At 39.1% G+C, this 288,358-nt stretch overlaps 1 protein-coding gene and 1 pseudogene across 3 annotated transcripts; one reads left to right on the plus strand and one right to left on the minus strand.

The window, feature by feature from the left end:
• Positions 1-2,826: 2,826 nt before the first annotated feature.
• On the plus strand, positions 2,827-166,104 carry STIM2 (stromal interaction molecule 2). 3 transcript variants are annotated; one of them, XM_054553805.2, is made up of 13 exons: positions 2,827-2,947; positions 63,467-63,597; positions 96,631-96,745; positions 133,729-133,840; positions 137,579-137,694; positions 140,572-140,749; positions 141,281-141,458; positions 145,869-146,036; positions 146,319-146,342; positions 146,764-146,864; positions 147,101-147,339; positions 159,600-159,873; positions 164,428-166,104. In XM_054553805.2, the coding sequence occupies exons 2-13, from the start codon at positions 63,475-63,477 to the stop codon at positions 164,903-164,905; spliced, it is 2,106 nt and encodes a 701-aa protein (XP_054409780.1). In that variant the 5' UTR covers positions 2,827-2,947; positions 63,467-63,474; the 3' UTR covers positions 164,906-166,104. The 3 variants fall into 3 exon arrangements, with proteins under 3 accessions (XP_054409780.1, XP_054409779.1, XP_024102113.2); XM_054553804.2 differs by lacking the exon at positions 2,827-2,947 and adding an exon at positions 5,385-5,962; XM_024246345.3 differs by lacking the exons at positions 2,827-2,947; positions 146,319-146,342 and adding an exon at positions 5,386-5,962.
• LOC100446189 (protein PIMREG-like) lies at positions 18,214-18,927 on the minus strand (annotated as a pseudogene).
• Positions 166,105-288,358: the final 122,254 nt, after the last annotated feature.

A 288,358-nucleotide genomic window follows, 5' to 3' on the forward strand; every position in this document is an offset into this window, starting at 1 on the left:
AAGGGTTTAAATAATAATAGCTAACTATGCACCAGGCACCTTTACAATCATTTTTACTTTACAACAACCCTCTATCTAGGTATTAGCATAAGGACCTGGTTTTACTGGAACAAAAATACAGGAGTTCCTCACCTTATGAAGGGTTTAGGTTTCAGATGGCTGTACTTATGGCCTTTTTTTTTTATACATTCAAACTTAAGGAGTTGAAATTTCTAGTCCCTGGATGGATTTTCCACAAAAGAAGAGGGAGGTGGGCAGCCCTTTGAAGCTTTTAAACAGGCCCACTTTTCTTCTCCTTGCTGATATATGTCGTGTGGCATCTTTTTCTAAAGTAGGTGTTTTGTATACTTTAAGACTGAAAGTAGGTAATTCCTTTTTAGATAATCTCTTCAAGTGCTGTAGGGAACCCCTTGGCAGCTTCCTGCCTCATAACTCACAGACATTATGAATGTTTTTAAAATTAATTTCTAATTGACAAATATTAATTGTATATATTTATGGGTACAATGTTTTGAGCTATATGTACATTGTAGAACAATTCAACTGAGCTAACATATCTATTATCTCACTGACTTAACCTTTTTTGTAGTGAGAATGTTAAAAATCTATCTTTTTAGCAATTTTGAAATAGACATTAACTGTGGTTATCGTGAAGTACAATAGATCACTCAAACATATTCCTTCAGTCTAACAGTAATCTTGTACCCTTTGGTCAGCAACTTCCCTTTCCCCATCCCTCCCCCCATTCCCACTTACCAGCCTCTGGTAATCACCTTTATACTCTGTTTCTATGAGATGAACTTTTTTTTAGATTCTACATATGTGGGATCATACAATATTTGTCGTTCTATGCCTGGCTTATTTCACTTAGCCTAATGTCCTCCAGTTCCATCCATGTTGCAGTGAATGAAGAATTTCCTTCTTTTTTAAGGCTCTATACTATTCCACTGTGTGTATATACCCGATTTTCCTTATCCATTCATCTGTTGATGGACATTTAGTTTGCTTCCATATCTTGGCTATTGTAAATAATGCTGAAATGAACACGGGAGTGCAGATATCTCATTGACATACTGATTTCCATTCCTTTGGATATATACTCAGAAGTGGGATTGCTGGATCATATGATAATCCTATTCCTAGTTTATTAGGAACCTCCATACTACTTTCCAAAATGGGTATATTAATTTACATTTCCACTAACAGTATACCAGGGTTTCCTTTTCTCCACATCCTCATCAACACGTATTCGTCTTTTTGATAATAGTCATCATTTTCTCATCATTTTCAATTATGATGATCTTTACTTTAGCTCCATCACAATTCTAGTCCTCTTTTTACGGAAAATGTCAACATTCCTACTGCTTCAGCACCTGTCAGTTATCATGTGATCAATAATATTCATGTAACACCTCAAATTAAGCAGTATAGAGCAAACATATCCTATTTAATAATATAAACGACTCACCCCCACGCCCTCTGTACTGGGCTTCAGCGGGCAAAGTTAACTTGCTTCTGTTGAGTGGCTTTTAAAAAACTATGTTAGTTAAATCTGGAGTTTTTAACTTCCTACCCTGGATGCAAGACACTTAAAAAGGCTTCCTTCCTCTGCTCCCAGAGAAAGCAGCAATAAATTTTCCACCTTCACTACACCACTTGAGGATTATTTCATACTTTATTGGGTTTAGGGACAAGGGTCTTGCTAATGAGTTACTTCCACGGTGTCACTTTTATTCCTAGTGCTTTATTAAACAATTTGAGGACCCCATTTTTATGCTAGGGCTTCATTGATCGAATGGAGCCATCACATTATCTATATCACTTTAGAGGTGTTTCCAAAGTTGTCAGCACCTCGAGTCCCTTGCTAGCGTTTGTAGAGTCAGCGGGAAAACTCGGTACCTAACAGGGTTTCCACCAAAGGCAGCTCTCCTAGGGGCTTCACCATCAAGAGCAAGCGAACCACGCTGGACCACCCTGCTGGGTCAGTCCCGACATTCCAGGGCCACGCGGGGAAGTCAAAGACGGGAAGCAGACGATCAGCGGGAGGGCGAGGCGCCGGAATTCCCCACTTCTATACCTCCACCCCTACTACCGCCCCACGCCCACCGCCCTCCTCACTGACAGCCCGCCGCGCCCGCCCACGCGGTGACGTCATCTCGCGGCGGCCGGGCGCCCCGCCCACAGAGTGGGAGCCGGAAGCCGGGCGGGCCGCGGCTCGCGGCGTCCCGGAACCCAGCAGCCTGAGAACTCGCGCACCTGGGGGAAGCCGGCAGGAGGCAGTGGGCATGCGCGGGGCTGCGGTGGCGCAGGCGCCCTGCCGCGCCCGCCGGTCGGGAACCGGTTCTCCGAGTCCGAGCTGGCGGCGCGCTGTGGGCTGTGCGGGAGCGAGGGGAGAAGAGGGAGATAGGGAGCCCGACTCTTGGGAAGGGCAGGCTTGTCTCTGGGATGGGGAGGAGCCGGTGCACGGATCCTGCTGTGCGTCTGTGCAGGGCGCGCCCAGTAGTTTGGGATTTGCAAGAAAATGCAATCAAACAACATGGGCAAAGTGCGATGCGTTTATCCTAAGGCAAGAACACGCTTAGAATGCACGCCCAGAGCCAGTTCTCCCCAAGGGATGGCAACGCATCTGTGTGCCGGGCTCCGCGCAAGGGCTTTCCCTGTTTATTCTCCCGCTGCCGCTAACAACCTTGTGGGGCGGGCATGGTTGGATCCCCAATTTAAAAGTGGGGAAACTGAGGACAGATTAACCTGTCTGCACGTAACACAGCTGAAAAGTGGTGGAACTGCTATTTCTTTCAGGTTTGCCTGATTCTAGAGCTCAATGCTGCCCATCAGGTGTTTGAAGTCATGATTTGGTGAAAATGGGACAGTGAAGACGTTCTGAAAAAAAAAAAGGCATATCATGAGGTTTGGACATTGAGAGGTATAGGCTGGCTGTAGGAGTCGGGTAAGTGCCAAGGCAAAGGGCCTCAGGGTAGATTTTGAATGGGATTTGGCGACAGGGAAGGAGAGAAAGCTTTGGGGTGGTGAGAACAAGGGAAAGGAAAGGGAAAACAAAAGCGTGGAGGTGGGAAAGGAAACCTGGGGAGAAAGGTAAGCGATTGCCTCATTTGGAGTCTTATGTTTGGCTTGCAAATAGAAGCATATATAATTCTAGAGTTGGGCTTTTCTTGCCAAGGAATGGATTTTCTCCTTCTGTTCTTAGGTTTATACTGTGATGCACAGTGACACGTACCTCTCTCTGTTCAGCAAGGTGCATTCCGGCTATTCATTTAACAGCTGGAAACTTCTATACCTGTGGCAAAGATGATCTGCGGTGGAGGGTTTATTCCTGGCCCCTGGCCTGCCTGGCCTTGGTCTTTTTAGTGCTTGCCGGATCCCTAGTTCCTTTCCGGTTCCAGTAGTGAGAGGAATAAACACTTATAACTCCAATCCAATACACTCTCAATGTCAACGCCCTCCCTATCTTTAAAAGAAGAAAAAAATTCTAAATCATCTTTGTTTAAAGACTCCTGGCCCCTGTGATTTGTTAATTTGTTCGTGGTTTTATACAGTTACTGCTGTAACAGTTTGCACTACACCATTTAGCAACTGATTACTACCTATTAGCCTCTAATTGTTTAATGGGTGTAAATTTTATCTCCTTAAAAAGATTGTAAGATGCCTTAGTCATGGGACTGTGCTGTTTATCTCATAGCCCTGACTGCTGACTTAATTGGCTTTTTCAAGTGTTTCTCTTGCCTAACCCTCACCACTCAGTACCCTGCCTGGCACTTACTAGGTACTCAGTAAACATTTAATAAATGAAATGCCTCCTGGAGAGCAGGAACAAGCTTGTTATTTATATTGTTCTGGTCCCCCAGCAGAATTATCTTCTCTGGTGGGCACTCAGCACTCTGGTGTGACTTCATCGCTGTGCCTTTCAGCAGGGGAAATATAATCTCCCGGTTGCCCTATAAGGAATTGCCACCTGAACACTATGCCCACAAGAAGTCTGCTGAGAAATAACTGTTGATAGATTGACTTAGCCTCAAAGACATCCTTGATTCTTTTCTAAAGTGTGCATCTGCCCTTCCACAATAAACGATATTTGTGGTTATCTTGGCCAGGCTACCTAAGAAATACTTTAGGAGAATGTAATTTGAGTATCTTCTTGGCTTGAGAAAGCAAGCAAACAAACCAATAAGCAGAATCAAACCAACAAAACCCAATGGCAAAAGGATCTTCGTGTTTAATAACCCTATCTGCAAATTTTAAACAATTTTGTGCCCCTGGGAGAAAGAATGCCTCTTTGCGTGTGAATTTCCAGGGCTTTTAATTTATAGTGACATTACATTCAACACTTCCTTTTAAATTTGAAGGGAGGTGGCCTTAAAAATATGCTGGCAACTAGTTTGGATGAGAAAGATTCCGGTTCTTTATTTATTCAAACCAATTAGACCAGGTCTGAACAGGATTTACAACACAGAGCAGATCTCGGGTGCACAAGAGCTTTGCTTCATTCCAGGTTGGCGAAAACAAGTCAAGTCTACATCATTATTCTGTCAGCCGGTTCAGGATACAGCACAGAGTCGATGGGATGGGATGGGGGTGGAAGGTGATGAGTTCAGGTAAATGTCTGTACCTAGGAGAGTCAGAGGCTAGAATAAATTTTCTTAAATAGGCCTTTTCAGTGGCTGCTAAATCTCGCTCATTTCCCATGAATTAGCTGTGGGATATTGGGGACAACTTCACATTTCTGGGCCTTCGTCTCCTCATTCGTAAAATGGGGATACGATAATCTTGGAGTTATAGCATGCAAATGTGTGAAACGGTTAGAGCAATGCCTGGTACACTCACACATAGCACGCGCTTTGTGAAATGTTTGGCAAGTAAATAAAACGCTAAGCTATGCTAACCGCGTCTAAACAGCCAGCCACTTGTAAGCCCCACCTATATTGAAATTACGGGGACGCTGCTGTTTTCTGATTGCAAGATTTTCCTGATCCATGCAATTACTTTCGCTGCCCTCCACGAGGCTGAAACTCGCCCTCAGGATGTGGGACCTCTGGATTCTTCTCTCCGCCCCCTTGTAGCCCCCCACTCCCCCTCGCGGTGGTATCGTGAATGAGGGAGGGGTACACGTCCCTCTTCTTCCCCGCCCCCTATCTTCCCGGCTCGCTAAAGCATTAGCAACCGCCCCGCGGTACTACCGTCCGTCCAGGAACGCCTCCGGGGCGGGGCTGGGATGCCGCGCACGCGCAATACAGCAGCGCCGCGCCTGCGCCGTGGAGGGCGTGAGGGAGGCGGGGGATTGGTATGCGAGCGAATGTGCGAGGGGAGGGAGGCGTCCCGGCGGAGCGTGGTACTACGAACAGCGCCGGCCGGAGGGGGCGGGGGGATGCGCCGCGGCGGCGGCGGCGGCGCGGGCGCTGGGGCTGGTGTTTGGCGGCGCCAGAGCAGCGGATCCCGGTCTCGCCGCAGCAGCAGCGCGGGTGTTGTGCACCGCCTGAAGACGCCGTACCTTTCTACCCCCCCACCTTTTTTTTTTTTTTTAAATAACCGGAACCAATGAACGCAGCCGGGATCAGAGCTCCGGAGGCCGCCGGTGCCGATGGGACCAGGCTGGCGCCCGGCGGGAGCCCGCGTCTGAGGCGGCGGGGGCGGCCGGAGGAGTCGCCGGCGGCGGTGGCGGCGCCTCGCGGAGCGGGCGAGCTGCAGGCGGCCGGGGCGCCGCTGCGCTTTCACCCGGCTCCTCCTCGGCGCCCTCATCCCGCCTCGACTCTTGGCCCAGCCTGGGGCTGGCTGCGGCGGCGGCGGCGCTGGGCTGCGTTGCTGGTGCTCGGGCTGTTGGTAGCCGGAGCGGCGGACGGATGCGAGCTGGTGCCCCGGCACCTCCGCGGGCGGCGGGCGACTGGCTCTGTCGCAACTGCCGCCTCCTCTCCCGCCGCGGCGGCCGGCGATAGCCCGGCGCTCATGACAGGTGAGGGGCCGGGGGGCGGCGGGCGGGGCTCGGCCGGCAGCGGTGGGACCCCCATCCCGTGCAGAGGCCAGCATCTCCGCCGGACGTCCGCTATTCCACGGCCCCGGCCAGAGCGCGATGCGGAGCCCTGGCTGCTGCTTCGTCGCGGTCCCCTGCACTCCGGACGTCTTCCCTTTTCACCCCGACACCCCGCCCTCGCCGAGCCTCTCGACGGCACTGATTCCCCTCCCTTCAGTCGGGCTCTCCGATCTTCCAAGCTAAGCAATGCGGTGGTTTCTCTTTCGTGTTGCAGAAGTGCCAGCAGGGTCTGCAGGGGACTGGGCTGATTTTTTTTTTTTTTTTTTTGAAGCTGCTAGAAAAAGTCAGCAGCGGCATTGCGGTATTGAGTCTATCTCTGGTGCTGCTTTTGCAAATGCAGCTGGCAGCGAGTCTCACCGGTTCAAAGCCCCGCTTGAGCACAACGTCCCAGGGGAGCCTGCTAATGGGGATTCTTTGAGAGCCATAATACCTAGTGATATTAGTGGTTCCGTGTTAGTATGCAGAAATGCCTAAGTTTACTGTGCATTTTTTGCGGGGTGGAAGGAGGCCGTTTTAAGTGATGGAAAGTGTTTTTGGTGATGGGAGCATCAGTGGGTGACAAAGCGTGCAGAAACCTCAGCAGGTAACCAGAAATTATACCTAAAATTTGCAAAGTGCAGCATACTTGGGGCTTGCAGCTAGCAGCACAGTTCTGATAGACTGCACCAGCACCTTTTTTTTTTTTTTATATAGAACGTTCTCGTAATTGAAAACTTGGAAACGTGTTTTGTAAGGTTAAGTGCAGAATTGTATCCTTTTTTAAAGCCTTCCGGTGTTATGTACAACTGATCAGTTGGGGTTTAAGTAAAAGTTATGATATAAGGACCCTGAAATGATTTCTTTGGGAAAAGTAATGGAGCTAAAATAATGATTTTTTTTTTTTTTTTTTTTAGTATTTCACTTATTTTTAAAGTAGAGCTGTAGATTTCCTACAATAATTGTAAGACTAAAAAGTTTAAAGTGGCAGAAGATGACCCGTGATTAATTTAACCAAAATGATAGTCCAGCGGGCGTCTGGAAGTTACTAACAGCTTCTCTGACAAGTGCTCAGAAACTGTATTCTTTAAAGCCAAGCAGTTTCTCTGGGTTCTATGATAGGATATTTACTATTCTAGAGAGAAGAAGGATGTTGGTAAACTTTAAAAGCTTTGGAGGATGTAGAGTATAGAACATAATGGTCAGCATGTTTAACTTACCCTGAAGCATATCAAGCCCTATTAAATGGAACTTGATACATCAAACCTACCAATTGGGTAACTGGGATAAAGTGATTATAGAATAATCAGTATTAGGAGCATAGTACAGTTTGAGTGAGAAGATAGGTCAGACAGCTTTATGCTTGAATAGTATTTATTCTCCAAATAAAAATGTGGCAAGTAACAGTATAGTGAAGAATAGTGATTATTAGGAAAGTTGATAGATAAGACTATAATTTGAAGATTTAATGCCTCATGCAGAAAGGGAAGGAGCAGAAATATTTAGGCTTCTAGAAGGTATAAGTGGTTCTAGGTTTCTCGAATAGAATGATTTGGTTAATACATAATTGGCTAATGCTCTGTCAAAAAGTAATTGGTAAAAAGGCAAGCAATTCAGAAAATTTAGTATTTACTGACTGCTAATAAGTATATTTTATACTGTGTAGATCACATCAAGAAAATTGCTCAGATGGAATTTTAATAAGCCATTTACAATCCTTTTTAAGACTTAAATTTCTCTATACTTGTTTAAGGCGTTGGGGGAAAAGGTGATTCTTACTGGAAAAAAATCCGATGATTGAATCCCACACAAAATGAGTTTGTGCCATAGGGCTTTAAAATAAGTTTGCTAGAAGAATACCCTGGAATTATTTCTAATGTTCTTTTACTTTCCTTTTGTCAGAATATTGATTTTTAACAAGTTAAACATTTCCACTTAAAGTTTAAATCATAAAACTACACAATATACAAATTAAATTGTTATTTTAATAAGTTTATGTAAATACAGTCAATAGCACCCATATCTTGGTAAAGGTAAATTGAAAATCTATGATGAAGTTAGAAAATATTGAAAATTTCTTTGAACTATATGACCTCTATAGGGCTCTTTCCCATTCTTAAGAGTGTATGAATAGTGCTTTCTTTTATGGTTCTATTTGTAAATGTTATGCAAAGCCTAGAACCTAATTTATTAGCATTAGTGTACACTTCAGGAAGTAAAACCGTAGACTGAGTTTACAAAATACTGTGGTGTGGTGTCATATTCTAGGCAGCGTTAATGGATAGAGATGGAGTAGAGCATCAGTAATAAGAGAACTAAACCTCACGTGAATTTTGAAAATTGAAAATTTTTGAAAGCATTCTGAGAGAAGAATTGGTCTCTTTGGCTCCTGATTAAAGTTGTGATTTAGCTGTGAGTATTCTTAATAGCTCTGCAAAATGACAGCCAAAATCACTTTTCTGTTTTCCTCTCGAGATTGGCATTTTTAATACTTACCTTTAGAAGCTCCGTAAGAGTTAGCCTTTGACTAATAAAATGTATAAAACATTCTTTTTCACTGCAGCTTGCCTCTCAAGTGTTTTACTTGAGGGATTTAGTGTACTTTAAGGGTAAATTGCCTTTAAATTATCCTGTGTTTATTTGCTCAAATAAACTGTTACTGCTCAAAACTATACAGATCATCCAAATAAACAGACCCATTGTCATAATGAATACAGGTTTATATTTTCTTTTCCTTTTAAATATTACCTTTTCAGAATTCAGTGTACAAATGTTTTTGATGAGACGGAACCAATATTCATAACATTATATAGTAAGGGTTTTAAATTACATATACAGCACTTATATATTTAGAGCACTTACTTTGAAAGTGATTGAAATTTAAAGCAAGTTAGGGATAGGTGACTGAGAGCTTGGTGATTGTATTCTAAAGCAGTGCTTTAATAACTCAAAACAATACTTTTTTTTTTTTCCTTCTTTGCCTAACAGATGAATTGATCCCGGTAGGGAGTGACCGATCTCATCCAGATAGGGTCCCTGAGAAATAGCTTATGAAAGGGAAACAAACAAAAAAATGCCGAGTAATTGAAACATTACATTATTTCTTATGGAATTAATTTTCAGAATTTTTAAAAACAAATTTTAACTGAAAATATTTGCCTCTATCCTTTTAAAGAATGAATTAAAGTAACATTCTTTAGTGCCTCTGTGAAAGTTTTATCTTAACTGTAATACCATTTCACTGATTTGGCATGTTATTAGAAATATACATATATAAAAACATGTCTCTTAGAAGTATTAAAATCTCAATTAAGATTTAATATATTCTTAGTTCAACATATGATACCACATATAATACCATTTAGAATGGCTACTTTACCCAGTACTGTTACACACATCGGTGTTGTGGGGCTTTCATTAATTTAGATGGAAATATCTCAAATTAGCATGATTGTCATTGGCAAAATGTGAAACTGAACTTTTAATGAGATCAGTTGTATTCCTTATTTATTTTTATTAGTAGTTGGTTTGCCTGTGGGATATATATGTTGCTTTCAGTAATATTTTACGAATAACTTACACATGTTAGTGTTTCCATTGTGACTGTAGACTCAAAGTGGATTCAGATAGCCTGAGAGACCTTTGTTCCTCTTGTGACGTTGCTCTTTCTGAACTTCCTAAAGCCATCATTTACTATATCCTCTTTCTCTTTCCCCTTTAGTATCATTACCAGTGCTTTTCTTCACCAGTCTTTGGTCATTGCTGTAGTTGTATTATTGTTGCTAACTACAAGATTAAAGAATCTCTTCATATCTGTTTGATCTAGTCGATTCTGAACATTTAAGAATTGGTAGTAATCTAATTGGTCTGGAAACATTGCATCCCTTGGTACTCTTAAGAATATCATGGCAGAACTGGCCTCTGTTGGGAATCTCATAGCACAGGAAGCATTCAGAGGGCCAGTTAGAAAAGTGGATCCAAGATTTAGCTTCCTTTTATGCAAAAGGAGGACACGGGATGATTTAGCTTGCCAAAGGCTTGCTTTGTGGCTGGATACATGCTAGTATTTTCAGATTAATTTAGGCCTTTTTGCGTAATGGTATCAAGGATTTTTGATAGTGGCCTAATCATTGATGATAATTGTGGTGTGAACACTTTCACAATGATTGTCGGACATCTGCATTTATGTAATATGATAGTTAATGTATATATTGGCGAAGCTAATACTAAAACTAACTGCTAATAATATGGATAATAAGCCATTTTTTGACATTTACTGGAGTTTGGACTTTACCTTGTTAAGATCTACCTAGGAATTTACTTCTGAATTGATCAGATTTTATTAACTAAATAATTATTAAGTACCAGCAGAATAACACAAAAGAGAAGTTGGAAAGAATTAAAGAATAAGATGTAGATCTGACCATTTTGTACTCAGACTAGGTAATAATAGGCACATTTATTAAACTATTCCTATGTGTTAGTATTGTGCTAAGTGCTTTTTATATTATACATCACTGTTTTTGATTCTGAGACTAATACTGTTAGATAGCTACTTTTTTTTTCCTTGTAACTTTTATTTTAGATTCATTTTAGATTCCAACTTTTATTTTAGATTCATGTGCAGGTTCATTGCCTGGGTTTGTTGCGTGATATTGAGATTTTAGTTACCAATGATCCCGTCACCCAGGTACTGAGAGCATAGTACTCAATAGTTTTTCAACCCTTACCCCTCCTCTTACCTCCCCCACAAGTAGTCCTCAGTTTCTATTGTTGCTGTCTTTATCTTCATATAGTAGATTAGGAAACATGCTAGATGATCTTAAGTAACTTGCCCAAGCTCACATCTAGTAGGTAGCAGAGTTAGAGATTGACCAGGGTTTCTCTGGTTCCAAAGCTTGGATTCTTAGCTGGTATGTTGTATGCATCCTTATACAAACAATATGTGATGGATTGTGATTAGCACCACAAGGGACTGCAAAGTGTAGGAGAAAGGAAGAGGTTGTTAGAGAGTATTACCTGGAGGAGGGCAGGATTTGAGCTGGACCTTGATGTATAGGTAGGACTTCTTGTGGAGATAAGTGAAAAGGCTTTCTGGGAGGAGGCATATGCAAGAATAGGGGGTAAATACTTTTCTTTAGAGTTAAGTATAAGGTATATATAGAGTAGTGGGGAATGCAAGAAGAAAGAAGGTTGGGGCCAAATTATCAAGAGCTTTACAATTCCCTAGTGTATTCAGTATGTATCAAAATGTCAGCACATTTAAAACTGGGGTACTCGGCTGTATACTGGGAAGAATGAGACATCCAGGACAAATATGATACCTTTTCTTGGCATATCCATTTTATTAGATTATTTGAGAGATATAAAACTATTTGAAGGTTTCTAAATATGCACGTTAGGGAAAATGTAAATATATTTTAATTTTTAAGGTAAAAGGCATTTTGAACTTTCAGAGTGTTTTGTTAATAAACTCTTGAAGTTGCAAATCTATATCCTGTCATTAGGAGGTGAGAGGCATTGTGGTTTTTGAAGATGGGGGTGACATGTCCTTTGTGTTTGAGAAAGCTAATTCTGGGTGGATGGCAATGAGGAGATAACAGAGATAAGGATGTCAGTTAGGAAACTATTTAGAAGGAGAGGTCTTGAGAATTCTAATTATGGAGTGGCTGTGAAAATGTTTAGATGAAATTTTATAAAATCGGCTTTATTCTTAGCTTAGAAAGGAATCTGGCTATTTATATGAAGTCTAAGAAATAAAAATTACCTTTAGCATTAAGCATACAGAATTTATAGAATGATTTAAATTAGTATAAGCCCTTGAAAAATCCAAGAAGAAACACACTATTTGTGATAGAGAATCTTCATTATTTCAAATGTGCCCATTTCTTAATATAAAGATTAGTTTTTTAAAAAATATAATTGGGCTTATGTGATGATTTACAAAGTTGTCGACAGAAAAACAGTTGCAAATGTATTTGCCAGTTGTTTGACAAATAAAACCAAAAAACTTTTGATATCCAAAGACAATATATTTGCTATAAAATGCTTATATAAAGCTTTTAGAATTCCATGTATAAAAAGGATAAGTGTTGCCAGATTAAACTAAAGTTATAAATCAAGAGTCAAAGTCTCCCCTGACCCCTTAGCTATGAATAACAATATTTCAGACTACTGGCATATTACTTGTTTCAATATTAACTTCTGAATTTCATTGTTGTGTGAATTTCAAGCTTAATCTATAGATGATGATTTCTAATGCCAAATCTAAAAGGTTTGTTCTGTTCTTTAGCTATCTAGATCTTTATATTAGTATACATTGGATAGTCAGTCTTTCTTGACACTGTCCAATTCTACCTTCTGTAACTTTTCCTTGACTAGTTTCATTGTTGCTGATTTTAAGGGTGGTTCCCTCTTAAGTCTCTGTTCTCAGCCTCCTGTTCCTCTAGTCTAGCTGAACATTTCCTCCTCGGAGAACTTCATTACTAGGAAAGTTCTAAATTGGGGATAGGGAACCCCAAGCCAATGACTGATTTGATTTTTGGCTTTATTTCCTTTGGCCCTTGGTGTGATATAGCACAAGCATCATGGCTGCTGTCCCGAGAGTAATTTCCTTTCTACTAGGCTTTGTCAGCCATATCCTTTAAAGTGAAACAATTTCAGGATTAAGGCTAGGAGCAGTTGCAGAATGTTTAATAATGTCTATTCAGTGCTTTCATAAGATAGTGGTAACTGCCCTCCAGTACACACAGGCTGATTGGAGCCACAGAGCCTGGCAAGCGCAGTTTACTTGGACCAACATTCATCTCAGAGCCCAAGTACCTGTATCTGTCCAAGTGTTTCTTTTTGCATATGGATTTGTTTTTATGTGTGTTTATGGATCCTGACCTCTGTGTAACTTTTTTTCTCTAGTCATTTTCATTTTCTCTTCCTCTTTTTGATCTTCCTAAACTTGACATTATATGGAACTGAAACACCTCAAAAACTATTTTATTGAATTAAGTGCTGGGATTTTAATTTAAAAAATGCTTGAAATGAATATCTCATTTATGTGATTACAGAATACTAAACAGCCTTATCATAAGCAGCCTCATCAAAACCCCCTAGGATAGTGAAAGTGATTTGTAGTTTCTTACAATATTCTCAATAAGTAAAAAGGCTTTTTAAACCCTTGTTTGAAGTTTTTGTCTCCTGCTCAGCACACTGCAAGTTGCACAGGCCCATGTTTTCTATTACTGTAATTTTTTTTCTTTTTTAAAAAATCTGATGTTGGATAACTAGATAATCCGCCTTCTTTATTCCTGTTTTCCAGCAATAAATCTCTAACCTTTTCGTTAACGACGTATATGTAATTTTTGCTCTGTTTCCCCGATGCCTTGAACCATTGTCATGTTTAGCTCTTATTTCTGCTTTGCCACACATATTCAGACTGTATTAATCCTCGGCGTTTCTTTCTTCTGGGTACCACATTAAGAAAGAAAAGCTAAAGTGCAATTGTAGGTACCCCTGGCTATTTTTGAATTTGCATTTGTAACTATACCCTCTGATGTTTATTCTGTGTTTGTTTGGGGTCATACGCTGTAGCTTATGCCTGTAATCCCAGCACTTTTCGAGGCCAAGATGGGCAGATCACTTGAGCCCAGGAGTTCGAGACCAGTCTGGGCAACACGGTGAAATCCCATCTTCTCAAAAAATACAAAAAAATTAGCTAGGCGTGGTGATGTGCACCTGTATTCCTGGCTACTCAGGAGGCTGAAATGGGAGAATCACCTGAGCCTGTGGGAAGTTAAGTCTGCAGCAAGCCCTGATCAGGCCACTGCACTCTGGCCTGGACGGCGGAGTGAGACCCTGTCTCCAAAAAAAAAAAAAGGAAGAAAAAAGTTTGTTTGGTTCTAGGTCTGTTACATATGGGTCCTAAAAAGAACTATAGAGGGTTAAAGTGAGAAAGCCAGTCGTTGGTGAATATGTCTGTGTGTGCATAGAGTTTTAAACATTATTTAGTGACTGTTTTGTGCCAGCTATGGTATGAGTAACTAGAAATATAAAGATGCTGAAATTGACTATTTAAAAACATTTATGTATTTATTTATTTTTAGAGATGTAGTCTCACTCTGTTGCCCAGGCTGGAGTGCAGTGGCATGATCATAGCTCACTGCAGCCTCAAACTCAATCAATCTTCCCGCCTCAGCCTCCCAGGCTGTGAGGCACCACAGATGGCTAATTAAAAAAAACTTTTTAAAATGTAAACCTGAAAATTGCCTGAGAGTGGATTGCATAATCTAAAAATATGAAAATATGTATAAATATTTTGTTTCTTAAAAGGCCACTACTGTGGTAGCTTATCTAGTATCCTTGCTACATTTACTGAAAATATCTGTTAGAGATATCTGCACTGCTATGTTCTTTTCAGCATTTTTCACAATAGCCAAGATATGGAAACAACCTAAACGTTCATCAATGAATGCATAAAGAAAATGTGATACATACGCACTTGCACCATGAAATATTATTCAGCATTAAAAAAGAAGAAAATCCTGCCATTTGTGGCAACATGGATGAACGTGGAGGACATTATGCTAAGTGAAATAATGCGGACATAGAGAGACAAATACTGCATGGAATCTGAAAATATCAAACTTACAGAGTAGAATGGTGGTTACCAGGGGCTAGGGAAAGGAGTAAATGGAGAGGTGTTGAAACTTCAAGAACAAAGATTCAGTTATGCAACATAAATAAGTTTGGAGATCTAATGTACAACAGTATGACTGTAGTTAATAGTATCACATACTGTACTTGAAATTTGTGAAGAGGGTAGACCTTAAGAGTTCTTAACATACCAAAAAAAAAAAAAAGGTAAGGATGTGATGTGATGGATTATGTGAATTAGCTTCATTGTGGTGAATATTTCATAATGTATGCATATATCAAATCAAATTGTATACCTTAAATATATCTACTTTTTGTCATTATGCCTTACTGAAGTTATAACAAAATATATATTAGAATATTTAATGGAAGTTTTTGTTATACATTTGCAGTATTAAAAAATAAGTCTCCCCCCTTCTTTGGAACAAAGTATAATTATAAATAACTATAGTTTAAAAAAATTTTAACTGATATAGGATAGATGTACATGTTTTCAGGTATCATTCCTTTTTCACTCTTTTGTATACTTTATTAAGAAACAAGCAAGCAAATGAAAAATTTCAGTGAGTCCTATGTGTCAGACACCAGTTGGGTGTTTGGAATTTCAAGATCAGTAAGATATTCACCCTACCTTGTAGTCTACTAGAAGGCATACCCACTTAAAGGGTGATGATACATTGTGATAAGGGTAAAAGGGCCTAAGGCTATGTGCTGTATTTTACTGAATTACAAAGATGGAGTTACTAATTTTGATGTGGAGATGCAGGTTATTAGTAGGTTATTAGTGAATCCTTTTTTGTTTTCTTTTTTTAAATATCCAGAGTAGAAGTATGTGCCGAGAATGTATGAGTTTGTCAGATAGAGAAAGGCATGGTGGAAAACCATAGGTGTGAAGTGAGGAAGCTGGGTGGGGAGTGAGATTATTATAGGCATTGACATTTGAGAATGCTAAATATGGTTGTGAATTACCAAATACCCAGGATGACAGAGTCAATGCTGGGCCTGTTCGCAGTGCAGCATCATCCATATTTGCATGTGGGATTTAAATTTTTGCCAGGCATTTTGTATGTTTCATCCAATTTAATCTTTAGAGAATCCCTGTGAGGTTATCTCCATGAGTTAGTACATATAACAGAAATTTAGGATTGCTCTCAAATAGTTTGTACTTTAAAAATCCCCCCGTGCCAAGGATCTTTATGTTAAAGCATAAGGTATATATGGAGTTGAATCAGGAAATGAGGCTGGAGAAGTACCAGATATAAACATTGTGATTAATGTTACATTCTAGATCTTTATTGTCCAGTGGCCTTATGAGTTTCTCCTTCATTTATTTTTGGTAAATAACAAAATTTTGCTATTAAATATTGTGAAATCTTGGAATATGACTCCTATAAAATATATCTGAGGCCCAGTAATTTGTCCTTTTTAAAATTAAACTTTGACTCGGTTTGTTCAGTTTGACTCGGGTTTTCGATAAGTGCGTAATTTCTGTTTGTGCTTTGTTTTCATAAATATAAGGATGACGGAATGTAATTTTTAAGAAGCATAGCATCTTATATCTTGAACTTTTATCTGGCCCATAAGTCTGTTTTCACCCTTTTTTTGTTTTGTTTTGTTTTGTTTTTTTTTTTTGGTAGAGACAGAGTCTGAGTATGTTGCCCAGGGCTGATCTCAAATTCCTGGGCTTAGGCAATCCTCCCACCTCGCCCCGCAAAGTGCTTAGATTATGAGTGTGAGCCACCATGCCTGGCCTGTTTCCACTTTTGTATAGTGTGATGAAGAGCATAGCCTCTAGACTAGGGCAGGATTTCCTGAGTTTGAATCCTAGTCTGACAGTGGTTTTGTAATTTTGGGTAGATGATTTAGTCTGTTAGTGCCTAAATTTCCTTATCTCTAAAATGGGATGCAAAGAATAAATGAATTACTCTGTGTGTGCTTAGAATAGAGCCTGGCAAGGGTAAGTATTCAGGTATTATTGACTTACCATTATTCTTTTTATCGTAGATACAGAGGTAGGATAGTTGTAGAAATATGCTTTGATTTATTGAGTGTTATTAAGATATTTTATGTTGCATTTAAAAAAGTATGAAGACATAGTTTGAGGTAGTTAGTTGATCTAAATAACCGGACCACGAGTGGTCCGAGATTAGTTAAAACTGTAAGTATGAAGCTAAGTATAGACAGTGACATTGAGAAGCAGCATGATATTAAAAAAAAAATTAGTTGTATCATAAGCCTGAGTCATTTTGTACCTTTATTATTTTATATGATTTAAAGATTTAAAGCATTTTGCAGTTGAAATGTTAGACTTTAAAATCTTTAATTTCTGAGTTTAAAGGTTTACTATAAAAAATTTAGAACATACTGAAAAGTAAATATAGAAAATACATCTACTTCAACAGCTAAAAATAACAAAGATAATATCAAAATTTTGTTTTTTATAATCTTTTATAGATATGTATGCATATTGATATATTTAATAATAGGCTCATAGAGTGATTTTTTAAAAATGTGAAATTAGTAAATATTTGAATGCCAAGTATATTACAAGCATATGATAAGTATTGGGGACACAAAGATGAATGAGATTGAGGTTTTTGTTCTATGAAGCTTGCATTTCAGTTGGGAAGATAGAAAATACAAATACTATTTTGAGTTGTGAGAAATGCTATTAAGGAACAAAAGACATAAAATAGAAAATAATGTGGGGCACTTTTTAATTTAGGTAGGCTAGTTAGAGAAGGTCTCATTTAAGGTGGCATCTTGAAGGACAATAAAGAGCCAAGTCTGAAGAATTGGGGAATAGCATTCCACATGGACAAAGACTGTGAGGCAAGAAAGAATTGGAATTATTTGAAGAAGTGAAAGAGTATCATTTTGACCCAGCATCTTGAGGGAGGGGGAATGTTGGATGAGATCTGGCTATGGAAAAGGGAAGGGCTGGATGGTACAGAGCCTCATAGACCTTGTTACCTTGTTACCTTGTTTGGGTTTAATTCGGAGGATAACAGGCCAGGTGTGGTGGCTCACACCTGTAATCCCAACACTTTGGGAGGCCGAGGCGGGTGGATCACCTGAGGTCAGGAGTTGAAGCCCAGCCTGGCCAACATGGCGAAACCCCATCTCTACAAAAATACAATGATTAGCCAGGCATGATGGTGGGTGCCTGTAATCCCAGCTACTCGGGAGGCTGAGGCAGGAAACTCGCTTGAACCCTGGAGGTGGAGGTTGCAGTGAGCTGAGATCGTGCCATTGCACTCCACTCCAGCCTGGGTGACAGAGTGAGACTCCGTCTTTAAAAAAAAAATAAATAAAAGTTCTTTCTGTTCTCATCGCTACTGTGTTAGTTCTGAACTAAATCATTTTGGCTAGATGTGGCCAGAGCAGGGGGGCTCTGGGTCCCTTGTTAGGTCCTTGTTAGCAGTGGCCCAGGGTTACTATGACTCCTTTGTCCAGGAAGCTCATGGGGAAGCACAGACATACTTGGGTGTGAAGTTTTGGTGATCAGACAGGGCTTGTTTCCTGCAGGGCGTTTCCTGCAGGGCACTTCCTCAGTCATGAATGAGAGAGACGCTCATGTCACCACTCTCTTCTGCCATAATGGCTTCGTCCAGCTCTTGGGACAGCTTCTGGAGATGCTGAATTTCTGCCTCCACAGGCTCTAGGTCGTTGTCAGACTCACTGGGAGAGCAGAGGGGCTCTGTCAAGGGGTAAGGGGCTCTAGAAGGCAGACTCCCGCCTCAACCGCCGTAGTGGGTGGGTACGTGAACCCATCCGGGCAGAGAGGCAGTGATGCTCCTTCTCCCAGGGGTCTGCGGCTGAGTGGACACGCGCGCCTCCAGAGAGCTGGGTGCTCTTCTGGCTCAGGCTGTGAGCCGGGGATCCACTGCTCTTCTGTTCACCTCTCTTCCTCCTCCTGGCCTTCACCTGAGTCTCCACCAGCCACTTGGTGTCAGGACTCCTGGATTCTCTGGGACTTGGCACCTGAGGTACTCTTAGCTGAGCGAGCTGCAGCCTGGAGGCTCTGCTGCCCTGGCTCAGGGGTTTCCAAGTGTTTGCTGGAGGGGTCTCCCCAGAGATTGAGGTTGACGGCTGTCAGGGGCAGCCTCCTTTGGAACTGTCTGCACAGGGAACCTAGGGCTGCGGCAGGGGTCTCCTGGATGGCTGGCCACAGGCTGCAGCTCCTTGTTGTCCTTGAGCTGTTCCTGGTACTGGAGAGTTCTCCAGCGCACAGAGGCCCCTACACCCTGCCACCGAGAAGCCATCTGCCTGCCCAAGAGTCTTGTCTGACCACTAGGCCCCAGCATCCCCAACGTCCGCCCGACGCCAAGTACTGTAAAGTACTTTTAGGAAGAACTGTGGCACATCTTTATTGGTGACTGGTAACTTCTAGTGGACAAATGTTATAGGATCAGCTTTCAGTTCTTCATTTACATAAACCGAGCAGTTATTGTTAATATATTACTCATTTTGCTTAAGTATGAGCTCTCCTCTTTTAATGGATAATTTCATATCTTTTCGAGTTTAGGGAAATAAAAGAATGGGATTATTTAAAAGTTTACAATTATATTTGATTTATAGTCTCACAGATTTTAAGAACATTAAAAAAGTACTGGTTAATATCAAATTGGAAGTAGTAAAATCAATAAGTATTAGGCATAGACTGTGAAGTTACATCGTGCCACTTAGTTGTGGAGGATATTTATTAAACAAATGTTTGAATGTCTGCTGCGTGCTAGACAGCAGACACTTTTTAGGTGCCAGAGAAGTAGGAGAAAACTAAACTAATGAAGTTGCTGCTGTCATAATTTTACTTTTAATGCTGTGGTTATTTGTTGGGCAAATGTAGTTTTGCTACATGCAGTATGTGATCTTAGAATAAAATTGGCAGCTTCTTCGTATTATGATTGCTACGCATTCCAGTACTCACTAGTTTGCAGATTCCTTTAATTGAAGCTGAATGGCATATTGGTTTTGTTTATTAATCTTTTGACTCATAGTATCAGTTATACAATTCACAATGATAAATCTCTTTCAGTTTTGTATATGGATATACAAAGCATATCCATATTCTTAACTTACTATCAAGTTTAACTTAGTGTAATAGACCTAAAATTAGAAATGAGATCTATTAACTCCTGGTTTTGTGTTATTTTTGCCATACGCTATGTAGTATTTTTTATGAGATCTGTTTAAAAATCTTATAGAAATATGCACATATGCTGGTCCTCTGAATGTAACCAAACTTATATATGAATAATCTATGATGAGTTGTTTAAACGTGTTTATAAAATTATCTGGTAACTTTTATAGTGTACTAAAAATTTAGTTTTACATTTTGAAGTCTTTAAGTTTGTTTTCAAGCAGGTGGCTGGTAGTCATGATAGATTCATCATAAGCCCTAAATATGTTAATAATTAGGATTATTTTTTCTTTATATTCTAGATTAGTAAAGGAGTAAGAAGCCTGTATGTGTCTCAGGCCTCTAATTTATAATGTAACAACGTGAGAACAGACTCTGTAGGAATGAAAAGATAATAAGTCTTTGTATTTTGTCAGTCTTCAAGATTTCTAGATAAATGGGAGCTGTTTTTAGTTAAATACAAATTCCCAAGCAAGACATGATATATTTATAGACAATTCCTTTCTAATTATTATGGGGATGTTCTTGAAAAATCTCATACTAGCAGAATTTCAAATTGAAAAACAGACCTTTGGGAAAAATAGGCTTCAGAGAATCTGTAGCCCCACAAAAGCCCTTATTAATATTTATATTTGCTAAAAGAAAGTACCATAGTAATCATTTGCGTGTTCTGAATTAGTAATTCAGAAAAGTTAGTTTCCATTTATCATCCTTTTATTATTAGGAAGAGTTCAGTATTTCCTTCTGTAGCTTATGAGATGTTTGAAAACCCATTTTCGCTTGTAGTATATAGTATGTACACAAAAGAGCATATTAGTGGCTCAGTATCCAGTCCATGGAAAAGCTAGATGTCTTGTTTTTGTTACTTGGAATTGTTGATTCACGCATCTTAGGGGTCCACACAGTCTCAGATATGTTGATTGATTTGGATGAATCAAATGGAAAAGGTTTGGGGTAAACTTATTTAAGAAGTCTTTAATTTCTCCACTACTATGGATGAAACCACTTCAGTAACAGGGTATTGGTAAAATTAGAATTCTTCCTGTAGAGCATTTATATTAAGACATGAGGATGTTAGACAGTCTCTCCTGGCTCTGTTCCCACCACTTAGGTAGGTCTTTGGATCATAGCACTTCCCACTTTTGAGTCACAGGAATACACTTTTAAAGCCAAGTGGACTTTACCTAGGTTTCCTTTAACTCAGGGTTGCATTTTAAAAGTCTTAAAACTCGCTCTGCCTTGCTTTACTCTTATCAATCTCTAGATCCCTTCTTTTTTCCAGTTACTCTAACATAAAAATTCTCACAATAGTGGAAATGAGAAACCATAAATAAATTTGTGGGTATTAGAATTTTCACAAAGTGGAATTATCATCTAGAGGATTTACTAAATTTATATATAATAGTTGTTTTTGTAACTCATAACCAAATGCCTTTATTTAATGTACTTGCTGAAAATTGACAGTTTTTTGGCCAAAGCAATATAGTCAGTGTCTTCATTGGTTTAGTGGCTTTTGGCAGAAAACTATAGTATGTGTTTAATTATTGGATTATACTTTACAGTTCAAGTTTTTTCTGTCTCTTATTGTCTTTTTTTTCTGTTTTAGACCATTTGAGTTTATTTTCATGTGGAGATGGTAAATAGAATGTCATCTTTTTATAGGTGATAGAAAATATTTTTACAATATCTGTTACATATGTACTTTCCAATAGTTATTTCAAGCTATATTTTTTTGTATTAACCTTTTGCTTTGACTTGCTTGATTTAAGGTAACTATAACTTAACCAATTTTAAGAGGGCTTTCTGACCTCTTTGGATCTTGGTTGTCTTTTGTTAATTTTGGAAAATCTTAGCTATTATCTTTTCAGATAATTATTTTTTCCTTTGCTTTCTCTATTCTCCCTTTGGGACACCAATTAAGTATATGTTAGACTGTTTGATAATGGTGTTCCCTTATGGTTTCTTTATTTTAAAAAACACCCCTCCCCTTTTTTTTCTGTTTCAGTTTGGATGACTTCTGTTGACCTAAGTTCATGAAGAATCCTGTCAAAGGGATTCACCATCTTTGATAAATTCTTATTTTTAATTTTAGCATTGCCATTTGACTCTCTTATAGTTTTCGTATCCCTGCTAAAATTTCCTATCTGTTCTTATGTTGTCCAGATCCTTTAACATATTAATCTTTTCCTTTGCCTCTTTTAACATATTTATGAATTATAGTTATTTTAGCATCTCTGATTAGTTCCAACATCTGGGTAATCTCTGTTTGATTCTGTTGTTTGCTTTATCTCTTGACGATGGGTTGTTTTTTTTTTTTCTTCTTGAAATGTGTCATACTTTTTGAATGATAGAAGAACCTGTGTCTAGAAATGAGTATACCTCCTCTGTCACACTTAGTATGGTAGGTTGAGTTAGTTTTGTCACTGCTTGGGCTGGGTATGGCTCTGGTGTACTGTCATCACCTTCAGTGCACCACAGACCTAAATTTCTCTGGCGGCGAGTTGCTGTTATTTTGTGCTTTGGATGGACTGAGTGGTGTTCCTGCTTGCTATGGTTTGAATATTTGTCCTCTCCAAAACTCCTGTGGAAATTTAATTGCCCTTGTAACAGTCCTGAGAAATGGGACCTTTAAGAGGTGCTTAGGCCATGAGGGCTCTGCCCTCATAGGTGGGATTAATGTTGTTATAAAATATAGGGCAAGCATGGCTCCCTTTTGTATCTTTCTCTTTGCCCATCTGCCATGTAGTGACACAGCAAGAAGGCTGTCACTAGATGCTGGTGTCTTCCTCTTGGACTTCCCACCCTCCAGAACAGTGAGGAAATATAAATGGATTGCTGTTCCTTATAAATTACACTGTCTCAGATATTCTGTTATGGCTGCACAAAGGGACTAAGACACTGCTCTGTTGGCATCTATCAGCAACATCCTGTTATATAGTGGATTCTTTTTTATATGTGCTAGGTTTGTGATGGGGGTGGAGAAGTTCTTGATTTTCCTGGTCTACCGACCTCAGTCTTAGGTAGGGCCCGTAAGCCTGAGTCTTGAGAGTAGAACCTTTTTGATCGTCCCTTCTCCCCCTATCTTTTCCCTCTCATGGCAGCCAAATTTTGCCTTGTGACTGAGGTAGTACTTGGGACAGAGAGTTTTCTGTCCTTCCCCTAGCAGTAGTATACTTCTGATTAGTTTTGGTATGGGATCATGGGTCAGGAGGGTCTCTGTGTCCTTGAAGCATAGTAGGCTTTTACTTCTATCTCTCCTGTAGGAGCAGTGGATCTTTGCCTGGGCCTTGCGGGTGGGAGAGGTAATTACCTGCTTCTCCTAGTCTGTAATTGTCTCTCAGACTCTGACTAATCCTGATTTTTGGCATATCTCTTTTTCCTTTCCTTCCAGGTTTTGTGTTCTGTTCTCTTATTTAGCCACTCACTTGTATTCCACATCTGTATTAGTTCATTTTCACACTGCTATGAAGATACTACCTGAGACTGGATAATTTATAAACAAAAGGGGTTTAATTGACTCACACTTCCACCTGGCTTGGGAGGTCTCAGGAAACTTACAATCATGGCAGAAGGCGAAAGGGAAGCAAGGCACATCTTACATGGTGGCAGGAGAGAGAGAGCAAGAGCAAGGAAGTGCCACGCTTAAAACTGTCGGCTCTCATGAGAACTCCCTCACTATCATGAGAACAGCATGGGGGAAACTACCCCTGTGGGCCAGTCACCTCCCATCAGGATCCTCCCTCCACACATGAGAATTACAATTGGAGGTCAGATTTGGGTGGGGACACAGAGCCAAACCTTATCACCATCTAACTTTTGACTTTATTTTAATATTTTCTTGCTGCTTTGTCTCCCCTGTTGTGTGCTCTTTTTGTATTGCATTCAGATTGACTCATCAGCCTGTAAGTAGGCCAGTAAACTTTTCAATTACTTTTGTGACTCAGAAACTTACCTATAATTCTAGTTAATCTACTTGACTATGTAGTTACTTAATTATGTAATCGACATGACAGCATAGATCTTTCATTTTTGTATAATTTGTACCAAAAATCTCTAATGAGGATTTCATGGTTTCACTTAGTTGATTTCACAATCTAACGGTTGTGAAACTGTTAATCTTTTTTTCACCTGCCTGCGGTGAAGAGTGCATAGTTTTGTAGAAGGATTATGGGATTGAGTCAGGTGACCTGGGATATTATACCATTTCTTTTATCTGCTTGTCTATTCAACTACAAAACATTTATTGAATACCTTTTTTATTCTGAGTGGTGAGATATTATTACTATGAATTCTGATAGCTTTACACAGTCATTGTGTTAAGTGTTTTTCATAGGTTCACATTTAGTTCTCCCAACAACTCTATGAGAGAAGTAGGTATTATTTGTAGTAATTATTTGAGGAAACCGAAGGACTGTATAAGTATCATGCCCATTATCTCATAGATAGTAAAGAGAAGCAAGCCTTCCACAAACATTAGTAATATTCCATCTCATGGATACTTCATAATATATGTAACTATTCCTTGTTATTAGAAACACACTTTAAGTTTTAGCTTTGTAAGTAATGATTCAGCCAGAGTCCTAAGAGGTATACTTGATTGTTCTGGGCCCTCATCGCCCACATTCTGACCTCCTGCCAGTAAATACTATAGGTTCTAGCCACCACGTGTCTTGAGTTTCTCTGCTTTTTTCTATTTTCATTGCCATCACTCTGGTCTAGGCTACCATTCCCTCTTACTGGGATTCCTGCAGTACCTTCCTAACTTCTTGTTATCATTCTTTGCCTTCTGCAGTCTAATCTCAGAAGTACACATAAGATAATTTTCTCCCCCCCCCCTTTAGAGGCTTATGTAATTATGATAGAATAGAAACGTTTTATGCTGGCCTGCAAATTGCTGCATGATCTGGCCCCTGTCAACCTGTGTAGCTTCATCTGTTTTTACCATTTCCATCTACCCAGCTTCCTTTCTGCTGCTGGAGTATGTGAAACTCTTTCTCTGTTTCTGGGCCCTGGCACTTGAGGTTTCCCACATCTTGATTGTTCCTTCTCATCTTTTTGCATGTCTGGATGCAGTATATTTTTGGTTTTATATTTTTCTCAGGACTTTTTTTGGTGACTTCCTATAGGAGCAGGCTCTGTCTTTGCTGTCCCTGATAAACATACACAGTATTTTGTTAATTTCCTTTATAATACTTATAACCAGAAATTACATTTTAATATGCTTATTAACTTGTTATCTATACTATCCACAGAAATATAAGCTGTAAAAGGATTGGGCCCTTGTACTCATGTAGTATCTAGATAGTACACAGTGTCTCATAGGTACTCCATAAAACTTTTTGGATGAATGCCTTGGTTCATACCTTTTGTGCATAAACCTTCATATATATATATATATATATATATATATAATTTTCTTTTTCCTAAGGATAGACAGCCAAATTAGAATTAAGCTAGGGGAAATATTTAATGCATTTTTAAACCAGATACGGTAACTTAAATGTTTTAGAAGTGATTTTTTTCAAAGATCTTAGAATTCTTAAAATCGGTACTTTGTTATTTTTATTTTATTCTTTTTTTATATACATAGGTTCTCTTATTTTGAACTTGGAAAATATATACAAGTGTAGACAAGAGAATAAAACTAATTTTACTCTTCAGAAAGAACCATTTTGGTATTGTTCTTTTTTATATGTATATGTAGTAGTAGTATTTTATGTAGTTGTGCTATGTTCTGAATGTGTGTGTCTCCTCAAAATTTATATGTTGAAACCTAACCCTCAAGGTGATGGTGGTACTAAGAGGTATAGCGTTTGGGAAGTGATTAGGTCATAAGGACAAAACCCTTATGAATGGGATTAGTGCCCTTATAAAAGAGGCCAGACAGGGCTGGGCGCGGTGGCTCATGCCGGTAATCCCAGTTCTTTGGGAGGCCGAGGCAGGCGGATCATCTGAGGTCAGGAGTTTGAGACCAGCCTGGCCAATATGGTGACACCCCGTCTTTACTAAAAATACAAAAATTAGCCCGGTGTGGTGGTGCATGTCTGTAGTCCCAGCTACTGAGGCTGAGGCAGAATAATGGCTTGAACTCTGGAGGCAGAGGTTGCGGTGAGCCAAGATTGCACCGCTGCACTCTAGCCTGGGCGACACAGTGAGACTTCATCTCAAAAAAAAAAAAAAAAAGCCACTTTTGCCCTTCCCTTCTGTCATGTAAGGATATAGCAACAAGGTGCCACCTGTAAAGCAAGACAGCCCTTACCAGACACTGAATCTGCTGGTGCCTTTATCTTGGACTTCCCACCCTTTAGAACTGTAAGCAAAAAAATTTCTGTTATTTCTAAATTACCCAGTATAAAGTATTTTGTTATGGCAGCCTGAGTGGACTAAGACAAGTTGCAATCCTTTTAGATGGAATTTTGCATCTTTTAAAAATCCAACGTATCCTGAGCTTTTTCTTAACTATTGAATGGAAGATATAAATTATTTCCTCATTGTTGGGTAGATTCTCATTGTTGGATAGTTTTCAGTTTTTCTTTAAAAAATATTGTTGTAGACATTTATTTGCCTAAATCTTTTCTCCACTTTGGATTTTAAGGGCAGCTTCCTAGAAGCATACTATTAAGTTAAAAGATATGAATATTTTAAGGTTTAAAAAATATCTGTTTGTATGTATTTACTGACAGATTGCTTTCTGGAAGGATTGTGTTTTTGAGTGCCCAATAGTGTTTTTATTGAAAAAGAATCTTTGGTATTTTCAGTGAAATGTCATGTTTTTATTTCTTTGATTATTTAGAGTATGATTGGTTTCCCTTTTCTGTGTTGTTAAATACACTGTCCCTTGTAATTGGGGGTTGAGATTGCTCTGGCAAAAGATGTATTAAACTAATGTGAAGATGAAGACTGATTCTTTTCTGACATTCTCTTATGGTGATTCTTGTAAAAATGTGATATCATGAAAAGGGTTGAGCTTTCTATTAATAATAAGTTAATTGTGGTTTCATTTTTTTCAGTTTTGTAAAGTTTCAGTTGTTGCTAATTTTTTTTTCCCCCAATTGTAATTCTACGCTTGATCTTAGCTAAAAGGCCAAGAAGTAATGCCCCCTTGTAATTCTGGTTTCATCTAGAAACCTAGTTTCTTAAATTTCTTTCTTTCTTTCTTTCTTTTTTTTTTTTTTTTCTTTGAGACAGGGTCTGGCTCTGTCACCCAGGCTGGAGTGCAGTGGTGCCATTGTAGCTCACTGCAACCTCCACCTCCCAGGCTCAAGTGATCCTCCTGCCTCAGTCTCTCTAGTAGCTGGGGGTGAATTCAGGCATGTGCCACCATACCCAGCTAATTTTTGTATTTTTTGTAGGGACAGGATCTCCCTATATTGCCCAGGTTGGTCTTGAACTCCCAGGCTCAAGCAGTCCTTCTGCCTTGACCTCCCAAAGTGCTGGTATTACATGAGCCACTGTACCTGGCCCATTAGTCTCTTTTTATGGCTTGAACTATTATATGTAAATCCAGGTGCTATCTGTATATCTTTTCTTTTTTTTTTTTTTTTTTTTTTTATTGAGATGGAGTCTTGCTCTGTCACCCAGGCTGGAGTGCGGTGGCGCGATCTCGGCTCACTGCAACCTCCGCTGCCTGGGTTCAAGTGATTCTCATGCCTCAGCCTCCTGAGTAGCTGGGACCGCAGGCATGCACCACCATACGTGGCTAATTTTTTTTTTTTTTTTTTTTTTGTATTTTTAGTAGAGCCGGGGTTTCACCATATTGGCCAGGCTGGTCTCGAACTCTTGACCTCTGGTGATCCGCCCACCTTGGCCTCCCAAACTGCTGGGATTACAGGCGTGAGCCACTGTACCCGGCCTTGTGTGTCTTTTCTACCATGGGGACTGATGATCAGAGAAGCCTGTCCTGAAGCATGAGAAAGAGGGGAGGGTTGGGAGGGAAACAGTATGTGAAATAAAGGAATAAACTAGGCTTTATAAATAAACTTGCATGTAAATGGTATATTATTTGCTAACTCAGGATCTTTTTGCCTCAATTTCTCCTTGGGTTAAAAATAAAGAGATAATCACTATCTTTCAAGGTCATGATAAGGATTAAATTGAAAACATATGTATGCACATATATACCTGTTTTATATTGTATATAATTTGGTGTTCAGTGAATTAGGTATTTTTTTCCTTGGAAAATAGAGGGATTGGCACAATGTCTTGGAATTACTGTATTATAGAAACACAGGAATGATGTATATTAGTATATGCTAGGAGATTGCCTGAGGTGCCGAAAGTGTATAATAAGTTACATTATGGTGGGCAAAGCAGTTTAACAGATCCATTCTTTGTAACACAGCTGCAGTAAAAATAGAATTGTATAATTAAAATAAGATATGAAAAGACTCTTTGAAGGTTAATTTAAAAATGAAAATTTACTGCTGTGTTTATCAATCTCTTTGAAGGAGACTTAATGCTGTATCAAATGTTCCTTTTGTAATTGACAGAAACAAAGCACCATGTACAGTGTTAGAGTGTGTAGCTGTGCTGAGTGAGCCATGTAAATCTGCAAGGTTATGTATTTTGGTATGATGGTGATAGCTTATTTTCATATTATATAGCCATGAAATTGATCCTCAGCATTTATCTTAGTCTTTGAAAAGTTACTGTGAACAGGAGTATTATCAGATTGTTACCTGATTAATAGTCACAAATGGATGAGCCTCTCAGCAAACCAAGGAAGTTATCTCAAATGGGACTGAAATAATGGGATTAGATACCTGAGTTCCTTATATTTCTCTGGAAAAGAAGGTGCTCACTCTAGAATTCACCCAAATGCAAGTTGGGCTTGAGAGTTACAGGCGATCATCTTTATAACGAACCAGTTCCTGCAAACAGCCCTGAGCCCCTTCGATGTGGGAGACTGTGTGCCTGGTTAGGAAGGTGAAAAAAATGAAATAAAATGTGTTCTCCAGTAAAAGAGACTTAGGCCATTTTAGTCAGGGTGAACAACATACCCACTTACTAGGGTTGTTGTGAGCAATAAAGATCAGTATAGGAAAATGTTTAGTACAGTGTTTGCCACATAATAACTCTTAGAAAACATCAGCTGTTACTGTATTTTAAAATCCTACAGTTTCCTTCTATGATGACGCTCTGCTCAAAATTGTTATTTAATTCTTAAACCTGTTTGTAATAAAGGTTTAGAAAAAAACCAGAATAGGGCTGGAGTGTGACTTATTGCTTCTGCTGCAACTACTTTAGGAAATTTAAATATAAAGAGAACTAACAGGAAATTGTCTCGTTGTATAGGCAGGGTAATGTACAAGCTCTTTTAAGAAGGGGCTCTTTGCATTTCAGTGTTCATCTGTCAGTTGGCTGCAGTAGAAACACCCTGTTTATTTAGCACCATTGGGGGATTAAGTATCCCACATGAGTGAACAGCCATTTATTGAGTACTTACATATATCAGGCAACTGTTCTGAATGCTTTAAATGAAATAACTCATTTAGTCCTCACAAGCTTATGGGGTAGATCCCTATCTTACAGGTGATGTAACAGAGACCCAGAGAGGTTAAACACGAGTTCACGGAACAGGCAAGTGGGTGAGACAGAATTCTCACAACAAGATTCACATCCTTAACCAGTACTCTTGCCTCTTGAGTAATTGAACCTTGACTCCTTTGAATTATAAAACTTGCTTTATTTCAAACATTTTGGAGGCAAATTATTTCTAAAACGTGTTACTTATTTCTCTACTTTCTTAATCAGAATGTAGTGGGTACAGTTAACGGGTACAATATTAGGGTTAGTACACATGCAAAAACACAGATATTCTTAAGGATTGTTGATTTGTGTTCCGCTGTTCATGTTCAACCTTATTTTTCATGGTTTTGAATTGCTGTAATACCTAGTTTTCCAAAAGCTTTTTACTTAAATACAGTATAACAGTAGAGAAAAGGGCTCAAATCATCAGTATACAGCTCATTTCAACCATTTTTAACAAAGTGAATACTCACATGTTATTAGCACCCAGATCAAGAAACATAATGTTGCCTTTACCCAGAAGTCCTTCATGTCCTCTTGAAATCTCTATGTGCCTTTGCCTAAGGTTAACCACTGTCCTTACTTTAATACCATAGATTTGCTTCCCTGTTTTTGAATGTGAATAAATGGAGTCATCAGCATATGATTATATCAGCTTATTTACTGGACAGCCATCATTTTATTTTTTGGTATCTGCTAAGACTGGAAAATAGGGGTATCAAGGCTTGAATTGTAAATCTTGATGGTATGAAGGATCCTCTTTTGAATAAAGCATGTAGGATTTTAATGTGTGATATTTGTGACATAGTTTTCATTTCTGAGTATTTTTTCAGGTTTATGTTTTGCCTGGGTGAATTCCGAATGTAACTTTCAGACATACAAATTGTTTACCTTGGTTACCAGGCTATGTAGTTTATAAGAGCAGTAAAACTGAAAATATAGCATTCAGTGCTAGTTGCGTTATGAGAATGAAGCCAAATTTAGCACCTCAGGTTTTATATATATATATATAGAGAGAGAGAGAGAGAGAGAGTATATGTATATGTCTGTTCATGTAAATATGCAATGTTGATTTATCCTAATTATTGAGACATTCCATTATGCCTTATTGAAAATTACATATAAACCTTATTTTAAATCTGATTTTTAGACACTTGATTTTTAAGAAGCTGATCACCATGGGCCAATTCCTCTTATTTGACAAACAAGGAAGTTGTGGCTATGTGAGCTCATAATTTGAGGTTCATTGGAACAGAGGAGAACTGTGATGGGCAGAACATTTACTTTCCTTTCATATTCTCTGTAAAACCAAATCAGTGAGAAGGATGCAAGGAGAACTAGGACAGTATATGAACTTTTTCCTTCTTAAAGCTTTTTCTGTTTAGGAGCATATTCGTATAACTGAGAAGATTGTTTGAAATTTTAGCTTAAGGCTAATATATTATTTCAATATATACTCATTGAACACTTGCAGATATTGTTATAGGTATTGAAGCAATGAAGAAAACAATGAGCTTAATTTCACTGAGGATAAGACAGTTAACAAGTAGACAAATATTTATCAGGAGATGATAAATGCAGTGAAGGAAAATAAAAATAGGTGAGAAGGTAGAGAATGTTAGGGAAAGTATATGTGTGTTTGCTATTATTTAAGGTGGTGAGGGAAATCTTCATAGTTGACATTTGAGAAGAGGGAAGGGAGGGACAGAGTGATGAGATACCCTTCAGGTGGAGAGAATGGCATGTGCATGGGCCCTGATGGATAGCATTGTTGGATTTTTGGAGAAACTTCCAGGAGACCACATGGCTGGTGTAGAGTAAGCAATGGAGAGAGTAATAGAATAGATCAGAGAGGTTGTCTAGGCTAGAATGTACAGAGTCTTGTAGACATCATCTACAAGATGTGAGGACATTGTCATTGTATGTCATTTACTCTGAGATGGGGAGCTACAGCAGGATTTTTGAGAAGAGGTGTGACATGATTTGATTTATGTTTGGAAATGATCACTTCAGCTTTTTCACTGAAATGACACTCTAGAAGGTCTAGTCTTAGAGCAGGGAGACCAATTAGTAGGCTTTTGTCCGGGGAGAGAAAGTGCTAGAGCTCCCTTGTTAGCTATGGAGGTGGTAATAGGTGGTATAGGTGGAGCTATATGTGGATAGTAAATACAGTGAAAGCCTTTCTGTTCTCTTGTCCTGAAAATCAAGTTCATTGTCATATGAACTTTACTGTGAAGTACAGACATAAAAGCTTATGCCTTTATAGGATATAATTTAAAGAGCTAGGAAATTGGAACAACCCGTAGTGTTCAAATGCTGAATGTTACAAGATACAATAAGTATCAAACCAAATAGTTTAACTTTTTTTTTTTTTTTTGCCTCTTGCCTTGTCCCTGATCCCTTTAAAACTTAGAATGTATTTGAGCTTTTTTTCTTTGCTGTTTTGGTTGATATTGCTTTCATTTTCTACTTGGGTTAAGATGTATCTTGCTAATAATCTAAGATCACACCTTACTGTTACAGAATTACAGACTTTGATTGAACTCAAAGAAGTGGACAAAGCCTAATGTTCAAACTGTCTGCTAATTACAGGAACTTCTCAGGTGTATCCCTTATAGATTGTCATTCATTAGCTCCTCAGGTACTTTGGGTGGTTGGGAACTTATTGCTCCTGAACAACTTTTCCATTAGTAGGCAGTTCTGGTTTGTGAGAAGTTCTTTGTTACATTAACTAAAATCTTTCAGTACTTTCTTTGGGTTCTAGATGTATCCTTTGAAGCAAAGAGTGGCTATTTTTTCTCTTAATGTTTTAAAAGACCCTGTATTAGGGTTCTATACAGAAATAGAACCAGAAGAATGAATGTATATGTTCATTATTAAAAATTAATAATAGAATTTATATAGTGCATATCTGTAATTATATTACCAATTATTTAGTTGCACTTAAAATACTCAAAGATGTAACTTAAAATAATTAATTGTTTTATACATGTATCTGCATATCTACATAGATAGAGATAGGTAAAACATAGAGATTTATTTCAAGGAATTGGCTGAGGTGATTGAAAAGATCCAAATCCAAATCCAAAATCCATAGGACAGGCTGGCAGATTGGAAACTCTTGGGCAGGCGATGATGCTGCAGTCGTGGGGCAGAATATTTCTTTCTCAGAAAAGGCTTTCCTGCTGATTGGATCAGGCCCACCCACATTTCCAAGAATAATTTCTTTTGCTTAAAGTCAACTGATTGTAGATGTTAACTGTGTTTACAAAATACCATCACCGTAGTACCCAGGTTAGTGTTTGATTGAATAACTGGATACTATAGTTTAGACAAATTGACACATAAAACTGTCATAGTCCATCCTTGTCAACTTGGCGCCCATACACATCTTCTTAAATGATACTTAATCTCCAAATGAACCCAATAACAAAGTCATACTTCTGCCTAACATAATATGAATATCCTTCAGACAACTGAAAACATGCCAACCCTTTCCCCAGAAGAGGATACGGAGTCCCTGGGTAATGTTTATTCTTCCTAATAAGCTATAACTTAAATATCATGATGTAAAGTTAGCTATTATTAATATATCTTATGTCAGATGATAAAGGGATTAAAGAGCAAGAAAACAAAGATATTTGCTAAATATTTGAATACATTCGTTACAAAATAAGGAAGACATAACAATTACAGTTTTCTGTGGCTGGTCACATGGTTGTAGCTGGTTTTTATTTATGATTACCTTCTTCCACTATCCATTCCATTTTTCCCTTTCCCTTAGCAAGCACCTTAGCTCTTTGTGGTTCTTTGCCTGTTGGGGTGATCCAAAACTTCATTCCTGAAGGGTCTGGGCATACCCAATTTAAGTAGTCCTTAAATTGGGTTATTGTAGTTTTCCATTTACTTTAATCACAGAGCATGGTAGTAATTACAAGATCTCTTGTATTCCGAACTTAGTCTTTTAATCACAGAGCATGGAAGTAATTACAAGATCTCTCGTATTCTGGACTTAGTCTTTCGTACCTTCATTGTATAGTAGCAGTTGAATTTCTTCTTAGTAACCAGTACAGTACAGTAACCCTGGGTCAGTACAGTAACCCTGGGTCTTTTTTGCCTGTTCATTCTGAGGCATGAGGATTTCAAAGTGGCCAGGTGGTAGTCTTAATGTCAGTTCAGTGGAATCATTCTGTCTCCCAGTGGAAACAGTCCTCTTTTTGGAAATAAGACCTCTAGACCAGCAGAGGATAAGGTTAAAGAATAGGCAACAAAAATTTTGCTAGTGAAACAATAGGGATAGTAGTGAGTGGCACCACACTTATTTCTCTCTCTTGATTCTGGGATCCATGAATCCTGGCCATGGGATAAATAGTACCATACATTGGATGCTGATTTAGAGCATACGTAGCCTCATGGAAAACATTGCACAAGTTTTTGTCATCTTGCTTGACAACATAACTGAGTCTTCAAAAATGCATTCCACCATTCTATTAAGCCAGCTGCTTCAGGATGGTGAGGAACATGGTAAGACCAGTGAATTTTATGAGTATGAGTCCATTGCTACACTTCATGTGCTGTAAAGTGTGTTCCTTGATCAGAAGCAGTGCTGTGTGAAACACCTAGATGGTGGATAAGGCATTCTGTGGGTTTGGCAGAATGCTTGCATGCAGGGAAGAGAAATCCATATCTAGAGTATCTGTTGTAATAAGAACAAAACAGTGCCCCATTCATGATGGCAGTGGTCCAATATAATCAGCCTTTCATGAGATAGTTGGCTGATCACTCTGGGGAATGGTGCCATATCAGGGACTCATTATTGGTTTCTGTAACTGGCAGATTGGGCCTCATTAGCACCTGTAGCCAGGTCTGCCTTGGTACATAGAAGTTCATGTTGCTGAGCCACCTTCCTCCTTCCTATGGCCTCTTTGTTCATGACAGAAGTGGCTAGGGAAAGAAGCTGGCTGGGATCTGCAGAATGAGTTATTCTATCTGCTTGGTTATTAAAATCCTGCTCTGCTGAGGTCACCTTTTGGTCAGCATTCACATGGGACACAGATTCCTTCACATTTTTTGCCCAAAGAGGTCTATCTACATTATTTCTCCAGATACTCTTGTTGCCATTTTCCCAATTATGTCCTTCCAGTTCTGTGACCATCTAGCTAAACAGTAGGCGACAGCCTATGAATTGGTGTACACGGTGGCACCTCTGGCCACTTCTTCTTCCAAGCAAAATGAGAGCCAAGTGTGCCGCCCAGAGTTGTGTCTGCAGGAGAGTTTTCCTTCATTACGATCCTTAAGGACTGTCCCAGAAAGGCAGTTAGTGCCACAGCCATCTGCTTTGTGATGGTTTGTGCATATTGTCCACAGTCATCTGTAAACTAGGCCCACTTTTTTTTCTTCGGTCAACTGATAGTAGGAAACTTCCCCTGAGGTCATAGGTGTGGGCTGGGAGAGAGAAGGGAATGTGGCAGGAATGGGGATTGTGGGCATTTGTACAACTTCTTCATATAACTTACTTGAACCTTCAGGGCCTGCTTGATCTTGATCTATCATATTCCATTTTCATTCAGTGATGGAGTACTGCCATGCATGCCCCACTTTATGAATTGTGGGGCCAGATAGCACCCAGTTCATAATGGGCAGCTCAGGTCTCATGGCAACTCCTTGGCACATTGTTCAGCATTTAGTCTCTAATAAGGCCCTGTAGCAAGCCAAAAATCTGTTTCTCAAAAGGAGAGTACTTTTCCAGAGAGGATGGCAGAGCTTTGCTCTAAGATCCTAAGGGTCTTCACTCTGATTAACCTATATGAGCCTGTCAGTAGAGGCTTCACACAGAAGCTCTATCTGCCTCTGAAACTTGAAGCACTATTGGATCTACTGGATCATATGTCCCAAGTGGCACAGCAGCTTACAATGGCAGCCTAGTCTGTTACAAAGCCTTTTCTTGTTCTGGGCCACATTCAGAACTAATAGCTTTATAGTTCAGTTTGTGTGATGGATAATTTTTTGTGTGTGTCAACTTGGCTGGTCTGTGGTGTCCAGTTGTTTGGTCAAACACTAGTCTAGATGTTGCATAAAAGTAATTTGTAGATATGATTAGTATCTGTAAGTAGTTGATGCTGAGAGATTGCCCTTGATGATATGAGTGGGCCTTATCCAATCAGTTGAAGGCCTTAAGAGCAGAAACTGAGGTTTCCTGAAAAAGAAGTATTTCTGCCTCAAGACTGTAACCTAGACATTTTGCCTGAGTTTCTAGCTTGCTAGCTTGCTGTTGTGACAGAATTTGGACTCAAGTAAAATATCAACTCTTGCCTGCACTACAGATTTCAGACTTGTCAGCCTGTATAATCTTGTGATCTAGTTCCTTAAAATAAATCTCTATATTTATACACATATATGTGTGTTTGTGCATGTATATATACATATAAAGATATGTGTATACATACACACACACACACACACACACACACCCTATTGGTTATTGGTTCTGTTTTTCTAGAAAATCCTGACTGATACACTCAGTAAATGGGCTAGAGTAGCACACCCAAACAAGGAATATGTTGCCTTCCAAATACAAAGAGGCCTACTAGACATTCTGTCTTTCTTGATATTAGGAGGGACTAGCTAAAACCACTTTTACTTCACATTAGAAGGGATATGTCAACATGTACCACATCACTAGACCCTTAGAAATTTCACCGAGGTGGAAGGCTCCTTGTCTGTTCAGGTGATATGGGTTGGCTCTGTGTCTCCACCCAAGTCTCATCTTGTGGCTCCCATAATTCCTATGTGTTGTGGGAGGGACCCAGTGGGAGATGATTGAATCTTGGGGGTGGGTCTTTCCTGTGCTGTTCTCATGGTAGTGAATGGGTCTTGTGAGATCTGATGGTTTTAAAATGGGAGTTTCTCTGCACAAGCTCGCTCTGTCTGCCGCTATCTGTGTAAGATGTGACTTGCTCCTCCTTACCTTCTGCCATAATTGTGAGGCCTCCCCAGCCATGCAGAACTGTAAGTCCAATAAACCTCTTTCTTTTGTAAATTGCCCAGTCTTGGGTATATCTTTATCAGCAGTGTGAAAATGAACTAATAAATCAGGCTTTAAGATATTACCAAAGACTGGGTGGCTTCAACCACAAACATTTATTTCTCACAGCTCTGGAGGCTGAGAAATCCAAGATCAAGGTGCTGGCAGATCCAGTGTCTGGTGAGGGCACTCTTCTGTTTTGCGGCCATCTTTTTGTATCTTCATGTGGTGGACAGCAGAGAGAGCGAGTGAGCTCCTGTTTCATAAGAGCACTAATCCTATTCAGGATGGCGCCACCCTCATGACTGACAGACCTCCCAAAGGTCTCACTTCTTATTATTACTTAGGGAGTTAGGATTTTAACATATGAATTTTTTTTTGTGGGGGGACGCATATATTCAGTCCATGACACCCCTGGATTTTTGTCTTACTAATTTCTTACCTTCTGACATGCAGATGTTTTACCAATAAGCTTAGAGTAATTGCAGTTTCTTGCTCACTAGGTCCAATTAGCATAAGGTCATGAATATAATGGGTTGTTGTGGTGTCTTGTGGAAGGGAAAGTTGATCAAGGTCTCTGGATTAAATTATGACGTAGGGCTGGAAAGTTGATATAACCCTGAGGTAAGACTGAAAGTGTATTGCCTTTCAATCTTGCTAGCTAAAAACAAACTACTTCTGGCAGTTTTTATTAACACACGTTGAGGAAAAAAAGCATTTTTCAGATCCGTATTTGCAAACCAGTTACCAGGGTATGTGTTAGTTTGCTCAAGCAGTGAAACCACATCTGGTACAGCAATTAGAATTGGAGTTACCTAGTTAAGTTTATAATAATGCACTGTCATTCTCCAAAATTCATCTGTTTTCTGCATGAGGTAAACAGGTAAGTTGAATGGGGATGTGTTAGAATCACTACCCCTGCATCCTTCAGGTCCTTGATAGTGGCACTAATGTATGCAGTTTTAGAGTGAAACATATTTGGAGTGACATATAAAATACACAGAAGAACATTAAATGTTTATGTAGTCTAATGAATAATAAAGGGAACCATTAAACCACCTTCAGGTCACGAAATAGAACTTCATCAACACCCCTAGAAGTTCCCCCTCCCCATAGTCCCTCTTCTTAATCACAACCTCTCCTACTGCCAGAGTTGTTATTATTTCTGTCGTGATACTTTCCTTTCTTTTTACTTTTTACAATTTGTGTATGTTTACCTAGATAATATTATTTAGTTTTGTCTTTTTTGAACTGTATATTAATAAAATCATTGTATGTGCTTTTTACCTGTCTTGCTTTTGCTCAAAAAAGTGTGAGATTTGTCCATTTTGTTCTGTGTAGCTGCGTTCATTCATTTTTATTGCTGTATTCCAATTTTGAATACACTGTAGTTTATCCACTTTTCTTATGAAGATTTTGTTTCAAGTTTTGACCTTTTATGAACAGTACTTCTGCGAATATTTCTTTATTGCACATTTTTTGAGTGAGTTTCTCAAGGGTGTGTAACCAAGGAGGTTGCTGGGTTAGGTGATATCAGCTTTACTTAGTAATGCCAAATTATTTGCCAAAGGGGATGTATCAGTTTACTTTCCCAGTGTCACGAACATTGGTATTAAACATTCATTTTTTTTTTGAAGTTGAGCATCATTTCATATTACTAGTTATCTAGATTTCCTCTTTTGGAGATTGTCTATTTAAGTCTTCTGTTCATTTTTTTATTGAGTTGGTGTGTTTTTTCTTACAGATAATTCTTTTTTGAGACAGAGTCTTGTTCTGTCGCCCAGGCTAGAGTGCAGTGGCGTGATCTCAGCTCACTGCAACCTCTGCCTCCCGGGTTCAAGCGATTCTCCTTCCTCAGCTTCCCGAGTAGCTGGGATTACAGGTGCCCACTACCGCGCCCAGCTAATTTTTATATTTTCAGTAGAAATGGGGTTTCACCGTCTTGGCCAGGCTGGGCTCGAACTCCTGACCTTGTGATCCACCCGCCTTGGCCTCCCAAAGTGCTGGGATTACAGGCTTGAGCCACTGCGCCTGGCCTAATTCTTTATATTTCTGTTATATTTGATCACAATTGCAATATCTCTTCCGAATTTTTGCCTTGTCTTTTTGTATACTTATGTGTGTGTGTATATATATATATATATATATATATAGTGTATTAATAAACAGAAGTTCTTAATGAGAGTACTGCCAAATTAACTTTATAGTTAAAGCTTTTTAGTTAAAGCTTTTTGTGTCTTACTGAAGTAATCCTTTTCTATTCTGTCTTTTATTGTCTTTAGTTTAACTTAGTTTGTATTTCAAATTCAGGTTTTTATTCACTGAGAATTGATTTTGTGTTTTTTGAGAATCAGGTCTGATTTCCATCTTTTTCCTTCCATGTGGATGTTCAGCCAATTCCAGCACCATTTTTTTTTTTTAACAAGTTTGAATTTTCCCCACCAATCTGTGGTGCTAGTTGTGTCGTATAGCAAGTGTCTGTATGTGTGTGAGTCTGTTCTGGGCTCTTTATTTTTTCACTGATCTATTTTTCTGTTGCTTTGACAATACTCACAGTGTTTTTAAGTCACTGTCATCTTATATGTCTTAATATTTGGTATAGCAAGTTTTATTTGTTCAAGACTGGGCTATTCTTTGCCCTTTGCATATTCATACAAACTTTGCAATTAGCTTGTGAAGCTGCATGGAAAAAAACCTATTGGAACTGCACTGGTTCTATTAAATTGGTTTGGAGGCAGTTGACATACTTATAACATTCAGTCGTCCAGTCTAAAAATTTGATAATTATTTCTGGCCAGATGCGGTGGCTTACACCTGTAATGCCAGCACTTTGGAAGGCCAAGGTGGGTGGATCACCTGAGGCCAGGAATTCGAGACTAGCCTGGCCAACATGGTGAAACTCTGTCTCTACTAAAAATACAAAAATTAGCTGGGCATGATGGTGCACGCCTGAAATCTCAGCTATCCAGGAGGCTGAGTTAGGAGAATTGCTTGAACCTGGGAGGCAGAGGGTGCAGTGAGCTGAGATTGCGCTACTGCACTCCAGCCTAGGCGACAGAGTGCTCTGTCTCCAAAATAAATTAATAAATACATAAATAAGTATTTGATAATTATTTCTATTTAAGTCTGTTTTAATGGCTCTCATAAAGTTTTATAGTTTTTCCCTAGAGGTCTTGCAGCTTGTTGTATTTATTCCTAGGTACTGTATTTATTCTTAGGTACGTTATCTTTTGATTCAAAACATAAATGTTTTTATTTTCAAAATGGTTTTGCCAGTTCCCAATGTTTACGATAACAAATACTATCATGGATCCATACGTTTTGAGTTTTTTTGCATGTTAGGAAACGTGAACTTGCAAATATTTTTCTCCTTTTCCTAACATTTTTTAGTATGGCTAGAGAAAGGCAAGATTTTGACCTTAAGTTGCGATGAGAAATGCAAAAAACTTTTTTTTATGTTGTTGAATTTGGCCATAACCCAGTTTCATCAGTTTTAAGTCTCCATCTTGCTCTGTCATTTATGGGAGCAAACTAGAGTTGCAGTCCCAAACCATGGAACTTCTTTGTGTAGTTTGTTCTCATGAAACATTCAGCCAGAACAGGAGGGCCTGAGTTTCAGACAAATTTTAAATTAGTTTGGAAAAGTAAGTGGATCTATTTTTGGCTTATCTACTACCTCAAAGTCATTCTCTTTGTAAGGGTGTTTGAAGAAGAGTAATAATCAAACTCATTGTGTTAGTTTTCTACTGCTGCATAATGAATTACCATACACTCAGCATCTCAAAACATCATATGCTTGTTATTTAAGAGTTTCTGTTGGTGGTAAGTCTGGGCATGGTTTACCTCGATTCTCAAGATTCTCACAAGGCTGAAATCGAGGTGTTGGTTGGGCCGTGTCCTCATCTGGAGCATGGAGTCCTCTTCCAGTCTCATTCAGATTGTTGAGATAATTCAGTTCCTTGTTGTAGTACTGAGGTCTTCAATTGCTTGATTTGACCACTTGTTGCTCCTAGGAATAGCCTGTTGTTGCCTGATACATGACTCTCTCCACAACATGGTAGTTTGCTCCTTCCAGGCCAGCAGGTGAATCTCTTTCACACTTTTCATCTCTTTGACTGCTTTTAAGAGCTCATTAGATAAGGTCATGCCCATCTGGGATAAATTTCCTTTTGAAGTGAAATCAATTGATTAGGGCTCTGAATTACATTTGTAAAATCCTTTCTGCCATGTAATGTAACATAATCACAGTAGTGATAATCCCATCATATTCACAAGTCCTAAATTATACAGGGTGTATCAACAGGGGACAGGAATCTTGGGAACAATTTAGAATTCTGTCTTCCACACTCTCATCCATACGTGAAAATTTTGTATCTTCATATGAGATGATGCCTTGACTCTTCTTGCCTGAATTGTTTTTTTAAAAAACGCTTTTATTTTGAACTAACTGTATTCTCACAAGCAGTTTTATGTATACATTGTAATATTGAATTTTCCAACTTTAAAATTGGAAGTTTTCCCCAGATGTGACATCTTACAGAAATATAGTGCATTATCAAAACCGGGGAAAACTGATAGTAGCATAATACAATTAAGTAAACTATAGACTTCAACTTCACCAGTTTTTGCATGCATTGGTATGTCTTTGTGTATAATTCTTTGTATAGATTCATATAACCATCACATTTCAAGACACAGGACTGCTCTGTCATCACAAAGGAATTCCCTCATGCTTCCCCTTTATAGTCAAACCCTATTCCTAAATCCTGTTTTCTACTTTTATACTTTTGCCATATCGAGAATGTTAATAGAATCCTAGATTATAAAATGTTCTGATGGTGGCCCTTTTCATTCAGCATAATACTCTTAAGATCCATTCAAATTGTTGAGAGTATCAATTGTTTGTTCCTTTTTATTGATGAGTAAATATTACATTGTATGGAGGTACCTCAGTTTGTTTAACCATTCACCCATGGAAGGCCATTTGAGTTTTCACTATGGGCCTATTTACAAATAAAATGCTTATAAACATTCATGTCCAGGAGTGATGTTTAACTTTTTAAGAAACTACCAGACTGATCTCCAGAGTGGCAGTACCATTTTACATTCCCAACAGCAAAGTATGAGAGAAAGAGTTTCTCTGCATCCTCACCAGCATTTGGTACTTTCTGTATGTTTTACTTTAGTTGTAATAGGCCTATGGTGCTATCTCATTGTGGTCATAATTTGAATTTCCCTAATGGCTAGCAGTGTTAAACATCTTTTCATATGTTTATCTGTCATCTCTGTATCCTCTTTTTCATGTCTTTTCGCTGCTTTTCTAATTGGAATTTGACTGGATTTTGCTATGGACATTTTCAGGTAAATACAAAAGTTGACACAGTATTATAATGAATTTCTATTATCAAGCTTCAAGAGTTATGACATTTTTGCTCTTTTGTTTCTTTTGAGTGTTTCAAAGCAAATCAGATATATAAATATCATGACATTTCACTTGTAAATACCTCACTATGTGTTGCTGTCTTTATTAGGACATTTGAAAACTAACCACCAGGATAGCATCATATTTAATTTAAAAATAATTCCTTAATATCATCTAATACTTAGTCCATATTTACATTTTCTCTCTCAAATATGTATTTTATTTATTTTTTGAGACAGGTTCTTGCTCTGTCACTTAGGCTGGAGTGCAGAGGTGTGAACATGGCTCACTGTAGCCTTGACCTTCTGGGGTCAAGCGATCTTTCTGCCTCAGCCTCCCAAATAGCTGGGACCACAGGTGCACCACCATGCCTGACTAATTTTTATAGAAATTTTTGTAGAGATGAGGTTTGCCTGTGTTGCCCAAGCTGGTCTTGAATTCTTGGGCTAAAGCTGTCTGCCCACCTTGGCTTCCCAAAGTGCTGGGATTATAGACATTAGTCACTGTGCTTGGTCCCAAACATGTATTTTAAAAAATGGTTGATGGAAATGAGAATTCACATAAGATTGATTGCATTTAGTTATGTTCACTTTTCAGACAGCACTTCTTTTTTCCTCAGGCAATTGATTTGTCTTCCGGACTAATTTGGATTTGGCTGATTCCTTCCTTATTGTGTCATTTAAGTTGTTCTATCTCATTTCCTCTAAACTGATAGTAAGATTTAGCAGCTTGGTTAGATTTGGTCTTCAGTTTTTAGACAAGAATACCTTGTAGAAGTACTGTGTACTTCCTGTTACATTACATCAGGAGTCACATCATGTTTGGTTTTCCCACTTTTTGAATTACTAAGTTTGATCAGTGAGTTCAGGTATTGTCAACTCCATTCTTCCATTTAAAAAATTTTCATTAATCCTTCATGTAGTGGCTGTGGTTTTCCATTAGTCTTTCATCTAATCATCACTATTGATGATTCTTGCCTAGATCCAATATATTGGTGTTGCAAAATAGTGATTTTCTGATTTCTTCTGCATTAGCTGGACTGTCAAGAACTTTGATCAGTATTTTGGTTTTCATGAAATACAGTTGATAAAAGGCAGGAGAAATGCTCATTTTTTTTCACCCTTATGTATCAATTTTTAGATTAATGAGTTGATATCCTAGCAATCTACAGAAGACACCAATGGGATATTTTTCCTTTCATTTCTTTTTGTATCATTTTGAATTTGTGAATTTTTAAAAAGGCATTTGATGCATTTTGATGACATTAAAAAATTCATTTTCTGTCTACAGGCATTTAGAAATACAGTTAATTTTTGCACATTTAAAAAAATGTAGCAACCTTTCTAAATTCTTGTTAATTTTATTTGTAGATTATTCCTCTGCAAATGACAGTTTTTTTTTTATCCCAAGTCTTTATACCTTGGATTTCTTTTTTTTCCTTACTGTAGTAGAATAGAACCTTAGTAAATGTTTGAATAGAAATGAAGATAATACAACCCTTCTCTTGTTCCTCACTAATGACTGTGGTTTGCTATAGATTATTTATCAAGATTAAGGTATTCCCTTATATTTCTATACATTTTATCAAACATTAATGTTTAATTTTATGGGCTACTGTTTTACGTCTATTCCCATGATTACATGAGTTTTCTACCTTTAACCTGTTAATGTGAATTATGTTAAATTATTTTCTAATGTTAAACCAATCTTCCGTCCCAGGAATGAGCTCAACTGTCATGATGTATTATTATCCTTTTTGTGGTTAAATTTAATTTACAAATATTTTTAGAGCTTTACATTTATGTTCATAAGTGAGGCTGGCTTTATAATTTTCGTGTCTAGTACTGTTCTGTTGGTTTTGGTATAAGTGTTTCACTACCTTTTTAAGTAACTTTCTTCTTTCTAATCTCTGGAAGAGTTTGTCTGAGAGTGGAATTCTTCTTTCCTTGATTTTTGCTAGAACTCCCTAATGAAACAATCAAGGTTTAGAAGTTTCTTTGTGGGAGAAATTCCTAGGTCGTTTAGTTTTTAGTTCTTTGAAGAATATAGGGCAAAAGCGTCTTTCTTTGATGACAGAGCTGATAATTATAAGTGAAAAATTCAGTCACTGATGAATACTTTTTCCTGAGTAGTTTGAATTGATTTGTTTTGTGTCTATTTTTTGAGGTACATGCTACATACATTTTGTCTGTAAACAACTATTTAGCATATTGAATAAAATTATGTTTTAAAAATAGACTTTGTACTATATATTACTGTAATACAATTGTTTAGATTTGTGTTTTAAGCTTTTCACACCTGTAAAATTTCTGAATAATGAATTTTTAAGGAATCTTTGAAGGGCTTTTGAGCTAGGTTCTACTTCTGGCTCTGCCAATTACTGTCTTAAGTATGTCTCTTATTTTCTGGGCCTCACATTTTGCATTTGTAAAACAAGTATCTATTTCATATAGTTTTCATGAGGATAAACTGAGAAGTCCTTTATTAACCATAAACGGAAAGTTTTGAAATTAGGGAATGTAGGCAAAATGTTAAAAGAGAGGGAGTAGAAGGAGCCTTTGAAATCTGTGTGAGTCCCTCCAGTTTATAGGAAATAGAAGCCACAGAAGCTAGAGAAACGCCCAAGGTTATCTCTAAGTAGCTAGTGTACAGAACTGACCTTGCAACCCAGTCTTCCTGCTTTCCAAAGCAGTGGGCTTTTTCAGTTTTGTCTTTCTTCAAATGAAATACTAGGTAATTGAGAGAAGCTTTGACTTTTCCAGGTACATAGTTGAGTGTATTATCCCCAAGAGTTAAGTAGAAAAGTATACATGACATTAGGGGGAAAGAGGAATTTTAAGACTTTAGTTTCTTAAGTTACTAATAATTAAAACTGCTGTCAAAGTAATTATTGAATTTTTTTCCCGCTCAGAATCTAGACAAAGAGAGCCTTGTTATACTTTTCAGGGATTAAAATTCATCTAATACAGTAAGAAGTAAAGTACTGTGTGGTTACTGCATGGCTTTGTACTAGAAATTCAGTTGAAATTTTACTTTATAAACTATTACTTCAGTATAATTTTAGTAAAATCTTAATTTATAATTGGCATGAAACTTTCAAGCTAATTGTTAGAGATAGTTTCTTGAAATCCAGTTTTTCTACTTAATTCCTTATTTTCTCCAGGTGTACTCTGGAAAATTAATATTTTCTTCAAATTCTTGAAGTCGATACTACAAATGGAAGGGTTTATCATTATCTCAGCATTGAAGGTTCAATATATTGCGCAGTGTTTGTAGTGTCTTATCCCCCGGAAGGGGACTTCATTCCTCTCTGTCACTGCTGTAGCTTACTGAAGCCAAGAGCAGAAAGGAAATCCCAGACTGCGGCCCCCTCTTCCCTCCAGCATTGTCTTTTCTCCCCACAGCCTTCAAAAGGCACAGCACGTATTTCAGTTGCTGATTCTTGTCCCCTGGTCTGTGTCTGATCTCATTTAAGAATTTCCTCTTTCCTTCCCTTCTTGCATTTCCTCTCCAGGATGTTTGCTGCCTGAGAGATGGGGAGACACTTAGGACACGCTACAAGGAGGGGCCAAGTTTGCAGAGGCAGTTTTAAAATCCCAAGCGTGCTTGTCCGTGTAGCTTTGTAGAAAATACGTTTTGCACATTTTCAGTAAGTTTTAAAAATTTTTACTTAGGTAATTTTCATCACACTTGTAGTTTTTTTTGGAGGTAACACCATCAAATGCTAAATTTGTGAATTGTTTTGAAAAAAAATTTCTAGGAACTGAGGCTATGTTCTTTCTGTTTAAATACTGATTTCTATGAGGATTCAATAAACATAGTAAATTCATTATACTTTTATTGACTTAAAGCTGAAGGGAAGATTTAATGCTGGTTTAGCAGTTTTATAGGCTTGTGACTTTTTTCCTTGGAAAATCAGAGCATTTTCTTTCAAAAACATTTATTACATATATCCTCATTGCAAAGGTATAACTTGTGTGTGCCACAGAGAAGAGTTTGTCCTTTAAATAAATTTTCCTTTTTGGGCCTTATAGATGTTATTAGTGATATTAAATCTATGGTTTTCTAGAACTATTTATTATTCTTTCTTTATTTTTAAAATTATTCACAGGAACCCATGAGGGTGAATATTTTATGCTAATTTTGCGGTGGAGGAAGCTAAGATCCAAAGATATTAAGAAGTTTGCCGAAGATTACATCTTTAGTAAATAGTGGAATTGGGATTTGAGCTTAGGTCTGACTCCAGACTTGATGTTCTTTGTGCAATTCTTCTTATCCCTTTGAGAGACTGATTATTTGGAGGAGGATATGGGTTGATAGGTAAACAGTTACTTGCAACTATAATAGTTATGCATAAAATGTTATTAAGAGTGCAGAGTAGGAAGCATCTAACTGTTAGGAAGGTCAGGATGGCTTTATAGAGTGAATCAATGGCGAAGTGGTTCTTCAGGGATCACAGTGTGCCTGTATTTCATGCTGTGGAGGTTGGTCTTTATTCTTTTTGGGGGAATGGGAGGCACTGAAGGGTTTCAACAGAAGTGGTGATGTGACCTGATTCATATTCTGAAGAGATATGGTAGCTGTAAAGGGGAATACATTGTAGCATGGTGGTGCTAGAGATAGGGAGACCATTATAGGAACACTTTGGGAGAAGGGATGAGGTTGTTTCTTAGGGAAGTGGTAGAGAGATGGAGAGGAGGGAACTGGCTTTGAACTTTTGATAATTAGACAATATGCAGATGTTGTTCTCACTTATTTTCTCATGCTGTCAGAAATAGTAAGAGCTAAATGTTTGTGTTTAGAAGATTGTCCTAGTCTTGTGATTACCTTCAAATTACTGATCTGCAAAGAACTTTAATCCTAAATGTTAAGAGTATAGCTACATTTAGGAGAGAAATCACGTGTTTCTTGACAAAGCCGTGTCTCTAGATGGAAGCTAAATTTATGCCTGGATTATGGTAATAATGGAATAAGACTTTTCAGTATAGGACCTACACAGTAACAGCAGTTCAGGTAGCAAAGCTAATATTACTTGAAAATGATCAGCACTGTTTTATGAATGGCTTCTTTTATTCTAGATCATTCAAAATCATTTCTTAGAAATTTCTGATTTGAGTTCTGCAGGCAGGAAGAATGCGGTAATTGTCGGTCTTTTGACAGTGTGTCCTCCAAGGCCCATTTCTATCCATTTGATGCCACATTGCATCTTGTCCTTTCCTCATGTCCTGAGCCGGAGGGGAACTATTTCAGAGTTCCAGTCTACTATGTGGTAGGTGGAGTTTTCTTGGATTGTCTATAAGAACACTCTTCCTGTTGTTTATGGGGCCAAAAATAAAAGTTTGTGATAGTATGTGTTTAGTTTTTAGTATCTAATCATTCAGAAATTTAGTTTAAATACGTAGATGTGTCTTTCTCTAATATTACAAAATACAAAGGGAAATGGTAGCTGTCTTTGTGCTTGATAATGAATAAGGTCTTTTCCTGCTTGGTGACATCTCTGTATTATGGAGGCTGCATACTGTAGTGGAACTAGTGAGAGTTCTATGAAATAGTAAAATGTACCTTGTAAAAAAATTGTTTTTTTGGCCTTACCTCATTAGCACAGCCTTAGTTTAGACTTTTATTGCTTGGGATAATAAAATAACTTGGCCCCCTACCTCTAGTCTGTTGTCATTAAATCCATACTCTGCAACTGTATGAATATTTGTTACAAAATACAAATCTGACTTTGTGCAACATATGTCTCCTTGTATCTCTTATTGCTGATGAGTTCTGTTAAATGCTTGGAGTTGTAAGTAACCAGAGAGGCTCCTTGGACATCTGATTTCCGTGAAGTCTCGCTAGCTCAATGGTTTTGTTTATACATACGTGCATAAATGTACTTGATTTTTGCAAAATATTTTAATGAACTAGTTATTTCTATGTGCTTCAAGTACTCTTTTACTGATTTACTTGTTTCTTAATGGGATTTATTGAAGTACCTGGTACTGGTAAATGTTAATTGAGACAAGAGCATAAAATTATAAAAAGATAGAAAAGAGGATATATAACTTATAATAAATAAGAAAATGGCACAAATCTCATGACAGCTGTCTTCGTAATACTAAAGGCTAGCTCAGCTGAGGCCTGCAAAGAATACTAAGAATAATAAAAGACGTTTTCAGATGTTAGGTTTAGAGAAAAAACAAGGCAGTAGGTTATTTCTGATCCTGTAATGATAATAGATGACAAAAAGAATGTCAAATTTGATACCACCCATCTGATTCTTTTTTTTGTTAGGAAAATAATTGTTTAATTGAAAATGGTAGAGCCAAGTTATTGAGAGATAATTGGATGAGAAAGGAGCTGTTTTCAGTGGCTAGGATTTTTTTTTTTTTTAAATCTTAGGGTCTAAAAACAATTTTAATAATTCTGTTTTCATGATCTCTGAGCAATCTTGGAGACTAGGAATGGCATGTACAGGCTGGCAGGTTTTTTGTTTGTTTCTTTGTTTTGTTTTTTAAACATTTTTTCAGGTATAATTGACATACAGTAAATGGTTCATACTTAAAGTGTACAATTTGCCAAGTGTTAATATATGTATATACTCATGAAGCCATCACCATAGTCAGTATAATGAACATAATTATCATTCCCAAAAGTTTTCTCATGTCCTTTGTTAGAGGTGACTGAGAAGGAGCAGTCAGGAGAACAAGGCTATTGTGCTCTCTTGGAAATAAAATGAGGAAGAAAATAATCAGCTGTGGCAAATGCCGACTTATAGGCACAATAACATGAGAGATGAGATTTTCCATCGGATTTAGTAATGTTGAGGTTATAGGTGATCTTGACCAGGCCAGTTTTGGTGGAGTGGTGAGAGCAGAGGCCTGACTGGAGTGGATTTTAAGAGAGAAAGGGAGGAGAAAAATTAGAGACAAGTCAGTGGGAATATTTTTTAAGATTTTCTGCAAAGGGAAGAAAGAAATGGAGAAGTAGTGAAGTGAGGTTGAGAGTGTTTTGTCTTTTTTTTTTTTTTTTTAAAGGATGGGAGCAAAAGCCCAGCATGTTTATATGCCAATGGCAACAATTCACTGTGAGAAAAATGTAAAGGATGAATTAATTCCTGGAGAGATACCCTTGAGGGGCTAAGAGACTTAGTTTACAAGTGTAGGGATTGGGATTATATAGAAACTTGGATAATTTATCTGTGTCAGTGGGCAGAGATACAGTTTGAACGTATAGACAATGGAAGGTGGTTGAGTGGGTTGTGGGAGTTGATGGAAGTTCTCTTCAAATAGCTTCATGAAAAATATTTTCTTTCAGTGAAGTATAGGAAGCAAAGTCTTCACTGTGAAAAAGGATAGGAAGGAGGCATTGGAGTTGAGGATCAAGAAGATATGAAATAGAATGGGAGAGTGAATAGACCAGAAAGTTATGGTATGTTTGGCTGGCAGCATTAAGGGTTCAGTTGCGGTCTGTGGTTATTAATTTAAAGCATCATGATTAGCCATATTGAGATACAGAGTAGTTGAAGAATTAGATTTAACCAGGTTATGGCTTTGCTAGCCAGGTATGATGAAATAAGAGAAGGGCAAGGAAGTCGAGGGTGTTTATAGGTGAGTGATTATCGGTGGCCATGGGTTAAGCTGTGAAAGAAAGCAAGAGAGGACGTCAAAGGGTGAGGGACAGTAATCTATGCAAGAGATGTTGGTGGCTTAGAAAAGGGCAGAGTCTGGTTAATATTTTGAAGATAGAGCCAGATTTCCTGAAGTTGGTTGGATGTGTGTGGGAAGAATAATCAAGAAAGAGTTTTTGACCTAAGCAATTTTAGGAATGGAGTTGCTGTCAACTGATGTGCTTAGTCCTTTCTTACAGTCTTGGTCGTGTTTTGTTGATCCTTATAAAAAAGAGAAAATTTTGTAGCATAATTAACATAGAAAAATATAAATCGGCTAAATCCATGGCCATGTATTAAATTTCTGTACTGATTTATTTATTCAGTAAATACTTACTGAGTGCTATGTGCCAAGTGGTGTTCTGGGTGGGAATATAGCACTGAACAAAACACATACATCAAGAACTTGCATTACTTTCAGTTTACACTGAGAAAATAGCATTTTGGAAAATGTATGAGTTAAAAGGGATTACTGTGTCTTAAATTATATTGTTCTTGTATTTAACTGTTAATGACTGGTTTAGTTGGCTGTTTGTGTGTGTATATATATATACACACACATATATGTACATACAATATATAGACATAAAAATACATATAAGGCCAATTTTATATCTTTAATCCAGAAATTTATGAAGTTATTTTTAGATCATTATTTTTTTTAAAATTAAGGTATTATAGAATACTGTGCAGCCATAAAAAGAACAAGATTATGTCATTTGCAGCAACATGGATAGAGCTGGAGGCTGTTACCCTAAGCGAACTAATACAGACACAGAAAACCAAATACTGTATGTTCTCACTTATAAGTGGGAGCTAAACATTGAGTACATGTGGACACAAAGAAAGGAACAACAGACACTGGTCAACTTGAGGGTGGAGGGTGGGAGGGAGGTGAAGATTGAAAAACCACCTACTGGGTGCTTTGCTTATTACCTGGGTATTATGCTAATCTGTACACGAAACCCCTGTGACACACAGTTTACCTGTGTAACAAACCTGCTGATGTATCCATGAACCAAAAATACAAGTGTTTTTTTTTTTTTTTTAAAGCTATTGCAGTGTTTCAGCAATAGGTGATATAATGATTGGACTAGTGTGATCATAATGAAGATGCCGTGTCATCTCAAAAAAATTTAAGATATTAGTAGTATATTCTAAAAATATAAAATGTTAGTAAATTTGAGGGCTAATGAATTGGAATTTATTTTACAGTTTGTGGACCACATGAGAATATCTTTCTTTCTTTCCTAGCATGTGATACCTCATTTGGACTGGAAATGATATTCTGTAGATTGATTGCTTGAGCAGTTTCCAAAGTTTAAAGGCACACTGAATGTAAGAAATTATGCTATTGTTAAGCATATGCAGTGAAACCCCGTCTCTACTAAAAATACAAAAAAATTAGGCATGGTGGTCGGCGCCTGTAGTCCCAGCTACTCGGGAGACTGAGGCAGGAGAATGGCGTGAATCTGGGAGGTGGAGCTTGCAGTGAGCCGAGATCGCGCCACTGCACTCCAGCCTGGGCGACAGAGTGAGACTCCGTCTCAAAAAAAAAAAAAAAAAAAGAATATGCAGAAAACATTGCATGTGCTTTGGTGTAATTGTTTTGGGTAATTAATGAGTGTCAGGCGTTTGGGATAGTGGCTGAGTTGTTGGAGTAAGTCTGGATATCTTCCTAAGGAGAAGTTTTTGAATAGGAAGGGCAATATTAACTTATATGCATATATTTTGATGTATTAATTAAATTATTTCATTATTTTTAGTGTTATTTTCAGTAAAACTTGGTGTTGAGAGAGAGAGTCCCTAAATCATTATCATGGAAGAGTTGAAGTAAACACTTAGAACTATATAGTTCTTAGAACATATAGTTAGAACTGTATGGTATGAAAACATTATGTGAAAAAGGATAGGTAGAAAGGACCATAGTGAAGAATGAAGTTAGTGATCTTAGAGTTAGCTGTCACTTCTCTCTTAAACTGTTAAACAGATGCTTTGCGTGATTCAGCTTTTGCGTGAAGGCTTTTTGCAGGCTGTTAACAAGTACTGAAGTCTCTGTTTTCTCTCTCTTGCTTTTGGAGGTCTTAAAGAGGCTATTAAAAAAAAACTTGGAAAATAGTTTCTTTAACATTGAGAGACACAATTACATTTTCTGCTTGATGTTTTAATTATCAATAAAGATTTCAGTACACTTTGCAACTGTGCATTACTTTAGAGCCCTGTGTGTTGGAAGCTAAATTATCGTACTTTAATATGGAAGGGTTTTGTAAGACTTCCCCCTCCCCAAACAAAACAAAACAAAAACAAAACAGAGGTTTTCTATTTTTGGAGGTTTATTCATGAGAAAAGGGATTGGTTGGCTGTTTCTTTCCATGTTGTATAAGCAGTTCCCAACTTAAAAATACTTAATTTACAAATATCATTGAACATCAAGTCCCTGGTCTGGCCTCATTTCCCGTGCTGTGCTGTTGGCACAGTGCACATATGTCTGATTCTCCCCTCTTCCCTTATGATTGTAGCATGGCTTTGTAAATCTGTTGGTTTGGAACAGTACACGGAGCGGGAATTACCCATTTTTTGTTGCTGAGACCAAATTGGTGGGACTCTGCTTCTCAGTTGGAAATGTTTTCACTTAGGAACATTAAGAACTTTCTAAAATAATTGTTCAAAAAAAAAATCCAGTAAACACATAGCAACACTTAACGTCTCAAATGAACATTTCCTTTTTGAAAGTAGTGCTTTGGAGGTTATGCTTCTAGGAAGTGATAGCTTTAATGAACCTGCTTTTAGAGTTCCTGTTTTGGAATTTACTTTCAGAATATTCTTTTTTGGGTATTTTTAAAACTAGAAAACTTTTTTCTTGACAGGTTGTGAGATATAGGGAAAGATAGAGTTCTTTGGATTTGGACAGACCTGGGCTGAATTTCAGCAAAACAGTTAACCAGGTGTTTAACCTTGGGCAAATTACTTTTCCTATGAGAATCTTGGTTTAGTCATCATGAGAAGTGGTAGTATGAGACTAACACAGCATTTGAATTAGATAATCAAGTAAAGCACCCAGTCATTTTGTTTGTTTGTTTGTTTTGAGACAGAGTCTTGCTGTCGCCCAGCCTGGAGTGCAATGGTGCAATCTCGGCTCACTGCAGCCTCCGCCTCTTGGGTTCAAGCGATTCTCCAGCCTCAGCCTCCCAAGAAGCTGGGATTACAGGCACAGGCTACCATGCCTGGCTCATTTTTGTATTTTTAGTAGAGGCAGAGTTTCACCATGTTGGCCAGGCTGGTCTTGAACTCCTGACCTCAAGTGATCCACCCGTCTCGGCCTCCCAGCATGTCATTGTTTTATATCAGTAAATGCTCTATTTCCACTTTTATCCTCTCTCTTTGTATTTTAGACTATATTTGGTTTTGGAATCAGTCAAAAGATTTAGAACAAAGTCTAATTTTCATTCTAAATGAAAGAATGATATTTTTGGGCCAGGCACGTTGGCTCATGCCTGTAATCCCAGCACTTTGGGAAATTGAGGCATGAGGATTGCTTGAGCCCAGGCATTTAAGGCTGCAGTGAGCTGTGATTGCGCACTGTGCTTTAGCCTTGGCAACAGAGTGAGACCTTGTCTCTTAGGAAAATAAAAGATATTTTTGATAACTGTTAAGATAACAGTAATGTAACAAAAAGCTAGACGTAGATTTCAGGAGACTTAGCATTGAATTCCGACTGTGTCGTTTATTAACTAATTACTGTAGGCACCTTACTCCTCTCTCTCCATGATAGTATTTAGTTATCTATTGAGTTACAAATATGTGCTATACTCTGTTAGGTGTTTTATACATTGATATATCATGTAATTCTAACAATAGCCTTGCAAGGGTGCTATTATTTCCATTCTACAGGTGAGGAAATTAAGGCAAAGTAGTTATAACTTTCCCGAAGTTATATAGTAAGTGGCAGGGTGAGAATGAATTGAAAGTTCTTTTTTTCTCTATGGAGTATTCAACCTTTCTCATCTGTAAAATTGTGATACTTACTTTGCATGATTGTTGTTAAAAGTCCTTGTACTGAGAGAGAAGTAAAACAACGTATTGCACTTGGATCAATGCCTGGAACTAACAACAATATTCTCTTTATTTCTCTAGTGTTGATATAGTTAAGATAGTATTAATCATCTTTGTTCACTGTAGCTTGTGTTTGGTTGTAGCTTTTATTGTGGTAAAATATATGTAACATGAAATTGATCATTTTAACCGTTTTTGAGCATACAATTCAGTAGCACTGTGTACATTCATAATGTTGTGGTTGTAGCTTGGAATTATCATATTCTGCCTTCCAAACAACACAAAATAAATAGAAATAAGCAAAGCTCTTCCACTACTCTGTGCTCATAACGTAGTTAATGAAAATGTTAGTAGCATGAGCTAGGGTCTGAAAAGGGCTAGTGCTGCTTGGAATCGTGGTTCTTAATTATTTTGGTCACTTTGGTTTCACTTGTATAAGTCAGTGAGATTTTTCTGATCTTTGGAGAGAAGTTGAGAACTGCTTCTGTGATTCTATATATGTGTGCACCCAAATCTTTTGCTTAAGACATTTTTCATTAAATTTTCAATAGCATCCCTGGAAACCAGGAGTCAAGAAATTTGCATGCACCTGTTTACTTTCTTTTTTTGCACCTAGTCAACTATTTTCTAAGATAATGACAGATGCTACAATGTTATATACAGAAACATCATTGTTTTCTGGGAATTTATAGTATAAAACAGTGGAGAAAATTAGAAAGCTGGCTGGGCGCGGTGGCTCACGCTTATAATTCCAGCGCTTTGGGAGGCCAAGGCAGGTGGATCACTTGTGGTCAGGAGTTCAAGACCAGCCTAGCCAAACATGGTGAAATCCCGTCTCTACTAAAAAAAATAAAAATTATCTGAGCGTGTTGGCGAGCGTCTGTAATTCCAGTTACTTGGGAGGCTGTGGCAGGAGAATTGCCTGAACTCCGGAGGCAGAGGTTGCAGTGAGCTGAGATCATGCCTCTGCACTCCAGCCTGGGTGATGGAGTGAGACTGTCTCAAAAAAACAAAAACAAAAAAAACAAACAAAAAGCTAAACTAAAGTAAAAAAATTAGATAGCTGTCAGTGAATATAGAGATAAATACAGCTGTATGAATACGCCTACTTGTTTATTTAGATACACTGAAGGAACATATTGGTTAACCATGAATATAAGTGTAGATACTTTTTGGATAGAGGAGTATGTTAGTAAATGAATTGCATATTAAAAAGACAGTTGTTGAGGTAGAGGCATTACCTTCTGGTTCCCACCTTTAGAGAGGCTCTGAGATCAGCAGGAATTTAAGTTGCTTGGTGGTGGTGTGGTGGGGTACAGATGGGGAAATATGTAGGAGTGAAATAATCAGAATATGATAACTTTTTAAATGTCTCTGGAAGGTGGGAAGGGACCTAAGGAATTGAGTTTGTATGATAGTCTATTTAAAACATTTGAGGTCCGGTGTAGTGGCTCACGCCTGTAATCCCAGCACTTTGAGAGGCTGAGGCGGGTGAATCACCTGAGGTCAGGAGTTTGAGACCAGCCTGGCCAACATGGTGAAACCCCATCTCTACTAAAAATACAAAAATGAGCCAGGCGTGGTGGTGGGCGCGCCTGTAGTCCCAGCTACTCAGGAGGCTGAGGCAGGAGAATCGCTTGAACCCAGGAGGTGGAGGTTGCAATGAGCTGGGATCATGCCACTGCACTCTAGCCTGGGCAACAGTGTGTCTCAATAAATAAATAAATAAATAAAATGAAATGAAATAAAATAAAAAAATGAAATAAAACATTTGAAAGGTATAGATGAAGTTAGCAATTATTTAGGGGAACTTTTAGCTAACAATCAGGGAAACTACTTTGTTTTTGCTAGGGTCCAGGTAAACTAGCAGGTACTTTTTATGCAAAGTGAGTGATTACAGAGATTCAGAGTTCTAAGAGGCAGTCATCAGTCAGAAGGAGTTTTCACCAAAGGTCCTGTATTTTCTGTTTAGAATAGTACTTAAGCCATAATTAGAGAACATCTGCAGTGGTTTCTCAGCCCTCTGTTGGTAAAGTCTGTCTCCTCTGATTGTTGAACTATTCAAAAGTCTGAATAGATAATCAGAGATTATCTAGAGTCTTCTGCCTGCATTTTTATAGCATTCCTGGTATAGAATTTGGTATACCTAGTCCAGTTACAACTTTCCCTTTCTCATTTGCTGTTCTAGCATGTAATATATGCTCTCGATAAATATTAGTATTTTTTGAATGCCTATCATCATGTAACAGGTAACATGTATAAAAGGCTGAAACTCATTTTTCTCTAAAAAATATGCAGCAGCTTTTATTATTTATGCATTACTGTTTTTGGAGAAATAGCCATTAATCCTGTTATGTGCTAGGTGTTTGTAGTATGCTAGATACTGGAAATATAAGGGAATACTAGGCATATGAAATAGACTTTGCCCTAGAGAGGGTATCAGAAGAGAAGGAAGACATTATTCACTTTCCTTTTGAGTTTGAATCAGGTCTTTGGTATATTGAAAAATGACACCTGAAAATTTTCTCGAGAATTTACTCTGAAAATACTCACATTGAATATTTGAAGTATTGAAGTATTTGATTCGGTAAATGCTTGAGCGATTAGTGGAAGTACTAAATACAAATAATACTTATTTAAAAAGTTCTCTCAGTGGTAGTAATTAAGAAAATCCTAATCATGAGATTCATTAAATAGTTGCCAGCGTGGTAAGCCAAGTTCTTGGCGGCATATGCTGTTAAACACTGTTAGTAGGCTGCAGTCCTTAGTTTGTGATTGAGTCACCTGGCTCCCCTTCTTAGTTCTTTTCTGCATGAAATTTGCTGACTTAAATAATATTATAGGAGGGAACCTAGCTCTAAAGACTTCACTTACTTTTTTCAGCTTCATTTCTTTCTTAAGCTCTTAATTTCATAAGTTTCTGAACTGTATTCCCCACATGTATCAATTGACTAGGATGACAAAGTATAGAATATGCCATATTTATTCCTCTAGTGAAGGCAAAGGGAATAGCATTTGATGCATTTTGTAATTCTGTGTTTGGTGTTGCTCAGCTAGATAGATGAAAATGTACCTTTGTTTTACCTAGGATGACTTTTAGGCCTGAAATGCCAGTCATATTTGTCTGTTTTCTCTTAATATATTTAGTTCTCACTTCAGTATGATCTTTTCTTTCTATCCCCACTATCATTTCTGTAGTTTATATTCTATTACTTCTTGCCTAGACTGTTGTGATAGGCATTCTTTGGTAGCAAACATATGCTGTAGATTAAAAATGAAACTGACACATTCACCTTTGATTGCTACTTCACCTGTCTTTTGCTGGTGTTTCTTCTTTCCATTGGGGAGTACTATTGGTATAGCAGAGGACAGTTCTTTGTTGTGTGGGACTTGTCAGGCTTGTGCATTGCAGTTAACTCAGTATTCTTGCCCTCCACAACACCCCCGCCATTGACCGCCAGTAAGTAGCAGCTGAGAGAGGGTGAGTGAGCAGGGAGGAGGCCTTACCACTCTCAGTTGAGAACTAGCCTGCTAGCCAGTCTGTGCTTATTGTGGGTTCCAGAGCTCATCTTATTTCCTGTTTGTGTTTATTCTTGTTTTCCCTTTTTCGACTCCCAATTACCAAAATCCAGTTTCACTTTCATAAGGTCACTGAAAATGCAATTGCTTACATGTAAAAGTCAGGCAAAGTATGTATTAGATTTGGTAACATACAATAATAATTTATATATAAGATGTATAACAGTAGTAATTATAGTAATATAGTATTATACTATGTATAGTAACTATACATAGTAATATTGTATAGTAATAAAACAGACTTTATTTTTGACTTCATGGAGTTTTCACCCTATTACAAGAGTATGAGAGCCTTAAGGACTGTCTTAAATATTTTAAAGTTCCCCTTGGTTATTTTTGTATGGTATGTTGCATATTTTGTTCAATAAGTATTTAAACAGTACTATATGACACTGAATAGAATTTATACTTTAGGCCTGGGGAATACTGAATAGTTTTAAGCAGAAGAGTAATGTTATTAGATTTCTACTAACTACTTAGGTTTAAATTCAGTGTTAAAAGGTGAGTTTTGTTAATTTCCCCATCCTGCTTTTCTAATCAGCCAAATTATTTCTTGAAAAGCTTTTTTCTTTCAAACATTTTGGAAATCCAATTAGGTAAGTAATTTAGTAAACAACTATATTTATATTGAAAGTCCAGTTAGATAAGTAATTTAGTAAACAAATATATTTTGAGCACTTACTGTGTGCCAGATACTGGTTTAGGCACTGGGCAAAGAGGAATGATCAAAACAAAGCCTGTGATCTCATGGTTGCATTATGGCAGGAGAGTTAGTAAGCAAATGAATCAACTCATATACTGCCCTGTGATAAAGCGCTATGAAGAAAAATTAAACAAGTAGAAAGAGTGAAGGAGAAGGCTATCTTACATAGGGAAATAAGACAGCCTCTGAGGAGGATCATTTAAGTTGGAATGAAAGGAGTTAACCAACCATGGATATATTTGGAAGAAAGAGCTTTGCCGATGGAGGAAACTGCAAGTTAGGGCTTTCAGTGAATAATTTATTAATTTTTTTTCTCCTTTATTGTCACTTTAGGATAATCTGTAGATCCCTCCATGATCTGGCCTTTGCTTATACTTTTTCTATTAATTATTTAATTAAATGGGAATAATGCCTACTTTGTGGGCAAAGTGAAATGTGTTAACACTTAATTTTTATATATTTTATGCAATATAAATACAAGGATGCTCCATATTGATAGTTATTATCACCCTTTTGTTATATAATAATCATTAGCTTATGTTCTTGCCTATACCTGTCTTCCTAGAGAAGACTTGCTCATCTTTCAAGAATCAGTGTAAATGTCACTTTCTCTTTGAAGCCTTTCTTGCTGTGCATGTAGACATGACTATTCCCTTAGTTTTGTCACCATTGTTTATTTGTATATCTGTCGTTGCATCTGCCATCTTTAACTTTATTTATTTGTTTTTACCTTTTGTGTACCCAGCTTCTAACCTAGACTCTGGCATTTAGATATTTGCTACATAAATGAATTGTATTTAGAAGCTAATTCATTTGGCTTCTAATATTTACATATACTTAAACCATTCAACAAATATGTCACTTACTGTGGTGGATACTGAGAATAAAAAATTAATACAATGCATGTTCTCAATCAAGTTTAGGGTAAAGTTACGATACAATATAATATACTTAATATAATGGTTTGTTCAAGGGGAGTGTGAATTAAAGTGGAGATAGATTATCTAAAGGAAAAGTAAGGCAGGAAGTATAGATATGTATTCTAGATTGTGAATATCATTCCTCAAGTGTCTGATGATCTCCTTCCACGGGGCACATTTATGCTTCTTGGTGCAGTCAGCTCCTCAGCCAGGTCCTGGCAATATCTGTGATAGCGGTACTTAATTCTCTGATGCTGGTGACATTGACCCATTTATGTTCATTATACTGACACTTGAGCATGGATTTGGAAGTTGTGAATACTTAGAATCCCAGTTGTCATTTCTAGGAGTGTGATCTTAAGCAAGTTACTCATGAGTCTTATTTCCTCATTTGGAAAATAGAGATATTTTCTGCCCCATACAGGGTTGCAGGGAATAAATTATGAAGATAAAATAGTATTGGTTTCTAGAATGTAGTGGATAATATTTCTTCCTTTTTAATTTTTTATTTATATATATTTTTTGAGACAGAGTCTCACTCTGTTACCCAGGGTGGAGTGCAGTGGCATGATCTTGACTGACTGCAACCTTCGCCTCCCAAGGTCAAGCGATTCTTCTGCCTCAGCCTCCCAAGTAGCTAGGACTACAGGAGCGTGCCACCATGCCCGGCTAATTTTTGTATTTTTCGTAGGGATAGGGTTTCACCATGTTGTCCAGGCTGGTCACGAACTCCTGACCTCAGGTGATCCGCCTGCCTCAGCTTCCCAAAGTGCTAGGATTACAGGCGTTGAGCCACTGTGCCCAGCCTGTAGTAGATATTTCTTAGTGGGTGAAATAATTTTAATTCATTTTACTTTATTTCTGTAGAACCATACTGAGCGTTTGGCTCTAATTACAGGAAAACAAGTTGGAATTTAATAATGGTGTTGATAGCTGACTTGGGTTAGGTCTCATTCTGTTGCAGCTGGTTCCTTGTCCCTCAGCGCAAAGTGCTGCTGTTAATCCAGAGAAAAGAATGCTTAGCATATAATACTCAAAAGCTGTATCACACTATGTTGCATTTAACACAAGGTGAGGGCACTGAGGGGAGGACATTTGTCTTAGTTGTTGCCTTGTGTGCCCAGCACCAAGCACAGAGCCTGACGTGTTATAGGCACTCCATATCATGTTTAAATTAGCGAGTGAATTCTGTTTAGATGAGGAAGATGTACTAATATGGAGTACCTGATGTCCACTGGGGCATTTTGGGTAGCTAAAGAAAGTGTCTATAAAATATAAGCAAAGGAGAACAATATTGGTAGCAGTTGCCTTTGAAACCATTATAATTATAGGCACAGACCTTTTTTTTAGCAGGTTGTACATTTTAAAATAAGTATAAGCCAGCTAATTTGAGTTAAAATGATCACATGTGCTGAATTAACCTAGAAGGTAAACAACTAAAAGTGAAAAGAGACATTACAACAGGTAATAGAGTTCAGAATTCACAGCTATTCTAAATTAGATTTGTAAAAGCCTTGAGTCTTACTTTAAAGGAAATACAATTTCACGTGAAGAAATGTATCACTGTTGCCATAACTTCAACTCCTGTCTTTCCTCCGCTGCTCAAACTTGGCAAAACACCAAACCTTAGAGCAGTCTCATCATCTACTGTTTCTGTTCCTTGGAGGCATGGTCTGTTGAGTGCTGCCAGGCTGACTGTCAGCTGTGTCTCTCAGTCTTGTCACCATCCTATTCCACTGTCACCAGAGGGATCTGGTGAATTGCCATCATCCCATTCCATTGTCACCAGAGTTATCAGATTTTAAATGAATCTGATTGTGTTATTCCCCTCCTTGAAATCCATTAATAGCTTCTCAGTGTTTTTAGGATAACAAACCAAATATCCTGGTATGAAAAACAGAGCTTTTAGAGATCTGGCCTTTTAGCAGTCTCTACCTGATCTTCTCTTTTCTGTATGTTGGTATCTTTGTACTACAGACATATGATACCACTTGCATTTTTCTGAATGTTTTATGTTTTTTTTTTTTATGTCACTGAACGTATGATGCTGCTTCTAGGCATGCTGTTCTCTCTTCTAAAGGTTATCAGCTACAGATGATTTAAAATTCTTCAAGTTTACCTCTAGAAAACTTTTACCTAACATGATACATTGTAGGAGTCTACATGTCTTCCTTCTCACAAAACTGTGAGCTTTTTTGAGTATGGATACTCTCTTATCTCTTTAATTCCTAATGCCTGTCACTGCCTTGCACAGGATAGAAGCCTAGAAGTTTGTAATTTAGTTAATATATGAAGTAACAGAATTTATCAGAGGCTTAAAATATGTTCAGCTAAAATGGGTATTATGTGAGAAGTGGAGAAACATGGTCCCTGCCCTGTTCATAATCTTAGTTGTATGGACAAAAATGACACATAAGGCAATTAAAGCCTAATCAAATACAGCATTAAGTGAGGACTTAGGTAGAATGATTAGAAAATGAAGATAAAATCGAAAATTTCAAATCCCTTGACATTTCCTATCTGCTTTTCACTTTCTCCTTAAATGTTTACCACTACTAACATGCCTATACCTTTTACTTATTTATCTTGTTAGGTTCATAGTCCCCAGTAAAATATAAGCTTTATGAGGATTTCTGTCTGTTTTGTTCACCATGGTATCTCTGGTGCCTGACATGTGGTGGATGCTCATTAGATAGTTGTTGAGTGGATTGAATGGAGTGCAGAGAAGGAAGTGATCACTAGGAAATAGTGTTTATGAAAGACTTCATGGAGAAGTATTAACATCTTGAAGTAGACTTGAGAGAGAGTATTTTATTAGATTAGCTAGTGTTTATGAAATATGCCTATTTAAGTAAATAATTACCAATTTTATTTTCCTATGACTTTTTCAAGTCATGTTGCTCCTAATTTCTCTTAAAGCTTCCTGTGGTTATATGGTCCTCACTGTTGACTCCTCTTAGATACTTTCACAACAAAGCCTATTTAACCAGAGTGAGAGATGCTGGCCCTTTCCTTATATACCAGTTGCAATGAACATCTTCACTTTGTTTTTTAGCAGATTAAACTATGTGTAAAAAATAGGTCTGCTGGAGGCAACTATGTATTATATACAGATCTTTATACTATATGTCGTTTTGGTACCTGAGCTCTTATCTTCTATTTTGCATCTTTTAAATAATTGCAAATAAATTCAAACTTACAGGCATATCAGGGTCTTTATTGTTCTGTGAATTAGGGATCATAATTGACCATTATGCCTCTAAGTTCTTGGATTTTAGCAAATCTTGACTGGCGTTTCAAATATTTGTATGTACACGTATTTATATATCACACAGAACTTATAATTGCATTTCCTACTTTTATAGTTTCCTTTCTTTTCTGTTTACTTCCCTTCTAAGACTAAAGAAATTAAAATTAGATTTTGAAGTAAAACTATTAAAAATGTTAAATCACCAAAATATTTTTTCAGCTGTAATTGGAACATGTTAGGTAATATCAGTTTGAATTTTTTTTTTTAGAAAATAAAATTATCTGTGGGCCTCAAATATTGGCTTCTCTTCTCCCAGCTTTTTTTCTCCTAAGCACAGAATTAGATATTCTTAGGCCCTTATAGCTGCAATAGATCTTAGTAAGTATCTACTTGCTTTATTTTAGTGATGAGGCAACTAAGACACAAGGACAAGTGATTTGTCCACAATTAACTAATGACAGCTAATTGATAGTAGGGCCAGATGATAGACTAACTATCGATGAGATAACTAAGCTGTGGCTAACCTCTGTCTTATGCTAACCACTTTCAACTTTAAGGCCATACTATTTCTGGAAATATATGTGGTTCTGATGGCATTTTAAAGAAATGTTATTGTAGTGACTTGGTAGAAGAGAAGTAAGTTCCTAGAATTTTGTCAGTCCACCAGTCAGCCAGACTGGGTGTAAGTGAAGCTGCGGCAGTACTTTCCCATTTTGGTATATAGGTTGTTAGCTAGTTATGTGCACAGGAAGTAATTTCCATCAGTCTGATTTTAAGCCACTGAAAAATGTTTCATACTTTGTAACTTAGTTTTTGACAACCTGAATGTGAGGATTCACATGTATTCCATAGGGAAAAGGTTGCCCAGTAAATGTATATTAAAGATAACATGAAGAACAAGATTTTTAAAAATCTGGTTAATCTTTTTCTTTTGTTTGTTGTTGTCGTAGTTGAACCTAAGAACTTAATGTATTTTGAAAAAAGCTATATGGGTAGACTCTTGGATTATCTTAAATAGAAAAATGGAAACAAAAGGGTCATGTGACTATTTTACATTTCCTTTCCCTTTTTTTTGGTGATATTTTCTAGGACTCATTTTGATTAAACTGGATTGTGCAAAAATAGCACTTTGTATTCTGTGATTTTTAGTGTTTTTTTTTTTTAATGGAAGGAGATCATCTGTTTTTTTGGTAGGGGGAATGATTAGTAAATCATGATTAGTAAATATTCAGGTTGGATAAGAAGAAATGGTTAAAGATGTAGATGTTTTAGATAACCTGAAGTTAGTATTGGCATAACTCCTGGTTGTAGTTGCCTGATGTTAATTAAATTGGATTATTTATTTTTAGTCAGTTGTGTTCATATATTATACTTTTGATGTGAAGAATATTCTGCTAGACGTTTTAAAGTCTCTTAGTTTAACTTAGTCTGAAGTTTAATTTTGTTGGTTTTCTTTTAAATTATACTCTCTAACTATAGCCTTTGTTTTGGTATGGCAAGTTAGTAATTGCCCTTTGTTCTCTTTCAGATCCCTGCATGTCACTGAGTCCACCATGCTTTACAGAAGAAGACAGATTTAGTCTGGAAGCTCTTCAGACAATACATAAACAAATGGATGATGACAAAGATGGTGGAATTGAAGTAGAGGAAAGTGATGAAGTAGGTGGAAAAATGTTTTCCTTGCTATTGTCTTAGAACAGAATGACTGCATTTGTGTTTCTGGTCTTCAATTTTCTCTTTCCTCATGTGGCTCATTGCCTTCATCTTCAACATCTTTAGTTTTTCTTTTTACACGTTAATTTTACCCTCTATAAACATTTACATGGTTTTTCTGTTTTTCCCCCCATTTGGGTGTAAGTCTTCCCAGTTTTATAAAAACTTTCCATCTCATGTTCTTGTATTTCTCAAACATGTATCCTATTCTGACTGTATTTTATCTATTGTTGCTTTACAAACCACTCCAAATGTAGTGGTTTAAAATGACAACAGTTTATTATTTCTCCTGATTCTGTGGAATCACTGGCCTCAGCTGGGCACTTTTTCTGTACCCTTAGATATGAGCTGAGGTCACTATGGAAGTTGCATTCTCTTGGGAGCTCTGTTGGGGCTGGAGTATCTAAGACAGCCTCTTATTCTGCATAATCTCTTTCTATGTTACCTCTCATGATTCAGGAGGCTAGCCCAAACTTTATTACAGCACGGCAGCTAGTGTTCCAAGAAGGCAAGTTCCCATGTGCAAGTGTTTATCATGCCTCTGCTTGCCAATGGTTGCTAATTTATTGGCCAAAACAAGTCATTTGGCTAAGCTCAGAATCTGTGTGGAAGAAGATTCTACAAAGATATAGATAACCAGGAAATGTGATTCATTGGAGACCACCAGCATGGTAATTTACTACTGTCTTTAGTTTTTAAGCATTTGCATTTACCCTACCGGTCTGGTTTCTGTCTTAGTTTCTCCCTAAAAATTGTCTTCTTTGAGTGTTGTCTCATTCTAACCAAATCCCCTGGTCATTTTTCAGGCCTCTTCAGTCCCTTTATTGGATTTGTCACTGTTGAATTGCTTCTCTTTCAGATTATATTATAGTAAATTACATTATTTTCTACATTATTATCTCATGTGATGTAACAGTGACAGTGTCTAGTAGCATTGTTATCTAACGGAGACATTCTCTGAAGATCAGTTCTTGGCTTGCTATACAAAACGTTTGTTTGAGAATGCCCATCTGTTTTCAGATTGCCCCGATTCCTCTATCTCTAGGCCAATCCAGATCCCTGACCTTTTGCTTTCTGCCTGATGTTTTTAGAGGGCTCTTACTGTTGCTTTAAACTTAGTATGTGTAAAACAAAATCCCAGTTTTGCTATTTTAAATCTCTTGTTGTTCATTTGCACCTCTGGACCTATTTCTCGATTCTTCTTCTTCTAAAGTAGATGTTGGCAGACTTTTTCTGCAAAGGGCCAGGATATGGGTTGGAATGTGTTCTCTAAAAACATGTTGAAGTCCTAAACCCCAGCACCTCAGAATGTGACCTTATTTAGAAATAGGGTCATTGCGGATGTAGTTAAGATAAAGTCATATTGGAGTTGGGTGGGCCTGTAATTCAGTATGGCTAGTGTTCTGCTAAGAGAGGAGAACACCACGTGGAGTCACAGAACAGGAGAGAAGATGACTCTGTGACAGTGGAGGCAGAGATTAGTTTTATATAACTGCAAATGAAGGAATGCTAAGGATTGCTGCTGACACCAGAAGCTAAGAGAAAGGCATGGAACAGATTCTCCCCTAGAGCCTTTGAGAGAGCATGATTCTGTGGACACATTGATTTTGAACTTCTTTCTAGCCTTCAGATCTGTAAGAGAATAAATTTCTATCATTGTAAGCCATCCAATTTATGGTACTTTATTATGGCAGTAGTATAATGAATGGAAATGAATACAGGCCAGGTGGCAAATTATTTAGCTTTAGTGGGCCATGTAGTTGCTGTTGTAACTATTCAACTCCGCCACTATAGTGCAAAGTGGCCATAGACAGTACAAGAACTAACGGGCATGGCTGTTTTCTAATAAAACTTTATTTGCAAAAACAAGCAGCCAGCCATATTTGGCCTGCATGCTGTAGTTTGCCAACCCCTGCTGTAAATTAAGCTCTTGTGTTCTTAAAATATGTTCCTTTTTCTTCCTTTCCCCACTACCTTTTATCCATTCTAGTTATTTGCTTGTTCTGTTCTAATCTAGGTATTTATTATCTTGTGTCTAGATTACTGTCTCTAAGTTTTTCCTTTCTAATCCATCATGATTATCACTTTGAGAGTGTGATAGCTAAGAGACTTAGTGATTTCTAATTGCTTATTAGGTCAGATAGTAAATCTTCAGTCTTACAGTGTCTCTGCATCAGTTGATTTCTGCTATTTATCGTGATTAAAATCATTCGATTAGAGCTCAGTCAGTACCAGTGATACCAAAATCATTACTTTCGGTTCAAATTAGATCAATTTATTTATTTCTAGAACCACTGACTATATGATAATTCTATCTTACATAGCTTCCAACTTAAAAAGTATTTGAACTGTATATTCTGTTGGTCATAAGGAACAGTGTGGTAAAATTGATGGATTATTAAGAGTTTTATTGTTATTGGAAAACAACGTAAACTTATTGTCATTTATTGTGGGCTGTTTTATTAAAATGAGTGGATAATTCATTCTCTCAACATCATTATCATTACTCCTTTTCTCTCTTTGTATTATATTTTTATAAAATAGAGGTAATTTATAGAGGTAATTCTCTAAGCCAAAGAGATTTTCTAAAATTATTATTGTACATTTTCTTAGTCATTTACAATACGATAGGATTAGCTTTGTCAAATTCCATGTCAACTCTGAGAGTATACAGTGTTAAGTAGATGAATCCTCTGTGCAGTTTTAGGTTTGTTTTTTTTTAAATTTTATTATTATTATACTTTAAGTTTTAGGGTACATGTGCACAATGTGCAGGTTAGTTACATATGTATACATGTGCCATGCTGGTGTGCTGCACCCATTAACTCGTCATTTAGCATTAGGTAGCTTCTGCAGTTTCAATGACTTGCTAAAATGGCTCACAGAACTCAGGAAAACACTTCACTGGTTTATTTTAAAGTATACAACTCAGGAACATCCAAATAGAAGAAATGCATAGGGCAAGGTATGGGGGCGGTGTGCTCAGAGCTTCCATGTCTTCTTCATTGCACCCTCCCAGCACCTTGATATGCCCACCAGCCTGGAAGCTCTTTGAATCATGAACCTTGTAACAGAGTTTTTGTAGAGCTCAATTTTCCTGGAGGTCAGTGGGTGGGACTTAAAGTTACAACCCTCTAATTACTTGGTCTTTCTAGTAACCAGCTTTATCCTGAAGCTATTTAGGGCCCTATCCTAAATCACTTTGTTAGCATAAACTCAGGTTGGTGGATGGGGGCAATAGTGAACAACAAAAGACTCACCTATCAGGAAATTTCCAGGGTTTTAGGATCTCTGTGCCTGGAACCTAGGACAAAGACCAAATATATTTCTCATTATATATAATATATTAACATATTATTAATATCATAAAATATACAAATATATATTATGTAATTATAAAATCTATTAAAATATATGATTATTATATAAATTATATATTAATATATATTAATATATTTCTTAGCCTGGTGCTGCTGTAGCAGGGTGCTATAGACTGGGTAATCTATAATGAACAGAAATTTATTGACTCATAGTTGTGGAAGTTGGAGTCCAACATCAAGGTGCTGGCAGGTTTGGTGATTCTGATTTCAAGATGGCTCCTTGAATGCTGCGTTGCCTGGAGGGAGGACTGTTTTCTCTTTATGGGGTGGAAGTAGAAGGCCCAAGAGGCAAAAGATGTGTAACTTGCCCTTTTATAAGGGCATTAATTCCTCTCCTGAGGGTTGAGCCCTTATGATCCTATTACCTCCCAGAACCTCCCTATTACCTCTTACTTCCTAACACTGCCACAATGGCAAATTTCAGTATGAGTTTTGGAGGGGACAAACATTCAACTCATAGCACACCACAATTACAAAAATATTTAAATATGAAAAGTAGCAGAAATCCACATTTCCTGAATCATTAAAAATACCTTCAAAGGAAAGAGCAGTTAAAATTGTGCATGATATATACACAGAGAAGATATCAAGGAGGCTTTTTCAGATATTTGACAGCCTATTTGTAATTGATTGCATTATAATTCTTAAAAGTACGAGTTATTTTAATCTTTTTTACCTCCTCAGGTATACTTTTTTAATTTTTAATTTTTTTTACTTTTATAGAGATGAGAGTCTTGCTGTGTGGCTCAGGCTGGTTTCAAAAGCCTGGTCTCAAGCAATATTCCTGCCTCGGCCTCCCAAAGTGCTTGGATTACAGGCATGCACCAGCCTTTATCAGATGTTAAATGCACATGTGCGAAGTGTTATTACCACTCTGCAAAACAAATTAAGCATACATGGCTGTGTAATTTATATTTCAGTAGAAATCTTATTGAGTCTTTTAAATTTCAGTGGAATTTTAGGCATGTTGTAATAGAAGTTAGAACTAAATAAAACTTAGGTTTAAAAAGTAGAGCTTAGAATTCTTTGATATGAGAGGTGAATTTTAATATTTAAAAACAGAAGATGATATCTTTCTGTATTTCTCTTACTATTTAAATGCAAACACAACATGCCTTTGTATTTTACTATTACCTAAAAGAATGTAGAAATCCATTGTCCAGTGTGGTAGCCACTAGCCATATTTGGCTATTCAGCATTCGAAGTTGAGGTGTGCTATAAAGTATAAAACACACTTGAAATTTTGAAGGCTTATATGAGAAGAATAATATTAAATATCTAATTTGAAAATATTGATTACCTGTTGGAGATATTTTAGACATATTGGGTTACATGAAATATAATATTAAAATTTACTTCCTTTGTTTTTACTCAGTGTAACTTCTAGAAAACAAAATTATGTATGTAGCTCACATTTTATTTCTATTAGACAGCACTGATCTAGACTCTATGTGTGATGTGTTTGTATGCTTTAAAGGATGAATTATTAATTCTGCAGTTCTTGTACTATAGTCCTTCAGTTCAATATAGGTGCATTTTGATTTGTATTTCTTGTTAAAGTGTCTTTTTGAAAGAAATAAACAATAATTCTTTTATGGACCTTTACTGGCCTTCACTAGGAAACTTTATACGTTTAATAGGAAACCTTAGCCGAAATTTTAAAGTACTTAATTTCTTGTGATTTTTGTTTTGTTTAGAAATGTTGCTTTTCTAAAAAAAATTCAGAAAAGTATTTAGCATTTGAAAATTCTGTTTAAAAACTTATTTTTTTTTTCTCTTTAGTATCCTCTGTTTTGTATTTGGTCATATGAAAAATTCTTTATTTATATAATTAATATTGAGCTAATATATCTGATGGCCTATTTTATACCAGATACTCAAATAGTTGCTTGGAATAGATTAGGAACAAGATAGACAAAATGTGTGCCTTTAAGTGAACATTCAGGTAGGGCTTGTGGGAAGGAGACTAAACAAAATAAATAAGCAGGGGCAGGGGGATCATCATCAGAGCTGATGGGGGCTGTAATGTTCTATAGGGTGGCAGGCAAAGTGAGGGTAACACGTAAAGCATATCATGTGTACAGTACTTGGACAAATAAGAGAGTAAATGTCTGATAACTTTCCAGGGCTATGTTAAAACTGAATTTGGAGTACTTGGGGTGCTTCAGATCAGGAATAGGATATAAAGCTTTTGCTGTCTAGGTCATCATCTTCTGGACCAACATAAAAAAGGTTCGATGTCAATGTGTGCAGAATCTGTGACCTGTTAAGATTGAATTGTTGATTGCATTCAAGGCTGCACGTTCTGTCAATTTTAGTGAAATTTTGGAAAGTGTAGGTATTTGGTCAACAAATAATTTAAATAAGAGAAATTAATGGTTTTGTTGCCCTGAGCACAGCAGTGGAGTTCACATTGTTGTTGCTCATTTTGTGACTGAAAAGTTTTATCATTCTTTTGTATATGAATTCCAGTGTATATGAATTTTGTTTTCTGTTCTTACCTTTCTCTCTTTTTCTTTGAATGAACATTTTTTTCATTCCTTTCCTTGTTGTAGTTTTTCTTTGTTTTTATTTACTCTTTTTCATTTTACCACCTGAAATAGGTAGTTTTAGAGGTTTTTTTTCTCATCAGTTTGTTTGATATACATATATAAAACAAAATCAACTTTAAGACCTACTTATCCGAAAAGTCCATTGTACCTAGTATTTCAGTATTCCTTATGTTGTGTATGCTGCCTTCACAATACATTGTTTGCCATAATTTTTATACCTCTTGGAAAGCTTAGTTAACAACACAGATGTGTCTGTGGAGAGTCACTTAAGAAAATAGGCAAAATTAGGATTAGACAAAACAGAAGGCAATGCATTTTAAAATTGAACAGTGTGTTTTGAATTATGTTGGGTATTGTGTCCAAAAGATTAAATACATCTATTTTTCGCTGAAGTTTTCTAAGGTTAACTTTTAACTTGTGTATTAGTTTATTGCTGTGTAACAAATGACCCCAAAACTTAGTGGCTTAAAGCAACACACATTTCTCATTTCATGGTTTCTGTGGGTCAGAAATCCTAGTGCAGCTTAGGTGGGTCTTCTGGCTCTGGGTCTTTCACAGGGCTGCAATTATAATATCAGCTGGGGTTGTGTCATCTCAAGGCCTGATTAAGGGAGGATCTACTTAAAAACCTACTCATATAGCTGTTAGTCTCACAGGTCCTCAATGGCTGTTGGAGATACCAGTTTTCTGCCATATAAGTCTCTCTGTAGGCAGTTTATAACATGACAATGGGGTTCCCTCAGCCCACTGTCTGTCACTCTCTCAGAGTGAGAGGGAGCTCTGAGAGAAAGAGAAGGGGCAGTAATGTGGACGTCATAATCTTTTTGTGACTAATGCTGGAAGTGACGTCCCATCACTTTTGCTGTATTCTACTCATGAGAAGTGAGTTACTAGGTCCAGCCAACTGTCACACGGAGACAAATACGAGGATGTGGGGATCATTGGGAGCCATTTCAGAGACTGCTTACCACAGTTTATTTTGATAATTTACTAACTAGAAATATTTGATGGGAGATTCTCAAGCCATAGAAATATAGAGTATAAAAGCAGTAAAGTTATAAAATTTCCTTTAAAAGGCTTTGTTTTAGAAATGTCCCACAATAAAACCCATTGTGTTCATCTTTGTAATAGGATATGTGTAGAATTTTAAAGCCTGATTAAAAGTTATCTGTTGAGTAGAGCTTTGCAGTGAATGGTGACTCTAATTACATGCACAAATGTACCAGTGTAATTTGTTTGACTGAAAGATTACTTGACATTCTTCTGAAAGAACAAGCAGCGCAAAGGGAAGGGAAGGGCCTAGGTGCTAGAGAAGTCTTGCTGTCTGTTAACTTACAATTACTGAGGTACTTTCCTGTATACTGAAATTTTCATAATTTCATGATTTATTTAGTTAATATAACTTGATACCATAAAAATAGAGACTTTAATTCTTTCTGGAAAATAATGGCAATCAGCACACAATTAAAGTAGCAGAGAATGTTAGTAAGTGTTTTATGGGAAAATGGATTACATGGTCAAAATTGGGAAATGTTGGATTAGTTTTGTAGGACTTCTTAAACTTAAATTTATAGATTTATATACTAAAATAACATTTATTGAGCATTTACTATTTGTTCCATAGTATAAGCACTTTTGTATGTACTATGGTATAGACTCCTTATAACAACCCTATTAGCTAAGAATCTACTCTTATCTTATATGCAGATGAGGAAACAGTTTGGTGGATTAGGCAATATGCCCATAGTTACAAGCTTGTAAATGATAGAGTTGGGGTTTTGAAGCCAGGCCAACTCCAGAGCCCATGTTCTTGATTTCTAGTGTTTCTTGTTTCTCTGTGTTAATGTAGATTATTAATCTTCAAAAGGATGGTAAATCTTACGTCTGTTTGACAAGGAACTTTTGTAATGCAAACTGTCTCTTAAGTTTGGCATAATGTAAGTGGTCAATCGGTTTTTGTTTAATTGAATTTTTTTTCCTGAAAATTGATAATTGCTACCAAAATAACACCACGCAGATTTTTCAGTGACTTTAACATAACTCGTTAGTACTGACACTAAACTTACTTTAGCATCTGATCAAAGATAAAGTCATTTTAGCAAATGATAAATTGGACATCGTTTGCTAAATTTGATGCTTTTGTTTTGCATTTATTAAATTTTTCATGGTAGTATATCTTGGCTATAAATGTCTAAATAGTACTTAATAAGCATCTAATAAATGTTTGTTTAACGAATGAATATTGGAAAATCAAACTTTTGGAATGGCCTGGGACTGTAAGTGACCATGGAGAGCCCATGGTGATCATGGGTTAGGAGCACTCTCTGGAGCTAAGCAGCAGCAGCAACTGCTTAGTACTTGTCAACAACAGAAAAATAATTAAAAGCTGAAGAAACAAACTTCAGTTCAGCAGTCTTTTATTGAGTACCTATCGTCTGCCAGACAGTGTGCTAGATGTTGGCTTTGCAAAGATAAACAAAGGCATCTGGTCATTTCATGGAAAAAACACATAACAACTTGTCCTGAAAGAACTGAGAAGTAATAAAGAATCAATGTGTACATAAGAGACTAGAAGTGAGAAAAGACATGAGAAAGCAGCAGATTAGTGCTGATATGATCTGTGGATATCAAGAAAGTAAGGCAACAGTGGAAAACATAAAAGAGCTTGTGGGAGAATGAATCTGAGGTAAGAGGTCTCTGTACCCCGGATATATTAGCGCTTAATGCAGAGGGCACACAGGTCATAGGCCAGCACTTCTAGTCTGCAGAACTGCTATTGAGAGCTCAAAAAAAAAAAAAAGTTAGTGTCTGGAATTCTTCACTTTTTCATATCTGTTCTTATGAAAACATTTTATCTTACTTAAAGGTAAATATTAAGGGGAAGTTGGAAAGTTAACAGAAAAGTTATTATATGTTGAAGAAAATTATGGATTTTTAGATATAGAAGTGAGTCTTCTGTTGAACAGATTTACAAGTTGAGGAAAAGGTGAAAGATACCTAGTAGATTTGATGCAAATGTGGAGAAACCTGTGGTTCAAATACAATCCTTCAAATGGCATTGTTGAATCAATTAGCATTTCTGATAGCAGCAAAAAAGAAAATGACTTTCTATAGGTCAAAAGTGGCTCTACTGTCATATTTTTCCAAACCGTTTTTATATTATCATCCTCATATTTTTCCAGACTGTTTTTATCATATGCTTTGGGTTTTGCAGAGGGTGGTAGCACACACTTGTAATCTTAGCCAACTCAGGAGGCTAAGGTGGGAAGATCACTTGAGCTAAGGAGTTTGAGACTAGCCTGGGCAGTATAACGAGACCTAATCTCAAAAGAAAAAAAAAAGAAAAAAAGGTTTTTGAGTATGTGCTTCCTGATATAATTTTAAAATAAATAGCTGTATATAAGTAATGTGTATAGATACATATATAACATATTATATATAAACACATTCAAACTGTTGTACTAATGTTACATGTTTTTAAAATACCCACAAAAATACGGCTGGGTGCATTGGCTCACACCTGTAATCCCAGCACTTTGGGAGGCTGAGGGGAGAGGATCACTTGAAGTCAGGCGTTTGAGACCACCCTGGCCAACTTGGTGAAACTTCATCTCTACTAAAAATACAAAAATTAGCCGGGCGTGGTGGCACGTGCCTGTAATCCCAGCTACTTGGGAGGCTGAGGCAGAAGAATCACTTGAACCCAGGAGGCGGAGTTTGCAGTGAGCTGAGATCGCGCCCCTGCCCTCCGGCCTGGGCAAAAGAGCGAGACTATCTCAAAAAAAGAAAAAAAATTACCCACAAAAATGTAAATTTAAAAAATGAGATAAAATTAAATGTACATGTAAATTCTAATATTTTCTCAAAATTTCAAGTGGATTAGATTATACATCCTTTTTGGGTGTCAGCAACCCAAAGTTGGAGACCACTGTGCTAATGAATTGTAAAGCAATGTCATGTTATTAAGTCACACAGATTTCATTCCATTTTCATGAGAACAGACAGTTGTGAGAATTTCTCAAGAAAGCAAGTTCTAGAGACACTTGCTAATGTTAATATTTATTCTTCTCTAATTTTCATGGTCACTGTTTGCAGGTTTCTTCATCATATAGCACATTAGTTGCTGACCTTTTAATGATGTCCACTGTGCATTTTATGACTAAAATTAGTTCTGATACTTGTGATACCTGTAAGAAGTGGTAATATAAGAATAGAACAAGGCCAGGCGCGGTGGCTCATGCCTGCAGTCCCAGCACTTTGGGAGGCCGAGGTGGGTGGATCTCCTGAGGTTGGGAGTTCGAGACCAACCTGACCAACATGGAGAAACCCCATCCCTACACAAAATACAAAATTAGATGGGCATATTGGCACATGCCTGCAATCCCAGCTACTCAGGAGGCTGAGGCAGGAGAATCACTTGAACCCGGGAGGTGGAGGTTGTAGTGAGCCGAGATTGCGCCATTGCACTACAGCCTGGGCAATAAGAGCGAAACTCCGTCTCAAAAAAAAAAAAAAAAAAAAAGAACAAAGTTCACTTATTTATACTAGTTTAGGGAAAAAAAAGCAGAGAATGAGTGAGGCAGAAAGTGTAGATATCATTTTGATAAGGGAAGACATGATTAAACTTTTTTTTAAAAATATCTTTTCCTATAAATTTGCCACTATGACTTTATATTTTAGCTGCAAATTCTATTTTAAAATTTAATTTATGTCTGGATTGTGGATGTCTGTTGATCTGAAGAGACCCAGGAAGTAATGATTTTGGATGCCATTAATTAGGAATCTGGAAGAAAGATTCTTATGTAGGTGGAAGTCATCTTATAGGGTATGTGTAAGGTATTTTGGTATTCAGCAACTCACCAAAGCATGCTGAGCATTACATACTTATTTGTCATTTTGGTTACCTCTTCTTTGTTTACGTATATGTAACTATAGTTTAAATTATTCAAAATGAGATAGGCACTCTATACATCTTTTAGAAGCAAATTATTAAATAGAAAAAGGTTAGGGCCACCCTAATACTTCTCATTTAGCTTACAGAATGAGAGAGGAGGGAAAGAAGTAGATGAAAATGGAGTTGGTATAGTTCCAAGAAATTGCTCTAAGGAGTAAATAAACTGATGCACCCTTGACAAGCAGTATTAACTTAACATGAAAACTTGTTAGAAATGCACGTTCTTGAGCCCCACCCCAACCCTACTGAATCAGCAGCTTGGGGATGGGACCTAGCAATCCGTTTTAACAAGTCCTCTGGGTGATTCTGATGAAGTTTGAGAACCACTAGACCTTCAGGACTCTGATAGTAGCCAGAAGTTCTTTATCTTGACCTTTTATGAGTACACAGTGTAGTTACAAATCTTACTTTTTTATGATTAGGTCTTTGAAAATATGATTCATGACTTACTCTTTGTACCTTGATAAATCTTATAGTTTTGCATTATATTTTTACAGTTTTTTTAATAGTCTCAGGCACAATATTTATAAATATAAATACTACTGTGATGCTCTTGCAAGATACCTTGTTTTCTGCTCCTGTATTTTGTGACTTTACTTTTGCCAAGTTCCACCTTAAAAATTTCTTTGTATGTTTTATAGGAAGTCATTGACATTCAGTTACTATAAAGCAGGGTTGTATTTGTCTTTTTTATGTGGGGGAGGATCTTTTGCTTTTTAAAGTAAGATGGTTCTGTAACCTAGATGGTTAAGAATCATTGTGCAAGTTATTGAGACAGGTCTTAAGAAAACGTCTCATGATTTTATATTATACTTAGAATATTTCTTACTTAAATTGTGAAACTTCTACCTGGTCCCAGCATTTATTTAGTTTAGTACTTATGGCCTTATGTCCTGACAATTATAGTAACCTATTTACTGGAGTTTCTTCTCTGTCTCTTGCTTTTCCAGTTCATTTACCAACTGCTGTTGAGTTATCTTTTTGTTTATGACATTTGATAAGAGCTGATTCTCCCAGAGCGTTTCTAGTCATGTATCTACTTGTCCCTCAAAGCAACCACAATAGAAAACAAACAATTTTCTCTTATTCTACTATTTCTTACCATCCAGACTATCTAATCTCTATGCTTGAGTTCTGATTTATTATAGGGGGTTCCCTCTTCTTGAGGCTGTCTTAGTCATAGGCCATTTGAGAAACACCATTGGTTGTATATAGTTCAGTTATATACAGATTAAATAGGATTTTGTGAACTAGGAAGTTAAACACCAGAACATAGTTTCTGTGGAAAGATATGCTTCACATAGTGGATACATATTCTTAAATGCAACCTACTTAAAAACTGAGAATAACTGACTGTAGTATGAGATCTGTGTATGAAGAGTCAAAAACTTCTGAAATCATTTCATAGTATGGAGCATTGAAACATTCAACCCAGTGCCTTTTGCCTTTTTTGTTTGAGACAGCATCTCGCTTTGTCACCCAGGCTGGAGTGCAGTGGCGTGAACATGACTCACCACAGCCTTGACCTCCTGGGCTCCAGGCATCCTCCCACCTCAGCCTTCCAAGTAGCTGGGATACAGTCATGAGCCACCATGCCTGGCTAATTTTTATTTTTTTTTTGTAGAGATGGGGCTCCAGCGTGTTGCCCAGGCTGGTCTGGAACTTCTGGGCTCAAGCGATCCACCTGCCTCAACCTCTCAAAGTGTTAGAATTACAGGCATGAGCCACTGTGCCTGGTGCCTTTTGCCTTTTTCTGGGAGTTGCCACAACCCTTGCTTCAACTAGTGACTCTTTTAGCCCCTTTCCCAAATTCTTTTTGCTTTCATTAGTCAGACCATATGGTAATTATGTATTTTTTATTAAAAATTATTTCTCATTTCTGTTTCATTAATTTTTAGTTTGCTGCAACAAGAATTTCCTATTAAACATTGTTACAGACCGGAAGGGGGCAGAGCAGTGGGAGTAGGATTGTGAGTTAGGATAGGACGGTGTGTCTGCACTTCCCTTTTTCAGTTCCAGCCTGACGGTACTGCCAGTCCTGCGGTCTCCCCACTCCTTCCCTCAGCCTTTTCAGCATCACAGCACGGCATTGCATTGATCTAATATATTTTTTTGCGAGTTTAGGACACTTCACATAGTATCTCACCTTAAAAGATGTTTTGATGAGTACAGAACTATTTATTCCCATTTCACAAATGAGTTAAATTGTGCCTTTACTGTAATATTAACATTATTGGCCTTGTATTATTGTTATTATAGTTAGGATGGCCATATAATTTATTATCCCAACTGGCATTTTTTTCTGAGTGAAAGAGAGTGTTATAAATAATTACATCCAGACAAAGGGTATAAATGAGGACTGTCCTAAGCAAATGGGCCATATAATCACCTTCGCCATATGGCTTATCAGCCCGCTTCAGTTGTACTTACCTTTATCTTTGTCTTCTCCCTCACTAAGTTGTTATTAAATTGATCTAAGTTTTGTGCCAAGATTTCTGCTACTGCTAAACCCTGGCTCTACCTCAGTTTGGTTTATCAGTCTGAGTCTTTTTGTATTGTATAGCTTGTTTTCTACTAACATGATGGAAACACTCAGCAACTTTCCATTCCTTTTTCTTTTTTGCAGGTAAGTGATTTTTTTGTCTTTTTATTCTCTAGAAATAAATTTAAACAGCTTAAACTTTTTCTTATATTAAAATAATGTTGACTCTTTCATTTACTTTTAGAATTTTTTTTTTAGTAGCACATTTCTTGGTTTTCCCAAATTTTCTTTCTTTTTTTTTTTTAAGACAAAAAAATGTCCCCAGCTTTATTGAGGTATATTTTACAAATAAAGATTGTATATATTTAAGGTATATGATGTGGTGATTTGATATCTTTATACATTGTGAAATGATTATTATCGCAGTCTTATCACCTCACATGTCAAAGGGTACAAACTTTCAGTTATAAGATGGAAAGCTGTGGGGATCTAATGTGTAGCTAGTTACTATAGTTAATAATACTGTGTCATATATTTGAACTTTGCTAGGAGAGTAGATCTTTTGTGTTTTTACCACAAAAACAAAGGTAACCAAGTTTTCATATCTGAAGAATTTTGTATAATAGTCTAAGTTTTCCTATGAACCTATCAAGCATTTAGCCTGTAGGAAGTTCTCCAAGGACTGACTGCTGCAGTCACTGATCACGTAGTCTCAGGAGAGAGTTCTGCTCTAGAAAGCTGTCTGGATTGTTGTAAGGTAAAGTGCTAAGCTATATCAGGGAGGTGTAACGTAAATAGTTCTTATCCTCAGATAACCTCACATTTAATGCTGTCTCACGTTATCTTCAGCAGTACTTTTTTCGAGATGGACAGAAGTGTTCTGTCTTATAGATAAGGAAACAGAGGCTTAAGAGAGATTAAGTTATTTAAGTTACATAGCGTATGTAAGGAGCACGAGGATTAGAGTCCAACTGTTCCAACTACTGTTCATTCTTCATAACATGTTTAGGCATAATTTCCAGTTTTTTTTTTTAATTTTTAAATTTTTAACTTGTATTCAGTTTTGAGCCGTGGAAGCTGAAAGAGGCTCTCTGCATACATTCTTGAACTGGGTTTCTGTTAATATTGGATGGTCTGTTAATGTTAATGTTGGAAACTTCTGGGTATTTAGTTCATTTACTAGGACCTCATACCCTGCTTGTTCCCTGTATTTTGGTTTGAATCTTACCATACTGAGTAAATTAGCACTCTAGGGGCTTGCTTTAGTACTTTTTCCCTGACCTGCCTCTACATCTTGGCATGTGCTTCCTATCATCTAAACTCGTGAAAACTATTCCTATTTGACATGGTCCATCTTAAGGACTCTGCCAAGAGTTATCTTGAGTCTTATCTTGAGCTTGGCTGGAGGATTCACCTTACCTCTTTCCCCTGCTTATTAAATCTGTATTAGACTTTCTATCTTGGCCTTTCTGGGTCTGGCCTGATATTGTTTGTTCTTGACTTAGCATTGGTACTACCAAATATTGATGACGTGCTTTGTACCACCCCACTGACCTTTTAATAATCTTACTGGATCTAAAGGGCTGAATCAGATAGAGATAACTTTTTAAAATTAAAGAATATTTTGCCTGGACCCTGAAAATGTTACAAACAATTGATAATGAATATTTAAGAGCCTTTTACTTTAATTGTCAGTCCTTGCTAACTGACCTTTATTATTTTTTAATATCATACAAGTACCTAAAATTTCTTTTATGTGTTAATTGGGGATGTTTGAAAATTTTTATATGTGGTTTTTGTTTTGTTCTCATTTTCCCTTTGTTTTCTTTGGCCTCCTGAAGGGCTTGGGAAACAGGTCTAAGGGCATTGTTGACCACTTGGTTAAAAACAAAACACATGTAAGATTTTGAAGTTCTCGTTTATATATTTAGCACTGTACTAATATGGGCAGATTGAAAAACTGAATATAGGCCCCATGAGTTTACTGTCTAGTAGGGCATATAATGTCATGTATGTATATACCACAAGGCATGTTACGGCAAATGATGTCCTAGTAATACACATGAATCGTGGCATGCTCTTGTGATGCACATCTGTTAGGGGAGCATCAAACAAAGCTCTGCGTAGAGTCGTTAAGACGGACCTTGTGAAATGGGAATAGTTTTCATGGGTTTAGATGATAGGAAGCACATGCCATAATGTAGGGGCAGGACAGGGAAGTACTAAAGCAAGCCCCTTGAGTGCTGGTTTACTCAGTAGCGAATCATGCGGTCTGACTGGAGTCTTAATGTTGTTGAGGATAGGATTGAAAAGAACCTGCTTGGTTTTCCTTCTTTCTGCTCGTCTACTTTTCTGATTTCTTAGTTGTTTTTACTTTTCCTCCACCCTAAGTGTATGTTTTCGGTAAGATTTTTATCTTTGGGACTCTTTCTTTCACTTCCTAGGACATTTTATTCAGGCCCATGGTTTTAATGATCACTTCTGCAAATATTCAGTTCTTTCTTCTGTCCACAATTTCATTTTCATGTTTGGCCTATGCAGATCTCCAACTCAGTGTCCTAAGTGCTAATGAAATACATTGCTTTCTGTTTGTGCTTTTCCTTTTAGAAAGTCTCATGCTGGACCAATCACTGCCTTCCTTAAAAACACTGATTCTTATTTCTCTTTAAATGTGGTGTTGTTTTTATTAGTGGTATCACTATTTTACCTACAACTGAGGCTCAGTGCTCCAGCCTTATCTTTGTTTGCTGCTTTGTCTGCCTCTCTGAGTTGAGTTTTATTATTATTATTTGATTTCTAACTGGTCTTGCCATTGCTTATCTTTTCCTTTTTGTAAATCCATTTTGACAATTATTACTTAGTTTAAACATTTTAGAACATAATATTTTGTTATTCTCTCCCCTATTCAAAAATTTATCTTAGAGCCCCATAGTCCAGTGGTCTCAAATTTTAGTATGCATTAAAATTGCCAGGAGGACTTGTTAAAACACAGATAGCTGGGCCCACCTTCAGAGTTTCTGATTCTGTAGGTCTGGGATGAGACCCAAGAATTTGCATTTCTAATAGATTCCCAGGCAATGTTGTTACTGCTGGTCCAGGGACCATGCTCTGAGAACTGCTGCGATAGTCTTCCAAATATGGTTTGGACTTCTTAGTTTGACATTCATGATCTTTTACAGTCTGGTCATATTCTGCCTTTGTAGCCATGATCATTTACTGTGAAGCTTCTTCGTGTGCTCTTTACTTTAGCCAAAGTGAACTACTGACAGACAGCTTTTTGTACACATCCTGTATTCTCATGAGTATACAGGCATTTCCCTTAGGATTTCACTCAGTCTCTTCTTGTTTCATCTTGCTTGTCAAACCATCTTTTAAGATTAGTTTAAAGATTTAGTTCAAGTGGAATCTTTTCTCTGTTTCTTGTTTTTTGTATTTTCTTCTATCATCCTTCTTCTAAGCCAAAGTAATCTCTTGCATTGCACTATTCCTTTATGGTATTTGTTGGTTTGTAGTTTAGCTTGACCCGTATTTCCATTTTCCATCCCTTATCCAGTTCACTCTTTGTGTTTTACGTGTCCCACATTAGTTACAGAGCATATGTGTGGTGATGGGGGAAATGAAATTCTTTCTGTAGATTATAAGCAGAAGGCCTAATAAGCCAGTATTCCCTGAATATTGATAGAGGATTTTCACGTTCAAAGAAATGGGTTATAGTTATTACCCTGAATCTCACTGATGGCAGTGAGATTTAAATTCTTACTTTCTCCGCTTAAAAAAGGACATTTAAAAATTATACTATGTAGCAAATTAATGGGATCTCCTAATTACTGGCTTTCTTAAAGATCCTAAGAGATGAGCAGTACCTTTTAAAGGTAAGTATCTTTTTAATCAATAAAGTTGTGCCTATATAACATAATGAATTCCTTCAAATTCTTAATGGCTTAAAGTTTGTTGAGTTGTATTTTATATACAATTCAATGTAAGATTTTAGGTGTATAGTTTGATGAATTTTGAAAACTACACACTCAATTGTATCAATTGAGATTTGATTCTCAAATTTTAAAACTTTCTTTTGTAGAAGACAATGAAGAGAAATCTTTGTATTACTATAAAACCTGTTGTGTATTGTTTGTTCACTAATTTAAAAATAAATTCCATAGCTAGTTTATTTCCCATACTTGGTGATATGTTTAAAATCTTATCCCAGCAATCTAACAGCTAACTGTAGATGTTATGATTGGGGTTGGGAAGTTTTTTCTCTCACTGTCTGTGTCAGATAACCACTGGGGGCTCACCATCTGCGTTTGTGTCCATAAGCTTTATCTTCTCTCCTACTACTGTGGATTCACTATCTGTGTTCTTGCAAAGTGAATTTCTTTACCTGTGTACTTGATCTCATCCCCTATCCCTACTCTAGGGCAGTCCTTTTGCAATTTTTCTCTCCTCAGCAACCATATTTTCCCTTTTCTACTGTAATTTGCTCATGTGTTCAAACCTGGCATTATTTTTCTTAACCTTTACACACAACAAAAGAACTTCTTGACTCTCCTTCTCCCTTTGGTTATTGCCTCATTCTTCCCTCCTTTGATAAGAAAACAAAACCTCTCAAAAGGACTTCTCTGCTGTTTCTCTCCTCTTGTTTTTTCTTGAGCTCACTTAGGCTTTTGACTTCATTACACCACCAAAATTATTCTTATTGTGCTTATTAGTGATGTCCATGTGGCTATGCAGTGGTCAGTTCTCAGTCTTCATATAACTCACTAGTGTCATGATATGGTTTAATATATTTTCCTTTTTAAAGCAATTTTTTAAAAAACTTGATCTTCGAGAAACCATGCCCTCCTTATTTTATTTCTACTATATTGGTTGCTGCTTTTCAGTTTCTTTGCTGGTTTCCCCTTTATCTCCTTGAACTACAAGTATTAGTCTGTACACTGCTTTGCTTATTTATACTCACCCTCTTGGTTATCTTACCTAATTTCAAGGTTTTTACATACCCTGTAACCGAGTCCTGAGCTCTGGCTTCATATATCCAACTGCATCAACATCTCTACTTAGATATCTGTTAGTCATCTTAAATTTAAGGTTTAAAATTGAGTCCTGATTTCTTGCTTGACTCAGATCTCTTCTGTCTTGTCTTTGTTTTTTTACAATGGAGTTGCTGTTTAAACAGCTGCATTATAACAATCTTTGAGTGGGCCCAAAAATTTGGCATCATCCTTGATGTTTTGTGATCTCATCTGCCATTGTTGATCGTTGCTGGGATTCATTAATTTATTAATGGTTGAAAAATGCCAGTATTTTAATTCTATCCTTTTTTTCATTAATTGGAATACTCTTTAAAGAAACATTTTAACACATCAATTATTTGGTTTCCTGTTTGTATAGGAAAGGCAAGAAAAATGATTGATTGATTCCCCTTATTTACACATATTCAAAATAATTAGGTAGTTTCCAAGGATCTTCTAAAGGCGATGAGAGGCATGCTTGTGTGTATGTTTAGTATCATGAACTCATGATTTTAAATGAGCTTCAGGCTATGTTATTATCTTTTTTGTTGTTGGTTAAATTGCCCCAGTTTTGGCCAGTGGAAACTTACTTAGGTTCGCACCTGGATCCTTTAGGCACAGCCTCGCCTTTGGTAGGTTTCTTGATTTCCACAGTGACAAAATGTTCCATGTCCAGCTTGTACATTTCTGGCCCCAGAGTTCTGCTTTCTTCAGCTGTTTCTTCAAGGAGCTTTAATTTTGTTTAGTCAGAAACAGTATCTGATAGACCCCAATCCAAGTGCTAGCAGCACTCTGTTAGTCATTGTTTCTATGTCTTCTCAGTGGATGGGACTAAGAAATATTTTGTTGTTACTTTCTTTTTTCAAAGACAATATACACTATGAATTCAGTCTGATATTTATGATTCAGATTTAGTACTACAGGGTTTTAATTTAACTGTATTGGTCTTACCCCTGTATTTTCCTGTAGTCACACTGAAAATTTTGATTCTTAACAATACTAGCATAACTAGTCAGGATAAGAATACTAACATTAAAACCAGTGGTGTAATTACCAAAAACAGTTTAATTATCTTGGAGTTCTTTTTTTTGTTTATAGGACATATCCCTCTAGGCAAATATGATTAAAATCAGTGAGGATAGTTCCTAACTGTATGGTTATACCACTATCGAGATAATGTGGTTAGGTTCAATTGTTTTATTTTACTTGTGATTTTTAAGGATTACCTTTTAAAATTAATTTATTGTTTTATACAAATATATACATGGTTCCACAGTCTAGTCTATGAAACAAAGTATATGCAAAAAGTATCACTTCTGTCTTTGTCTCATATACCGTATTTTCTCCATCCCTTTAAAGATAACCTTTTCCCCTCTTATTTTATGGTTTACTTGTTCTTTAATTTTTAAAATACAAGCAAAATACTGAAGTATTTTTATTCCCTATTTCCTTAGCAGATTAACCTTACTTGCTTTGAGTAACGATATGCTTTTGGTTTGAGTTGTTTTCTTAGTTTCTGGGTCTCACATGCTAGGAAGTATGGTCTCTGAGGGTAGGATTTTTGTTTCTTTTGTCTTGCTCTATTCCCACCATTATAGATACTCAGTAAATATTTTTGTGAATAATTGCATTGTGCATTCATGGTGTTTTATTCTCAATACAAATTAAAATTTGTTAAAATAGAAGCCATTACTAAATACTCCAATTAAGAGTGACAAGATACCAAGGAGCTCACACTAGTATTGTAAAAGTTTATTTTTTCTATTGTGTAATAATCTTTTCTAGTAACTTGTGAGAAGTTTCTGATACAAAGTTACAAAATGTTGTTTGTCAATTAACAATCAATGAGTATCTGTTTTTCTCATCAGTCACATGAATAGTATTTTCCCCAACACTATCTGTTAACTCTATGCATATGTATTCTTATGTACATGGATTTGTGAAGGTGGTTCAATAAAGATTTTAAAATCTAATAGTGCATGGTGAATGTTTAAATGAATAAAAGTATGTGTTGTGGGAATAGAGAGTATTTGGGAACTTTTTTGTTTGTAACTTTTAAGTTCAGGAGTACATGTGCAGGATGTGCAGATTTGTTACATGGTTAAATGTGTGTCACGGGGGTCTGTTGTACAGATTATTTCATCACCCAGGTATTAAGCCTAGTATCCACTAGTTACTTTTTCTGATCCTCTCCCTCTTTTTACCCCCCACCCTCTGAGAGTCTCCAGTGTGTGTTGTTCCCCTCCATGTGTCCATGTGTTCTCATCATTTAGCTCCCACTTGTAAGTGAGGACATGCAGTATTTGGTTTTCTGTTCCTGTGTTAGTTTGCTAAGGATAGTGGCCTCCAGTTTCATTTGTGTCCCTGCAAAAGACATGATGTTGTTCTTTTTATGGCTGTGTAGTATTCCATGGTGTAAATGTACCACATTTTCTTTATCCAGTCTATCATTGATGGGCGTTTAGGTTGATTCCATGTCTTTACTATTTTGAATTGTACTGCAGTGAGCATACATATGCATGTGTCTTTATAATGATAGATATGATTTATATTCCTTTGGGTATATACCCAGTAATGAGATTCACTAGTTTGAATGGTATTTCTGCCTCTAGGTCTTTGAGGAATGGCCACACTGTCTTCCACAATGGTTGAACTAATTTACACTCCCACCAACAGTGTTGTAAAAGTGTTCCTTTTTCTCTACAACCTCTCCAGCATCTGTTATTTTTTGACTTTTAATAATAGCCATTCTGACTGGTGTGCGATGGTATCTCATTGTGGTTTTGATTTGCATTTCTCTTATGATCAGTCATGTTGAGCTTTTTTCATACGCTTGTTGGCTGTATGTATGTCTTATTTTGAGAAGTGTCTGTTCATGTCCTTTGCCCACTTTTTAATGGGGTTGTTTTTGTAAATTTAAGTTGTATTTGGGAACTTTTCGTACTTTTCACTCAATGTTGCTGTGAACTTAACAAGCCTGTGAACCTAAAACTGCTCTAGAAAATAAAGTCTCAGAATCCATGGCATGTTTACAGCATTATGGTGATGTCAGTTAGATTTGTGCTATGTGTCTTATATGTAAAATTGTTGCATTTGTATATGATGGCATTAATGTTAGTTGGACATGCAAAAATCATTATTTTTCTTCTGTTAGTATTAAAGTGAAAAAAGTAAATGGAATATCCCAGAAACAGAACTGTGTATGTTTATGGTTAGGTTGAACCATAGGCAAATATTGATGTCCTACCTTGTTTCAGTTGTATAAAGATAGTGTTGCAGATTATTGGGAATATTAAAGTTCTTTCAATAAGTAATGCTTGAATAATGAGTTAAGATTTAGAGAATGAAACTCAATTCTGACCTTTCACCTTATTATCAAAAATAAACCAGATATATTAAAAAATTGATAAATGTGAAGCTATACCAAAATTAGAAGAAAATATAGGTGATTACTTAATAGAACTTATTGGAACCTCTGATAAGAACCTGTCAGTTCCCTTAATGTAGTTTGATCAAACCTGATTCTTTAAGATAAGTAATGGAGGAAGAATCTGATGAGAGGAACTGCTCAAGTCATAGCTTTGACTCTTACTTCCAGATATCTTTCTTCTCTGTGTGAGGCGCCTCACTATTTGCTGCTGTAGTCACCTGACTAGTGTGTGTGTGTGTGCGCGCGCGCGTGCGCATGCTCCTGTGTGCTTGCACTTCTGTGCACCGTTTTTTTTCTGACTTTCCGATGGCATATCCCTTTCCTTTTGCTTCCTACAAAGTTGAAACAAATTTTGAATGGCTTTATATCCCTTAATCTTTAGAAAAAGGATGCATAGACATAAAAATACGCAGTTGGATAATCTGGTTTATTACATCAGTTTACCAGTTTGGTTTTGTGGTTTCTTATAATTCTCGGTCTCTTGTGTTATTTCCCTGTGTCAAAAACCATCTTTGCTTACTACTGGTCATTGAATGATTCCAGACCCTGTATACTAGACCTAAGAGATGGGGACTAGCAAGCTAGAGTTTTATTTGACTGTATTTTAGGATGATTTTGGCTGCAAGTAATAGAATACCTGAATTCAAGTGGCTTGAACAATAGGAGTTTAATATTTGAAAACGCATTATCATAAGTCAGGGGCTAAATGGTTTTAAGGTTAGTACAGAGGCACAGTGATGTGTAGGTCTCTGTGTTAGCTTTTCTTTCATTGGCTTTCTACTCATGGTTGGACACGGCTGCAGTAGCTTCAACTGTTGTCTTCTCCCATGATAACATCAGAACTTAGGAGATTGGAGGGATGCTGTTCTTCTTTCATCTCTGTCTCTCTTTCTCTGTTTTATTAGAGAGGACACTGACAGATTCCCATATTAAAATAAGTACGGAATAAACATTTTACATATGAAATACAAATAGTTAATACAAGTTTGAGAATTTATAATCTTAAAATTATAATAAATTCATATTGAAACATTACATTTTATTTTTCAAATGGTACAAATATATATAAAAATGATAAAGCTTGTGAAAATGTCTTGATTTAGGTACTCACAATACTGGTGTGGGGAGTGGGGGGAAATTGGCCGGGCCAGGGCTCTCTTTGCTGATTATCTGCAGTCAGAAGTGTGGGACTTGGAGGAGGGGGCTGAGGCCACAGCCGCATCTTGATCAGGCTTTCTCCAGCCCTCCGTCAGCCTCACCAGATCTCCATTCTTTGCCATGAGGGCCAACACGTGAGACCCCATCTCCCTGCTTGCCAGCCCTAGACCTGTTGGAGCATAAAGCGCTTCCTCCCCAGGTCTGAGTGTGTGGGGCTCTGCTTTGGCACTGCCCCATGAAAGCCACAGCCTCTTCATTCTGTTTCTGTTGTTTTGTTTTTAACAACTGTACTTTGCACACATGAAAAAAATAAATAAATAAAAGTTGTTCCAGAAGGCAACTTGACTCTATGTATCAAAAGCCTTATAATCGTATGTCTATCTTTTTCTAAGAACCTATCCAAAGGAAATCATCAGAAGTTGGCAAAAATATATATACGGAGATCTTTCTTTATAATCAGGAAATTTTTTACATGCTGTAAACATTCCATAATAGGGATATTGCAGGTGAAAATTCCATTCTAATTTACAAAAGCAAAAAGGAAATGTATTGGGTCACATAGCTGAACAATCTAGAATTGTTCAGGTATGATTGGATTCTTGTGCTCGAACACCTGCCATCAAAACTCTGCCACTTTCTCTCAGCTTTGCTTTCTTTACTGGCCATATTATTCTCAGGCTCATTCTCCCTGTATATCTCTCAACAGCTCTAGGTCAAATCCTGCTAGTTTTCTGTGGCCACAGCAGAGAGAGCTTATTTTTTCCAGGTGTTCCAATGAAAGTGCTGAGTGGGATTCATATTGGTTCTAATAGTTCTGACATGGTCATATGCCCTATCTCCAGCCCCTCCCTGTGGAATAGGGATAGTCTTATTGGCTAGGCTTCCTCAATTCAAACATACATCTCCACAGAGGGGATGAACTGACAGACTGTGACATGATTGCAAAAAGAAGTAGTGTTCAAAATGATGGCCTTGTATTTGGTCAGGCACAGTGGCGTACACCTGAAATCCTAGTATTTCAGGAGGCTGAGATGGGAGGATTGCTTGAGCCCAGGAGTTCGAGACCAGGCAACATAGTGAGACGTTGTCTCTATAAAAAAAAATTTTTAACGCCTCCCCAAAACTTCATATGATAAGGCAGTTTATTTTAGAATGTTTTCCATTAAAATTGCTTAAAATTAGAATGTTTTGGTGCTAAAAGAGGCAGTCTTCAGTATTCTGGAAATGCCTTCATTTTCTGACATTGTGGGATAAATTACGTATTACTAATTCTTTAGTTTTTTTTTTTTTTAAAGGAAATTGTGATTAATATTGCAGTGAACATTAGTAGTCTTGGGATTATTGGGTAACAAAGGGCTAGTGACTTCTCAGAAACCAAGTCTTTGGTTGTTAGAAGATTCTTGTTAGCTTCCTTGAGAAGTAAAAATGAGGAGAACTACAGAATAATGAATATTAAGTGGTGATGATAGGTAAGGCACACCCTAGTGAATTGACGCAGTACATACAATGTATTCATTTTGTTTCTTTGTAGAATATTATTTTTTTTTCAATCTTAATCTTCCAATATCACTTTTTACGGACTTAGGATAGAATTGCTTTTCTTTTTGTTTGGATAGTCTCTTATTTTTCCTTATCCTATTACATAGTAAATCTTGACAAATTAATTTTGATACATTATATTTTGGGTTTTATTAATATTATCCATATTTATAGCCAGAGTTATTCTCTGAATGCTGAGTGCCACAAAGCTTTCTCATAATTATCAATGTCTGTGTTCATTCAAAATATTTCTAAAAATAGCAACTCCAGAATTTACTTTGGTATGATCTATCTTATGGTCTAAATTATTGACCTTTATTTTATCTCACGGTCCTGTATGTATTTTCACATAGTTAAGTAGTAAAATTCTTTTATCAGTGACTAGACGAACTATATATAACTCATCATTAAAATGATAAGTACTAATGTAAAGTTTCTTTTTCAATGAGAACTATGTGTGGTTTATTCTATTTATGTATAATGAAATAAAGGCCCTATAGTGGTTGTGAAATTGGTATCCAGCTTCTCTTTCCAAAGAAAGTGGTAATAACCTCTAATCAGTGTGCTTGAGGAAGAGTTCTGATACAGTTTTAGGTCTGCTTCCTGTGTCTCACTCTGAAGTGCCTCCGTCTTACTTCAGGGTCTTTATTGTTGAATTTGTGTATGTGTGTGTTAACTTAAGCAGGTGCTCACAGTTTAATGTGTAAATATTGTATTTCCTCCTTGGCTCCTCTTGTCTTCCTGATGGCCCCTCCCATCCCCCATTCATTATCAGTGTTACTGCTTGTGATTTTTCTCCTGTAACATTCTTTATGTTCATAAAATCAAGTGTAAATATATACATAAGTTTTTAAATTTTTGCTTTATAAAAATATTAATCAAATTGAATACTTAAGATATTTTAATGAAGAATATTTCTAAATTGTATTTTATAAATACAATATAGCTTTCTTTTAAGTGCTTATAGGTAGTCACTAAACAGTGAAAGTAAGTGTAACGCACGGTATTCTCAGTGATGGATACTAGAAATAATTACCTGGCCCTCCGTATAACACATAGTCTCATCTGCAATATATTTCCACTGTTAGTGCTCTACAACTTAATTAGAGCTCTAGTATCAAGAAGAACCAGTGACAGCTATTTCATGTTTTAAGCATTCAGACTAATTGTAGTCTTCATGTTTTTATGACACAAAACAGCTTTCAGTTGATTGTGTTGAAATTAAAAGCTTCTTCAATATATAATTTTTGCCTTATTGGTATTCTCTTATCTACAAAAACTGCATACCTATGGTACAATCTGCACACTCCTGTTATAGACAGAAATTTTGATTCTCTCTTAAACCATGAATTCAGATTGGAAGAAGCATTATGGCTTGAATGTGTTCCCCAAAATTTATGTGTTGGAAGCTTAATCCACAATGCAACAGTGTTGGGTGGTGGGGCCTCATGGGGGGTGCTTAGACTGTGAGGGGATTAGTGCCACAATAAAAAGGGCTTGTGGGAGTGGGTGCTCTCTCATGCCCTTTAGCCTTCTGCTATATTAGGATGTAGTAACAAGGCACTCACCAGATGATACTGGTGCCTTGATTTGGACTTCCCAGCCTCCAGAACTGTGAGAAAAATGAACTTACGTTCTTTATAAATAATCACCCAGTCTCAGTTATTCTGTTATAGCAGCACAAAATGGACTAAGACAAAGCTGTTCTTTTGATAGAATGCCTCCTCTGATGTTACCCTATGACTCTGGGAATACTTGTTCCAGTTCTGTGTTGTTCTTGGGAGTTATTAAGCAGTGCCTTGGTGGATCCAAGTAACATTAGGCTAGAAGTTAAGGGAGAATATGAAAATGTACATTAGAAGCTTTTATAGGTTTGTTGTTCTTTTTTTTCAAATGTATCAGATCAGCCATCATAGCTTCTAATCAGCATGAAAAAGATTCCAGAGTGATCAAACTCAACTGATGTAATTTTATTAAATATCAGATAGCTATATTGTAAGCTTTTCTTTTTTATTAAGGGTAAACGGATATACCTGCTTTTACATTTTGCCCTGATGGTGTCATAATTTGTCAAATGTTTCTTACTGGTGGGCAGTTTGGATGGTCATACAATTTTTATTCATAATATTGCAATGAAAACTCTTGAACTTTTTATGCAGTTATGTGAGCATTACTATAGAATAAATTCTGAAAAGTAGAAATTCTTGGTTAAAGGCAATGAGCATTTAACATTTTAATTGATACTGCTAGAATTTGCCCCCCACAAAGGTTACACTAGTTTGTACTCCTACAGATGTATGAATGTGCCATTTCCCACACAAAGTCCTGTCTTTTCAAATCAGGGAAACTGTCTGGCACTGTTGGGTTCCCTCTTCTTGCACCTTTTCCTAGAAATTCTCTCCAGGAACTCATTTGGGGCAGTCCTACGGCACAGTTGTTTGTTTCTGGTCTCTCAGGGATCACTGTTCTTTGTGTTCAGTGCCTTGTGTTCATGCCTTGTGTTCAGTGTCTTGAAAACTGTTATTTGTATATTGTGTCTGTTTTTTAGTTGTTTTTTGAGGGCCTGTGGGTATGGTAAATCCGGTCCCTGTAACCTCATCTTTGCTGGTAATGCAAATTCTGACTTACTAAATTTTAGCAAATAAAACACAGAAGGAGATTTTTTTCATTTGTTAAATCTGAAATGCTTACCTCTACTAAAAGTGAATATTAACATGAATATTAATGTTAATTCCAAATGGCTTGCTATATATATTTTTGATGTAATGGTGATTGGATATAATGTTAACTTATGTGATTGTGTGAGTATTGATCATGTCTAAGTAATGGATGGCATGAAACACTCAAGTGGGTATCTGGATATGCAGAGTTCTGGCATCAGAGGCCAAAGCCTAATGGTAGATTTTGGCTGGATCATGGTGGGAGGCGAAAGGACTTCTTACATGGCGGCAGCAAGAGAAAATGAGGAAGATTCAAAAGCAGAAACCCCTGATAAGACCAAGACCATCAGATCTTGTGAGACTTACTACCACGAGAACAGTATGGGGGAAACTGCCCCCATGATTCCAATTATCTCCCACCAGGTCCCTCCCACAACAGGTGGGAATTACGGGAGTACAATTCAAGATGAGATTTGGGTGGGGACACATCCAAACCATATCAGAGGATAAGATCAAGGTTATTAAAACAAGGAATGTCTTAGTAGTAACCTCTGTCTCTATACAAATTACGGTGTCTTGGGTTGTGAGTCTCAGTTAAGATTTGGTATTGCTGTTCTTTGTAGATTTAATTCTTAGATCAGTGATTATCAGCTGGTGTTTGTAGTACCTCACACTGTCTTCATTCGTGTCCAAGAAATCATACAGAATACGCAAATCAAGGTAAAAATTCAGCTCATTATTTTGAAAAAATAAATGATTTACAATAAAATTAAAATAGTTGACATTGAGTGTCGACTATGTACCAAGCACTTTTTTTTTTTGCACTTCATGTGAAATAAAGAACTTAATTCTCATAACCCTTTGAAAGTGACCATTTTGCAGGTGAGAAAACTGAAGCACAGAGAGTCAAGTAACTTACTACAGTCATAAAACAAGTAGGAGATTTGGGATATCTGTGTAGTCTAGACCAAGTCTGTGCTCTCAAACACTGTGCTATCTGCTTGATAGAACAGTTTTAAAATGAAGAGAGAAACATGGGCAGTTCATGCTTTATTAGCATGTTATCACACCTAAGAGTTTAGGAATCCATGCATTTATACAGAACATCCAGGTGAGCATGGTGGTGAAGAACTTAGACTTTAGAATTCTTTAAAACTTACTTCCGGAATTTGGTCTCCTTTTAAATCGCTATAAGAAATAGAATACATTGCTGACTCTCTCTTAGCCTTAGTTTTTTCATCTTTAGAAGTGGGAATAATAGTAGTACTTTTCTTGTGGATTTTTTTCCTCTGAGACATTATACTAAGCTATTTTAGTAGTATTTTCAAGACCTTGCAATTGTTTATGAAGAACCCATCTGTTTTACTGACTCACATATCAGACCTTGGACATTGTGTTGTTTTGATGACAGGTGTCGTTTGGGAAAGTCTCTGCTTACATTGTCAGTAAAGAAACTGGTTTTCCGCTCCATCCCTGTTATGTATTTTGTTTCAGGATATCTGAAATGGGTGTATTGGGAAACCTTACATAAATGTCTGATATTCCCCAAAACATGTATTAAACCTTCCAATATAATCAGAGTGATGCTCGTTTATTCATGTTTTAAACTTTGACAGTGATTCAACACCGACATATAAAAACCACTCAGAATATTTTGTCTAACACTTTTGCATACACTATGTATGCATTTTAATTTAATGTTTGTAACCTTATGTAGTAGACAATTTTATTTTCCTCATTCTACAGAGGAGAAAAATGGGGCTAATGAGCAGTTAAATGCTTGCAAATGTCTTATAGTAAGTAGCGGAGTTAGGTTTTGAGTATATGTCAGACTCGAGTCTGCATGCCTAACTATGATGATAAATCACCTCTCCTGAGTATTGAGGTCTTAAAATTATGTATTTAAAAGTAGAAGGGGAGACAGACTTATGGAAATCAGGCTAAAAATTGTGCAAAACAGGCCTCCCAAGGAACTAAAAGTAAAAAGTCACCAAGAATGGAGGCTGTTCTTGGTGCTGTGTCTTTCCCTGTGGTCACCTCTGTTGTCTTTCATTATTTTCTCTTTCTGCGTATTTATTGGCTTCCTCTGTTTGCCTTACCACCTAGACCGTCTCGACTACTCATAAAATGGTACATTCAACATCAGTGTGTTTATCACCCTAAAAGTCCAGAGCCATGGCCAAGTGGTCCAGTTTTTCATGATCTCAGTTATAATTTCCTGTGAGAAGAATCCTGCCATCCTGGCACAGACTCAGGGTTGTTCTCCTCTAGGTGAGGTGTCTGTCAATCCTTTGATCAGATAGCTGTGGTTGTGGATGATAGATTGAGAGGGGGTGACTAGACACACACAGGGATCTACACTAATGTTGGTGAGTATTTATTTGTCTGGGAGAAGGGTATGGCCTGAATACAGCCCCAGAATATGTCTATAATAACATATATCAGATTTTATTAAAGTGGTGTCATAAAAATAACAGCACAAATACAACATTTAAGTTACAGGTATGAGAAACTGAAATCAGTTTATTATAAAACTAACTTTCCCAAACTGGATATGTAAAGCATTAACTTTCAGTGGTACTGGAAGAGTTTATTTAAAAGAATTGTCTGAGTGAATCTTTTAAAAAGAATATTCAGTAGTCATTTATTTGCTGAGCACTCCCTTATGTACCTTGTCAATTTAGGATTCCCTGTAGTAGGTTTGCATATAATTGGGTGTATTTACCAGGGAATTCTACATTATTTGCCATACATTATTTGAAGACTCACTTCGTTGAATTTCAGATCCTATTTTCAGATTTCTCAATTCATGAATTCCAAATAAGAAGTATTTGTCTTTTGACAAATGAATACAAAGAAGAAGTATTTGTCTTTTGTGTATGCATTTTCAGTTATTGGTGACTGTTTTAAAATTTCTCTAGTTACCCTACTTCATTGCGAAAATGAGGAGGGGTTTCTAATAAAGCTTTTGAAAAGTCTGAACAGTCAGAATTATATGCTTTTTTCTTTAGGATACTGGGAAAAGGTTCCATAGAACCTGATGATTTTTAGTGTGTTTGGTTCATTTAAACATTTTCCAAACAAAAATATTTCTAATTATACTGGTTTCTAGTCACATTCTGTGATCAGCATGTTGAAGATCTGTAAGATACAGAATATAATTTTATTTCATGTGGTTTGTTACGAGTTATTGTGATATCCTGGAGTCATACTTCTGTTTTAAAACAGAAATATTTTTAGATGGTAATTCCAGGGAAAATACAACTCATTGTATTTATTCAATTTTCACCCACCTTTCTTAGGAATAGATAGTTCTTTTATACCAAATGAGCTATAGGTATCTTCAAAAGCTTTAAAAAATTAAAAAAATCTTTTATTTTGTTAAGTATGTTTGACATATATCCATAAGCTCATTCTGGCTTTTCTAAAATAGTTAAGTGGCTAGAATACCACATCTAGTCATGTGGAAATTTGCTTATTTTCTGAAATATATTGATCCTGAAATCACAGAACTGCACGTTTAGATTGTTTGTGTTCATGTAATAAAGATAATTTTTTAGGACATTGTCTTTAATATATATTACATAAATGAAACAGTTGCCATTTGTTCCAACTGATTGGACTATTTCCAAGACAAATTTCCTCCCCGCTGTGTCCATCATTATGATTTTCAGTCTAGAATTTCTTTCCAGCTCTTGGACCTTTTCCAAGATGGAGACAATTTCTGAGCATCTCTTTGGTAGTCTCTACTGGATTTTGAAGGTGTCAGTCAAGAAGAGTTGGATGACAGGAGGACTTGGAGCATTCAGGCAGGCCCCCTTAAATATAACTTAAGGCAGCATTTAGTAAAAAGGAATAAGGCACTATTTAGAGCAGACAACAGATTACATAGATTTTTTTAGTTTAGTACTTTTCAAACTTTTGATGACGAAGGACCAGATTTTTAATTTCCAGTATATATGTACAGGGTGGACAAGGTGAACATATTTATCATATGCTTGGCCCAGATGCTGTGGAAGTGTTTTCTAATTGCCATAATGCTGACACTACTCTGCTGAATGACCACATGTTCAACAGTGTTGTTGATCCTAGAGCATTGTTTCTTTATTTTGCTCCCAAGGTTGTTGAGCCTCAGAAAAGTTAAATGATTTGCTCAATATTATACAGTTGTTAAAATTTTCTTTTTTAGTTTCAGTAGAGAGCAACTCTACTCAGGCAGAATTTGGTGTTTTGTCTGAAGGTGATGTTCATTGCCAGTGTAAAAGTCAGAAAAATATGCCTCTGGCATTTGTAGCTGTAGGGGAATTTTCAGTTTCTGCATTGTGGACTTCTGAAATCTTTTACGTGATCTATAGTTTTGGAACAATAGAAAAAAAAGATACCACATAAAATAACGAAACAAGAAAAATAAAAAATATTGAGGTAGAAAAAGCATAAACAATTTAAAAACTATTAGTTTCACATAATTAGAGTAATGGGTACATATATGAGGAAAGTATCAATAGATAAGGCCTAAAAGATTCTCAGAGATAAGATTAATAAGTGGTATTAAGCCATAAAATGGAGTTTGCTTTTTATTGTTAGACAATGGGAAACGGTTTAAAAAGTAATATAGAACAGGTTAGTTTTTAGCAAAAATAATTTTAATGCCTTTTTTTTTTTTTTTTTAAGAGACAGATTCTTGCCTTGTTGCCCAGGTTGGAGTGCAGTGGTGCAATCACAGCTCACTGCAGCCTCAAACTCCTGTGCTCAAGCAATTCTCCTGCCTCAGCCTATCTCTCTATATATTTTAAAGTAAGATTAATAGAAGGTATACTTCAGTTTTGTAAAGTATACTTTAGCTCTAAACACCATAATCAAATCTTTGAATTAAAAGTAGTAGCTTAAAAAAGGCAGAAGAACATAGAAATATGATGCAGTAATTGAGAAGATTATTATTTATTATGTTTTGAAACATCTCTGTCACCAAGTATTTGGTAAAAATGAATGCAGTGATGTTGAGGCAGTATATTATGCTGTTGAATATAACCAAATGGCTTGTGTTGGAATTTCAGCTCTGATATTCATTATTTTTTCAACCTTGGGCAAATTACTTAGCCTCTTTGGGCCTTGGTTTCTCATCTATTGAATGAAGATAAATAATACTTTCCTTATAGGACTGTTGTAAATGACTTTCTCTGTATGGACAGATATACAGTGGTCCCTTGGTGTCTGTGGGGGATTAGTTTCAGGACTCCCTCTTCCCCGCGGATACCAAAATTCATGGATACTCAAATCCCTTATATAAAAATGATACAGCATTTGGGTATAACCTAGACATCCTCCCATATACTTTAAATTGTCTCTAGATTACTTATAGTACTTAATACAGTGTAAATGCTATGTAAATAGTTGTTGTATTATATTGTTTAGGGAATAATGATTTTTAAAACTCTGTACATGTTCAGTACAGACACAGCCATCCATTTTCCTCCAAATATTCTCAGTCCCACGAATACTGAACCCACAGATAAGGCGGGGGTGACTGTATACACCTATTTGTTATATAACTTAGAATAATACCTGGTAAATAATAAACATTGAATAAGCACTTCTTCTGCTGTTGCTGGTGGTGGTGGCGTTATGATTAGTAGCAGAAGACATTTCATTAAATACATTTTACAAACATGTAAGAGTAATGTGACTACAATACCAAAAATTTACCAGTTACTGTTTGAAAATACTTACCCACTGGATATCAGATTTTATCTTTTTCTCCAGTTATCAAGACTAACGTAATGAATTTATATTTAACTTAGTGTTTTCTTTTCTATAGTTCATCAGAGAAGATATGAAATATAAAGATGCTACTAATAAACACAGCCATCTGCACAGAGAAGATAAACATATAACGATTGAGGATTTATGGAAACGATGGAAAACATCAGAAGGTAAGACTGCCTTCGTGATCTGGCTCCCTCCTCTTCTGCACATCTAGCCTGCTTAGTTGTTCTTAACTCATAGTATGCTTTTACCAAAAAAATCAAAATAACATTTCTGTGAGGATATTTATATTTTAGTAAATAATTTTCCCTTCTTGTTTTTGAAAGATGATTTTTATCTTTCTGAGAGTCATTAAGCATCAGGCTGTTCTCATATAATTATAGTAGAATAAATAAGATAATGCATGTCTGAGAGCCTAAAGTTGTAAAGCATTATTTCAGCTATTACATGACATTATTATAAAAGGTTTAGCAAATAAACATATGGAAACACAAAGTTTTCCTTTTAGTTGTGGAGAATAGTTCCTAATGTTTTTAGGAGTCTATTACTGTTAAGGTTTTTCTTAAGTAAATCCTTTATGATGTCTTGTAATAGTTGTATGATAAAATTGGTATTTTGTTCCCTTTTCTGCTGTTAAGTTCTCAAGCTGTATTATGGACAGTAATTGTTTAGTACAGGAAAAGTCTGTGATCTAAAAATCTCAACTTGGTTCCTAATACTAGGAAGTTACTAAAATTAAAAAAATTTTACAAGCCCACTAAACTTACATTTTGTTTTCAGTAACTCAACTAAAATTCCTTCTTTCTAATGCTTCTGTTCTTTCATGAAAGTCAGCAATTATATTGTAAGCGTATATTTTTCTCTGAAAAATTAAATGAAATTAAAGGGACAGATTACCAATTAAGAGTGTAAAGAAATAATAAAGTTTACTTGAGTCATTATGATAACATTTAGAAGCGGGAAAATAAAGAAAACTGTCCCACCAATGCTCAGTATTTTTCTCAGTGTAGAAGATGGTAGATAGCTTGCTTCCATGTGTTTCTGCTGAAATACACTTGGGTTGGGGGAAGAAAGAAGAAAACAATTATGGGGGAAGAAAGAAGAAAACAATTATGGACTTAAAAGAAAAATATATAGACTTTAAAAAAACCTCTCCATTTCTTTTCCCTACACCATTTTAAAATAACATGAGCTTGGATAGGAATAGAAATAAACAAATATCAGTTTCATGAGGAAAAGTGAAAATGGTGGGGAACTCAGCAACAAACTTACTTTATTGACACGATATAGCTCAGCAATCCATAGATACTTATAAGGGAGGTGGAGATCCATTACAAGGTCTATTGCTATTAGTATTTTTTAAGGATTAAAATATGTAATACATTGATTGGAACCCACTTGACTATGTTTGAATGAAGAAAAAAATATTTGACCACTTAGGTCTTGTACTACCTTTGTTCAGCCACCATCATCTCTTGCCTGGATAATTGTGACAGCCTAATTCATCTCCCTGTGTTTGTGCTCTGCTGTAGTCTCTTCTTCACCTAGCAGAGTACTCTAAAATGTAAATTAGATCTGCTCATTACTCTGTAGCGGCTCAGAGTAATAGTCCAAATCTTTACAAAGACCCGTAAGCCTCTATGTGTTCTGCCTTCTATTTCCACCTCTCTCTCATCTCTTATCTCTTCTATTCCATGCATCTCTCCTGCTCACTGTGCTCCATTCATTCTGGACCTGTGGCTATTCCACAAATGCAGGAATGCGCACGTCCTCATGGCTAACTCCATTACCTCCTTTGTTAAAGTCTTTATCAATCAATGGCTGTGGTCTCAGTGAAACCACTCTGGCCACCCCGTTTAACATTGCTATCCTCCCCTTTTACTCATCTTTTTTTTTTTTCTGGTGCTCTTGATCTTTCTTACTCAGCTTCACACTTTCCTTTTCCCCATCATATATCACCTTCTAAGATACTATATAATTGACTTATTATATATATCTCCCTTTGCCTCACCTCCGAGAATGTAAGTGTTATAGAGCAGGGGAACGTTGTATGTTTTGTTTATTAATGTATCCTAAATAAAGAGGACTCTATTCTTAAACTCCTTTTTGTTTTCCCACCCTAGTGACTTTGATGAGATCTTTTGTGATCTATGAGAATGTTTGTTTACTTGATTTTTTTTTTTTAAGCTAAGGCCTTTTCAAGTTGAATGACCTCTTAAACCTCTTTTTCCCTAGGCTTTCACCTTAATCTGAGATCTAACCATTATGATAATGAGGGATTTCCCCAGTTCAAACAGTTGGCCTAAGTTATCTCCTCTCTGCTTCCTTTTCTCTAAGCCCCAGTTGGCTATATAACCTTACAGAGCCTGGCAGAAGTAGTCTCAGGATTCCTAGTAATGCAGCTGTATGGGATGAAAGAGAGAGGAGTCAAGTGGTAATAAACTTGCACTAGAAGCTTTATAATGACCTAATTGATTTTTCTCAACCCATGTCAGACTCTGTTTATTAAAGGGGTCATGTAAGGGTGGGGTATTATTGCCAGAGCACTGGTTTTTAAAACATTCAGGCTCCAGGAGGAGTCCCAGAGACGGGGCATGTTGAGTGTGTCGGGTTCTGCTTTTATCTGTTATATTTTGTTTCTGTTGAAAATTTCTCTGGAGAAACGAAAAGTAGTTCTGAAAAAGTTTGAAAACTGCTGAAGTAGAGATTAGAATGTACCCCTAACAATAACATGTAATTCAAGATTGTTTACTTGAATATATACAAAAATGTGTGTGTGTGTGTATATGTGTATTTATACACAAAGTGTGTAGGTTTGTGTGTGTGTGTATATATATATAAAAAACACGCACTCACTCACATACATATACATGCAAATATATACATTCATTCTTTGCTCATCATTGTTGTGTCTTCCATGCCTAGCACAGTGCATTCACTTTGTATTCAGTAGTGAATATTCACTTTGATACTCAGTAAATAATTGTTGAGTGAATGAAAGTGTAATGCCTGATGAGTATTGGATGCTTAGTAATTTAGTTGGTCAAATGTTTTGAGTACAGGCATTTCCGTTATTAGACATTATGTGCATTTCTTAAAAACTTACGTTTTTTAAAATTGTGAACTTAAAAATGACAGTTTATGGGAAAAATGGGACTGAAGGAGATTACTCAAAACCTATACAACTTACTAGCCATGGTATTAACAGTATTAATAAAAATACTAGTACAGGCCAGGCACAGTGGCTCATGCCTGTAATCCCAGCACTTTGGGAGGCCGAGGCAAGCACACCACCTAAGGTCAGGAGTTCAAGACCAGCCTGGCCAACATGGCAAAACCCTGTCTCTACTAAAAATACAAAAATTAACCAGGCTTGGTGGCGCACTCCTGTCATCCAGCTATTAGGGAGGCTTAGGCAGCAGAATCACTTGAACCTGGGAGTGCGCTACTGCACTCCGTCTCAAAAAAAAACAAAATACTTGTGCCGCTAAAAAGAATTTCAAATTCCTAATCAATACATACTATATAGTAGATATAGGAATTTACATTAAAAAACAATGAAGATAACTTTATAGAAGGATGGATGGGGGGTTCTAGTAGAATTGAGGTTGCTAAAAAATGAAGACAAGGGCAAAGTGCATGAAAATGAGAACCGAGCAACAAGCATTTCCAAGACAGAGGCTCTGCCCAAATTTAGCAAAGATGAAGAAGGAGGGTAAGTGGAAGCTCCTGTTTGTAGCTTGCTGTATTGGCAGTTAGTGTACCTTGCATCCATTTGATATTACTTGGCGATGTGAAATGATACCATGTTTGGAAAAGTCACATATGAAATGATGTGACTTTTGCATTGACGTGACCCCTAATTACTAGTGGCACATAAAGTAATTCATGTTACAACAGCACATGCAGCAAAATAGACTGTATCTATTAGGTGCTAAACAAGCATTGCATTGGATCCTGGGGATTAATGATGAGTTAAACATGGATCTGGGATATACAGAGCAAATTGCTGAGTAGGAAAGACAAAGAAAACAAGTAAATTACACTATAAGGTGATAAGTACAATAATAGAAGTAAGTTTAGGGTATGGAGGTAGCTCACTGGAGGGAGTGATTAGCTCACTATTATACACAGAAGGTGGTGTTTGGGTTGACCCAGGAGTTCTAGAAGGAGACAAGAAGTAGAACATAAATAGTATCTCCCCCATGTCATCTTTTTTTTTCTTGAAATAGACAAGGTTTTGCTCTGTCACCCAGGCCGGAGTGCAGTGGTGTGATCATACCTCACTGCAGCCTCAAATTCCTGGGCTCAAGTGAGCCACTGGAGTAGTTGAGACTATGGGCGTACACTGCCACAACTGGCTTATTTTTTATTTTTTGTTGGGACGGGATCTTACTGTGTTGCCCAGTCTTGTCTCCAGCTCCTGGCCTCAAGCAGTCCTCCTGTCTTGGCTTCCTAAAGCACTAGGATTACAGGTGGGAGTCACCACACCCAGCCTCCTTCTTTAGTTACCTGAAAATTTGCTAGAAGTGAAAGTGGAGGTGGCATGCTATAGAAAGTATGTAGGCTTTCAAACTATACAGCTTTAAATTCTGGCTCTTCTATTTATGAACAGTGAGGCATTGGACAGATTTTGAAAATTCACTTATAAAATGTAATTCTTGTGTGACATAAATCAGTAATGTAGTAAAAGTACCTGACATAATTTATGGCAACACCTGTTAGGCACTTAGTAAAGGTTGATTCTCTCATTCAGTAATAATGCGAAATAAACTAAAAAGTTCAGCCATATTCAAAGTTTTATACTGTTTTTGACTTAGTCTCACAATATTTATTGATAAAATGAACAGACTAAGCTATATATGTACCATCATTGTGTGCAAACTCTGGACAGTGAAATGTACCCAAGATCTTTCTGGAATTTTGTCAACTGCGGAAAAGTAAAATTGTTTTATGCAGAAGTTGATCCTGACCTCAAATAGAATTTCAGCAGTGACTTTAATGCAGTGTGTGTGTGTGTGTGTGTGTGTGTGTGTGTGTGTCTGTGTGTAGAGAGAATGCTTGGTCAAGTTGCACATGGCAGCTGTCTAATGCAAATGAAAGCCATTTAAAAACTAGTGTTACATTTCAGATAGATTTTGATAAACTGGATACGTTGTGAGAATTACTGAATGTATTTAAATAGTAGCCAGATACCTAATGCAGGAAAATGTAGATAGAAAATTATTGGTTATATACAAGATTTAGAGACTATAGTAGATAAAAAACTGATTAAGTAAGACACTGTTTTTAAAATGAAAACTCACTGGGTTAGTTATAACATGTGACAACCATGAGGTAATCTTTCCATCCTGTTCAGCACAAGTCTTAACCTACCTAAGGTCACTGTTTAATTTTGGGCTTTACAAATTGAATAGACATTTGGAAATTTAGGATAATGTTTATTTATTTAAGGATTAAAAATTTAAAGCAACTGAAATAGTCTGAGAGAAGAAAGATACAGGCACTTAATAATGGTTATTTTCAAGTGTACCTAAAGGCTAGCCAGAGACTAAATGACCAAGAGTATTTTCTTTTTGTTTAGGACAGCAAAAATATAAATATTTTATAAAAGGAAATATAAAGAAAAAAAATTTCTGACCATTGATATAAAATTCCTAAAAGTAAGGGAAGTTATAAATATTTTAAAAATATATAGAACCTTTATATCCATAAGATTTTTCTTGGGGGTATGAAAGTATAAAGGGATTTTTAAATGTTGATAAAATCCACCAGCTCTTTAAAGTTTATGATGTTGGTTGCAGTGAGACTAGAATAAAAAAACTGTAAATAGAAAAGTGTGTATTGTTTAGCATTATCAGAAGAGGAACTTAAAACGTAAGCCTTGCAGATAATAAGGTAGTGTTATCTTTGTGGCATCCATCAACAAAATATTTATTTGTATATTTACAATATACATCACACTCATTAGTAGAAAATAAGGAAGTATGAGAGACGACCTTTCTCCTCCAGGAGCTTAACAATGTTTTGCATGTATGCAGATGAAATGTTAAATAGCAACTCAAGAAGGTTTGATTAAATACTATATAAATGACACGATTGTAGGAATCTAAGAGAATCGACAGATTTATTACAGGGAAGGCTTCATTAGGGAGATGGCTCTTCAACAAGACTTTGAAAGATAAAATTTTCATAGAAATAAGAGAGGGATATACAAGTTAGCACATTAAAATGAGTCCAGCTGTAAATGCTAAATCCTTCAAATAAGCATAATTTACACAAGAGATAATACATTTTTAGTGTATGTGAGATAATAATAAACACTTTTAAAATTTTGTCTTTTGCTCTTACCATGTAGTGCGTAACCATCTCGTGTCTTAGTTCTGTCATCTGTTAAATGGGAGTAAAAGTTGTCTACCACATAGTAAGTGATGAACAGATATCTATTACTACTGTTTTTGGAAGGTAAATCTGACCATGGCACATTTATGGGATATTGCAAACTCATATTGCTGGAAGAGGCAGCTGAGTTGGAGAATACTGGGAGATTGGGTCAGAGAAGGAGGCCAGACTGTAGTGAGTCTCTGTGTAAATCTGATGAGCAGCTCCAAGAGTGGCAAGTATGATTCCACTCATATCCCAGTGCTTACCAATCCATAGTGATTCGCTGGAGCACTGTATTAAGGAAGCTTGGTCTGTATCTGTCTTGATAGCAAAAAAGGATATTATTTTAGCAATTATCTATTAGCAATATTTACTGTGTGGGAGGTGATAGTGTATTTTAGCATTTTATCATCATTGCACTAAATATTAAGAGCTACTATAGCTTCTTGCTTTAGAAGGCCTGGTAATGAAGAAGAGTTATAAAAAGACAAATTCACTATTGGCAGGAACATTAGCATTGAGTTGAATATAATGTGGCTTTGAGTGGGAAGAATGAAACATGAATTCTGAGCAGTGTTTTAAAGGAAGATTTGGGTTAATTTTTCCCCTGTGTTTAGAATGAATTCCAGTTTTTTTCTCCCTGTGATTTTTGGATCCACTGGGCTTGGAGGGGGGGTTTATTTAACTGATTCATACAGGAAAAATTTTCTAGTAAATGCTTATTATGAGAAAGCCCTTGTCCTAGGTACAAAAGATACACAGATGAAGAATGTGTTCTCTGTCCTCCACCCGTCTACAGTGTGTTGGAGAAAGATCTTTTAACAAGTAATTAAGGGATGTGCGGTGATCTGTAACTGAGATTATGTAGAAGGCACTGTGGGATAATAAAAGGAAAAGCATGTCCATCCACCTACAGAAGTTAAGTGAAGCCAGATGAGCTGCATTAAGGAACATTTACTTTTCATCTCTTGTCACTCCTTCAGTGAGAGACACTGTGCTAGATTAATAGCTAGGAGGATATTTGTACTTAATGTAACGCATTGAAAAAACACAAGGCTGTTAATATGCTACAAATACCTGTGCTATTTTAGTAAATCAGGTTTTAACACTTTTCCACTTTCCTACAGTGCTTTTAGCTTTAGGAGAAGCTCTTGTTATAGCCACAGTGGAGGGGTTGAGTTTTCATTGTTCACAGAAAGCACCTTATGCAAGGGAAGGTCCATTCTTGAGGTAGAGTGTAGTTTCAGAGTAACAGATGTCATCATTTCTACCACTAACAAAAGGTCTTTAATAGTCCAAGTTTCTTCTGTGAAGAGAATAGGTGACACCAGTATGTTACTCATTCACTCTGTCAACCAACATTTAAGGGAGTTTAACATGGGTTTGCTAGAAAAATAGTGTCTTTCTTGATTAATTTACAAATTTGGCAAACATTGTTTTGTATTAATCATTAGTTATAATTGATTTTTGTACTTCATACAGAGTTTGCCCCCTTTTCCCTTTATTATCAAATAACTTTCTTTTATAAAATTATCCAAATGAGTTCAGAGCACTCACAGTAAGTTGCTGATTGGTCTTAATCATGATCTTATGTTAGCATTTTAGTGTCTCTATTCCCTTCACTTCAAATCTACCCATCAGGGCTGTTTTGGTTTTATTAATTTTCTTCTTTTTCTCTTTCTCTTTCTGTTTTATTATTCTCAGTTCTTCCTCTTTCACTTAAGTACACTTTCATTTTAGAGATTTTGGAACATTGCATATGCTGATTTGCTGGGATTAATTCTGTCTTTTTAGTTTGTGGAAGATACTTTGAGACAATCCTGCCTTCTTTACGTAGATTGTTCTTGGTTTTATTCTGAAATAGAGACCCCCTCTCAGAAGAAGATGCAGAGACCAACTGCCTATTACGTCTCCCTGTCCTGTAGAAAACTTGACAATTCTATTCTGTAGGAACACGTGAAATAAGTGTTTTGAGCCTCGTTTTGTCTCACATAACAAGTTTTCCAGCATATAATTCAACATATGAAGCTTTTCTAATGATTTAAGGAGGTACTATTCTAAGATTGGTTGTGAGTTTGCCTTATTATGGTTTTCTATACACCTGAATTATTCTACATTTCTCCTCTGCTATGTTCACAGACTCAAGGGATACCTCAAGGTTGGAGTACAGTAACAGAACCTTCTGCAGAAGGTAAAAATGAGGGCTGTCCACTTTTCACTGTGACGGACTATCTAGAAAACAGTAGCCTTTTTTGGACATCATATTGTCCTTTCTACCCTTTTCCTAGTAGTTGGAAATCAGTTGCATATGAATGTGTGTTACATTTTCCTTTATCCATCTTTGTTTTGGGAAAGAGGTGGGAAGGAGGGACTCAGGAAATAGTTTTAGATTTTGAAATGTGTGTTATTGCAGGAGAGTCACTATATTATATTCTACTTTATATAGAACAAATATTTTATTTGCTGCTTTTGAATAAAGGACTTGTTTGTTGAGAATGACATTGTCTTCAAAGATGGTCAGTTAATTTTTGTTTCTTTCTCAGACAAGTCTTATGCTTACTTAAGTCTTTTCCCCCCATTTAACTGAATGTTACTTAGCATTTTAGTAGTGACTGTAATAGAAATAATGTAAATTACAAATATTAATACAGTGAAAACTAAAACTTTCCGAGGTATTAGCCAGCCTTTTGAATTTGAATATGACCTTTGCTCTTTCTAAAAATTCTAAACATTTCTATGATTCTGATATGTATATTTATGTATATATTACATATATAAATGTATAGCTCAGAGGAAATGAATGATAAAAAATAGAATAAATCACTTAGCATGTTTTTATATCTTATAATTAAAAACCATTTCACTCTCTGGATGGTTACTCTGCATAGAATAGAACAAATAAAGCTTATATCTTTCTATCTTTCTCATCTCGTCTGGTTTTATATTTTAAAGATAAGAACCTCTTCAATAAAAGGTCCTCAGTAAGCATTCTTCTAACCCTTGGATAATCTTCTGTTTTTCCCTCTCTTTGCATCAACATTAATTCTTTCAGGATGTTGAAAATAATAGACCATTTAGATAGTTTTGATTTCAGTGTTTTAATCAGATAATTACTTAATAGTTTGAAATTAAGAATCTAGATCAGTTTGACAAAATGAAACAGAATGGCAGTTTTCATAGAGGGAAATTTATCGTTTTTATTTCCAGCAACTTTTCTTACCAAGTAATCAGCTAAAAAAAATGCAAAACAGGTGTTTATCACTAGGAGATTATAGTTGCATAAGGGCAATGTTCTAAAAGCAAACAAAGAGATTTGTGATTCACTCACGTAAAGGTATAATAATTCAAGTCATATAAATTGAGAGTTCACTAAAAGAAGGAAAGGGAGAGAGTAGCCTTGGGGAAGACTGGCATTAAGGCAAAGACAAAGAATTGATTAATGAAATCAGTAATGGCCATCAGAAACATGGAGGGAGAATCAGGAAGGCACAGTGTCATCAGCATCTAGAAAGGGGAGTGTTTTCAGGAAGGGATAGACGGTAATATAGTAGGGTGCATAGACTTGGCATATTGCAAAGTGTCTGCCAAGAGTCCTCCCGAATAATTTTTCATTTAGGTCTCAGTAATAAGAATGGATGTACTGCTGAGCAGACATTTTGTGTTTATATTGTGAATCCTGTGACTGATTTTGCTTCCTTCTTTGTCTGCCTTTTGTAACTGTTATTAAGGATCTCATATATTTTGTAAGTGCCTTTACCTCAGCTTCATTTTATCTTCCTGGTCCAGTGACATCTTTCATCTTTTATTCTCTTTGCATTGTATGCATCTTCGTAAGTGATTTCTTTTCTCCCCTTTCCTCCTCCCCCTCCCCTCTCCTCCAACAGTGGGGGTTAGAGAGAGGAAAGATGAAAAGTGGCTAGTAGCTTGACACAGAGAAATATGATATATGTGAAAAAACCCATTAGATTTGGCAAGAATGAAATCATTATTAACAGGCAGGAAGATCAGTAGTTTGAGACTAGCCTGGCCGACAAAGTGAGACCCCATCTCAGCAAAAAATAAAAAAAATTAGCCAGGCTTGGTAGTATGCACCTGTGGTCCCTGCTACACAGGAGGCTGAGGCAGGAGGATCGCGTGTACTCAGGAGGTCAAGGCTGCAGTGAGCCATGTTTGTGCCACTGCACTACAGCCTGGATGACAGACTGAGACCCTGTATCAAAAAAAAATCATTAACCTTCAGGAAATTTAAATATTGGTATGGGGAATGGAGTGACACACATGCACACTCACACACACACTCAAATCTTGAGCAAGATTTAAGTGGAAGCAACCCAAGTGTCCATTGACGAATGAATGGATAAGCAAAATGTGGAATATGCATACAATGGAATAGTAAGAAAATTCTGACATATGCACAACATGGATAAACCTTGAGAACATTATGCTAAGTGAAAAAAGCCAGTCATGTAAAAAATATTGCGAGATTCCACTTCCGTGAGGTACTTAGAGTAGTCAGAATCATAGAGACAGAAAGTAGAATGTTGGTTGCTAGGGTCTGTGGGGAGGAGAGAACAGGGAGTTGTTGAATGGATACAGAATTTCAGTTTTGTGTAATAAGATGAAAAGAGTTCTGGAGATGGATTGTGATGATGGTTGCACAACAGTATGAATATACTTCATACCACTGAATTGTATACTTAAAATTGGTTAGGATGGTAAATTTTATGTTATGGATATTTCACCACAATGAAAGGATTTAAGAGAATGAGTATGTACAAAGTAGAAACAGTGGGTGACCCCCTATTTAAGGAATAGGCAAGAAAATGGAGGGAAATGTAATGGTAGTTTTAAATGGGTAGTCTGATCAAATAGAAGGTTTTCTTAAGAACTGGTAGATCTGGGCTGCTTAAAAGACAAAAGGGAAGCACTGGACTGATATTTTTAAAGTTGAACGTTAAAAAATAATTCAGCAATTACTTTTTGAACACCTACTATGTGTTAGCGGTAGTCTTATTATATATTTTGTTTTATGTCAGCCTTATTACATATTTTGTTTCATGTCAGCTTTCTTTTTCTTCATGGATAATTGTGTCAGTTTATGGATTGAAAAGATTTTGTTAGGCTAATAAGAAAATAATGTAAGCTCAGACAGGCAAGAAACTTGTTGACAGAATAATTCTCCATTGCTGGATGGCAGTGACTCACAGGCATATCACTAACAATTTTTAAATCCTTCTTAGAATTCATTTTCTGTGATGAATTTGAGTGACAATCCTTGTTGAACAATGTCTTGAGCTTTGTGGAAGGGGATGGAGGCGGGATGGGGAAAGTGGCAATGGAGGGGCAAGTAATTAGAGAAGGGAGGCCCAAGAGATTCCTTAACTTTTAAATTGGCTTATGCATTTGTTTAGTTTCTGACTTATATATTGTAAGCATATAGAATTCTAACATCATTATTTTCCCTGTTTTGACCAGTACCAAATATTTTGTGGGAGACTTTTAATGATAGTGCTACAGCTCTACTGCAATGAATAATAATAGGTTTCTGTGTGCTAGCTGCATTCCCACTGATCCAGAGCCTGTGACCTTAGCAAAGGTAAGCATATCCCAGATTGCAGTGTGAGATAGTTGAAGATTGATCTGCTTTGGTAGTTGTCTAAATTTCTCTCATCTGTTTTTAATGAGCATGCTCAACTGCATGAATCTGTTGATGACCTTAGACTGCATTATCTTTTAGATGTGTAAATTGGAAGCTTTTGAATGAGGGAAGGTGAAGTTTTAAGTTAGTGAATATATGCTTTAGGACTGTGTCTGGATTCTTTGAGTGGTTTTCAAGAATGCCCAAAAGAGTAATCACTCTAGATTCTAATGAAACTGCAGTATATTAAGTATGGGAGGCTGAATTTATGACAAAACTGAACGCTTAATAAATTCCTCTGCATAACTGATTGTTCAACACGCTTTGTTGAGTAGCTTGAAATTACAGTATAGTGTATCTTCTCTTTTATTACAGTTTCATTTTAAAATTTGAGCAGTTTGTCTAAGTCTTTTTTAAGTATATAAGTAATCTTTTTATTTAAAATAAATTATATTTTCCAAAATAAAAATAATGAGAAGACTAACATTGTCTTCCATTTTTGCAAACCTCTTCAATGTCTGACTTATTGGAGGGTAGTTAGATTCTCATAGCTGCATCTGTATCCAATCTGTTTTAGGATATTGTTTTGGTTTTAGTATATATATGTATTTTTTTTTATCATACTTTAAGTTCTAGGGTACACGTGCACAACGTGCAGGTTTGATACCTAGGTATAAGTGTGCCATGTTGGTTTGCTGCACCCATTAACTTATTTACATTAGGTATTTCTCCTAATGCTATCCCTCCCCCAGCCCCCTACCCCCTGACAGGCCGCTGTGTGTGATGTTCCCTGCCCTGTGTCCAAGTGATCTCATTGTTCAGTTCCCACCTATGAGTGAGAACATGCGGTGTTTGGTTTTCTGTCCTTGTGTTAGTGTACTGAGAATGATGGTTTCCAGCTGCATCCATGTCCCTGCAAAGGACATGAACTCATCCTTTTTTATGGCTGCATAGTATTCCATGGTGTATATGTGCCACATTTTCTTAATCCAGTCTATCACTGATGGACATTTGGGTTGGTTCCAAGTCTTTGCTATTGTGAATAGCGCCGCAATAAACACGTGTGCATGTGTCTTTATAGTAGCATGATTTATAATCCTTTGGGTGTATACCCAGTAATGGGATGGCTGGGTCAAATGGTAATTCTAGTTCTAGATCCTTGAGGAATCGCCACACTGTCTTCCACAATGGTTGAACTAATTTACACTCCCACCAACAGTGTAAAAGCGTTCCTATTTCTCCACATCCTCTCCAGCATCTGTTGTTTCCTGACTTTTTAATGATTGCCATTCTAATTGGCGTGAGATGGTATCTCATTGTGGTTTTGATTTGCATTTTTCTGATGACCAGTGATGATGAGCATTTTTTCATGTGTCTGTTGGCTGCATAGATATCTTCTTTTGAGAAGTGTCTATTCATATCCTTTGCCCACTTTTTGGTGGGGTTGTTTGCTTTTTTCTTGTAAATTTGTTTGAGTTCTTTGTAGATTCTGGATATTAGCCTTTTGTCACATGGCTAGATTGCAAAAATTTTCTCTCATTTTGTGGGTTACCTTTTCACTGTGATGGTAGTTTCTGTTGCCGTGCAGAAGCTCTTTAGTTTAATGAGATCCCATTTGTCAATTTTGGCTTTTGTTGCCATTGCTTTTGGTGTTTTGGTCATGAAGTCCTTGCCCATGCCTATATCCTGAATGGTATTGCCTAGGTTTTCTTCTAGGGTTTTTATGGTTTTAGGTCTAACATTTAATTCTTTAATCCATCTTGAATTAATTTTTGTATAAGGTGTAAGGAAGGGATCCAGTTTCAGCTTTCTACATATGGCCAGCCAGTTTTCCCAGCACCATTTATTAAATAGGGAATCCTTTCTCCATTTCTTGTTTTTGTCAGGTTTGTCAAAGATCAGATGGTTGTAGATGTGTGGTGTTATTTCTGAGGCCTCTGTTCTGTTCCATTGGTCTATATTACCTGCTTTGGTACCAGTACCCTGCTCTTTTGGCTACTGTAGCCTTGTAGTATAGTTTGAAGTCAGGTAGCGTGATGCCTCCAGCTTTGTTCTTTTGGCTTTGGATTGTCTTGGCAATGTGGGCTCTTTTTTGGTTCCATATGAACAGTAGTTCTTTCCAATTCTGTGAAGAAAGTCATTGGTAGCTTGATGGGGATAGCATTGAATCCATAAATTACCTTGGGCAGTATGGCCATTTTCATGATATTAATTCTTCTTATCCATGAGCATGGAATATTCTTCCATTTGTTTGTGTCCTCTTTTATTTCCTTGAGCAGTGATTTGTAGTTCTCCTTGAAGAGGTCCTTCACATCCCTTGTAAGTTGGATTCCTAGGTATTTTATTCTCTTTGAAGCAGTTGTGAATGGGAGTTCACTCATGATTTGGCTCTCTGTTTGTCTGTTATTGGTGTATAAGAATGCTTGTGATTTTTGCACATTGATTTTGTATCCTGACACTTTACTGAAGTTGCTTATCAGCATAAGGAGATTTGGGGCTGAGATGATGGGATTTTCTAAATATACAATCATGTCATCTACAAACAGGGACAATTTGACTTCCTCCTTTCCTAATTGAATACCCTTTCTTTCTTTCTCTTGCCTGATTACCCTGGCCAGAACTCCCAACACTATGTTGAATAGGAGTGGTGAGAGAGGGCATCCCCGTCTTGTGCTAGTTTTCAAAGGGAATAATTCCAGTTTTTGCCCCTTCAGTATGATATTGGCTGTGGGTTTGTCATAAATAGCTCTTATTATTTTGAGATACGTTCCATTAATACCTAGTTTGTTGAGAGTTTTTAGCACGAAGGGCTGTTGACGTTTTTGAAGGCCTTTTCTTCATCTATTGAGATAATCATGTCGTTTTTGTCTTTGGTTCTGTTTATATGCTGGATTACGTTTATTGATTTGCATATGTTGAACCAGCCTTACATCCGAGGGATGAAGCCAACTTGATTATGGTGGATAAGCTTTTTGATGTGCTGCTGGATTCTGTTTGCCAGTATTTTATTGAGGATTTTTGCATCAATGTTGATGAGGGATATTGGTCTAAAATTCTCTTTTTTTTGTTGTGTCTCTGCCAGGCTTTGGTATCAGGTTGATGCTGGCCTCATAAAATGAGTTAGGGAGGATTCCCTTTTCCTATTGATTGGAATAGTTTCAGAAGGAATGGTACCAGCTCCTCTTTGTACCTCTGGTAGAATTCGGCTGTGAATCCCTCTGGTCCTGGTCCTGGACTTCTTTTGGTTGGTAGGCTATTACTTATTGCCTCAATTTCAGAGCCTGTTATTGTTCCATTCAGAGATTCAACTTCTTCCTGGTTTAGTCTTGGGAGGGTGTATGTGTCTGGGAATTTATCCATTTCTTCTAGATTTTCTAGTTTATTTGCGTAGAGGTGTTTATAGTATTCTCTGATGGTAGTTTGTATTTCTGTGGGATCGGTGGTGATATCCCTTTATCATTTTTCATTGTGTCTATTTGATTCTTCTCTCTTTTCTTCTTTATTAATCTTGCTAGAGGCCTATCAATTTTATTGATCTTTTCAAAAAACCCGCTCCTGGATTCATTGATTTTTTGAAGGGTTTTTTGTGTCTGTCTCTTTCAGTTCTGCTCTGATCTTAGTTATTTCTTGCCTTCTGCTAGCTTTTGAATGTGTTTGCTCTTGCTTCTCTAGTTCTTTTAATTGTGATGTTAGGGTGTCGATTTTAGATCTTTCCTGCTTTCTCTTGTGGGCATTTAGTGCTATAAATTTCCTTCTACACACTACTTTAAATGTGTCCCAGACATCCTAGTATGTTGTATCTTTGTTCTCATTGGTTTCAAAGAACATCTTTATTTCTGCCTGCATTTCGTTATTTACCCAGTAGTCATTCAGGAGCAAGTTGTTCAGTTTCCATGTAGTTGTGCGGTTTTGAGTGAATTTCTTAATCCTGAGTTCTAATTTGATCGCACTGTGGTCTGAGAGACAGTTTATTGTGATTTCTGTTCTTTAGATTTGCTGAGGAGTGCTTTACTTCCAATTATGTGGTCAATTTTAGAATAAGTGCAGTGTGGTGCTGAGAAGAATTTATGTTCTGTTGATTAGGGGTGGAGAGTTCTGTAGATGTCTATTAGGTCCACTTGGTGCAGAGCTGAGTTCAAGTCCTGGGTATCCTTGTTAACCTTCTGTCTTGTTGATCTGTCTGATATTGACAGCGGGGTGTTAAAGTCTCCCCTTATTATTGTGTGGGAGTCTAAGTCTCTTTGTAGCTCTCTAAGGACTTGCTTTATGAATCTGGGTGCTCCTGTATTGGGTGCATGTATATTTAGGATAGTTAGCACTTCTTGTTGAATTGATCCCTTTACCATTATGTAACAGCCTTGTTTCTTTTGATTTTTCTTGGTTTAAACTCTGTTTTATCAGAAACTAGGATTGCAACCCCTGCTTTTTTTTGCTTTCCATTTGCTTGGTGGATCTTCCTCCATCCCTTTATTTTGAGCCTATGTGAGTCTTTGCACGTGATGTGGGTCTCCTGAATACAGCACACTGATGGGTCTTGACTCTTTATCCAATTTGCCAGTCTGTGTCTTTTAATTAGGGCATTTAGTCCTTTTATATTTAAGGTTAATATTGTTATGTGTGATTTGATCTTTTCATTATGATGTTTGCTGGTTATTTTGTGCTTTAATTAATGCAGTTTCTTCCTAGCCTTGATGGTCTTTACCATTTGGCATGATTTTGCAGTGGCTGGTACCGGTTTTTTCTTTCCATGTTTAGTGCTTCCTTCAGGAGCTCTTGTAAGGCAGGCCTGGTGGTGACAGAATCTCTCAGCATTTGCTTGTCTGTAAAGGATTTTATTTCTCCTTCAGTTATGAAGCTTAGTTTGGCTGGATATGAAATTCTGGGTTCAAAGTTCTTTTCTTTAAGAATGTTGAATATTGACCTCCACTCTGTTGTGGCTTGTAGGGTTTCTGCCAAGAGATTCGCTGTTAGTCTGATGGGCTTCCCTTTGTGGGTAACCCGACCTTTCTCTCTGGCTGCCTTAACATTTTTTTCATTTCAACCTTGGTGAATCTGACAGTTATGTGCCTTGGGGTTGCTCTTCTCGAGGAGTATCTTTGTGGTGCTGTGATCCTTTGGAGGAGTAGGGGCGCTCTGGTTTTTAGAATTTTCAGCTTTTCTGCTCTGGTTTCTCCCCATCTTTGTGGTTTTATCTACTTTTGGTCTTTGATGTTGGTGACCTACAGATGGGGTTTTGGTGTAGATAACCTTTTTGTTGATGTTGATGCTATTCCTTTCCGTTTGTTAGTTTTCCTTCTAACAGTCAGGTGCCGGTCTGTTGGAGTTTCCTGGAGTTCCATTCCAGACCCTGTTTGCCTGGGTATCACCAGCGGAGGCTGCAGAACAGCAAATACTGCAGAACAGCAAATATTGCCTCTGGAAGCTTCATCCCACAGGAGCAGCCGCCTATATGAGGTGTCTATTGGCCCCTACTGGGTGATGTCTCCCAGTTAGGCTACACAGGGTTCAGGGACCCACTTGAGGAGGCAGTCTGTCCATTCTCAGAGCTCAAATGCTATGCTGGGAGAACCACTGCTCTCTGCAGAGCTGTCAGACAGGGACATTTAAGTCTGCAGAAGTTGTCTGCTGCCTTTTGTTCAGCTATGCCCTGCCCACAGAGGTGGAGTCTACAGGCAGTAGGCCTTGTTGAGCTGTGGTGGCTCCGCCCAGTTCCAGCTGCCAGGCTGCTTTGTTTACCTATTCAAGCCTCAGCAATGGCAGACACCCCTCCCCAAGCCAGGCTGCCACCTTGCAGTTCGATCTCAGACTGCTGTGCTAGCAGTGAGCAAGGCTTCGTGGGTGTGGGACCGCTGAACCAGGCACAGGAGAGAATCTCCTTGTCTGCTGGTTGCTAAGACCTTGGGGAAAGCGCAGTATTTGGGCAGGAGTGTTCCAATTTTCCAGGTAGTCTGGCACAGCTTCCCTTGGCTAGGAAAGGGAAATCCCCTGACCCCTTGCACTTCTCAGGTGATGCGATGCCCTGCCCTGCTTCAGCTCGCCCTCCATTGGCTGCACGCGTTGTCCAACCAGTCCCAAAGAGATGAACCAGGTACCTATTGGAAATGCAGAAATCATCTGTCTTCTGCATTTATCACGCTGGGAGCTGCGGACTGGAGCTGTTCCTATTCGGCCATCTTGGGAGTCTTTTTTTTTTCTTTTTAGTGGCAAGAGATGGAGACTCAAATTACCTCAAGTAATGAGAAGTTCATTGTAAAGATGCTTGATCACCAATGATTTGATTGATTGCAAGTTGCAAAAGTCAGACTCACCTGCTTTCTTTATTTACATATAATCAAAAATTTATGCTGTAATCCCAGCAGTTTGAGAGGTCTAGGCAGGTGGATCACTTGAGGTCAGGAGTTTGAGACCAGCCTGGCCAACATGATGAAACCCTGTCCTACTAAAAATACAAAAATTAGCTGGGTGTGGTGCACACCTGTAATTCCAGCTACTCGAGAGGCTGAGGCACGAGGATTATTTCAACCTGGGATGCATAGGTTGCAGTGAGCCGAGATCATAACACTGCACTCCAGCCTGGGTGACAGAGTGAGACTCTGTCTCAAAAAACAAAAAAAAATATTTTTCCTGTGAGACAAGACAGACATTATTCTAGGCTTTGGGGATAGAGCATTGAACAAAATAGATATTCTTCCCTGACGGAGTTAACGCTCTTTTAGAGAGACAGTGAGCAAGTTTGCATGTATGTGTGTGTGTAGCTACATATACGCTCACACAACTGCTGGTACAGGTTATTTATGTGAAAAAATAAAGCAGGGTAACAGTATAGTTAGTGAGCAGATGGAACAAGGGCTACTATAGATAATGTGGTCAAGGAAGAAGTCCCCCAAGAAGAGGTTTTTGGTTATAGATCTGAGTGGCGCTAGAGGGTGAGCCAGGGGACAATCTGGGTGAAGTATATTCCAGGTTTAGGGACCAGCCAGGCCAAGGCTTACAGCTGGCACAACCTTAAAGTGTTTAGGAAACTGTTGGAAGGCTCATGTAGCTAGAAAGTAGTAAGGAATGGGGAGAGTGGTGGGAGACAAATTGATCAAGGAGACAGACAGGGACAGATCTCATAGGACCTGGTAGGGCCAATAAGGAATTTGAGATTTATTATATGGATAATGTAAGTATATTGCAAGTATAACTCCATTTAGGAGTTTTGAGCAAAGTAGTGATGTGATTTATCTTTCAAAATGATTATTGTAATTACTGTGTGAATATTAGACTCTTGAGGGGAAGGGGTCAGGAGTAGAAGTAGAAGACCTGTTGAGGCTTCGTGTGAACTGGTGAGAGGTGATGGTAATCTGGTGAGAAGGAAATGGCTGGAAAGTCTGATTTCATGATATATTTTGAAGAAATAGCTGGCAGGATTTGCTGTGGAATTGAATTCAGGATACTAGTTGGGGACAGGGACAGGAATAAAAGTTCATTCCTAGGTTTTATGTGGCATTGAAATTTCTTGGGAATAGGAGTAATTAGGAAAAAACCCAGAAATCTGAACAGTCTCAGGGGGGAGGTTGTTAATAATGGGGGAAAACATTGAAAAATACTGGTTGAGATCATGATGCAAAGAGTGAAGGACTGAGTGCTGTGAGGTCAAGAAGTAGAGGAGGACCCTGGAGAGAAGGCTGGGAAGAAATGGCCGGTGAGATAGGAGGAGAGCCAGGAGAATGTGGGGACCTAGATGCTTAGTGAAGAAAGCATTTTAAGAAAAAGCAGTGTCACATGTTCAGAAATCTGAATAAGATGACAACACAGACTTGACAATTGGATTGGCAAAGTCGAAGTTAAGGTTATTGATCTTAACAGAGACAGATTCACTGTAGGGGTAGAAGTAAAAGTCTAATTGGAATGGATTAAACAGGAAGTAAAAACAATAAATATTGTTGACTTTAAAAAGGAAGAGTCAAGAAATGGGACTCTGATACATGAAGGGAGATAATGTGAATAATTTTTTTAAAATGAGATTTTTATCATATATACATATACACACATATATACATATATATTTAAATCATATATATTTAAATCATAAAAATATATATATATGGAATGACCCAGTTAAGAAATAATTGATACAGGAGAAGATCAAACTATCTTAATTTAAAAACTATCCCTGTTTAATAGGAGAGTGCTGGTGTGTAGTCAGGGGCTTAATCCACCCTGGCCCAGGTCCTGTCTTTCTCTGTTTCTTTCTGGATTTTGGTGTTATTTTCTCCTCTTGTGTTTCCTAGAGGCTAGTTCTGTGGCTGGTGGCAGTTGCAGGCTTATGTTTTCCTAGGATCATGGCCATAGAGAACTAGGAGTCTTCCCTGCCTGTTCTAGTTAGAGAAATGCCAGAAAGTAACTGGCTTAGGTCTTGTGGCCAAATCTAGATCTGTTGCTGTGACCTCCAGAATGGGGTCCTGTGATTACTTCTTTCCCCATCTGCCTACCCCAGGTGATTTGGAGTTTTGTCTCCGAAGAAGGAAGAGAGAGAAGGAGTAACCTAGCAGCCAGCCAGCCATTACAGATTAATGACCAAGAATCACTAGACTTTGAGAAGAGCAGGTAGAAGAAAACTTTGAAAGGAGCAGGGTTGAGTGGGTGGTGTCTGGCAGCATGGGTCATGTGATGTAAAATATAGCTACTCTTTCAGAACATCTCTAAGTTCCTGAAACTTGCAGTTCAAAACTTTTGGACCATAAATGGATTTTCTCAAAGGCCTTTTTTGGTCCCACTCTGAATTTTACGGTAATTGAGTGTATCACTTCCTAAATAGAGACATTTTATTAAATCCCATTTTGGTATTTTAATGAAATGAGCTAATATAACTCTCACCACTGGAAACTTTCAAAATCTTCCTGGCTATTACACGTTTTTACTACTGCCTGGTACTCTTTACTTTGAAACCCTAGGTAAGTTTACCTAGACTCTTCAAACATGTCTGTATTGTTAAAGATGAGACATAGGTATTTTTAAAAGCATCATTGGAGGAGGAGAAAAGTGAATTTGAGGCAGCAAAAAGTAGGCGCTGTCTGTGCTGAGTTAGTTTGGAAACCTTGAGAAAGAGATGCTTTCTGAATACTGGTAAATTTGAGGAGTAGATGATTCTTCATGACCTAACCACTCTCAAAAGAGAAATAGTATTTGTCACACTTCAGTAATATCTAAGAATACCAACTACTGTTATACTTTATAATGAAGCTTAAGAATGTGGAAGGTTTTTGCAGTGCCATGTCTTCATACTGTACTAGAGCTCTTGTCTTTTGGGTTACTGGTGAATTTTTGCCAAATGAGGCCTTCTCAAGAGGAAAAGGAACAACTATAAAATTTAGAGAGTATATTTAAGTGAGAATATTTAAATATACTAATTTAAAGCAAATATAATTAAAACATATAAAGGCATCCAGATAATTATCTAGGAGGGCATGCCTTTATGGAATTACAAAGAGTTTTATTAAATTTTAAGTAGTTATTGGTAAAAATTTGCTGTTATCAAATATAGGAAAAGCAGTACTTTTATATGACTTCACCTGCTGTAAGAAATGGTGGTTTTATGGTTTATTGTGCTGTCTTCATTTTCTATATTTGTTAATGAAGATTTGGTAGTATGTTTTTGAAAATTCGTTTGATGTTATTATGAACATTTTCTATTTTTCTTTTTTATTTTATTTTTATAGAGATGGGGGTCTCACTGTGTTGACTAGACTGGTCTGGAACTTCTGGCCTCAAGCGATCCTCCCATCTTGGCCTCCCAAAGTACCAGGATTACAGGCGTGAGCCACTGGGCCCAGCCCCACTTTTCTTTAAATTAATAGAATGCAAGGATCATAATTATCTAAAATGGCAAATGGGTTCAGTATTTAGTGTAGACTAAAGGCATGTATAAATTACAAATAGGTCTTATATTTGTCTTATAGAATATAAGAATTTGCTTATTTTGAAAGTAAATTGTTTAGGCAGGGTTTAGAGATCATTTATAGTTTGTCAACACTTCCGTTAAAACAAATAATCATTACTTCCTAGATAATAAAGATTTTGATTGCTTATCACATCAAATATAAGAAAGGGCAATTAATAATTTAAAAAGGACTCTGAATTTAATTATTTGTTAATAACTTGTTGGTTTGTCTCCAACACTGTTAGACCAGAGTAAGTAGAATACTTTCTTCCTTATTGGCATAGCTGGGAGCCTGGAAAAAAAAAAAAGGAAAAAGTTAAAACCAGATCGTGCCTCTGGATCTGGGAAATCAATCAGTTGCCAGAGAACAAAGAATTACCAAGGAATATAAATGGGAATTATTCAGTAGGCAATTAGAAAAAGAAAAATAATCTGAAATAGGTTGAGGGAAGATTATTGTAAATTCTAGCCCATAAAAGTTGAGAAATGGAAAAGTTTAAGTGTTTTAGTAATTTAAACTAAGGTAATCACTGTGTTTCTAAAAAGACTACTAAAATTTCAGATTATTTCCAAATGCAAACAGAGTCAAGAAAGGAATCAGTTTTCCTTTAAAGGCTAGTTTTCGAAAGGTATCATAAGTATTTTTATAGTGCTTTATTAATTTTTTGCTAGATAAACATCTTAAATCCATATTAGAAGCTTTTTCAATATTGTGGGTTGACGAGATTACATATTAGAAGCTTTACTTCTAATATTGTGGATAAGGAGCCCTTCCTTACTTTCTGGCACGAAAAGATGTTTGAACTAAATGAGTATCCAGCAACAAGTAAAGTTAGGGATTCTGAGGCTTCTTAAATACGAATACCTACAGAAACCCCAAAGTACAGCTATTCTTTCCCAGATAGACAAAATCCAAAAGTGAGTTAAGAACACAGAGCTTGACTGCCTGTATTCAAGTCTCTACATAACACTTACTAGATTTGTGACATCGGACAGGACAAACAACTTGATCTCTCTGTCCCTAACTTTCCCTATTTGTGAAATCTCACTAATAAGTACCCATCCCCCACCTTAGAGGGTTGTGCTGAGGATTAAATGAGTCAACAAGTATATAGAGTTTAGAACAGTATTTGATAGCTAATAAAGCCTAATGTTTGCTGTTATTAATATTGTTAAAAGGCTACCATACTTTCTTGGAGAAAATCACAAGCTACAAAGTAATGGAGAAGCTCGCAATTAGTAGAATTCTCTACCTGCATAATTGAAGAAGAACCAAAAGATTTCTTTTTTAAATTTTAATTTCTTAATTGAAAGTGATTTCAAATTTAGAGAAAAGTTGCAGGACCAGAGCAAATAACTCCCATATACACTGTGTCTAGATACCCTCCCCTCCCCTTCCAGTGCCACCATTTGCCCTAATAATGGCCTTTTATAGCCAAAGGATGCAGGGTGATGCATTGTACCCGGTTGTCCTATCTCTCTAGTCGTCTTCAGTGTGGAAAAATTCCATAATACTGCCTGGACTTTTACAACGTTGGCCAGTAATCTTCAAAAACATCACTTTTGTAGTAAATAACTAAATTAGGATTTGTTTGATATTTTTACATTGTTAGATCCAGGTTATGCATTTTGGGCTGGAGTATCACAGGAGTGATTCTTTTTATTATATCATTTTGGGTGGCACTTGGTATCATTTGCCTTATTACCAATGGTGTTATCTTTGTCATTTGATGAATATAGTGTCTGCTGTGTTTCCATAACTATAAAGGTATTTCCCCCACACCGAACAAATGTGTAATTAATACTTTTTTTTTTTTTTTTGGTGGAGAGATACTTGAAGACTATTTAAAATCACATTCCTCATTTCACTTTTTAGTTCTAGCATCTATAAATGTTTTTTGCCTGACTTAATTATTGCTCACATGGTTGCTAAATGGTAACTTTTTGAATTCCATCATTCCTTCTACTTATTAGTTGGCGTTCTACTATAAGGAAGAGATTTAAACAGAGTGTATATCAACATCTTGTCCGTGAAGATGCTGGGAGATAACAAAGACATATTTTGAAACTAGGAATTGGAGAAAGACTGATTCTCAAAAACTTATGAATGCTTTGAAGATTGATCTTCTGCATTTATTCACTTATATCCTATTTTATTCAGTCAGTTTTGAGTTTGTTACTATTATGATTTTGATGCTCAAATTGTCCCAAATTTAGTTAATGGGAGGCCTTTCTAACTGGCTTCTATATCTTTTTATGTCCTTTCTAACTGGCTTCTATATTCTTTAAAATATCCTTTTCTAACTGGCTTCTATATCCTTCTGTATCCTTTTTTAAGGATTAAGGATATTCTTTATTCTTTTATATATCCTTCTATATCCATCATTTTTTGAGCTTTTCCCTACTTATTGGCACAAAAAGGTATCCAGGCTCATTGTGTTATTTCTTAACCTCAATCCTGGAAACAGCCATTTCTCCAAGGAACCCTGGTTATTTTTAGCTGAATTGCTATTTAGAAACCAAGATTTGAGCACTAGGTATGTTCATTGCTACTGAGATATTGTTGTTCCCAGACCTCAGTGGACAGAGTTAAGAAACATGCACGCACCTTATATTTCTTTTTTTTTATACTGAAAATCATGAATTCACACTGATACCTGATAAACTCCAATTTCAGTCCCACACTTTGGGTTAATTCTAGCTTAACTCCTTTTTCTATTTGTACTTCCCTTCACTGACAGTGAAAACTTGGCTCTGTTATCTTACTATGTTTACTTAGTTGCTCAGTCCCTCTGTACGTAGCCAGGGTCCTGACCTCACGGGCTGCTACCTCTTTCAGGGGCCTGCCTTATGTGGGCCTCGGCCTTCACAAGGCTGCCACCCTGTTGTCCGCATTATAGAGATACTAGCTACTGTTAACCTGTCTCATCCCCATGTGGGACCAGATTACTTCTGGGCAATTGAAAGACACTGAAATGAATTTGAAAATTGAAAAAAAACTTGGGAGAAAAATTGGAATGAACACTATCCAGTAGCTTGGTGTAAATGAATCAATCTTTGTGAGTTTATTTTGATTACTGAAGCACATTATTCACATTTTGCCTTTCTCATGATTCTCTGGCTGTTGACAAAGGTCCCCTATGAATGGGGAGGCTATTTAGAAATTTAATCCTTTAACCATTGTGTCAGTACTACAATTAAACTTTTCCTAAAAGTTATTTTCGCCACTAATAATATTAGTTAAACCACTGCTATGTATACCAGCTGAAGCCCAAGTTGGAAAATGTTATATACCAGGTAAATGTAGCTTAATAATATTTGTGAATTATTAGATTTTTAAATGCTAAATGCACTAGGAAAAATCATATGTAATTGAAGATCAAGCAAATTTCTGAGTACAGTTGCCTTGAAAATATTTCTACCATTGGAATTGGCTAATTTTTCTATTATTGAAGAAACCAAGGTTTACAAGTTTTGAATGTATTGTGTCTTCTTACCTGGAAGTTGTTTGGCATCTAGCAGTGAAATCTCAATTTTTAGCTGGCCTTCGATATAATAAAGAAGGTATTTATTAACTAGGCTTTTGTATTCATTTTTTGTTTAACTCCCTCTAAAAGTTAACACATTTATTACATCATGCTTTCTGGTAGTCTTGGTAATAATTCCTTGACTCTGATGTTTTATTTATTTAATCCAGTGCCCAAAGTAATTACTGTGCAGTCAGTAAATATTTGCTGGATGAAGGAATTCCAAGTTGCCTACAGAAAATCCTTTGAAGAAACTTTCAAATTCTAAGAGAAAAAAGTGTTAATAGCAGAAAATTAAAGCAAACAGTTGTAAAGCTATAATTGAAAAGCTATAATTGAAATGTTTCTTTATTGTTATACTTTGGAAAATAGCACCCTCTTCATTTTGTGAAGCTTAGTCACACTTTTGGAAGTTTGTTGTTTTATCTAGAAATGATTCTAAAAAGAATCAATGAAAGTGACATTTTCCTTGGCAGTCTTGGATAACAGAATCATTTTGTCATCCATTCACTCGTCCAATAAGTACTAATTGAGTTCCAACTATGTACCTGCCATTCCATGTTTGTTAAGTGCCTGCTATATTTTTGGTGTTGTATAACATGTTGGGAATATAGAACGAATAAGAAACACTGTCTGCAGAACAGCCATATGATTTTGAGACCCACTATGTCTCCAATTTTTTTATTTTTTTGGAGATGGAGTCTCACTCACTCTGTTGCCCAGGCTGGAGTGCAGTAGTGCGATCTCGGCTCACTGCAACCTTTGCGTCCCAGGCTCAAATGATTCTCCTGCTTCAGCCTGGTGAGTAGCTGGGATTACAGGTGCGTGCCACCACACCTGGCTAATTTTGTTTTGTATTTTTAGTAGAGATGGGGTTTCGCCATGTTGGCCAGGCTGGTCTCCAACTCCTGGCCTCAGGTGATCTGCCTGCCTCTGGCTCCCAAAGTGCTGGGATTACAGGCGTGAGCCACTTGCACCCAGCCTTCAATTTCTAATTTTAAGATATATCTTTGTTATTTCTCACCATCTTCATTGAACTAGGTATTGATATTACACTTAGTTTCATTGATAATAAGATTGGAGTTTCTAATAGGAAAGGTAACAAAGCCTTCCCTCAGTGTCCCCTGTACCACTGTTGGGAACAAAGCACCTTAGTAATTTTTAAGTTCTGAATGTTCAAACATTTGCCAGCATTTACCTAGTGTCTCTAAAAATTACATGTCATTCTTGCATAATTAAAGAAAAGGAGCTCATGAGCAAAAGTGTATATTTCTCTTTGGTACAATTACTAATATCTGAACTCAAGTTCAGGGTGTGGCTTTAGGTATCCAAATATAGCATATTGCAGGAATTTACTCCATGTTACAAAGACATGCCCTGCTGACCACTGTGCAAATGAGGAGCTCACATTCTGGCACTGTTCTAAACATAAGCCTGTCTTGACTGTGCTGAGCAGCTGAGCATCTAAAGTCTCGTTCAGAAGTGACCCCAGGAAGTCTATAAAATCAGCTGAGTTAGGATGAAATGTGAAAGGCCTGAAACTTATTCAACTTTTAGATTTGAAATGTTATTATTTTCTTTCTTTTATATTAGTTTAAAAATTCTTATTTTTAAATCCCTGCAATATTGAACCTTAGGTTAATTCAGTTTTCCTGTGATAAATTATGTGTATCAGTGTAAAGAGAAACTGAGATTTTTGTAAGTTGTTACACTCAATTGAAATTGGATTTAAAAGTAGTCAATACTGGTGTACACCTGTGTTGTTTCAGAATATGGTATTTTATATAAACGTTCCAATAACACAAATATTTTTCAAACTGCTAATAAGTTTTTAGCTTCTATCAACATTTCATATAGCCAACTTTAAATATAGTTACTTTTATTAATAATGTTTAGTCTTTCTTCTTCCTGACCCCCTTGCCAAACCTTTGGGTAGATATAAAGATGTTTTCATGCTTTAAGAGAAGGCAGTATATGTTTGTAACACATACTGTTTGTAGCAGTCTGTACTGTTTTTAACTCTACTCTCCTGTCTCAGGATATCAGAAGTTGATTTCCCTAAAATACATTAATTTTCCCAAAGAAACTTTTATGCCAGTTGCTTTTCTTTAATTAAAAAAATTCTTAACAAGCCAGTTGCTTTCTTAACATTAAGAATGACGTTACGAATGTTTTTAAAATCATAAATTTAGGACATAGCAGTTTTTAAAAAGTAGTATGAAAGCTATTAAAAAATGAAAAGCAGAATACATGTAATGTGTATGTTTGTTATATCCAAGGTCTGCCACAGCTGATGGTGAATTTGGCTGTATCTTGAGGTTTGAGGTTTCCTCAGAACGCAGGAGATGGTTAAGAGTTGGCCTTTGAACTCAGTGGGCGTAGTTCTAAATCCTGTTTCCACTACTTACTTGTGTGTGAATTTGAGCAAGTGGCTTAAACTCTGAGCTTCAGCTTCCTACTCTATAAACCAAGGATTATAATATTACATCTGATATCTACTTCATAGGGTTTTTGAGTTTTATGAGATGATTCATGTAAAGCATGTAGCACAGTTTCTGGAAATTGCCAACTGCTCACAAAATGTTTGGTACTACTGTTATTAACATGTCTCTACATACACAAAAATGCTTTATTATTAGAAGTTAGGTTTTCCCCCACAGTATTTAGGTGATTTCACAGATCATCTTTAAAGATATTTTGGATAGTATATACTTATATTAAATATGACAAATGAAAATTTATATGGTAGTACTTCACTAGGCTGTTTTGTATTTTTAGGCTTGTAACTTAATATAGGCATATGGCTAAGTGCTTTGGGTGCGTTGGTTTTGTAAGATTGCCTTTTACAGATGAAAGGAACAAGTAAATACATATATTTTAATCTTTTAAAGTTTATCTTTTATACTGATTTGTTTATATCAGGTTTGCTTAAAGCAAGGCGCACAAATTCTCTTCTGATACCACTGTCAACCACACAATTTTAAATTGCTACCTCCACTATGTTATAAGCCTCTTTGGTTCTGTTCTGGAGCCAAGGATTCACCAGTGCTGCTTTCAAGTGAGATTTCAGGCAGACAGTATTATTTATCTTTCACACAATTATGGGATAGCAAATTGATAATTAAAAACAAAACAAAACAGGTTCTTTTATTTAAGGAAGACTAAAAGTCAGTTATACATTCAGCTAATACTTAAATGGCAACTTGATGTGTTTTCTACAGTCCTTGTCTTAGAGCAGCTTGCAATATAGCAGGAACATAAGATGTAAGCAAACAGTTACAAAGTAAGGCAGCCCATATGATGTGCCATTTGGTAGAAATAGTTAAGCAGTATAGAAATTCATGGGAGGAAGAGATTGCTTTCAGCTAGAGTATTTCATTCACTTAAACCTAGTTGTACAACTGGGATGTACCTATGCATGACTCATGTCTTTTTTGGAAGGCTGCTTCAGCCAGTTGCTTTTCTTCTCTATTGGTGGCTATTTTCACCCCTTACAATCTCTTCATCCTCCCTGTGATTAGGACCCCACTGCTGTCAAAAAGCTTTCTGCTCTTAGGCACGGTTTTCATCCCTTTTTAAGTGCTGATCCAAAATAGTGACATGGTGGTGGGACCGAAAGTAGCAAGTAGATGAGGAGAAGAAAGGGAAACTGTTTGGGTGCAGAATCAGGAACCTCCTTCTCTGTTGTAGAAATTGCCCTTTTGATAGCAGCATGGGTGAGGAGTAATGAAAAGGAGAACCCTCTGTTCCTGTGAAAATCCACAAATGTATAGTCCTGCTCTTCCCCATATTCTACCTCCCCATACTCTCTCATCTCCTGGAATTTCGGTTCCATACACCATCCTGTCCCCACTCTCCCTTCCCGCACCATCGCCTTTGTTCCAGAGCCGTGCTGTAGTTCTGAATCTCCTGGCTGTTTAAATCTTGCCTTTCGAGCTGTTAGAGCCCCTCTTCCAAGTTGTAGGAATCACCTCCATGATGAAGAACTGACATAGCTCCATTGAGCTTTTCTGTTACTCCCTCCAGGCCTTTAGTAGGCCCCAATGTATACTTGATGTCTCTAGGAGAATCCTGAGTCCATTAATGTAATTGCCTGTGGCAGATTGCTCATATATGATGTTTAACTTTGGCATTACTGTTAGTACTATATGTCTGAAAGGTTTGTTTCTATGAGAAAATTTGTTTCAAGTTTTAAACAGTGAGCTGTTCTAAATCAGCCATCTATATTAGTAGTGGACTTACAGTCAGAAGGTTAGAGTTCAATTCTAGCTCTCTCAGTTATTCTGTGTGACCATGTGTGTGATCACTTGGCCTCTCTTGGCCTAGGTTGTTTGTATAGAATGTAGAGATAATAGATATCTTTCAAAGATAGTTGTTGGGGGTTAAATGAGAATGTATGTAAAAATGTATAGTAAAATATAAAGCCCCATAGTCCCAAAGGAATGTGGCAGTTTTTTGTGTGTTAATCATGACTGTGTTAGGTAAAATAACAAGTTCCTGCCCTCTCAGAACTCATCATCCAGAGTATAAGGTGAACATGGACAATTACATTATGGTATATGATAAATCCTATGGCAGATATAAGTATAGGTGACCAAGGAGCACAAAGAAGAGCAGCTCTAATCTGGAAATGAGTGGATAGAGAAAACTTGATGAAGGAGGAAGTTTCTTATCTGAGTCTTAAAGAAGAGCGAGCCTGGCAAAGAAGGAAGAAAGGAAAAACATTCCACATTGAAGGAGAGGCAGTGGGGCCTGGGGGAACATTGTACAGAAAGCTGCAAGTATAGCTGCAAGTATGACTAGACCATAAACTATCTGTGGTACCTAATCTGATTATTAGGTCCACTTAGCTTATTTTGAAGAGGCGGTGTTCCTGCACAATGTTTAACAACTCTAGAAACAGGTTTGGTCTGAAACTTGGTTTGACCATTTACGAATCTTTTATACCTAATTAAGAACCTTGCCTCCATACACTTTTAGATTCAATATGATGATAAAAGTATCTACTTAAAAGGCTTACTACAATGATCATTTGAAATAATGTTTGCAAATCTCCTGGTATTTAATGAACACTTAATAAATGTTAGCAGTTTTCATGGCTATCCTGAAAGTTCTTAGGGCCATTCTTTCCCTCTCAGTATTCTGTAATCTACTGTTCTAGGCTAACACTTTAGCAATGTTTTATTAATAAATACCAACTCTTGTTTATTATAATAGAATCATAGAAAGAGTTTAAATGAAATTTTTCTTAGGAGTGGGGGACGGAGTCTCACTCTGTCTCCCAGGCTGGGGTACAGTAGCGTAGTCTTGGCTCACTGCAGCCTCTGTCTCCTGGGTTCAAGAGATTCTCCTGCCTCAGCCTCCGGAATAGCTGGGATTACAGGCATGTACCACCATGCCTGGCTAATTTTTGTATTTATAGTAGAGACAGGGTTTTGCCATGTTGGCCAGGCTGATCTCTAACTCTTGGCCTCAGGTGATCCACCCACTATCGTCTCCCAAAGTGCTAGGATTATAGACATGAGCCACCACACACAGCCCAGTTTAAATGAATTTTAAAGGTGGTCTAGATCAATTTTATTATCTTGCATGTTAAGATGCAAGGACTGTTCAACACACAAATCAATAAATGTGCTACCTCACATCAATAGAATCAAGGTCAAAAACCATATGATCTTTTCAATAGATGCTAAAAAGCATTTAATAAATTCAGCATCCCTTCATGATAAAAACCTTCAACAAATTGGGTATATAAGGAGCATACCTCAACACAATAAAGGCCATATATGACAAGCCCAAAAGCTGTGTGTTTTGTGCCGAATGGGGAGAAATTGAAAGCCTTTCCACTAAGATCTGAAACAAGACAAGGATGCCCACTTTCACCACTTTTATTCAGCGTAATACAAGAAATACTAGCCAGAATAATTAAGCAAAAGAAATAAATAAAAGGCATTCAAATTGAAAGGGAAGAAGTCAAATTATCCTTGGTTGAAGAGGACATGATCTTATATTTAGAAAAACCTTGACTTCACCAGAAAACTCTTAGAACTGATAAATGAATTTAGTAAAGTTACAGGATACAAAATCAACCTACAAAAGTCAGTAGCATCTCTATATATTAGCAGAGATCACTCTGAAAAAGAAATCAAGAAAGCAATCTTCTTTACAATAGGTACCAAAAAATATACCTAGAAACGAATTTAACCAAGGAAGTGAAAAATCTCTTCAAAGAAAATTATAAAACACTGATTAAAGAAATTGAAGAGGATTCACAAAAAGGAAAGATATGCTTATGGATTGGAAGAATTCATCTTGTTAAAATTTCGTTACTACCTAAAGTGATCTACAGATTTAATACAATCCCTATCAAAATACCAATTATATCCTTCACAGAAATAGAAAAAAAAATCCTAAAATTTGTATGGAACCACAAAAGACCATGAATATCTATAGCAATCTTGAGCAAAAAGAACACAGCTGGAGGCATCACACTACCTGAATTCAAATAATATTACAAAGCTATAATAACCAAAACATCATGGTACTGGCATAAAAACAGACACATGTACCAATGAAACAGAATAGAGAACCCAGAAATAAATCCATACACTTTCAACCAACTCATTTTCAACAAAAGCACCCAAAATGTGCATTGGGGAAAGAATGGTCTCTTTAATAAATGGTGCTAGGAAAACTGGATATCTCTATGCAGAAGAATGAATCTAGATATCTACCATATGCAAAAATCAACTCAAAATTGATTAAAGACTTAAATGTAAGATCTGAAACTATTAGAAAACATTGAGGAAAGGCTTCAGGACATTAGTCTGGACAAGAAGCTTTTTGGGTTAAGACCTCAAAATACAAATGGGATTGTATCAAGCTAAAAAGCTTCTGCATGGCAAAGGAAACAATGAACAAAGTGAAGAGACAACCTATGGGATGGGAGAAAATTTGCAAACTATCCTTCTGACAAAGAGATTAATAACCAGAATATATAAGGAACTCAAACAGCTCAATAGCAGAAAAACAAATAATCTGAGTAAAAAATGGGCAAAAGACCTGAGTAGGCGTAAAGACAAACCAATGGCCCACAGGTATACGAAAAGATGTTCATTCAGCATCACTAATCATCAGGGAAATGCAAATCCAAACTACAATGAGATATCATCACAGCCCAGTTTGAATGGCTGTTATCAAAAAGACAAAAAATTACAAATGCTGTCGAAGATGTGGAGAAAGGGGAACTCATATACTATTTGTGGGAATGTAAAGTAGTACAGTTATTAAGGAAAACAGTATGGAGGTTTCTCAAAAAAACTAAAAATAGAGCTAGCATATGATTCAGCAGTTTCACTGCTGAATATATGTCTAAAAGAAAGGAAATCATTGTTCCAAATGATACCTGCACTCTGATGTTTACTGCAGCACTATTCACAGTAGGCAAGATGTGGAATCAACCTAAGTGTCCATCATCAGGTGGATGGATAAAGAAAATGTGGTATGTATACACAATGGAATATTATTCAGCCATAAAAAAGAATAAAATCTCGTTATTTACAGCAAAATGGAACTGAAGATCATTATGTTAAGCAAAATAAACGAGGCACAGAAGACAAATATCACATGTTCTTACTCAGATGTAGGAGCTAAAAAAGTGGATTTTATGGAAGTAGAGAGTAGAATGGTGGTTACCAGAGGCTGGGAAGCGAAGAGGGGAATGAAGAGAAGTTAGTTAATGGGTACAAAAATGCAGTTAGGTAGAAGGAATGAGTTCTAGTATTTGATACTAAAGTAGGGAAATTAAAGTTAACAGTAATTTATTGTGTATTTCCAAATAGCTGGAAGATAATTATAATGGTTCCAACATGGAGAAAAGATAAATGTTTGAGGTGATGGATATCTCAGTTATCCTGATTTGATCATCACACATTGTATACGTGTATCAAAATACCATATGTACTCCCAAAATATGTATAACATCAATTTAAAAAAAAAGAATCTGAGCTGTAGTTAAATAATGTGGCTATGATATTATCCTGAATCAGTGGCACAGCTGGGAGTAAAATCAGGTCTGTTTCCATTCCAGAGTTCTTTTCATTAGTCTTAGAATAAATTGCCAAAAATCGCTTTGAGACACTGACCTGTAGCACTGGCCTCAATTTCAAGCAGAAACAATATAAGTTAACATTTTAGAAGCTGGCATTTCTGTAGCTCTGCAGATTGGGAAAGATACCTTTAAAAGGAATGGTGTATCTCTCTCTGCTTGCCCTCTGATGGAAGTGCTGTTTAGCAACAGCATGTATAAAAGACCAGTGAGAGGCAGGTAATAAGGAACCAGATAATTCTTAAATGAGTAATTCTTTTACCATCAAGAATTTCTTATGTAACGAAAAATCACTTGTACCCCAAAAGCTATTGAAATTTAGAAAATGTTAAAAAAGAATTTCTTATACATACAAATCCCTGTTTCTGTTTGTCTCACCATTAAAATGTAAAATTAGATTTTCATAAGACTTGTTAATTAAACATGTTCTACTTCATTCAACAGCATCCAACAAATAATTTGTTGAGTGCCTTTATACCAAATGCTAGGGTTAGAGTGATGAGCAGAAGACTTATACTTACTGAAATAAACAGTTGTTGAAGTAATAATCATACAAATAAGTAGTTATAGTTATTTAAATGCTGTGCATAAAAGCTACTAAGGGATTAATAATCAGGGGCCGGGTGTGGTGGCTCATACCTGTAATCTCAGCACTTTGAGAGGCCGAGGAGTTCAAGAGATCAGCCTATGCAACATAACAAGACCCTACCTCTACAAAAAAAGGAAAAAAAAAGGTTATATAGTAATGTTCAGAAAGGTTCACTTGAAGAATTAAAGTTTTAGCTGAGATGAAGGTTTAATGAAACAAAAAGGTGGAGGGATAGCAGAAAGGAGCTTATACTCAGCAAACAGCACGTACAGAGGCCCTGAAGAAGGACATAGTATGATCTGTCCTAAGAAATGAAAGACAATTAGAGTATTTGGAACAGAGAAAGCTAAAAAAAAAAATGCAAGTCCTGGTCATGAGAAGAGAAGTGAAGGTGTTTACTGAGTATCACCAAGGAAACCACAGCAAAAGGAGAAGTGAATCTCCCCCTAGAATAAACAGTTCTGTTAGAATATTGTTTTAAAGATTCGTTGTCAAGACCACTGCAATTTTCAATTTGCTAAGTAGAGTATTACTAAGGCTTGGGCAGTTTTAATATGTTCTTTTTCATTTGATTTTTCTTCCTTTCTATACTGACTTATTGGAAATTGTGGGATGACTTTGATGTGCTGAAGTGTTTAGATCAGGAATTTTCACTGTTGAACAGTCATAGAAAGAGAGAATCTTACCTTGTTTTCTTGGCTGGGGATTTTGTGTGGGTGTGTGAGGTGCAGCTGCACCATGAGTTTTTTGGCAGTCAGGACAGGGCAATTCTCAATGCAGTTCATCTTGAATAGGAAGAAACTTAAGAGTAAAAAGTCTACTTTGAATGCACTAAATTCAGTGGAAAACACCGAGGGCCTGAACCTTCGGCTGACATCCTGTTACTTGGTTAAATGGATACAGCAGCCTCAGGCCCATGTCCAGGTTTTATGGTAGGAACACATGAAGGGGAGAACAGTCAAGGTTTTGTTTCAGTATAAAACTATCAGTTACCACATCTAGTTTTAAATGTTTTTGGTTTTTGTTTGTGGTTTATTTAAGCTTTTTCGCTAAAGAACACTTAATTAAAAAGGCAGATTCATGGAAACCTAGCTTTGCTTGCAAGTTTGAATTCACATTTTTATGTAGCTTATCAGAAAGATTTTTTCAGATTTATTTATATACAGATGGATTCCCAGATCTGCTTTTATTGCTCACGTTTTCTTCACTCTCCCTTGATCTCTTCTGTAGTCTATAAGCATAAACCCTCAAATGAAATGCAGACAGTATAGAACTATTCATTTTTAAGCACACTTACATCCTTGCCTTTGCATAAACTCATCATTACTCTTCATAAGCAGAAACGTCTGAACTGCGTCCAGTGCTTAACTGCTTGTTTATATCTTTACTGTTATTTAGTATTACTACTTTCAGAGTAGTATAAAGTTTTGTTCTGTGGACAGTTTGCCTGAGTTCAAATCCAGTCCTGCTGCTTACTTTGTTGGTTCCATTAGCTTTTTAGTTTTTAACTTCCAAAATAAAGATAATTATGTTAGAACCTCGTAAGTTTTTTTTAAGACTTAAGAAAATGCATACAAAGGACTTAATTTAAAATAAATATCCAGGAGAAGAGATGCTAGTTATTTTATTCTTGATTTAGGCCCAGTCTTCTACAATCTATTAATAGCTGTCTTTTCTGGTTGATGTCATTTAGTCTAAAGATCATCTGTATGTTGATGACTTCCTACCAATACCTCTGTTCCTAACCTACTTTTTCCTAAGCTCCAGACTTGCGGATCTGACTGCTACTCTATTATCTACACTTAAATGTCAAATGCATACTTCAGACATAACGTGTCTTAAAACAACTTTTGATCTCTGTCACTGGCCCCTGCTCATTTCCCCAATCTTTTCCTCCCCATTCTTTTCTATCTCAGTTAATGGTAGCACCCTCTGTACTTTTGGCTTTTGTTTAGCTACTAGCCCCTGTCCATTTCATCAGCACATCTTAATAGCATTATCCCCAGAATATATCCTGAATCTGACTCCTTGTTGTCATCTTATCTACTACTATCATAGTCTAAGACGATAACCCTTTCCTGTCTAGGCAGTTATGTAAGGAATGGTCTTCTTATTTCTCCGTATTTCACGATAAGACTGGACCATTTTTAGTCTTATCGTGAACAATCTATTCTCCACATTGAAGAACAATATTCTAAAAAAAGATTATTCCCCTTCTTTTTATGGAAATTAGAAAACTATCCAGAGTTCTTGAAAGCCTTTCAAGACCTAGCTCCTCTCTGACTTTCTGCCAGTCTCTCAAACACTGCTAGTTCATTCCATCTGAAGGCTTTTTTTTGCTAGCCTTTTCTCTCTTTGGGATATTTTTTACCCATATCTTCACAATGTGGCTCCTTGCAGTTTTTAGGTCTCAGATGTCAGCTCCTTAGAGAGGCTTACCCTGACATCTTTCCTGCTTTTCTTAAGTTAATCACTATCTGAAATTTCCCTTCCTCTTCTTCCTTCTTTCATAAAGTGCCCCTCCCCAAACCCAAAGGAATTTAAGTTCCATACAAGGACTTTATCAGTTTTATTCACTGCCATATGCCCAGTGCTTAGAATGAAATCTGGTATTCAGAATGTTTTCGGTATTACAGTACTATATGGGTGGATGGCTAGATGAAAGAATGAACAAGTATGTATCTGGTAATTTTTCTACAAGCAGAAAAATAATAGATTATTTCATTCTTACAAACTTTGTATAGGTGTTTATTTTAGAATTAATCATGCTAATCTTTGTCCTAATTGCTTTTACTATCACCTCTGTTTTTGATTGTAAGGCTTTCTTCTTCTCATAGAGTGCTAGATACAGTTTTAGTACTTAATGTTGATTAAATTGAAAATGCAATCTAACATCTTTATATATTCTCTGAAATTATAGAATATGTATTTCTTAAAGCAGGTGTGTTTAAAATGCGCATTCCCATTTTATCTCCTGCAGTTCATAATTGGACCCTTGAAGACACTCTTCAGTGGTTGATAGAGTTTGTTGAACTACCCCAATATGAGAAGAATTTTAGAGACAACAATGTCAAAGGAACGACACTTCCCAGGTGAGTCTTTGTTATGCAAATGTATTTTCCACTCAGGGAGAATTATATGCTAGATGTCATTTTCCCATACTGAATCTACAAGTTACTTCCGTGGCTGAGGGCACAAAGGAAATATAAATATATCCATTCTTTAATCTTTCTAAATTATGCATTTTCAAGTTTTAATCAATTTTTCTTGTCTAAATAATCAGGCTCTTGGAAAAATTATTTCCAAGGAACATGATTTTGAGTTTCAGAAGATGGGTCAACTATATCATTTGTAAATAACATCAAGGGTCAACTTTTGACCAATCTAAGAAAAACTTTTTTATTTGATACTGATTCATTTTTATGAACACATCTACTTGAATAGATTAATGTGCATCTCTTTCTTGTGACATTTTAAATGACAATAACCATCGAATTATGGTGTCTATACGTTATACCTGAATTTTAAAAATGAAATTAATAAAAAATAGCAGCCATTTTAAAATGTATGCTACATAGAAGTACTTTATATTATTTCTTTTAACCCTCATGATTAAAATGAGGTATATATTGTCCTTCCCATTTTACAGGTTGAAAAAACCAAGTCAGAGACAAGTTAAACATTTCGCCCAAGGCAGCATTTAAACCCAGATAGATTTGATAGCAAAGTCCAGGTTGCCAATTTATCCCTTAGATGTCTGACTCCAGTTGTTTTCTAAATTTTATTTTCTAAATTATATCTAAATTGTATCATTTGCAAATACCAAATGATATAATTTAGAAATTTTAATTTCTAATTAATTTAATTAACTTAGTAATCTTGAAAGATTTAAATGTCAAAATTTGCAATGATTCTACCAGAATTTTTTACCCTTACAAGATTGCTTCTTAAGTTTTATTTTTCCCTGGGTGATTTCCTACATCCAAAAAGACTCTAATCAGTTATTACAATCTAATCATATGTAATGAAATATATACATTGTGTCCCTAATCAACTTCCTTATATGCCCTATTTAGATAAGTATCCTTTGTTGCTTTGAGGTTTGTATTTTGGATCAAGTTGAAAGTTTTCAAATCTCTCTTAAATGTATTCTGAACATCAACATTAGTATTTCTGATTTTATTATACACATGACTAGAATGATGAAATTATAGGGATAAGAGTCAATTTGATAAGTACTTACTGAATATCTTTTATGTTCATGGTACAATTAGATGCTCGAAAGAAGACAAAAATCAAATAAAATATAGTTATTTTAATTAAAACAAGTTCTTAAAACAGAGTGGAACATTAAAATGAGATTAGAATTTATTTATTTATATATGTTGCCCTGGGTATGAGGAACAATAGGAATTTTCTTGTTGCCTTTTGAGAAACTTCTTTATATAACAACAACATGAAATAAAATAGGCTAATCTGTGTTTTGACAGAGTGTTATAGCTACTCATTTCCTTTGGTTAAGTAAAGATGATCAGAGATGCTTCCAATTCTGGTAAAATTGTGACATCACACACTTGTCAAGATCAACTCCTTAAATAGTGAACATGTTACTATAGAAAAACATTGTAAGTTCAGTTTTCAGGTCAGCCCATTGGAACCTTTTTTAGTGGAGGAGAAAGGAGAACAGTAAACTCTTCCTTAAGCCCCTGTTATGTAGTAATGGAAATTAGACGAGTCAACTTAAAGGGGCAATATCAATTAATTTCAATTATTATGTAAGTTCCAGAGCTCTTTGTATGGTATCTGTAGACATAAGAACTAGTTACAAGAATGTATAAGAAAATGTATTACATATTCTATAGATAGTTGGCCTACAACAGTCCATTATGATGTTTCTTTTCTGTGACATTAAAACCCTTTACATCTGCTAAAGGTAGCCAAAACTATGTTTTGTGTTGGCTGTAGTGGTTATCTTAAATCTTTCATTGTGTTTTCTGTACTCTGTAATTCTTACTACCAAACATGATAACCAAGGCTGTCTTCACCTGACATATACCACCTCATTTCTTTTCAGGCCTGTGTGGCCTTCCCTGACACCCTCACCCACTCAGGTGGAATCATTTTTACCTCTGGACTCATATTGAATCTCGCATAAAATTTTATTATGTATTTTCTTTTTTACTACATCTCGTTGTCTTTCTTAGTCTATTGATAGTTTGCTATTAATTCATGCATCCATCCATCCATACATTCATTCAGCTATTATACAAACATTTATCAAGCTTCTACTTTTGGCAAGTACTACATTAGGCTTTGGGGATACAGAGATAAGACATAGTCTTTCTCTTCATGCAGTTTGATTAGTGTCATGTTAAAGGTGTAAGGGAAGCATTATACGAAAGTACCTGTGGAGAAGATAAAGGAAGGCATTTTAGAGAGGGAATGTTAGAGTTCTTTGCTCTTTAAGGTTTTATAGAAGCCTCATAGGAGTTCCTGTAATTTCTCCATACTTAGAGAGTACTGATATCTTTCTATACAAAATGTAGTGTTTCAAAGTAGTCTTTGGAATCGTACATATTTGGGTTTGAATCCTTGCCTTACCTATTACTAATTATGTAACCTTAGGCAAGTTACTCAACCTCTCACAAGTATCTTCACCTATAAAATGGAAATACTATTATAAGGTTTTCTTGAGTATTAAGCCATTGATACAGGACCCAGCATATATTATATGCCTGTATTTATTGTCATTGTTATTATTATTAGACTTTGTGTAATAAAATCTTTACTAGCATCATACTTGGTTGTTAAGAAATCTTAGTTGAATACTGGGCTGCTTGTATTTACAGTCCATAATAAAGTGATTTTATTTCCTTATTTTACCTGTGCCTCCTACATGCTTTCTTCATAGCTAATAAAATGATTTAGTACTTCTTATTATATAAATTCCTCTACCTACCTACCTCAATCCATGAAGGCTTTTTATTTCCCGCTTGTGACTTCAATGTACTTTGTTCAATTTTTAAACAGTTAAACATTAGAATGTTAAAGGTATAGATTTTTTGATACTTTTAAAGAAAATCAATATGATCTAAATTGAAAACTAAATTGTTTTTTAAAGTCTGCTGTAGATGTTAAGTTACTTCTGGTTTTATTATCCTTTGTGAAAGGATAATAAATGACAGAAGCAATTAATGATTATAAAATATTTTCAACTTTAGGCTGGGCGCAGTGGCTCATGCCTGTAATCTCAGCACTTTGGGAGGCCGAGGCGGGCGGATCACGAGGTCAGGAGATCGAGACCATCCTGGCCAACATGGTGAAACCCCATCTCTACTAAAAATACAAAAAATTACCCAGGCATGGTGGCACACGCCTGTAGTCCCAGCTACTTGGGAGGCTGAGGCAGGAGAATTGCTTGAACCCGGGAGATGGAGGTTGCAGAGAGCCGAGATCGAACCACTGCACTTCAGCCTGGGTGTTGGAATGAGACTTTGTCTCAAAAAAAAAAAAAATAAATAAATTTTTTTTTCAGCTTTATAAATTTCTAAATCATAGTAAGTCATAACAAAAGGTAACCTTAGAAAACACGAACTTTTTCAGTGTAGCTACCAAATTATTAACATACAGGAGTCTTTCTACAGCTAAGTTTGTACTGAAGAGGTTTTTGAAACATGTAACAAATTATTAAATCACACATGGATGAGCTCCAACAGTGATCATCAATAATATGTAAAGTATTAAATGTGTTGCTCAAATATTTAAATTTGTATACTAGAAATATTTTCATTTAATATATATATATGTGTGTGTGTTTTTCAAATAAACAGGATAGCAGTGCACGAACCTTCATTTATGATCTCCCAGTTGAAAATCAGTGACCGGAGTCACAGACAAAAACTTCAGCTCAAGGCATTGGATGTGGTTTTGTTTGGACCTCTAACACGTTAGTATTCTCTCTCACTCAGAGGATGATGTAAAAGAATATCCTGATCATCTCTGTGTTATTTGAGGAAAGAGAAAAATAAGATAGTAGGCCTCTAAGAAGAATCATCTATTACCTGTGAAAGAAGTGTAATACTATCTTGAAAGATTTATAAGATAGGATTTTCTGTCACTGAAACATGAGTGTGAAATTTTCAAAGCTGGTTACTAATGTAAGAAGTTATATAAAAAAACTATATTTAGCTGTTAATTTAGAATTTTTAGATTTAAAACTTTGGATCTTTGGAGGAGTTTTAATGTTGATGTTACTATAATTGGATATTCACTGAGGAATCTCTTAAAAAATAATACAGTCTAACCATCTTGATGGCATGAAGCAATAGAGCCTAACAGTTTTCACTAAACACCAAGAAAATGGTTTTTTAGGTATAGATGGAAAGCAAAGACTCACTTGAAGCTTTATAAATTAACAAACTCTACTGGCAGGAGCAAGAGGTAGAAAATGTTATTTGATTGTTTTGAAGAGAAACATTTGAGAAAGTGTTATGCAATATCTGTAAAGAAAATAAACCTTGTATTTATTTACTTTGACAGGAATATTTTTTCTGTCAAAAGAAGAGAAGTTTAATATGTTTGTTTTATTTAATTTCGAATTTTTCAGAAAGCTTTGGGAGAAAGTGTTTGAAAAGTACACCTTTTAAAGGAATTATGTTTTTTTTTTTTAGTCAAAAAAGAATAACAAAATTAATACAAGAAAAATGGCTTCCACAAGTTATAAAGTAGGAAACTGATGTTTATTCTCCCTGAATTCTTGGAGTTAGGAGATTTTCAGGTTTCTATGATACCATCTTGGGAATGGCCCTTCTGAAAAAGGGTAACTAGAATTGGTTGAATAGATTTCATGACTTTACTGGTGGTTCTTTTTTGGCTTGGGCTAAAAGAGCAGCTGGTGAAACAGCTGGAACTCCCCATATGAGAGTTGGTGGAAATGCACTGTTGGTGGAAATTACAAACCCTAGGAAATAGAACACTACTGAAATGCCGAGCGTTCCATAGAGATGATGCCCTTTCCAACCTTTTCCTTGTCCTCACTTCCAGACCGAATCCATTGGGGGATTGTCTTCTGTGGGATTCTGTCCAATTTTTCTCATGTGAGTGGTTGGTAAAAATAGGAATTAAAGTATAGAATTTGTTTCTATTTACAACTTGATCAGGAATACTCATATTTTATTAATCTTGGAACTAACCCCTTTCTAAGCCCCCAAAATTATATTACCAAGTCATTTGAAAAGAAATCAAACTAGTCTCAAAAAAGATTGTAAACAAATATTTAAATAAACCAATTAAAAAGTTAATGATTTTAAATATGTTTGTCTTAGAATGGTTGAGTGAATGTGCCCCATAGTCAGAACACTTATGTTAGATTTATTTTAAAAACCAGCATTGTCAAATGAACAGAGATACATTTTAAAGGAGTTTTTTTTTTTTTAATCTTTTCCAGTCTGTAGTGCTTATTATTGAGTGTAGGACCTTATTTATCTATTTATTGTTATTTATGGTCAGAGAATAGGGCTCACAGTTGAAGGAGAACCTGAATTGAACATCTCAGTGTGAGGCAGAAATAAAAAATGCTTTTGAGATTGTAGCTTTCAGCAGTACATTTCTTCCACTACAGGTGGAAGGGTGAGGGTGTATACTCTGGCAATATGGAGAACTGAGAGTCTCTGACATAAAGCATGCTACTTATCACACTACACAAACATAGCCAAACCCCAGACTTGTCAGCCTAGGAACTTCTGTAGAACTCTTTTATGTCACCAAACTTCAAAATATGTTTCTGCTGGAGGCCTGGGCATTTAGGCAGTTTTTCACTGTGAGCTGTATCTCTTTGGAGCATTAAAATAATATATTAGCTATCATTGTGTCTCTGTTCCAGAGAGCCCCGTGAAAATTAGTGTGTACTGACTGGGCTAAATCAGGAAATCTGAATAGTGATTTCTGTGTTTTGTATCACTGAAGGCAGTAGGCCCTGGCTCCTCACTCTTTGTTTTAGACATAAGGCTGGGGGTTAACATCATGCCAGTAACCCACATATCTCTGGCATATAGACACCTAAAATTGAATAATTGTTATTACTATTTAACCCAGGCTTTATCAGCCTTAGCACTAGTCACTCTTTGGGCTGGATAGTTCCTGGTTAAGTCTTTGTTATCAGCAGAGGGGACACAGGGAGGAGGTTGTCTTGCGCACTGTAGGGTGTTCAGCAATACTTCTGGCGTCTGCCCACTAGGTGCCAGTGACCATTCCCCCAAGTTGAGACAACCCAAAATTGTCAAATGTCTGCTAGGGGTGGGTGAGGAATTATCACCAGCCTTGAGAACCACTGATTAATCTAACCTAATTAGTTATATAGCTGCCTCCTTGGGGAAAATACATTTTGGTGAGTGATCAGGTTTGTAAGTGTGACAAAAATGTGACAGCTGCCTAGCTTGACTGAAGGAAGTGAGTTGGGATGATGGTGGTGATACTTTTGATGACTCCCTTCACCCCACAGAGGGCCATTCTGGCAGCATATGATTGGAGGTGCTGTTGCTTTTTCAAGGGTCCCCATGACTTTGACCACTCCTTCTCCCACCAGCAGGGTCATGGTATGTCTATATGGGCTTACCTCTGCCCTTCTATAAGTCTAGTATATCAAAGAGTTACAAGAAGCACAGTCATTATTTGAAGAAAGAATTTTAAAAGGCTAGAGCTTGTGCATGGGAAAGAGATCTCCAATTTTTGGTTTTGTTTTAGATACTACTTAAAAAGTGTCTTTTTGTATTGAGGTCCTGTCATACTCAAAGATTAATTTAATCATCTGTAATTCTCTTAATAGGCCCACCTCATAACTGGATGAAAGATTTTATCCTCACAGTTTCTATAGTAATTGGTGTTGGAGGGTGCTGGTTTGCTTATACGCAGAATAAGACATCAAAAGAACATGTTGCAAAAATGATGAAAGATTTAGAGAGCTTACAAACTGCAGAGCAAAGTCTAATGGACTTACAAGAGAGGTAAGTTCAGAAAAATCGTAACTCATTTATGTAGGCAAATACAATTTGTAAAAAAAGTAATATGGTCATGTGCTTAAACACTTACATTTAGGTTATTATACACATGGAATATATGCATATTTGATTTCACATTTTTAGAAAAGTATACTTTTATAATTACAGATTTATTATAAATGTGTATACTTGAGAATAAATGAGTAGAAGAACAGTGGAGGTAAGTCAAATGTAGTGGAATTAGATGTGTAGTTAAATTTTATTTTTAACTTGATTTAAATAATTGGGAATTTTTGAAAAGCTTTTTGCGGAAGAGTATTTCCCTGCTTTCCCTGTCATTTGAGCCCAGGATAACCAAAATAGTTGTATAGTAAGTTGCCTGATATTTTTATTAACCAAACTTAAGGCTAATGAAAAATGCTATGATTTCTGATTGAAATATGTATTTAATTGCTTGACACAGTATTCATTATTTTGTAAAAAAAATAAAACTTTGGAAATTTTTGTGAGGAATTTTTATTTTTATTGTTCTATAAGGCTTGAAAAGGCACAGGAAGAAAACAGAAATGTTGCTGTAGAAAAGCAAAATTTAGAGCGCAAAATGATGGATGAAATCAATTATGCAAAGGAGGAGGCTTGTCGGCTGAGAGAGCTAAGGGAGGGAGCTGAATGTGAATTGAGTAGACGTCAGTATGCAGAACAGGAATTGGAACAGGTATTTACATTAAAAAAAAATCACTTGTAAAGATGTTAACATTGCCACTCTGAGGAGCCAGGTCCTGTTTTTCTTCAGTTTCCTACATTTAGTTCTATTGTATACCGTTTCTCAGTTGATAAAAGAATCATTTGTTTATGTTGTTAGCATTGATCAAAGTTCATATAGCAAAATAACACAGTAGTAACTGAAAGATAGTTACCATCATGTTCACTCATTCATGAAATCTTACCTTGCCATCTTCACTGTCTTGAGTAAATTTAAGGTGTTTGTTTAACATCTGTAATATGTTTAAGTTTCTGACTATAATGTAGTAAGATAAAGTATATCTAATTTTGAACTTCTCTGCAAAGGTAAAGGATCTCTATTAAACATCCATTTGAATCCTGTTAAATAGTTTTAGAACATAATCTGCTAAAAGTTCTGAAGCTCCTTTCCAATACCTGCTTCTCCTGTTCAGTTACTTAAGATAGAATATAGGCATTTAGGCATTGCACAGAGTCCTTTGGAGAAGATGAGGTGCTGGCAGAATTTAATTATAGACAGATGCATTAGTTTCCTGTTCCTGCTGTAAAAAGAAAAAAAAAGCCACAAACTTAGTGGTTTAAATAAACAGAAATTTATCATCGTAAAGTTCTGAAGGTCAGAGTGAGTTGAGGCGAGCCTGCAGGACTGTATTCCCTCTGCAAGCTGTAGGGGAGGACGTGTTTCCTTGCCTCCTCCACTGGTAAAGGCCACCCACGTTTCTCAGCTCATGGCGCCTTCGTCTGTCTTCAAAGCGCGTCATTCCAGCCTCTACTTCTGTGGTCTCATCTCCTCCTTCTGACTTTGATGCTTTCTTTACTGATAATAAAACTGAAGAACAAAATGAGGATTATAAAACTTGCTCAAAATTAGAGATGACTCAGTTATAAAGCAGGGGCAAGAACTTAGGTGTTCTGCCTCCACTTCGTTTTATGCGCTGTTGCTGCCTTCTTAATAGAGTGCTAAATAAGAAATGCAAATTAAGTGATGAATGACGTAAGGTCAACTCATGAGAATACATTACTGTTTCCTTCAAGATTGTCATTTTATGAGAATATGTCTGAGTGAATGCAGCCATCTTTTTTATAACTGTTAACCACTCCTTCTCTCACACCCCCAGATGTCTGTTTTTTGGAGCTCTTCCCTCTAAGGACTCTTAGATGTATTTTACAGTCATGCCCCATTCAACTAACAAACCATGTCAGCACAGAATGTAGCAAAGAATCAGGGAGTTGACAAAAAAGGCCTAGTCGAAGTCATACGGTATCCGAGAAGTGGGTACTATGCCCTTTGCACTCCTGTAAGAACTCCCTGCCTTTTTCCACCAAGACGTCCAACTCTCGGTTTGTTCTGGTATATTTCTGTCTTTCTAAACTTTGTACATAAAAAACAGCGAATCAGAAAACAGAAGTTTGGAATTCTTCTACAGAGATATAAACTGATGGTAGTACTTCACAGGTGACTGCCTCACAGTGAGGGAGAAGAGACAATATAAAAAAAGGGCCCAAGAATTATGGACATTCTAACTTGAAGCTTTGGGAGAGACCATGCACACCTCAGTAGACCCCGAAGTTACCAAAATATGATGTATTGGTATTATTGGTATGAATAATCTCATTAGATCCTGGGTCGATAAGAGGTGGTTTAAAGGAAGGAAATTGGTATTTTAAAAAGAACACTGTCTGGCATGATTATATTAATAAGAAACACAATTTTCTGAGGGCTTACTGTGTGCCAGAAGTGTATGCTACACACATTGCCAGTGGTTTGCTCATAAATTTTAATTCTCACGACACATAGGTATTATCTTCATTTACAAATGAGCTGTGTAGAGAGGCTAGATAACTTACTTGCCTTGGGTTACACAGCTATTAACTGGTAAAGGCAAGATTTTGCGTGTCATATTCCAAAGTCTGTGTCTTCTTATACTGCTATTAAAAGCTTTGCTTGTAGAAATAAGTTTAACTGAGAAATGATGTATAATATGGCATAACCCACAATTCCACGTAGTTCAAGGAATTACTGTATTTTGTCTGGAGAATAATCAACATAAATTTAGAAGTCAGGAAAATCTAGTATGTTTTTTATATAGTGTTATTTTTCCTAGAACAGAAACTTTGGGTGACTAATAGTACTGCTTTATGTTCTGTGTGATTTAAGTAGTTTTCACAAATTAGTTTCTTAGAAAAAGTCTCAGGAAACCTTTAATTAGGGCAAGCGATAATACCCCTATTATACGTGAGACAATAAGCCTTAGGAACTTACTGAAGGTTACAGAGATGATAAATAATACAGTTGGGTCTAGAAACCAAGTTTTCAGATGTTTAGGCTGTTTTTGTGACAGCATGTTTTTACTTACTGTTGTTTTATTCCTAAGATACAAAAATAATGTAAATAATTATTACATTTTAAACATTTATTGTTTGCAAAAGCTGTTTATTACTCAATTGTTTCTGTGTTCATTCCCCTATAAACAACAATGTGATTTAAACTAAGGGTTGGGATTTAGATCAAATGAAACATTTATGAGTAATAGCAGAGAAAACAGTTAAATAGTTGCCACTATTGGAAGGTCAGACTTTCCACAAGTTTGAGTCATTATTTGGCAATCAATCTAAACATTGTTCAGCTTCAATTTATGCTAAAAATATATAAGTAGTTTTTATGTTAAATGTGTTTCATTTGAGTTCTTTAGGGGAAATACATTTATGGAAATATTAAGAAAAATCTATGATTAAAGAGAGTAACTTGAATGAATTTTGTTGAGATTCTCTGTATAATTCCTTGGAAGTGAAAATTGTATAGAAATTTTAGCTTTAAAATCTTCTGAGAGGAAGGGCTTGTGGACTTATATTTTGTGGTGTTATGCAGGTCTGCATGAACCCGAGCTTAAATTTTATCTCCCTGAGAGATTAGCAGAGACGCCACACAGCTTACCCAACTGACTTATTAAACACAGTATTGTCGCAAGCCATTGCAGTTAGTTATGTAGGCAGATGTTGCTCGGGATTTGTTTGCAGTGAGTTAGTGCTCTTGCCCTTACTTTAATGTGTCTTTTTGAACTGTCACTTAGTGTTGCATTGTGAATTTTGTTTTTAATTTTGGAATCTTAAAATATGTTTTTCTACGCAATTCTTTGTTTTCACACTAACTGACAGCTGTTCTATTTCTTTATCAGAAGTTTGTGTATAGTACTCTTGTTGGTTTATTCTGGCACACTATAAAGTTTATTCAAATAAGTTGGGTTTGTTCAGATCAAACATTCCTTTGCTCTTCAGTGTCCTTAGTTAGCTTTGGGGAAAATTAATCTGCGGGGTGGTGCTCGACACGCAGGATGCTCCGTAGTCGCTCGTAGCTTTGCCTCAAGGTCTTGAGCGTGAGTGTGCACAGTTTCATAATTACATCCTGTATCTTTATGTATCTTTAGTTTGAAAGCTCTTGCTAGTTTTTAAGTAAATCATTCCAAGAATGAATTATCTATTCCTTTTGTGTCTTTCCTTGGTGAGGCTTTCCTTATGATACTTTTTCTTAGCACTTATCAGCTAACCACCAAGCATTTTTGTTTTTTCTCTGCTTATTGTCTGGCTCCATTAAAGGGCAGGTGGAAGAAATACTATGACATCATTATACTGAAGACTATGCATAGTTTCTCATGAGAAAAATCGAGTAGACTCTCACTCAGAATCTGTTTTCTCAAATCTGTACATGCTCTGCAGATGTTCACTTAGCTACTTTCTGGTGTATTCAAAGCAGTGAATTATGTAGCAGAAGTGGTAAAACAGACAATAATAGGCAGATATACTTGGAAACAGTAAGAAATAACTGGCCATAAAGAGGATGTCATGAAAAACTACAGAAAAATACAGTTTTTAAAAAGTGAGTATATAGTGAAGGAGCTACAGTAGGCTCTTCGGGAAACATTAGGAGGAGGAGTAGAACGTGTATCCATCCGATTCTGGACACTTCTTTATATAATACTTCATAAATACACATTATGGGAAAAATGTGATCAGTTTTAATTTGTATATACCCTTGATTTTTTTTCCCTTTCAGTGAGTCTGGTTTTCATAACATACAAAACTAAATATTGCAACTTAAGATGTAAATAAGCCCTCTCTACCCTCCTTCACAACTTTGCTTAGTGGATTTAAGATGCACTTGAAGCTCAGCTTTAATTTTTTTTTTTTTTTGAGATGGAGTCTCGCTCTGTTGTCAGCCTTAATTTTAATGCTAGAAATCTATTGTATTTAGACTTTGCAGTTTAAAACGATGTTTACAAAGAGCATAATTAAAATAGTTTTTTTTTTTAGTTTGGGTTCAAAAAAATATTTTAATCCTTCCTTCCTCCCTCTCTCCTTTCTTGCCTCCTTCCTTTCCTTCTTCTAGGTTCGCATGGCTCTGAAAAAGGCTGAAAAAGAATTTGAACTGAGAAGCAGTTGGTCTGTTCCAGATGCACTTCAGAAATGGCTTCAGTTAACACATGAAGTAGAAGTGCAGTACTACAATATTAAAAGACAAAACGCTGAAATGCAGCTAGCTGTTGCTAAAGATGAGGTACTCTCTTGTATTTCAAAATTTACTAAATTCGTTTCTTAGGCTGCATTCTTAGAGGGATTACTCAACTGGGATACACAGATCTGAATAAAAGTTTTATTATTACAGATTCTTTTTTCAAACTGGAACTTATTGTATAAATAGACTCTAGTAATCATAAGCTTTAAATTAAAATTACTGCATTTAGAGAAGTGTATACTTTTCAAAGTGACCTTAGTGATTTAAACATTATTCTTTTTTATCATTATCATAAAAGTTTTATACAGAGCTTTTTTCCTCTAGGTTGCTGCTTCATATCTGATTCAGGTTAGTAGTTACTGGAAATTAATTTTGACACTTAAATTGTGTGGAATGAGAATAAGTCTTAATCTGAATTCTAGCAAAAAAATTTAAAAGCTTAGTTCACTCACTAGCACCATTGTAGTATGATATAATTAATGTTTTTCTGTTACTTTTAGTACAAGATTCGGGTCTTCCTGAACCATAGAAATAAGAGAAAAATTCTCCAGAATAAAGTTTTGAATTACATCAATTGGCTTAGGAAAGCATGTTTTCTCCCTCGTCTGTTTTCTTTTTTGGAATGCAGGGATATCTTGGCTAGTAATTCTCTACTGGTTTTATGATTGCTAATATATTCAAAACCAAAATAAACTTTATTATGTTATATATACAAAAATGTCTGTATTTTTTTCAAACCTAGCCTTATTTAGTCCTTTTCGGTTTCTAGGCAGAAAAAATTAAAAAGAAGAGAAGCACAGTCTTTGGGACTCTGCACGTTGCACACAGCTCCTCCCTAGATGAAGTAGACCACAAAATTCTGGAAGCAAAGTAAGAATGTTGTTTTCACTTTTATTTGCTTTATTGTTTATTGTGTTAAAATGAGTAATTTGTAAACAATTTATATTTATCATTTATATAATCACATAATTTACATTAGTTTTAAGAGTGGGTTATTTCTTCTTGAAATTAATTAATTGCCATGGTCTGTTCATGTATTGCCTTTTTTCAGTGCCATATTAAAGACCTTTTGATGCAGTAAGTAATTTCTTTATTGGCTTTTCCAGGAAAGCTCTCTCTGAGTTGACAACTTGTTTACGAGAACGACTTTTTCGCTGGCAACAAATTGAGAAGATCTGTGGCTTTCAGATAGCCCATAACTCAGGACTCCCCAGCCTGACCTCTTCCCTTTATTCTGATCACAGCTGGGTGGTGATGCCCAGAGTCTCCATTCCACCCTATCCAATTGCTGGAGGAGTTGATGACTTAGATGAGGACACACCCCCAATAGTGTCACAATTTCCCGGTAAGTGGCAAGTTCACCAAAAAGTGTTGGTACAGGTTTTAAAGTAATTTTCTCCCATGTCCTTTTAGGAATCATGTACTTCAAAATCTATGAGAAAAAATTTGGTTTATCCTTCATTTTCTCTTTCTTTTTGTTAGTAATTTAAATATTTACTATTTGAGAATACCATATGAAATGCATATATCTATACTTTGTGTATATTTATATTATATATTTATACACACACTTTAAAGGAATCTGAATGCTTTATAAATTTGATTATTAAATGTTTATTTGAGCAACTGTTATATATAACATTATATTGTTGAATATAAGACTTTTTTAAAAACATTACTTGTAATTAAATTGAAATGAGGAATCACATAAAAACATAATTGACAGTAAAGATAGCACACTATAAATGCCAAATCAGTGTGGGAACGAAGTGTTGAGCTTTCAGGGAAAATATCCTTTCAAATGGCCGCTTAATGTATAGTAGAAATAAAAATTAGGGGAAGATCTTGGAAACAGGGATTTGAATCCTAGCTCTACCACTAACTCACTCCAGGTATGTACTTGTATTATTTTGCTGGTTTTACTTCTCTGGTTTGACAGCAGACAGTTAATGCAAGGAGAGTGAGGCAGCACTCAACTCTTAAAGGAGTCAGGAAGAGTGGACAGATTGTAAATACAGCAAAGCTAGAAGTGTATGACTGCATTCATTTCACTTGCTCCACACTGCAAGGTCGTGATGGTTGCAAAGTTATGTCTAGATCTGGGCCAGCTCTGCAGTTAGAATATTGTCAGTTTATATTTATTTGAATTATATGCCCTTAAGCTTGCCAAATGCAACACTGATTCATAAGTACATGCTTTTGTTTGAAAACTATAGCTTTTAAAAGTTGAATTTCCTCCTTAAAATCCATGTTTAATATCTGAATTGTGCATGAAAGTGCGTTATCTAGATTAACTAGTTTTCTTCTTTGCTTTTTAAAAAACACTTTTTGGGTTGGGGGCGGAGGTATTGGGTATCCATATGTCCGTTAAAAGGAAACAGTTGTACTAAATGTGAATAATTATTCTAATTTTAAGTGATTGTGGAATACAGGCAAATTTAAACTTTTAAATCAGAAAAAAGTACAAGAGTTGATTTTAAATTTAATGTTTTAGAAATGTTGTGATCAGGCCAGGCACAGTGGCCTGTAATCCCAGCACTTTGGGAGTCTGAGGCGGGCAGATCACTAGGTCAGGAGTTCAAGACCAGCCTGGCCAACATGATGAAATCCTGTCTCTACTAAAAATACAAAAATTAGCTGGGCGTGGTGGCGTGGGCCTGTAATCTCAGCTACTCGGCAGGCTGAGGCAGGAGAAACGCTTGAACCCTGGAGGCAGAGGCTGCAGTGAGCCGAGATTGTGCCACTGCACTCCAGCCTGGGCGACAGAGCAAGACTCAGTCTCAAAAAAGAAAAAAAAGAAAGAAATGCTGTGATCAAATTTATTATCTCTAAAAAATAACTCATGCCAGAGATTACAATTTGAGAGCTCTGCCTCCACCCAGTGGCACCACAGAGGTACTCCACTCTGCTTAGTTACAAAAGCCTAATTTCTGGACCTGATAAATGGGAAACTCTCAACAATGGAAGTCTAGGGAAGGACGAAGGCTCTTCATTTCTATACCCTCCTGAGCAGTTAAAAAATTTTTTTTTACCATGGATATGTGTAAATTTTACAAGTTTGAAATAATGACAAGGAAACATGCCTGTAGTATGTTAAGAACAAAGTAAAAGGTTGTTAACGATATACACAGAATAATATTGTCTATATTTAATTATATGGAAAGAAAAAACACAGAAAATATCAATGGTTAGCTCTGTGTAGATAGGGGAATGGGTGATTGTTGTTTTCCTATTACTTTTTAAAATGTCTTTTCCTATTACTTCTTAAATATCTGCTAAATGATTTCCTTGGTGAGAATGTGATAACAATTTATTTAAACTTTCTTATAAAGCTGTCCACACACACTTAAAGTGACTGAAAATAATATGCCCACCTACCAAAAAGATAAACAGATTTTAACTTTTTCTTTATCTTTTTCTCTGAAATAAACTATTACAAATACACTTAAACCACATTGTCTCCCCTTCCCCACTGTTTTAAAGTTGTGACTTATGCTAAAGCCTGTTGTACTTTTATTACATACATATATATCCATGACATTATATACAATTGTTGAGTGTTTAGAAATGTATATAAATGTTATCAAACTAGGTGATATTTTACAACTCTTTTTGCTCAAAAGTTATGTTTCAAAATTTTTTCATGTTTATGTAGAGGTAAATTAAAGTCACTGCTTAATGAGTTAACCATAACTTATATGTTTATTTATTGTATTTAAAAATCCATAGTTTATCCGTTTTTCTACTTTCTACTTTCTTGGCCCTTAAAAACAATGTGCAACAAGCATCTTTACCTGTATTTCCTTGTGCATAACTTTAAGAGTTTCTCTGTGTGGACACCTAGAAATGGACTGCTGGGTCATTGGGAAGGCATCTTTTACTAGTCATTGTCAAGTTGCTCTCAAAATAGTTTGCATACCCACTGTTTTATAAGAGTGCCTGTGTGCCTGTGTGCCTGTATCCTCATCAGTACTTGGGATAATCCGATTTACTTGTTTTGCAACTCGAATGGGTATGAAATGATACCTCACAATTATGAAAATTTTTATTTCCTTGATGACTGTTGAGGTTGAGTACCATTTCCTTTATTGGCATTTGTTGTTCAGATTTCTTCCTGAGTTGCTTGTTCTTGCTGTGGAATCCCTGCAAGATTCCATACTGATGTGGAAGTGTTCTTTCTATTTTCTGGTTATTTGAGGGTTGCAAATATCTTCTAGACTTTAGCCTTTTTAATGGCAAATTGTGAATCTGATTTGTGTTTTTTATGTCTTTTTCAGAAGATGATAGGTTGTTGTTTGCTCTCCTTAGAGTTTTTAAGTTTTTCTTTAATCCATTAGTCCTTTAATCCACCTAGAAGTTATTTTTGTTCATAGTGTGAAGTTGGAATCTAAATATATCTCTTGATATATGGGTAAACAGTTGTCTCAGCTTCATTCCTGTTCTGTCCTTGCTGACTTATAATACCACTTCTCTCCATACATACATAAGTGCTCCCAGCTCTCCCATTTTGTTTCACTGGCCCTGTTCCGCTTTAGTTTCTTGAGTTTTGTAAAGAGTTTTGATATTTGATAAGACCAAGTCTTCCTTTATTGTTCAAATTCAGAATTTCTACCCTTAACTAATCTTCTGAATTTTAAGATCAGCTTATGAAATTCCATGAAAGATTCCATTGGGTTTAAAAAAATTTTTTTTGAATTTGTGAATTTATTTGTGGAGAATTATTAATAAATTCCATTTATTGAGATATTTTATATCTTTAAATAAAATTGACAATTTATTTTCTCTGTGCAGGTCTTGCTTTTTTTTTTAAAAAAAGATTAATTTCTAGGTACCTTAATAAATCTTTGGTAGTTATATATGTTACCTTTCTTATAAAACTGTATTTCAGATTGCTTGTTGCTGATGAGGAAATGCCGTTGGATTTGGTGTGCTGAATACAGAATACCAAATACAGAAACATATATTTAAGTATTTTATGGTAGTCTTGGATTTTTCATGTTAATACTAGTAGATTTTTTCCTCTTTATTGCCCAAGCTAAGACCTCCAGTAAAATATTGAATGACAGTGGTGACTGCAGGCAATAGGGATTGCCATTTCTGACTTTAAAGAGAATGCTGTCAGAATTTCACCAGGAAGTATTTTTTTTTTTAATGTTTTTGGTAGATTACTTTTAAGTTAAGGAAAGTCATTTCTATTTCTGTCTTGCTAAGAATGGTTTTTTTTTGTTAATCAGTGGATATTAAATTTTACCAAATTATTTTTCTGCGTAACTTGAGGTGATCATTCGTTTTTTATTCTGCTGAATTTTAATCTGTTTAAATAAATCCTTTAAATGTCAGTGAAACTATATTTGTCACAATGTACAATTTTTAGAATGAGTTGGGTTTGGTTTGTTATTTAGGATTTTTGCATCTTTAATCACACATTGGATTAGCCAGTAATTTTTCTTCCTGACACTGTCTTGGATTTTGGTATCAAGATTATATTAACATCATAAAATAAATCAAAGAGTAGTCCCCCTCTGCCCATATATGTGGTTTTGCTTTTCATGGTTTCTAGTTACCTGTGGTCAACTGTGGTCTGAAAATAATGAGGAGAGTACAATAAGATATTTTGAGGTGGGGGTGGGGGGAAACCACATTTACGTAACTTTTATTACAGTATATTATTATAATTGTACTTTTTTGTTATCTGTTATTGTTAATCTCTTGCTGTGCTTAATTTATAAATTAAACTTTATTATAGGTATGTATGCATAGGAAAAACAGTGTGTGTATAGAATTTGGGACTATCCATGGTTTCAGGCATCCACTGGGGTCTTAAAATGTATCTGCCGAGGATAAGGGGGAATACTATACTCCTTATTCTTTCATTCCATTCTTTTCTACTTTTAGAGAGGCAGCAACATAAAGTAGGGTTAAGATGTGGAATTCTGGAACAAGACTGCTTGGGTTTGATTCTTTGCTTCACCTTGTAGTAATTCTATTACCTTTTACTTAGGGCACTGAGTGGGAGGCACTCTCCTGAGTTTCAGCTTCCTTTTCTGTAAAATGTAGCCTACCTTGTGGAGATATGTCAAAATTTAAATTAAGTAATACCTGTAAAACACTTGGAACCAGCCCCTGGGCTACAATAATCACCCATTAAATGGTATGATTTTTATTCTGTACCTTGAAATAGTCTAAGGTATGGATTATTTGTTCTTTGAGGATTTTAAATACATTGCCTATGAATTGACCTTGATGTATATATGTTTTGGCAAGCAACAGATTTTTAAACTATAGTATTAATTTAATTTCTTTAATGATTAAAAGTGTAGATTTGTGAAGTTACATGTTTCTAGAATATTGTGTTTTATCTGAGTTTTAAAATTTATTGGCTTTAAGTTGTTTATACCATTTTATATGATTTAAAAAACCTCAGTTACATCTTTAAATTTTTTTGTTCCTAATAATTACTTATCTATATCTTGTCTCCTTTATCAGGCTGACAGTTTGTCTATTTTATTTCACTCTTGTCGAAAGCCTGTTTGTTTTGTTAATAGTGTCTGTTTATTTCTGCTCTTTTATTTCCTTTCTTGGAGTTTACTTTTTTACTTATTGTTTTAATATTTATACACCTCCCACATGAATTTTGAGTCTTTGTTTTCTCTCATATTATTTTAAGGCTATGAATTTTCTCTCTAAGAACCACCTTAGCCACCTCCACAAGTTTTGATATATTAATTTGATTATGATCATCAAATATTAAAGATTTTTAATTACTAATATGTCACTTCCTTGAAATATGAATTATCCAGAAGCATATGTTTTAATTTCCAAATATATGTATGTTTTGTTTTTTTGTTGTCTGTTGGTTTTTAAAAACATCTTTGCCTATTGATTTCTACTTGTGCGTGATTAGAGAATAGGTCAATATGACTTTTTTTGTATTTCCTGATACTTGCCTTGTGACTTAGTATTTATTGGTCATATATTTTAATGGTTCTGTCTATATCTGGAAATTACATTTTCTTAATTGTTAGTTACAGGGTACTATACAGTCTGTTAAATCAGGTGTTACGATAAAATCTTTATACTTATACATTTTTGTCTGTTCTATCAGTTGCAGAGAGATGTTTGTTAAAATCTCCCATGGTGGTCAGTTTCTCCTTACAATTCTGCCCGTTTCTGTTTTATATAGTTTGTACTAAGTTATTTGGTGAATACAAGTTCAGGTATAATACCTTCTTTACAGATTAACTGTTCCTTTTATATTTATGTGGACACTGCTTTATGGCTAATACTTTTTGCCTTTAAGTTTATACTACCTGATATTGAAATACCTATAATAGCTTTCTTTTGATTAATATTTGCCTAGTGTATCTTTTTCACTTTCTTCTAATTTTTTCCATTATTAGACACTAGATATAGCTCTATAAGAAAATAGCAGTAACTGGTTTTATTTTGTATCCTATTTGAGAATATGTTTCTGGCTAAGTAAAATTTAATCCAAATATATTTACTCTCCTTGCTGATCTGTTTGAATTTATCTCTGGAATCTTGTTTTGTGGTTTCTGTTTTTCACACCTTTTATCTTCTCTCATTCTCTTGAACAATTCAGGATCTTCAGAGGCTTTAATTTTAGCCACTGCTCTCCCATCTTAAATTATGTGTTAACGTTGTCTGGTATTTTGTTTTGTTTCAAATGTCTCTCAAAACAGTCACTGTTTTTGTTGTTTCTTTCAGTCATAATTTAGATATACTTATGTGTTTATTTCTCTGTTTGTCATTGCATTTTGCTTGTTATTCATTTCTTTCTTTTCTTTCTTAAAAATATGTTCTTCAGTAAAAGCTACTTCAGTGAGCAACCGGGAATGATAAATTCTCTTAGTCTTTGTCTGAAAATATCTTTATTTTCAGTCTCACTTGAGAGTAATAATGTAACTGGATATAAAATTCCAGATTAACAATTAGTTTTCAAAAATTATTTCTCCGTTATTTTGAGGTTGTCATTGTTGCTGTTGAGAAGTTTATAGTCAGTCAACTTCGTTCGGGTTCTTTTTAGATAAGCTGCCATTTCTCTGCTTGAAAAATGTTCTCATTGTCTTTGTTGTCATGTGGTTTCCCTATAATATGATTGGGTGTGGATTTAAACAGTTTTTTTTTTTTTTTTTTGCTAATATTTGGTGTGTTTCTTGAATCTGAAGGATGTGTCTTTTATCAGTTCTGAAAAAAAAAACACTAGCCATTATCTCTTTGAATATTATTTTTTCTTCATGCCTTCTGGAATATTAGTTATGTAGAAATATTAGTACTAGTATTAGTTTATTAGTTGTATATTGCATCTTGTCTTCCACATTTGTTAACCTTTCTTTTTATAGTCTTTTTATCTATCTATGCTGCATTTAGAGACATTTCCTCAGATCTGCCTTCTAGCTTACTAATTATTTCTTCAGTTCTAGTTTTAACTCATCCTTTGAATTTTTAACTTTAATCTAATTACTGTTTTTCATTTCTATTAGTTCTCTTTGATTCTTCATCAAATCTATATTTTAATGCTTTCTTTTCTCATATTTTCAATTTATTGTTAAATAGTTTCATGATGTAAAAAAATCCCTATTTTTTAGTTTTCATTTGATAATCCTGTTATTTGATATTCTTGGTCAATTGTTATAGCAGTTTCTTGTGTTTGCATAGCGGATTGCTTTCTCTCTCCTGTTTTATAATGTTTTACTTAGCTATTGTTAAGGAGATTGGCATTATTCCACCCTGGAAAATACTGTGTGAGTGGTAAAGTGCCCCTCAAAATGCCTTTCTTTGCTTCTGGCAGTAGTTTGAAGGATATCACCAAGTTGGGACCAGTTTTTTATGTTAACTCTTTGGAATACAGTTTCCTAGACCCTCTGGTAGTATGAACTTGCGCTCCAATCTAATATGAGATGTAGGCTCAGGGTATTGAGTTTTTCACAGAAGCCCTTTAAAATGCCTATATTTAGAGATCTTGAAATAAAAGAAATTTGCTTGCTCATTGGTTAGGATTTTACCCTTTCGCTGAGGAATGTAGCCCTTCTAGGTCCAGGCTTTTATCCAGAGCACTGACTCATTATTCCAATACCTAACGTGGGCCCAAAGCCTAATCTTATGTCCCCAAATTAAACCCCAAACCCGTAGATTACTGAGACTGATATCCTCCCATAACAGTTGCATGTCACTCGCAGGCCCATTCGCATTTACTTTTAGTCTTTGTTTTGGCCTCTGAGAGTTTTCTGTTCTCCTTACAAACTCAGCTATGTGTTTAAAACAATTGTTGTATTTTATCCATTATATCAGAATGTTTGAGGGTATTTAAACTGTGTTGTTGGGAGTTGGGAGATAGTTGTCAGGTTACCTTTGACTGCCATGTTGTTAGAACCAGAAGTATATACATTACTTATTTTTGGTTCTTGTTAGGAGGGGAATCCCTTATTGAAAACAAAATTTTATCCTCTTCAACATAAGAAACATCGAAAATATAGTTTAGAAATATAAGGTCATATTAAACTGCTCTGCTTCTATAGGTAATTATCAATATTAGAATGAAAAGTTATCCCAGAAATAGATTCCTATACAGAGACCTTTAATGTGTCATTTACCTGCTGTGATAAATCACAGACGTGAATGAATGTTTATCTTCATTAGGAATGATTAATGGCCTGGAAGTATTATAAGACATTCATATTTGCATTATGTAAAAGATAACTTGTTAAAAGCCAAAGTGCACTGCTTTTTAATCTTCCATAAATTTTGTGATGTTGCAAATGTTTTCAGCCCTATATAGACTTCTTCAAGCAACAAGGAGGAAGGACAACCCTCAACTCTAAGTGTACATAACTCTAACGGACAGATTTTTTAAGGCAAAAGAGATGGTAATATACTTAAGAAGATATTTTTGGAAAAGATTGCCAAGTTGTAAACAACTTACAGATGTGACAAATTTACTGATTCTTATCTTTATTATATTCTTTATTGCATTACTTAGAATTTTTCTTACATAAACTATTTCCTTCTTAAAAATTCTTATGCAATATTTTTTTTTGATCTTTGTGGATAGTATTCATTTTTCCAGGCAGTGAATCCTGATTCCTCTCAGACGATTCCTCTCCCACCATACTTAAGTCATGACTGAATCTTGCTGGTTTTACTGTATATTCCAAGTAATGGGTGATTGCTCAGATGACTGCAGTATATGCCGAGAATTGTAGAATTTCATTATCTATGTGACATTGGACACTTTTTTTTTTTAGTATTTACAAGACATATTTTCTTTTTTGGCAAAGTGAAAACATCAGACTAAAGATTTACAGGAGCCCTATAGTTCTCTAATCTATGAATCCTTATAAATGAGAGAAAATTCTGTTTGCCAGCTAAATTACAAATAACTTCCATATTATATTTATTTGTGTTTGGAAAAAGCCTTTTGAATTATGCTTTATTTTACTTTTAATTTTACTTTATTTTTCTTTGTTTCAATTCATCATGTTATTTCATTGGCTATTTCTGTTTTTGTATCATTCATTGATTTACTGAGCAGATACTTATTGAGCATCTACTTTTTACTCAGTGCTATGATAGATTGGTGTTGTGATGCAAAGTTGAACATGATACATAGTGATTGTTTTTTTTTTTTTTGAGACGGAGTCTTGCTCTGTTGCCCAGGCTGGAGTGCAGTGGCGCGATCTCAGCTCTGTGCAAGCTCTGCCTCCCGGGTTCACGCCATTCTCCTGCCTCAGCCTCCCGAGTAGCTGGGACTACAGGCGCCCACCACTGCGCCCGGCTAATTTTTTGTATTTTTAGTAGAGACAGGGTTTCACCGTGTTAGCCAAGATGGTCTCGATCTCCTGACCTCGTGATCTGCCCGCCTCGGCCTCCCAAAGTGCTGGGATTACAGGCGTGAGCCACTGTGCCCGGCCCATAGTGATTGTTTTTATGGAACTTAGAGTCTAGTGGAGCAGTGCATTGAGATAAATTATGCGATAGGGAAATATACTATGGTATTGCTGAGTGGACACAAGGGAAAACACTGACCTCAAACTTGGAGGGATTGGGAACCTTCCTGGAGGAAATGCCACTTAAGCAAAGACCTGAAATTGGAGGTCAAGGGAGAGTTGGAGAAAGGAGGCGTGGAGATGAGAGAGAATGTGATACTTCTGAGGAGCTGAGAAAGATACACTGCTCCTAATATTCCTGTAACAGAACAGAGGGACACTAGCTTCAAAACAGAGGCTGGGTAAGGAGGGCAGTCTGATCCCTGGTAAGGGGTTTCACTTTAAGAGTTTTAAGCAATACACCTTCATTTTCCTCTCCCGTTTTAGAGTGAACTTGCAGGTGCAGTTTGGCGAATAAATTGGAGGGGGGATATCAGGATTTTATAATACAGTACGGGTGCAATAGTCCAATATAATCCATCAGCAGTGAGGGTGTAGGAGAGCAGACAGATTTGAAAGAGATTACAGAGGTAGAAACCCTGTGGTTAACTAGATGTGGATTATGGTGTAGGAAGAAGAGTCAAGAATATCTGTGTTTACAATTCTGATGACTGGGCAGGTGGTGATGATATTTACTGAGCTAAGGAACACAGGAGGAGGAGCGAGTTTGGGAAGGAAAATGTTGAATTCAGTTTGGGCACATGTGGCACATTCATGTGTCCATTGGGCAGTTGGATATAAGGGTTCAGGAGAAAGATTAAACCTGGAACTATAGATTTGGGCTTCTGTAGACTATAAATGATCATTGAAGTCGTGAGAGTAGATGAACTTGCTCAGGAAGGTTAAGTGGAACAAGAACAGAACGAGGCTTAGAACAGAACTTTGAAGAAGACCCTCAGTCAAGGGATGGGTAAAAGAGGAGATGAGAATATGCTCAGAGAAGACAAGCAAAGGACGCAGTAATAATCACTGTTAGATGCTGGTCAGATGTCAAGGAAGGATTGAAGTACTGATTGAATTTAGCAACCGTGAGGTAGATCCTGATCTGGTTGAGAATAGTTTCAGTGAAATTGTGAATATGTAAGTAAGCACTGTACAGTTTCTTTGGTGAATGAGTGAAGATGAAGTAGTAGAGACAGTAACATAGACAATTCTTCATAAACAGGAACAGAGATATGTTAGCTGAAAATCGGTCTGGGGTAGAGAGGTTTTTTGTTGCTGTTATTGTCATTTGCTCATTCTTTACATTTGTCTTTTCAGAATTTGCTTTTAAATGCTATGGGAAGGGGAAAGGCAGACAATGACAATTAAGGCAAGAGAAGGAATAATCAGTAGAGTAAGGTCCTTGAGCTCGGGTTGACAGTAGGATAGATAAGTGGAAGGAACACAGCGTATGAACTGGAAAGGTGGACCATGGTCAGAATCTAAATGTCTAATGTCTTAATTTATTTTTTCATTTTTATTGTTTGGTAGAGACAGGATCTCGCTATGTTGCCCGAGCTGGTTTCTAACTCCTGGCTTCAAGTGATTCTCCCTGCTTGGCCTTCCCAAGTGTTGGGATTACAAGTGTGAACCACCAGCCTGACTTATATTCAAAGATAGAACAGTTCTGAATGATGGTGGGATAAGGCATGAGAGTGTGTGGTGGACTAGAAGTGAAGGTCAGGGGAGAAGAGATGAAAACCTTGATTGGTCAAGGTGTTGGCTAGGTCTTACAAGTGAAGTTTCCCACGCTGATGATGGGTTGTAAGGACCAGTAAAAGAGAGAATGTCCAGGAAGTGACTAGTGAAGTGGAGGTGGAAGATTCAGTCATGTCCCTTAATAGTGTTTGCTTCAGCAGGAATGCATTTGTATAAAAGGATGTAGAAGTAAGGGTGTGCAGACAGTACTGGGGAATGAAGCCACCCACCTTTTGTTCTGATGCTATAGCATCTGAACCATGCAGGAGTGAACAGCTTCAGCTTGAGAAGGTTGTTATTAGGTGAGTTATGTTAGTTCAGTTAAGAGTAAGAAATGGAATGCCCATTTAGTGAGGACATTGAAGATGTAGGGGTTTGTTTACCCACCTGCATGAGTCTCGACTGAGACTGGTAGCAGAAACAGTTGGATCTAAGACTTCTGTTTAGTTCCACAGTAGTGGGTGTTCAAGAAACAAGTTTTGCTCTGAACTCTGCGTAACCAGCTGTAAGACTGTGCATACAGTAGTTAAGTGATTTCCTTGATTTAAAACTGATTGAGTTCAAAGAACTTGTGATATTTCAAGAGATATCCATTGCAGCCTACTTTATTCTGTTGTCCTGTCTTTATGTTAACAGTCATAAAAAATTTGTGATACAATACAGGTTTTTAAATTTAAAGATTTGTTGTCTTAGGTAAATTTTTGAGCCTTTTTGGTTAGTACATTTAGATTTTCTGTTAAAGCCTCATGTTTATGTTCACTTCTGTTTGTTTTTTAAACCTGTTATTTTTTTTGTTTCTATTTCTTAACTTTCCTAGTGTAGGTAGTAGAGAATGGTAATAACTGTGCAGTAACTTCAATAAAGAGAGATGAAACAGTGATATATTAGTGACATCAGTTCTCTTGTGTATATGTATTTGTGGTGACTGTAAAGGGAACCCTGGACTTCATGAGCATATTTCTTTCTTGGTGTTTTTCAGGGACCATGGCTAAACCTCCTGGATCATTAGCCAGAAGCAGCAGCCTGTGCCGTTCGCGCCGCAGCATTGTGCCGTCCTCGCCTCAGCCTCAGCGAGCTCAGCTTGCTCCACACGCCCCCCACCCGTCACACCCTCGGCACCCTCACCACCCCCAGCACACACCACACTCCTTGCCTTCCCCTGATCCAGATATCCTCTCAGTGTCAAGTTGCCCTGCGCTTTATCGAAATGAAGAGGAGGAAGAGGCCATTTACTTCTCTGCTGAAAAGCAATGGTATTGGCAGTGAATAATCTACAGGGCATGTTGGGGCTGGGTTGGGGGTAAGGTGTGAGGAGGGGGCAGGAGGAGTGATGCATGTTTCCATTTTCTGTTGCTACATATCAAGGTACCACAGACTTTGCAGCCTCAGACATCAGCCATTTTTTAGCTCTTAGTTCTGTACATCAGAATTCCAAGACTGGTGTGACTGGGGTTTTTGCTCAGGGCCTTACAAGGCTAAAATCATGGCGTTGGCCAGGCTGCATTCTCATCTGGAGCTTGCAGTTCTCAAAGTTCACGTGGTTGTGGCGAACTTCATTTCCTGTGGCTCCAGGACGGAGGTCCCTGTGTCTGTGCTTTCTGTCAGCTGCATGGCGGCTGCTCTCAGTTCCTGGAGGCTGTCCACTGTTCCTTGCCACAGGATCTCCATCTTCAAAGCCAGCAATAGAGGATTTCTCTGCTTTAGATTCCTCCTTTGCTTTGAGTCTCCAACTTCCGTCTCTCTGATCTCTAGACTAAAATTTAAAAGGCTCCCCTGGATAATAATCTCTCTATATTAAGATCAACTAGTTTGGGGCCTTAATTTTATCTTCATAATCCCTTTACAGCAGCATCTATTTTTATGTTTGATTGGAAAACCGGAAGAAGGTGTGTGTACACCAGGGGCTGGGAATTTGGGAGCCATCTTAGAATTCTGCCTACCACAGACATGTAGGTAGATATTTTGAGATGTAACTGCTTAGAGGTCACTGGACACAGTTGACTCAGATCTCAGAGCATAAACTTGTCATGAACAATTTTATATGTAAAATAGAAAAGCATGAGCTTGAATGTACTTGAACACAAATATCAGATATGACTGACTTAAAAATATTTGTTGTCACTTAATGATTTATTCTGTTATGTGCTGGTACTTGCTAACACATAAGCAGTATCATATGCCAAAGGTTTAAGAAAATGTCAGGAACTTAGAAAAGTAAATCAGTAACTTAACAAAATGGGCGTAGCAGCAGTGTATTTCAGTCCAACTTAATGACATCAGTGCTCCATGAAACTCTTAATTTGAGGAGCTCTGTTCTTAAACCACATTCCTCTTTAAAAGCAGTATGGTATTGAGTGTTAGTTTCAGGTATTGCCACTGAGTAGCTATGTGTCCCCAAAGGCTTTACCCTCTTCTATGAGAAGCAAAAGGGAGTGGTCCACACTCTTTATCATGTGACTCTTTAGGTGACATTATCATCGATAATCATTTTTCGCTCATAATTATCTAGTAGTAAAAGAAAACTTTATGATTTGCAAGTGATCACTGCAGCATATTCCTAAGGAGATAATGCAGGTTTTATATCTTCATTGCAGTTGGAGAATCTGATGTGACTTTGCTTGGTGAACACTTCATGACTAGCTTTTTGTCTGTCTTTGCAGTATGATCATAGTCACCAGCAAGATGACTTTACTGATAGAACTGGCCTTGTGTGGTTTCTGGAAATCAGAAGGAAAACTGGAGAGCTGCACTCTCTAATAAAACTTTCTGCATTGATGGAACGTTCAGTTCTTATTTCAATAGCAATGCCAAAATTTCCTAGCTAGCTCTCATAAATAAGAGAATAATTTGAATTTGGAAAACTTTTATTCCTCTTCATTTTCAGTCTCTCCTCTATTGAACCACCAGAATCCTTGCAAAACAATAATTTTGAATATTTACTGATTTTTTTTTTTTGTGAGACAGAGTCTCGCTCTGTTGGAATATTTACTGATTTTTTAATGTTCTGTGCCTTATGGACATATATGCTCATTTAAACCTCATTTTGAGTTTTCTTATACAAGTGTGAATTCAGCTCCATGTCACTCTGGGGAAAAAAAGAAATAGAAAAAAATAGCATAAGTGGTACACATAGTTAAGTTCAACATTCCAAAGAATATGTACTTTGCAAGAAAATAAAATTTGAAGTTGTAGTATATCTTATTATCCAAGTCAGATTAGTTATGCAGAAGAAGCAACACTTTGGATTATTGTCATTACGGAATTCAAATGTTAGAACTAGAAGGTAACATTAGTGATTAATCAAATTTTCTTACTTTAACAGATAGGAAAATTGAGACCTCAAGAGATTAAGTGATTTGCTGAGGCTTTTACAACTGATTAATGGTAGGACCATCTTAGGAACCCAAGTCTCCTGACTTAAATCGGTATTCTTTTCACACATTGTTTAGAGTTTAGGGGCTAGTTTTTAAAATATTTTTAGCCTAGCTTAGAATTTCACACACAACACAGCCAAGCCACATAGCAGAAGAGAAAATAAATTCATAAAATTATAACTAAATCAACTTCTGACTCTGGAAGCTAAACAGCTTCAGGGAACAGTGATATATTCTGTTCAATTAATAGACAGCCATTCCAAAAAAAGGCTTTGCAGAAATGCCTCTACCAATGTTTGATTTCCGAGTCTGATCATTTCCTCATATCTGAACTGCTTCTTGCTTTCTGTTAGCACTACCCATTATTGAATTATAAAAGCATTTGAGAATTATGCAGCACACGTAGGTGTATTATATGAAACCATTAGTTAGGTCTTTCTATAGGGGATTTTGTACCTTTTGAGAGCTTGTAGTGTAGTAAAGGCAACCTTCATAGACATATGTGAGTAAAGTACATAGAAATGACTAAATTCAGCAATCTTAATATGTATCTAAAATGTAGTATTAACATAGAATATTCATCAAAAGTAACTGCCAGACTTCCAGTAAATGTGTACATCAGTAACATGAAAATGATAGTAATTATAGGCCATCTAAGGTAAGAGATCATTTAGTTTATTCATTTTGTAAATACGAATTTAGTCTTTGCTATGAGAGATGCATTTGCCAATAACATGAGCTGCCAAGACAAGTGAGACAAGGACCTGGCCTAGTTCCAGCTGCTGGGTTATAATCATATGTGCTCTTGCCTTTCTGTTCTGCCTTCAGCTCTGTTCCCTTCTCACACTGTATTTCTTTTGCCACTTTACCTTGACTCTCCCTTTCATTTCTCAATCATTTCCTTTCATGGAGTGAACAGTATTCAGCTTGGGCTCGGTGCGTGCAAAAGTGAATGAGACTAAGTAGTAAAGCTCTCAAAAAAAAAAAAGTGAGTAAGATGTGATCCTTGTTCTTTAATATCTCGCTCTGTTCATTCATTCATTCACCCACCCTTCCATTCATTCATCCAACACATTTTTATGAAGTACCTACCATAAGCTTGCCACTCTTCTAGTGCAGAGAAGACAGAAGTTAATAAGGCTCCTTGTCGTTATTTATTTCTTTTTTTCTGGGATTGTGCCTATAAACAAGTTAATATAAAATATCATTTTAGGTTTTGGTAAGTTTTGGGGTTGCAAACAAAGACAGGTAAAAGGAAAGAGAATGCTGTTTCAGATAAGGTGGTTAGGGGAGGCAGCAGTAATCTGCGTACCCTGGAGAAGTAAGCCACGTGGAGATGGAGAGTAGATAACACCAAGCAGAGGGAACAGCAAGTGCAGGGCCCTGAGGGGTCTTGAGGTTGGCATGTTACAGGAACACAAGGGAGTGTGCAGTTGGAGACAGCCAGGGACCACATGTACACAGCCTGGTACGCTTTGACAAGGACTTTGGATCTTACTCTGAGTATGAGAGAAAGCACTGGGAAGTTTCGAATAAGTGAATGATATGTTTTGCTTGAGTTTTTAAAAATCACTTTAATGGCTGTGTAGAGAAGTAACTGGGAGGGAAGAATGAGAATGAAAGCAGGGAGACCAATTAGGAAGCCGTTGCAATCATTTAGGTGAGTTCCTGGCTGTTGCAGAGGAAGGATGGGAGCAGGGGACATAATAAGGAATGGTGGATTTGAGAGAGATTTGAAGGAATGGGTGATGGCATTTACTGTTTGTTGGTTGTGGGATTACAAAATTTATTTTTCCACTGTGGAGAAAAGGAGGAAAACATTCAAAAGTAAGAATGCTGTGAGAATTTACTGAATGTCTGTTTTTTTAAAAAATAGCATCATATGTTTGCCCCTCCCCTCCACTGCCGTACTCTGATGTGCCTCGATTCCCTGCTTTTAAATTTGGTAGAACTTATATTTTAGTGTAATTCCTTTCATGTATATTTCTCCCTTCCTAACAAAGCTATAGTTCATCAAGTTAACGACAAAGGGAGAGGCAGTGACTAAAATTCATCTTTTAAAATAGCGTTAACTCTGATTTAGAAAGAAAAATAGTATTGAAACAAAACATAAAAGTAGCTAAGATGATAGCTGAATCACCCGCAAAATTTACCATTTTAATTTATTTGACAAAAAGGAGGTGTAACTTACATTGTCTGTAGTTTGTAAGATTTCATTATTATGGTTTATGTTAAAAATCCAGCATTGAGTTTTGAGAAGTCATATTATTTAAAGAAGTAATGTTCTAATTTTGCTGAAATGTATATAGAATCGTATCATTTGCCTCTTTTAAATTTCAAAAAGCAATGAAAGTTGTTTTAGTTAGAATATCTGCTAGTACTCTTAAGAACATACTGATTTAAAATTTGTACCTTTGTTTGTGTTTCATTCAGGGAAGTGCCAGACACAGCTTCAGAATGTGATTCCTTAAATTCTTCCATTGGAAGGAAACAGTCTCCTCCTTTAAGCCTCGAGATATACCAAACATTATCTCCGAGAAAGATATCAAGAGATGAGGTGTCCCTAGAGGATTCCTCCCGAGGGGATTCGCCTGTAACTGTGGATGTGTCTTGGGGTTCTCCCGACTGTGTAGGTCTGACAGAAACTAAGAGTATGATCTTCAGTCCTGCAAGCAAAGTGTACAATGGCATTTTGGAGAAATCCTGTAGCATGAACCAGCTTTCCAGTGGCATCCCGGTGCCTAAACCTCGCCACACATCATGTTCCTCAGCTGGCAATGACAGTAAACCAGTTCAGGAAGCCCCAGGTGTTGCCAGAATAAGCAGCATCCCACATGACCTTTGTCATAATGGAGAGAAAAGCAAAAAGCCATCAAAAATCAAAAGCCTTTTTAAGAAGAAATCTAAGTGAACTGGCTGACTTGATGGAATCCTGTTCAAGTGGCATCTGTAAACTATTATCCCCCACCCTCCACTCCCCTCCTTTTTTTTGGTTTGTTTTAATTTTAGGAATGTAACTCCATTGGGGCTTTCCAGGCCGGATGCCATAGTGGAACATCCAGAAGGGCAGCTGTCTACTGTCTGCTTATTTAAGTGACTATATATAATCAATTCATCAAGCCAGTTATTACTGAAAAATCATTGAAATGAGACAGTTTACAGTCATTTCTGCCTATTTATTTCTGCTTTGTTCTTAGTGATGTATATGCAACATTTTGTTGAAAGCCACTGTGGACTTACAAGCTTTAATGGACTCGTAAGCCAGCATGGGCTTGCAAAAATTTCTTGTTTACCAGAGCATCTTCTTATCTTTCCACAGAGCTATTTACATCCTGGACTAAATAACTTAAAAGAAGTAAAACTAATTGCACTACTGTTTTCCAGACTGGAAAAAAAAAAATCTCTGCAAGTGAAACTATAGAGTTTATAAAATGACTATGGATAGGGGACTGTTTTCACTTTTAGATCAAAATGGGTTTTTAAGTAGAACCTAGGGTTTCTAATTGACTTGATTTCTGGAAATGAAAACCCACGCTTTTATTATGGGAAGCTTCTTTAACTGCATTTACTATTGTGAAGTTTCAAGTCCCGCTGTAAAGATCATGTTGTTTTGTTTTCCCCAGGGCTTTCACTGTGATTTACTGCATTGCAGGCTGTATGATAAAATATACATAATTTAAAGAGAGAAGGCTCTTGATTCCTTATGCAAGTGGAAGAGTTGAAACTTGATTGAAGGACTTACAACATTCACAACCTTAAGCTGAGGTGGGGGGATATGGGGATTCAGGCAATTGTTTACACACTTTGAATAACTGCAAAGGATTTATGGTTTGTGAAAAATGTGTACTGTGGAAAAGATAATAAATTGGAGACATTATTGTGTGGGATTGTGCTGATTTTTGTTGATAACACTCCACAAAAAACACTATGTTTTCTGGAGAGCTGTGTAAGCTGTCTTGTTGCTTAGTTGCAATATAAGAAATAGTGATGTTTTGGATGTAAGTTGTCAACAAATTTCTATTTTATATTGTTTGTCATATTTTTATGTAGTTTGAAATGTATAAATGTTCTAATATCAAGATTAACAAATATAAATTTATGGTGCATTTAGATTGTGTTGTATTAATTTATAAAGTATGGTGTTCATTAAATTGGTGGGTTGTATAAGGGTAGCTTTTATTGTTAAAAAAATAGTAGAGAGTTAAGTTCCATATAGCAACAAAGTATGTTAACATGTAGGGAGTTTCTGCTTATACCACTTTAAAAATATGCAATCATAAATGATTTGGTTACTGCAATGCAGATGGATGTTTGGATGAACAACTGATACATTTTAGTTAGAATGCTTTTTCAGCATTATGGCTAAAATATATGTCTAACCCAGTGCTATTTAGGTGAAAATGCTAATTGATAAACCAGAAGTTTCTTTTGAGATTTGCTTTAAAGAAATGCTTTAGTAAGAATATGAACAATTTCCTGATGTCTCCTATAAATTGTGATTGTTTATTCTGTTACTATTGTTAAAAACTTGAATGGTATTTATATTGGCTGATATTTATATACTTAATAGATTGAGTTCTGTAAGGGCAAAAACGGATTGAAATGAACATAGTGTTTTGCACTAATGATAAGGTAAGATAACCTGAGAAGTAGGGTTGAGGAACACAGGGTTGAAAGCTGTTGAAGAGGGGAAGAGTTGTGCATAAAGAACTGAAAAGGGTTCTGGAGTGTTCATTCAGAGTGAAGGGAAAACCTTATCCTTCTTTTTCTTATAACCAGACAGGAGGAGTTCTTCCCTTTGAAAATTGCAAAAGGAATGAGAACTTTGCAGTTTGATGAATAGAGAAGGGAAAAGTTGCCGGAGGAGCACGGAGTGAAGATGGGAGGAGCTGTTAGCAAGGCCCACTGCTGCTCTTGGGTTCGAAGGGAGCTCTGGAGCAGGACCAGCTGGGGGCCGGCACTGCTGCTTAGAGTGGAGGAGGCTGGCCAAAGGGACTGTGGGCTGTTTTCAGTCAGGGAGCGTGTGCATTGTTTGTGCTCAATTTCAGACACTCATTTATAAACAAATTCAACCAAGGGATATTTACTGCTTTATGTTGCTTATGATAATTATTTTGCATTAATACAGTATACACATTTGTAAATTCAACAGGAAATTATTGAGTTTTGGAAAGCTACAGTAATTTCTGTATTACATTATTTATATGTGAAAAGTTGGACATTTCTATAAGTTTTTAAAATTATCCATTTGTTACTTTAACATTTTAAAATTATGGTGTTTTCCTGATTTTAAAAGCAATATTTTCCTTACAGTAAGAAAAAAAAAATCGATGGTAGAAAAGTATAAAGCAGAAAACAGCAAGCAGGTCAAAGACTACTATCCAAAATAATCACTTTTAATATTTTAGTATGCTTTCTGCTAGATCTTTTTCTACATATTGATGTATATTTTACATAATTGAAATCATACCATATATTCAATTTTATATCATGCTTTTTCACTTAATATAAGCATTATCCCAACATCATTAAAAAACTCATGAGCAACATTTTAATGACTGTATAATAATATGCTATTGTATAGATTTACCATAATCTTTTGAAGTATTCTGTCATTAAACATTTGGCTGTTTCTAAATTTCTGATATGTGGAGTAAGAGCATTTCACATTTATTGAGCACTCTATATGCCAGGCACTGTTCTACACTCTTAATTTATATTGTCATTTAATCTTTACACCAACTCTGTCAGGTAGGTACTTTTATTATTATTACCATTTTACTGATGAAACTAAGCCCAAAAAGTCAACTTGCTGATGGTTATATAGCTAGTTAGTGATAGAGCCATGTTCTTCATTTCTAAGTCATACTGCATAAAGTCTAATCAACACTTTGGTTTCCTACGGCATATAGTTTTAGAAGTTTACAGAAAAATATAAGAATTTTTAGTTTACATTTTAATATATATGTACCTGTGTATGTATGTATACACACATGTCGTCTCACATGCCTTGGACATAACTTTGTAAGGTTTCTTATTCATATAACCATGTTGATAACCACCCTCCATTCAGTGTTTGAATGTGTATTAGTGCCCTTTGACTTCACACTACGTTTTCCGAATTACCATTTGGTTAAAACTTTGTTAATTTGATAGGTAAATAATGTCTAATAAGGTTGGAAGGTTTTTTTCGTGTTCTCTTAGCCTTGTGTATTTTTTATTTTAGTGAATTGTTTGTTTTTGTGCCCATTAAGTTCTTGGGGTCCTACTGTTTTTCTAAATCTTTGGCACAGTTAGCTAGTCTTTGAAATATAGCTATTCTTGTATTCTTCATTTACTAACCAATCAATGATTTCAAAAAATGATACATGTATTTTTCATAGTGATTTTAAAAGTAAATGAAAGAAAACCTAGATTTAAGTTTTAGTCTTATTGATCTCCTGATTTGGGGTCTTGAATGGGAGAGTTTCACCTTGTTTCTATGGTCAAGGTGGATTTTCCCCAAAAAATTACAGGCAAGAGACAATATAGGATCTGCTTAACTCATTCAACAAATGTTTAATAGCCTACCACATACCAAGCACCACGATAAACTCTGAAGGTATAACGACTAAGGTGACAGGTGCCTTCTTTAAAGGAACTTGGTATCTAATAGAGGAGACAGATCAGTCAAAAGTCCTTGTAATGAGTGGAGTGATAGAAATGAAAAGTGAATATTGGGGAGGTGGGGCCCAGTGGGGAGAGGGATTGTATAGTTCAAAAGTATTTATTAAATCAAGGATAATGTAATGGTGCTATTTTGTTGAGGACATGGAGAGATTGGCTGTGACAAAAACGGATAGGACCAAGGGCAAGTTAGTTTTAGGGTTTCTACTCACTAGTGGCCTGGTTCTGGCAAATGAGCTTACAGTTACTGAGCTCCAGGGAAACACCTGCTGCTAGCTGTGGGGGTGCTTATTTTGGAGCAAAGTGTTTGCCAGAAACACCGCATTGAACAATCTCACGTAAGCCTGGATAGTACGGATTAAAGACAGTTCATCCCCTCTCAAACAGTGTCTTTGTTGAAAGACACTATCCTTCAGATTTGTCAGGGTAGCCCTGATGCTATCTTCAATCAGCTGATGTCAAGTGAGCTTCCGGCCAAATTTCAGGATTTGACCTCAGTCCCGTGATTGGGCTTTTCTCAGTATCTACAAAGTCTCTGAAGTGGCTCTCAAAGGGTCCTCTCTAGGGCAGTGTTCCATATAGGCCCAGATAGGAGATCATGGAGAAGCCTCAGTCCATATCTTGATTTCCTGTTAGTGTGATGGGATTGAGAGAAACGCCTCACAGTCTTTCATGAGTTGCAGCATTTTGATGGCCAGAGTCTCCAGCATTGAGGCGATACAATTTTTACTAGATATGTTGAAGTATCTTCATTAACCTCCAAAAGTGAGGGAGAGCAGCCAGCTGAAGGGAAGGAGGGCAATTCACCTTCTCCTGGTGAGAGCTGCTCTGCCCCAGGAAGTCACAGTGGCTCAGCCATTCTCAGTCACCAGACCTTGAAGCAATAGCCAAGCATCCGCTTCCCACATGGTGCTGTTTTGCCCTGCCAGGTTCTAGTTCCCTATAAAAGTAGAACTCTAAGAAATCTTATGTGGGTCAAAATAGTTCATCTCTTGCTTCAGATTTACTGTTTGATATGGGTTTTATTGCTAGCAGCCATCCAGTGTTGCAATTCTCATTCTTAAAAACATCCTCTGTGTACTCCTTAAGCACCACCTCTTTAATGGAGGCATCTTAGCTGTAAAATATCTACATTGGCTAATTTTTCCATGTGTGAAAACATCAACTGCTGAAATGTTTCTACAGACCTCTGGCTTCTTAGGGTGTGGTGGCATCAGATTTTAGGGAAATTTAAGGTCACCAGCTCTAAGGTACTGGAAAACGTTTCCAGAATAAGAGATGTGGCTTTGTTGCTTGATTGTTCTCCACAAAAAAAGCTTTCTGTTATTTAAGACATGTATCTGTAGCAAAAAGTACAATGACAAGAAATTAAAAGGGGTGTTGGGTGTGTGGGGTGTAAAACGGAGCCTGGGTGCAACAGTGAACTGCTCTACTAGAGGTTGCCTTTGACTTAAAGGTAAGAAAATGAACCTGTAAATAGGCCTGGGCATGAGACCTTGGGAAGGAGAGAGGAGGGGAAGGGTGCATTTGTTGTCAACTCACCAAATCTTGTCCATTTCGTTCCCCGAATATCTCAGTGAATGCCCCACTTCTCTATCTACTGCCCTGGGGCTTTCCTTCTCCATTTCTCATATTATTCACTTCAAAAAGCAAACTGAACCCAGCCTCACCACCCGCTTCATCCTTTCATTGGTGAGCTCTCTAAGTTGCACAGTGGATTTTCTCTGAATACAATTTTTCTATGCCTTTTGTTGCCTGTGGGATAAAATATAAACTTAACCAAGACTAGCAAAGGCCCTTGATGTTCTGTACCCTGCTTACTCCTCTGGCCTCGTGGCTTTTGTGGACATAACCTAATCAGTCACACAGAACTTCATGCAATTTCTGAAGTAAGGCAAGCTGCTGCTTTTGCCTGGAACGTCCCTTTCCATCTTAGGCAACTAACGCTAAACCTTTAACTCCGATATCTCTAGGAAGCCTTCCATACATGCCCCCAACCTGGGTGAGATACCACTTCTGTGATGTGCAGAATTTTTCTCCCCCCCCCCCTTTTTTTTTCTTTTGAGATAGGGTCTTACTGTTGCCTAGGCTGGAGTGCAATGGTGCAATCATGACACACTGCCGCCTCAACTTCCCCGGGTGCTCAGGAGATCCTCACACCTCAGTCTCTGAGTAGCTGGGACTTCAGGTGTGCGCCATCACACCAGGCTTTTATTATTATTATTATTATTTTTTTTTTTTGAGACAGATTCTCTGTCCTCCAAGCTGGAGTGCAGTGGCGCGATGGCTCACTGCAACCTCCGCCTCCAAGGCTCAAGCGATTCTCGTGCCTTAGCCTCCCAAGTAGCTGGGACGACAGGCTCGCACCACCATGCCCAGCTATTTTTATTTTTTTTGTATTTTAGTAGAGACGGGGTTTCACCCTGTTGCCCAAGGTGGTCTCGAACTCCTGAACTCAGGTGATCTGCCCACCTCGGCCTCCCAAAGTGTCGGGATTACAGGCGTGAGCCACGTGCCCAGCCCCCTGGCTTCTTTTGTATTTCTTTTTTGTAGAGATGTTTCTCCATGCTGTCCAGGCTAGTCTTGAACTGCTGTGCTGAAGCCATTAAATGTGCGGAATTTTCTGTATTTATTGCGGCACTTGACACATCATATTGCAATGACCTGTTTGCTTGTTTGCCCAACAGACTGAATTACATAAGAGCAGAGACTTTGCTTTGTGTAGCTTCGAACTCCCAAGAACTGGCACTTTAGGCACTGAATACATTGCATGCCTGATGAGTGAATAAATGAACAACAGACACTATTGCTGCCTTCCACCTCCAGGTTGGTAAAGGCCATTGCAAATGGAATGACCAGAAAACAGTTCAAGAGTATTACCCAATACAAGTGAGTGTTATTTTCATTTGTATATGCTCATTTTCATTGTCTTACAGGATTCCAAGAAAAGAGGAGATCAAAGTGGCATAAAGTGACTAGTATGTCCAGTATGTTTTCTTGGAGAAACAGATTTTTAGAGCTGAACACTGAAGGATGAGTAATATCTGAATAGACTCAATAGGAGGAACACATTCTTTCCTTTCAGGTTTTTGCTTAGTAAAGTGATTTAGCCTATCCACTTTTGGTCTCTACCACCTCTCCTGCGCTCAGCATTTAATGGCTATGCTACATAACTGATAATTAATGTGATTTCTTATATTATTCAGTCTTATTTCAATAATTATATAGTGAGAATACAATGTGCTGTGTGCAGGGCAAACAATACAAGAAGCACAGCCCTTTCCTACTTTATTGAACAAATCCACAAGTAATTAAATTACCATGCTTATTAGTGCTATGAAAAAAGGGTTCACAGGGCTGTGAGACTACTTAAAGAAGGCCTAACTTAACTTGAAGGCAGGAACGGGCTTTGCTGAAGAAGTGGCGTTTTTGCTAAAGAGAGAAGAGTGGAAAGCACAACTTTGACCTCAGGGTTTTTGACAGGATCGCATTCAGCTGCAAGTCACAGAAAACTAAGCAGACTTACCCATCCTGAATTGCCTGATGGCCCAAGGTAACTGCTGACATCACATTCACATGGCAGGAAGAAGAAAGGCAAAGGCAGAATGGTGTGTGTCAGTGATGCTACTCCCTTGTAAAGAGCTTTTTGTGAAGCCTCACCCGACAACCTCACTTTTCAGCCTGTTGGCCAGAACTGAGATGCCATGTAGTCATCGTCAGCTACAGAAGCTGATAAATATAGCAGGTTAGCACTGATTCATTGATTGACTGATTGTATGCTTCTGCCCTCAAACACAATTGGGGTTCTACTGATAAGAAAGAAGGAGGGAGTGGATTTTGAGTAGAGTTAGAAATGTATGCCACAGGCACAAGCCAAGTTCTCTTGTTTAGCTTTACCTGGGAACTCTGCTCTTCAGGACAAGTGTGTGTGCATGTACATGTATGCACGTGCGTGTGCATGTGTGTGAATGCAGGGGTGTCAATGGACACTTGCTTGACCTTGAGATAAATTTTAAAATATTTGCGTTTCTATCATGGGCCAGAAATCTTTCTAGATGCCAGGAGTATAGCAGTAAACAAAACAGACAAAAAGCCGTGCACCCTTGGGGCTTACATGCTAGTGGTGCAGACAGTAATCAAATAAAGTATGCAATACGTTAGACGAAGGTAAAGGGAGTGCCCAAGTAGTGATGGTGGAGATAGTGCGTCTCAGTTTTAACTTGGGTGGTCAGAGAAGACCTGTGTTAAGTAGATGGTGGCATCTGAGTAATGAGATGAAGGAGGTGAGCGACAGTCATGGAAATAGCTAGAAAAGAACATCCCAGGCAGAGATGGAACAGTCAGGAACAACAGGTACAAAGGCTTTGGGTTTCCTTTGTATTCTTGGTGTATGTTTGTTTAATGGGTTCTCAATTTTTAAAAACATTATTTCTTCCTGTGGACACGGGTACAGTTTTACTACGTGTAGAAGGGCACCTCTGTAGTGGTACCTAGGGCTTTCCTCCCCCTTTGGAAAAAACAAAGTGCCTGAATGCTCATCTTGTTAAATCGTTAAGTGCCTTTTCCCACTTCTCTCCCTCTCCTGAATCCTGTTTCCTTATTTTTGGGGGATTATGTGCTGTAGTAATTACGAAAATAGACTTTGGAGTCTGATAGTTCTGAGCATGAGACCCCTGGCGTTTCTTACCTATAACATGGGACAAATAACTTACCTCTCAGAGCCTGTTTTCTCATGGATGAAGTAGGGATGCTAATAATGCTGCTTCACTATTGCTGTGGGTATTACATGAGATGATGCCTGAGAAAGGCTTACCACAGTGCTAGGTCCCTCTCAAGTGGGTCCTTTGCAAGTAAGTCGACTGAACCCTTCTCCCCCTCCCTGTGATCTTCAGCCCTGCGTCACATAGAGTGTCTTGGAGGTAGGTCAAATGCTGACTCTATGAAAAAAGCAACTCTTAACTCCTTACCAGTGTGTGAGAGCTCCATGTCACACTGATATTATTCAGTGAAGTCCCAGCCTGTCCCGGCATCCCATCCCAAAGCCTTTTCAGAGGTTGAGATAAGACCTTTGCATTACTTGAGTGACAGACACCAATGATGCTCACATGAAAATCTTGTCATCTTCTGGAACTGTCTACCTGTGGACTCATTATACCCAACCTCTTCCTGTGCCTTTTTGGCCAAAACTGCCTACTCTTCCAGGGGGCCAGCTCCTTTGCTTCCACTTCTCCTTTTCAGCTTTGTCATGGATCCTAATCTTTTTTTTTTTTTTTTTGAGACCGAGTCTCGCTCTGTCGCCCCTGCTGGAGTGCAGTGGCCAGATCTCGGCTCACTGCAAGCTCCGCCTCCCAGGTTCATGCCATTCTCCTGCCTCAGCCTCCCAAGAGGCTGGGACTACAGGCGCCTGCCACCACGCCCAGCTAATTTTTTGTAATTTTTAGTAGAGACGGGGTTTCACCATGTTAGCCAGAATGGTCTCGATCTCCTGACCTCATGATCCTCCTCGTCATTACCGGCATGAGCCACTGTGCCCGGTCTCATGGATCCTACTCTCGATATCACCCATGTTTTCTGTGTCCATTTGCCATATACTGCCTTTCCTTCCTATGTTGGCCTACCTCAATCCCACAGCACATCACTGCAATCATCCGAACTTTTCCTGCACATCCCTGATTTCCCGCCACAGATGAGTACAGCCAACTCCCTTTTTACCTCCTACTCCCCGGTTGTTCCAATAAGATCCCTTTCCTGTTTCCATCAGTGAATATTCAAATACATATGATCTCTTCACATCATCTGCTGCACCACCCAATCCTGACTCTCAGTAAGACTGCTCATTTGGTATGAACGTCTTCAAATTCTTGCCCTTAACTTACAAAATTGTGTGTGTGTGTGTGTGTGTGTGTGTGTATACACACATGCAGCCAGCCTTTCCTCCTTTCTTCACTATCAGTGGAAGAGTTATTTTTGTAACCAAGAGTCATCTAGACATTTGTGTTTTGAATTTTTTGCCCTCCTGTTCTTTCTGGGATTTGACTCATTAATTGTCTCATCTTTACTGTTTCTCTAACATCTCTCTTTCCATGGCTTTTTTTCATATTATGAAATAAGCTCAAATCTTTATCTTAAAAGAAAAAAATTCTTAACTCTCTTGCTTTCATATCTTATCCAAGCATCTAGGAAGATAGCCAATGATTATATATCTAAGTTTTTTTTTTTTTTAAGGGAAGTGATGTCAAAGAATCATTAAACTCATTAATGAAAGGGCCAGCAGCATGGTAAAGCTGAATTAAAGAAAATGTAAAGGACTGGGCATATAAAGTCATTGGAATAAGATATTTTAATTACATACAAAATAAACCATAACCTTATAATATTTTCGTTTGCATCTCTCCAGGGATGAGTTTCATTTTCCTTCTTATTGAACAAGAATAACTTATATTTCTATCAGCTTTCTACAATTAATATCCACCCTTACAAAGTTGAAAAATATCCTAAATAGTAAATAGCAAGTCAAGTAAAGGCATACACTCCTAGAGAATCAGAACTCCGGGCAGGCCTGCTATGCAATGTTCAACACAGCACTAAAAGGACATGTAAAAATCTCTTTTGCTTAATTCCAGGTTTTGGACACTGTTTCTTTTTTTAGGAAAATAAAAAGTTTATTTAATCTAGGTAAAAGATAGCTATGGAGCTACTCAGTAAAATGTTTGAATGTGTGCCAATGTGGACAGGAGAAAGGTGAGTTGCTGCCACTGCTGCTGATTTTGCACGTCAGTTTCCAGGAAGATCTTAGAAGAAACTACAGGTAACTCTAGGTCAGAGACCACTAAATGGAAATTCTTCCAAAAGATGAAAAGATGACATGAGGTAAGGGAGAAGGATGACCTCATAAGCTTCTTTCCAGTTCAAAATTCTCTGAGACGAAGCAACTTGCAAGTTTTTTTATGACTGAAATGTAGAGTTGAGGAGCCACTCCATGAATCCTAGCAGCCGGCCAAAGTCCACTGCTCAGTAAAGGAAATCTGAATTCAGACCAACACAGCCACTTAGAGAAAACCATTTCCCCACCTGACATCCATCTCTGTCCATACTCCAAATTTGGAGGGGGCAGGTGTTAGGCTTCTATGTCAATTTCTTTTTAAAATATATTTTTTATTTCAGTGGGTTTTGGGGGAACAGGTGGTGTTTGGTTACATGGATAAGTTCTTTAGTGGTGATTTCAGAAATTTTGGTGCACCCACTCCCCGAACAGTGTACGCTGTATCCAATTTGCAGTCTTTTATCCTTCTCCACCGCCACACTTCCCCCTGAGTCCCCGTAGTCCATTAACTCATTCTTGTGCCTTTGCATCCTCATAGCTTAGCTCCTACTTAAAAGTGAGAACATGGGCTGTTTGGTTTTCCATTCCTAATTACTTCACTTAGAATAATGGTCTCCAACTCCATCTAGGTTGCTGCAAATGCTATTGTTTTGTTCCTTTTTATGGCTGGTATATATTCCATGGTATATATATACCACATTTTTCTTTATTCACTCATTGTGAGCTGGTTCCATATTTTTGCAGTTGTGAATTGTGCTGCTATAAACGTGTGTGCATGTGTCTTTTTCATATAATGACTTCTTTTCCTCTAGGTAGACACCCAGTAGTGGGATTGCTGGATCAAATGGTAGATCTACTTTTAGTTCTTTAAGGAATCTCCACACTGTTTTCCATAATGGTTGTACTAGTTTACATTCCCACCAGCAGTGTAAAAGTGTTCCCTTTTGACCATATCCATGCCAACATATATTATTTTCTGGTTTTTTAATCATGGCCATTCTTGCATCAGTAAGGCGGTATCACATTGTGGTTTTGATTTGCATTTCCCTGATCAGTAGTGATGTCAAGCATTTTTTATGTTTGTTGGCCATTTGTATATCTCCTTTTGAGAATTGTCTATTCATGTCCTTAGCCCACTTTTTGATGGGATTATTTGTTTTTTTTTTGGAGACTTGCTTGAGTTCCTTGTAGATTCTGGATATTAGTCCTTTGTCGGATGGACAATTTGCGAAGATTTCCTCCCACTCTGTGGGTTGCCTGTTAACTCTGCTGATTATTTCTTTTGCTGTGCAGAAGCTTTTTAGTTTAATTAAGTACCATCTATTTATCTTTGTTTATGTTGCATTTGCCTTTGGGTTTTTGATCATGAAGTATTTGCCTAAGCTGATATCTAGAGGATTTTTCTGTTATCTTCTAGACTATTTTTGGTTTCAGGTCTTAGATTTGAGTCTTTGATCCATCTTGAGTTGATTCTTGTATAAAGTGAGAAATGAGGATCCAGTTTCATTCTTGTAGATGTGGCTTGCCAATTATCCCAGAACCATTTGTTGAATAGGTTGTCTTTTCCCTATTTTATGTTTTTGTTTGCTTTTTGAAGATCAGTTGGCTATAAGTATTTGGCTTTATTTCTGGGTTCTCTATTCTGTTCCATTGGTTTATGTGCCTATTATTATTATTTCTAAATTTTTATTTATTTATTTATTTATTTATTTTTGAGACAGAGTCTCACTCTGTTGCCCAGGTTGGAGGGCAGTGGTGCCATCTCAGCTCAGTGCAAACTCTGTCTCCCAGATTCAAGAGAGTCTCATGCCTCAGCCTCCTGAGTAGCTGGGAATGCAGGTGTGCACCACCACGCCAGGCTATTTTTTGTATTTTTAGTAGAGATGGGGTTTCAACATGTTGGCCAGGCTAGTGTTGAACTCGCACCCTCAGGTGATCCTCCCTCCTCGGCTTCCCAAAGTGCTGGGATTACAGGAGTGAGCCGCTGTACTCAGCCATATGTGCCTATTTTTATACCAGTACCATGCTGTTTTGGTGACTATTGCCTTATAGTATAGTTTGAAGTTGGGTAATGTGATGCCTCCAGCTTTGTTCTTTTTGCTTAGTCTTGCTTTGGCTATGTGGCCTCATTTTTAGTTCCATATGTATTTTAGGGTTGTTTTTTCTAGTTCTGTGAAGAATGATGATGGTATTTTGATGGGAACTGTGCTGAATTTGTAGATTGCTTTTGGCAGTATGGTCATTTTCACAATATTGATTCTACCCATCCATGAGTATGGGGTGTGTTTCCATTTGTTTGTATCATCTATGATTTCTTTCAACAGTGTTTTGTAGTTTTCCTTGTAGAGGTCTTTCACCTCCTTGGTTAGGTATATTCTTAAGTATTTTATTTTATTTTGCAGCCATTGTAAAAGGAATTGATTTCTTGATTTGATTCTCAGCTTGGTTGCTGTTGGTGTATAGCAGTGCTACTGATTTGTGTACCTTGATTTTGTATCCTGAAACTTTGCTGAATTCATTTATCAGTTCTAGAAGCTTTTTGGATGTGTGTTTGGGGTTTTCTAGGTATATGATCATATCATTGGCAAACAGCGAGAGTTTGACTTCCTCTTTACCTATTTGTATGCCCTTTATTTCTTTCTCTTGTCTGATTGCTCCGGCTAGGACTTCCAGAGCTATGTTGAATAGAAGTGGTGAAAGTGGTCATCCTTGTCCTGTTCCAGTTCTCCAGGGGATTACTTTCAACTTTTCCCCGTTCAGTATAATGTTGGCTGTGGGTTTGTCATAGATAGCTTTTATTACCTTAAGGTTTGTCCTTTCTATGTTGATTTTGTTGAAGGTTTTAATCATAAAGTGATGCTAGATTTTGTCAAATGCTTTTTTCTGTGTCTATTGAGATGATCATGTGATTTTTGTTTTTGATTCTGTTTATGTGGGGTATCACATTTATTGACTTGCATATGTTAAAACATCCCTGCATTCTTGGTATGAAACCCACTTGATCATGGTGGATTATCTTTTTAATATGCTGTTGGACTCAGTTAGCTAGTATTTTGTTGAGGACTTGTGCATCTATGTTCATCTGAGATATTGGTATGTAGTTTTCTCTTTTTTGTTATGTCCTTTCCTGATGTTGGTATTAGTGTGATACTGGCTTCATAGAATGATTTAGGGATGATTCCTCTTTCTCTATATTTTGGAATAGTTTCAGTGGAATTAGTACCAGTTCTTCCTTGAATGTCTGATAGAATTCAGCTGTGAATCCATCTGGTCCTGGACTATGTTTTGTTGGCAATTTTTTATTACCATTTCAATCTCACTGCTTGTTATTGATCTGTTCAGGGTTTCTATTTCTTCCTGATTTAATCTAGGAGGGTGGTATATTTCCAGGAATTTATCCATCTTCTCTAGGTTTTCTAGTTTGTGCTTGTGAAGGTATTCATAGCAGCCTTGAATGATCTTTTGTATTTCTGTGGTATCAATTGTAATATCTCCCATTTCATTTCTAAATGAGCTTATTTGGATCTTGTGTCTTCTTTTCTTGGTTAATCTCACTAATGGTCTATCAATTTTATTTATCTTTTCAAATAACCAGCTTTTTATTTCATTTATCTTTTGTATTTTTTTGTTTCAATTTCATTCACTTCTGCTCTGATGTTGGCTATTTCTATTTTTCTGCTGGGTTTAGGTTTGGTTTGTTCTTGTTTCTCTAGTTCCTTGAGATGTGACCTTAGATTGTCTGTTTGCGCTCTTTCAGACTTTGTGATATAGGCATTTAATGCTATGAACTTTCCTCTTAGCCCGGCTTTTGCTGTATCTCAGAGGTTATGATGGATTGTGTCACTATTATTCAGTTCAAGGAGTTTTTTAAATTTCCTTTTTGATTTCAAGATCATTGACCCAATGACCATTGAGGAGCAGATTATTTAATTTCCATATATTTGCATGGTTTTGAGGGTTCCTTTTAGAGTTGATTTTCAATTTTATTCTACTGTGGTCTGATAGAATACTTGATATAATTTTGATTTTCTTAAATTTGTTGAGACTTGTTTTGTGGCCTATCATATGGTCTGTCTTGGAGACCATATGCTGATGTTCTATGTGCTGATGAATAGAATGTATATTCTGCAGTTGTTGGGTGGAATGTTCTGTAAAAATCTCTTAAGTCCATTTGTGGCTGGGTATAGTTTAAGTCCATTGTTTCTTTGTTGACTTTCTGTCTTGTTGACCTGCCTAGTGCTGTCAGTGGAGTATTGAAGTTCCCCACTATTATTGTGTGGCAATCTATCTCATTTCTTAGGTCTAGTAGTAAATGTTTTATAAATCTGGGAGCTCCAATATTAGGTGCATATATATTTAGGATTGCGATCTTTGCCTGTTGGACTAGTCCTTTTATCGTTATATAATGACCCTCTTTGAGTTTTTTTAGCTGTTGTTGCTTTAAAGTCTTTTTGTCTGTTATGAGAATAGCTACTCTTGCTTGCTTTTGGTGTCCATTTGCATGGAATATCTTTTTCCACCTTTACCCTTAAGTTTATATTTACCTTAAGTTTATGTGAGTCCTTGTGTGTTAGGTGAGTTTCTGAAAGACAGCAGATACTTGTGAATTTCTGTGAATTCTTATCCATTCTGCCATTCTACATCAGTATTGAGATGTGAGGTGCTATTCTGTTCATATTACTAGTTGTTGCCCAAATACCTTGTTTTTTTTTTTTCTATTGGGTTATTGTTTTATAGGCCCTGTGGGATTTATGCCTTATGGAGGTTCTATTTTGGTATATTTTGAGACTTTGTTTCAAGACTTAGAGCTCCTTTTAGCAGTTCTTGTAGTGCTAGCTTGGTAGTGGTGAATTCTCTCAGCACTTGTTTGTCTGAAAAAAGACTTTATCTTTCCCTTATTTATGAAACTTAGTTTCACTGGATACAAGATGATTCGGTGATAATGGTTTTCTTTAAGGATGCTAAAGATAGGACCCTACTCCCTCCTAGCTTGTAGGGTTTCTGCTGAGAAATCTGCCGTTAATCTGATAATCCTTTATAGATTATCTGATGCTTTTGCCTCACAGCTCTTAAAATTCTTTCCTTTGTCTTGACTTTAGATAATCTGATGACTATATGTCTAGGTGATGATCTTTTTGCAATGAATTACCCAGAGGTTCTTTGAACTTATTCTATTTGGATGTCTAGCCCTCTAGTAAGGCCAGGGAAGTTTTCCTCAACCATTCCCTCAAATACGTTTTCTAGACTTTTAGATTTTTCTTCTTTGTCAGGAACACCAATTCTTCTTAGATTTGGTTATTTAACATAATCCCAAACTTCTTGGAGGCTTTGTTCATTTCTTTTCATTCTTTTCTCTTTGTCTTTGTCAGATTGGTTAATTTGAAAGATTTGTCTTGAGCTCTGAAGTTCTTTCTTCTACTTGTTCAATTCTATTGTTGAAACTTTGCAGTGTATTTTGCATTTCTCTAAGTGTTTCTTTATTTCCAGAAATTGTGATTGTTTTCTATTGGTGCTATTTATTTCTCTGGAGATTTTTCTGGTCCATATTCTGTATTATTTAAAAAAATTATTTAAATTGGTTTTCACCTTTCTCTGATTCCTCTTTGAATAGCTTAATAATCGAACTTAGGAATTCTTTTTCTTGCAACTCAGAGATTTCTTGATTTGGATCCATTGCTCGTGAGCTAGTCTGATCTTTTAGGGGTGTTAAAAACCTTTCTTCATCATATTACCAGATTTGTTTTTCTGCTTCCTTCTTATTTGGGTAGACTATGTCAGAGGAAAGATCTGGTGTTCAAGGGCTGTTGTTCAGATTTTTTTGTCCCATTGGGTGGTCCCTTGATGTGGCCCTCTCCCCCTTCCATTAGGGCTGGGACTTCCTGAGAACCAGACGACAGTGATTGTTATTGCTTTTCTGGGTCTACTACACAGCAGAGCTATAGGGCTCTGGGCTGGTACTGGACAGTGTCTGTAAAGAGTTCTGTAATGTGATTTGTCTTTAGGTTTTTCAGCTGTGGATATTAGCATCTGCTCTGGTGGAGGTAGCAGGGGAGTGAAGTTGACTCTGTGAGGGTCCTTGGTTGTAGTTTTGTTTCGTGCACTGGTTTTCTCAAATGCTGGCTGTGGTAGCATTTGGTTGGCCTCTAGCCAGGAGGTTTTGCTTTCTTTTTTCTTTGAGATGGAGTCTCGCTCTGCCGCTGAGGCTAGAGTGCAGTGGCACGATCTCAGCTCACTGCAAGCTCTGCCTCCTGGGTTCGCGCCATTCTTCTGCCTCAGCCTCCCAAGTAGCTGGGACTACAGGCGCCCGCCACCACGCCCAGCTAATTTTTTGTTGTTTTAGTAGAGACGGGGTTTCACCATGTTAGCCAAGATGGTCTCGATCTCCTGCGCCAGCCTCAGCCTCCCAAGGTGCGGGAATTACAGGTGTGAGCCACGGCACCCGGCCAGGTTTTGCTTTCAAGAGAGCATCAGCTGATTCAAGCTTGCCCTAAGGTCACCCGGATAAGTATTCGGGTTTCTCAGGTAATGGGCAGGGTCACAGAAATCACAAAAGATTATGTCTTTTGTCTTCAGCTACCACAGCAGGTAGAGAAAAATCATCAAGTGGGGGCAGGGATAAGCGTGCCTGAGCTTCAGCTTTTCTTGGGTGGGGCTTGCTGTGGCCACTATGGGGAATCGCGGAATGGTTCTCAGGCCAAGGGAATTATATTCTCAGGAGGATTATGGCTGCCTTTGCTGTGTCATACAGGTCGCCAGGGAAGTGGGGGAGAGCCAGCAGTGATAGGCCTCACCCAGTTCCCACACAGCTAGCAAGGCTAGTCTCACTCTTGCCACCAGCACCAAATTTGTATCCAGGCAGCAGCCGAGCAGGGCTGAGATCTTGCCCCAGCCTACAAGCCTCGCCACTGAGAATGCAGGCAGGGCTTTCAGGCCCCACCCTTCCCCACTTGTTTCTAGGCTCATATCTGTACTTCCTGTTTGCTGCCCTGGAAGGTGCTGCCCAGGAAGGTTCATGCTCATGAAATTATTACAAAATTCATCTGGAAGTTTCCTTCCGCCTATGGCCCTTCCTCAGTTCTACTGGCAGCCCTCCCCAAGGATCCCTGTGAGACAAAGTCAGAAATGGCTTCCCTGGGGACTGGGAGTGCCCACAGGGCTCTTCTCACTGCTTCTTCTACCTTTATATTTCACTGGGCTCTGTAAGTTTATTTCAGCTCTAGGTAAGGTTAAATCCTTCTCTGGTGATCTGGATTTTCAGGTCCTCTAGTGAGGATGTGTGTTTGGAGGCAGCCTTCCCCTTCTCACACTTTGGGCACTCACAGTTTTACGGCTATCTTAGGGAGCTTGCAGCAGCAAGCTGCTTCCTTCAAAGGGTCTGTGAATTATTTTGGTTTTCCTGGTACGTTCCTGCAGTAGTTCTTGGAGTAAAAGTTCACAATGTGAGTCTCCACACAGTGTTCCATCTGTCCAAGTGGGGGCCGATAGTCCTGCCTCCTAGCTGCCGTTTTTCTTCTTTCTTGGACACTTTTTCTAACAGCCATCCTCTGTGATCATAAATAATCCCTGAATATTATTCTTGATCTCAAAAGCTGTTGTTATTTTATTTTGTCCTGTTAATTAACAATGCAGCAAGAAGTGTTAATTAGTATATGTAAATTTCCTTGAAGTATGGTCAGCAAATCCAGTGCCATATAGTGTTAAGCAACTAATAAGGCCAAAAAATTAACTTCTGTCATAAGAACTAACAGGGAATCTAGTGCTGTGTTTTCAACAGGCTATATTATTCCAGAGAACTTTGTATCACTCATTTGTGCTCATGTCCTGAAGCTAGGAAACCAACCCCAAGAAATTAATTTCTACCGGTATTGCTTGGAGTACCTGTAAATGTTGATGAATTTATTTTCTTGACCTCTTCCTCCTCCCACTTCCAATCTGCTAAGGTACTTAGTCTGCTAGGAAGTCATTCTCTCCTCTAACTAAATATCCAGAACTCCAAAAGCCTTAGAATAGACCAATCTCCTGGGAGGGCTTTGTGAGCCTTGGTTCCACACATGAAACACAGCTCCTGTTATCAGTGGGGACTTGCCATACCTGCTTAAATAAGATTTATTCTAATATAACACTTTAAGGCTTTGGTTATACAATTGATTTTTTTTTCCTAACTTTATCTTGATTAACGACAACAACAACAAGAGCTTCTTATTGGCTCCTTGCAAAAACTACCCTGCTCTTAAAGGAAAAGAAACTTAAAACTATTTGTCCCTGAATTTTGAGGTGTCAGTGAGAATAAAATACTATTTTAATAATATTTCACTTTAGCATGCGAAAGCATAGTCTAAAACAGGGATCAGCAAACTTTTATTATAAAGGGCCAGATAATAAATGTTCTCAGTTTTTTTTTTTTTTTTTTTTTTTTTTTGAGACAGAGTCTTGCTCTGTCGCCAGGCTGGAGTGCAGTGGTGCAATCTTGGCTCACTGCAACCTCCACCTCCTGGGTTCAAGCGATTCTTCTGCCTCAGCCTCCTGAGTAGCTGGGACTACTGACATGTGCCACCACAATGTTTTCAGTTTTGCAGGCCATGAGTGTCTGATGTAAGATTTATGCTCAAATCCACCATTGTAATGTGAAAGCAGCCATAGACAGTATGTAAAAAGGGGGCATATCTAGATTTTGCCTGTCATGGGCTGCATTTGACCTGTAGTGAGCTGGATTTAGCCCATGGACCATAGTTCAATGACCCTTAGTTTAAAGGCTAGGGATAGGTCAAGAAGAAAGAAAAAGGGCTTCACTGTATGCCTATAATAAAATAGAATATTAAAAATAATGTTAATACACAATAAGTAAATTAAAAATAAACAACCACAATTATATTCATTTTATCAGTTCATTCAGTCTCATGTAATTATTACTTGCACTGGCTCTAGCAACTACATTCTGCTTTTACAAAGTTGCTGCTTCTGTACTAAAACAGAGCCCTAAAAATCCTGACTCCCTTGCTACAATCTGTAGTTGTTTAAGTGGTATCTGCTTGGAAGTCTGTACTCATTTAAGTAATGAGTCTATTAACTTAAAGTATTGATGGGTAAAAGTACCTCGTCCTTTTCATTGAGGTTCTGAGGATGTCTGTCTGTTCAAAGACTACTTTTTAGCCTGTAGCTTGTAGCAGAACCTTCAGGGAAGTATGAGAGAAAAGCCAGAAGTTGATGACAGGGCTCAATGGTGGTGGGACTCTTTTTTTATTACAGTAATTGATCATACTGGAATGGAAGAGAGCAAAATCATTTACAAAGATGCAATGAATAACCATTTTATAAGATTTGAATCACTGTGTCCCCTGAGGGTAAGGACATATTACAGACAGTGAGGACACTGACAACTCTTTGGGACATTCCTAAAATGTAAAATCTCAGAGAAAAAAATTAAGCCAGAGAAGGCTTAGCTCTCTTCCACTGGACAACTCTCCCCATTTAGCTCTCAGGTAGCTCTCATCTTTGTGTTTACCCTGATCCAGTCCTTAACCCTTTTCTCTTATCAACTGTGTGTTTTCCCTGTAAAGTTTTACCCCTTGATGTAATATCAAGTGTCCTGTACTAACAATTTGTATTTTTATACATCCTACCCATTCCTTATAATCTGCCCCCTATACAGCTCCACTCGTAGGTTTCAGAGTCACCAAAACACAACCTGTTCAAAGCATAACATATAGGGACTTCCATTTCTGGCTCTGATAAGAGTGACTGATCTGCCACAAGCAAATATAAAACAGGTCAATAAATATGAGGAAGTTAGTTTCACACACTGAAAAATGAGTAATGCGGGACCATATTCCTTGAGAGAAGAGAAACACAACAAGTGAACCAGACAGTCACTGCAGCTTTCTGTCTGGTGCATTTTATGGACTTCAGTGCAGGTAAGGAGGATATGGGTTTCTTATGGGTCCTTCACTCAGGGCTAGGTGGCAGATACACCGAGTGAGCCTTCATGAGGCTTAGCAGAGAGTGGCTTTTGATTGGCTAGGGGTTGTATGATACTGTAAGACACTGAAGTTTTGGACAAACCAGGTGGAATGTTTTCAATGAATGCTTCAAACCTCATAAAGGCCGCATGCTAGGAGTAGGATCATGTTCTAGGGCAGAGGTCAGAAAACTGTGGCCAAATCTGGCTTATGGGCTTGATTTGTGCACCCTACAATCCAAGAATAATTCTGCATTTTAGAAGCAGCAGCATCAGGAGAAGTTGAAGGAAGAGGAGGAGAGGGGAAAGGAGAGGAAGAAGGAAAATGAGACAGAGACCATATTTGACTCACAAAGGCCAAAATATTTACTACCTGGTCCTATGCAGACAATATTTGCCAACTCCTGCAATAATGTCCTGGACTAGGAATAAATGTAAAACACAACCACCCTAAAAAAGGAATAAAACCAAGTCAGAGTAGGGGAACTTGGAACCAACTGACTGCTTTGCAGAACAAAACTAACATTCTTTAAAGAAGACAACATAATCCAGATTATTCATAATGTATCACACATAATGCCCAGCATACAACAAAAAATTTCTAGACATATAAGAAGTTAGAATTATGTTACTGATGATCAAGGAAACAAAACCCAGTTAATGGGAATAGAGTTTTATATGACTCAGATGTTGTAAAGACTAAAATTTTAAGATTGCCATTACAAGTATGTTCAGAGGTAAAAAGGAAAAAATGGCCTCAATAAGTGAACAGGTGGAAAACCTCAAATGGAAAACCTCAATAGAGCAATGAGCATTATACAAAGAAACAAATGAAAATTCTATAACCGAAAGGTATGCTGTTAGAAATGAAGACTTTACTGGATGGGTTTGACAGCAGATTGGAGACTTCACAAGAAAAGGTACAGTGAACTTGAAGAGAAATCAGTAAAAATTATTCCATCTGAAGAAGAAAGAGAAAAAAGGGGAAAGATGAAAACAATGAACAGAGACTTAGTGATCATGTGAGATTATTAAGTTGTCTAAGATCCACATAATTGGGATTCAAGAAAGGGAGAAGGGAGGGAATGGGCAGAAAAAATATTTGAGAAAATAATACCTGAAAATTCCCAAAATTGGGTAGTAAAAAATTAATATTCATCCAAGATGCTCAGTAAATCCCAAACAAGATAAGTACAAAGAGAACTCCACTTAGAAAATCTTAAAAGAAGCCAAAGAAAAAAAGACCCAACACAGGAGAACAAAGATGCATATGACAAATGCCTTCTACTGGGAAGCAGTGAGGGCCAGAAGACGTATAAGAACTTCTTAAACTCATTGAAAGAAGGAAAACCGTCAGCAAAGACAGGTGTTTTCATGCTAACTTTATCCAGCATGAATATCCTTCAAAAATTAGAATAAAATAGATTTTCAGATCCATTTTAAAAAAGCTGAAAAGATATGTTGCCAGCAGATCTACACTATGAGAAATGCTAACGGAAGTTCTTTAGCCTTCAAATAAATTACATTAGATGAAAACTCAGACCTACAGAAAATAAAGCAAAGACCAGAAATTTTAAATACATGGATAAATATAAAAAATACTGTCTGTTTTGTTCTCAATTTTTTTTTCTTTATCTTTTTAAAAATTAAGATCAATTGGAAGATGAAAAGATATTTTATCCAGGGTCTTGTTATGTTGGCCAGGCTGGTCTTGAACTCCTGGCCTCAAGCGATCCTCCTGCCTTGGCCTCCCAAAGTGCTGGGATTAAAGGAGTGAGCCACCGTGCCCAACCTTACTTCTCAAGTTCTTTAACAAACATATAACACTTTGAAGCAAAGGTAATATTGCATTTCGAAATTTACAATATATATTGAATAAAATATGACAATAATAGCTCAGGGGACAAAAATGAAACTATACTCTTGAAAGCACCTTGCACTTCACATGAAGTGGAATATTACTCTGTAGTGTGTGATAAGGTAAGGGTGAATGTTATACTCACTAGAGCAGCTGCTATAAAAAATGAGACATAGCTAAAACCTCAGTGGAAGACACAGAATATTAAAAATCTGGTTAATTCAAAAGAAAACAAGAAAGGAGAGATGGGGGAACAAGAACAAACAAAAAAGAATGGAAAGGCCGCGCGCGGTGGCTCATGTCTGTAATCCCAGCACTTTGGGAGGCTGAGTTGGGTGGATCACGAGGTTAGGAGTTCGAGACCAGCCTGGCCAACATGGTGAAACTCCGCCTCTACTAAAAATACAAAAACTAGCCAGGTGTGGTAGCACGTGCCTGTAATCCCAGCTACTTCGGAAGCTAAGGCAGGAGAATTGCTTAAACCTGGGGGGCGGAGATTGCAGTGAGCTGAGATTGCGCCACTGCACTCCAGCCTGGGTGACAGAACAAGACTCCGTCTCAGAAAAAGAAAAAAAAAAAAAAACTGGAAAAACACAAAACAAATAGCAAGATAATACAATTAAACCCAGTCATATTAATAATTACTTAAAGTGAACTGCCTAAACTCTTTATTCAAGAGGCAGAGAACTTCTGACTGAATAAAAACATAAGACCCACAGTGTGTTGCCCATAAATGATGAAATTTAAGTATAAATACACATGTCAAAAAGGAGGGGGAAATTATGTATCACAAAATAGTAGGCATAAGAAAGCTGGTACGCTTATATCAATTTCACACAAAGTAGCTTTCAAGACAGAGATTATTACTACTTATAAAGAGGGACATTTCATAATGAGGAAAGGGTTAATTTACCAACAAAGCACACACATCCTAAATATGTGTGTTTATATAAGAAGTACATGATAACAGAGCTTCAAAATGCATGAAACAAAAACTCATGGAATTAAGGCAAGAACCAGACAAATCCACAATTACAAGAGTACATTTGACACTCCTTTTTCATACATTGAAACAATGGAACAAGGAAGAGAAGGGCGAGTTGGGAAGCTGCACCTCCCTCACCTCTCTGACAGCTCATGCCCGTTAACCTTTCCCTCCCGATTTCTCCCATACACATATTTGAAATGTCCTTCCTTAACCTGTTTATCAGAAGTATGTGGAATCAGATACAAAAGTTGTGATACACATGTCATGGTTTTCTTTGTTCTGTGACAGTTATAACCCCTCAATTATTTAACCAAGAGGGAAAACGAGCTGGAGCACCTCAGTGTGAATTAGCTGAGAGTGCAAATCAATGGCAACCTCTCAACTTGCTTGGCACTGGGTTCCCTACCTGCAAAAATTTATTTACTCAATAGAGGCACATACAGAGCCTGGCATCACTTTGTACACATTTTTTTCTCTCAGTCTCTTTTGGTTATTTGACATTGTGGCCACTGTTAGTTATGATTTTTTTCCTTGTTCAATGATGTGATAATTTGAAAACATCAGAACAACAGCCCCTGTCTTTGACGCAATTTCTCTCTTTGACTTTATTTTAGTGCGTTCTTCTCCTTTCTTTCTCTCCCATTGTGTCTTCCATCACCTGGTGATGAACTCTTGGGGGAGATTTCTCAGGTGTAACCAGGGTTAGAGAAAGGACTGGCCTAACCTACTGATGAATCAGCCTGTGAATGGGGAAACCGCTTACTGCATTTGCAGATAGACGGTGCACAGGCCGGGCATGGTGGCTCACGCCTGTAATCCCAGCACTTTGGGAGGCTGAGGCGGGCGGATCACCTGAGGTCAGGAGTTCGAGACCAGCCTGCCCAATGTGATGAAACCCCGTCTCTACTAAAAATACAAAAATTAGCCAGGCGTGCTCGCATGCGCCTGTAATCCCAGCTACTCGGGAGGCTGAGGCAGGAGAATCACTTGAACCTGGAAGGCAGAGGTTGCAGTGAGCCAAGATCTCACCCTTGCACTCCAGCCTAGGTGACAAGAGCGAAACTCCTTCTCAAAATAAATAAATAAATAAATAATAATAATAAATAAAAAAAAAGACGGTGCACGGTTTCATTAAACCTTACACTGCACAGGTGTATACATTACAGAGGGCAGGACAGCTAAATCCAATGCTGTGTTCGAATCTTGTCTTCTCACTTGACTAGACTGGCATTTCAGTGTAGCACATAAGCACTTGACACATTTCTAAGCTGGTAACAGCCCCCTGGGTTCTCTCTTCCTTTCTCATTTGGTCAGTATTTACTGGCAATATTTTTTCTTCTAATCCAAGGATCACAAACTGGCTGTCACAAACTGGCTGTCTTTGAGCCAAAGCTGGTCCTCAGACATGTTTTATTCAGACCGTGCAAGCTAAATTTTTTAGAAGTTGCCAAATTAAAATATCTGGAGATTTCACACACATGCACACATTTTCAGCTTTCCTTAAACAAACAACCAACCAAAAACACGCAAAAAAAGGAGGGCAATACTAAGACTGGGCTGCACATGCATTCAAGCTCTTGGCGTGCCTCGTGGAGGTCTGAGTTTGCCCCTCTTTTTCTGGTTAACATGCCCCTCCTCAACGTCTCCGACGCCTCAGAGTTCAGGGATGTGAAGAAAAATTTTGAGATCTCTCATCTAAAGATTGCATTATTTGGAACTGTGAGTCTCCCTTCCCCATCGTTATCACATATACCAACCCGCAAACCCTTTTATTACGCTGCTGATTTTACAACTGGAAGATGGCAATCAGAAAAATAAAAAAAGGGCTGTGGTTTCTCCCAGTTTCCTCTAGATGGCAGTATTGTATTGGTATTATTTCCAATACTCCCGATTCCAGCTGCTTTCAAAATGTTAATTATATAATTTTTCAGTGGGAATAATCTTTGTTTCTAAATTTATTACAGTATTTTTTCAATAATGTCAAATTTATCAGTAAGCAGGTAGAGTCCACAAAGCTGCAGTTTTAAGAGAACAGAACGACCGATTTTTACCCCTCCTTGGAACTTCCCGAGTTAATGAATAGAAACAGAACATATTGCAACGTATAATTGTCACGATTATGCGGGCTGTTCATTTAGCGTTTTCGTGTGCACATGCATTCAGCTGCCACATCTGCAGTGCACGTTGGAAAAATAGCCCCTTCTCTGTGCAGTTGGAAACATCGACTGTTTCTCATTTGGAGCAATTTCTTTATTTTGTTTTGTGGATAATGAATGTTACCCACAAATATGCGAAGCAAGGAAGCAGAAACACAGTTTGTATTACGAGGAGGCTCTTAGAGATATCCACATACACAAGTAGACAAATGTGAGCTGCGTGTCGGCCTCATACAAAAACAAAGCAGGTACTGTGAAAGGGAAGTTGTGTGTGTTAATGAGATTAATGGTTTCAGAAGAAATCCGTTTCAGAGCAGCTAATTAAATATTTCGTTTTGAGTTATTTGGTGTAATTTGCTTTGGTATTCGACAAATACTAAGTATTTAATTTTATCTTCCAGCACAACCCATTAATATTTCACTGGTTGAATTCTTTGATGTGGTGCTTTGGGTTTTGAAACACCTTTTGAGTACTGGTTAATCCACTTGACAGCCGAAGGTGAACAGGGACTCTGCGGCTCTCTGTTATAAAAGCCTGGTCAATTTCATCTTGGCCCTATCTAAGTAGGAGTTAAGCTGTTGTGTTTTTATCACCTTGGTTCCATCCTAAAATGTTAGAGTTGGAAAAACTCCACAAGGACCTCTCCCAGCCAGGGTTCAAGTGTTACAGTTGCTGCATAAACTTGCTCAGGGATGGGAATATTGTTGTTGGCACTGTGTCAACGTAAAGATGGCCCCACTGAGGGGTAGGGCTAACCGTTGGGCAATTTTTCCCCATGGTGAGCACAGCTGAGCGCAGCGGTGGAAAACGCAGTCAGGCAGGGGAACAGGGCTATTCACGCAGAGGTCTGTGGGAAATTCTGAGGAGCTGATGTCCTTCTCAGCACAGCCCTAAATGCAGGGGCTATGATTTCCTCAGAAATGGCACGTGAGAGGAAACCTCTCTGCCTTCTTGGGTTCATCCAAACGACTTAACCCAGGTTCAAAGTCTGCCATGACCTGGCGCTTCTATTATGAGAAAGACATCCTTACTTCTACTGAGCCCTGACTCCTTGTAGGTAAGTGCACATGCTAGCAATAATTTAAGTGTACCCTGAGAAGGACTCTGTATGGCAGATGCACCTGAATGTGTGTTCTGAGCTGGGGAATCCAGGAGTGGCGAACTCGGAGATTTGTTCCATGTCTATCAGGAACATCTGAGCCCCTGGCCCACGCCATGGAACACGGGGATTCAGGCCCTGAGTTTCGGGTTGAGTGAGGATTGCCAGGTGGAGGTTGTTAGGGAGAAGGTGTTAAGTGAAAATGCTATATAAACTGCGTGCTTTTTGCAAGGAGCTGTGGTTTATCCTGCCCAGATGCCACCACTTTACTGTAGGGAAGGCCGATATCTTGCCCAGCCCACAGCCACTGGACCCTCTCCCCTGTATGTAAGCCTCCAATAAAATCTCATGGGCCGGGTGCGGTGGCTCACGCATGTAATCCCACCACTTTGGGAGGCAGAGGCAGGCAGATCACTTGAGGTCAGGAGTTTGAGACCAGTCTGGCTAACAAGGTAAAACCCCATCTCTCCAAAAATACAAAAATTAGCCAGGCATGGTGGTGAACGCTTGTAATCCCAGCTACTCAGGAGGCTGTGGCAGGAGAATTGCTTGAACCCAGGAGGTGGAGGCTGCAGTGAGCCGAGAGGGCACCACTTGCTCCAGCCTGGGCAACAGAGGGAGACTCTGTCTCAAAAAATCCCCCAAAAATCTCATGTTTCGTTTGCTGGTGCTGGGTCTCCTCTCCAGCCTCTTGAACCTGGTACCTTCCCCACTGGAGTCAGTAGGGGTTCAGCGCGACACTCCTCTCTACCCCTAAGTTAAATGCCCGGAATCTTAGATGGTTTTCCCATTGTTCCACCGTGGCCATGCCCCTCTTCCCACACCCTACTTGGACTCTGGCCTGTGGTTCCAGCTGGGCGACACTCATATTAAATGTCTAGAAAAATGTCATAAGTAACCTTTGCTCTCGGTCATCTGCCCTGTTAGCAAGAGCAGCGGCCCACTCTGCCAACATGGAGAAGCAGCCCAATCTTGTCACAGAGGCTCCTCCCTCACCCCTGACCAGGGATCATGCCGACCCATCCACACTGTTCCTGGCCCTTCCAGACACCCTTCTCACCTCCTCTCCACCACCCTCCCGCTTCTGCGTCCTTCAGGACCCATACCAAATCTGTGTGTCTCTCACCAAGCCTACCTGGACACACCTGTCTCCATGACAGAATTTCTCCTCCCGCTCAGTGCCTCCAGCGCCCAGCTCCACCCCATTAGCAATCATTCCAAAGATTCCCCCGATAGGCATGGGGCCTGGTGATCTTTTTGTCCAGGTTTTCATAGGTCTCAACTCCAGGTAAATGGATTCTGAATTCAAGCAAATAAATATCCACATTTTTCTTTTCTTTTTTTTTTTTTTGAGACACAGTCTCACTTGGTTGTTGCCCAGGCTGGTGTGCAGTGGCGGGATCTTGGCTCAGTGCAACCTCCACCTCTTGGGTTCAGGTGATTCTTATGCCTCAGCCTCCCAAGTAGCTGGGACTATAGGCACGCACCACCACACCTGGCTAATTTTTGTATTTTTAGTAGAGATGGGGTTTCACCATATTGGCTAGGGTGGTGGAGCATTTAAAATTCTGACAACCTTCTAGTTACAAGCAAAATTTGAAGACAAGTCACCTTTTATACATAGCATGTATTTTCAACACTATAGCCTTTGGCTAATGAGAACTTGTTATGGGAAGCACCAGATCTTTATTTCCACCTGGGGACAATCTCCTCTCACCTCAGGTCTGGAGGCCCCATGTGAAATCAAGCTCTCTTGTCAAAATGCTCGCTGTGTAATCGGCAGAATTTGCAAAAGTTGAATGGCTGGAGGGAGCAGGAAGGGAAGAACCAGGCTGAGAGGTAGGTCAGTGGAGAGATGTCCTGTGTTTAGACTTACATAGGTGTTTTCTGAGAAGATAAAAGAGGCCGTTCGGTAGAGGGAATAGTATATGTAAGACGTGGAATTTGAAACAGCTGTCTTGGTACACCCTTTGCTTCTAGGCTCAGTTACATTCCTGCCTTTTTCAGAAAGCTTTCCCGGATCATCTCAGGCCACAGTGACTTTCACTGTTGTTAACTGTCTTGTTCTTTTATTTTGAGACAGCGTCGCTGTGGCACCCAGGCTGGAGTGCAGTGGCATGATCTCGGCTCACTGCAACCTCTGCCTCCCAGGTTCACATGATTCTCCTGTCTTAGCCTCCCAAGTAGCTGGGATTACAAATGTGCACCACCATGGCCAGCTACTTTTTGTGTTTTTAGTAGAGATGAGGTTTCACCATTTGGCCAGGCTGGTCTGGAACTCCTGACCTCAAGTGGTCCTCCCGCCTTGCCTCTCAAAGTGCTGGGATTACAGGCTGAGCCACCGCGCCCAGCCTACTTGTCTCATTCTTCAGGATAGGAGACAGGAGGGCCGTGGAGACTGGTTGCCTCTTCCATATCTGGCCCAGGCCCTGGGATTGAGCTCAAGCACTGCTCAGAGCCTGAGATCCTGAGGTCCTGTGGGGGGAATCCAGGATGAGTGCAATAAGCATTTCCAGGTTGCCAGCTTCTTATAGATTCTGCAGCAAAGAAAAGATGTTTCTTCTGAAAATGTAAAAGGTGAAAAAAAGTGCTCAAGTTTCTCTTGGTGGAAACAAAGGGGAGTTTGCTTAAATATTATTTTGCCTTTTCGGCATGTAAAGTGTCATTGTTCTGCAGAATGGGGTTTTTAATATTTGATAAGATGTTGAGAACACCGCATGGCATCAACTCTGAATTGTTGGGCTCGGTTCAAAGGCTTGTATAAATATTTCTAAAGGAGAGCCATATTAAAGAGTCTGGTTTCCCTGTTTTGTGCTTTAACTTTATTTACACATAAATCTCGAGAAGAACTCTTCTTTTCAACTTCACATTCCTCCCGACTCTAATGCCGGCTTTTTTTATGAACGAGAAATCTGGCCGATTTGTATTCCTCCAGTATCTACAACAATAAAACCACTCTTGTTACTGAATAAAATTTAAAAACCATCTCCCAATTGTGCAGTTGGGTTGGATGAAATCTGTTATGTTTGCCCTACTACACTGTGATAAGTGACAGCAAGGGGGGGGGTTTGGGGTCCCAGGGGATTTTGACACCCCGAATGCTAAGTAGAGCTGCAACGATGTAAGGATCTCTTATTATTATGGAAAATGTGGAGGTCGCCGAACTGAGGCTGGCACACACCCTTAACGTGACCAGGCTTGCGTTAGCTCAGATTAGTCATACCATGCTTTCAATGCAGAAGGTCAAAGAGGTCCAAATTTGCAGAGAAAAAGCGTATTTCTTCATTTATGAATCTCTTTAAAGAAAATGTTTCTGATCTGTGCACATGTGCGTGTATTAGAAAGCATGCATTCTGTGTGTGTGTGTGTGTGTGTGAAGCCCACTCATCTTACCAATAGGGATATCTTTATTGTGGTTCACACTGCTGAGCATGTGTATTGCACGTGTGAGTATATCTGTAATTTGTGTGTCTGTGTCTCCCTGGTCATATATAAGTACAGCTCTGCGGATGAACAGCCGCTGATTCTTGCTTTTTCTGCTGCTCTCTTTAGAACTGGAAGGTGGTTACCTCCCTACCCCACCACTGGAAGGTGGTCACCTCTCTCTTACCACTGAAATGTGGTCACCTTCCCCCAACTGGAAGGTCGCCTTCTGGTGACCTTGTGGCTTATCTTGCTATCTCACCGCTTTTCCTGATTCCTGCTTGGTGAGGGACGTGTTAAGCTAGGGCTGACTTAGAGTTGGAACATGTTTTCTTTCCCCAGAGCCATTACTGTTCTGAATTAAGCCCCAAGACGTTGCCAGGGTGGGGGCAATTAATAATCATCTCTTTTTGATTGCCCAAAATGTATTTGATTCAAAATAAAATGCAGGTGAAGGTACATTTCTTCCCCTAAGAGCATGGAATTATAGCAATACTGCTGTGCTGAGCAGGGCTCAGAGTGGGAAGATATTTGAAGATTTGCTTCTGGTTTTTCTCCAGCCAGTTATAGGGAAGGGCTGGTGGATAATTTAGGTGCTGGCTAGTCCTTCTCTGGTACTTTTGTGGCTTAGGCACCTGGTTGGTGACTTAGACCAGGAACCCCCCTGCTGAAGATGCAAAAACATTCTTCATGGTGTAAGAGGTGGAGTCGAAAAAGATGTTAAATTTTTTACTCTCTTATTGTTTTCCCCAGATAGTCTTATTTGCTCATAAGGGAAAGATATTTTTCAACTTGGTTCACGAAATGGGTGGTCTTTGAAAAATCAGACTCAGTAGATAACTGACGTCTTATATTGGGTCACTTGATTTTTAACAAGTCATTAACACACTAAATTTGGGAAGAATTCTTGAAAGAGAACATTGGTAGAGAGCTGGCATTTCTGTTTGCTTCTTACAGGATCTCCTTTTTAATGCTTCATTTCCAAATGGGTCAGAAAAAAATGGAGTTGTCTCCAAACGGTGTATGTGTTAATTCATTATCCACTAGTTGCTGTTTCTCAGGTGTCTGCCAAACTTTGCACTCTATGTGGTACATATTTTAGAAACTTACATATACACTGACGTTGACAGTCACCCGGGGATCCAGCCAAAGCCAGCAAATCCTTCAGCAGTGTCACATGTTCATCCTCTCCTGGGTTCTTTGGTTCCACATTTATGTCCCCTTTTGGTAGCAATTTGTTTTATCATCATCCATCAATTATTTTTGTTCCTTGGAACATAGAGTAAGTTTCTTATGTGGCCAATGTCTGGAAGATTTTCTTCTAAAATAGGGTTGTGTATGATTTGATGAATACTTTGTAAATATTCGAAATTATAGGATTGGGTTATAAACAAATGACTGTTCCAACTCCCTGGTGAATGTGCATATGCAAATCAGCTATGATTCCCGCCTCACCCCTACTCCAAGGCTGTGCTTTTATTTCTATCTCTGTTACCTTATAGTCAGTATAGATTCTTCTTCCCTTTAAATTATTCATCATCAATGTAAAGGACCAGTTGTCACTAACTTTTATACAAAGCCGCCTCTAACCTTAGTCAAATATAGCTGGATGAGCGACCCGCGGTGGGAACACAGAGGAAGAAGTTAGAAGGAGGATAAAAAAGAATTAACATTTACTGGCTACCAACTCTGTGCCAAGTGCTTTATGTAGGTTATTTCATTTCTTGTTCACAATGTTATCAGATGCAAGCGGTGAAACTCAGAAGTTAAGTCTTTTACCCAGGGCCATGTGGTGGCAGAGACGAGATTCAAACCAGTAAAATATAGCTTTGGAATATGATCAAGAGGATTTAGCAGGTGAAGGCAGATGGGAGGGACAAGGATGGGCTGAAGATGATAAATTTCAGCCAGTAATGAGCCATTAGTTAAAATACGTGTAAGGACATACTTCCACCTGTCACACACAGACATGCAAGATTAATCTCAGGACCCAGGAACAAAAAAAGCAGTGTTGTGGCTCACAGTGAGAGAAAGTATGAAAAGATGCTGGTGTAGTCCCGTGGGACTCTCACCATGTGAGCCAACAGCTGCCAGTTGCAGGCCAGTCCTCAGGCACAATGATACACTTGTCCCCTGGTCCTCTAGTGCCCCTCTGCCTGAGATCCCCTTTTACAACATGCCATGATCTGGACGCATGGTGGACTCTGCTCTTCTAACTCCTGTCCACCATCATTGTCTTCTTCCTTTGAGACCTGGGGCATTTGGGTCTACCAGGAAGCCTTACTTAGATTGCTTCCTAGACAGTTCTGATTTACACCCTAAGCTTCTGGGAGTGGGACTCAAAACGTACCCAGGCAGAGCCTGGCACTGGGCGTGGCACACAGACCTGAAGAGAGAGAGAAAAGGAATTCATTGAATGTTTCATTCCAGGCCGCAGGCTTTGGATCCATCCTCCAAGAGCCCCAGAACCAGGCCTTCAGCAAAGTATGTGCTCAATAAACATTTGATGAAAGAGGGAATGAATGAAGGACAGATGAAGTTCCGTCAGTCTGCACAACCCGAACCGCATCGAATCAAAAGAGTGTTTCTCCAAGTTCTAAACATTGCAGAATTTTCTTCCCTCGAGTTGACCCTGAAAGTGACCATGTGCAAGAAGAGCTCCTTACCAGCTCCTAGATTTTTGTGTCCTCTGAAGTGCCTATTCTCATTCACCAGGGGTAGCTGCAGCTGGTTTTGTGCAGCTCAGAAGGCTGGCCCTGGCTCTCGTTACCTGGCCATGGGGCTATTAGTGAAAACACGTGTTTTAACTAGACCTCACAGTGTCTAAGTTTTCGATGGGCTTTGTAGCTATTTCGATGTGACAGGTTCTCCCTTCCCTTTACAAAAATAAACCCACTAAGGTTGGTTTGGTTTGTATGTGTGGAAAGACACATATTTAGGGAAAAACTTTCGGAAACAGATTGCAAACAGTGACTGAAAGTGATCACGCAGGCTCCTCCGCGGTCAGGGGCTTTCCCTGAGAATTTGTTCAGCTGCTAAGGGAAGTGGACCCCGGGAGAGCTGCGTGCTGGGGTAAGTGCATTCTGTTCAGAAAAGCCAGTCTGCATGTATCTCCTAACTGGATTTTGCTGTGAAAATACACGGCCCTGGTGGGGACAACGCATGCTTCCCTTCTCCTTTCTGAGTCCTGCTTTCACACGCGGTGGGCAGTGGCACCCTGTTTCAGCTTGGTGAGTACATATTCTCCCTGAGTAAGTGACGTCTCTGTGAACAAAATGCAAGATAAGTGCAATTAGAACCAGCTCTTCTTGGACACCCGGACACTAAATTTTCAAATCAACACTAAACCCAAAAGCGGAATAGTAATAATAAAAAGAAAAAAAATTAAAAAAAATAAAATTAAATAAAATTAAAAAAAAAAAAAGCGGAATAGTAAAAATAAGCCCCCACCCCACCCTCTGCCCCCCCATGAAATGAAACAGTAAAATCCTCATGGCTGATTCAGTAAACACAGACTTTGCTGAAATGGCCGGAAACCAGCTCCGAGGAATTCCGCTGCCACTGTGAGAGAGGCACCCAAAATGACGAGTGAGGTCTACGGAGCTGGGAGGGTGTCCAGTGAGTTTGACAACACAGTGACCTTGGGCAGACGCTTAATGTCATTTTGTTTCCCTTTACCCACTTCACACATCTGTTAAAGATGCATAATAACCCATCCTCATCTCATGTGGGGGCTGAGGATTAATTAATAAGTGATTCTAAATTACTTGGCACTCCTCAGAGGAAACGCATTCCATAAGTGCAAAGAATTGTTATTATCGAGCAATTCAGCTGTCTCGGAAGCAATAATGACTTCAGGGAGGCTGTTGAACACACGCTGTGGTCTTTCCAGGCTGGAAACCAAAGGTTAAGGTGCTATAGGGCACTTTATTTCCCCACTCTGCCCCGCTATAAAACAAGGCATTCTCCCCCACACAACGTCTACCCCATTGATGACATTCCATCCCCTCAGGGATGAAAATAGATCTCTTCCTTGATTCAGACTGGAAATTCACAATGGGGCTGAGTGGTATTTCACAGAGATGATTCCCAAAGCAACTGGCCCACAAGATGCCCCAAACCAAAAGGGCTTTGTGGTTACCTAAGTTTGTGGGCACCTTACACATTACGCCTTCTTCTTGGAGACTGATCATCTACTTCCTTGTATTAAAGTCCTGCAAGGGGCTTGAAAAACATGTTGAACTTTATTTGCCTTACTCTTTCCCAAAATATTTGCGAAAGTCGCCATGATTCCACTCTGTGAATGCTGCCCCATTGGAATGTGGGTTTGTGGCTTCTCTCTTCAGGGAGCAGAGTCTGTTTCTCTGTCCTCTGACGTGGAGTGGGCCCTGTGACTCACTTTGTGCAGTAGAATATGGCAAAAATGACATGATAGCAATTCTGAGCCTGGCCCTCAAAAGATTTGGCAGCTTCTGTTCACACCCTTGGAACTCTGCCAGCTTCTATGGGAACAAGCCTGGGTAATCTTCTGGAAGATGAGAGAAATGTGGCCCAGTATCCCCACTGTCCCGGCCAACAGACATGCACCCTGAGAAATGGAGCCACCTGACTTATTGGAAGCCGACCACAGACACACAAGAAGGACCAGCTGAGCACAGCCCAAATTGCTGACCTTGAGAACTGTGAGCCAAGTAAACAGTTGTTGCTTTAGGCACTAATTTTTGAGTGGTTTCTTATGCAGCCATAGATTAATGATACAACGGTGGCAGCCATTTTAAAAATTCCCTTTAATAGTCACAGATCTGTACATTGGGATAATAAATTGATGATGCATATACTATTTATTAATACCATCGGCTGTGGTCAGCTCAGTACCATTACTGTGTCTTTGTCCACTCTCTTCTGCATTGCAAGGAAGAATCAGGGACTACTTACATGCCCCCCAATTCTTTTTTTATTATACTTTAAGTTTTAGGGTACATGTGCACAACGTGCAGGTTTGTTACATATGTATACTTGTGCCATGTTGGTGTGCTGCACCCATTAACTCATCATTTAACGCTATCCCTCCCCCCCGCCACCCCACAACAGGCCCCGGTGTGTGATGTTCCCCTTCCTGTGTCCATGTGTTCTCATTGTTCAATTCCCACCTATGAGTGAGAACGTGTGGTGTTTGTTTTTTTGTCCTTGCAATAGTTTGCTGAGAATGATGGTTTCCAGCTTGGTTTTGGGTTATATTCAGCCAATCAGAGGCATTGGAATGAGGTCTGGAAAGTGGAAGAACAGGTGAAGCTATCATCCTTCAGATTTACTGTCAGCAGAAGTGTGGGATCATCATGGGGTTTCCAGCAGTGTCTGGGTGAGCCTCCAGGAATCACTCACCAAACAATACCTGAAAGTGATTGCAAAGGCTCCTCTGTAGCCAGTAGCTTTCCCTGAGAATTTGTTCAGCTGCTAAGGGAAGGAGAGCTGAGTGTTGGTGTAAGTGCATTCTGTTTAGAAAAGCAAATCTGCATTTATCTTCTAATTGGATGATGCTGTGAAAATACACCACCCTGGTGGTGACAACACCAGGGACTGCCTGCTGCTTCTCCACGGCTCTGGCACTTCATGGGTTCAGGAACTCAAGCAGTTGCTTAGCTGGCCTCTGCTTCCCCCAGGCCTTCCAAAGGGTGTGAAAGCCTCTGGTAGGAAAGACTTCCAATTACATCAGAAATTAGAATGCCATGACTATTATAATACAGGACCTTCTGGGGTCTAGCGGGCCTCTGTGATTGATGGCCCTGCAGAACTATTTGGGGGCTCAGCCTTGCTACTTTTTAGCTCAGTGACCTATGGAAATTCCCAGATCTCTTGCATCATTTTTACATATGATTTTCCTCACGTGCGAAATGGTGATGGCAATTCTTTCCCCACAGTGGTTGTCATGAGGAATAGATGAGGTCCACGTCTGCAGCGTTTGTAACACACCTTCACTCTCTAAATGGCAGGCAGTTGTCTATTAGCTCTGGCACGTCTGAATTTTCAGTGAATGGGGTCTAAGTGATTGAGTTGTGCTCTTTCAGGTGGCCCCACTTTGCGCTCTTCACTTTCCTGTCAAATATGACACATTAGCACATCTCAGGAAATATTAGTAACCTTCTGAAGGACTCTCATTTCTGATCTCTGCATCTCATGTATGGCTTGCTCCTGTTGCAAAGATTGTTTTCTAATAAGCAAAAAGATTTTACTCAGGTGGATTTGAACACAATCGCTGTGGTATTTCCCAGGGAGCTGTCTTTGAAATCAACAAGCAAATCAGAATGTTTCATTCCCCTGCAAAGATCCCAATAGGATTGCATGAGAACTCAAAGGCAAGGAGGGCAGGGTGGGACAGGAACAAGCAAAATAATCATCTGTTTTCCCTTGTACAGTAGTCGCTGTTTCTGCGTTGGGAAAGTCCCATGAGAAATCAAGAGAGTAGTATTTAAAATGAAAAATCAAAAAACTTTATGTAGTGTCTTGATATTCTTCTCAGTTTGCTATTTACTTACTTGGGAGAGGTGTGGGGTGCTGGGCTTCTTGAACTTTCTTTTCTGGCAGGAAACCTCGACTGCAACCCAAAGAAACCAATCTTTTCAGAGATGTTGATGTGTGGTCCAAATCCACAGGCTGAAAGCATGACATTGATTTGATCTTAATGCATATTAATTTTTCCTATACATAATATAGTCATATTTATTTTAATATGGAAACAGTATTTCTGCCTTCATCTTCATACATTACTGATGTTCCAGGAAGATGTGTGTATCAGGTTTATTCCTTGTGTGGTAATACTGTAAAGAGAATAGACTCAGGACTCAGATAGACATGGGTGAGAAATCTGGCTTCATTATTTTATAGCATGTGACCTGGGGAAAATAAATTAATTTATCTGAGCCTGTTTTCTCATCTGAAAAAAAAAAACCCAACAAGATAGCAATATTTCTCTGGCACCAGTGTTGTGAGGATGAGAATTACTTGAGATAATGTATGTAAAGTGCCTAACAAAGTAACTGGTAACATGCACATAAGAATTAGCAGCTATTACTTTTATGCTTACTTATTCTTAGAAGGAGGAAAGTGAAGAAATATTTTTAATCTTCTTGATTACTCTAGTCTTAATCATGGCTGAGATCTTAAAATTGGACATTATGAAACTTTTACAATTCCAGGGTCGTTGTTGTGGGGTTGAGCAAGGACCCTGGAAGAGAGAAGAAAATATATATATTTGTAAAGAATGGACTCTATTTGAGCAGTGGCTTTGATTTTCTTCAGTTAATTCTTTCCAGTGATCTGATTCTGAAAGACTGGCTTGCTAATATTTTTATGTGGATCTAAATTTTTACTCAAATAGTCATGTGCTTAGAACTGCAGAGGATTTATTGTGCATTGCTATGGCTACCTGTATTCATTTATTTCATCTTATCAGCTTGATTTCTTTGTCTGAGCAGATAGATTTTAGATATCCAAAATGCTTTTTCAAGTAAATACCATAGGATAAAATTAGAAGATAATAACCAAGGTTTTTCTTGCTGGCTTTTTTTTTTTTTTGCCCCCAAACTATTCATTGTTTCTATGAGAAGAGTGAGATGAAGGGAGCATTAAGATGTCACCAAATGGGCTATGCGCAGTGGTTCATGCCTGTAATCTCAACATTTTGGGAGGCTGAGGCTGGCCGATTGCTTGAGCTCATGATTTTGAGACCAACCTGGGCAACATGGTGAAGCCCCGTCTCTCTAAAAAAAAAAAAAAAAAAAAAAAAAAAATTAGCCAGCATGGTAGTGCTCGCCTGTAGTCCCAGCTACTTGGGAGGCTGAGGTGAGAGGATGGTTTGAGCCTGGGAGGTAGAGGCTGCAGCGATCTGACAGCATGCCACAGGACTCCAGCCAGGGTGATAGAGACAGACTTTGACTCAAAAAAAAAAAGAAAAAAGAAAAAAAAAAGATGCTCCCAGATGGTTTTCAAACAGGTTTCTGAATGGAGTTTTAGAGATCGTGGTAGACACAATTGTCTTGATAGCCCAGGGTTTTTTGGAAAAGGTGTTTTGAGGCCAGAGTTTGTCATGAGCCTAAGAGTGCTGGGATGTGGTGGTTTTAAGACCATGTCCACACATTCTTTGGTGCTCCTCCCTTTTAGAAGTGGAGCTCGATTCCCCTTCCTTTGAGTGTGGACTGGACTTCCGACTTTCTTGTAACAAATAGAACATGGCAGCAGTGACAGGACGTCACATCAAGAGTAGAGTATTAAAAGACTGTGGCTTTCATCTTGGGAGCTGTCTCTCTCTCTGGGGGAAGCCAGCTGCTGTGTCGCGAGGCAGCCCTGTGGAGAGAAGATGTGAGTGAGTTTGGAAGCAGACATTTTGAGACTTGCTGGTAGTCCTGAAAGCAGATGCTCACCCAATGGAGCCTTGAGATGATGGTGGCAGAGTCAAAAACAGATTGACACACTCTCATGAGAGACAATGAGCCCCAGAGGCCTCCAGCAAAGTCGTGCAAAATTCCTCACCCAGAGAAACCATGAGATCATAAGTGTTTGTTTTTCTGAGCTGCTATATTTTGGGGTAAATGTATTATATGCCGATAGATAACTAGTACAAGTACCCAATGCACAATGATGTAAAGCCAGTTTTCTTGTCCAAAGTGGTGAGAAAGACCTGATGACTTGTTGGTGATAGACGACAAGCAGAGAGAATGTCACTCGGGTTAAGGCAATGATGGTTCTTCATCTTGGGACATAGGCAAATGTCCCTGGAGTTGATGGAAAATCCTGGCAAGTCTGTAGGATTCTGCAAAGTAAAAAAGACTTAAGTCTTGCTTCTCAAGGAAGCAGAAAGCTTCCTAAAGAAAATAGTAGCTACTTCATTGAAATGACAGTAGGTAAGATAACAGCCAGTGTGTCTAAGTCACAGGCTGGCAAACTTCTTCTATAAAGAGCCAGATGATATGTATTTTAGGCTGTGGGCCATATAGTCTCAGTTGCAAATCTAGTTGTAGAGTGCGGGCAGCCATGGACAAAATGTAAATGAATGGGCGTGACTGTGTTCTAGTAAAACTTTATTTATAAACACAGGGAGTGGGCCAGATTTGGCTCCTGGGCAACAGTTTGCCAACCCCTGGTCCAGGATAGGAAGACTTAAGTCAAACCCCTGAATCTCTAACAGACCCAAGAGAAGCGAGAAGAAGCTGAGACAAACTGCTGGACCTGGCCTCTCGGTGAGTGAGAAAAGGATGCAGAGGACCTGGGTGGACTGGAGCGCAGACGAGGATGTGAGCATTTCGTCACATCTGCAGTGGCAGGAGGACTGATGACCAAAGGCTAACTGGAATTGTAGATCTCAACATAAATCAGCATGGATAAATGTGGGAGGTCAAGGATTTCATCTTAGATTTTAATCTCTCCCTTGGAAACAATTTATATAACTTTGGTAATTCTGCATCCAAGTTAAATGCTCTTATATTTGTATTTAAAAGTGGCATTTTACAATACAAAGACGAACAGTGAAATTCATGCAAATAGCGAAAGAGAGAGTATCCTGAATTGACCGAACTCAAACCTCCACATCACTGAGTTTCTCTGAGTTTTCAAAATTTTTTTCCTCTACCATTAAATGGTAAATGGAGTCTCAAGGACTAAATATCAGTCATGGAGAAATAAAAAATGTGAATTTTTGCATACCTGAGCATCGTGATTATATAACATTTGTTTTCTATATGAATGTAAAGTTATTAAGAGGTAAAAATCAGAAAGATCCAGACTTAGGAGGTGGAGAAGAGCAAGGTTTAGAGCACCTGAGTAGAAACAGCAATTCCTAGAGTTGTGTGTGTTTTTTTTTTGAGATGGAGTCTCACTCTGTTGCCCATGCTGGAGTGCAGTGGTGTGATCTTGGCTCACTGCAACCTCTGCTTCCCAGGTTTAAGCGATTCTCCTGCCTCAGCCTCCTGAGTAGCTGGGATTACAGATGCCTGCCAGTATGCCTGGCTAACTTTTGTATTTTTAGTAGTAGAGATGGGGTTTTGCCATGTTGGCCAGGCTGGTCTTGAACTCCTGACCTCAGGTGATCTGCCTACCTCGGCCTCCCAAAGTGCTGGGATTACAGACATGAGCCACTGCACCCGGCCCTCCTATAGCTCTTGACTACATAATTTGAAGGGCCCAGTGCAAATGGAATGCAGGTCCCCCTTCTCAAAAGCAGGGGCAAACGTGCTGTTAAAAGCAGTGAAATAGAAAAAGCTTTTTCCTGTGGTCCCTGGTCTCTTTTTGAACTTGTCACGATGTTTCATATTTGCTCTTTAATGTTGTTCTAAGGAAAGAAAAATTAAAATTTGCATTATTCACATGAATTTCACTGTTCATCTTTATATTGTACAATGCCACTTTTAAATGCAAACATAATAGCATTTAACTTGAATGTAGAATCATTGAAATTATATAACTCGTTCATAGCTTGTAAATGCATATATATTTTGTTCTCAACAGTACAGTAGAAATGCTGCACAAAACTAACTCAATTGTTTTTATTTCACTTTTTTTATTGTTTTACTTTTTTTTGAGATAGGGTCTCACTTGGTTGCCCAGGCTGGAGAGCAGCAGTGGGATCATGGCTCACTGCAGCCTTGACCCACTGGGCTCAAGTGATCCTCCTGCCTCAGCCTCCTGAATAGCTGTGACCACAGGCACATGCCACCATGCCCGCCTAGTTTTTTGATTTTTTGTAGAGGCGGGGTCTCGCTGTGTTGCCCAGGTTGGTCTTGAAATCCTGGGCTCAAGTGATCTACCCACCTCGGCCTCCCATAGTACTGGGATTGCAGGTGTGAGCCACCGCGCCTGGCTATTTCACTGTTTGATGTGCACACATTCTACCGACACTCTCCACCTTTTGCTTACTGATGCGTAAGGAAGGACAGAAAGGAAAAGGATTTATGGGTCGCATGTCTTTCCCTTTCCTTCTGTGTCATCATTTTCTGCATTAGTGGTTGACTAACAGGGAGGTAATGTGAGGAAGAAAAAATAGTGTGTTCTGCATCTGTTTGCTGGGGCTGTCATAACAAAGTATCAACTGTGTGGCTTATACAACTGAAATTTACTGTCTAACAATTCCGGAAGCTGGAAATCAGAGATCAAGGTGTTTGCAAGATTTTGCTCCCTCTGAAGGGGATAGGGAAGGATCTTCCAGGTCTCTCTCCTAGCTCCTGGCAGTTGGTTGGTTTGTGGCAGCATAACTCTAATCTTCACATAGCATTCTCCCCGTCTGTGTGCTGTGCCCACACTGCCCCTTTTCCTAAGGCCATCAGCCATATTGCAGTAGGGCCTCCTATCCCGGTATGACCTCATCCTGATTTAATTGATCCTAATTACCATCTGCAAAAACCCTATTTCCAAATACGGTTTCATTGAGAGGTGCTCAAGGTTAGGGCTTTAACATATGAATTTTGGGGGAGCAAGGGACACAATTGAACCCATGGCAAGCTCCTTGGTTGTTTGGATGCCATAAAACACTATTGCTTTCCTTCTGCTCTTGAAGCAAGTTATGGTTTGAACAGAAAGCATGACTTCTCAGGGCTGTCAGTGTCTCCCGTATTCAGTCATAGACCTGAATTTTGCTGAAGTCCCACATACCTTGGATGCACTGGAATTCTGTGCTCACAGGGAACCATTAACGTTGTATGCAAATGTACTATCAAGGAACAGAGGCAGATATGCATATTTCATGTGTTTCCTGGACTCTTGTGCGTGCTCTACTGTCTCTTCGGACTTCACTTATAAAACCCAAGTTCAGGCCAGGTGCAGTGGCTCACGTCTGTAATCCCAGCACTTTGGGAGGCCGAGGCGGGTGGATCTCCTGAGGTCAGGAGTTCGAGACCAGCCTGGCCAACATGGTGAAACCCTGTCTTAACTAAAAACACAAAAATTAGCCAGGTGTGGTGGCAGGTGCCTGTGGCAGGAGAATAGCTTGAACCCGGGAGGTGGAAGTTGCAGTGAGCCAAGACTGTGCCATTGCACTCCAGCCTGGGCAACAAGAGTGAAATTCTGTCTCAAAACAAAAAACAAAAAACAAACAAAACCCCAAAAACCAAAACCAAACCAAACAAAAAAAACACCAAGTTCAAAGATAAAATTACGAAGATTATAAGATAGCAACAATTGAGTATTAAACCAAGTATGGGGATCTTCCGAGCCTGGAGCCCTGTGCAACTTGCCTGGGTGGCTGTATGGCAGATCTACCTGATAGCAGTAACTCAAGCATACCCTGAGAATGACCCTATGGTCTCGGAAGAATGTGTATTCAGAGCTCTCAGCTAAGGAATCCAGGAGTGGCCAACCCAGAAACTCACTCCTTATTTATAAGGCCATCTGAACCCCTAGGGCCCATCCCTTGGAACACATGCTGGACAGAGGATTGAGGCCCTTTGTTCTGGGTTAAATAGAAGTTGCCAGGTGGAGGTTTGTAAGTGAAAATGCCATATAACTTTTATGCTTTTTACAAACAAGAGCATTTTTCCTGTCCAGCTCGCTGGTCCTGGACTGCACTATTTATACCCTATGTCTCGTTTGCCAGCTCCAGGTCTCTTCCTTGGCCTCTTGGACATGGTGCCATCCCTGCTGGAATCAACAGGGGTCTGGCATGACAGTTGCACATACACAAAGCCAGCTCTGTCAAGAACTGGGGCTCAGATCTCTTACCTGAGCTTCATGTCTTGTTCTATGGTACCCTAGAAATGTGTTGGTGATCAAATCCAACCATTGAAGACCTGGAATTCAGGGAGGGTAAGTGCCCATCCAGAGAGCCCAAGATGACAGGCAGGACTGGAACCCAGGTTTCCAGATCCCTGGCCTACTGCTTACTGTACCATATCACTTTGCCACCTGCTTAGGCAGCAACCCCATTTGCTAAGAATTAGCTCAGCATGAATGCCCCACTGCATGGAGAATCTTTGAGGGTTCAGTTATACACTAGATGCTGTAGGACACTCAGATGTGTGTATACTGGGGACAGACCTGCTCTGTTTTCTTATATGGAAATTGAAGGAAGTGATGTAATGGCTGCTGTTTCCTTTCTCTCATGAATCTTATGGCTGGGTTTAGGGCAATGGGGCAATGAGCAAAGCTAGGTTATTAGAAGGATGAGTTTTCCAGTTTACTACTCAGAGAAAAGCTTTGAACTTTTGGGGAAGCAAGGTGTGGGGGACCCAGAGGGTGGCTTTATCACATAGCAGGGGCACAATGCTTAGATATGGCCCAAGGCAAATGGTCCAGTGATGGAACTGGTTTTTAGGATTGCCCTGACATTCCCTGGCCTCCTTCCCGTATCAGTCAACTTATGCTGTGTAACAACCACCCCAGAACTTGGTGGCTTAAAACAAGGGCCATCCACTTAGCTCCTGACTCTGCAGGTAATTTGGACTGGGCTCCAGCATGTCTGGTCCATCTTGTTCAAGCATTTGTGGCTGGAGGCTGGGGCTTGCTGGCTTAGGAAGGATCAGGGTGGTTTTTGACTGGAGTTTCCCCATGAGGTCTTACTCATCTTCCAGCGGCTAGCCTGGCCTTGTTCACAGGGTGATAGCAGGGTTTCAAGTTCTGCAAAAAGGGAAGCTGTCAGACCTGTTGGGACCTAGGATTGGAACTTGTCCAGTGTCCCTTCTGTCATATTCAATTGCTCAAAGCAGGTCACAAGGACATCTCAGATTCAAGGGGTGGGTAGACTTCACTTCTTTTTGGGAGGGGCTCTGAAGCATTGTGGCCATCTGCAATCTACCACGTGACCTATGGACCCTACTCTCAGTGCCTTCTACCCAGGCCTACTAAGAGTACCTGTCCTTGGTCTCACCCATTTTTTTTTGTCTTCTCCCTGTTATTCCAGGGTTCTTTATTCAGGATTTTTTTATGGGAGGAATCCAGCTTATTTTAGAAATAATTTGTGCCAGGTAATAGATAATAGAAGTGAGAGTACTAAAGGGTTACTTTAAGACATTTCTGGTAGTAGAAGTTCTGAGCTTTTAAAAACACTGTGACTTAATTCAAGTCTGTCTTTTTTTTTTTTTTTTTTGAGACTGGGTCTTGATCTGTCACCCAGGCTGGAGTACAATGGCACCATCTTGGCTCACCGCAACCTCTGCTTCCCAGGCTCAAGCGATTCTCCTGCCTCAGCCTCCCAAGTAGCTGGGACAACAGGCTTGGGCCACTGTGCCCGGCTAATTTTCTTTTGTAGAGATGGGGTTTTGCCATATTGCCCAGGCTGGTCTTGAACTCCTGAACTCAAATCAATCCGCCCACCTCGGCTTCCCAAAGTGCTGGGATTACCACACCCAGTCATCAAGTCTGTCTTTAATTCTCACTATCATGAAAATTATCTGGGGAGCTTGTTGAAAATATGGATTCCCAGATTCCATCACAGATGTACTAATTCTGTATTTTCTGGAAGAAGCCTGGGCTTCTGTGTATTTTCAAGCTTCCTGGCCATCAGGCAATCAGCTTCCTGTGTTAGTTTGTAAGGATGATGCCTATCCTCATTCAGAACCCTTGAAACTTTACAGGTGCAGTCACCCTTATAATTGCTCATGGACTTACTTCCTGGATGGATGGCTGTTTTGATTAGCTGGGATTTGGAAACACAGGCTTATCTCAAAAGCATAAGAAGCAATCCCAGAAGCAGACAGGGGAGGTGTTTGACTCTTGAGGCTCCTGGAGGAACGGACTGTGTCCTACTTATTTCTCTGTTCCCACAGAGCCGGAGAGCTATCATCAGCTTTGAGGTGCTTACCATGTTTAATTGAATTAATTGGAGCTGTGATCCTCACAGGGTGGCTCATGTTCCAGTAGCATCTGCTTTCCTGGGAACAAGCTAGAAATGCAAATTATTGGACCTCACCCCAAGCCCTTTGGATTAGACATGAGATGCACATGGGAGAGGGAACTCAGGGCTGGGAAACCTGATAACCATTTGCACACACACAAACGCGAAGGGACCACCCCACCCTTGCTGGAATGAACATGTTCCAACCAGCTTGACCTGCTTGCCCTTTGGGAGAGTCTACCTGTGGCCGCTGAGCTCTTTGAGCAAGCCTGCCCTGTGACCCTTGTCACCTGTGCTAACACACTCCACAATTCTTGCTTCTGAACTCTGGACAGGGCAGCTGGCCCTGCTTATCAGTCAAGGTCTCCGCGCCAATAGCAAAATGATGGTTCCTGCTGGGTGAATAGAGCTTTTAAGTTGGTGTCAAGATTTTTCCTCCTTGCGTGAAAAGCTTAAAAAACTCCTTGCCTTAGGTGGAGTGCTAAGGGCATAGGAATTGAAAGGGAATTGGTGTGAGGGGTCACCATTGCTGCAGAGTTTCAGGCACACACTTAATTATTAAAGTGCATACACACGACACGCACATACACACCCCACACAGCTGGGGCAACAAGTTCCTTGTTCTTTGAAGCCAAGTTCCACTTCACTGTGGTTTCCTGGAAATCTTTTAGCAAAGAAGGGCATGGCAGGTCCTTGTCAGCCAAACTGGGCACAGGAGTTTTTGTTCCCTGGGCCAGAAGGCCAATGAGAGAGGAGGGATGTGTAAGAAGAGAAAAGAGCTTGTCCTTGACATTCCAGCCCTGGATATGTCACAAATCTTGGAACGAGTTGCTTCATGTCCCTGATGCTCAGCTCCTTGTCTGTGAAATGGAACATATATCTAGATTATACCTTCCCCTAAAACATTTTGTAAGATGCTTATAATTTGAATACTTGTCAAGTAGAAGTTAGAAATACATAAACAGAAATGAAGAGTTTCTTAGGAGAATTGAACAGCGATTAACGGCAGGGAACTGGATTAGAAAATCTGTACATTAAATTAGATCCTGAGACCTTGGACATCCTGGGGAGGCCTGGAAGAGGTAGACCTGAAAGTTCTTTCTTGCCCAATCAGGTTAAAGAAAAAATGGGAAGAGAGTGAATTGAGGGTGCCAGTAGGGCTTGGTAGCCCACTGATGACAGAGGAGAAACATGGAGTCACAATAAAACTCCTCCACTCCGATCCCCATTCTTTCCTGCTATTCATCTGACTCTGAGATTTCCTGAAGTCCGCCTACATGGTGGCTTTGCTTGGCTTTTGTTGGGGGATGCTGCAGTTAAGCATGAGAGAATTCAGACTCCCCTCCTGAATTCTCACTAGTGAGCTCAGGGCATGTTTCACTGCTACGCTGGCGTTGTACTGGTGAATGCAATTCTGCTTATTTATGGGGTAGGTTTTCAGATGGGGCTTCAAATGGGAAACAAATCTTTCAACTTGAAGAAGTACAAAATGACCTACTCTTTGCTTAATGTGCAAATGAGAAGGTGAGGGATGCTCTTAATGGGTTAAAAGGTAAAGAAGCCAGAGTGGTGGACCCTTGCTGGAAGAGGCGGAATGGGAACAGGGGTGCCTCCACATTCTAGTTTGTGCTAAAGGCCATGTCTGGACAAGACAACTGCGAAGGGGAAGAACAAGGCGTGGGGAGTTTTCCTACCAGATAGCAAGACCGAGGTGAAGCTGGAGTACAGATGAAGGGTGTTGGCACAGGCAACTAGGTCACTGGCACAGGAGGGAGAGGCCAGGCACAATTCCATGCATGCGTGGTGAGCATTACAGAGTGGTGGGAAACTGGGCATTTATCAATAATATGTTTTTATTTCTTGGCAATTGGTTATTAATATGGAGAATAATCAAATGAGATTCCTAACATCATGTGGCTTAAAGACCTAATTACGGAAAGACTTAAATATGAAACTTTAAATACAGTCATAAGAAATAGAACATCTTTGTAAACGTAACGTTGAAAAGAATTTCATAGTATTCCAAACTCTCAAGCCACAGCGAAAATGGAAAAATTTGATTTGCATTAAAACAAAACGTGTTTGCCAAAAGTTACCTTTAAGAAAGTAAAAAGATAACTCACAGGAAGAAATAAAGAATTAATATCTAGAATACATAAATAACTTACTAAATTCAAAAAGCAAAAGACAAACAGGTTAGTTAAAATGGGCAAAATGTTTAAGAGATAATTTACTGAAGTGGAAACATCAATTGCTAATAAACACATGTAAAGATGGCTAACCTTACAAGTAATAAGGAAAATGCAAATTAAAGTTAAAATGAAGCCGGGCACCGTGGCTCTCGCCTGTAATCCCAGCACTTTGGGAGGCCAAGGTGGGTGGATTATCTGAAGTCAGGAGTTTGAGACCGGGTTTCATGGTGAAACCCATTCTCTACTAAAAACACAAAAAATTTAGCCTAGCGTGGTGACGTGCACCTGTAATCCCAGCTACTCAGGAGGCTGGGGCAGGAGAATCACTTGAACCCAGGAGGTGGAGTTTGTGCTGAGCCAAGATTGCAACACCGCACTCCAGCCTGGGCGACAGAGCGAGACTCCGTCTCAAAAAATAAATAAATAAATAAATAAAATAAAAAAATAAATAAATAAAGTAAGCAAGCTAAAATTAGGCATTATTTCACACCATCAGGTTGACAAAAACTCAAACTAAAAAGTATGACGGTACCAAGTTTTGGTTAGGTTGTGGTGTAATGGGACCTCTTATCCATTGCTGTTGGAAATGAAAATTGTTACAGCCACTTTGGAGAAAAATTTGGCAACATCCACTAAAGTTGAAGATATTCATACACAATTACTAAGAATTACACTTCTAGATACATACCTAATATGAATTCATATATATAATATGCATGCATACATATATACACATTCATATAGATATATGTGCATATCCATACATATATCTATATATAGACATATATATATACACACACACATATATGTCAGGAAACATTAAAAATAATAATCTTAAAAGTATGATTTACAATAGTAAAATATTGGAAACTTCCTAGTGTCCATTCGGGGAGAAACAAATTAAGCTCTATGATGGAATTTCAAATCGCAGTAAAAGGGAATGAACTAGAGCTTACACGAATCAATATGGACTAACTCCACAGACATAATGTTGATTAAAGAAAGCAATTTGCAAATAAATATTTGTAGTATAATATCTACATGAAAGTTCAATGTATTCAAAAATTCTGTAAGTTGAGTAGAGATCTTTCTTTCTCTCCCTCAATAGGTAGATAGATGGAAAGAGAGAGAGAGAGAGCTATCGAATGAGAGAGAAAGAAGAAAAAAATGCAAATAAATGATAAATCTCTAAAATCAGTATGGGGTTCTTCCTAGGAGGAAAGAAACAGGGGAGGAATCTAGAAGGGTCCTATATGGGGGATTTAACTATGTTGGCAATGAATTAGTTTTGAAGTTGGATGATGAATGCTGGGTTATTTATTATGTTATCCTTTAAGCTGTTTTGTATGTCTTAGATATTCCATAATAAATTCAATAGCACTGTTGTTTATCAACCCAAACATGTATCCTTCCTCAGCGACAAATCAGGATTGATTCAATCCAGTCACGGTATTTCATCTCCCTTTGTCACATACTCATTTATCCCTTCTCCCTTTATATATAAGGAGTGGACAATTATCTATTTTTAGACCTAAGAAGAAGTCAGTTGGAGGAGGAGGGCATGGTTCTGGAAAGCTTTTACTTTCTGATTTAAAAAAATCCTATTGGCTCCATCTCTTCCTTCCTTCTTGGGACACTAGCATGAGGATGTGATGTCTGCAGCTGTGGCAGCCATCTTGCAATCATGAGGTGACAAGCAAGGCAAATGCAAATTAAAAGCAAGAGGGCAGAGAGCCAACACGCTGAGGATGGTAGAAGAAAAGAATAGTCAGAGCCTGGGTATCTGATGACAGCTGAGGCACAGAATGGACCCTGGAACCAGGTAGAAACCACAGACTCCTAGATTGTTTCTTAAAGAAACAATAATTGTCTTAATGATTCAGGCAACTTACTGGTGGTATTGCTTTCTGTTACTTGTGGTCAATAATTTACCTGATACATAATGTGAATCGCTTTCCTTTTAGACTTTTTGTTGGGATTGCCATCTATGAAAACATTAAGCCCTTTCTGTCCTTCAAATCTCTACTATTTCCTCCACATACAAGGTCTCTTCTCTCCCTGGTGAACTCCTCACCCCTGAAAGCTCTTCTGAAATGTGTTCTCGGTGATGTCTTCTTAGGGTTCTGAAATGACTAACACTCTTCCTTGTGTGCAACCACAAACATTTTCCCCATGTCTGCATTCTAGCCCTTAGCATGCACAGCTGCACACTCCACCACTGTTCCAGTGAGGCAGGGCCCGTGATGTTTTCATTTCTGGGTCTCAATGTTGGCACAGTTCAGGGCACATCACAGGGGCCTAATGGAAGCTAGTTAGAATGAATGATGCTTGTCTTGTATCAACATCTTAGAGGGAAAACAAATCAAACACTGAAGTGGGTGGTGAGAAGGAAATGTGTGGGGAAAGAGACCAAAGGCCTTCCCATAAATAAACACTGCAAAATGAACCCTTTTTAAAGCAGCTCTTAATGCAATATTATCAATCACATTCACATTTGCTAATGATTTTGTGTGTTCGATAAAATCTCATTTAAGCTCACTAGCCTGTTTAAATCCTGGCTTCCTTTTATTTCCTCATCCTAATCAGATTTAAGTGACAATTGCAAAGGACCTATTTTGTAAGGAGATAAATGAATGCATAGGTGATCCTGGACGCTTACAAAGTGGTCGCTGTCCCCAGGGTTGAACTACAGAAGTGTGGGCAACCTTTATTATTGGACAGAGACCCTTGTGTGCTAGGTAATAGAGACACAGCAAATGCACGATTTAATTCAAATGGACTTAAACATGGGCTCTAGTACAGTCCTCTGCGTCAGTGCATCATGAGACTAGAACAGGGATTATATGAGACAATTTTTCTGTCTATTGAAAGCCTTTTATTTATTTTCTTTTTTAAGTAGCTGCTGTGCTTGTGAGTGTGGAAGAGAGTCAGAGATGAATGAATGGCGAAGTGCATAGATATGCAGAATAACCTCCAGTCAGCAATCTAGTGAAAAGTCTGCATTAACTCTTGATGTAGCCAGGGTGATGGGGCCATTAATTGGCACATGTGTTGAAGAGGACAGGCATTAGCTAAGAGAAGATTCCAATTGCAAAAGGAATAGGCTGAGGCATAAAGCCAGTTTGAAGCAGTTCTTCATTCCCAGAGGGTCTTTTGAAAATCCTTATTTACGCAACTGTAGGTGAATGATAATGATATAGCATTTTATTTTATTCTATTTTCAAGGCTGAGTCTCACTCTGTCACCCAGGCTGGAGTGCAGTGGTGTGATCTCAGCTCACTGCAACCTCTGCCTCCCGGGTTCACTTGATCCTCCCACCACAGTCTCCCGAGTAGCTGGGATTACAGGAGTGCACCACCACGTCTGGCTAATTTTTTTGTATTTTTAGTAGAGACGGGGTTTTGCCATGTTGGCCAGGCTGGTCTCGAACTCCTGATCTCAAGTGATCTACCCTCCTCAGCCTCCCTGAGTGCTGGGATTATAGGCATGAGCCACTGTGCTTGGCCTGATGCAGCATTTTATATAATACCTAGCATTCACTGAGCATATGTATGCTCAGTGCATTACATGGATTATCTCATCTAAATTTACAAAATAACTGTCTATTGTTATTTTCATTTGGCAAAAAAGAAAACAGGCTCAGTAGGTTGTTTTCTTTGATAGATCCAGGGATCACAGAACCAGTAATGGGAAGGCACTCCCATTTTCCTGAGAATTGGTTATAACTATTGCTTTGTGCTTTTGACAAATATTGCCTCCCCCTTCAGAGTTCTAGGAGGGAAGGTGCCTGCACAGACAAGGAGTCCAGCTGCCTTCTGGGCATTAAAGCACCCATACCTCAACCTCTGCTGCCCAAAAGTTGACATTAGGGGAGGGTGATTCCAACCAAGGCCCAGGGACAGTGAAGGGCAACAGAATCCTTGAAAAATTTTACTGTCAGGCTGGAGAGCTGGGATCAGTGGGCCGGCCAAGACCAGGAAGGAAGAATCAGGCATGGTCGTCCTGGATCTGAGATGTCTTGGCTGCTGGAACCTGGCCTGGAACTTGTATGGGACTTAACAGCATCTTCTGCCTTCCTATTGCAGATGGCAAGTATGTAAGATACATTTTTTCCTATGAATCTTTTTGCCTGTGTTTGGTTTTCCATGGCACCATTGGACCTCACAGGTTATCACCTCCATTCTGCACAGCACAGAAGAGGATTCCTGACAGCCAGACTCTTCCATCTGCCTCAGGGTAGACTCACAACTTCAACCCCATTAGCTCTATCTGTTCCCACTCTCTTGTGAGCACACCCTCTTGTGCCTGCTGACCTCCCATCCTCTGGCCCTACTTCTCCTTGCCCATCCAAATGCATCTGCTTTTTTTCTGTTTCCTTGGGGTCCTGTCTCTTTCCATGTTGAGGACCTTCATTAAGCTTTAGTTCTTTAATTAAAAAGAAGGTGCCAAGAGAATGGGACCCAGAAATTTAGGAGCAAGATACGGGAGCAAGGGGGCTATTTCCAGAGCACCGAACACAACATGGCTGGCGCCTTCCTATTCTGTACACATGACACCCAACTATCCCGATTGTCTGTGCAACATGAGACAGAACAGGGCCCGGTGGCGGCCTCTCCTTCTCATTTCTGTATGTGCAGCCTTCACCCCCAGACAGGCAAACTGTAGTGACTTGCTACAAGAGCTCAGCTTGTGTTCTCTTTAGGTTTTGGAGAGGAGCTGATTCTCTGAAGTTCTACCCAAACCACAGCTGCCCTCTGGGAAGTTAATCGGAAGAGAAGTGAGGGAAGTTTGGTTTGGAAGGCAATAGGATCAGTGTGCACCAAATGGATCTGATGACTGGAGTTAACTGTTTTAAACTTTCATTGGCAAAAATGGATATATTAATTTCTATGGACACATTTCCTAGTTCATGTCTAGGCCTGGCTCATGCAGCTCATTAGCTAGCTCAACTTGACGCACGATTCCAGTGGCAACGACCGGCTGGAACAGGCTTGGGTTAGGGGTGCTCCTATTTTAATTCAGCTAATGTAGAACAGCTGTCCACCCTGTAGACCTGCCCTAGCTTCTTAGGGAAGGTCATCAAGAGTCAGCATCCTGGGAGGATGGCTTGGGCACTCCCTCAAAGAGCCCCCTCCACTGGCCACTCCTCCCTCTAGTAAGAGTTTGTTAGTCTTTGTCTTCATGCACAAAAGAACATAGTTGTTTTGTGAAAGAAGCAAAGAGAAAATGACCTTGCAGAATATTCTTGTAAACTGACTGTTGTCCTTTCAAAAGAGACTTTGTCGCGTGTATACGATGAGCCCTACCCTGTGTCAGCAATTAGCAATTGATGAAATGCTCTTCACTGCACACTTACCATATCCCAGGCTGGTTTCAGAGGGAACGACTATGTTATTTCTTGACTACTACATTCTGGTTTGTTTGGATGAGTTTGTTTGCTTTCTTTTGGTTTTTGTTCTTCCTTTGCTTTAACACTCTTTAATTACCCTCTCTCTTGGTTTTACTCACTGCTGTACGGGGAAAGAGAGGCAATAATAGGACCCACTAGGGACCTGGCAGAATTAACTTCTAACCAGGGCTTTCTCGCTAGCTATTATGAGACAGGGCAAGTCCCTTCATCCCCTTGGAAATTCACCATCTGTCAAGTGAGGCTCCTGAATTAGATTCCTGTTAGTTTCCCTCTTGGTTTTGACATTTCTGGTTCTGACACTCTTAGTCCCCCTCAGCCAGTTAAGGCATTTTATCTGTGCAAGTTCTTTCAAGAGGACATCTATTTGTTGTAATTTAATGTAGCTTCATTATGATAAGTGCCTCTAAGTAGTTTTATTCTGGGATTTTTTTTTTTTAATGTGGCTTTTCCCTATGGTATAATCATATCTGCAAAAGCCTGAGTCTCTGGCTTGTACAGACAGAAACTAACCTCACTCTTAGTCCTTTGCAAAGGCTTCTGGGGGTTTCATTTCTCAGAGAGGCATCAATTCCAGCATGTCCTCTTGTGGGTCGTGTTTCTTGCACTCTGCACTGGCCGGTTAGCAGTGAGCGTGCCGTGCATGAGGAAATCATCTTCCAGCTTTAGGGCCGGCCTCCAGTTCCTGCTGAGGCTGGTGCAGCTCTGGGTGTAGCTTCCTTGAGATTTCCCAGGAAACATGTCCGCACTGCACGTGCAGCTGTGGTTTGCAGTTATTGAAAGGTGTAACATGCATAAGTCTGGGTGTATTAGGGCTGAGTGCAAGCTGACTATCAAAGTCTACTCTCATGTACTGAATGTCCACCTGTTCACAAGGCTGCTAGCTTGTGAAGGCTGTGGTGCCTCCAGAGACATTAGGCCACCCAGATATTTGCGATATAGGACAAGCTCAGAGTAGCTGGGGAGGGCGTCTATTGCATTACCTGCTCAGTCCCTCTGTTTTAAGAACTGCAAAGGTAGGCCACTCCTTATAGCCATGTTTGCTTCTTTGCCCCGATGAACAAAAGGTGGACACTTGACCCAAGTTTAACCAATCAGAGATTTTTCCCTGAGAATTTAGATTAGGATGGAGAAAGAGAGTCACTCTTTTTGGGTAGTTGGATTGCCCCAAAGACAAGGTTTGCTTGGTGGATTCTCCCAGGTAGAAGCAGAAAAAACTTATGTTGCAAGAGAGAAGAATGAAGCAGCTATGTGTGTGTTTTTTGGGGTGGGGGTTGCTGAGATGAGAGACAGAGCAATAACACTGCTCCCAGTTCCTCTTCCTGGGTCCTCCGAGGTCTGGCTCCATTTCTGTTCTCAAGACACTGTCCCATAGCTTGGGTTAGTTTCTGTCACTAGAAAACAAAATAGCTCTTTCCATCAGGGTACTCAATTATTCTGCTTAGATACATATAGGCTGGAGACGTATGCTGAAGAAAATTATTTCTTCCTATACAACTGTGCACTTTACCACTGTTCATTCATTCATTCATTCATGCATGCATGCATCCATCCATCCATCCATCGATTTAACAGAGATATATTGAGCTGTACTATGTGCTGGGAACTGTGCTAATCTCTTTGGAGGGACTGGTGAGCAGTGTAGACATAACCTGGCCTCAAGAAGCTTACAGTCTGAGGAAGAGAGATAGTAGATTTGTTGTCTGTGGCTGGCAAGTTAGTTACTACAAACTTGGAGGCTTAAAGCAGCAGAAATGTATTCACTTACAGTTCTGGAGGTCAGAAGTCTAATGTCAAGGTGTCAGCAGGGCCATCCTCCTTCTGAAGTCTCTAGGGGAGAATCCTTTCTTACCTCTTCCAGCTTCTGGTGGCTCCAGACATTCCTTGGCTGTGGCTGCATCACTCCAGTCTCTGCCTCTGACTTCACATGGTGTTTTCCCTTTTCTCTCTGTGTGTCTCCTATAAGGACACTTTATTGAGTTTAGGGCTCACCAGAATAATCCAGGATGATCTCATCTTGAGTTCCTTAAGAGAAACATCTGCAAAGACCCTTCTTCCAAATAAAGTTACATTATCAGTTTCCAGAGGTAAGGACATGGACAAATCTTTGTAGGAGCCTCCATTCCACCCACTACAGAGGGTGAACACTTGTTAGTGTGGAGAGTGTTACAAAGCGGACTTGTAGGGTGTTCGAAAAATTGGTGGGACAACCTCTTCTTTAGGCATCAGAGGAAGTGGTATCATCTGGAAGCAGAAGGCAGAGTAAACCCCTGCTAAACTGTAGGCAGGCAGATAGGCTCAAAGAAAGACAGAGGCCCAAGAGAGCAAACAGCTCCCAGGGTAAGAGGCAAGCCCAGCGCAGCTGGAACACAGAGGCTGTATGGAGTCCGTGGAGGGGCAGAGAGTGGAGCAATACAGAGAAACGGGTGGGTTCTGATCTTGCAGCTCATGTGGCCTTGTGCAGAGCTTTGGATTCCACTGCAGCAGCGATGGGACTTTGTAGTATGGTTTTAAGTGGAGTAAAGTGATCTGATTTGCATTTTAAAAAGATTTCTTTGGCTTCTGTTTTTTTTTTTTTTTTTTTTCTCCCCAGCCTTCAACTCCTTAATTTTGTAATAATTGCCAAGAATATTGTCAGTGAGAAATCCCTGGCAATATAGGGAGGCTTAGGCAAGGAGAGATGCCTAGGTCGGAGCGCATCAAAAGCCTCCCTCTCAGCATCTAATTTGCACCTCCACCTTGCCCCAGGTCCCCTTCTGCCTAAATTTTGGTTTTGAAAATTGTAAATCAGTTAAGTATTAGCTCAAGGCCTCAGATAGCAAGGACAATTTAATACCGTGAAAAAATAAGAGGCATCTTCGCTGTTCTGACATTTATTATTCCCGGACTCGTTATTTTTCCTAATGAACGTTTCTTTCTCTTCTTACGCTTATCGGTTCTAACACATGCCATTTACCACATCCGACCCGCTGATTAGGGGGCTGGAAACGGGCTTACATCACTGTCAGGGCAGGAGAGGAAAAATTGCAAAGTAAATGGCAAGATGTTGCCGCGATAGCGAGCAGGAAAATCTGCAGTGCTTAGGAGAATGCGGGACCCAAATGAAATTCCGCGTCTCCCTGCGGCGGGTGCCGCAGAGCCACCAGCGAGGGGCGGGCGCCACGTGACTGATTATTCAAATGGGCCAATGATTAACTCGGTTTATATTGATGCAGATAATCCTGCCGGAACCTGCAATGGCTAATGCATTTTGGAACTGTGGTTTTTCCATTGATAGCACAAAATATTGTAGAGGAAAGCCATTTTCATAATATTAATAATGGAATTACAGAATCAGGTCACTTAAAGGAACGGCGCTGACTCAGCGACAGCAGCGTGGAGGTTGAATATGGGGATTAGCACTGAGCAAAACGAATACAAACCTTTTGCAGCGATCTCATTGCATAAAACGCACATCCCCTTCCCTTTTTCTTTTTAAAAGAAAAAGAGCTTCAGAAATGACTGTGGCTAAGTACAATTCTCAGATGAATTTATTACAAAGAAAGAAACTGTCCAGTGAGCTTAGGGAGCCCCCAGTAAAATGTTTTTCCTTTTTTCTCCTTTGATTAAATCCCTTTGATTAAATAGTGGGTTTACCTTCCTTGCTGCCTGTGCCCTGGTTTAATGTCCTAGAACAACGTCTGCAAATGCTTTCTAAATGAATGATTCGAATTGCAAATGAAGATCAATGAATGCCCTCTAAAAGAATGAGTATATTTGTCAATGAAGATCTAGGGCTGAGAGGAAATTCTGCGCAAATCTCTCAGGGTCTTCTGTTGTGTGCTCAAGCCGAAGTGAGCTCCTGGGATCCTCGTTGGGTGGGAACTGGGGAAGACAGATGGCAGGGTCCAAGGAGATTGGCTCTTTCTGTAGACACAAAAAAGAGCCTAAAAATATGCAGAGGAGGGCACAAAGATGTATACATGATGATGTTCACTGCAGTGCATTTGTAAAAGTGAACAAACCAGAACATTAAGGCATAATAAGATATAACCAAAAATGGAATATTATGCAGATATTAATAGGAGAAACTGTTCATGATATATTAAGTGAAGAAGCAAATTCCAAACATTTTTAAAGGAGAGCTAGGGCTCCTGTTCTGTTCACTTGTCCAGCCCACATTGGCCCACTATCCTAGGATCTTGATGACTACTCCTAAAATAATGTGGAAACCAACCTGATGAAGAGTCAACTGCTTCTCTTTCGCAGTCTAAGGAGGGAACTGGAAAAGACTTACAGGGCAAGAAGGGACTTGGCAGGAATTCAAAGGTGCTTAGTAATGAGTGCATGCCATGCTTTAAAAAATTGTGATAAAATACACACAACAGAACGTTGATCGTTTTAACGATCTTAAAGTGTGCAATTCAGTGGTATTTTATACCTTCATGATGTTGTGTAGTCATCACCACTGTTTAGTTCTAGAACATTTCCGTCATCTCCAAAGGAAACCCCATGTTCATGGAGCACCACTCTCCTTTTAGCCCTGGGCAACTTCTAACCACACAGGGCTATTTTCCTTTTTAAATTTCTTCTCCTTCTTCTGTCTCCCATTCTCATTTTCCTTGACTATTAACCTTTCTAGAATTCTTGACTAGCTAGTTACTTGGCATGAAGGCAGCCGGGAGGAGTGAAGGGACCATGGCTAGCTACTCAGGGCTCCAAATTTAACACTCTTCCTCCACTTATGGGCAGCGGTATTGCTTAGTGGCTGTGAATAAGGATCCCAGAATCCAACAGCCTTGGTTCAAATCCTGGAACCATATCTTATTTCTAAGTTACCACTCCTCTAAGCCTCAGTTTTCTTGTCTCTAAAATGGGGACAGCAAAAGAACTCACCTCATAAAGTGGTAAGAGCAAATGATTTTTGACTGGTGCTTAGAACATGTTTGACCTAGCATAAGTGTTTAATCAATGTTTGTTGTTACAGTAATATGAACTTCAAGTAGTTTCTCTGATATCTGGATGATGAGATCATAATAGCTGGTTGAGATTGAATAAGATAGGATTTGCAAGCTGGTTGTCCTATTGATAGCCAACAGGTGTAGGTGTCTTTTGGCAAGAGTTTAAGGCAGAGGCAAGAGAAGAAGGTCTCCTGTCCACTGACTTCGCTGCTTGCACAGGATCAGGGATTATTTCCATTTTTTACCACCCATTCTGCTTTTTAAAATAAGTAGCCTCAGGTATTTGAGTTACCAGAAAGGAGTCCAGATCCAGATCCTGAGAGAGGGTTCTTGGATCTTGCACAAGAAAGAATTTAGGGTGAGTCCATACAGTAAAGTGAAAGCAAGTTTATTAAGAGAGTAGACGAATAAAAGAATGGCTGCTCCAGAAGCAGAGCAGCCCCGAGGGCTGCTGGTTACCTATTTTAATGGTTATTTCTTGATGATATGCTAAACTAGGGGTGGATTATTCATGCCTTATGTTTTTAGACCATATAGGGTAACTCTCTGATGTTGCCATCACATCTGTAAACTGTTGTGCGCTGGTGGGAGTGTAGCAGGGAGGACGACCAGAGGTCACTCTCATCGCCATCTTGGTTTTGGTGGGTTTCAGCCAGCTTCTTTACTGCCACCTGTTCTATCTTTATGTCCTGTATCTTGTGCTGACCTTCTGTCTCATCCTGTGATCAAAAAATGCCTTAACCATCTGGGAATGCAGCCCAGCATGTCTTAGTCTTATTTTACCTAGCCCCTATTCAAGATGGAGTTGCTCTGGTTCACACGTCTCTAACATTTGGACAAGTTTCTCACATGATCTGATTTCTCAGACTATTCCCTGACAACCCAGTAATCTTCCCTGCTTGTGTTCTGGTTTATCATTGTCCTTCTTAAATGTGGGGCTCAGAGTTGAACCCAACAAACTTCATCTGGAGCTGCTCCTAGTTCCTTTTGAAAATTTGCATTGTGGTTAATCCAGGCTTCCCCACTTCCTGCCTCATTCAAACTTTATTGGTGATGGAAATCTTTAGATGTTGAGAACAGGGAGTGACAAGATGCAAGTCACTAAAGGCTCAGCTGAGCAGGACCCTGAGTGCAGTGTCAGAATTCTGGCTGAGGCCTTGACCTAGCCCCTGCCTACCCCTAAGTCCCCAGTCCTCACCTCTTATACCCTGCCCCTCTCACCATCCTCTACTCATACCGGTGACTGCTTTTCTCCAAACATGCCACACTCGCTCCATGCTCAGGTCTTCTGCCCTTGTTTGTTCTGCTGTTGAGATGGCTTTTCCCAGTATTCTCATGGTTGACTGCTCTATACTTCATTTAGGCTCTGCCTAATGTCATCCTTTTGGGGGCTTCCTCTGATCACAACAATATTATATGCCTCTTTCTAGCCCCATCCTGCTTTATTTTCCTCTACAGTACTTAGTTTTACATAATACTGACCTATGTTTATTTGCTCATTGTTAGAACTGTTTCTCTTCCCTACCAGATTACAGACTCCACAGGGCAGAGACCTTGTTAGTCTTCTTGGTCCTGTATTCCTAGTGCCTAGAACAGTGCCTGGTGCATAGTGGGTTCTCAATACATATTTGTTGAATGAATAGCTCAATGGTAGTCATTAGTGGTGCTGAGAAAGAAAAATGCAGCTCCTGACAGCCAGAAGCTGGCCTGACACTCAAATAGGGCTACAGTGTTCTCTCTGTAAACACAGACAATTTCACAGAACATCAACAGCACACAACACAGCCATGCTGTGACCCTGAGAAATCATGACCAAGATGAGACTGAGAGCAGACAAAGTGAGGACATTGTCCAAACCACAACCAACAACCAATCATTCCCCATTCCTGGCCAATGCGAATGATTGCTGTGTCTTTAGGGAACCCTGTTCTTCCTGCCTTCTAGATGAGGATAATCAATCACAGAACTACTCCCACTTCCTCACAGTCTCCCGAGTGGCTCCAGCTCTGATTGACGTGGCAAGGTGTTGGGGGAGGGGCAGCGTTCTATACTCCTGTGATTAGATCTGAGTCTTCCAGTGAGCCCGTGTCCCTGGGCTGTGAGCTCCACAAGTGCTCCCTCCAGCTGTCTCCAGAGCAAAGCCTGGCTTCCTCGATACCTTTTTACCAACCCCTAATACAAACCCCAATCTTAAAACCAGGCCTTTCTATCACTGTCTTGCTGAGATGGGGCATGGTTCTCTGTGGTGTGTTGTCTTTCTCTTTGCAATGACTTGACAGACCCAATCACAAGTGTGTTCCTTGGTGGTCTTTGACTACTAATAAAAAATATTATTTTTGTCATTATTGATCTTGGTATCTACCACTCCAGTTTTGGATACCTTGCAAATTTGAGACATTGCCTTTAATATATTCACCTGAGAAAAATCTATCAGAGCTAGCTGAAGGCCTCTTAAGCTCACCGTTAGAGGTCGTCTGCTGGTCTTCACTGATTACTGCAGCTAGTAGCTGCTTTATCTCATTATAAAGCCAGCAGTAGTCCACAGGTAGAGCCAAGTTGCATGAGATCATGGGCCAGATCAGTCTTCTTGGTTGTGTCTATCTCCTTCCATTGTTACCAGTGGTGAATCTGGACTGGTCTGTAGAAACTTGATTCTTGTCTCCTGAGAGAAAAGAATTTGGCCAAGGGGCATAAGGCAGGTTGAGACCAAGGCAGGTTTTAGAGCAGCAGGGAGAGTTTATTAACAAGTTTTAGAGCAAGAACGAAAGGAAGTGAAGTACGCTTGGGAGAGGACGATGTGAGTGATGTTGAGAGCTCCCAGTGCCCCATCCTACCCTTGACTTGGGATTTCATACATTGGCATGGTTTTGGGGTTTGTGTTTCTTCTCCCCTGATTTTTCCCTTGGAGCAGGCTGTCTGCAGGCGTGGTGGCCTGCCAGCGCTTGGGAGGGGCCACACACAGTGTGTTTATGGAAATTGTGCACGTGCTCACTTGAGGCGTTCTTCCCTTACCAGTTCAGTGTTCCTAGAGGAAGGTCATGTACCAGTTAAACTCTGCCATTTTGCCTCTTAGTGTGCATGCCTGAGCCCACTTGTCCAACTCCTGAGATCTTTTTGGGAAGCGGCTGATCACCAGCTTCAGGTGTTTTCTGTCTACTAGGAGACTGCCTTTCCCTGGCAGTGGCAGCAACCAATTATTTTACAGAGACAGTTTAACAACCAACTGGCCATAAGCTCCTGATGGTTGGCTGACATTCCTGGTGGCCAGGGGCTGGCATGGGGGTGGGGCAGAGTACCTCTTCTGCCCTGCTCATGTCAGCCTAGCCAGCTACTCTAACACCATCACTTTTCCTGGGCTGTCACCATGGCCAGATTGCTTAGGGAGAGAGTTTCTTTCTCCCTACCTGTATATGGAGTCCGAGTTGCCCACCTTTCTCTGCTACTGTTCCTCCCTTCTCTGCTCTGGCAACAAATATCTATTGAGCATCGTCTATGGGCCAGGCCTTCTGTGAGGTGCAGTGCTCTTCCTGGACATGGGTGGGGAGAGGAAATTGTAGTAAATGCCTCACTAATGATTTCTCTTAAAAGGGCACGTATGTGAGCAGAAAGTGGAGAATCCTATGCCCACCTGGAATGTGTGAGGGGCGTTGGGAGAGTGGTGAGCAAGGGGGTGATCTGGAGGCACCGAGAGGACAGGCATCTCCTGGAAATTTCTTTTGGCGTTCTGCACAGAGGGAAAATTTTGCATTAGGGATGCTTTCATCTTTTTAAAACCACCAAAGTCTTTCCTCCCACTTGGTTATTGTCATCATGTGGTGTCATTTTGCGTTTGTTAAGGCACCTGGTGGGGTTGCTGCACAGAAACTTCCCTCAGCTGTGTTCCTGGCAAAGGTGGGATGCTACTCAACTCCCTGGTAGCTTTGCTAAGGCAAACGTCACCACCTGCAGGATAATGGGAACATTGCTCTCCTTATTTTTAGCAAGCAGAGCCGAATGCAGTAAGCAAAGGGTGATAAATACCCCTTTATACTAAATGTTTTACAATAATGAAAACGCAACCTCTGTCTTAAAATTCGCCATTCTTTTCCATGTAATTTTTTCCCCCCTAGAGCCGACAAATTGACTAAGTCAGGGTGGGCAGACGTGGCTTTCATCAGCTCTGGATAGATTTAATGGGGGCTCGCCCACTGGGGCATGCAGACTTTCTGGCTGTGATCTTCTGTACACATTTATCAGGAGGCAGACGTGGGGAAGTGTTGCTGGCAGGAAGCAGCCCCAGAGAAAGTATTCACCTTTGTGAGTAAATAATTCCCAGCCCTTAGAGTGGCTGGGCTATAATACAAAGCCCCCACTGGTGGTCTCCAGTGGGCTGATTCATTTACACTGATTTTACTGCTCATTACGATTAAGGAGGTGCTGGGGCCTCTCTGGCCTCAGGGGTGGAGTGCATGAAGGGTGGCCCCACGCCCCCAGACTTAGTGGTCTCATTGTGGGGCCACTGTGCTGGGGTCCCAGAAGGGCTGGAGGGGGTGGGCATACACATGTGTGTATTTGCTCAGGTGGGCTTCATTTTTCTGCACAGGGATGATTATATATTTGCTTGGCTGACATTTAAACTGATTCTTACTCTGATGGGTGAGACCATATGTTCCATTGCAAGGGAAGCTCACCTGGCCAGTGCTCCCCCACTTTTTACAATTTAACAGTTTTAGACTTATAGAAATTGAGCAGAAAATGCAGAGATTGCAGCATATTCTCTGTGGTCTCTTCTCTCCAGTTCCCCCTATTATTTTTGTTTTGTTTTTGAGAAGGATCTCACTCTGTCGCATAGGCTAGAGTGCAGTGGCAGGATCACGGCTCACTGCAGCCTCGACCTTCTGTGCTCAAGGTATTGTCCCACCTCAGCCTCCTGAGTAGCTGGGACCACAGCTGTGTGCCACCATGCCTGGCTAATTTTTTGATTTTTTGTAGAGATAGGGTCTCACTATGCTGGCCAGGCTGGTCTTGAACTCCTGGGCTCAAGTGATCCTCCTGCTTTATTTTTTTGTAGATATGGAGTCTCACTCTGTTGCCCAGGCTGGTCTTGAACTCCTGGGGTCGAGCAATCCTCACTTTCAGTCTCCAAAAGTGCTGGGATTAGCGATGTGAGCTGCTGCAGCTGGCACTCCTACTGTTAATATCTTGCCTTGGTGTGGGATGTTTGTTACAGTTGATGAACCCATATTAGTATGGTAGTAATAACTAAAATTATGTTAGAGTTCACTCTGTGTGTTGTACAGTTCCATAGTTCTTGTCAAAAGTGTGATGTCTTTTATCCACCATTCCATATAGAAACGAGGGACCTCCTGAGAGCAGGGAGCTGAGCACCTCCGCCAAGCAGCACATTGGTTCTGGCTGGAGCCCTTGTCTGCTGGGTGCCAAGTGTCAGAGAACAATGACACTTCTCCCTGTGGGGTGGAGAAAGAGCAGAGCTGGCCTGAGACACAAAGAGGGCTGTCAGTAACCCCTGATAGAGGTCACTAGGAGAGGTGTGGAATTCCCTCTGAAATAGGGAGGGAGGCTTTCTGTCCTCTCATCACCCAGTGAAACGTCCCTGTCTATCAACCTTTGTGTTCCCAGGTATCTTGGGGTATTCTTGTGTATTCACATGGTGTCTTGGATGATGCCAGGCAGTGCTGTGGCATGGACAGGTGTCACTCTGGCTGGACAGTCAGTGGCTAGGGATCTGGCCTCTCCTGCATTGACAAGAGCCATAGGGCCTGTGGAGCCAGTGGTCATTGACAGCAGTGAGTTCTCGGTTTCCATGTGGCCACTGGGCCTCCTCTGCAAAGCCTCTGCAGTGGTCATTCTCTGGATCCCCTTACTCAGCTTTTCCTGGGCAGAGACTCCTCTTTTTTCTTGGATGACAATCTCAAATCAGTTGTCAAAGCGTGTATGTTCTAGGCTGTTGCTCTACCACCGAGGCCTCTTTAGACATTGTCCCTCCATCCTCCAAGAAGTTCTAGTCCCTTTTTCTTTCTCAGTGGAGTCCCCAAGAAGGGACAAAGCTGATGGATTTTGGGGGAAGGGGCAGTTGACAGAGCTGATAGAAACTGAGATTCTTTTTTAATATTGAGACTTCTTGATGCGTTGCTCAGGCCTTTGGTCAAGACAAAACCACCACAACTTATGCTACTGGTGCTTGCAGGAAAAATAGAAAGGGGATGTCCCATGCTTGGGACACAGAAGAATGTAGAGGATAGTGGCTTGAAGAGGCAATTATAGCATGACAGCCAGAGGGGAGCAGCAGAGGTGCTGGCTCAGGGGTCTGAAGTGAGGGATGCCAAGCAGCAGCAGGGGCTGCTTTTTGTAACATGGAAAGGTTCCCTACGGGCTCTCAGGAATACAATGAGAGAGGAAGCTCTTAAAAGTCATAGCAGAGGGGTCAGACTGCATTAGACGAGTATCAAAATGTTATTCCTGAAGTCTGGAGAACCTTGTATGCCTGTTTCACTGATGGCATTTAAACTGAGGTTCAAAGATGTTATGCAAACAATCAAAGACACATACTGCAAAGGCCATGTGCTGAGATTCCAACCCAGAACTTTTGGCTTTGGTTTTCCCATTACAGCTTGATGGCTTCTTGCAGCTGGCTGGGATAAACAGAGGCGGGAGAATGATCGTTAGGCTTTAAAAAGAGTTAATGGCTTCCAGCTTCATCCATCATCCTCAGCAGACTAACACAGGAACAGAAAACCAAACACTGCATGTTCTTGCTCATAAGTAGGAGTTGAACAATGAGAATGCATGGATACAGGGAGGGGAGCAACACACACTGGGGCCTGTTGTGGGGTGGGGGGTGAGGGGAGGGAGCCTAGAGAACAGGTCAATAGGTGCAGCACACCACCATGGCACAAGTATACCTATGTAACAAACCTGCACATTCTGCACATGTATCCTGGAACTTGAAATAAAAATTAAAAAAAAATACAAAAAAAAAAAGAGTTAATGGAATGAGCAATGGTACAGAATGAGGACGTGATAAAAACAGCCAACATTTGCTTCACCCTTCATCTAATCCTCAAAACAACTCAATAATTTATTATGATGACTAGCAGTATCTTCATTTGAATGTGAGAAAGCTGAGTTTCAGATAAGTTAAATAACTTGCCCAAAGTTGAGTGGGTCTAGAGCCTTACTCTGAGCTACTCCCAGGCCTGGTCAGCGCTACAATTTATCAGTAAATGTAGCTGTTGACTGCGCCCCACTGCACATGGGGTCCCCCCTGCCAGACACCTGCAAACACTCTTAAATTTCATCCTCACCCTCAACTCTGTGAGGGAAGGTATATTTACTCCAGTTTAACAGATAAAGGAACTGAATCTCAGAGAAGTCAAACAACTTATCCCTGGCCACGCAGCTAATAGGTGGCAGAGCTGGGGCTTGACCCCGGATCTTTCTGACATAATACAATCTTGTGCTTTTCCTCCTATATTGGTTGTTTCCACACCTGGAAATAACATCTGAACTACCCAGGAAGCATTTATAAAATATAGATTCTTAAGTCTCATCCCCAGAGATGGCTGGGGCAGGCCTAGGAATCAGCATTTTGCAGAAGCCTTTCAATAACAGTAACTGCTGCCCCACGTCACAGTGCAATGAGTGTGGTGATCCTAAGGCCAGAGGAAGGCTGCTGTTGGCCTGGGCAGGGATTGTACTCCTGAGAGAGGGTGGGAAGTACAACCCTTCACATTCTTGGCACCTCTGACATTGATTTGCTGTGTGACTGCTGATCAGACAACCATACCATTGGTCGTTTGATTTTCAGACATATAAGATTAGCAGCTAATGCAGGTGTTTCCTTTATTTGATTCTGATATGGAAAGGAGTAACCAAAACAAAAGTCTCATCTGCAGAATGTTTGGATGGCTCTAGACGGTGTGGCCAAGAGGAGGGGCTGGTGTTGGCAGAACTGGCCCACAGACAGGACAGAGGAATTCATGGTGAGTTACAGCCCTGTCTGGTCCTTAGCTTCCATGTCTGTAATGTGAGCACGTTGAATGATTAGCACTTCTTAGAGCATGATCTGGAACTTCCTGCACCTAAAACACATACACAGCTTGTTAAAAATGCAGATCCCATTCACTAGAATGTAAGCTCCATGACAGCAAAGGGCTATTTGTTCAATACCATGTCCCCAGGCCCAGAAACAGAGCTTGGCATATAGTAGGAACTTATTAAATATTTGCTGAACGATTGAATGGATTCTTGGAAACCAGCCCAGGCCTACTGAATTAGCGTCTCTATGTGGGGCTAGGAATCTGGGAATCTTTCTGAAGAGCTGCAGGTGATTCTTAAGAGCATTAGCATTCGGGAACCACTGAAATTGGTGGTTGCCACCATTTTTGTGGTATGACCTTGGAAATTCCCTTGGCTTGTTCCCACATCCAATCTACAGCTGAATCCTATGGCAATTTCCCTTAAAAGGGAGAAAAAGAACTGCTGAGAAGCTCTTGTTTTTATGCAAAGTCATCAGGAGGGTTTCCCGCCAGCCTCTCCTCCTCCATCCTGCAAAAGAACAAGGGGAGTGTCCAGGCCTGAGACCTGTCGTGATGGAACAGATTGAGGCCAGGAAATGCTGAGGATAGACGTATGGCTAGGACCTCAGCCTGTGTGGTGCTCCTGTGGCCCCTGGGCTGTTCCCAGCAGCCTCGTCAGTATCAGGTGCATTTCCTGGGAGGCACACTGCCCTCCTGAGCATTGCATTCTAGTTGGGGAGCAGCCCACACTGCAGCACTGCTTTGTGGCCCGTCCCCATTTATCAAATTACCCAGATTATTTGAGTTGACGTGGAGAGCTGAATCCTCTTGTGAGCTGCTTACTTGGGAAGCCACTTTAGTTACTTGCTACAGGGGCTCAGGGGATAGGGCATACTGCATGTCCTTCCCTTCTGCATGGCCAGTGGCTCCTGTCCTCCTGTCTGTAGGAGGAGGACCCCAAGGGAACTCAAATCACATTCCAGAAGAAACTTGGTGACAGCCTGGTATCTGGGCAGGGGGCCTCATTTTGGTCCATGTTTCTCAGCCAAGGCTGCATATCAGGTTGCTTGAGGGAGCTTTTGAAAGACTAATGCCTGCTCCACCCTAAACCAATTAAATGTGAACCTCTGAAGGTGGGCACTAGAAATGCACATTTTTTATAGTCAAGGTTGCAAACTGTCAATTCGGTGGAGCTGATGTTTAGTTGCCTTTTAAGACCACTTTCTTTGGGTTTTGTTTGCTCTGTCAAATGTTTAAAAATTAATTAACACACTTTTTTAAGAGCAATTTTAGGTTTATAGCAAACATGAGCAGAAAGTAGAGAGAAGTCCAATATACCCTCCTCCCTTCTCCCTTTCCCTCCGCAAGCTCCCCTTTCAAATGCTGTTTTCCGTACAAACAGCATTGCATGGTTTGCAGTGACCAAGGAATGACTCTTAGATGTCCTCACATCACAAGATGCGCCCTAAAACTGCGTAAGCACAAATCTAGTGTTGGCATAGGTTTCATAACACCTCTTTGGAAAAATGGCGGAATCGCTGGCCTTTTTGTGGCCACAGTGTCTGTGGTGGGCTGGCTACTCCTCTCTGCCTGGCTGCAAGTCAGCTTGCAAGATTTCTCTGGTGTGCGCTCTGTAGGTAAAACCCTCCTTTCTCAGGGATGAGTCTACAAGGCAACTGGCATGAGGGCGCATATAGAAAAGGGCTCAGGAATGGATTGTAAAATAATCACATTCAAATCCCCTTGAAACAAAGGAGCCATCCCTCCACCTCCAATTTGTCCCCATTTTTTTCTAAAATGTTCTTCCGCTTTTTGAAAATCTTATTTTTGGCTTAATTCTCAACTTTTTTAATGTAAAAACATTTCACTAGGGGGCACTTCAAGACTGAGTAAGAAAAAAAACCCCAGCAACTTGGTAACAATACATTCCACTTCACCATTAACTGGGTAAACAGTCCTGTACAAAACAAAATATAAAAAATACATAAGGAATTAAATATGTATTTAGCTGAAACTGTGACTCAATTTCTGCTGGTCATTTTCTACACCTGTTTTCTTCAAACTGGACACAAGTGGCATTCTTGGACTTGCTGACAATTTTGACCTGAGTATTAGAATCGTAATAACAATAATAATGATAATAATAATAGTCTCTTCATCTGGTTAAAACAGACACTTCGCTTACTGCAGTCATTTGATGCAACTGAGCGTTTAAGGCTTTTATTCAGAAATTTATGTTTAAGAAATGTTTTCTTTCTCAACATTAATGGGGAGTGTGAATGTAAAAGCTAGCAGCTTCTTGGTGCGGGATTAGTGGAGGAATTATCTGCAGCAGAGAGAAGGTCTGCAGGGGGAATCTGGGACCTGAGTCCTAGCCCTGGCTCATTTCTATCCAGCAGTGTGACCTTGGACAAGTTGCTGTCCCTCTTCGGACCTCAATATCCTTATTTGTAAAAAGATAGTAGTGTACTGGAAGACACTTAAGATCTCTTTCCAATCTGACCTGCTGTCCCCCAAGCAGTCTCCCTGTGGTGAGAGCACTCACACTGCATTTTTCCTGAACTGTTGCATGAAAAGCTAAACTCAAGGCAATTCTGGGAGAAAGGCAGAGAGACAGAAGGATACGGGCATGAGTCTTGGTACTCCCCTTTGGGAGGTGTTATGGGTCTAATTGTGTTCCCCAAAAGATGTTGAAGTCTCAGAGCCTGTGAATGTAGCCTTATTTGGTGATGGGGGTGGTGCAGATGATCAAGTTAAGACGACACCATGAGGATGAGCCCTAAGCTAATATGACTGTGTTCTTTATAAAAGGGAAATTTATATGCAGAGATAGACACAGACAATGGGAACATCATGTGAAGGTGAAGGCAGGGACTGGGGTGATGTATCGACAAGCGAAGGAATGCCAGCAGCCACCAGAGGCGACGGGAGAGCACGGAACAGATTCTCCCTCACAACGCTCAGAAGGAGGCAACCCTGCCAACACCTTGATCTTGGCCTTGCAGCTTCCAGACTGTCAAATAAGAAATTTCTGTGATTTTCAGCACCTGGTGTGTGGTACTTTGTTCCAACAGCCCTAGAAAACGAATGCAGGAGACTATTTAACCTTAGCCTTCACCCTATAAGGATGTGAGCAATGATTAAACGAGATGATGTACAGGAAAGCCCCTTGCACGCAAGGCTTGCCATCTGGCAGGTGTTTATCAAATGTTAGTGATTGTAAGGAAGGAACAAAGGAGACAGGAAGGAGAGGATGGAGGAATGAGGAAGGAAACTCTTGATACGAAGCACCTGTTAGATGCTGGAAACTTTATATATTGATCTTTAGTTCTCGCTAACAACCATATTGCTTCTGAGAGACTGGGGCCCCTCCGAGGGACAGCCATTTGCAGAAGGTCACGGAGCTAGAAAGTGACATTAAACTGGGCCCATCTGACTCCAAAACCTGTGCTGTTTCCACACTGCTATGCTTGTTGTTAGGGCCAAGTATTATTTATCCTGCCATGATAAACCTCATTCATTCATTCATTCATTCATTCATTCATTTCCTTATCATTCAAGAGAGAAAAGGGGAAGGAGGCAGGTCCATTTCAATGAGCTGATGGCAGATTTGATTCCAAGAAGTCACGGGTTGTCTTTCTAGAACAGCTGACATTAATTGTCCACAAGATTGTTTGCTGCCGGAGGCCAGCGTGAGACTGCCTGGGGAAAGCAGATCCCAGAAGCCAAACCAGGAGGACTTGGAGCAAAAAACGGGGTGATTCACGTTACTTTAGTTTCTTCCATAAATAAATATGTCTACACTCTGTTTTAAAGGGCATTCACAGACGACTCAAAACCAGGTTTATTCCAGGCAGAATCCCTTCAGACCCCAAATCTGTCTTGGTTATTGGCCCATTCCTCATTTGCTATTTCCCCTCTTTGGGCCAGCCCCATCCTCATCCTTGTCCTTCTTACCTCTCCACATCCCCCTACTCCCATCCCGTCCTGTCCCGTCCTGTCCATCCCATCCCATCCTGCCCCAATTAAGTTAGACATTCACCTGGAGTTTGTCTCAGTTTCTGAAGACATAGAGGTGAGCAAAAGAGGGAGCCCTGGAAGGCCCCAGGTTGTTGCAATACCATGGGATGTGCAAATAGGCACTGGATGGGGTTATCCAGGAGGGCTTCCTAGAGGAGGGGATGACAAGCAATGGTTTTGGAGAATGAAACAGGACAGACTTCCAGGCTCAGGGAACAGCATGCGCAAAGGCCTGATGCCCGAAATAGCAAGGCAAGTGCAGACAACTGGAAACAATTTGGAATTGGGCATAAAACATAAGATAAGGGAGTGAGAGAAGGCTGAAGGGTTAGCAAATTCTGGGTCACTAACTAACGCTGGCATTTCAGAGCTGCCCTCCAAGGCACCCATTCTGCTCACCATTTCCAGAAGCCCCTCTCTGCTGTGCTTCCTGCAGCCCTCGACTCCCCTCCGTTAACTTTCTGGGATCTAGGGGGGCTCCTCTCTTCTCTCTGCTTTTACCAAATCATGCATTCCTTTACAGTGCAGTCATTCAGCTCATTGCTATGGAGTGTCTAGTCTCTACTAGGCCCTGCTCCAGCTCCTGGGTCCCAGTGGGGAAGAGGCATGGCACCAGTGGAGAGTGGTTTATGTGTTTCTTAGCTAAGGTATTTTAGACATAAACAACAATTTTGTGGCAGGCTGGAGGGGAACAATATGGGGACAGTCAGCCCCCCTCCTTGGAGCAGACCATGATGCGACGTGGCTGCCTGGGCACACAGCGGTTTGAGCCTCCTCCCTGTTCCCAACCTCTCTGAGCAGTCAACTCCCCTCATCTCAGTTCTTCTGTTGCCTTGGTAAGGCTTTTGGAGACACCTTTCTTGTGGCTGACACTGCCTGGAAACTTCAGGAGGACAGATATGTCCTGAGCACATCCTGCCTGGTTGGGCTTTATTGGCAACCTCAGTGTGGCCCTGATGGGAGGCATCTTTGGGGCCAGTTCTGAATGTCTTCATGTTCACCGTGGTCTCATTGATGCCACTGAGCTCAGGGATTTCTCTTTTTTATTCCTGAGCTTCCCTACATGTATCCCTGGGTGCATTCGTGTTCTAGGACTTCCATAACATGCTGCTGCAAGCTGGGCGGCTTATAGCGACAGACATATATTGTCTTACAGCTTTACAGGACTGAAGTCTGAAATCTGGATGTTGGCAGAGCCATCATTTCTCTGAAGTCTCTAGGGGAGAATCCTTCCTTGGCTCTTCTAGCTTCTTGTGGTTGCAGGCAGTCCTTGGCATTTGTTGGTTGTGGCAGCGTCCCTCCAGTCTCTGCTGCCGACTTCACACTGTCTTTCCCCCTGTATGTCTGTGTGTCTCCAATTCCCTCTCCTTTCAAGGACACCAGTTATTGGATTTAAGGCCCATTCTAAGCCAGGATGAGCTTATCTTGATTATATCTCTAAAGACCCTATTTCCAAACAAGGTCACATTCACAAGTGCCAGGGATTCAGACTTCAGCACATCTTTTTGGGGAACACGATTGACTCTGCAATACTGGATGTGAGAAGCAAAGCTTTTCCTTTGGAGCATCTTAAGCCTGGCTTCCACTTAACATATAAGAAGCAGGGCCCCAGGTTTCTCCCAGCACTTCTAAAGCTTGAAGGCTTGTTCTGTCAGGGAGAGCTTGGTCCATGACATCAGGGACACAGTCAGTGGGTGCTGAAGTCTAGACAGTGATGAAAATGGATCTGCTGAATTCCAGAATGTGCAGACAGACACAGAGAGAAAGAGAGAGAGACAGAGAGACAGAGAGAGACACAGAGAGAGACAGAGACAGAGAGAGAGACAGAGAGAGAGAGAGACTGTCTCTAGCTGTTGTTCGCACTCCTTTTTTGCAGATCCTTGCTACAGTTTGCTGGTGAGCAGGGTGGGGCACCTGATGCTGGGTTTAAGTATCTACTCCCTTTCCTGAGTGTTCAGCTTTGTTCTGTGTAACTGTCCGTTCTTATTTTACCATTTAGTTCCAAGTGGCTCCTCAAGGTGAAAGGTAACACGGTAAGGCTTGGTCAGCAGGTCTAGGTGTGGCAGCCTGTTTCTCAACTGCAGATCAGCTTAGGGGAAGCAGAGATTTCTCTGCACTGAGTCGGGACCAAAAGCAGAACATCACAGCTACCAAGTGCAGCCAATCAGAAGTGCCTAGGAAAGCGATGATGCCCATCGATTGGTGTGAGCGTTCTAGAAACGTCTAGGAAACAGGTGGGGTTGCGTCTGTGGTCTGAAGCAAAAGAAATATTTGTGCTCCTCTGAGTCAGGTGTTTATCAGATCTTTTCCATAAAACAAACCTTGTTTGTTTTGAAGCAGTTATCTTTTGAGTGCCTTTCTTTAAACAGATTTCTAGTCATTACGTATTCAGTTGAGAACAGCAATTTCTCTTACCATTTCTCCTGAGCACGGCAGGCCAGTCGTATGTGGAGGGGGGTATGCAAGTCTGACTCGCCCTCACATCAGTAGCAGCGGCTGATGGGTGAGGAAACGAGCACGTTTTCTCTTAGGGAAACAGTGTTTTAATGTGGCTCCAGTAGGCGCTGTCCAGAACTCTCTTTTCCCACCCAGGCTGGCGTGTTCTCCACCAGAGCATTTAGGAGACATGCTGAGATGTTAAGTATTGAGGCGTGAGGGATGTTTTTGTTGCTGTGCTCGGCAAAGCCGACTGCTTTTTACAAACACATTAAACATTAATATCTACAGAATGGGCAGTTTTATAGTGCACAAGCACGAGTCTCCCGGACACAGATTTATTTATTTTTTATTAATGTAACCTTAGTATGCCGCATATTTCTTGCAGAGCTCCAGATCTGAAAGGCCTTTGCTGGACCCAATGAATACTTTATGATTCCATTTAAGACCAAGGGAACCAATAAACTCACCCCAATTTACATTTCAGTGGAGTCTCATAAGTAATGCATGCCTGCATACTGGTGGCCCTCAACTGTCTCCCGGACTGCCTTTAATACCTCATCACACGCGTGACCTTTTCAGGAGGCTGAGAACAGAGGAGTGTTCTCTTCAAACTGTTTTCTTTTTCTTCCCTCAACACGTGAAACCTCTGTCTGTGGCCATGAATAGATAATCCTAAGGAGCTGGTGGCTGGAAGGTCCCGTGCCCTCTTCCCTCTCTCGCCCTTCCTGAGCCTCTCAGGCCCATGGTTTCAGACACCACCTCTAAGCCCTGCCTTTGAGAACCGTACCTGCGGCCCTGAGCTAGCAGGCCAGCTCTAGGCCCGAATTCCCACTGCTTTTATTCTAGAAGGTTGTACAGTTTTTGTTTCAAAACTAACTTTTCTCTAACAGAATCCCTAAGCCAGTCCCCAGGCTGATTTCTTTGTTTCTGTCTCATGGCAGACTGTGCTCCATCAGCGGGCATGGGAAGCTCAGGGCTGTCCTGCACGGTGCCTCTTCGCCCCATCCTTCCCCACTCCTGGACCTGGGAGCTGCTCACACTGGGCAATCCTTCCAGCATGCCTCCTCCCCGGCAACCAGTGCCATCTTTAAATGGAGTGAAGTGGATCATACTACTCCCGTGCCCAGAATCTTCCAGTGGTTCCCAATCCTCTAATTTCTGCCCAAGTTTCCAGTCTATTGGCCTGACCTGTGAATTTCAGACTTGCCAGCTCCCACAATTGTATGTGCCAACTCCTTAAAATATAACTCTTTATATCTACATCTACATGCACACACACACGCACACACATATGCCTGCATATACATATACATATGTATATAGTCTTATATATGTACTGTACATGCGTGTCTACATAGATCTGTGCATATATGTATGTGCGTATCGTATCTATCTATCTATTTATCTATCTAATTTCGTATTGGTTCTGTTTTTCTGGAGAATCCTGACTGATATGGAATTAGGAGTCCCCTTTACTAACCATCTGGTATACATACCATTCTCTCACATTGCTATCTGTGACATCTACAAATTATTTAGCACGCCGCCTATAAAAAGGTGGAATCCCATTTTCCACTTCTTGAATATGGACCGGCTTTAGTGACTCACCTCTAGGAAGAGAATGCAATGGAAGTGGTGCTGGAGGACCCCTGAGTCTAGATTAGAAGACACAAGGTAGTGCCAGCCTGCCGCTCATGCCCACTTTCTCTCCCTGTCTCTCATCTATCTTAGGTTGTTTGCGCTTGGGATTTACCCACCATATTGTAAGGAAGCCTATACTACATGGAGGGGCCATGTGATGTTCCAGCCAACAGTACCATGTCAGGTGTCAGCTGCCAGCCAGCATCAGCTCCAGACAGGTGAGAGAAAAAGGCTCCAGATGGTTCCAGCCTCTAACCTCAGAGCTGCTCCAGAGATGCTGAGTAGAGCAGGGATGGGCTGTCGCCACTCAGCCCCACCCAACCTGCAGAATCAAGACAAAAAACAAAGGATGATGATTATTAAAACCCACTCTTTGGTGGTTGATATTTATATAATAATAGATAGCAGGAACATTCTCTCTCCTTTTATACTGCTAGCTTTTTAAAAAATTTTCATATCACTATTTGGAATTATGCATCAGCTTGTTTATTATCTGTCTTTTCAATTAAATATAAGTTCCACGAGGGAAGAAATTTTTTCTATCCTATCTATTATTTTACCCTAGTGCCTATAAGAGCACTTGGCACATCGAAGGCACCCAGTAAATATTTCTCAATGAATAATCCTCCTGAGTCTACTGAATTATACTTTCTAATTTTTTTCTTCCCTGTCTTCCTTTCTTCCTGCTCTGCCTCAATCTTTTTCTTTAACTTCCTTTAGTTCTTTCTTTCTTATTATTTCCCTTGCTTGTTCCTTCAAAAATTTTTAATACTTTTTAATCACTTAAGTTACACATAAATACATTTTTATTGTAAAGAATTAAAATACTTCAGGTAAAATCAAATCCTTCCTGGCCGGGTGCGGTGGCTCACGCCTGTGATCCCAGCACTTTGGGAGGCCGAGGCAGGCAGATCACCTGAGGTCTGGAGTTCGAGACTAGGCTGGCTAACATGGTGAAACCCTGTTTCTACTAAAAATACAAAAAATTATTTGGGCATGGTGGCACACACCTGTAATCCCAGCTACTCAGGAGGCTGAGGCAAGAGAATTGCTTGAATCGGGGAGGCGGAGGTTGCAGTGAGCCAAGATCATGTCATTGCACTCCAGCTTGGGCAACAAGAGTGAAACTCCATCTCAAAAAAAAAAAAAAATCAAATCCTTTGCTCACAATGCACCCCCAAGCCTGGCCCTCCTTTCCCTTCACCTCATTTCTTCCTCACTTTGCCTCCATGGTCCAGATTGATCTGGAAGACATGAGTCCCTTCTGACCTCACCGCCACTCCTGCAGCCTCCTAGCCTACCCCTCTGCTGCTGAAGCCTCCTTCTTCTGACACTTCCTTCATCTTGCCAGATTAATTGTCTCCAACCTCTACTTTGAGGGAAATGTGCCCCTAAAACTCTCCAAGGCTCTCTATTACCTAGAGATCAGGGTGCAAACTCTATAACCTGGAGTTCAGACTTCCATGATCTATTTGAGCTCTTTCTAGGCTTTTGGTTCTTTTCCTCTTCCTTTGTGAATCATTGGTTGTAGCTACAAGGGTTTCCCCCCACCTCAGGGCGGCTCTGGTTTTCCCATGGCTACCTTTTTGCAGAGACGTGAAGAGTAGAGTCTTCATGTTTTCAACACTTTGCCAATCTAATCCACCTTTTCAGATGCTATCTGTTTGCCAAGTCCTCTGGGGATGGTCTCTGCCTCTTCTTGGAAGAGACCTCTCTTCTGTGGGCTTTAACTGCTCACTGCCTTCTCTCTTCCCTTGTCTTTTGTGGGTGCACCTTGGCTTTCTGTGTGTCCATTATTCTTCGTGGGAGTTCAGGCTCATTTGAGAATAAGGACTGTACTGTGTCTGTTTCATGTGCTTAGAGAGCAAGGACAATGAAGAGGCTTCTAGAAGGTTCTGCCATTGCTTCTATGGTTTCACACAGCTGCCCTAGAGAAAGCACATATTTGATGCCATCAGAGCCCATGTATTTGTTTCCTGGAGGTTGTCACAGTGGCCAGGTGGATCATAAGAGTTAGCAGATTAGTAGGTTTCTTCAATAAATTCAACAAATATTTATTGAGCACCTGCTATGTGGCAGGCACTGTACTTTGGAGAGGGCTAGGGATGGCATAGTGAACAAAGCAGACACCTAGCTCTTGTCCTCCTTGCATTTATAGTCTAGTAGGAGAGACAGGCAGATAACTTCCAAGTAAACCATCATAACTCAACATGGTCAAGTTGATGTTTGAGATGAGCCAGGAGACCCTGATCACATAAAAGGAATATGGACTTAGCTTTGGGGAGATAGGGAAAGCCTCCCTAGAAAAAGGATCCTTAAAGATGAGATCTGGGCAGGGCGCAGTGGCTTGTGCCTGTAATCCCAGCACTCTGGGAGGCCATGGCGAGTGGTTCCCTTAAGATCAGGAGTTCGAGACCAGCCTGGCCAACGTGGTGAAACCCCATCTCTACTAGAAATACAAAAATTAGTCAGGCATGGTTGCACACACATGTAATCCCAGCTATTCAGGAAGTTGAGGCAAGAGAATTGCTTGAACCCAGAGTGCAGAGGTTGCAGTGAGCGGAGATCGTGCTTCCAGCCTGGATGACAGAGCAAGACTCTGTCTCAAAAAAAAAAAAAAAAAAAAAAAAGAAGTTGAATCTCTGAATAGACCAATAACAGGCTCTGAAATTGAGGCAATAATTAATAGCCTACCAACCAAAAAAAGTCCAGGACCAGATGGATTCACAGCAGAATTCTACCAGAGGTACAAAGAGGAGCTGATACCATTCCTTCTGAAATTATTCCAATAAATAGAAAAAGAGGGAGTCCTCTTTAACTCATTTTATGAGGCCAGCATCATCCTGATACCAAAGCCTGGCAGAGACACAACAAAAAAGAGAATTTTAGACCAATATCCCTGATGAACATCGATGCAAAAATCCTCAATAAAATACTGGCAAACCGAATCCAGCAGCACATCAAAAACTTATCCACCATGATCAAGTTGGCTTCATTCCTGGGATGCAAGGCTGGTTCAACATATGCAAATCAATAAACGTAATCCATCACATAAACATAACCAATGATGAAAACCACAGGATTATCTCAATAGATGCAGAAAAGGCCTTCGACAAAATTCAACAGCCCTTTATGCTAAAAACTCTAAATAAACTAGGTATTGATGGGACGTATCTCAAAATAATAAGAGCTATTTATGACAAACCCACAGCCAATATCGTACTGAATGGGCAAAAACTGGAAGCATTCCCTTTGAAAAGTGGCATAATGTAGGGATGCCCTCTCTCACCACCCCTATTCAACATAGTGTTGGAAGGGCTGGCCGGGGCAATCAGGCAAGAGAAAGAAATAAAGGGTATTCAGTTAGGAAAAGAGGAAGTCAAATTGTCCCTGTTTGCAGATGATATGATTGTATGTTTAGAAAACCTCATCGTGTCAGCACAAAATCTCCTTAAGCTGATAAACAACTTCAGCAAAGTTTCAGGATACAAATCAATGTGCAAAAATCACAAGCATTCCTATACACCATTAACAGACAAACAGAGAACCAAATCATGAGTGAACTCCCATTCACAACTGCTTCAAAGAGAATAAAATACCTAGGAATCCAACTTACAAGGGATGTGAAGGACCTCTTCAAGGAGAACTACAAACCACTGCTCAACGAAATAAAAGAGGACACAAGCAAATGGAAGAACATTCCACGCTCATGGATAGAAGAATCAATATCATGAAAATGGCCATACTGCCCAAGGTAATTTATAGATTCAATGCCATCCCCATCAAGCTACTAATGACTTTCTTCACAGAATTGGAAAAAACTACTTTAAAGTTCATATGGAACCAAAAAAGAGCCTGCATTGCCAAGTCAATCCTAAGCAAAAAGAACAAAGCTGGAGGCATCACGCTACCTGACTTCAAACTATACTACAAGGCTACAGTAACCAAAACAGCATGGTACTGGTACCAAAACAGAGAGATAGACCAATGGAACAGAACAGAGGCCTCAGAGATAACACCACACATCTACAACCATTTGATCTTTGACAAACCTGACAAAAACAAGAAATGGGAAAAGGATTCCCTATTTAATAAATGGTGCTGGGAAAACTGGCTAGCCATATGTGGAAAGCTGAAACTGGATCCCTTCCTTACACCTTATACAAAAATTAATTCAAGATGGATTAAAGAATTAAATGTTAGACCTAAAACCATAAAAACCCTAGAAAGAAACCTAGGCAATACCATTCAGGACATAGGCATGGGCAAGGACTTCATGACTAAAACACCAAAAGCAATGGCAACAAAAGCCAAAATAGACAAATGGGATCTAATTAAACTAAAGAGGTTCTACACAGCAAAAGAAACTACCATCAGAGTGAGCAGGCAACCTACAGAATGGGAGGAAATTTTTGCAATCTACCCATCTGACAAAGGGCTAATATCCAGAATCTACAAAGAAATTATACAAATTTACAAGAAAAAAGCAAACAACCCCAGCAAAAGTGGGGAAAAGATATGAACAGACACTTCTCAAAAGAAGACATTTATGCAGCCAACAGACACATGAAAAAATGCTCATCATCACTGGCCATCAGAGAAATGCAAATCAAAACCATACCATCTCACACTAGTTAGAATGGCAATCATTAAAAAGCCAGGAAACAGCAGATGCTGGAGAGGATGCGGAGAAATAGGAATGCTTTTACACTGTTGGTGGGAGTGTAAACTAGTTCAACCACTGTGGAAGACAGTGTGGAGATTCCTCAAGGATCTAGAACTAGAAATACCATTTGACCCAGTGATCCCATTACTGGGTATATACCGAAAGGATTATAAATCATGCTACTATAAAGACACACACACACATATATTTATTGTGGCACTATTCACAATAGCAAAAACTTGGAACCAACCCAAATGTCCATCAGTGATAGACTGGATTAAGAAAATGTGGCACATGTACACAATGGAATACTATGCAGCCATAAAAATGGATGAGTTCATATCCTTTGCAGGGACATGGATGAAGCTGGAAACCATCATTCTGAGCAAACTATCACAAGGACAGAAAATCAAACACGGCATGTTCTCACTCAGGTGGGAAATGAACAATGAGAACACTTGGACACAGGGCGGGGAGTATCACACACTGGGGCCTGTCATGGGGTGGGGGCAGGGGGAGGGATAGCATTAGGAGAAATACCAAATGTAAATGACAAGTTAATGGGTTCAGCAAACCAACATGGCATATGTATACTTATGTAACAAAGCTGCACGTTGTGCACATGTACCCTAGAATTTAAAGTATATATATATAGAGAGAGAGAGAGAGAAAAAGAGAGAGAGAGAGATCTGAAAGAGAAAGAAGAGTTTTCCCGACAACAGTGGGATAAACAGCAAACAGGGAGGCACAACACAGTGGATTGGAGGAGAGAGGAAGAGAGAGAGAGAGAGACAATAGAGATAGAAGAGGAGAGGGTCAAAGATGTCAGGTCAGAACACTCAGCAAACTAACAGGAAATTGGGACCTGTTTACAAGGACTAGACATAACAGATGGACTTGTTAGAACTTGGACTTGTTCCCTTACAGAACAGAAAGGGCAGGCCAGCTGTCCTCACCTTGGACACTTGCAGCGGTGCCCTGCGTGGGCCCCAGCAGGTGCACATTATGGCATGGCATGCAGGTCATTTTCACATCTGTGCTTTGGGAACCTAAGCCAAGTGCTGCCTCCTTTGCCCACGCAGTCAGACTCTTCATGTGCCCCACTCAGACTTTGACACAAAATCTATTCCCTTCTCAGGCTTCCCCAAGAAGTCCACGCTCCTGAGAGAATGGGGCTTGCTGATGTTTTGTAAAGGATGCAGGGAGTCATGGGGAGAGCTCACATAGCGGAGCCCAGGCACCTCACACCATTAGAGGCTTTTTTCTTCTGAGGCTTCCTTGGATGTGCCAATGACTTGTTGTCTCCTCCCTCTGCTCCTCCACCTCTCCCTTCTCTCAGGAGGAAAGCAGCCCCACCTGCTCCTCTGATCCCAGCACCGGCTGACCCAAGCCCCTGCGTGCGTTGATCAAAGCACTTGCTTGACAAAACTGGGTCTCTCCCTGGGGGAAGGATTCTCATACCAGCTGCTAAAAGGAAGAAAAATAATATTGTTGTGGGGGAAGATAAAATAAGCTTGGGAACGTTGGCAACTGGAGAATCTTATCCATATGGACCAAGGGTCTGCTCCAGCTGAGAGCCAGCAGAGGGGAGAGGCATCCTCACTTCTTCTGAACACCCTTGAGTGACTTCCCCTGGGGCTTTCAATGGCACTTTTGTAGGTAGTGAGCTCCCCTGCAGGAAAGAGATGTTACTTTGAACTGGCATCATCGTCAGCCCTGGATTTTGTCTATTCTGCTCATTCCCCTTTCTTCTACTTCCAGTTTTTTAACCCTTGACATTCAACAAATACTTACTGAAGCCTTTCATGTGTTAGGAATAAAACTAGGCATTTACCAAGGAGAGAGAGATTTTCTGGTTGGGTCAAGGGAACTCAAATGGGCCTCATGCAGACCGTCCCCTTTCTCCTGGGAAAGTGCTCACGTCCCATCACCATGGTGACCACCGACACAGTCATGTCCATCTTGAACCCTCACTTTGAGCACCTGACCCAGGCTAGGTCAATGGATCTTCTCTCTGGGATTTCTGGTCTTTAGAGACATTGGTTAGTCCCCCTCCTGAAGTAGAGGCTGTATGATGTTACACTCAAGTGCTTGGGGTGGGGGTGCGGAGGGCACGTCCCCTCTCCCCCAACCTCCAACATGAGGATAAAAGCAGTGTGCATGGAAGAAGAATAAACCAGCAGCAAAAGGAAAAAAGAAGATTTAGGGAAAAAATCCTGATGAGATTCAATTTCCAGGCTTTTCCAGTTGTCATCAAACTGGGCTGCATGCCTGCTCTTCCCCCGTATCTGCTTTGTCAATCTTTATTTGCAGTAAAGCCAATAAATTTCCATTTTTGCCAAAACTGGTTTGAATCGAGATTCTGTCACTTGCAACCAAACTAATACAAAGCGTTCATTAAAATGAGATACACAAGGTACTTTGCAGTAAATGGGTTTCTCTGAAAATAAAGACAAAGGCAAAAGGATTGATTATTCTAAATCATTACAACCTAGAGTACGTGAGAAGGCCTGTGAATGCCTAGTAAAGTGTGTGATGCTTAACAGAGTCCCATCCATGTTAGTTTTCGTCCTGTCCTCCCATCCCCTTATCTTCTCTTCCTGGAAATCTATTTCAAGTCAGATGCCAGAAAGCAAAAGGCATTTTAAAACAAGTTTTGTGTGTCCTTGTAGATTACTAATCTTCTAAGTGGTATGAAGTAGCCCGGGTGATCTAATGCTTCTCTGATGTCCTACTTTTTCGTGGGCTCAAGCTGCAAATGCACTTAATATATAGCCAAAATTATACTGGGAAAATCTGAGTCACGGAGGCATATAAATGGGGAGCTGTGTTACTGGAAAATCATGGCTTTTAAGAGAATAGATTTTCTATAGAACACTTGGGCACACCAGAAGATACACAGGGTCTTAGTCTGATTGCTCACATAATCAGAAACTGCTTGGCTTAATGTGCATAAACTTCACAGGTCACTGCTATGGTCTGAACGTTTGCGTCTCCCCAGAACTAATATGCTGAAACCCTAACCTCCAAATGGATGGTGTCAGGAGGTGGAGCCTTTGGGAGGTGATTAGGTCATGAGGGCTCCACCCTCCTGACTGGGATTCCCAGAGAGACCCTTGTCCCTTATACTATGTGAGGGTGCAGCCAGATGGTGCCATCTATGAAGCAGAAGGTGGTCTCTCACCAGACACTGAATCTCCTGGTAACCTGATCTTGGATTTTCAAGTCTCCAGAACTGTGAGAAACAACATTTTGTTGTTTGTGAGCTATCCAGTTTATGGCATTTTGTTATTGAAAGTTTTTTTGGATCGGTTTGAACCCTGAGAGCGCGCCAACAGACAACACAAGGCGGTGTGGAGCAACATGCTGTTTTAATGAGCGCCTGGGTGGAGGCGGGCTGAGGCCTGAAATGGTGTCAGCCCCAAGTGAGGACGGGGCAGAGGTTTTATAGTCTACTGTAAACAGGAAGTGTCCTAGCCTGACATAACTGCTGCGTGGTACCCAGATGGCTTCTTTCTCGATCTTCAAGGGTAGGCGTCTTCCTGCCAGGGTATATGTCTTCCAGCCGGCTCTCTTCCTGCTTCTGCTATCTTGCTGGTGCACGCTGCTGGTGCAAGTAGTTTTGCGCCTTGAGACTGGGCCTGAGAAGGGAGGAATTATTCATTCCCTTAAGCTTTCAGGCCCTGGGGAGAATCTTTCAGTTACAGCAGCCCAAATAGACCAAGGCAGTCACTTGGTCTTTGTCCAAAATGATTCTGTGAGTAGTTTCTAGAATGTCTTTTAAATGCTTTTTTAAAAGCATTTAAGGCCACATCTTTTAAAATGCTTTGTTTCTATATGGTTTGCCATTTGTTGATGCCTGCCTTCTATTAACACAGCACGTTTTGAATAAGTCATTACACTGACCAAGGTTTGGCTTTGAACTACATCTCTATCTTGCAAATAGTCGCTAAGTTGCAGACTTCACAATGCAACTGTTCACATTCGGAAAATAAAAATGTATAACAGGAGGGTTAATTGAGAAAAGAATCAAGACGACGTTGGAATGATAGAAGCTATCATCCATACATATATATGCAGTATTTAAAATATGTACTGCTTTATATATATAAAGAGAGAGTGATGCAGAGAGGGAGAGGAGTGTAAGCTTCTTCTAGGCTCTTGCTGCCAATTCTGAGTGACAACTGTCATCAGAAATTCAGGGCCTTTGATGTCTGCATTGAAATCCCACCAACTGTCATGGTTAAAGCTGTGCAGAAGTTCTAACTACTATGCATAGCTTGCACATAACATAAATAGTTGTAACCTTTCTGCAAAGTGCAAAGTCAGGAAATGTTAATCCATAGGGAAGCCATCCCTAGGCCACAGCTCCAACCTGATCAGTAATTCCTGTTCTTGCTCTCTGATTTAAAAAAAAAAAAGTGATTCCTCTCTTTACAGTAGCTCAGTCTCTATTATGCTGTGTGTGCATTAGTGAAATTGATCTCCATAAGAGTTCTTCAAACTGAATTACTTAACAACATCGTTTAGGGCTGGTGCAGAGGGAGAGAAGTCAGCAGGACCAGGACTTAAGGAAATTGCTAACGTGGAGACTTATTAAGGCTTCTACGCTTTGCAAAACATGCCTGGCCATCGCTTAGTAGAAGCCTGCTGCACTTTACACCTGGAAAACAAGCCCTCTGAGCATAGGCTCTTGGCAAAAATTGCATGAAGACTACTCATTTGGAGGTTATGTGAATTGTATGTATTAGTTTCAATTCACTCCTTTGGTTTCTCAAGGTAATGACACAATTCAGGCTGAGTTTTGAGTGGAAAGCTCTTACCTTCCAATTCTGAAGTTTTTTAAAATTTTATTTTATAAAATTCATAATAGGGCAGGCAAAAAAAGAAAGAAAGAAAGAAGAAAAAAGATGAACCAAGTAAAGTCAGGTATTAACACAAACTTAAAAGCTGTTTTCATTTAGGCTTGGACCTCATGGGACCCTCAGTACAGGCAAGGGGATCCTGGGAAGGAGGATCTTAAAGCAAAGATTGGGACCTGCCAGGCTGCTATGTGGGCTGCTTATCCCAGGGAGCATCAGTGAATGGTCTCGGGAGGGGACAGGTAGGTGGTCCACCTTAGGGCAGGATCAGGGGAGTGAGGCATTTGCCTAAATTTAAGACAGCACTGAAAAAGACCAAGAATCAATATAAATCATATATTAACGCAATATTTAAAAAATCAAAATAAATGCAAAAATAATCTATAAGAAACAAAATATAAAATTTTAAATAGATAGGATCAACCCCTGCACTCAGACAAGTCACCCTCCTCTACCCTTCCCTGCCCTGTCCATGGTGCCCACTTATCAGTGACTGCCACCCCAGCACCTAAGAGCGTCGTAGGTGATAAAGCAGGTCAAAGCTATCTTCTACTCTTCCTCGGTGGTGTTCCCGCCTGTATCAGTTCGTTTCCATGTTGCTATAAAGAGCTTCCCAAGACTGGGTAGTTTATAAAGAAAGAGGCTAAATTGACTCACAGTTCAGCATGGCTGGGGAGGCCTCAAGAAACTTACAATCACGGCAGAAGGTGAAGGGGAAGCAAGGTACCTTCTTTACAAGCCGGCAGGGCAGGAAGGGAAGAACGCCTTATAAAACCATCAGATCTCATGAGAACTCACTCATTATCACGAGACCAGCATGGGGGAAACCACTCTCATGATTCAACTACCTTCACCTCATCTCTCTTGATACGTGGGGATTATGAGGATTACAATTCAAGATGAGGTTCGGGTGGGGACACAAAGCCTAATCATATCACCGCCTTTTGCTGTAATCATAATGTCATTGTTCGTGGTTATATATTGTGGACTCATATTCCACTCCAGACACTACTGAGTTCTCTGTACCACAAATTCATTTAATTCTAACAGGTGAGGTAGGCGATACTGTCCATAGGTGCAGAATCTGAGGCTCAGAGAGGTTCAGTCACATGACCCTAGGCAAGTGAAGAGCTGGGGTTCCAATTCAGGACTGTCTGATTTCAAGACTGTGCCCTTCATCAGGGCACCGTATTCCAATTCCAGAGTGAGCCAAGGTTCAGTCACAGACAGAGGGAATCAGGAACACTGCAAAGAGCATCAAGGAATCTAAGCAGAATTCCCCATGATGCCCTTTTATTGACACACAATTGTTCTACTCTTTGCTTGGACCTTTGCAGCAATGGGGAATTTCTTATTTTCTAGGACAGTTTCTCCATTTTGGGGCCATTCATACTTTTATGGAACCAAATCTGTCACTTTATCATGTCCACATATTGTTCCCATATTTCCCTTTTGGAATAACTCTTCCTTTGCTGGTAATATCTTTTCTTGCCATCGTCTGTTGTTGAAATTCCTAATCATTCCTTGAAACCCATATCAAATAACCCCATCTTTATATATCATTGTCATATTCTCTAGATCAATTGTTATTCCTCCATCTGTGATCTGTTGGCATTTTATACTTGTTTATGTTCTTATTTTTACTACATTTTTTGGATGTAGTTATTTGTTGGCACATTTAGCTCTCTGTGCAACTGTGGATTCCTCAAGGGTAAGAACTATGTCTTGTTTATCTTTGGGCCTCAAACACCCAGCCCATTGTCTGGCTCACGTTGAAATTGCTTTTGTGGAAGTCAGGAGAACTAGACAGATCAACTGGGAATTTTCCTTGTAAGAGTACCCTTCATATGCTGGGAATAGCCTGTGGCTCCCCTCCTGTTACAGAGGAAGGAAGATAGACTTTGGAGTCAAATAGACCCAGGTTTGAATCTAAGTCCTGCCTGTCCTACTTTCTAAATGAGTGACCATGGACACATTATGTTAATCTTTATTTTATTCCCTTCTCTTTTCTGCTTCCTTTTCTCTCCCACCACCCCAATTTTCTCATTTTCTCTCTTTCCACTTTTGCTTCTTAACTATTCACATGCAGCTGCTAGCGGGGCCATCACAGGGCCCAGCGTTTGCCCAGGGCCTGCGTACAGCTCTCCCAGTCCAACTCCAGGCCATTTCTAAAGCCTGAGGGTGACTCTGCAAAGAGAAAACTTTTTGATTATCAGGCACTGCTGCTTAATCTATCAGGGGCACCAATTGGCCCTGCAAAATCCCTCCCAGAGCACAACATTGATTTTTGATTTTAATGATGTAAAGGAAAGAAAACAGATATCCTTCAATTGTGGGGGCCCCATTAGGGAGGTGTCTTCACAGTGATGGGGGATCCCAGGAACAAATGGTAACCCCTGAGGGCCTGGAGCTCTGGAGGTCAGGCTTGCTTGGCACTGCCATTCACTGAAGTGCAAGTCCTGAAAGCAGGAATATTTTCGTGCACCAGATCTTCCTAAGGTAGAAGATGTCCATCCCCACAGGGCGTATGCCTCCTTAGACAAGAGGAAGATGGAATTTAAACTTTTCCCTCTCTTCTCCCCTCCACAAAGTTTCTATTATATGAAAGAAAGGGACTTTAAACACTACTACATTTAAAGATTTTAATAGGTAATGCTTGATTATGCCTATGATGTACAGACTGTGACAAAACACAGAATTAGATGCCTAAGAATCAAATGACACAAAATACTTCAACGAAATCATGGAATATGTGTACCCACATCTGCAGGCTTTAACTCTGTACTGAAAAAGCAGATGCCCAGATCTGTGGGGGAACACACGGGGCAGCCCAAATCCTCCTGAGGATTCCAAGCTTGAGTCCTGTCATTTCCAAGGTAAGCATTTTAAAAATTCTGCATTTTCAAAACTTGTGGCCCGGGTGATGAGGGCATGAAATTCAAATCTCTTATTCTACTGTCTCCTGCTGCTTTTGAGCTCAGTGAGAATTTCAGAGCACTGATCTGTTTTTATGCCTCCAGTTTATTCTGCACCACAACCCAAGGCAATGCCAGCATGTAAAGGATGATTCTTCAGATTGCAGCACTGTGCCGCTCCCATGTCTGACAAGCAAAGGGCAGTGCAAAGCTGTGGGGGGTTGGGGGGTGGAGCTCCAGGAAGAAAGAGAAGGCTGGACTCCAAAGGGACAAGAAAGAGGTGATGGAAAATGAGGCTCTTTTTTGTCACTCTGTATGCATGGTGGAAATACGTTGCTTTTGTTGTTCGTCCAGCCTCATTTTGATGAATCACTTCTTCTCTATTGTATGTGTTCTGATGATGCTGATAAAACCATGCACAGGTTACTTCCTTTTGTCCTTCAGGGCCACATTCTACTTTTTCTTTTTTTTTTTTTTGCCACATTCTTTGCCTGAGAGGCTGAGCTATAGGAATCTCATCACCTGGGCTCCCTTCTCCTTGGCTTCTGGTTGGATTCATCCAATGAGAGGCACCTACAGGAGACCAGTGCTGGGAGGATGAGGTTATTTCTCAGGCTCTTTCTCTCTGGGTTGCTCCCAGCTCATGCAGGTGTCTGCAACTGCCTGTGGGTTCTAGGAACTGTCTCCCTTATGCCTTTCACCAGGAGAAGTAACAGCTTCTGGCTGTTCTTAACCTTGGGATTCTTCCTCATCCCTTGTAAATTTCCTCCATTCTGCACACCTCTTTGTAAAGAGTCTCTTTACTAAGCTCACCTCAAACATCCCATGAGTGTGATGTCTGTTTCTTATTATCAACTTGATTGATAATACTGTATACCCCATTCCCCCCTCAGTATTCCCCCAAAGTCAAAACCAAACACTGTGGATGGTCTCATGCCCCACGTGGGTCCCTTTATTCATTCAGAGATATTTACTGACTATTTACTGTAAGCCAGGACTGTTCTGAGCATTGAGGAGGACAGGGGCAAAATGGCAGACCCAGCCTTTACCCTCATGGCACTTACATCTCAGTGGGGGAGACTAGAAAAAGACTAATCAATTGCACACCCTTGAGATCATCTCAGATAGTTGTTCAGACTATAAAGAAAAGAAAGAAAGAAAGGTGGCAGCGAATAGCTGGGTGGGTGTAGGTGGGTCCGCAACCTCATGTGGTCAGAGAGAGTGGTTCTGGGAAGATGACCATTAGGAGGAGTTCTGGATGACAAGAAAAATAGGGAGAAACACAAATCACATGAAAGGGACAGCAAAGGACAAGTATCTAGGAGCAAGAATGAGTTTGATATAAAGAAAAGAAAGGGCGTGGTGGCTCATGCCTGTAATTCCAGCACTTTGGGAGGCCGAGGAGGGTGGATCACCTGAGGTCAGGAGTTAGAGACTAGCCTGGCCAACATGGTGAAACCCTGTCTCTACTAAAAATACAAAAATTAGCTAGGCATGTTGGCGCATGCCTGTAATCCCAGCTACTTGGGAGGCTGAGGCAGGAGAATCACTTGAACCTGGGAGGCGGAGGTTGCAATGAGCTGAGATCGTGCCATTGCACTCCAGCCTGGGCGACAAGAGCAAAACTCCATCTCAAAAAATAAAAATAAAAATAAAAATAAAAAAGAAAAGAAAGAGACCAGTGTCCCTGAAGAACAGTAAGCCGAGAATAGGTAATGAGGTTAGAGAGATGCCAGGGCCTGATTATGTGATTAAGGGAAAAAAGGACTTTGATCTTATTCTGAGGGAGAGAGGGACATTGTAGGAATTTAACACAGGAGTGATGTCTTCTTTTGCACATTTGTTAAAAATTCCTCTGGCTGCCATCTCACAATGTCAGTGGCTACGTGATCTCTTGTCCCCTCCGTATATATCATTGGCCATTGTCTTTCCCATTGGGGTACCCTGACTTGGGAGGTGGCATCCCATGTACTGTGTGATCGGGTAGAAATATGGACACCTTCCTTGAACTGCCTGACCTCACTTATCCTCTCCATTCAGCAGCTGCACCCATCCTTTCTGCTTCTTTTGCAATTCCCCTGTCAGCTTTCACCCACTCTGTCCCTACTTAGATTGGGAAGCTTGTCATTTCTTATGCCGATTCCTTTACCAACTTCTCTGCCTCCATCCTCTTGTACCTCTGGCCCATTTCCCACTCCACTGCAAGGGCGATTTTATCAAAACGCACTCCCCAGCTTCCTGTCCCTAAATGACTTCTCATTGCATCCCAGGCTGGCCAGTATTTAGCCCCTACCCACCTTCCTAGTCTCCTTGCCTCAAAATACTCTTAACAGATGCCCCGTGATCTTGCTTCTTGGACCTCTTAACATGTCAGAGTCTGCTCCTTCTCACCTCTGGGACTCTTCTGCTGCTGTCCCCTTGGCCTGGGGTGCTGATTCTCTGTGGCTCCTAGTTATGCCTGGTGTCAGTAATTGCCTCCTTGGTAAAGCCAGTTATCATGCCCCACCCATGAGGCTGTTGGCCTGTGCTCCCTTCTCTGAGGAGTTCTATTTCTGATCTTGCCACACTGTTTGGTAACTTGTTGTTTACTTCTTTTTTTTTTTTTTTTATTATACTTTAAGTTTTAGGGTACATGTGCACAACATGCAGGTTTGTTACATATGTATACAAGTGCCATGTTGGTGTGCTGCAGCCATTAACTCGTCATTTAACATTAGGTATATCTCCTAATGCTATCCCTCCCCCCTCCCCCCACCCCACAACTGGGTATATACCCAAAGGATTATAAATCATGCTGCTATAAAGACACATGCACACGTATGTTTATTGCAGCACTATTCACAATAGCAAAGACTTGGAACCAACCCAAATGACCAACAATGATAGACTGGATTAAGAAAATGTGGCACATATACACCATGGAATACTATGCAGCCATAAAAAATGATGAGTTCATATCCTTTGTAGGGACATGGATGAAGCTGTTTACTTCTTTATCTTCTCCACTAGACTGTGTTCTCCTGCTAGAGAGCATGGGTATGGGAGCCTCGGAGCAGGTCCTGAGGTTCTGGAAGTCTCTCTCTGCCTCTTTGGTTGGTGGATTGGGGGTAAGTCCCAGGATCCTGAAGGAGAAGCCCTTGGGCAGGGGTGGCCTGGAGGCTTGGAGCAACAGCAATTCACTAGCTGTTATCTGTTCTCTTACTGTTAGAATATTGAATGGCCTGCACTTAGCAGCTACTCAGGGAATCTTTGCTGAATGAATGCATGATGTTCTGCCTCCTCCATGAAGCCTTGCCTGACTTTACCTCTGGCTTACACATATGACCTCTTTTGGAAAAGCATTGAAATTTTGGACGAAACTACATAAATTAGTGTTGAATGATTTTCCACCCCAGTTCAAAGGCAAGGCTTCCTTATAGTAATACCTTATAGTAATTACCTTATAATAATAAGGTGTTATACTTATTCCCATTTTACAGATGACAAAACAGAGGCACACAAAGAGAAATAAGTCACCCACTCCTCTCAGCTAATAAGTGCTGGAGTTGGGATTGGAGCCCAGGCAGGCTGGCCCCAGAGTCCACTCATGTATTGACTGTGACTGAAGGGCACAGGAGAGCCTTCCATCATAGGCTGCACAGCTCCCGGGCAGCCCCCACAGCCCAGCCCTCGCAGCCACATGGCTGTTGCCTCTTCCTGTTGCAGAGAATGATTTGGGGGTTGAAGAGATTAAAAACGCAAAGTAGCATTTGAGTTTGTCCATCGCATCATGTTTACTTCAGTTATTCTTTGGAGATTTTTTAAAGTCAGTGCAGGTGACTAGGAACATCACTGACACATCAGAGAGGATACTTTAGCCAAGCTACTTACATCCCTGTGCCTCAGTTTCCCTATCTACCCAATGGGGATAATAATAGTATGTATTTTGTAAAGTTGTAAGAATTAAATGAGTTCATACATGCTAAATGTTTAGGACAGTGCTGTATGCATTGTAAGTACCCAACAACTGACTCTTTTTCTCCTCCTCCTTCTCCTCCTCCTCCTTCTATAAGGTTTGGGGCTTAGTTTAAACATCATGTCCTCAGGGAGGCTTCCTTAACATTACGTCAGGTCAGCGCTCCTCAATAAGCATTTCCCTAGAGCTGTCCATTCCATTCCATGACTTTCTCTGCAATCGTATGTGTATGTGTGTATTTGTATGCACAGGGGCATAAATATGTGCATACACACATTTACACATGCAAATATATATATATGCATTCTTCTAATCCTGTGTATACTGTTCATAACAGCACCATAATGTCCATCTCAGAGCTTGGCACCTAGCAGATCCTCAGTAGGTATTTCTAGGATGGATACTGGGTGAGGTGTTGAACTACCACCATCTAAGACTGGCCCTGAAACCCCCAATTCTGGTTTTCTTTTCACTACAGCATACCACAGCTCTTCCCACAGCCCCCTCCAGCCTCTCCCAGAGGTACTTGGAGAAACTGTCAGCTATGAGCTAGACTCGGGGCTTCCCTCAATCCCGTTAGGTCTGTCATCTTCCACACTATGAATCTTTTTGATCTAGTTAGCCTCATCCCTTGAGATATTCTTTCTAGTTTCATCTTTCACTTCTTTATTTACTTTTGCTTTACAACTCATGTTTTGGGGCACATCTTTTGAGTGGCTTCTTGGGTTAATTATTATGAGAGGGGCTGAACATAAAACACTTTTCTACATGCTTTGGAATATGCAAGTAGATCTTTTCCTTTGGCTTTTATCAATTGAACTTACTCACTTGGATGGCCCCTCTCTCCTACTTCAATTTTTTTCAAACTCTAATTGACCATGAAACATGCATTTAACAAGAGCTGCAATTGAAACCCCAGAACCCCAGGCAGCAATGTGCAAGGCTGTGGTCACTACTTGAAAGCAACTCAAGAGCAAACTGATTGAACACCTTAATGCTTTGCCAGGTTCTATTTCCTTAACTGCCTCCCCCACCAAAAAAAAGAAAAAAAAAAAGAATCTGTGATTCACAACAATTCTATGTTCACAATACAAGTTCAATTTTTATAAAGCTTACATTTTTGCTATATTGCTTAAAAAACTTCTAGAAATCTTTTAACCTTCCTTATCTATATGATATCAACGTTTAATTTTTTTCCTTCTTTATGGTGACTGACATGCTCTGGTCTCTCTGAGCTTTCTGCAGGTAGGTTTATGCCAATGAGAAGAGGGAAGGTGTATTAGTCCATTTTCATGCTGCTGATAAAGACATACCCAATACTGGATGATTTATAAAGAAAAAGAGGTTTAAACAGTTCCACGTGGCTGGGGAGGCCTCACAATCATGGCACAAGGTGAAAGCCATGTGTTACATGGTGGCAGGCAAGAGAGAAATGAGAGAACCAAGCAAATGAGGTTTCCCCTTAGAAAACCATCAGCTCTTGTGAGACTTATTCACTACCAAGGGAACAATATGGGGGAAACTGCCCCTATGATTCAATTATTTCCCACTGGGTCCCTCCCACAACACGAGGGAATTATGGGAGCTACAAATCAAGATGAGATTTGCATGGGGACACAGCCAAACCATATCAGGATAAAAGGGAATTTCTTTTGCTCATAAAGACACTTTTTTTAGGTGTGAGCCAGTGTGCCCAGCCTAAGGACACTTTATCTCCTGAGAAAAAAGATTCGAAGGCCTCAACGGAGAATCCCAGAACAAAGTTATTGAACAAATATGGAGAGAGATAGCAGGTGTGGCCTCCAGCCTCACTGGGTTGACTTCCTGGCAGCCAGCAAGATAGAGTCAGGGCTGTTGTGGGCTGAGCTGGAGTTTTGTATGCATGTGGGGTGGGTTGGGGACAGTACCAGATCGAATGGGCTCCTTCCTGGGGCTCAATCCTTCCCAGATTTACTCTTTCCACCCCAAACTGATGATATCAGAATTTGAGATGAGAAGAAAAATGAAACTTTTGAGAAAGAAAACACAGGCTTCCTAGGACACTCAGGTTTGATTCTGAGCCCCAAGATTTTCATGCTTTAGGCTCTTTTCTCTGCTATGCATTCAATCTCTATGAAGCTCTTTCCAAAGCACTGCTGTTGTGCTCTGTTTATTCAAAATACAGTCTCAGTGCAGCTTAAATGAGAACCGAGGGTGATGGAACAGACCAGGACATTTTCTTCACACAGCTCCAAACAAGCTTGAAAGAGGAGAGGAAAAATCCACTCCAGCTTTTATATTTCCTCTAGATCCAGCCTCCTTTTCTTCCTCACTTTCCCCCCATGTCCACATTTAAGAGCAAAGGAGAACATTCTTATGACTTTTAAGTATTTGAGCTGCCGGTACAGGTTAGGTTTTGGCAAAGCGTGGGCATACTTGTTTTTGCAGCCAATCTAGAGCAATTTTCAGAAGGCTAAGCCCTTTATGCATTTTTACTTTCTTTCAAATGAAAATAGCTTTATTGTTTTCACTGATTATAGAGGTAAGCAATCTGTCTGGCTTTACTGGCTTAGAATTCAAACAGAGGTCAAATCCCTTCTTATATTTAGATCAAATGGCTTGAGCACCAGCTTGCTCTGCAGGAATGTATTGACCTTTCTGGGTTATTTTATTTTTTTCTTTGTCAAGTCCAAGAACTCCAAGGACCTTACTCAGTCCTAGCACTCACTTTCAGTTACCACAGTCGGAACCAAGCGCACAAGAAGAAACTGGCAGCTGCATAGGAAGCTGCATAGGAAGACTTCAACTGCATAGGAAGAAACTGACAGCTTCTCTAGTTTGTGTATTGCAGCTACACAGATTGAGGATCTGAAGAGGATGCCGGCCCCAGTCATGTGCTGCAGTGCTCACAGCTGCAGTGATGGCGGCCGGGCAGGGCTCCTAAGGGTGTCTCTTGTCCTGGGACATTCTTCAGCAATGTCTTTTCTGCATAGTGAGGACTAAACGCTGACCTTTTCATCTCTTGCCCAAATTCCTATCTGAGGGACCAAGGTTTGTCATGCCGTACAAACTATAAAATCTCATGAGATGGGTTTTATTTAACCCTTTATAACATGACTTACTTTCCAACCTGAATCTGGCATAACATCACGTGACAGATAAAAAAGAAAATCAAACTTCTTTATCCCCAGATGTTTCTTTGCTATATTTTGAAATGACCTCCCAGAACCATCTTTTGTGGGAGAAAATTTGCATCTGTAAAGAATCTCTGTTAAGGTAACTAGATCTTTCCCCTTCCAGGGCCTCCCAATCCTGAAGAGATTAATTTAGAGTCTAGCACCTTTTAGTGGTCTGAATAGGAAACATTTGCCATCTATTGCTTCTGAGGGTGGCCACCTATTGAGACTTCATCTATATAACAAGAATCTCAGTCTCCACAACTTCTTAACTTACCCTAGACAGTCCTTTCTATTGATTCCAGGTTTTTCAATAACTCTTTCAACCAACTGCCAATCAGAAAAATCTGTGAATCCACCTGTGATCTGTAAGCTCCCTCCCTACCCACCCCCACCAAACCATGTGAGGTATACGTTGGTTCAGTCTGGAAAGGTGAGCCTGCCTTTCTGGACCAAACCAGTGTATACCTCACATGTATTGATTGATGCCTTATGTCTCCCAAAAATGAGTAAAACCAAGCTGTAAACCAACCACCTTGGACACATGTTCTCAGGACCTCTTGGGACTGTAAATAGGGCCATGGTCACTCATATTCAGCTCAGAATAAGCCTCTTTAAATATTTTTACAGGATTTAATTCTTGTCAACAATAGGTAACCTGCCCAGTATTAAACGCCATTTCTCACTCATCTGATTCCTACTGAGTCTCTGCTCATCCCAATTGTCAAAATATGAGCACACACACATACCTCCCAGTAGCTTCCTGGTTATACCCATAGGGCACACTGCCTAGTCTGTGTTCTTACTCCTCATTATTCAAAGTGTGGTCACCTGTTGAGCAGCGTCAGCGTCCTCTGAGCTTGTTAGCAACTCTCAGGTTTCACTCCAGACCAACTGACTTGGAATCTGTATTTTAACGAGTTACCTGGTGACTCATATGCTCTGCCCTCTCCCTGCTGGGAAACCTTCCTTTTTCCAACTACAGGGCCTGGAGATGCTGCCTGCCTGTGTCTGGACCGACCCCCAGAGCCTGTAATGTTATGCTTCAGCCTGACTGGTGGCCTCCATGGATGCCCCTGGCCTGACCTCTGAGTTTCTTTTGGACCTTGGAGTGGAGCTATTCTCACACGGTTAACAAGAATTCTGGACAGAAATATAGTTATAAGCATTAACCAGGCTGCCCTTTGACCCACTTCCGTGTAACTGAAAGCCACTCAATGCTAGACACTGGCTATTTGCATCACCATTGTTTCTGTAGCTAGGATTTCTGACGTTAGAATCCTAAGCCTTTTGTTTCAGAATTGCTTAAGCAGATCCTGAATTCCAGCAAAACAGCTGATGACAACCAGTTAAAAGACCTTCACAGAGGAACCAAATCAGCATGAGAATACAGCTTCTTTACCTCCTTGTCCCGTGACTTAAATCCTTCACTCTCAGACCAATCAATGATCTCCACACTTTGACCCACTCCAAAACCCTTAAAAACTTTGGCCCCAAACTCCTCAAGGAGACAGACTTGAGGTTTCCTCCTGTCTCCTTGTTTGGTGACCCTGTGATTAAACCTCTTTCTCTGCTGCAACTCAATGCCTTGGTGCACTGACTTGCTGTGTGCTTCAGGCAATGAACCTATTATGGTTACAATTTACCTATTACAATTATAGGAGAAGGAGTTGTCTCTGTTCCAGACCCTATCTAGCCTTCTGACACCCAACAGTTAACGGAAGTGATTTTTTTTTTTTTTTTGAGACAAGGTCTCACTCTGTTGCCCAGGCAGAGTCCAGTGGCATAATCTTGTCTCACTGCAGCCTTGACCTCCCCAGACTCAAGCGATCCTCCTGCCTCAGCCTCCCGAGTAGCTGATACTATACAGGCATGCACCACCATATCTGGCTAGCTTTTTATTTTTTAGTAGAGATGAGGTTTTGCCATGTTGCCCATGCTGGTCTTCAACTCCTGGGTTCAAGTGATCCACCTGCCTCTGCCTCCCGAAGTGCTGGGATTATAGGCGTGAGCTACTGTGCCTGGCTGTGATTTGTTTTCAGGTGACTGCTTCGGAGCTCACATTCTGAGGCCTCTCTGGATGCTCCCACGATACACAGAGTTTAGGGGAGTGAACCTGGGCATCCAGAACAAGCTCCCCTGGGGAGCTGAGCCGTTGGGCCTTGGCCCAATGTTCTTCTATTAGCACATCTGCCCATATGGAGATCGTAGAATTCTAGCAACTACTCCACAGAAACTAAGAGTTTGTATTATTGAAAATCCTTATATGATAGTGACTTAGCTTTCATCAGAACCCGATTCTCCCTCTGTTTTATGAGCCACACACTTGGGGCTAACATCTTCTATTACTGTAGGTGAATTCATTGCCTGAGCTCCTTGCTTTGGTAAGAAAATGTGTTCAGCTGCTTTTAATAGAAATTCAACAACAGTGGCTTAAACAAATAGAGGTTCATTTTCCTCAGCTAAAAAAAGAGTTCAGAGGCAGGCTATCCAGGGGATGCTCCAGGGGCTCAAAGATGCTCTTGGGAACTAGGTCTCTTCTAGCTTTGAGCTTCACCATCCTTAACAGGTGGCCATGCCACCTCTGGGCATGGTGCCGGTACCATAGGCAAAAACTGGGCCAAGATCTCATATCAGCCAAGTCTGTTATTGTTTATCTCAGGAAAGCAATAGATTTCTGGGAGGCGCCACCCTGTAGGCTCTCATGTGCCTCTCATTAACTTAAATTGGGTGATGGCGATGTGCAAATAAGGAGGAGGTGAATTGGATTCCACAGGCATCCAGCAGTGGTTCCACAGCTATCATTAGGATGCATTACCAGGTAGTGGTATTAGAGGTGATTTGATGTGGGAGAGACTGGGGAAGAAGGATAAAGAATTCAGAAGCTACTGTAATATTCTGGGCAAGAAGTGAGGAGGGTCTGCATGAAGGCGGGTGAACAGCAGGAAGGACCACCATCTCCATGGCTGCCCGGTCTCCAGAGCCATCATCTCCCCGACCTGGACCCCGCAACTGCCCCTATCGGCCTCTCTTCTTCCTTTTGTTCCCTCCAAACAGCAGCCACGGTGATGTTTAATATATAACCAGATCAGAACAAATCACTCCTTTGTTTTAAACCTTTGAATGCCTTCCAGTTTCACTTACAAAACCCTCAATCCTTACCATAACCAACAGGGCCCTAGAATATCTGGTGCCTGAGGAACTTCTCTGCTCTCATCTCTTACCAATTCCCCTCTTTCCCTCTGCTCCAGCCACATAGCTCCTTCTGGTTTCTGAATGTAGCTTGATTCTGCCCCAGGGCCTTTGAACTGGCTGTCCTCCTTCACACCCCACCTCTCTGCCCCGACATCTCTGCATGGTGGGCTCTCTCTCATCTGTCACATATCACCTCTTCTGAGAGGCCTTCCTTGACCACCTGTGTATAGTGGTCCAAACACCCATCAACTACCCCTGTCCTACTGGCATTTCTTCTCTCTCCAGTGCTAAGCTGAGAGCAGGAATCTTCTCCTGCTTGTGCATCTGAGTCCTAGTGTTCACGATTGTGTGTGACACATGGTAGGAGTGGTGTGCCTATTTGTTAAATGCATGGGAGTAAGTGGATAAAAGACTCAGTAGTTACTGCAGAGGTAGAATTTGCCATGCTTCCCTCCACGTGAGACATAACAAGACTGAATATAGAGCGTCAGTGCCAGACATGCGTGGATGGGGCTTGGTTCTTGGCTGAGAAGTCAAGGATCCCATAGGGCAGGTATAAACCTCAGATGGGGAGGTGGGAGCGGAGAGTGGGTCTGGGAAACAGATGAGGCAACTGGAGACAGGAGTCACTTCTTGGTGGGAGAACTCATTCCAGGAGATAGATGTGGTCTGGCTCTGGCTACTTCATGGGTAGAATAATCTTGTTTTCCAGTTAAGGGTTGTCTTTAACTTTTTATTTATTATTTTTATTTATTTTTAATTCTTGAGACAAGGTCTCACTCTGTCACCCAGGCTGGAGTGCAATGGCATGATCTCAGCTCACTGCAACCTCTGCCTCCCAGGTTCAAGCAATTCTCCTGCCTCAGCTTCCCAAGTAGCTGGGATTACAGGCACCCACCACCACTCCGGCTAACCTTTGTATTTAAGGGCTGTCTTTAAAGCCCTACTTTGTGCCTCACAAGCTTCCTTAACTAGACTGTGAGATGACAGGGAGACCCAAAGATGATACCCAAGTTCTCAGCAAGATGATTGAGACTCAGGTGGTTCTGTGGATTGCAGGGGTTCGCGCAGAAGTAGTTGGTTTATGAGATAAGGCAATGAGCTGCTGGTTTTTCTCCTGGTGCCTCCTCTAAGCCTCCTGATCCTGGGGATGTGTGCATGGTAAGGGCTGGTTGTCTACCTCTGCTGTGTGTCCTACTTTCTTTCCCTTCTCCTGTTGCAGCCTGGCCTAATTACTTCTTCTTTTTTTTTTCTTTTTTTTTGAGACAGAATTTTGCTCTTGTTGCCCAGGCTGGAGTACAATGGCACGATCTCAGCTCACTGCAACCTCCGCCTCCCAGGTTCAGGTGATTCTCCTGCCTCAGCCTCCTGAGTAGCTGGGATTACAGGTGCCTGCTACCACGCTCGGCTAATTTTTTGTATTTTTATTAGAGACAGGGTTTCACTATGTTGGCCAGGCTGGTCTCGGACTCCTGACCTCAGGTGATTCACCCACCTCTGCCTCCCAAAGTGCTGGGATTAGAGGCATGAGTCATCGCACCCGGCCATTACTTCTTTCTTTTACTGCTCTTTGTCCTAGTGCTTGCCTGTGCTGTGCTCCTTCTGCCTGGTGAGGCCTCATCTGGCCTCTTCTGGCTTCTTTCGCAATAGATCTGGGAGCCATATGCTTCTGGATTATATGGAAGTAAAATTAGGAATTTTTTCCCCCCTCCAGTTGTGAATACTGGAGTGATAGATTTCCTTCTACAGCAAAAAAATAAAGAGAGCTGATGTAGAAATGAAAACCGACCTTCTGCTTGCCGATGAAGGCTTAATCTTGTATTTGCATAAAGCTGTGCTTGGAGGAGTTTACCAGGCTTTATAGGCTATGCATAAATAATCTTACAGGGCTCTGAAAAGCAAGGGGAGGGCACAGACTTTTGGTCCTAGTGTAACAGATGGAGACACTGAGGCAGTGCTTAGCGTTACAAAAAATCAGTGAAGCAAAGTGATGTCCAAGCCCATATCCTGAGCTAATGCCCAGAATGGAGGGCAGGCACCCCTGAAAGCTGCAGGGCACCTCCCTGGGAACCTATGGGCCAGGTTGTGGTTTCCCCACCCCCTTTCTTCTCATCAGGACCCTCAGGCCAGTTCAGCGTGTGGAAATGGGCCAAAGCCTTCACTGTGATGCGAGTGGGCCAGCTTTTAATAGGAGCTTCCGATCTCAAAGAGCTTCTCTTGGTGAAATGCCTGTGTAAAAAGATGGCTCAAATTCAACAAAGATGAGGCAGAAAGCCTGGAGAGTTCATGGAATAGGAAGCTGGTGGCACAGTTTAAAGCTGTTTGGTGGCCAGATATTTCTAACTGTGTGGAGATCCTAGGAGAAACCACTCCTTTTCCTTTTTCCTGGCTTTGTGCTCTGCCTGTGTCTGCCCTCAGCTGGTCGCTCTTTGTCCTTTTCCATCTGGCAGCAACTCTTTCTTTCATTTATGTATTTATTTTTTGAGACAGTCTCGTTGTGTCCTCCTAGGCTGGAGTGCAGTGGCACGATCTCGGCTCACTGCAACCTCCCCCTCTTGGGGTTCAAGCGATTCTTGTGCCTCAGCCTCCCGAGTAGCTGGGATTACAGGCACGCACCACCAAGCCTGGCTAATTTTTTGTGTTTTTAGAAGAGAGGGGGTTTTGCCATGTTGCCCAGGCTGGTCTCGAGCACCTGAGTTCAGGCAATCCACCTGCCTTGGCCTCCCAAAGTGTTGGGATTACAGGTGTGAGCCATAGCGCCCGGCATCATTTTTTTTTTTTTTTGAGATGGAGTGTCGCTCTGTTACCAGGTTGGAATGCAGTGGTATCTTGGCTCACTGCAACCTCTGCCTCCCGGGTGCAAGCGATTCTCCTGCCTCAGCCTCCGGAGTAGCTGGGACTACAGGCTTATGCCATCACACTTGCCTAATTTTTGTATTTTTAGTAGAGACAGGGTTTCCCCGTGTTGGCCAGGCTGGTCTCCAATGCCTGACCTCAGGTGATCCACCCTCCTTGGTCTCCCAAAGTGCTAGGATTACAGGTGTGAGCCACCATCCCTGGCTGCCTCATTCATTCTTTCAGTCAGCCCACATTTGTCTTCTCTGTGAGGATTTCCTGGGCTATGGCTCTGGCTGGAGGGAAATGCACATTCCTGTTGCACAGTTTGCGTACTTACCATTCACTCTGCCTGGAAGCTTTTGCATCGGTGTTCGGTGCACTGCTTCACTTCTTCCAGTCTCAGCTCCCACGGCATCTTCAGAGAGGCTTTCTTCGATCACCCTGTTTATATTAGAACCTACACTGATACCCCTCTGGCTTCCTTTTTATTTACAGTAATTTATATTACCCTCTCTCTATTCATCTATCATTTATCTCATCTATCATCAATGGAATATTTTTGTTTGTCTCCTCCATGAAAGTACAAGCTCCATGGGTACAGGGTCTTTGGATGGTCTTACTCACAGATGATCTCCAGCACCTCGCCTAGTGTCTGGCATAGAGTTTGTTCAATGTTTGTGTAAGTATTTGTTCAATGAATGAATTAATGGATGCCTGTGCCTTGTGGCCCCATGGCCCCATTTTAGCACTTTCACACACTGGAATTTTCTGTCTGTCTTCTCGCAACTGTAAGTTCCTTTGGAGCAGGGAACACTCCTTCCTTTAACACAATTGCTTAGTCCCTTAGTTCAGATTCTGCAAACATGGTCTCAAAATGGAATGGACTGGAAACCACCTGACTAGCTGAATGTCCTGATGAGAGACAAAGAGGGAGCCAGGTCATGGCCATGAGGACAGAAAGGAGGGGCTAGACCCTGGGGTAGACAGAAGCTATTAGTGGCAATTCATATAGGAGGGGAAGGAGCAGGAGGGGCTGTGCTTGACTCAGAATTTCAGCCAAAGAGGTTGTGTGGGTGGTGATGATGTCAACTGAGATATCAAACCCAGCAGGAGGTGCAGATTGCTAGGGAATGACTGGGAATAAATAGTCCTAAGTCATTTGCCATATATGACTTCAAATAAGTCACAATCTTTCTGTGCTCTTTTTGTTCACCTCTGAGATACAAATGGTTTTCTCTCTTACCTGTCTTGTGAGGATGTCGTTGAAAGAATTAAATAACATGTTGTTGAATCAATAAATTATGTCTCAAACTCAAAATGTTGAATGCCTACAATACGCTGAACTTTCTGCAAAGACAACTGCGTGCTTTGCACACTGTCTCTATTTGAGTATCAGTCCCTGTGTCTTTTTCTCTGCGTCTCTCCTTATGAAGAGAAGCTATCACTTTCAGGGTACCATTAAGCATGTTCTCTGCACAGTAAAGCCTCTAAGCTTTCTTCGAAGTCCCTGTGGGGCTGGCAGGAATTTGGGCTTGGGGAGTGTGACTCAGTAGAGAAAACTGCAGTTGTCTGAAGTGGGCCACTCTGGAGTTGAACTGAAAGGAAAATAGAACTCTTGTCTTCTCAACAGGGGTTTCCCAAGAGGAAATGTGCATGGGTACTTTCTTTCCCAACCACGGTTCTGCAGCAATGGTAAAATTTCCCTTTGGGGATCCTATTGACTGAGTCAATCTTTTTCTTTTCCTGAACATATTTTTTTTTTTAGCATGGAATGCATTCAGATTTAGAGGCCAAATAGGTGTAACTGGGGGACTGGCTCAGGTCAAATGCCATTAATCATTTTTACTCAGAGTCCCTTTCACCTAGGTATTCTTTGCCAATGAAGTGCTCCACATAAAATTTCCTTGGGAGAAACTCCATCATAGAAAATGTAGAGGAAAAGCTGTTTGGCTTGGTGCCTCGGTAACCTTAGAAAATTTATTATTCTTCATTCACAATCTAATGTTTGTTTTATTCCCTTTCCCTTGACTCTTTTGAAAAGGAAATATAGGTAGAATTGAAATGTAAGAGCATGAAAGAGATGGGAAGCAAATATGAATGTGGGCTCCATAATTATAGTGATTGAGCATCTGATTTACCTTAGAGCTTCCTGGTCACCAGGCCAAAAAGGGAAAAAGAGCAAATCCACACCTCTCATTATTATAGAGAAACATTTTGGGTCCTTAGAGGAAATTTAATATTTTCTGGCATAAAATTCTTAGAGAAAAAAAAATCTTGGGAGGAACTTTATATACATGGTGAGAGTTTTATAATGAATTTAGAAATAGAGTTTTATGATTAATTTAGGACTTGTTTTTAATTCCTATTTCACTTACAGTGATCAAGGATGTCACATAAAAGCTCAGTTCATCAAAATGGTTGTGCCAGATAGGAACCAATAGGAGTTAATTATGTAGACTTGGGTTTCTGTCACTGGCCTCAGGGATAGAACTTGGATTCCCCGAAACATCATGCCTCCAGTGGTGATCCACAAACTACCTGCATTCCAGTGACAGGGGAGCTTGTTAAAATGACGAGTTGATGGGTGCAGCAAACCAACGTGGCACGTGTATACCTATGTAACAAATCTGCACGTTATGCACATGTACCCTAGAACTTAAAGTATAATTTTTAAAAAATGCAAATCTCAAGGCCCCACCCCGGAATGATATCTTAATTTACAACCCCTAGGAACAGAGCCTGAGGCAAGCATTGAGTAAAGTGGGGGCAGTGAAGGAAACCCCAGTAGGGGAGTGGTGAAGAGGGCAGAGAAGACGAGTCAGTTGATTTTAGGTATGTTATCAAGCCCCCTATGGCTGGGGCAACTGAAGGTTAATACTCTAGAGGAACTCTGTGCTACAGAACATTTATTACTCCTGAGGGGCAGGGATCTGGGGTATTTACACACCAACTTCCATCACTTCTTATTTGAAGGTGGCTTCTGGAGCATTAATACCCCAGCCTGTAAACTCTGGCAGCCAGGGAAAGGTCTCAGGCAAAGAAATTCAAGACTATTAACCAGGACATCTGGTGGCATTGACTGTGGCGGGAAAAGAGAGTGGATCAGTTGGCTGAGGCTGCTGTGACAAAGGACCACAAATGGTAGACTACACACAAATAGATTGTCTCACCATTCTGAAACTAGAAGTCTGAGATCCAGGTGTCGGCAGGATTGGCTCCTTCTGTGCGCATGAGGGAGAATCTGTTTCAGGCCTCTCACCTAGTTTCTGATGGGTTGCTGGCAGTCTTTGTTGTCCTTGGCCTCAGCTATGTCACCAGATCTCTGCCTTCATCTTCACATGGCATTCTCCCTGCGTGCATTTATGTCTACATTTTCCGTTTTTATAAGGTGTATAGGCTGTATTATGTTTGCCTTCCCTCTGCCCAATCTATATGTTGAAACTCTAACCTTGGTACCTTAGAATGTGACTATATTTGGAGGTAGGGCCTTTAAAGAGATGATTAAGTTAAAATGAGGTTAGGATGGGCCCTAGTCCAATCTGATGGGTGTCCTTATATGGAGAGAAAATTTGGACACACAGAAAGACACCAGGGATGTGAGCACACAGAGAGATGGCCACGTGAGGACCCGAAAGAGGTCCACGTGAGAAGGAGGTGCCACTGAAAGAAGCTTCAGAGGAAACTAGGCCTGCTGATGGTAAACTAACCTTGATCTTGGACCATCAGCATCAAGACAGTGAGGAAGCACATTTCTGTTGTTTGAGCTACTCAGTCTGTGCTATTTTGTTATGGGGGCCCAAGCAGAGCAACACACAAAGGTAACAGTTGTATTGGACTAGGGCCCACCCCTAATATGAACTCATCTTAGCTAATTATATTTGCAGCAACCTCACTTCCAAATAAGCTCACATATTGGAATACCAAAGGACAGAACGTCAGCATATGAAGTTTTTGGAAGACACAATAAAATCCATAACTGTCACCCATGGGTCTGACAGCAAAGACTGTATCAACTGAATCTGAACATTTGAGATGGGCCCTGAGAATCTACATTGATATCAGTTTTTCTAGGTACTTCTGTTATGTATGAAAATTTGAAAATCAATGACCTAGAAGTGGGGCCATTACTTTATCCTACCCAATTACTTATTTTCTCTACTGTAGTTTTGGTAGGAGTGGGAGGGCAGACATTCTGAGGCTTTCCATGGGTCTGGAAGGTCAGTTTTACTGAGGGAGTAAAACTTGGCTGTCAAACACTACCCTTGCATTGTAGTCTGTTAATCACATGACTACTATCTTCCATTGGTCTGTGTACTTTTTTCAGGGTAGAGTTGGATTGAATTCATCTTGGCATTGCTTGGTTCTAGTACATTGCAGGTGCTAATGCATATTTGTAGAACAGAATCTGCAAAATAATAGACTGCTATGGAATGTTTTTTAAATGAGTGAAATAGACTAGTGTGTGCTGGCCAATCATTGTCTGTTAAATGAAGGAATAGATATTAAGAATGACACTGAAACTCTGCCTCCCTTTTTTTTCCCCGCTAAATGGTATCATTTAGGGGCACAATATCCCCAGAGTTATCATCATTGCCAACTCTAACAGGGGAATCCAGAATTCTGCTAGTGGAATTTATTATACCAGATTTCTCTAGGGAAATAAACTGAGTGGTGACCAAAATTTAATATATTACTAGACAGTTTTTCTCTGTGTTTACTTGTTAAGCAGACTTCTGAAAACTTACATCTATACTTAGCACTAAATAGTCCTTGTTAAATTAAGAATGATAAAGAATAAAATGATAAGACTGATGGTCATAGACATTTTAACTGTTCATAAACTGGCTTTTCTCTTCTTCTTGTCATATGATAGAATTACACACCTCTGATCCATTCAGAGTTAGGTATGATCAAGTGATTTGTTTGGGCCAATGAAATCCAAGCTCTTTAAGAACCAGTGGGGGCTGCTCTGCCTATGGTATAGTCATTCTTTATTCCTTTACCTTCTTAATAAACTTACTTTCACTTTATGGCAAAAATTTTAAAAAAAGAACCAGTGGGAGATTCACTTTACCATGTAGTGTTAATGTTGAAATTACCTGTAGAAATGAAGCCTCTATTAGCCTGGGTCTCTGTGTGATGGCCATAGATCTCCCCTCACCCTACTTCTAGATGTGTATGTAGTAGGAATAAGATATACAATATGAAGATTAAGCCATTGAGATTTTATTTTTATCATACTATTGTAATAAAATCTTTCTTGTTAATTGACAGTGATACGGATATTTCTTTGTCCCTTTGCCAGTCAGGGGCCTCCAGTCAGCAATGCCAGAGGCATGCTACCTGCTGTAGGAAGTACCCTGTCAAGTCATCCTAACTGGGCTGACTCTGGTTTGTGCACTAGTTCCTGAATTCTTGTCCAGTGTCCAAGAAGAATGAAGATACACTGACAATCAAAGAGCGGGCAAGGTGGAGAGTTTTATTCAGTGACAAAACAGCTTTCCAGGGAGAGGGAACATGGGGGTCGTCCCTCTAAAAGGCAGGAAAGTACCCCCAGTGTGGCTGAGTCTTGGGCTTTTATGGGCTTAGAATAGGGGAGGGGCAGACCATAGGTAGTAATGGAAAAGGCAACATTTGATTGGTTAAAAGGCATTATTCAGAAAGAAGCAATCAGGAAAGGGCAGGCAAACATGAACAGAAGTTCTGACTCTGGGTCTGGGTTTCATCCAGGACCAGGAGTCCAGTCTTTCAGCCTTCAGGTTGTTTTTTAGCTTGAAGGTGTGTTTCACCAGGGATGTGCCCCATTTGCATAGGCATTTGTCTGCCCCTTGCTGCTATCGGTGTCTAAAGAACCAAAAAGAAAGTATGAGAATGATACTTCACCAAATAGAGAATATCAGTAAAGTGATAGAAATTACCAAAAAAAAAAAAAAAAAGAACTAAATAGAAATTCTGGAGTTGAGAACAATAATTGAAATGAAAAATTTATGAGAAGTACTAGACTTGAACCAAACAAGGAAAGGAAAAATGAACTTGAAGACAGGTAAATTGAGACTATCCAGTCTGAGAAACAATAAGAAAAAAAGGTGAATAGAGCCTTAGAGACCTGAGGGACATCATCAAATATATTAATGCATCCATAGTAGGAGATCTAGAAGGAGAGGGAGAGAGAGAAAGGGGCAGAAAGTGTTTGAAGAAATAATATCCAAAACTTTCCAAATCTGACAAAAATTTAATCTATACATTCAAGAAGCTCATTAAACTTCAAGAACATAAACCCAAAGAGATCCACAACAAACACATGATAGCCAAACTATCTAAAGACAAAGACAAGGAGGCCAGATGTGGTGGCTCACACCTGTAATCCCAGCATTTTGGGAGGCTGAGGTGGGTGCATCACTTGAGGCCAGAAGCTCAAGACCAGCCTGGTCAACATGGTGAAACCCCATCTCTACTAAAAATACAAAAAAATTATCTTGGCATGGTGGTGCATGCCTGTAGTCCCAGCTACTTGAGAGGCTGAGACTCGAGAATCACTTGAACCCAGGAAGTGGAGGTTGCAGTGAGCTGAGATTATGCCACTGCACTCCAGCCTGGGTGACAGAGCGAGACTCTGTCCTCTGTCTCAAAAAAATAAAAAGACAAAGACAAGGAATCTTGCAAATATCAAGACAGAAATGACTCATCATGTTCAAGGGATCTTCAAGGAGATTAACAACTCACCTCCTATTGTGGAGGCCAGAAGGCATGGAATGACATATCCAAACTGCTGAAAGAAAACTACCTGTCAATCAATAATTCTATATCAAGCAAAACTATCTTTCACAAATAAAGAGGGTATTAAGGTATTTCTAGAAAACCAAAACAAAATCTGAGAGAATGTATCACCAGCAGACCTGTCCTACAAAGGAGAGTGGAGGAAATGAGACTGTACTGAAGCAAAGTTTTTCTATACTATTAAAGTTAGATTAGTATTAATGTGATTAGACTGTTTTTAGATGTTAATTGTATTCCTCATGAAAACTACTAAGGAAATAACTTCTAAGATTAACTTCTAAGAAATAACTTCTAATTCACTTGTAAAAGAAACAACAAGTGAATTAAAATGATATACAAGAAAATATCTATTTAACACAAAAAAGGCAGTATTAGAGGAATAGAGGAAAAAAAACCAGACATAAGATACACAGAACTCCCCTGCCTCAGCAAATGGCAGACATAAATCCTACATTATCAGTAATTAATTAAATGTAAATGGATTAAATTCTCCAATTAAAGGCGGACATTGGCAGACTGGACAAACCCTCTGTGATCCACATGTATGCTTCTATAAGAGACATAATTTAGGATCAAAGACACAAATAGGTTGAAAGTAAAAGGATGGAAAATATATACCATGCATACAATCCTTAAAAGAGTGCTAGAGTAGCTACATTATCAGACAAAATGAACTTTAAGATAAAAATTGTTACTAGAGATAAAGAAAGACATTTTATAATAATAAAAGGGTGAATTCATTAGGAAGATACACTAATTATAAACATATATGCACCTAAGAACAGAGCACCAAAAATACATGAAGCAAAAACTGATAGGATCAAAGGAAGAAATGGACAGTCTAGCAATAATAGTTGGAGGATTTCATAACCCATTCTTCATAATGGATAGAACAATCAGACTTAAGATCAATAAGAAAATGAAAGACCTGAACAAGACTACCACTAGACTCAACAGACATTTATAGAGCACCACACTCAACAACAGCAACATGCATGTTTGTCTGAATCACACATGGAACTATCTCCAGAAGAGACTATACGTTAGGCTGTAAAATAAGCCTCAATAAATTTTAAAGGATTAAAATGACAAAAGGATTAAAAGGACAAAAATGAAATCAGTAATAGAAGGAAATTTGGGAAGTTTACACATAAATGGGAATTAAACAAAACACTCCTAAATAACTAATGGGTCAAAGAAGAAATCACAAGGAGAATTAGAAAATAATTTGAAATGAATGAAAACAAAAACACACGTACCAAAACTTATGGGATGCAACTTAAACAGTGCTTATAAGAAAATTTATAGCTTTAACTGCCTATATTAAAAATGAAGATTTCAAATCAATATCCTAACCTTCTAACATAAGCAACTATAAAAAGAAAAGCAAACTAACTAAACCCAAAGCAAACAGAAGGAAGGAAATAATAAAGACCAGGGCAGAAATTAAGAAAGAACAGAGAAACAATAGAGAAAATAATTGACACAAAAAATTGGTTATTTGTAAAGGTCACTTAAATTGACAAACTTTAAACTGGCCAAGAAAAAAAGAGAAAAGATTAAACTTATTTGAATTAGGGACAGTAAAAGGAAATCACTACTGATTTACAGAAAAAGGTTTATAATGGAATATTATGAATAATTGCATGGCAACAAATTAGATAACCTAAATGAATTGGACAAATACTAATCTCTTTACAGACTTTCCTGAGGCAGTTTCAGTAGTTTGTGAGTATATGATAAACCAATGAGTTGTAAACTTTAAAAGGGTAAACTTTAGCTGCGTGTGAATTACATCTCAATGAAGCTGTTATTTTAAAAAAGTCTGATGATCAATTTTTCCTTCTTGATTTATTGAATGTCACAAAAAGCTAGTGGTAGCTTGAACATTTTATAGGATACATGTAATTGCCCTTTGGGTATCTGTATTATGGGGCATTTTTATCTGTTTTTTGGTGGCAAGGATAGGCGGAAGGGGAGGATAGGTGAAAGAGAAAATAGGAAAAGCTTCAGAGGATGCCAATGTCAATTAGTTTTTGTCTATACCTCACATTTGTTTATCATTTGTAAATATCTCTTAGGATCTTCTATTTTTGCTTGTATCATTTCCTATGCCTGTAAAACTTTGTAATTTTATATTTTTTTCTGAAATACATCAAAACTCTGAATACTTTTCAAAATGTTTTATAGTTTTCATCTTAATATATTACTTTATATGCCAATTTTCTAAGTGTATAGATCACTAAAGGAAGAAATGGCTCCATGAAAGGATTTGGGCTTTTAACCTAAAGATTCATTTCTATATAGTTTACAAAAATAAGCACAAGGCATTATTTCACTGAGGGAGAGTGATCCAGATCATAAATTTCCAATTTCCATTCCTAAGTTAATCATGACATGTTAAAAACACAGATCTTAACTTCCCAATTTTCCACTTCTATGCAGTACAAACTGTTTCCCAGATTTTCTTGTTTCAATGTGAAATATTATTTTCATAAAACACTGAGGAGTACAATTTCTTTGTAACTCCTTTTCTCTCATCACTGCTGTGTATAATTTATATAGCATCTCTGACATTCTTTGTGCTTTGTGTAGCTGAGATTCCAATGTCAGGTCTTTACCCTGAAGAACTTAGAATTCAGAATCTAAAGCTTCAGGCACTCTGAACAATAAAGCAAGAAATTATGGTGGTGGGTGGAGGTTTCAAGGTCTCTAAATCTGCTCTAAAAAGACTCTCAAATCATCATTGTAATGGGTCCTTTTTGTACTCAATAGCTAGAATTAGAAACAGGACCTTGGGTAACCCCACTTCCTTTTCCCATGGAACTATAATAACTTGTCAGGCTCTATTTTTCTGAAAACTTATCAGAGTGCCAGGTTGTTTAAACCAAAACAATGAGGGTCTACTGTGTACCATAATATGTGTTCTATTAACTAGCATGTAAATTTCTTTTTGGAAGAGTCTATGTATTTCATATTTTAAAATTACTTTCCCAGTGTTAAACACATACTTATGCAAAGTTTTACTAATTCAGTGTGGAGTAACAAAAACCTCCTATCTGAATATGTTTAAACAACTTCAAAAAAAGGAAATTTATTGATTTAATTGAAAAGTTTTGGGGAGCTCACCTGTAGACATGGCTGGATTTGGGCTCAAATGATGTCACCAGTAATTGTCAGGTCCTGGTTTCTCTCCATCCTTCAGTTCTACTTCCCTTGGTTTATCTCTATGGTCACTCAGTCCAGGCCTCTCCCTCTGGGTGGCAACCTGGCTCTGATTAATCCAGGCCTCTGGATGACAAGAAAATGAGAAGACAAAACAGTTTCTCTCTGTTTTTTTCTCTCTGTCTCTTCACCTGTCTTCCCAGCAAAAGTCATTGGTTTTAGTTGGATCGCTTATGTTGGTCCATCCTGGCAGCTGAAGGATGTAATGTTCTCATCAGCCAGGCCAGGTGTGGGTTTAATATCATCTAAACCAGGGCTCCCCAACCCCCAGGGCCATGGACCAGTACCAGTCCATGGCCTGGTAGGAACTGGGCTGCACAGCAGGAGGTGAGTGGCAGGTGAGCAAGTGAAGCTTCATCTGTATTTATAGCTGCTCCCCATTGCTCACATTACCGCCTGAGCTCCGCCTCCTGTCAGATCAGTGGTGGCATTAGATTCTTATAGGAGCGTGAGCCCTACTGTGAACTGTGCATGCAAGGGATCTAGGTCATGTGCTCCTTATGAAAATCTAATGCCTGATGATCTGTCATTGTCTCCCATCACCCCCAGATGGAACCATGTAGTTGCAGGAAAACAAGTGCAAGGCTCCTACTGATTCTACATTATGGTGAATTGTATAATTATTTCATTATATATTACAATGTAATAATAATAGAAATAAAGTACACAATAAATGTAATGCACTTAAATTATCCCAAAACCATCCCCACTGCCCTGGTCTGTGAAAAAATTGTCTTCCATGAAACTGGCCCCCGGTGGCAAAAAGCTGGGGACCACTGATGTAAACTCATCAAATGAGATTGAAGGAAGGAGTATTTCACTGAACAAAGTTGGGATGCTGTTTCTATGAAAGAGTGAAGGATCCTTGCTAGTCTATCACAATAGGTAGTAGGTAATCATTTATTGATAGATTAATCTGGATCATTTAAATTTGGGCTATCATTTGGATTTATCAAACCCTCAGCAGAATCCGTCGAGAAGATAAAGCATCACGTTCACCTTCATTCAGTCAATATGGACTAAGCATGCCTGAGAAAGCAGGTCTGTTCAGAAGCTTTAGTATTAATGCCTTGTTTTCAAGTCTAAACTAACCATAAGAAAGTTACTCATGGACACATGCAGCACTCTTGTTTTCTCTTTTTTTTTTTTTTTCCTGATGGAGTCTTGCTCTGTCACCCAGGCTGGAGTGCAATGGTGTCATCTCAGTTCACTGCAACCTCCGCCTCTGGGGTTCAAGTGATTCTCCTGCCTCAGCCTCCTGAGTAGCTGGGATTACAGGCACACACCACCATGCCCAGCTAATGTTTGCATTTTTAGTAGAGGTGGAGTTTCACCACGTTGGCCAAGCTGGTCTCTAACTCCTGACTTCACATGATCCACTCACCTCGGCCTTCCAAAGTGCTGGGATTACAGGCGTGAGCCACCGCTCCTGGCCTGATAAATGTAAATATTATCCCTTATCAAACTTAAAGTTCAGAAAATCCTGTTGCCAGAGATTTTAAGGTTGGGAAATTAAGATCACATACCGTGCCCAGCCTCTTTTTCTCTTTAATCAATTATCTAGATAAGTGTTACCTCTTCAGCTAGTCTTTTGGGGCAGAATCTGGTTTACTCTTCTTTGTGCAGCAGCCTTCGGGACCTTGTTCATTTGTGGTGTCTAACCATGCCATTGAATGAAGATAGAAAGTAGAGGTCTCTAGATTCCCTGCTTCAAATGGGTAGCAAGCAGCACAGTGCAAGGCTGGGGACAGGACATGACATTTCTTCTAATAAGTTCCACCATTTTTGGATAGTTTGCTGTAGGGTAAATGAGCTCTCCTTTGCTCTTCCTTCAGGCCAATTGCCTTGGAAAGAAAGACATTTATTTCTGACCTTAAGGCATCAATATCCGGAGCTGACAGGGCTTGTGGGAACAACCTAGCTTCTCTTTTTGTGCAGCAATCTCTGAGGTTCCAATTTCCCATTCACTGGTTAAATCCCAACTCCGGGTTAACTGCACCTATTAATTTGTAGACAAAAATAACAGTTAAGTAGCAGGAAGGGAACATGCCCTTAAGGGAATACCCAATGCTGTGCTGGAATCTCACCAGGACCACCTGCATCCATTTGAAAACATTTTTTACCAGCACAGGAAGAATTTTCTGCAAACGTCTGTGTTTGTGAAGCTTGTTTACCTCAGCTGGAAATTGCAGCAGATCGCAATTTGAAGACTGTTTACTTTTTTTCCCCTAAATCATACTCAGTGGTAATTATTGGGATCCAGATTTTGCTGTTTTTGTCTGGAAATGGTGAGAAGGAAACTTGGATTGGATTCAGGCTCCTGAGACCTGGATGAAATAGGATAGGTGTGATTCCAAATGATTTTTGGAAGGCGAGAACTCATCTGGAACAGTTCCATGATTCGAGTCCCTCAGGGGGAAGTATTTTCCTCCTGCTTTGGGAGGGCTATTCATACTCCAAGTACAGTGTCTTGTTAAGAATGATGACCATCAGGTGCCACATGATTCAGAATATCAAAGGTTTTTTTTAATGTTTATATGGCTCCACTTAGTAAGTTACAATGGTCTATAGACATTTCAGGGAGAATTTGTAAAAGGTTTGGTGAAAAATTTCTTTTTTTTGGCATTTGTCTTGGTCCTGCAACTGAAAAAATATTTCAGTGTCCCAGGATACCATCTTTCCTGAGAATTCCAGGGAATCCTTTTTTTTGTTGAGACAGAGTTTTGCTCTGTCACCCAGGCTGCAGTACAGTGGTGGGATCATGGCTTACTGCAGCCTTGAACTTCTGGACTCAAGCAATCTCTTGCCTCAGCCTCCCAAGTAGCTGGGACTACAGGTGCACATCACCACACTTGGCTACTTTTTTTAATGTATTTTTTTTTTTTTTTGTAGAGACAGTGTCTTGTTTTGTTGCCCAGACTAGCCTTGAATTCCTTGCCTCAAGCAATCCCTCAACCTAGGCCTCCCAAAGAGTCAGGATTATAGACATGAGCCATCTCACCTGACCTCAAAATTTTATAGTACCTGAAAGGAGGGTGGAGGTGGGATGGCTTGCACCTTTGTACCATGATGCCAGAAGTTGTAGTCGGCCTGGAATTAAAGTCACAGAATGCTAGACTTGGGCTGGACCTTGGAGAGCTTCTTCAGTATTCTTGTACTGTAATCATTAAAAATAGTTTTAAAATGTTTTCTTTGCACGTGGTGCTGACATAGAAGGATGGTATGTGGTCCAGATAAAGTCACCTGGTGTACCTATAAAAAGCACAAAAGAAGTTTGCCACAGTTCAAGGACTAAACTTCAAACTTACAATCTCAGTAGCTTCCCTTTTGAGACTACAGAGAAAAAGAGTCATTCTTTTTACCCATGTGGATTCATAAGTGTGATAACAAAAGTCTTGCTCACAAAATATTTTATTTACTCACATGTATTTACCATTGCTCTTGCAATAAGGCAGGGCCATGTGATTAGTTTTTGCTGGCAGACTCTGAACAGAAGTTTTGTGTTTCTCTTCTGGGTTAAGGGATAGAAGAGTTGGTGTGAAATTTCTATGTGCTTTCTGCATGGGTGCGACTGGCTGGGCCCACTATTGCAGATGGTCAAAGAATTTACCAATACAGTTGTAGGTAAACAAAAGCAGATTTATTAGAGAAAATACAAAGATATGTTGCAAGGGTGCATGGCAGAGAAGGGGCTGTTTCCCAAGAGATAGGGTGCTGGAGGGAAGTTTTATAGGGTAGTATTGGAGGGGCTATGTGCAGATAAGTTCCTGCCGTTGGGACTATGTGCAGAAAGAGGTATTTGGGAACAGGATGTCATGTCAGCAGGTTGTCTGTGATTAGCCTCAGAACAATTGTTCTCCCCTACCTGGGGCCCCTTCATTGTCGTTCCTTACTTGTTTTATTAGGACTCCACACTCTCCTTTGCTGCTGCTACCAAACGTGCTGTGTGTTCCACATGGCACATCTACAATATGGTATATTTTCAGTTCTTGAGTGACTGTGTGGATCACAATGTACTAGCAACCCTTGTGGGCATGTAGCATGTCCAGACACTTAGATTTGGGATTATCACTGTGGTATAACTTAACCTATTTTGCTAATACACCAAGTGTATGAATGGCTTTAAAGAAATAGAATGTCAACTTAAAAACGTACAATGGTAACATATCTATTTAAGGGCTAGACATTTGAGTCCTTAGGTCAGTGCAATCTTTTCCCTAAAGCAGACTGTGCATTAGTTTCCTACAATAAATTGCCATAGAAATTTTGGCTTAGATCAACAGAATTTTTTTTTTCATAATTTTGGAGGCCAGAACTCCAAACTGAAGGTGTTGGCAGGATCACACTCCTTCCAAAGGCCCTAAGGGAGATCCTTCTTTGTCTCTTCCAGCTTCTGGTGGCTCTGAAATTTTTTGGTTTATCACAGCATAACTCCAACCTCTGCCTCTATCGTTACATGGCCTTTTTTTTCTGCGTCTCTCTGTCTCAAATTTTCTGCTCCATTCTATTATAAAGATATCAGTCATTGGAGTTAGGGCCCATCCTAAATCAAGGATGATCTCACCTTGAGATTTGTAATTTATTTATTTTTATTTTTTATTTTTTGAGACCGAGTCTCGCTGTGTCCCCGAGGCTGGAGTGCAGTGGCATGATCTTGGCTCACTGCAACCTCCGCCTCCCAGGTTCAGGCGATTCTGCTGCCTGAGCCTCCCAAGTTGTTGGGATTACAGGCACCCACCAACATGCCTGGATAATTTTTGTATTTTTAGTAGAGATAAGGTTTCACCATGTTGGCCAAGCTGGTCTCAAACTCCTGACCTCAGGTGATCCACCTGTGTTGGCCTCCCAAAGTGCTGGGATTATAGGTGTGAGCCATCGTGTCTGGCCTTAATTTATTTACATCTACAAAGACCCTATTTCCAAATAAGGTCATGTCCACAGGTACCAGGTGTTAGAACTTGTAAATATCTCCTTGGGAGACACAACTCAACCCACTACAGATGACATGGGAAAGAAATCACAATAAAAAGACTGTTCGGCATGGAATCTGAATTAAGGGAGTTAATTACATGAATTATTCTGTTTCTTTTTTTTTTTTTTTTTTTTTTTGAGACAGAGTCTTGCTCTGTCGTCCAGGCTGGGGTGCAGTGGTGTGATATCGGCTCAGTGCAAGCTCCGCCTCCCGGATTCACACCATTCTCCCGCCTCAGCCTCCAAGTAGCTGGGACTACAGGTGCCCGCCACTACGCCCGGCTAATTTTTTTGTATTTTTAGTAGAGATGGGGTTTCACCGTGTTCGCCAGGATGGTCTTGATCTCCTGACCTTGTGATCTGCCCGCCTCGGCCTCCCAAAGTGCTGGGATTACAGGCTTGAGCCACCGCGCCTGGCTGAATTATTCTATTTCCTTAAGATAAATTTGCCTATCTCTTTTCTGATTTCTTTTTTATTGGTGTTAAGGTTCTAACTCCAATCTTATTTTCCTTATTTCTAAATTATCTGATAATGTCTCACCAGGAACCCAGGCACCAGTAATACCAAGAATTTGCCTCAATAGTGAGGCAAACTGCTTTAACCTTACACCTGCTTCCTTTTGTGCCTAGCCATTTTCTACAGTGTAGATTGAATGGGAACATTTTTTCCTATCCTGAAAAGCTTGCAATTCTTAGGAGAATCTTAATAAGGTGTTAATAAGGTATTAATATGTGTGAGAAACACTGTAGAACACCTCCCTTATTTCTTATTTGCATATTATCTGTTGTTACCTGAGAGTTTTAACAATTTGTAAGATAACTTTTTGCCTTTTTCTCTTTATTGCTATGATAATTTTTTCCTTATTTCCTATGGTTTCTTTCTTTCCTTCCTTCTTTCTTTTTTTATGAGACAGAGTCTTCCTCTGTCACCTAGGCTAGAGTACAGTGGCTTGATCTCAGCTCACTGCAACCTCCGCTCCCTGGGCTAAAGCCATCCTCCCGCCTCAGCCTCCCAAGTAGCTGGGAGTACAGGTATGTACCATCACACCTGACTAATTTTTGTATTTTTTGTAGAGACAAGGTTTTGCCATGTTGCCCAGGTTGGTTTCAAACTCCTGAGCTCAAATGATCTGCTTGCCTCGGCCCCCCAAAGTGCTGGGATTACAGTCTTGAGCCACCACGCCTGGTCCCTACAGTCTTTTTGATATGGTTGCCTCTGATGTATAAACATGCCCAGCCTATTGTTTTTTCCTACTTCATGCAATGTGAGAGCCAGAGTTAAGAGCAGAAGTGTGGACTAGTTGTGGAACTCTTGTCTTGTATTTTATATTCATTATGCGAGTGCTTGCATTTTAACTCCTGGATATTTGTTCGTAGAGTGAAACCACGTGTCCTTTTTCTTAATCTATGAAATTATGATTAATTTCTATACTGGACATATAACTTAGCGAGAAGAAGATAAACTTATAATGGATTCTATTTGGTTTTGCATTCCAATAGCCTTTCTCAATTTTACGCAGAAGCTGGAGAGCGAGGTGGCTTAGGTAGCTGCCTGGTGTCAGCAGTTATGGCCTGATTATGTTGAAGAAAGTGATCACATTGGCCGGGCACGGTGGCTCATGCCTGTAATCCCAGCACTTTGGGAGGCTGAGGCAGGCGGATCACGAGGTCAGGAGATCGACACCATCCTGGCTAATGCGGTGAAACCCCGTCTCTACTAAAAAAAAAAGATACAAAAAAATTAGCCGGGCGTGGTGGCAGGTGCCTGTAGTCCCAGCTACTTGGGAGACTGAGGCAGGAGAGTGGTGTGAACCCGGGAGGCAGAGCTTGCAGTGAGCCGAGATTGCGCCACTGCACTCCAGCCTGGGCGACAGAGCGAAACTCTGTCTCAAAAAAAAAAAAAAAGAAAGTCATTACCACAGCATTCCCAACATATCCATGTCACAACATAGGATGACTATAGATATCATGTGAACAAGTGTAAGTTTTCTTAAAGATGACCAATGTTTTGGCTGAAAGTAGAATAGGAGTGATGGAAAAGGCCTAGAGCTACTTAGAACAGTGGATTAATCATTAGTCTGCAAAGTTGGCATTATTTTCCTCCATGACTGCTGTAGCTGCATTCTCACACAGACCAAATGAATGCTTCTTGGCCCAGCTGACAGAAAAGAATGGCCTGTTTCTTATTTGCTCACTCTGGATTGTCGTTATGATTATTATGCAATTCAAGTTGGGGCTGCTAAATACATCTGTGGATCATGCCAGCGGACTTCCCACACTCATGACAAAGATTGCTAATTAATCATTGCATTCTTTCCCACTGAGCCTGGACCAGCCTCAGTCTCTTCTTCCCTCACAGCTTCACTTGCCAAGCCGTGGTCAATGAGTTAGGGTATATTAAAATTCAAGTGGGTAGACTTTTGTAAGGCAATTTATGTGTATAGGTGGGGAGATGGAGGGATGACTCAACCAAATAGGTCTTTACAGAATTCAGTGAAAGCGGGTAAAAGCCGGAGGAGTTATCCTTCATGAGCTCTCAGGGAATGCCAGTTACCACCGCCATGAACAGATTTCAGCAACTGGCTATGTGACTTAGATCTGAAATTGAGGAGGAAGACCCTAGATGAGAGGTGGGAACTGTGAAAGAGGTTGGAACTTGTTCTTGTACTACTTCCTAGGGTCAGGATGACAAGAAGGTACCCGAAGGTCACTTTTGAGAGATGGGAAGGGATCCAGACAATGGTCCTTGCTAGAGGATTTGGGGGCAGTAGCCTGAGGATGAGGAATTTGGGGGGTCATTTTTAGTTGTGATTTACTGATATGCTTAGGATCACAGACCTGTGCTTTGGAAACCAAACTATTTTTACACCATAGCATTTCTGTAATTATTTCCTTTTTCTTTCAGATGTTAATAAACACTTTATAAAAATGTCAGGCTGTCTCAGGAAAGACGTGTTTGTTCATTCTCAGGTCGCACTTTTAAAGGGAGAGCAACAGAGGCCTCTTCTGTGGGAGTAGAGCCAAAGTGAGAAAACTTCAAGGAAAAAGAAAAATAAATCCTGTCTTGGATATTGAGAAAGTTTGTTTTTGTAATTTCACCTTGTACCTGCTTTTTGTTTCAGGAATTATCACACCAAACATATATGGGGGAAGATCAGATTTTGTGCCATTCAAGTGTTCTTTTTGGGAGAAGAAAGGAAAGTAACAAAGGCTTGCTTCCTTCCCGGGGAGTAATAGTGGGAAGACAACAGCTAACCAACCAACTGCCTGAGGCCCAGTGGCCTCTTCTTGGGACCTTATTTTTGTCTGCAGGAAACTTCAATGATGGAAAGTGGTAGATAGGGTAAACAATCTTCTCCTATCTGGGTAGAGTCTCAGTCTGAAATACTACATGGAGATAGAAAATACCTGGAAAACATGCTGCCATCCTCATATTCTGTGTCTTGAGCAGACACTGCTAATTAGTCCTTGGTACTTTCTCACTGATCTTAGACCAAGCTTCATAATTCTCATCATAGCACTTAGCACAGCCACCATCAACCAGTGAGATTTGACATTTGGGGGAAATGTAATTCCATTCCTGAAATAGACTGCTTCTCTCTTAGTTTCCAGAAGGACAGCAACCAAGTCTTGCCCTGATTTTTGTCTGTCATTGTATTAGTCCATTCTCATGCTACCGATAAAGACATACCCGAGACTGAGTAATTTTTAAAGAAAAGGAAGTTTAATGGACTCATGGTTCCACATGGATGGGGAGGCCTCACAATCATGGTGTAAGGCAAAAGGCACATCTTCCATGGTGGCAGGCAAGAGAGAATGAGAGCCAAGCAAAAGGGGAAACCCCTTATAAAACCAACAGACCTTCTGAGACTTATTCATTACCATGAGAACAGTATGGGAGAGACCACCCCCATGATTCAGTTATTTCCTACCAGTCCCCTCCCACAACACGTGGGAATTATGGAAACAACAATTTAAGATGAGATTTGAGTGGGGACACAGCCAAACCAAATCAGTCATAGAGCATATCTCAGCATTGGCCCTGACATGGCACTCAATGAATCATGAATGGCACTGAACCTGGGGGGAGTGCTGAGGATAACTTTCTTGTTGCTTACTCAAGACAATTTCAACCAGCTCCCAGATGACCATGAGAATGTCCCCCCTATCCTGAGGATCTAATTTTGGTTGATTCCTAGGAAAAGGGACTTTACTGTTGCCCATTGTGTCTATACTATACTACTCTGAGGTTCATAGTTACAGAGAAACTATGGAATACCAGGCGTGGTGGCTCGCGCCTGTAATCCCAACACTTTGGGAGGCCGAGGCAAGCAGACCACCTGAGGTCAGGAGTTTGAGACCAGCCTGGCCAACATCATGAAACCCAGTCTCTACTAAAAATACAAAAATTAACTGGGCATGGTGGTGGGTGCCTATAATCCCAGCTGCTTGGGAGGCTGAGGCAGGAGAATTGCTTGAACCTGAGAGGCCGAGGTTGCAGTGAGCCAAGATGGCGCCACTGCATTCCAGCCTGGGTGACAGAGCAAGACTCTATCTCAAAAACAAAAACGAAAACAAAAAAAAAAAAGAAAGAAAAGAAAAGAAATATTATTTGAAACCATTGGTACTTTGTTATTACTAACAGTAACTTCCTACTGCCGAGATAACAGACTTGTCTACTTTTTGTCCCAAGTGCTAAGCTGAGGATGAGTCATATATTATAGTGGTTAGTAAAGATCATTTATGCGTTGGATCACTAAGTCTTTGACCAGGTCTTGAACTTATGATACTGATAGCCAAATATCTTGTTTCCCCTGAGGGCAAAATGAGAGAAAAATGAATTTACTGCAATGAGAGTTACTTAAGTTAAACTAAGTCAGAATTCCTTGTTAGGGAGAGAGGATGAAAACTGGAAAGGGTTACTGAGTGAAGTTCAGATTTCTATCTTTTGAAACAACTTTTAAGTATATTCTAGCCAGAAGGCCAGAAGAGACTAAACAACCTCTCTAAGTCCCACCAATCCTGGAGACACAATCTTTCTGGGAAAGAAAGAAACCCTGGAGGGCAATGACTATTCTGAGCAATTACTTACACCATAGGGCATTGTTATCCCATGACCAATGGCTAAATGGGAACAGAGTAAGGACTCTCAGGGGCATCTTGATAAATATAAGTAAAATCTTAAAGGTCAGGGAGTTATATGCATTAAATGTGGTCTCCTGGAGATGGGTGAGTGTACTTACAGCACTGCTAATATTTTATCAAGAATTAAGGACCCATTAGCATTTCTATTTGCAAGAGTAGGTTTGCCTAGATCCTAGTACACAAATGTGGTTCTCCTTGGCTAATATCATGTGTTTGTGTGTGTGTGTGTGTGCATGCACGTTTATTGGTCTTTTATTTTCCTTTCTCATTCTTAGCCTCAATTTATTAGAATCATTTGTCAAAACATAGCACTGATCTTTTCTTAATTGACTGTGATTCCTTAAGTGAGAAATCTTATTCAAGGTCAAAGATTGACTGGAAGAAGGAGTTGTAATTTTAGTTTATTAATCTTTCTTGTTTGATTTCCTGTTTCCTTGATTGCCTGGATAAGTTAGTAATTTAAAAAAATCATATAGGGGCCAGGTGCGGTGGCTCACGCCTGTAATCCCAGCACTTTGGGAGGCTGAGGCAGGTGGATCACTTGAGGTCAGGAGTTTGAGACCAGCCTGGCCAACATGGTGAAACCCAGTCTCTACTACAAATACAAAAAAATTTAGCAGAGTGTGGTGGCTCATGCCTGTAGTCCCAGCAACTCGGGAGGCTGAGGCAGGGGAATCACTTGAACCCAGGAGGGCAGAGGTTGTGGTGAGCTGAGATCGCACCACTGTACTCCAGCCTGGGCTACAGAGTGAGATTCCATCTAAAAAAAAAAAAATCATCTATAGGGGAGACTGTCCAGCTATTCATCAAACCCAGTTCCTCTTGTTTGTTAGCATACAGTTAGACTCTGTTTAGTTGAGTGTGGCTATATTACTGAGTGCTAGCCAATAAAATGTCAGTGGAAGTGGTATACACTAGTGGTTCAATCTGTGGTTCCCAGGTAGTAGGCTCAGCATCACCCAGGAGCTTGTTAGAAATGCAGACTCTTGAGTCCTGGCCCAGGCCTAGAGAACAGACATTTCTGGGGGTTGGGTTGAGGAATCTGCATGCTTGCTTCCCTGGTCATTCTAATGCATGTCACAATTTGAGAAGCACTGATATATACTGTCTCCAGACCTCCCCCTTAAAGATATTTCCCACATGTGATATTTAAGGTTCTTTTCCCTCTCTTGGCTTGAGGCTGATGGATTGCTACATGGCCACTTGCAGGAGAGTTGCTCATCAATTAGGAACACTATTTTATACTTCACAAGAATGAAAAATAAACATCTCTGGTGTAAAGTCACTGAGATTACGGGACTTTTTTTTTTTTTTTTTTTTTTTTTTTTACAGTAGCTCGTGTTGCTCTATTAAAATGGTGAGTGGGAAAATGACTCATTCAGGAAACTTGAGTGAATTACTTTTAAGGAACACTGTTGTGGGTTGTATTTTAAGCCAGTTACTTAGAATTTACTCATCGTACTTTCTTCTTTTCCCCTCTACTGAGGAAAATTAAAACATTAAAACATATAATCATGATGATAGATTTTTCTATTTCTTCTTTTAGTTCTGTTAAATCTTGAATAATTGATTGATCACATCAGCATGCAGGAGTTCATGCAGCACGTTGGATGTTGGGGAAGGAGAACTACTGAGCTGATCAGTGTCTGAATCCTGGTTTTGTCACTTTCTAGATGTGTGACGTTGGCCAAAGAGTATAGCCTCCCTTAGTCTTGGATTCCCATTCCTAGAATTTAATGGAGTGAACAAGACAGATATAGTCCTAGATCCTACACTACTGTCTAGGTGAGAAAGAGGAAAAAAAAACCCACCAATAATTCATTAATGATACATTAATTTTATTGCTGAGAGAAAGGTTGCTGAGAGAGCATACTCATGGAAGGGGATATATATTTTAGGGGAAGTGGTCAAGGATGTCCTCTTTGAAGGGAACTTAAAGGTATGAAGGAGACAGTTGTGATGATGATGATAGGATTGGTTATTGTGGTGAGGTGGCAGAAAGTAGAAGGGGGTAGAGTGTCTTTTCTCTTCATAGCTTGCTGAGGTACTTCATTTTGTAAGATCCAGATGTTGATGAAGGGATTCACTGTGGAATGCCACAAGAGAAGCCTAACTTTCTAGTGTAGCAGTGGGTAACTGAATGTTCCTTGCAAGTGATTTCTGGAAAACAAGGAGTTGTAAGAAGGGAAAACATAGAATGGAAAACTTCCACAAGAAGTGAAGAAAGAAATGGAGAGAAACAAGTCACTTATTTTCAATGTATTAATAAATGAAGTGCCTTTGGGAAACAAATCATAATCCCATGTAGAATGTCATTGAACCCCTGTTTTCCTTGAGGCATTTCCCCTTATCTTATTCTCTTCTTTTTCTCTTTACCAGGTATTAAAACCTCCAGCTATGACTATGGATTTATCTATTTCTTCTTTTAGTTTTGTCAAATTTTGTTCAACGTATTTTAAAGTCTGTCACTGTGTACATACACATTTAGGGTTATTATATATACATTTTTGAAAGAATTTTTTTATGATTACTGAAGGTCTCTATTTCTGGTATTTTTTTGTCTTGAATATTCTTTGTTTTATATTAATAGAGCCACATTAGCTCTCTTGTTCTTTGTGTTTGAATGGTATATTTTTTCTCACACTCTTACTTTTTGCCTATACCTGCCTTTGTATTTGAAGTATGTTTCTTGTCAACAGCATATAATTGAATTTCCTTTTGTGTCCAGCTGTACAATTTTTATACTTTACATGGAGTGTTTAATACACTTACATTTAATACAGTCATTGATACAATTATATTCTATTTATCACATCTATTTTTGGTTCTTCTGTTCTCCTTTCCTGCCATCTTTTGGGTTAAACAGGTATTTTAAAATTTTCCATTTTATCTTCCCTATTGACTTTTTGTAATTTTTTGTTTTTTTAGTGGTTGCTCTTGATTACAACATGCAGCTTTAATTTATCACAGGCTACCTTCAAATGATAGTATCCCATTTAATGAACAATGTAAAAATCTTACAATGTTATAATTCCATTTATAGCCTCTGAATCTTTTCTTGTCTATCTTGAATCATATATTTGACTTCTATATATTTAAAAAATTCCACGAAACAAAGTTACTGATTTTGGTTTACAAAATTAATAGTTTTAAAAAAATGGAAACATACACACACACACACACACACATATATGGTATTTTGTATTTATACACATATTTATAACACCTTTTCTGATATTCATCATTTCTTCTTGCAAATCCATGCTTCCATCTGTTATCTTTATCTATAATCCTAAAGAACTTCTTTTAGCATTTCTTTGATGCAAATCTGATGGATTTTCTTGAACCTCTGGAATATATCTTTAATCATTTTTGGAAAACTTGCAGTCATTATATTTTCAAATATTTCTTCTGCCTTTGTCTTTTCCATTTCTTTCTCCTTACATTCTGGGACCCCATTTACTTGTTATTAGACCATTTGAATGTGTCTCACAGATCTCGGGTACTTTTTTCCACTTTTCATTCTTTTTATGTCTTTTTATTTCAACTTGAATAATTTTTATTGAATGATTTCAGACTTATTCATTATTTTTTTTCTGTTGTGTATACTTGGCTGTTAAGACCTAAAATAAATTATTTATTTCTGATATTGTAGTTTTCATTTCTAGCATCTCTATTTGTTTTTTCTTTATAGCTTTCATTTTTGGGCTGATATGCCTCATCTGCTCATGGATTTATTAATCTTTTATCAGAGTTATTTTATAATCTTTTTTGTTAATTCTGAGATCTGGGGCATCTGTGGCTATGCTTCCAACTACTATTCTTTTGAGTATGGGTCATATTTCCTTACATCATCATAAGTCTTACAGTTTTTGATTGTCTGCTTATCATGTGTGTAAACAATAGTATATATTGAAGTAAATGATAATTCCTTCCAGAAAAGACCACACCTCCTTCTTTCAGGTCAATAGTTCGTGAGACTGAGTTGATTTAATCTTCAGTTGAGCTGTCTGGGCTTGTTGCAGTTTTAGTTAGATCCAGTCCATTTTGGTTTCAAATATTTTGAGGACAATATCAGGACTTTCCTTTCCACAGAGCAGGACTCTGGGAATCTTTTCTGTGCTTTATAGCTTAGCTTGCTTAGCTACTGCTTTCTGAGTTGTGGGGAGCTTCTCTTTGTTTTATGACTTGGCTGCCAACTTTTTGGGTCACTTGGAGTTCT

The sequence above is a fragment of the Pongo abelii genome, chromosome 3 (assembly GCF_028885655.2).
Source record: "Pongo abelii isolate AG06213 chromosome 3, NHGRI_mPonAbe1-v2.0_pri, whole genome shotgun sequence".
NCBI lineage: Eukaryota > Metazoa > Chordata > Mammalia > Primates > Hominidae > Pongo > Pongo abelii.

What these genes read in the sequence shown, in the direction of transcription:
- STIM2 (XM_054553804.2), top strand. Translation starts at nt 5,551, where the DNA reads ATGAACGCAGCCGGGATCAGAGCTCCGGAGGCCGCCGGTGCCGATGGG. An exon ending in ACGATGGAAAACATCAGAAG is followed by an intron (nt 96,746 to 133,728) that starts GTAAGACTGCCT and finishes TATCTCCTGCAG; the next exon opens with TTCATAATTGGACCCTTGAA. An exon ending in CTGCTTCATATCTGATTCAG is followed by an intron (nt 146,343 to 146,763) that starts GTTAGTAGTTAC and finishes TTCGGTTTCTAG; the next exon opens with GCAGAAAAAATTAAAAAGAA.